The 251,761-nt window shown below is 41.7% G+C and overlaps 1 protein-coding gene across 1 annotated transcript; it reads left to right on the forward strand.

Annotated features, from left to right (window-relative positions):
- Positions 1-13,078: 13,078 nt before the first annotated feature.
- Positions 13,079-243,296, forward strand: SNTB1 (syntrophin beta 1). The gene is made up of 7 exons (XM_067711385.1): positions 13,079-14,006; positions 111,187-111,403; positions 153,577-153,784; positions 193,973-194,112; positions 229,306-229,502; positions 236,698-236,888; positions 239,800-243,296. The coding sequence occupies exons 1-7, from the start codon at positions 13,439-13,441 to the stop codon at positions 239,890-239,892; spliced, it is 1,614 nt and encodes a 537-aa protein (XP_067567486.1). The 5' UTR covers positions 13,079-13,438; the 3' UTR covers positions 239,893-243,296.
- The last annotated feature ends 8,465 nt before the right edge of the window (positions 243,297-251,761 follow it).

Consider the following 251,761-nt stretch of genomic DNA (forward strand, 5'->3'; position numbering starts at 1 on the left):
GTGAAACTCTCCAGGACTTTGACATCCGGCAGAGGTGCAGCTGAACCCCAGCTCTGGCATTTGCCACCTATGACCTTGGGCAAGGTACATAATAGTTTCCTCCGTTGTCGGGTGGATAATCACAGTTGCCCTGGAAAGTTGTTCCAATGATTAAATCAGATAATTATGTAAAGTGCTTAGCTCTGTGCTTGATTCATGCTATGAGATCTAAATATTATTCTTAGCTTGACCTCTCTTTTTTGGTAGTTTCACATAATCCTTTTCTTTCAAATCCAAATTGTCTATCCTTTGAGATCACAAACCAAGTCCTATGTTTTTTTTAAACCCCATAAAAGTGTCTAGCCCAGGCTGTTTATGGATTAGTCAATAACTGTTTCTGAAATTATTGGAATATTTAGACAATATTATGGTAAAAGGTGAGAAAGACGGGAATCACGTGTAAGAGTTGATGGCCTCAACAGAACTGGTACAGTGCTGTACAGAGCATGATTCTCCAGATACTGAAGAAAAATGCTCAAGTTTGACTCAGAAAAGCTGAGTTATAATAACCTTGGCAACCTTGGTAAAGTCACACAACCTTGGATTCTCGTCAGAAAATAATGCTTAACAAAACCTGCCTACCTTTCTGGGACATGTTGAGGTTCAACTGCCACCATCTATATGAAAACATTTTCAAACAGTAAAATATAGTATAAAAATGAAAGAGCTGAGAATGGCTGGGTAAATTAGACTCCTTAAGATTACCTAGGAAAGGAAGAAAGAGGTCGGCTGTTTCTCCTGGAAACTGCCCAGTGTCTGAACATTGTTAGGATTTGTAGCCTTGAAATGTGTACATAATCTGATCCTCCCCTGGATGACAGAGGGTCAGGCTGTACTTCCCAAGACTGCTCAGAACCAGATCTGCTAGCCCCTTCCACTCTGCTCCTGTGCCCAAGTTAACCCTGCAGTGGCTAAAAGCTAATTTCTAAAATATTAGGAGACTTTATGGGGAGCAAAATCCAGGTACTTACCCAGAAATGTTCTCTGGGTTGACTCCATTTACAAAGAATGTACAGTGCAGAGAATTCTGAGACTCCTATAGATTCAAATAAACCCCCAATTTATCTCTATACAAGTCCCATTTTTAGCACTTTTTGGGTCAGGTTGGTTTCTTTTCATTTGCTTTTGCTGCAAGCTTGTGGAAGTGTTTGCTTCTTGACAAGTAGGAGTTGGGAAAGAGGTGGAAAGTTACAATCTGATAGCCACACCATGCCTTTTGGGCGAGAACCTAATAGAAAAACATCGAGTCTGGTGTTGAACCATACAGTAGAAAACAGAAGGTCTAGCATCCTATTTCTGTCACTAGTTTGGACAGTGGTATAGGCTGAAGGCGCATACCATGAAGCAGAAGAAAGTCCAACTGGCTAGTTGCCATAAAACCTATCTTGTAGCATTACACTTACTGTATGAGCAGGGATGGGACCTCCTTGGAGCTCAGAGGTTTCATTCTATGCTGTGAGAACATGAGATTGTAACAGATTATGTACTGAAGACTGAAGACAGACCAAACATATGCCAACTTCCCAGAGACTGATATAAACATCCAGAGCTCCAATTCGGTTATGTATAGTGGGAGGTACCAAGTCATGACCCAAAGTTCAAATCCAGCCTGCAGCAGTCTTTGTTTTGCTTGTCATTTATTTTATTTCTGGGGCTAAATAATATTTTATGCAAATTTGAGCCAAAGGTTTTTCCAGCTTTACTGTGGTATAACTGGCGTATAACACTGGGCAAGTTTAAGATGTAAAACATGATAATTTGATATACATTTATATTGTGAAATGATTACCACAGTTAGGTTAGTTAGCACATCCATCACTTCACAGAGTTATCTCTTTTTTTTAATGGTAAGAACTTTAAAGACCTACTCTCTTAGCAGCTTTCAAGTATGCAATACAGTATTGTTAACTACAGTCACATACTATACATTAGATCCCCAGAACTTATTCATCTTATGTCTGAAAGTTTCTACGTTTAACCTCCTTCACTTATTCTTCCCCACCCATCTGGCATCCACCAATCTACCCTCTGTTTCTATGAGTTTGGTTTTTTTAGATTCTACATGTAAATGAAATCATAGAATATCTTTCTTTCTCTGTCTGGCTTATTTTACTTAGCATCATGCTTTCAATGTCCATTCATGTTGTTGCAAATGGCAGGATTTCTTCTTTTTTATGGCTGAATAATATTCCATTACACATATAACTCACATTTTCTTTTTCCAGTCATCCATTGATGGACATTTAGGTTGCTTGTGTATCTTGGCTATCGTGAATAATGCTGCAATGAACATGGGGGTGCAGATATCTCTTCAAGATAGTGATTTCATTTCCTTTGGATATATATTCAGAAGTGGGATTTCTGGATTATGTGATAGTTCTATATTTAATTTTTTTTTTTTTTTTTTTTTTTGTGGTACTCGGGCCTCTCACTGTTGTGGCCTCTCCCGTTGCAGGGCAACAGGCTCCGGACGCCCAGGCTCAGCGGCCATAGCTCACGGGCGCAGCTGCTCCGCGGCATGTGGGATCTTCCTGGACCGGGGCACGAACCCGTGTCCCCTGCATCGGCAGGCGGACTCTCAACCACTGCGCCACCAGGGAAGCCCTATATTTAATTTTTTGAGGAACCTCCATACTGTTTTCCATTGTGGGTGCACCAATTTATATTCCCACCAACAGTGCACAGCATTCCCTTTTCTCCACATCCTCGCCAGAACTTGTTAGGTCTTGTCTTTTTTTTTTTTTTCGGTACGCGGGCCTCTCACTGTTGTGGCCTCTCCTGTTGCGGAGCACAGGCTCCGGACGCGCAGGCTCAGCGGCCACGGCTCATGCGCCCAGCCGCTCCACGGCATGTGGGATCTTCCCGGACCGGGGCACGAACACGTGTCCCCTGCATCGCCAGGTGAACTCTCAACCACTGCGCCACCAGGGAAGCCCCAGGTCTTGTCTTTTTGATAACAGCCATTCTAACAGGTTGAGCCAAATTTAGAAAGTCATTTAAAAGTATATTTCTTGATTGTTTTGGCAAATCAGAGCATCTGGCTCCTATGCTTTTCCCAAATGACAGCAATCACTGCCTGTTCCTGAACAACACCGGCTCTTGACAGGGAGCTTGTGCTCTCCAGGTTTGCGTATCTCTCACCTCTGATTATTATCCAACACGGGGATCATTTATCATGGTGTTTGCAGAGAAATATCTCATCTATACTTATGTCTCTATCAAAATTTGGAAAATTTAATAGAAAACTAGAGGACAGAGTATTTTAAGAAAACTGAAAGAGGACATATTTCCTTTTGGGGGTAAAGAATAAACATCCTCATCAAATACATATATATATATATATATATATTTATCTATCATCATCATCCTATGGTCATAAGCTTCTCTCTTCCCCAAGGTAAAATCACTTTAGCCTTGAAAAACTTGCAGAGCTTACTGATTATAATTGACTTTTTGTGACAGAATCTAAGTTCACTCTAAGTTGATTCTTTTGGGGAAAACAAAATTCTCTCTTAAAAGGAAAAAAAAAAAAGAAGATAGAAGAAGGAAAGAAAGAAATCCCCAACCAGCCTGAAACACATTTTTCAGTCACTTGATTTTCTGGTAAGAAAATAAATGGCAATAAAGTGTTTTGCATTGGTGAAAAAAATAAGACTGCCTTGCTCTGACTGTAACCTACAGCTGCCTTTACTTGGGGGCATTGGTGCTGGTGACATTGAAAAGAATAGCCATAGTTTTTTTAGCCTTTCAGAAAGCCAGTGAGACAGAGTTTAAAACATACCAGTGTTAGGGCTGCCAAAGACTCATTCTTTGGAAGAGAGGTTGATCCTCTTGTGGGTTTCCCTTTCAGAATGATTGTAAAGGCCCTCACTCAGAGGACCGCAGATGTAAAATCTGAGTTTCTATCAACTGAAGCTTAAAATATAGTGAAGGTGGCAGGGTGACCCAGTGGAAAGGGGACAGGATGTGGAGTTTGTCAAACCTCAGTCTGAATTTCAACTCTTCCACCCAAAATTAATGTGACCTAGAATGGGCTTATTTCTCTGTGTTTCAATTCCCTATTTATGAAACATGGATAACTTCTGCTTCACAGAGAAAACATAAATTGACCCATTGTAGGCACATTCAAGTGTTGATTCTGATTCTTTTGTTTGTTTGTTTCCTTTATGTATAATAATGTTAGCTAACATGGACTGAAATGTTTACTATCTGCCAGACCGATGCCCCTTCACCTACATTCCAGTTTTCTCCTGCTTTTAAAGTTGCTCTAGTCCCTTTCCTAAATTGGAATACACTAGAGCAGGAGTCGTTCTTTTTTTCTGTAAAGGACCAGGTTAGAAATATTTTTATATTTTTGACCATCTCTACTGTCAAAGGGTTCAAAGGTCAAAGGGCTCTATAGTTTGTCAGATTATTCAAACCTGCTATTGTAGTATGAAAACAGCCACAGATAATATATAAACAAATGTCTGTGGCTGTGTTACGATAAAAGTTTATTTACAAAAAAAACAAAGAGCTGGACCAGGGACCATAGTTTGCTGCATCAGAACCCCCTTGATAAAATGTAAATTTCCAGACCCTACCAAAGACCAGAATCATCAGAATCCTTTGGAGTGAGGCTTACGTTTCTGCATTACTATTCCCAACTCTATTTTGAAGAAAAAAAAAAAAAAGTATTAAGCCTATCAATAATTTGAAAGAATCGTACAATGAATCCCCATTTATCTTTCACTAAATTAACTTATTATTAATTTTGCATCATAGATCTCCTTCTCTTTTTCTTGTTCTCTGTCTCTATGTTTGAAAGTCAGTTGATACTTTGCCACATTTTCTTGGTAATCCCTCCCTTTCTCCATCTGAAAGTCAGTTACAGGCATCAGCACGTATCTTCTAAGAAGAAAAACTTTCTACGATTATCACCTGCAAGAAACTTAATTAACATGGATACAATTATATGATCAAATATACAGTCTGTATTTAAATGTCTTTAATTGCCACACACAAAAAATTCCTTGTAGTTTTTCTTTTATTATTGAATCCAAGGTCTTGCAATTTATTTGGATTTCATGTCCCTTTAGCTTCCTTTCTTTTAGAAAATTCCACCCTGTTTTTTGTCTTCCATGACTTGACACTTTTGAGAAGCCCTGGTCACTTATTTTATAGAATCCCTGCAATCTGGATCTGCCTGTTTCCCCATATTTAGATATTTAGATGGTAGATTGGATCAAGCATCTGTATGGTGATCTGTGCACCTTTACTGAAATATATTCTAAGGACAAAATGAACTGCAGAGAAATTTTGAACTTACTAAGTAGGTTTGTTTTTGGTACTGCTATCAGGATGGTAATAGTAATTCTGAAACAATTTCTTTTTGTAATGTAGGACACACCAAAATGAATAACTCTATTGACATGTATGAAAACCAGATTTCTCACATATTGGGAGACACAAATATGGAATAAGGAAAAGTAAGAAAGTATCCATGGTGTAGAATTTGAAATGATAATAGGAGTATGAACTCTATCTACCTACCATCATAGTTTAAATCAGCACACCTAGTCTCCAGATCTTGATTTTTAAATCACATTTCACACTGAAAGGAACCAGGGGTCCTTAAGGAATGGCTGATCCCAGGGCTAGGCAGATAAAATACAAGTTGATCCTGAAATAGCTTGTTATGCCAGAAAGCAAAAAGCAAAAAGCAAAAAAAAAAAAAAGTGCTTGATAATGAGGACCTGTCAAAAGAACACAAGAGGCAGCTTGAAGAGGTTCATACTGGCCATATTTGATATATTTAAGCAGAAAATAGAAAAATGATAGTCATGAGTTAGAGCGCATTAGATAATAATCTATATCACAGTGAAATTCAAAACCAACAACAAAAATCACTGTATATAGAAAAAAGTTCCTTGCTTCAGAAGCAATAATAAATGTGGAAGAAATTATTGAATATGATACCTGCTTTTTTAACATGTTCCTCAGGTGGTTCTAATTCCCTCCAACCACTGGGAACAAATACTAGGTGTCTCCTTGACACTGTTCAATTTTATAATAGCCTTGAATCTTAAACATAGCCCCAGGTCTGGAGAACCTAATACTTAATAGAAATATATGAAAAATAGAAATTCTAGTGAACCTGTGACAATTTGTTTTCTCCTTCAAAACACTTCTGAAAGTATTTTCCCTCGCTGTTTAATATATCAGTCATTCCGGCTACTCCTGAAACCTGCCTTTCTATTGTAGCGTGGTCCTAGGAGAAGTCCTGCTTACTTTCTCCATAATCCCCTACCCCTGCAGTGCAAAGTCTTATCACCCGTGGAGACCGGAAAAGGAGGCAGCTGCCTGGGATTGCCTCCAGGCTCAGCCTCTTGCTTGCTCTATTTTTTTTTTTTTTTTTTTGTCCCTTCACCAGGCAGACCAGAGCTTTCAGGCAGTGATTGCCAACTTCGAGTTTAGTCCAGTGGACACTGCGTGTAAATACAATGTCTTGCAATGCCTCAGAGGGCTTGAATTTTCATTCCAGAAGTAGGGTAGTAGCCCTTTGCCTTTAAATATGTCTTCCGCCTCTGGGTTTCCAAGTTTTGCAATTAATTGGGGCTACTTTTGCATAGTTCTAGTTTAATTATGCAGAGAAGCAATTCAAAAGTTAGCATATAGTTATGAATTTCTCTCCCCTTAAACACTTTTCCTTTGCTCCCATATTCAAATCGATTGCTAGACCCTATCAATTCTGCTTTCAACATTTTTTAAGCATCATCCTTTAACTTTTCACTTCCTTGCTACCACATTTTAAAGACGTGTATGGAAGAAATTTTGATTTCTTATTCCTCTTTACCTTTGCACCGGGACGTCTTCTATGCCTACTTAGGCCAACTTGCTAAAGTTTTAGTATGTGGTGGGATATACCTTGCCTACTAGGATTTCAGAGTCATTTTATTCAACATGTCTTCAGTATGGGATCTCACCTATCCTTCTACAGTTATAAAAAAGAATCAAATTTATATCCCTTAGGAAAAGTGACTTAAATTTACAGCATGGATATTAAAAGACTGGAAATGGTTGGTTTCAGCAGAAGTAGTTATGGAAGAGAACGAGAGAGAGTGGAACTCAATAAGAAAAGAGAGAGGATAAGCATCTATAACTACAATTCTGCCTCGAGCTAGTCTTGTTGCCCAAAGTCACCACTACAACATTCTAAACACAGTGAGCAATCAGATAACTCACCTGACCTACTGGCTGAGAGCCTGGGTGGTCGTCTATCTAGTTTACCAAGGATCCACCCAGCTATCCACCAGGTCTATGCAATAGAGTGTGTTGGCCAACGCACTTGAAATGGATGATGTGCCTGTAGGCCTCCTGGGGCACGCCAGAGAAGAAGGAACCTGCTCAGCCTTCTGTTCAAGCGCTGTGCCCCAGTCTCAGTGCTTCATCTTTAAAATAAGAGTCACTCCTCCTGTGCCTTGAAGAAACTTTGAGAGCCAACGTGGAGTCTTCCGTGGGTCTCCCCTTCTTGCAGCAAGTAGCCTCAAGGGTCCCCTTGGGCTAAGAATTGCATCTGGGCAATTCCTCGTTTCTCAAGGTGGTCTCTGTTGCCAGTTAAGACTCCTCAGTAGGTCTCTGTGAGGTTTCAGTGGCCTCAAAGCAGAGGGTCCAGATGGGGGCCTGACTGAGCCCTCTGCTGTCAATCTCAGCTTGCTCTAGCTGCAGCCACTAATGACAACCTTGTTTCCTTACAAATTCCAGCCTGTGACTTTCCAGCCATGTCGTTACTTGTAAAAAACCTATTCTTCTGTTGTCTTTGATGGGGTCAAAAACATTCATGTAGTTACATAAAAATATCTGATTCACAGGGAAGCCAACTATATGTCTTGTGTTGGGACAGTTCAAAATGTAGTTCCTAGACGACTTTTGCAAATCGTTCTTGTTGCCAGACGCGCTCAGACATTGCTGTGCAGTTGTGGGGGAGGATGGAGGGAAGGGGAGGGGAGATACTTTTTTGGTCTTTTTGCTTTTTACCTTCCCCAAGAGGGGACAGTCTGGCCAGCTTGCTCCAGTAATGCAATAAAGACATTGCAATAAATAAAGCAAAAAATAGTGAAACAGTAGGGAAAGGGGCAGGGCACAACCTTTAAAGGAATGACATATCCTGAGGACACGACATAAACTGATTACAACCAAATAGGTCCAAGATGGTGGACGAGTCAACTTCCTCCAGACCTTGAGCCCCAGTATACACTCGCTGTAACACATCAGCACTCTAAATGACACATCCACAGGCACCATGACAGTTCCAAGGCTGACCATAAAGGTCAAAAAGTAGGTGGTGGCCCAATTCCTGGGAATCTCCACCCATTATGCAAAATAGCTAGAATACTCCTCCCACTCATTAGCCTACAAATTTACCCACCCCTATAAAAACTGACAACCCCATACCCTGGGGCTGCTCTCGCCTTCTGAGATGGCCCACACACTGTCCATGGAGTGTGTTTCTCTCTAAATAAATCCACTTCTTACCTGTCACTTTGTCTCTCACTGAATTCTTTCTGTGATGAGACATCAAGAACCTGAGCTTCATTAAGTCCTGCGACCAGGTGTGTGATCTCAGTTGAAAGACTGTGGGTTTTGGCCGGGTTCAAGTCCCAGCTACGTGGATGCAAGTCCCAATCAGGGTTTTGGCCAACTTTGAGTCTTGGATGCGTGGGTTCAAGCCCCAGTCTGGGTTTTGAGTCCCAGCCTGAGGGTTCAAGTCCCAATCTGAGTTGCACAGTTTTAGTTTCAATAGTGAGAAGAAGAAATAAAATAAGAGTCACTAACGAGAATTATGATTCAGAGTCTGGAATCTGGCTGCTTCCATTCATTTCACACTCAGTACTGCAGCCCTCTCATTCTCCCCATGAGCTCTTTATGTACATGTCTGTCTTGCTGTCTTAATTATCTTTGTATCCTTGGGTGTGCCTGTCTCCAGCACCTTCCACAGTGTTTTATAAGAGCAGGTACTCAGTAAGCATTTGGTCAACACGTATGTACACAGGTAGGCCTCAGCTTAGGAGCTCTGCATTTCAAGCACCCTCCTGCCCCTCTGTCATTCTGTTCTCTAATTTCCCCTCAGATGTCAAGGAGCTTTCTGCCTCCTCTTCTTCACAAGGTAAATACCTTATATCCAAACTCCATTCTGTAATTGGATAAATCCCCCTAAAGATGCTCAACCTATCTTCAGGAAACAGCATCAAAAGTACAATGATCCTATTTTCCAAACGTTAACACTGGAGCATGTGTTCTAACCAGTAAAAATTGACTCAGTAGGTATTAGGAAGTAATACAGTCTCTCGCTATCCGAGGGGGATTAGTTTCAGAACCCCAAAGGATACCCACATCTGAGGATGCTTAAGTCCCTTATATCAAATGGCATAGAGCAGTCGGCTTTCCATACTGCAAGTTCCACATCCACGGATTTAACCAACTGCTGATACAGAGGGCCAACTGTAGTTGTAATTAAGACAGTTCCTGACAATCCAAAATGTATGATGGTTGAGGCTCAAAGAGGACAAGGAGAATGGATTGTGCTGTAATCCTCCAAGGCCCTCCTTTGTGGTCTGGCCCAGTCTATCTCTCTGATCTCCCCTCTGGTCTCTCTCTTCCTCCCAGGGGCTGCTCCAGCCATGCTGGCCTCCTTTGGTCCCTTGAACCAGGCAAGCTTAGTTCTATCTCAGGTGCTTTGCTCTGGCTCTTCCCTCTCACTGGGACCCTCTTCCTTAGATCTCTGCAAGATTCCCCTCTTCTTACCATCCATGTCTCAGGCAAAAGTCACCTCCTCACAAAGGCTTTCCTTAACAGTGGCCTTGCCCCTCGTCACTCTAGACCCTGTTGCTCTGTTTTATTTTCTTCCTGGTATTTACTTCTCCGTGAAAGTGTCTTAAGTTTGCAGTCTTTCTCCACCTCCACCCTACCGCCCACTATGATGTAAGCCTCATAGGGCACATCCTACCATTTGTCTGCTCGCATATCACAGCACCTAGAACAGTGCCTGGGACAGGACAGATGCACCACCAAACTTTGTGGAATGAGGGAGGAACACTGCCCCTTCTTGCTACTGCTCCATCACTATCCTCTGCTCCGTGCTGCTGAGGATTTCGTGGCCTGTTTTTGCAAGCCTAAGTCCACCCAAACATCTGCAGGAAAATGCACCTCCCACAGCAAAGGGGCACCCATGGGAAGATCCCACTCTGGGCTGGGTGGAAATGGAAGTCAAAAGTTTAGGACAGAAGGAGGAAACAGAACTGGAGACAGAGCTAAGTAAAAGAAATCTGGTTAAAAAAAGGAGGAGGGGACTTCAGCTGTAATATCTGGAATGCTCAAGTTGGACTGGGATTCATAACCCAGTTGTGTCTTTGTCACAAACCCACCACGTGGCCTTGGATTTGTCACTGCTCTTCTCTGAGCTTCAAAGTCCACACGCATAAAGTGAGGAAGCTAGTAGTCTTTTCAGACCTGTCCAGTGACCATTCTTCAAAAGGGGAGACCTAAGAGAACATAATCTGTCCTAATTGTAAGTATTACAGGGCTGCGGTGCAGTAGTCCCATCTAGAACCAAGAAATGAGGTAAGTAAAGTTTACCTTTGAGAGTCAGCCTTACTGCTCAGGGGCCAGATATGCAGAGCTGTGTGAGGGATAAGAAAGGGCTTTTAGGCCAGCAAGACCACAGTAGTCATCAGCTTCAACTTACTAACATGTCTAAAGAAAAGAACGTGTCAATTCTGGAAGGGCCGGGTGTGCTCTAACTTTGGAAAGCAGGAGAGGCCAGAGAGACAAGGCTGGCTGCCCCTTTCTACACACATCTAGGGGAAGGGTCTAAACCCTCAGGGCTTTCCTCCCAGTGGAAAGGCTGGCCTCAGTCCAAGGTGAACACTGGGGCTGACAGGTTCTGAGCATTTTTAGGACAGTGTAGGACAATGATTAAGGTCCAAATTCTTCACACCTGGGTTTGTATCCTGACTCTGCCATTCATTAGCTACAGGACCAGAACAAGTTTTACAATCTGTACCTCCGCCTTTCCACCTGTGAAACAGGAGAGATGATAATAGTAAGTATCCCCAAGAATTACTGGGAGGATTAAGTGAACATGTATAAAGCACTTAGAATAGGGGCTATTATTCTAATTCCATTGGTGAAGGCATCTCTGGCTGACATGTATGCCTCAGGCCTAATGATACTGAATATCTGCTCTTCTCCTTCTGATGCCACTTTCAACAAGCAACCTCCTGCTTCCCATGTAGGGCTGCTTACCCGGAAAAAAAAATGTGCTTATCACAGAGATTCTGAGAAATTCCCATCCCGGAGCTTGCAATTTCTTATGGCAAATTGATACATTACTTCTAGTTATGCCTGGGCCTCTGACATCGCTTGACCACAGAGGCAAGATACAGGTGTGATATGAATGGACGATTTCAGTCCAAGGGCGATCTGTTTTGATTTCTAAATCATCACACTGGCATCCTGGTGCCTATCTCCACCTCAGTGCGTTTGGCAGCACTCAGGCTCCTGAAGAGCGACGTGTGTGAGTCCTCAGCCTCTAAAGCAGAGGGCAGCCCCCAGACGGTTTTCCCACCCAACACTGGAGCCGCCTGTGCTGTCCCGGCCGTGAGTACCTTTACATGAAAGAATAAACAGCTTTTGGAACACTGGTGGGTTAGAAATATAGGAAATAAGGTTGCTACCAGCAGAAGTATAAATCTAAGCATTCCCCTTGACCTACCTGCAGTGACTTCTTTTCCTCAAAAACAAAAAAACCCAAAACTCAAATGTTTCCATTTCATTCTGGGACCCTGCCTGGAATACCAACCACCCGATCTCTGGGGATTGGTCTGGGTTTTTAAACATTCTCCATTAAAAGTGTGAGTCATTCTGGAAGGGTCAGAGAGCTTCCAATGATAATACACATCAGTGGGAATGTGTTCAATAGATTTCTTTCCTCCTGACACCTTGCTGGGTTGGGTTTACCTTTAGGAATTCTCAGATCTGTGAATTTTGTTTTGGTTTTTGGAGAGAGGGCAGAGAGAGGAGGGAAAAGGAGGGAAAGGAGAAGTGTGAAACACTTCCAGAGTTCCATGAGACCTGCTTAGGATCGGGGAGAACTTGAGAGGTTCAAGGACCAGGAGGGTTCTGGGAGGTTCATCTAAGACATGGGTTATGTTGGCATTTCCGCATTGGCCTGGGAAAGTAACCAATGATTATAATATCATTTCCCAGGAAAAATGCAGCTAGAGTTCCACATATGTCACTCATAAAGGAACTTTTGAGAGACAGTCCATTGCAACTGAGTTCTTAAATGGTGGACTTTCTATATTGGATCTCGGGAAGAAAGAGAACGTCACAGGAAGCGTTTGGGTGGCACTGGGGGGAAAAAAAAGATAGGTCAGAAGCAGAGAGCATATAATGTGCCAGAAATGGAAGAACATCTGTCTCTGGGGTCTGGGGCAGGCAGCGACCTGCTAAAAACCCCAGCCAGCAAAGACACCTCTCCAGAGACCCGGCAGAAAGATGTCCTGCATTTAAAAAGAAGTTTCCCGCACTCGGGTTATGCTGACGTTTCATTTTGGGGTCTTGGGACAGCCTTCCCTCGTGACTCTCAGGGAACCCAGGGCCTCTGCCTGAGTCTACCTGACAGTCCCTGCGAAAAGGAGAGACAGGTAAGAACTCAGCAGGAGAAGCCGAGATTTGGTTTGAGGAAGCCAGAGGGAGGAGATTTGAATCTAGACACCCCTGGGGGGTAGGACTGAGAGGCGATTCTACAAAGGGTGTGAAAGGGGAGGGGGCTTGGGAGCATCAGGCAGGGGACCAACGCAGGACACACAGACCACGCCAACGTGCGGTGTGGGCGCCCGCGGAGAAGGACGGGTGGAGAAGAGACGCCTGGGGCGGGGTGGAGGGGAAGCTGTCCCTGCGGCGACGTGCGCTCGGAGGAGGGAGGCGGGGAGGGTCGAGCGGGCGCGCGGCGTGTGACCGCCGAGGCTGCGGCGGCTGGAACAGGTGAGCGGCCGCCGGGCGCTGGGTCCCCGCCCTTCCCCGGGAGCGACTCCCCCTACCGACCCTCGCCGGCGCTTAGCCGTTACGCGGCTTCCCCTCGGTTTGGGGTTTTGCCACTGGCAGCTGGTTTTTTTCCCCTTTCCTGTTTCTGTCTCTCCTTCTTCTTTTAGGTTGCTCCACCCCGCCCAGGATCAGGCCAGGGGGAACCGGCCGCACCGCGGTTGCCAACTCGCGCAGGGCGCTTTGGCGAAGTCCCGGAGTGGAGTCCCGCGTCCCGCCTCCTCCCTGCGGGGCGCGCTCTCCTTGCTCCCCCCGCAACCCTTCCCCACTTTTCCCCCCTTTTGCAATCACATGGCATTTTAAGAATGCCGGAAAGATGGCGGTAGCGGCGGCAGCGGCGGCCGGGCCGGCCGGCGGGGGAAGCGGCCGAGCGCAGCGGAGCGGGCTGCTGGAAGTTTTGGTGCGGGATCGCTGGCACAAAGTTCTGGTGAACTTGAGCGAGGACGCCCTGGTTCTGAGCTGCGAGGAGGGCGCTGCGGCGTACAACGGCATCGGGACCGCCACCAATGGCTCGTTCTGCAGGGGCGCCGGCGCGGGGCACCCGGGCGCGGGCGGCGCGCAGCCCCCGGACTCGCCCGCCGGGGTCCGCACCGCCTTCACCGACCTGCCCGAGCAGGTGCCCGAATCCATCTCGAACCAGAAGCGCGGCGTGAAGGTGCTGAAGCAGGAGCTGGGCGGGCTGGGCATCAGCATCAAGGGGGGCAAGGAGAACAAGATGCCCATCCTCATCAGCAAGATCTTCAAGGGGCTGGCGGCGGACCAAACACAAGCCCTGTACGTAGGGGACGCCATCCTGTCCGTAAACGGGGCCGACCTGCGGGACGCCACCCACGACGAGGCGGTGCAGGCGCTGAAGCGCGCTGGCAAGGAAGTGCTGCTGGAAGGTGAGGGGTTAACGCCGGGCGGGCCGCTCGGGATGCGCAGCGCACGCCCCCCCCCCCCCCCCCCCCCGCCCCACCGCAGCCGCATCCTCACACCCACCCGCTTGCTGTCACCCACCAGGGGGCCGCAGCGCGCTGCTGGCGGAGTTTTGACAACTTTGGCCCACCTGGGGGCAACTTGTTCCCTCCCTAGGGTTGTCCCAGGCGTTGACCCGTCAGGGGTGTAGGAAAGGGCTAGGCGAAGAGGGTTTCTGTGCCGAGCACCGGGTCGGAGGCGTAATGATGTTGACTCATTTTTTATCCGCGCAAAATCCTTGTGTAGTGTAGGGGCTGGAAGTGAAACTGGCAATGAAGTGTACGCGCCCGCGTTCCGAAGCGAGCTCACTGAGTAATAGCAACTCTGACAGTTTTCTGCTTTGGCACAATTTTCTTCTCAGGAGCCTGGGCTGCCCAGCTAAAAAAAAGGGTTGAATCTCAAAGCGGCCAGAGAGGGGTGGCAACGTGTGAATGCTAGAACTCCCACCACCCTTCCCGATTTCCTCCTTTCAAATTGGAAACTGGGCTTCTGGCTCGGGAGCTGTGCCCAGGGCTGGGAAGTGAGGTGCAGCTGTATGCAAAAGTTCACTTCTGCTGCCAGGTGTTTGGCCGGTGCCTCTGGATTCCAGGTTGCTCCGGTGGAGGGCTGGTGAAGTGGTGTTTCTGCCTGCATCTTCCCCCGGTGTTTCCCCTCCATTCCCCCGGAGTGATGTGGAAACAACTTTGCATTTGTAAACAGTTTCCCCTGCGTGTGAGGTGTCTTAGAAACTACTCTCTTGCGATCTTATGTCCCCATTCTCCTAGTTACCGAAGGTGAGCAGAATAGGTAGCACCGTTTTCTGCGCTTTTGTGACTGTGGGGCATTACGTGGGGCAGAAGGGCAGTGGTAAGGGGATGACACATTCTCCTTTCCCACTACAGCTGCATTTTTCACTGGATGCCTGCCACTCTGCCCCTTAGCTTGCTTTGTACATAGCTCTTTCAGCACTAATGTCATGGAAATATCTATTTATTCAGCTTTTCCCCTGCTGTAGATTGAGTTATCTGGGGTCTTTGATTTAGTTTGGGTCATCTCCCTTGAGCTCCATGACATGCTTGCTGAGTCAACGAATAAATGAACCCATGGCCATTGAAACAATGTTTCAACTGAGACCTTGTAAACCAGGTGGTTGATTTAAGCCTAAATTAAGAACTTAAGTCAATTTCCTGCTCATCAGTTGTGGTGCTGGTGTGTGAAACCCAGAAAGTTCGAAGTTGGGAAACCAACTGTTCCCTGTAACAGCTGATGCAACTCTCTGGTACATGGCCCACATCCTGGCCTAGAATACACGTCCCCCCCCCCTTATTTGTCTAGAGGATTTGTGATGTCTTCATATTTAATTGCTACCCAGGATCCAGAAAGTGGAAGGCTATTTGCTTTGGCTTTATGGTTAACATAAGTAAACAAAAAAAGTTTTCTTGATTCAAGTGTGTGTCGGCTTCTGTGACAAGGTGCAGGTGGAATCTGGAGCAAGTGTAGTTTAGACTATAAACGGCTGAATACCTGCTTGGCTTGTAATATTTACTGCAAAATATCAGGGGGCACACAGGCAGGTCGCTTCTATTTCAGGCACTGCCCTTCATTATGTCTCTTCTTCTCCTCAGTTTCACTTTAATGAATAGTGATTTAGCAAAGAAGTAAAAAAAAAAAAACAAACTCTCTCACCCCAAAAGAGGAAGAAAATGTGACTCTCTACAGTTTAAAATAAACTTAGACAAAGAAAAAAAGTCAAGCAGTTGTCTGACTTTATTGGTGCAGCAACTGAAAAGTGAGCTTTGTAAAAATCTCTGAAGGTAACATTCTTACAACGGATTGTTGTGTGTTCCAGGCAGGACCTCTAGGGGCAGACCTATGGGCTTCTTAGACACGACCCACCTGGGCTTTGGGCAGCAGTCTTATTCCAAGCCTGAGTTTTCAGAAATTGACTGCTATTAAGATAAGCAAGAAACCCTCCCCCCCCCCAAAAAAAAACAGTGTCTTTTCTTCTGAGAGTATTGGTAGGAAATGAGGTGGGAATGATCATGTATCATCAAATCAAACAGCACACAAACCTCTCTTTTGTAGCTTGGCCTAGTACAGGGATTCCCAGCTGAAGGTACTTTTCAGAATCACGGGAAGGGCTTTTTAAAATCACCTATCGGGACTTCCCTGGCGGTCCAGTGGTTAAGACTTCGCCTTCCAATGCAGGGGGTATAGGTTCAATCCCTGGTCCAGGAGCTAAGATCCCACATGCCTCACAGCCAAAACACCAAAACATAAAACAGAAGCAACATTGTAACAACTTCAATAAAGACTAAAAATGGTCCACATCAAAAAAAAAATCTTGAAAAATATTTAATAAAATAAAATCACCTATCTACTTGCTACTGCACTGAAATGCCATCTTGATTTCAGAATTTCTACATAGGAAAGTCTTTGCTGATGTAATCTAGTTGGACCAGAGGGCTAAGGGAGATGTATTAAAGATATATTTATATGGCAAAGACACTGTTTTCTATTTAGATTGCTTTTTTTGGTTTGTATGATTTTTGAGGGAGCGGTTGGAGACTAGTTTCATCCCTCAACCGCAGCCAATATGACCCCCATTACATGACATGCGCCCCCTAGTGGAGACTGACTGCCTCTACTAATGGTACATCCTGTGAAATGAAACCCCGCCCAGCAAATTTCAATGCCAGCGTTCTAGTCTTAGATTCTGCCACAGAAGGATGTCAACCTCCCTGAGCCTCAGTGTTTTCTGAAAAATGAGAATAAAGAAATGCTTACTTACTGGGCTGCTGTATGGAAGAGCACTCTGAGAATTTAAAAAGGCCTGGGGAGGGGGGCGGGACAGAATGTATCAAATGCCTGCTGTGATTATTTTTACAATTCACATGAAGATGAAATTGCCCCTTCTAAGGGACACACCTTTCCTATTCCTTTACTAGAGTTTATATTTTTTAATTTTTATTGTTTTTTTGTTGTTGTTGTTTTTGTACTATAGAACTGTAATGTTAGGAGACCTTTGCTCTGGGAAAAGAGAATCACAGCAACAGCTAATATCTCTTGAGCACTTAATATGTGCCAGGTTTTACTTATATCTGTTCGTGTACACTTCTGGTAACCCCATGAGGTTAGTGCTACTGTTGCTTACTTTACTGATGGGAAACTAAAGTTTACAGACTTTACACGTTTAAAGTTTACAGGTTATTTGCATAAACTACCAGAGCTAGAAGGCATCCAGGTCTATCAGACTTAAAAGCTCATACTTAAAACCTCCAGGTGAAATTGATACTCTGAGCTTCTGCTTCAACTGCGTGCTTGAATCAGTTGAAGTTCATCAGTTATTGGGCTCAAGATGTCCTTCCCCACTACTCGAATGTGCTGACATGCTTGGGACGGCTTTGAGCAGGAAACAGCAATTGTGTGGACCGCTCAAAAGGGAGAGACAGGAAAGAGGACTGAGTCTCAAAGCCCTCATCACCAAGTGTTTGGCTATCAAGAGGGAGCGGCTGCGATATGGCCCAAATTTACAATGTGACTGAGCCTCCATCATTAAACACATGGCGGGCAAAGAGACGAAATTGCAATTCAGACTTAAAGAGTGAATAAACTATGCCAGTGAAGTCAGTGTTAACCCAAACGTGCATCAAAGTTAAGATCAGAAATCTTCACACTGTGAACTCCTTTCCCATTTTAGGGAGGTGGGAACAGGGACCCTGCATTCAGCCATGCAGATATTCAACCTCACAACTCCAGGGGTGCACCCTCTGGAGTTGGGCAGGGAATACCTGCATAGATGTCTTTGGCAGCTTTGGGTACAGAAGGGGGGGTGGGGGAAGAAGTTTTTGCCCTTATATTAATAGTAAAATCATAATTTGGCCTATATCAACCTTTTTGTAACTGAAGCGACAATAAAATTGGTTTCTTCAGAACTTTGTTGAGATCAAGGAGTGCAGAATGTTCTGGAAGTGGAGGTGAGGGGTGGACAGAATTATCCTTGGGTACAGAGGTCACTTATGGAACTAAAAAATAGAAACACAAAGGAGAAAGTCAGAGACAGTTGTTGGCATTAACCTTCTCCATCAGAGTTCCTCCCTCAGTACTACTCCCAGGAATGCTTGTCTGCTGAGATCATCTAAAATGTCACTTTCATAATCACTTTCTCCAGTGGTGGAAGTAGGGATGATGGGGCAGGGAGATGGCAGGGTGCAAGGGAAGGGCAGTGATATTGCTGGCATTCAGTCTCAGGATTGGATGAGAATTTGAAGTTTAAAGAATATTAATTTATTTAGGATGTACAGATTCTTAAAGAATACCCAAGAACCCTGGAATTAGAATCTTGAAACTTGAGTTATCTTTTAACTAATAATTACACTTTTTGCAATATACTTTATTTCTTTGGACCTTAATTTTCTTCATTGGAAAGCTAGAAAGCTGCAGTAAGCCATCTCTAAACCTTATTTCACTTCATAACTTATAAATTCAGACCCAACACACTTTTATTAACAAATCTTTCTAACACCCCTTTTATTATCATGAAATGAATTTCATAAATATAACCTAACTCTAATTTAAGTTTAAAATCAAAATAATGCCCTATTATTAACATGAAAAAATGGAGAAATGAAGTGAATTATAAAAAATATGTTTCAACAGATAACTACATGGTACAACTACACCAGAGGTCATAATGAAGGCGGTAGATGCTAGGACTTGTATGTAAAATTACTGTCGATGCATAGCTACAAATGAAGATGGGTAGGGGTATGTAGTATCACTTGGGATCTGGAAAAATCTTGCACTGTGAAGGACTGGCTCAGACGTTGCAAGGTATCTTGGATCCCTGGCGGCTATCACTAAATGCTAGTCGTATGCCAGCATGACCCACCTTGACCTCTAAAATGCCTCCATAAGTTTATGAACTGCTATTGGGGAAGGGCAAGAACCAACCTCTTAAGAACCAGTGTTCTGTAAGAATGCTAATTCTACTTTATAATGCCTAACCTCTTGTAACTACACGTGTGATCGTACCTAACACTTATATAATATTTACCTGGTACCAGATGCTGTTCTTAGCACTTTACCTGGACCAAATCAGTGGTATCTCACAATACCCTGATGCTATCAGTATGTCTATTTTACAGATAAGAAAACTGAGGCCCAGATCAATTAAGCCACTTGCCGAAGAAACACAGTGAATAAATGCTGAGGCTGAGATTGAAGCACAAGCCTTAAAGCCTTTGATCCTCATGAACAGCTGTACAAAATAAGCAGACTAGGGATGCTTATCCTCAACTTGTTGATTAGGAAAGTGAAGCTCCAAGAGGTGGAATGATTTGTCTTTATGAGGCCTTTCTTCTACTTTCTTGTTTGAAATATTCGTTTTCTACTATGGCTGTAACAAATAACTAGAAACCCTGGTAAATTAAAACACACATTTACTATCTTACAGTCTGTTAAAGTCAGAAGCCCGATGCTGATCTCACTGAGCTAAAATCAACGTATCTGCAGGGCTGCATTCCTTTCTGGAGGCTCTTTTCCAGAAGCTTCTAGAGACCACTCTCCTGCCTTGACTCATGGCTCCCTTCCATTAAGCCTGGGGTAGCAGTTTGAGTCCATCTCACCTCTAATCACTCCAACCTCTATTATACCTCCGTCTTGCATTTTAAAGGCCCCTTGTGATTACATTGGTCACACCCAGATAATCCAGGATCATCTCCCCATTTAAAGTTAATGTTTAGCAACCCTAATTCAATTTGCAACCCTAATTCCCCTTTGCCGTGTAAGGTAACATATTGACAGGATCTGGAGGCTAGGCATCTTCTTTTCAGGGGGTGGTGGAGAGGGATAATTTTTCTGCTACCACATCTGGTTTGCTAAAGTCATAATGGTGCAGAGTTCCCAGGTAGGACTTCATGAATACACGGAACCACAGTAAAGAATCACTTCCTGTCTCACTGCAAAAGAGTTCTTCATTCATTCATTTATTTATGCCTCTAACGAGTTATTTATTCCGTGTCTTCTATGTGCCACACGCCACTAGGGGATTGCCCTCAAGAAGCAACATTTGAGTGACAGACACAGATCAGCACCGGATCAGCATCGTACAGGCAACTACAGGATGGAGTGAAAAGGGCAACATGCGGGGTTTTATGGGATGCTGTGGGTTCCCGCGGGAAGGGCAGCTGAGCCCCTCTAGGGCTAGGGAAGGCAAATGCCTCAGGGCAGCCTAAAAAAGAGCTTGGCCATCAGCTGTAGCCCAGTGTGGCTGAGCGGGTAGAATGTGACCTTCAGACCTTGATGAAGGGCAAGACTGAAAAAAGACCAGAGAATTGAGCAGGGGGCAAGGCTGGTAAGCCTTGTTACAGAGTTGGATTTCATTCTGAGGGTGAAGTGTCTTAGGCAGGGAAATGTCACGCTCGGTTTCACATTTCAAGAAGCTCGCTCTCTAGGGCGGTGCTTCTAGCATGAGGTTGGCAGGGCTTTAGTGAAATGACTGGCTCCCTGTTTCCACCCAGCTGCCCTGGGACACGGCCACTTGACCCTGAATTATACTTGGGGGCAACTCCATGAGTAAGGCTTACGTTTGCAAAGGGGCTTTACTCACATTACGATTTTGTCACCAGGTCACCCCTTTGTGGATGCTTGGACAGGTGTTACAATCTGCCTTTTGCACAGGAGGGTTAGGTGACTGGTCCCAGGTTACCTGTCAGTGACAGAGCTGGAAATCAGATTATCTAACACCCCATCAGCTCTCCTGCTGCGCGCTACACAAACTCAAGACATCGTGTGGGGACCAAAAGAAGTCTCAGAGGAATAAGCCTTGGCCTCTGATTTGGGGAGCCTTACAGTAAATAGGGAGGCAGGGCATTTGAGGCTGACTGTGAAATACTTGAGATTAGTAAGACAAATAGGGTGATTTTGACCCCAGCATATATAGCATAGCACCTGGCAGACATCAGGCTGTTAAAATGTGTTAGAAAAGGAAAAAATGGAAGGACAGATGGAAGGAAGGGAGGGAGGGAGGGAGGGAGAGAAAAAATTGGGGGATTTAGCAGTGACCCTTTTTTTATGACTCCCATCCTCCAGCACTCCTGCTGTTGGACTATGGTGATAAACATCTGGCATCCGATAATGAAAACTATACCTTTTCCTGTAGAGAAGAGGAATAAAGAAGGGACTTTATAAACCTAGGAAGCACTTACTTAACATAGACCAGTCTTGAAAGTTCCCAAAAGAGGAGCCAGGCATGATTTTAACAGTGATCCGAAAATGTAATTAATTATCCTTTTCGTGTTATATTTATAACCACTTTGCCTTTGCCCTGCTGTGGCACAGGGACCTCCACCTCTGAATAAGTAAGAACGCTTTCTACCCAAGGAGATGAAAACTCTCTGCTTAGATATTTTAATTGTTTCTTTTTTAAGCTTATGTATCAGCCTGAGAATTCAGACCATGTTCCTTAAGTGAAGCTGATCGGAATGGTCCTTCAGTTCCTTCTTTCTGCCGGGGTAGGGGATGTTCTTCTTGTTCAGTGGTGCATTTTAGCCGTCGCCCCGTGAAGTATGTATAAAAATAACTCGCTGCACATGGCTCCACACTTGTGAAAGACATCTAACCAAAGCTACCAGTGTTCTGTTTGGCGAAGGGAAATCATTCTCTGGCAGCTAGTAGCCTGCTAAGAATTCTACTTCAGATGATGCATTTCAAAGCAGTTCATGTTAAAGAAAAGCCAGAATTTCCCCCTGTATTTGTAACAGGTGTTTTACGTACCAAACCTCATTACCCACTTCACTGGCTTTGATCTATAATAATGCTTGCCTTTAGCCCTGGTCTGCAGAGTGAAACTTAAGAGAAAATATATAATGTGCACCACAAAGTAAATATCCTAACAGACCCGCACAAATGAGCCGCATTCCCAGCGCAGAATAGACAAGATGGACAGGTTCATGATTAATAATGATTATCATGGATCTTAAAAGGATGACCCGTACTTTAGCTCAGTACTTTTAAAAACTGCTCCTCCCTGTGGACTGAAGTGTCGTTCTTAGCATGTTCATAAGTGTGGGAGGCTCTGTTTAAAATGTAACGGGTTGCTGAGGATGACTGCAGCTGACATGTCCAGTTTGTTTGCATTGCTGTTCAAACTGCTCTTGTTTCTTCCTTTCGCAATTTTGTTTTTTTTTTTTCAAAGTGGTAAAAGACAATGGTTCAGAGGGTGGGCCTTGGATTTATTTTGTCTGGGCTTGAATTTGCAAGTCACCTCTTTCTCCCTGTGTGATCTTGTGCAAGTTACTTAATTACAAGCTTCAGTTTCTTAATCAGTGGGTTCATTGTAAGGAGTAGAGTGATTATGTATGTAAAGTGGTTAGCTCATTGCCTGGAACCAGTAGTCTGCACTAAATAATTAGTAACTGTGTAATATGTCAGGTCTCATGCTTATCTAAGTATTATTTTTGGATAGAGGGTTCAATCCTATAAGTAAAATGAAGGGTTCAATCATATGTTCTATAAAGCCTTTTGGGGGGCACAAGGGACAGCTTGGGATTTGCCATGTTGGGGAACCAAATGATGTAAGTGATGGCTTAGGAGAGTTCGTTTGCCTCGCAGGTGTGAATTATGATCCCACAAGGGTGTATTTCACTGATGAGTTTTAGTCGCATCAGATGCTTTCCATCAACCAAACCACAGTGTAGGGTGCTGTGGCTTTTAGTGGGCAAATGTGAACTGTGTCTTAAAATGCTGATATGCAGAGGAGTGTTTTGTGAAGGAACAATAGGCAAGTAGGGATTTAACCTACACAGCAAAATTCAAAACTCTTTAAAATTTTTTCTAGTAATTATAGGAATGTGGAGATCTTATTAACCCAAAGAAACCCAAATGTTTCTTTTACAAAAAATGTAAAATATTTATATAATCATTACTAAGTCAGAAATATACTTTAGTTTTTTATTCTATTATTTAGTACTGTGTTTCATGGTCTCCAAGAGACCATCCAGTGGAAGATATGTCATTGTTTATGTACCCTGAAGAAAGAAAAAACTGTCTAAGATGGGAAGTCTGATAGGTTACCTGCATAAAGTTGGGACACCAAAGGGCTATGCCTTCAATGCAGGAATAAATGAAAAATAAACCCATCACACAAAAAGGGACAACGAAGGCACTCATTTCAAATTTGGTACTGGTGGAAGGAAGGAAGAATATATCTCCAATAATTTTGAATTGCAGGTTGGTTCTAATAAATATTTAGGTCTGAATATACAATGTCAGTGTGAGTTTTAAAAAGTACTTAGGCAGATAATCTAAAGTGTTTTCAGATAGAGAGAGCCCCCGATGAATGATAGGAGAAATTATAAATACTCTCTGCAAGAACTTGGTTTCCATCCCCACCTTCAGAGATTTTAAGGCCCATCCCCCAATTCAAAGATGATAAAATATGAAAAGAAATGGGCAGTTTGAATTGATGAGGTATGGTGTAAAATTGTTACACAACTATTTATTAAAATAATTTTTCTTTTAATGTTTGTAAGGTGGCACCTTGTTGGTAGATTGAAGCAAAAATCTGTAGAGGGATGAGATGAAATTCCTGTTCTAAAATAGAACACCCCAGAGGGGAGACAGGTGTAGAGTAATAAACTACATTTATGTAAATTACAATAAGTTCTATAATAATAAAAAGTTATAAAGGAGTAAATGTTGTGACAGAACTTATGGAATATCTGAAGGTACTAAGGATATATGAAGTGGAAAGGAATGCTTCACAGAAAAGGTGACTTGAGAGTAGGATTACATAAGCAAAGTGAAATTTAAAATATAGGTAATTACATGGCTATCTGGGGCCCTGCATTTCAAATACTTTCATCTGAAATGTCCTTCATCTGCAATGAAAATCAAGGTTAACGATTTTTCTTTTTTGCTTGCGATATCCATATACCGTCCTCTGTTCTGTACTTCATTTTTAGAATTTGTCTAAATCAAAATACTACATGTTTATAGCATTCCTTCGCTACCCTCCCCCATATCTTCTCTCCTGTTCCCCAGAATATTAGGATATATAGCAGCATAGGCATATTATTTAGAATATTCTAATAGCAGTATGGGCATATGATTTAGAATATTGGAATACTTTTTTTTACATACTAGAATATATATTCTAATATTCTGAATAATATGCCTATTACTGCTATTTCTTGATCTATCAGATTTAGCCATTATTGACTAAATCAGTCTCTGTTTATAAAATTATGATAATGTCAGTATTGCTCCATTTTCCAGCCAAGTAATATTCTATGATCAGGTCTTTTGCAGTTACTAACAGCTTTTCTTTTTTTTCCATTTGCTTAGTTTTCTTATGCCCAGCTCAATTTTTTTTCCCCAAATGCAGCACTAATGTATCAAATTTCTAGCAATAATTATTTTTCAGATTTTCACACATATCAAATAATCCACCCATTCTGTTTATTTTTCTCTTGGAGCCCTGCCACTCTGGACTGGTTCTGTCTTGGCCTGGTGTGTGGCCATCTTCCTCGGGTTGTCCTTAGCTTTATCCTGTGTCTGTTTTCCCGAATCTACTATCACCTTCATTTCTTGTTTACTCCCTAGTTTTGCTGGAGCACTTTTTTTTTTTTTTTTTTTTGCGGTACGCGGGCCTCTCACAGCTGCGGCCTCTCCCGTTGCGGAGCACAGGCTCCCAACGCGCAGGCTCAGCGGCCATGGCTCACGGGCCCAGCCACTCGGCGCCGTGTGGGATCTCCCCGGCCGGGGCACAAACTTACGTTCCCTGCATCGGCAGCGGGACTCTCAACCACTGCGCCACCAGAGAAGCCCCGGAGCACGTTCTTCAGTGGCTTTCTGAGAAAGAATGTTTCGGAGGTAAATATGTGATAATATCTTTAATTTGTTTTCTCACTGGGTTGGTCCTTTGATTGTGGTGGTCTGAGGTAGCAGTCATTTTCCCTCAGCAGTTTTCAGGGTTGCTGGTGAGAAGTCTTAGGCCATTCTCGTTCGCTTTCTTTTATGTGTGAACTATTTCTTTTTGCTGGAAACTTTTCTTTTTTTGCGGTACGCGGGCCTCTCACTGTTGTGGCCTCTCCTGTTGCGGAGCACAGGCTCCGGACGCGCAGGCTCAGCGGCCACGGCTCACGGGCCCAGCCGCTCCGCCGCATGTGGGATCTTCCCGGACCGGGGCATGAACCCGTGTCCCCTGCAAAGGCAGGCGGACTCAACCACTGCGTCACCAGGGAAGCCCTAATACTTCTTTTTATCTCTGATATTCTCAGTTGTATAGACTGCCTTGCCTTGGTGTGAGGCTTTTGGTAATCAATTTTCCAAGCACTTAATGGACAGCAGTAGGCTGAAGCCATAGTTCCCAAACTGTGTGCCAAGATATCCTAGGGTGCCCCAGTGAACTCACAAGGGTACCATGGAATATTTTAAAGTTTCAAGGAAAACAGCACCATCTCTTGGATACCAGGCAAACTGTTAAAGGGAGTTTCAACATTAGATTGCTGCATTCCTTCAATAATGTGAATATCTTTGCAAAGCCGGGTTTTCTGCGATTACTGTGATAAGAAATTAAATTAAATTAAAAATAAGTACCACATGAAATGAAGGTGGCAGTATCCACATGATTCCAAAGCTTTAGAAGTTGTGTAGTGCCCAACAAGTGCTAAGTTTTTAGGACTTAAAGATATACTACGTTGTTTGGACTTAACTGCTTAATAAATTGAATTGGTAGGTGTTTCTTTGGGCCTATGAGTGTCATGAAAAAAATAACTAAGACATTTAGGGTGCCATTTACCGAGTAGATTGGGGTTTGTGGTCCAAAGGCTCTTACACGTCAGTTCTGGAACAGTTTTCTTGTATTATTTATTTGACAGTTCTCGTTTGCCGTTTTTGCTCTCTGTGTGTGGAAATCTTATAGCTGGATGTTGGACCCTCTGTATGGACACGCTAAGAAACTAATTTTTGTTGTTATCTTTTTTTTTCTTTTTTTCTCCAGTTGTCCTTCTCTTTCATGTTTGTTCATTTTCATGAACAATTACTAGATTTGTATCTACAACTCTTGTATTGAATCTTTAAAAAATTTTATCTGTTCTATCTCTAAGCTCCAGAACATTCTCTTGGTCTCATTGTTCATTTTCTTATAGCATTCTCTTGTTTTGTGGATACAATATCTTTGCTGCTAAGAACCCATGAATAATAGTTTCCTGAAGACTCTTTTTTGCACTAATATTGGCTCAGATGTCTCAATGTACCTTTCTGTCCACTTAATTTTTCAGTGTGTTTAGGCATATCTGATAGTGTCACGTATTCTGAGATTTGTTCCATTTTTGTGTTCCCCGAGAGGCAGAGCCTGATAAGAGTATCTCAGTGTAAGAAGTTTATTTGGGGTAGAATCACAGAAAACACTGGTAGTAGAGTGGCAATGTAAGACGGTGATTGGAACAAATCCATAAAGACCCCACCGTGAGCCACTAAGCCACTCTGGAATGCATCAGATCCTAACTGAGGGGTGAGGAAGGGGGTGAAACTTATTCACCAGCTCGCCATCATCATTTCGTTAAGGTTGACTGCTGAGGGTATTACCTCTCTGATACTCTTGCTGGCATCTCTGTGAGGGTCACAAGTACCCTCCTGCCAAAAAGATGCCCTCCAGGCAGAGAACTGCAGGTATTCACTCTAAGCAGCCTTCTCTACATGTAACATTGACTGCAGAGGAGACATGATATACTAACTTGGGCTTCATCAGAACCTCATTTCCTGATTTAAAAGTGTTCGGAGGAAATCGTGATGGAAGATGTACTGTGCTCAGACCCATTTCTGTCCCAAAATCTTTTGTAAAGGCTGGTTCAGACACAATCAAGATGGAGTATATTATCCTCGGGAAGCCTTGTAAGGCAAAATTTTGCCCACCTTTACCTGATTTTTAATTTCTTTGAGTGTGTGGTTAGCAGAGGGGCTGGCAGTTCCACTTAGTTGATTGCACAGTCCCTGCAAGTAGGCTATGCACAGGTTAGATTAATTGAACCAAAGGGGAGCTCTGTGTTTCTCAACCTCAGTGCTATTGACATTTTGGACTAGATAATTCTTTGTTGGGGAGTAGGGTCCGTCTGCTGTGACGTAGGATGTTTAGCAGCATCCCTGGCCTCTACCCACTAGATGCAAGTAGCGTCCTCTGCCCCTACTTATAATAACAAAATATGTCTGCAGACATTGCCAGATATCCCAAGGAGGGCAAATAGCCCCTGATTGAGAGGCACTGGTGTACAGCCTATAGTACCGGTTCTCAGACTTGGCCATGCGTTAGAGACACCTAGGAAGCTTTAAAAAACCTCATGACTGGATCCCTCCCTAAGGGATCCTAATTTTAACTAGTCAGGGATTTATTCTGGGTATTAGTCGGTTTACAGGCTCCCCAGGTGATTCTAATGTACCTTCAGGGCTGAGAACCACGGGCCAAATCGATCTGCTCATTAACTGTAAAGTAGTGAAACAGAGTCTAAGGCAATCAGGAGTGGTGGGGCCCGTGGTGGACTGGGTTAATCCAATGTCATCTTAAGGTGGGCAACTTCGGCTCTTATTGCCATGTGGAGGAAGATCTCTTTTCTGTTTTGTCTCTGGAACTTGGCGATTTTCCTTTATTGACGCTTTGGAGTGCACAAAATACATGAACAGCAAGCCCCTCTTTTGATAATACGATTCCTGTTCCAGGGACAAAGGAACTATTGAGTCTCAGAGGGACGGTCAAAAGTGTAGATGAGGCATGAGCAGAGTGGACAAACTAGCTTTTGAACAATAGCCTCACCTGTCGAGAACTTAGTTTTCTCATGGCTAACGTGGGGATAACAGTAGTACTTTGTGGGGCTGATATGAGAATGGAAAGAGTGAATACAGAACTTAGTACAATATCTAGTACTGTGCATTGTATCAAAGTATCAAAGTGTGTTGGTTACTATTATGATATATTTGTCTTCCTGCATAGATTATATGATCATAAGAGAAGGGATCAGGCCTTGTCTACTTTAAGAACTTCAATGAACTGAACAGAATTGACTCATCGGTAGTTGTCTGTTGGTCATTAGCCATGGCCCTAAAACAGCAGGATTTGGGCAAAACTAAGAAACAAGCAGCTTCATTTGGTAAGATTTACAGATGGTTAAATAATGTACGTGGTGTTGGATCAACAATTATTTAACAGCGTCTCCATGTCGTAGGTCTTTATCAATACCTGGTTGAAAGAGGGGCCTAAATTAACAAAACCAGATGCTCTGTCCCAATCCTTCTAACACCTGGAAAATAAAATTTTGAAATGGATTTGCTGGTTTAAATATATTTTGAACACTTTACAATTTTTACGTGGGTACATTTTATTTTAAATTATACCTCATGTCCCAGAATCATTATTTCTCATTCTGCCAGAAAACGTACTCTCCACAAATTTATCTTTGCCTCAATAATTATGAAATGACAGGAGACTGTATTTCCAATATGGTATGTTTATCAATCTGTATTTGTCAGGGAAAAAAATGAATATAACTTTACAACTGTTCCAAGTACTGAATTAAGTTGTCTATCCTTTGAAAACGTCCATAAGGCGTGGAAGGATGATCTGAAAGAAGAAACTTTTTTTTTTTTTTTTTGCGGTACACGGGCCTCTCACTGTTGTGGCCTCTCCCGTTGTGGAGCACAGGCTCCGGACGCGCAGGCTCAGCCGCCATGGCTCACGGGCCCAGCCGCTCCGCGGCATGTGAGATCTTCCCGGACCTGGGCACGAACCCGCGTCCCCTGCATCGGCAGGCGGACTCTCAACCACTGCGCCACCAGGGAAGCCCCAAGAAGAAACGTTTTAAAGAATGAATCTCAGCCACTGATTTGTAAAATTCCATTCTCAGCTGCTTAATTTTTTTATATATGTTCATATTTGTATACGTGTGGGCATGTAATGTAAAATATGCACATAAAATATATTTTGGGAAAATGGAAAGTTTCCCTGATATAGTTGTAGAGAAAGAACATACCTAGAAAACACACATGACACTATATGACAGCTTTGCTAAATGAGTGTTGTGGACAGTAAGTGCTGCTACACACATAATGAGGGAGGAATCCTGAAAGCTGTGGACAATACGGAATGCTTTTACAGCGCCAAGGCCTGAAGTGGACACAGATGGGTCATTCTTGTCTGCCACTGCGTCCTTCCACGCTGGGTAGAAGTAGGGTGCTTGCTTGCAGGGCAGGCTTCATCTCTTTCCTCATCAGCCCCGTCCCCCCAGGCTGGAATAGTTAGACTTTTGGGGGCCGGTCCCAGGTCTTGGGAGCCTCCCACTTCCCAGGTTCTCTCTGTCAGGTTTCATATCCAGACTGGTCTCCTTCATCTTTGGCTTTCCTCTCCAGTCTTTCTAACACATTTACAGATTCCACCCCTTGTTTTAAGTTAAATATGTCCCCTCTAAATTCTTGTGTTGAGGTTCTATCCCTCAATACCTCAGAATGTGACATGGAAATAGGCTCCTTGCAGATACAGTTAGTTAAGATGAGGTCATACTGGAACAAGGTGGGCCCTGACTTGTATCCTCATGCAAAGGGGAAATTTGGACATGGACACACACACACACACACACACACACACACACACACACACACACACACACACACACACACACCCCCTTGTGAACATGAAGGCATAGATTGGGGTGATGTTTCTACAAGCCAAGAAACTCCAAAGATTGTTAGCATGGAACTGATTCTCCCTCATGGCCCTCAGAAGGAACCAACCTGGCCAATACCTTGATTTCAGACTTCTGGGCTCCAGAACTGTGAGAGAATAAGTTTCTGTCGTTTAAGCCACCCGTTTTTGGTGCTTTGTGATGGCAGCCCTAGCAAACAAATGCACCCCCTATAGGAGGTTTTAGAATAGATTCCATTAAAATTTGGCAAGGAGTTTAAGGAGTGGGTGCATAGTCATTGCGTTCTAGCACATTTTTTTCTCTTTGTCAAATGTCTGATGACACCATCTGTCTTTTCTAAGTGTTCAAATAAATTCCTCATCACCTCTAGGTGTGTAAGTCAGCACCAGTAGGGCTGAGCAATGGTAAAGGCTGTTGCAGGTTGATCTGTGCTCATGAAATAGGTGGGAACTAGCTCTCTGTTATGATGCATACAGCACTGCAAAATTTTGCTCTCATGCATCTTAGCCTTGCTGTGAGTACTGTTACTTGGAAGCAATTTCTCTGCTTTCTGGCTGTGTCAAAACCTGCTATCCACGCTACTGGAATAAATCATTAATGTCATTCCCCAAATGTTCACATATACGGTTGCTGGATGCAATACAGTTATTTGATTTAAAAAATTTAAGTATAATATGTCCCAAATACTGCGTGGGACATAGTTAGGCTAAAAAATTGGGCTGCTTACCTGAAAGCCAAGTTTAACTGGGCATCCTGCATTTTGACTTGGTAAAGCTGGGAGCCCAATTTACATTGCTTTCAACATTGTAGCCTTAAAGCCAGCCAGTGACAAAACCATGAGTCACTGGAGTAAGCCAATCAGAGGGTGGATCATTTAGAAAGGGTTTTGTAAAGATACAAGTAAACCAAGAAGCTGCTCAGAAGGTGTGGCTAAAACCTAATATTACCACTGTGACCTGAAGTAGTTCTCATCTGAAAATTGAAGAATTGGCATCTTGATGCTGTAGGTGTAAAACTAATTAACAAGATTGTTATTACTAACAACCCCCCCCTTTACATCTTTACCCTGATTTCTTTCTAGCATGTCATACCCATAGTACTTCTATTCCTTAGTACAGCTGACCTTCAGTATCCCTGGGGGATTGATTCCAGGACCCCTGTGAATACTAAAATCTACTGATGCTCAAGTCCTTTATATGAAACGGGGTAGTCTAGGCAGCCTTTGGTATCTGCAGGTTCCACATCCGTGGATACAAGGGCCAAATGTATGTATGTATGTGTGCGTGTATATATTTATATATAGTGCATATATTGTATATTGTTTATTGGTTTCTTGTCAGATTCCTTCTGTTGGAGGCTCTATTCCCAGTGCCTAGAGGATTACTTGGAATTCAGTAGACACTCAGTAAATAGTAAACTGAATGAATGAATGAGTAAATGGCATTCTTTAAGTAACCCAAGGCTTTACAGAAGACCCTTTAGTTAGTCAATTTAAAAGAAAGGCTGACCCTCTGAGATTTCTATGTGAAGCTCTGAAAATTTTCTGCTGTTGTGAATTAATTTGGGCTAGTGGGGGCTGAGAGCATGGTGGGAGAAATTTAGAGATGGAAAGGTCCTTTTTTCAAAACTTTCTAGCATTCCGTTCCAAGTTTTTGAGTTGTGTCAGGCTGCAAGACATTGTATGGTCTAAAGGACTTCTCAAAGTCTCTGCAGCTTCTTGCTAACTAGTAGTGAAGTTAACCTTCTTAATACTGAATTCACCAGCCATTTCCTGGTTCCTCCAGTTGGTTTCGTGAAGGGGAACAGAGGCATATGGGAAGAAAAGTTTCATCGCCTGGATCTTACCCTATTATTGCCATAACTAAACCAGTTGCAGGATTTTTTCTTTTCCGCGGCATTAAAAAAACATGATCGTGCTTGACCGATATTAAAAATAAGTTGAAGCATATATTTATCATTGAGAAAGACACTGTGAGCTAGTCACACTTATGAAAGTCCTTTCATGTGCTTCAAATAGCAAATATATAAAGATGAAAAAACACCTAATAATTTTTTCGTTCCTTGGCAGCAGCATTAACATTGAGATTAAATCTTTGGTTGTTAATGTGTTCTAGAATCTTGTAAATAGGATTTTTTAAAAATCACCTTAAAAAAATCTGTATTTGACTAGTTAAAACAAAGTGGGGTTTGAAGTTAAACAGGCTGAGTTGCAGTTGCGCAACTCCCCGGACCCTCGCTGCCTAAATCTTCATAATTCCAGTTATCAGAAGCCAAGGACTCTGGAAGAAAAAAAAATGTTTTTGAACTAGAGTTGGTCCCTTGAGTGGAACACTTAATAGATTGTATGCTGAGAGGTTACCTTTGGGGACAGCATTTGTTCATGGGCACCCGGTGTCCTCTCTCTTAGATCTTGCCTTATCTTTTCAGCAGCACGATTAGAAGTGGCGACTGCAGTCGCAGTGGAAAAATCCAGCAGGAGGTTATCATATTTAATGTTTCGGAAAACTTCCTTTTGAAGGCGATAACAGTATTTCTTAATCACCGTACTGCTGGGCAAGCACAGGTGTGTTGCATACCGTTAAACCACTCTCTCCTTAGGACATAATGTTGTTCTTTGAAAGTATTTGGCTCTCCTTCTACCTCTTTTTCCTCCCACCCCCTCTTTATGCCAAAGAAGGCACATTTCCCAGACTTACTCTCCACACCGAGCAAGGTGTTCTTTCAGAAATCCCGGATGATTTTTTTTTTTTAACTCATTCCATTCCAGTTGCATTTCCAAGCTCATGATGCATGTTTCTTATTTGGTTTCAGTCCACACATTTTGACTGAGCATCTCCTGTGTAATGAGCATTATAGCAGCTTCCAGAGGTAGAAGCAAGTCCTCAAGGGGCTTACAATCAATCCACTGGGGGGAAAGACCTACAGAGTAGCCATGTTTTTCTCTTTTCTTCTGTTAGAGTTTGTCTTGCACTGCGTCAGGGAGAACCATGGTGTAAACAGATAGCTCAAGCCTAGTAATAAAAAGGGTGGGTTGGAATAGCATTTCAGTCAATTTTGGTCACATTCAAAGTATGAGTCTTGAAAGGCAAGTGAGGGAGAAGCACAGGACTTCTTGATGTGAGTCAGTTAAGAAACATTTTGTAAAACCAGCTACCTTTTAATTTTAACTGCAGGATACAACCCTCAATCTTTGGTCAGCCGTGGGAACCTGCTACAATTTTAGCCTCAGCCTACTTTCTTCTTCCTTCATGAACACTAGGCTTTAGCTAAACTCTTCTTCTTACCTCCTAAAAACACTGTACAAGTATAGGATCTGCCACAATACTTGGCTAGAAGCAGGTAATTAGTCAATATTTGGAGAATGAGGAAAAAAATCAATATGAATGTAGGTATTTCCTCTTCCATTTCAATTCCAAATTTCTGAGAGAGAGAGGAAATCTGACTGGTATGGCTTGGGTGAGGTCTCCCCTTTGTCCAGATAGCTGTGTCCGGGAAATCGTGTCCAGGGCCAGGTGGTCAGTCAGCAGGGGTTTGGAGCATCTGCTCTGGGAAGGGTGTCATGAGTATGACCTGCTGTACTTCTGGGCTTAAGGAGCAGAATTTATTGAGAGATTGTAGAGGATCAAGTATCTGGAAGGGGCAGCAGGGAACAAGGAGTCTGTTGATTTTCCTTCTTCGCCCTTGTAGTTGGACAGAGGTTGAAGGAATGGCCAGCATTGGAAAGAGTTACAAAGGAAGTGGTATTTTCAGGGGAAAGCCAGGCTTCTGTCAGGGCAAGTAGGAGGAGGGAGTGTTTAAGAAAAGATTGAAGATAAGGAGAAAGAATCTTTTTTCACAAGTAAACATAATTCATTTTAGTTTATGCTTAATTATGGGTATTGACATTTTTTTTCTCGTTATCTCATTGTGATCAGATATGCATTTACTGAATACATAAGACCAAGTCTGCATGGGTAACATTGCTTTTATTTTAAATGATGCATTCCAGTTACAAACAGTAGTGTTACAAATTGAAGGGAAGTAACCCACTTTTAGGTTCGGATTTACCCATGATTGTTGAATGACTCAGTGAAAAGTGAGTGAGTGAACGAGTGAGTTAGTATAAAACATATAAACTGAGAGTGAGAAGTGGGTGTGTTTGGAAAACTATCAGCTTTATATAATTGACTCTTCTGAGAAATATTTGCTACTCTCTGTTGGTTTGCTGCCAGAGCTTGCTTTCAAATTAACCCAGATTAGTTGTCTCAAGTTAGATAGACAGATTTGCAAAAGCTTTTTAGGCAAATGTACAATTGCATATTATAGGAGAACTATTGATTAGATAAACCAAATAAGAGGAAAATTCTCCCCTTGTAAACTTCCTGTGAAGTGCCCTTGCTGTAAAGACCTGTCCAGGAAGAGTTGAGTAGAAATCAAAGCGAAACTTGTCATCCTTGCTTTTCTTTCTGGGTGGAGAGCAAAAGGTAAACATCATGGTCGAATGGAAAAGTAAATGGATTTTAAATTTTTATGTGTGTTTCCCCAGTTTGAGGTGCTCAGGCTTCATTCAGCTGTACAGTTAAAATTGACAAGACCCCTTAAAATGTGACATAGTCACTCGAGGGTTGAACCTTCCAGTATAGCTATCGGGTGGATGCTTTTGGATGATGACTTTGTTGTATAACATTTGTTATGTTTATATATAAATGCAAGCATATTTATTTATAATTTAAATTATTATTACTTCCTTTGATCCTAAATTATCCTAGAGTATGTATTCATTTAGAGGAGGTAATGTTATGGTTAGCATTTTCCATTTTATTTAGTAGAGGAGTTAACAGTGGGTAAATGTAAAGTGAACTTCTTCTTTCAAATCTTTTTTTCCAATTGATTTTAATTTTTAAAGGGACATTCCTAGAAAAAGAAAATATTCAGTAAATTCTGTAAATGTTGTTCGGAGGAAGGCTTCAAGGATCTGGTCATTGCCTGGTTTTGTGGATTGAATTGTGTTCCCCCAATATTCATATGTTGAAATCCCAACCCCCAGTACCTTAAAAGGTGACCTTATTGGAAATCGAGTTGTTGCAGGTGTAATTAGTTAAGATGAGGTCATACTGGAGTAGGGTGAGCCCATCCAATGTCACTGGTGTCCTTATAAGAAGAGGAAATCTGCACACTCAGCCATGCATAGAAGGAAGACCATGGAAGAGACACAGGGAGAGGACAGTTATCTACAAGCCAGGGAGAGAGGCCCAGAACAGATCCTTCCCTCACAGCCCTTAGAGGGAACCAACTCTGCTGACACCATAATTTTGGACTTCTGGTCTCTAGAACTGAGAGGCAATGAATTTTTGTTGCTTAAGCCACCCAGTTTTTGATACCTTGTTATGGCAGCTCTAGCAAATGAATCCACTTGGCTATGTAATCTGATGAGCAGGGGTGGCTATACAGGGTGCCGTGGGTCCCCCCTCGCTAGAAACTGACTTTCATTTTGGAAATTCCAGTTCCATACCCCACCTCCTGGTATTTCGCTTCTTCTCTTTAACATCAGACATTTATAATGTCTGATGAGGCTGAGTTGTGATATCATAATTTTCCAGGGAAGTCTGTCGTATAGTCTGAAACTTCCTAAATAAGAATGGATCCCTTCCCTGCGTTGCAGAATTCATAAAAAGAGGCAGGTTGAGAAGGCGTTGATAAGGTACAGAACTAGTAGAGAGGCTGGATTCTTGCTTTGGCTCTAGCTGTTAGCTGTGTGGCCTTGGACAGCTCACTTCTCTGAGTCTCAGTCTTTTGATTTGCAAAACAGAAGATCTTCTCTATCTTTTTGTGACTCCGTGAATGTAAATTCAAAAATCTAGACTACATAAGACAAAGTAAGCATACACGTAATCATAACATTTAATAGCCTTTTTCCACTTTCGTATTCTCCAAATAAAAATGCCGTTGGTTACAAAAAAAAATTGCAAAGTACAGAACACCTTATAATGAATATCACAGCCTCCTGCTTCAGCCTAGTTTTAACTAGTTTTAAAGTGAAGAATCCCCACCCTCCTTAACTTCCAGCTCACTTCCCAGAGGAAACCACTTTGAACACTTGCCATATTTAGCTCTTTTAGTGGTTACCACCCTATCTTTAATGATATGTTTATGCTACATTTCCTTGATGATCAGGTCCAGACATTAGCTCTTCACTCCCCAACGCTCACTAGTTTTAAAGTGAAGAATCACTGATGCAGCAGACATTCCTAATGCCTGTAGGTCAACAGGTCCCTTTAGGAGTCTCACTCTCTGTGGATCTAATTTGAGAACAGAACTCTAGCTTCAGTCAAAGGGAAACCAGGGATTAGATGATTTCCACAGGGCATAACACAAGATGTCGGGAAGGAGTTTGGTTTAATTACTCAGCCTCAAATTGGGCCTGAACTGTTAGTTTTTACTCCTTTCTCTTTTTCTTTTTTAATGCTTTTTAAATTTATTTTTTATTTTTGGCTGTGTTGGGTCTTCATTGCTGCGTGTGGGCTTTCTCTAGTTGCGGCGAGCGGGGGCTGCTCTTCGTTGCGGTGCGGGCTTCTTATAGCAGTGGCTTCTCTTTTTGCGGCACACGGGCTCGAGGAGCGCGGGCTCAGTGGTTGTGGCGCATGGGCTTATGTGCTCTGCGGCATGTGGGATCCTCCCGGACCAGGGCTCGAACCCGTGTCCCCTGCATTGGGAGGAGGATTCTTAACCACTGTGCCACCAGGGAAGTCCCTCCTTTCTGTTTTTCTGCACATATTTATTTTAAAAGAAGTAAAATAAAACAAAATATTGTGTGTTATTTTTATAAAAAGGAAAAGTATCTACCCTGATAGCTCATCATTGATTAAAAAAGAAATTAAGAGATACTTGACAGGTTAGATGCTTGGTTCTTAAATACTAACCCAGCTGCTCTGAAAGGGTCAATTGGTGTTCATTTGTGGCACTAGTTTGATTTGGTTTTGCAACTTCCCTTTTCTGGAAAATTGCAATTGGCTATCCAAAGAGTAAGATACGGAGTTGAAGAAACCATTACTGTTTCTTGGAAACACAGCATTTCTGCAATACAGATTTTTCTGGAAATGCTATTAAGTAAATGACATTGGCTTATAATTTAGAAAACCTCTTTTTCATCCATGATGGCAATAAAATACATTTTACAAAGGTTGTCATGTTGACAACTTGGGGTTTCTTTGAACCTGTTCAAATAATCTGACGCGTCTGCTGTTCATTTCTAACTCTTGATCACGTTAGATGTCTCATCAAAGTGGAGACGGGAAACACTGATGTTAATAGAGTTTCGAATTTAACTATCATATATACCATAGCCACATATTAAGATATACATTAAGCCACGTAGACCATAGCCACATAGATACATATTAACTCATAGCTTAAAGGGAGATGTTAAAGGATGTGTCTACAAATGAGACAAACAAATTTGGTGGTGAGGTGAAAAGAAATGTAGAAGGAAGGGTTGGATTTTCAGCACTTTTTTCTATTTACCAACCCCCTTTGTGGAAACTCTCTTAGTTCACCCACCAGGGATCAAACCTGGGCCCTCAGCAGTGAAAGCATGGAGTCCCAACCACTGGACCACCAGGGAATTTCCTGTCTTGCCTTGTTGACTTCATAATAGCACTCCTTCTGACTTCTCCTGTTCTACCACCTACCTTTTTTTTTTGGTAGACCATCCCCTATATGTCCCTAATAGGCTTTGGCAAGTGTCCATCTGTAATCTACTTCTTTTCTTCTTCCATAGTTTTAACTGTTATTTATTTGCACACAGTTCTTAGATCCCTTTCTCTAGCTGCTGCTCCTATCCTGAACTTCTGGCATGCCAGCTGGACATTCCTGCATGAGTGACCCGGAAATTTCTCAAATGAGACATGCCCCAAACAAAATTGTCATTTTTCACTCTTCTGTTCAAACTTAACCTCCTCCCGGTGCCCTTCGGTTGGGTTACAGACTCATGCTTTGCCCACTTATCCAACCCAGGAAACGGAGGCTTGGGCTCTGCCCCTGCCCATCTCTCAGAGTTCAGTTCATTCTACCCACACAGTCTGCAAATCCTGATGCTTCTTTCTGTGCCCACTGTTCTTGTCCTACTCAGGTCTTATCATCCTGTTTCTAGGCTGTAGCAACATCTTCATAGTTGGGCTGTCAGTCATCAGCTTCCGTAATCCTCCATTGTTTAATTTTATTTTTTGCCAGAACTGTTTCACTTAGTAGATGTTGTGATCATGTCATCTCCCTGCTCAGAAATCCTTGGCTAGATCCCTAGTGACTATCAGGCTACAACCAAAACTTCACAGCCTGACATCCGCCATTTCTTCATCTGTCCCCACTGGACCTGGCACCCAGTAGACGCCTGATGAATAAATGAATAATGAATGAAAGAATGACCAAATGAATGACTCAACAGGTATTGAGCGCCAAAGATACACTCGTCTCATGCTGCCAGGAAAGCTATTTCCCTCCTTCTAGAATGGATGAAATGGTATCCAGTGTGTCATCACTGTGCACTTTTTCATGACTATCCAGACGTGATCAGTTTCCTCTCAGTTTGTGACTGGGGGATGTGTTATTCACACCACAGTCACAGCAGTTAATATCCGTCATGGTTATTTACGTGTGTGCTGGGTATTCACCGAGAATTGGACCTTTTAGGGCAATGAAGACTCAACCCCGAACACAAAGCTTGGTGCACATGGGAAATCATCCCTCATTTGAATTCCCACCACCACTGATTTCTTTCAGACTCTCAGTATATCTCTCCTGAAGTTCTATAATAACTTCATAGGCGTTTTCCCTGTCTTCACTCTCTCATCCTAAAATCTACTCTTCACAGCCCTGCTAGGTTAATTCTTTTGACCTAAAAATGAAAGGTTTGCAAAAATGTGAGAACACTGATGAAATCAGAGGTCAGGATTCTTGATTTAGAGGTTGTTGCCCTTTTGAAAGCATCTGAAGTTTTCCCTTTTTTGGTAACTCTGATGGTTTTAGAGATGTAGGCACCCTAGGTTGCAAAATGAATAGAATGTCATTTTGTGGGGCATGGGAGATCTTTCAATAAATTTTAGCTGCCTAACCATTTTGCAGTATTTGTACTTTGAGAGTAAATATAGAGTTAAGAGGAAATGTTCCTGGGAGCAGGAAGGAGACATGTCTAAGCCTAAAGTGAGCCTAATAAGTGTATTTCCCCTGCTAAGGGGTCTTGGAAATTACCTGAGTTGTAGCATATAAATACGGTTATTGCAGCTTGACGAGGTTATGTTCACATGCACATAGAGTGTGGACTGACGCAAATGACTGGACTTTGTCAACAGAGCTGAAGTTTGCAGGACAGCTAAATAAGTTGGAGACTTGAGAAAGGGAGAGTTCTGAGAAACATCCATCTCACCAAAGCGTTTCTGCTGCTACTGCAGATGCCACTGTGAATTGGAATTGCTTATTACTTCAGTCACTTTCCATAGTGCTTTGGGGGATACCATTGCCTTTGTATTATCTAAGTCTGTTCCTGCCACCAGTGACTGGAAAACCTAGGGCATTTTTATTTATTTATTTTTTTTGCGGTACGCAGGCCTCTCACTGCTGTGGCCTCTCCCGTTGCGGATGGACGCACAGGCTCAGCGGCCATGGCTCACAGTCCCAGCCGCTCCGCGGCATGTGGGATCCTCCCGGACCGGGGCATGAACCTGTGTCCCCTGCATCGGCAGGCGGACTCTCAACCACTGCGCCACCAGGGAAGCCCCAAACCTAGGGCATTTTAACAGGCAGCCTGTTACTTGAGAGTTGGCTTCATGTTCCCTGTACTAAAGTAGACATTCCTCCTGGGATTTAACCTCCTGTGCAAAGCCTGAACCACTTCGGTAGGAAAAATGTGGCCCTAACCATGTTTGCCAGTCACCCGTGGCTTGCAAAGTACTTAATGCTTATTAACTCATTAATCTTCTCCATGAACCCTGTGAGGAAGGTAGATGTCAAGTCGCGTTTTCTTCCTTCCAGGGGTTGTGAATTCGAAACACAGATTTGCACAGGCTGTATAAGCACATGTATGGCCAATCTTGGGAAGTGACCGTACCATTTTGAGCTTTGTGAAATCAACATATTTTAGCAGCTGATGCTTTTTTTTCTGGTAACTCCAAGACGGCTCTTTAAGGCCACCAAGCAAAAGTCCTCATTGAGTAAATGTAGCAAGGAGACATGGGCTGAAAAATAAAACTTGAAGCAACAGCAACTGTTGGATGGGGTGGGGAAGAGATACTTACAACATCAGGACCGTGACGCATGACCTTGAGGTTGTTCCAAATTCAACATGTTTTATCAGTTTTTTGAGGCTCCTGTTTATCCAAGGGGTAAGGGTTAGTTTAACCAACTGTTTTCTAATCTCCTCAAAAATATTTATGAATAAACCATGGCAGGTGCTCTTTTAAGAGGCCCAGTCTCTGGCTTCGGAGAGTTCTTTTCTTCATTCTAAATCTGAGCAGTAGAAATGCATCCTAGTTGAAGATTGGGATTAAACGCTTATAGCTGAAACTGGGGTATTATGCCTACTTCTAGGTGAGAGTGTTATTTCTGTCCCTTAGATCTATAAATTGAAGGTGATTTCTGAGGATCTGCCCTGTCACAGGGCCTGATTTTAATCAACATGCTTCTCAGATAACCATATTGCCATCTTATTATTTTCCTAATGAAGTATGCAGAGCCCAAGGACATGCAGACTGTTGATTCATCCATGTGTGCATTTATTCATTTCGCAAGTACTTCCTTATTACCCACCATGTGACAACATGTGCTAAGCTCCTGGGGGTGCTGAGATGGCCAGGCTTAGGAGGAAGGGCAGGTGGGCTCTTTAGCTCTAGGTCTCATGTTCATAAAAGGCCTCAAATTAAGACTCCTGACCTTGTTCCCAAATGAAGTTTTATTTTGGCTGTCAATAAGGGTAATTTGTGAAATACAAGCATTTTAGACTATATGAGAGTTCTGATAATCCTGCTTTGGCAGGTCTTAATTCCATAGCATATTGGGAGTTTCGAAAGAGGAAGTGACCTGGGCCAGGTACCACCTCTGAGAGTTTTTAGGAATGGCTCTGACACCCTTCCTGTGTCTCATTGCCCCCCAGAAGATCAGGCATCCTTTCCCCCAAGAAAGAAAGAAGGTGGTTTGCCGGGATGAAGGAGCATCTCCTGGCAGCAGCCGTGGAAAATAAATGTTAGATGCAAGGGGCAAGAGACAGCCTCTGGGGAATAGAACTGAAAAGGTATGGGACATCGTAAAGCCCCCTGGGCAGTTAATGGCACGGTGAGACTAGAATGAAGGTTTCCGAATCTGATGTGCTCTTCTCTTTCCTCCATAGAAGGGGACCTTCAACGAAAGATACTGTGCTTTACCTTGCTGCATGGTCCCCTACATCACTCCTTAGGATACAGGTTGACTTCAATTTGCCCTCCTCTCTCTCCCACACCCTCACTCCTTCTCTCCCTCCCTCCCTTCCTTCCTCCCTCTCTTCCTTTCTTCCTTCCCTCTCATTCTTTCTTTTTGTCTCTCTCACTTTCTCTCCTTCTTGTTTAATTGAGTACATCCTGCTTTATACTTATTGCCAGTGTCTTCTCACTACACTAGTCCATTGTTTCTACTAACAATAGAGGTTGGCCCACATCAAAAGCCAAAAGCTTGGTTTTTATCAGAACAATATTTGTGTTATGTGCTTTGATCTTGCTTGACTCTCCTGCCTGGGGCCAGAGCAGGACTTTATCACAACAGTGAACTTGAGGCTGTGTGTTCTCCTCCCTGGAGCTGGGATGGCCAGGATGCAGTTAGCCTGTTGCAGAATGAGTATCACTTGGACTAAAAACCTGCAACCAGTTTTTCTCAGTAGGTCCCAACTACGTAAGGCAGAGAGGGAGGAAAAGAAAAAAACCCCACACAAATATTACTCAGCCATTAAAAAGAATGAAATAATGTCATTAGCACCAACATGGATAAACCTACAGATTGTCATACTGAGTGAAGTAAGTCAGAGAAAGAGAAATATTGTATGGTATCGCTTATATGTGGAATCTAAAAAAGAAATGATACAAATGAACTTATTTACAAAAGAGAAACAGGCTCACAGACTTAAGAGAAGGAACTTATGGTTACCAGGGGGGAAGGGTGGGAGGAAGGGATAGTTAGGGAGTTTGGGATCGACATGTACACACTGCTATATTTAAAATGGATAACCAACAAAGACTGACTCTATAGCACAGGCAGCTCTGCTCAATGTTGTATGGCAGCCCGGATGGGAGGGGAGTCTGGGGGAGAATGGATATATGTGTATGCATGGCTGAGTCCCTTTGCTGTGCACCTGAAACTGTCACACCATTGCTAATCGGCTATACTCCAATATAAAATAAAAAGTTAAAAAAAATAAAACCCACACAAACAAGCAACCCCCTTCTCCACCTAAAACACAGAGAAGACAAACTAGGCCAGAGTGACTTATTTACCTGCCTGTCCTGTTCTTATTATTTCTCTTTCTTTGGGTTTTAGACAAGTGCAATATGACAAAAGTTTAACTCTGTGTTTTCCCTGGAGTTCCAGAATTATCTTTGAGTTGCCTGGTGGATAGCACACTCAGTGTGCCAAAGGCTTTTCAAACTCAGCGTGCCAAGACTGCACATACCATTTTCCTCTAGAAACCTGCTCATCCTCTTCAGTTTTCCAAATCTGCCACCAAGATCCCAAGCTAGAAACACTGGATTCAGCCTACACTCCTTTCACGCACCGTGTTCTGTCAATTCTCCCGCCTAAACGTCTGTGAATCCAATTACTGCCGCCTCTCCACCCTGTACTCCACATGGCTTCCAGGAAGATCTGTCCAAAATGCAAAGCCGAATGTGCCATTCTCCTTCCTAAAAAGCTCTGAGCATCCTCCAGACTCAGAGCATCACGTCTATACCCTGAAGCATGGTAGAGCCACGCTGCAGCCCTGTCAGGGTTACCTGTAGCCACACTGAGTGTCCGACCAGGCCTTCACGGGGTGTGATCATAAATGCCCCTGTATCTTTGCTCTAGTTAGTTGCATCCCCTGGAATATACTTTTACAGCTAGTCACATTCTGCTCTTTCTTTCAGATTCAGCTCAACTCTCTCTACTCTTTATTTTATTATTATTTTTTTGCGTTACACAAGCCTCTCACTGTTGTGGCCTCTCCCGCTGTGGAGCACAGGCTCCAGACGTGCAGGCTTAGCGGCCATGGCTCACGGGCCCAGCTGCTCCGCGGCATGTGGGCTCTTCCAGGACTGGGGCATGAACCTGCGTCCCCTGCATTGGCAGACGGACTCTCAACCTCTGCGCCACCAGGGAAGCCCATCTCTCTACTCTTTATCAAGTCTTCTAAGGCCTCTCAATTCGTTGGTGGCTTCATCCTTTTACCTGGAGTGTGGCTTACTAGAAAGAACATGAACTTCAGAGTTAGACCAAACAGATCTTGAGAACGCGTTTCACTCTGAATCTCAGTTGTGAGCCCTTTACGGAAACTGCCTTAGATGAATACTTATGTGTGACTCAGCATCATAAATACAGAATTATTATCATTCAGCGGATAATTACAAAGGTGGGAGCTCAAGATGGCAGAGTAGAAGGACGTGGGCTCACCCCTTCTTATGGAAACATCAAAATCACAGCTAACTGCTGAACAACCATTGACAGAAAAACGCTGGAACCTGAATCTCAGTTGTTTCATTCAGAGCATCGACACAGTGCCAACTTTGTAGACTCATTGGTAGGATTAAACAAAATGGCACCGTTTCCAATAAATACCAGTTTCCTTCTCACAAAACTGTAGAGATACATAGCACAGCGGTTAAAAGAATATGGCCCTGAATCCAGCGCATGTGGCTGTATAAAGCCCAGCACCACCACTTACTCATATCAGTGACCTTGAGCAATGACATTCACTTGAGCAAATTACTCTTCTTTCAGTGTCCTCATCTGTGTGATTATAGAACCTACTTTGTAGGCTGCTTGGGAATATTAAATGAGATAAATGTAAAGTTATTGTGTTTGACACACAGTAGTCATGCAATGGATGTTGGCTGTAATCCTTTTTTCCCCGCACTTGCCATGCTATATCACAATTATTTGTTTACATTCTTCTTTTCCTGTTAACTTGAAGATTCCTAAAGGGAACAGGCTATGCCATACTCGTGCGTGTATCCTCAGCGACGACCAGGAAACATGGAATAAACATTCAGAAGGTATTTCTTCAAATGGATAAAGCCAGGAGCATTTCATCCGAAGTTTTCATTCTGCACCACAATTAGCAATACAGTCTGGGCTCCTTCCCAGACATTGCCCCGTTCTCCTTTCCATGCCAGTCACCCTTTATGATCCATTCAAAATTGGCTCCTTTAGGAAGCCTCCCCCCATGTTACCCCAGGTCCATTCAGATCTCTCCTTTAGATCTCAGTTCCTGTTGTTTTATTACTTTTAAAGTCCATTATTATTATGATGATTTTGCAAGTGTATCCCCTGTAGGATTGGAGACTTGTCAACAGAGGGGACTGCCTTCTTCCCTGGTCTGTGAGTGCTGTTGGTACCAACAACAGTGACACACTTGTCAGTGCTTTTAATGAAACGTGTTACCTCTCAGGCTGCCTCTTATGGCAGCGTCTTTTCTTCCCCTTCCTTCCCTCTCTTCCCATTCCCTCCAAGGGCTCTTCCAGCTTTTGAAGAATGTGGTTGATCACTGCTTTTGACTAGAGAGCTTCCATTCCTGCTATGGACCCAGAGTCTGTCAGTTTAAGGAGTTTCTCTCCTCTGTCCTGTCTGTGGTGGGCACACAATTTTTAGTGTTCCCTATCCTCATTTCAGTTTAGTTGACCCCAGTTGTATTGCAGACATTTGTCTGCGTCCTTTGTTATACTTTATATTTTTTTAAAAAGTGTGTCCCTGGGCTTCCCTGGTGGCGCAAGTGGTTGAGAGTCCGCCTGCCGATGCAGGGGACACGGGTTCGTGCCCCCGTCCGGGAAGATCCCACATGCCGCGGAGCGGCTGGGCCCGTGAGCCATGGCCGCTGAGCCTGCGCATCCGGAGCCTGTGCTCCGCAGCGGGAGAGGCCACAACAGTGAGAGGCCCTCGTACCGCAAAAAAAAAAAAAAAAAAAGTGTGTCCCTAACCTTATATGTGAAAGGCAATCCAGAGGGTTCTGGACAAGACAGATATAGGACAGAGATAAAATATGTATTGTAACATTGTTACCCACCAGAAGTCCTGAGAGAAGCTTATTTTGGAAGATTTCTATTAGAAGGGCTAAATTCTGTTCTAAAGATGCTCAAAGAGCTTGATGTAAATTAAAGCTGTATGATTTGGGTTAAGTTTCAAAGAAGGCATGATTATATTTGTTGTACACATGTTTTTCCATTGTTTTCAAATCAGATCCTCGAGTTGAAAATGATTCTTGTTTGGGAAGAAGACACAAACCAGTCAAGGGCTTCTCCAGTTCAAACTGGTTGACTATTAAAAAGAAGCATAAGCAGACAGCACTTGCATTTACATCATCTTCATTGTATTCACTTTCTTAGCAAAGAAACCTAAATGCTTGTGACCTAAGGGAACAGAAATTACTTATACATTTTCCCCTGAATCTGTCCTTTTCTTTATTTATGTACAGAAACAAAATTTTCAGGTGCATTTTCCTAAAGAATAATTGTTTCTCCATTCTTCACATAACAGAAATAATAGAGACTAAAAGAGAATGCCACCCAGGGTTTCCTTTAATTCCATAAATTCTGATTTCCTTTTATCTTATTCTCTGGAGTCTGAGATTCTAATTTTTGACTGAATCCCTGGACCTTTCTCTTTTCCCAAAACATTGTTCACCTCCCTCTGGGACAAGAAGTTTCCTTTCTCAGAGATCCTGGGCGCCTGGCTCCATTCTAGTCCAGCCACAAATCCGGTATCACAGCAGCTGTCAAATATTCCTGATCTCCCCAGCTAACACCTTCCCTCACCCTTCCATTGAGTGAACAGTCTGGAAATAGATGGTCCAAAGTGACTCTTCCTGTTAGAATTCTGAGATCATTACTCCATACCTCTGTCTGTCTTTCCCATAACCCAGCTTAATGTAAACATAGGTAAAGATTGGTACCAGAAATAAATTGCTTAAAAAAATAAGCATGATCCATTTACATTAGATGAGTCTGCATTTTAAGAGGTACATCTTGGACACAGGATTTATAGTCTCCCTTTTAATATTGAAGATTAAATTGGTTTGAGGTCCAAATTTTCAGGAAGCACTTGAAATCAGGCAAAGAAATGCCCAATTATTATGCATGGTTCCTATCATGAAGGCCGGGGTGGATATAGGGAATGAGGTGAGGGAAAGTAAGGAAAAGATCCACACTGACTTGACGTTCTGCAGAGTGAATGGTGATTGTTTTTCTTGCCTTTTTGTGTCAGTCCCTTCACTGGGATCAATGTATGCTGGAAGGAAAAGCCACTTGGCAATGTAGGATTAGTAGAAGACAGCATCACAAGACTGATTACTATAGAGTCAGATGTTGCAGCAGTTATAGACATAAACTGGTAGGAAGAGATGCATTTCATGATGGAAAAGACAGCTGGGATGCATAGAAATGTTTCTCACAAAATACCATGGCTGATGATAACCAGCTGCCCAGTGATTAGCAAGAACAACTATGTGTAGCAGAGAGAGCCCTGGGCTAGGAGTGCAGACCTGCCTGTGTTCTAGGCCCTGCCCAACAGCAAATTTGCTATGTGAGTTTGGGTTGATCACATAATAATAATAACATCATAGGTATTGAATATATGGAGCATTTTGTTAGGCATTTTATATGTGCTGGTTATCTGTTGTGCAACAAACCATCCAATGCTTAGTAACTTCAACCACGTATCATTCTCTCTTACAATTCCATGGTCATCGTTTGCAGTGGAGGAAAACTGAGGCTCAGAATAGATGTACCAACTTGCCAGGGTCACAAGCCGACAAAGAGTAGAGCATGCTGTCAGGGCGTCATACCCTCTCTTTCAGCACCTTTTAAATGGAACATCTGGCAAACCTTACCAGCACCCCCCTCTGATGTACACTACTTCCTGCAACCCTCCCTTGCTTGTTTCTCTCCAGAACCCTTATTACCATCCGGTATAGTCCATGCATACTTGTTTCATGTGAGTGTTGTCTGCCCCTCTCACTAGAATGTGGTCAAATGTAAATGATGTGGTTGGAGTATAAAAGAGGTACAAGTACAAGCTAGTGTTATTTGCACACAGGAAGTACCACTGTGTCCCCTATAGTATTCGGTATGACTTTAGGATGTCCCCATGATGAAGTTCTGAGGATGTGGGCTGCTGGGTATCCATCACTCCTGGCCTTAGGGTGCCAGTACACAGGCGAGGGGCTAATGCTTGGTGCCGTTTTGCTAGAACTTGAGTGGCATGAGGACGATGTGTTCCATGGGACTCAGTGGTGTGACGATGTACAGGTGGGTTAGTCTCCGTTTCAGGTTAATTGTTCCGGGCTTTGCTGCTGTTTTCTACGGTGAGTTTCACAGACAGAAACAACTGCCTCACTTTCTAGCAGAGCTCTCAGAACATCAAAACCATTGTCCGGCTCTTGGGTGGATCAACAAAGCAATTGAATGCAGTTGCAGTGAAATAATGCAGACCCCAGAAAGGTCCAGCTGCTTGGCTGGGCCGTGACCATCTTCCCCAGTGATGCCTGCAGGTCTTTTGTGGGGAGTAGAGAAGTAGCATCTCTCTTTTCATTCATCAGAGTCATTAGTTGCAATTTATCGAGAATGAGAGAGGTTAGAGTTGGAAAGTGCAGAAGGATATATTAATATATATATATAGTATATTAATAATAATGCCACCATGCTCAAGAAACAACAAAGCCCGATAAAAACCTAGTAATAGAAGAAACGTTTTATTGAGGCATCTTGCAAGGGATTTCTGTGTTTTATCACATCAAAGGCTCTGAACAACCCTCTGAGGAAGTAGTACCCCTGTGTAACAGATGAGAAGCCTAAGGCACAGAGATGCTAAGTGATCGGCCCAAAAGTCGCACAGTAATGTGTCAGAGCCCAGGTTTGAACCAAGATACTTTAGCTGTAGAGCCTGAGTTCTAAGCAACTATACCACTAGATCTTTCTACTGCCTTTTTTGCTTTTTTGTTGATAGCATTTTCAAGGTCTAAAGAGTGTATAAGCAAGTCAATGAATGCATCTAAGATGTAAGCTCTTTGTATTCTTCAACTATATAAGCATGGTGCGTGTGCAAACAATTTATAGACATTGCTCACAGTTATCAAGTACGCTGGAGTGGGAAGTGATTTTAGAAGCAGTCTATTCCAGCTTCCCACCCAATGCAGGGATCCCCAGGGAATCATCCTTCAGGTTGGCTTCAACTTTAAGGTCAGGTGAATAAAAATACTAACAACCAGCATAAGAACTGATGTTAATAATTGCTGTAACCATGGAAACAAACTAGAACACAAATGACAAAAAAGGTTCTTAAAAGGGAATAAAACACACACACAGAGTAATGACTAGATTTGGGAACCCAAGTCAATGAATAAAGGCTGGATAATGGAGGAGAGTGGGGTTGGGAGAAGTACAGACACTAAATGCCTGGGCATCTATAAACCACGGTCAAACCCGTTTTTGTTTGTTCATTTGTTTTGGTTAGGTAAATAAGATTTTTTGTGTGTTTGTGAAAAAACTCTGTGATAACCATTCATATAATTAAAAATAAGATGCCTGTCTTTTAAGTGGATATGGGACATAAAAGAGCCTCTAAAGGAAAAAAAAAATAATGGAAAAGAAAAAGCAAGGACACAAGAGAACAACAGTAAACCCCCAAATGTATGCAGCATGGCAAGTTCATAGGTTTAAATTCTTCTATTAAAACATAAAATGTTTCAAAGTGGATTAAAAAGCAATATTCAGTCATTTGCATTCATTACCCGGTGAATTAAAATGGTCTAGTCAATTGTCACATTGTACAGTATTTTATTAGTTAATATCTTCTCTAATTACCTTGAAGACAGACTTTAAGTCTTATTCACTTTGGTATTGCCAGTGTATAGCTGGTATATTGTTGTCAAATATGTGTTAGATGATTTAATAATAAAAAGATAATACGTGGATAACAATATGAGGAAGATAGTATTTAATCAAAAAGTGTTATACACAAGAGAGTGGTGGTTTCACATTGATAAGTGATATAATCAATGATGAAGACATAATAGATTTGAAAGTTTATGTGCCAAAGAGCTTTGCTGTAAAACATATGGAGCAAAAACTGTTAGAAATGCAAAGATAAATTGGTGGTAAGAGTATGGGCTTTGTAATCAGTCGTACCTGGATTTGAATCATGGCTTCGCTGTTTATTAGCTTGGACCAATTATTTATCCTTTCGGAACCTCATTTTCATCATCTGCAAACATGGAAATAACCTCATTGTTGTGAGGATTAAGCGAGGGAATGTAGGTCAAATACTAACCCACAGTAGTCAGCCGTCCCTCACCACCAGGTCCCTTAATTTTTTGGAAAAAATGGAAGGGAAGGAGAAGAGGGAGGGAGGGAGGGGAAGAGGAGCCCTGTTCTGTTTAATATATCACTGCTTGGATGTACCATTATTTGTTCTCTTGATGACATCTTTTTGGATGGCCATTAGAGAGTTTCTAATATTTTGCTATCAGAAACAAGACTGTAATGAATATTCTTAGAAATATGTCACTTTGCATACGTGTGAAAGTACTCCAAGAATTAGAATTTATCCTGAGTCAAAATATGTGTGCTTATGACTTGGAGACTATTGCCAGATTACTCTCCAGAGCTATGGTGCCAGTCTACTCTCCACCAGCAAAGTGCTGAGAATGTATTTTTCCTCATACTCTTGCCCATTACATTGTGTTATCAACTTTTTGATCTTTGCTTATCTAATTGGTGGAAAAAAAAACATTGAAACTTTGATTTGCATTTCACTTATTTTGAGTAAGGTCAAGCATCATATTGTAGATTTAATTTTTTTTTCCTATTTCTATTCTTCGCCCATTTTCTTGTTGGTGTTCTTTATAGTTTAAGGAAATTAGCCTCTTGTTAGTTGTAAAATATGTTTCCCATTTATCTTTTGACTTTGCTTAATAGTATTTTTTTCATTAAGACATTTAAAAAATGTTTATATGGTCAAATTTATTAATCTTTTAAAAATGACATTCAGGGTTTATGTCATATGTAGCAGGGCCTGCCTTACCTTAGATTATTTTAAAAGGTCATTTTTCTTCTAATATTTATTGGTTCCATTGTTTAAATTTACGTCTTGATCCTTCTGTAATTTATTTTGTTGAAGGTGTATTGTTTTAAAATGACCTCTACATTTTATGTACTAAAACCCAGTTGTACTAATAATCCCATGCCTTTTGGTGTCTAACACAAAGATAAGACCAGGCAACCAGTGCCAGATACCAGCAAGGTGGTTGTTGAAGAGAAATATGTTAGTGCTGTTAGGACAAAGACCCGTGAACTACTAGTTACAAGGAAACTGATTTCCGCTCCTCCAGGAAGAAAGAACATTTTAACAAATAGAGAGACCAACAATGGCATCACCTCCTTTTTGCAGGTTTCTTTGTGGCTTAGTAAGCTATTTTTCTGAGTATTCCAGGAAGCCTGCATTCCTCTGTCTGCTTTTCAAGAACTTTGCACTTTACAATGAGCATCATTAACCAAGCAGTTCTTGGGAAATAAGCACATGTAGTAATGGGATATGTAGAACTCATACTGTCTAAATAACAAAATGAATTTCCTGGGAATCACATACCTTGTGCTGGAAGTAGACGTTTCTGAGATAGTCCATTGCAGTGATAAGAGACTGGGCTTCAGAGTCAGAGGGCCTGTGGGCCTGGCTACACATACCTCTGAGCCTTAGTTTCTTCATCTATAGAATAGGGATAGTAATACTACCAAGGGATTGTAGTCCGGCACTCCTGAAAGTTTAAATGATTGATAAATACTAGCTATTTTTATTACTATCCTGTTTTGGTACAATTCCATTGCCTAGCATTTTTTTTTTCTTTTCTTTCAGCAAGCATTTATTGAGTGCCCACCGGGTACTGAACACTGTACTGGATTCTGGGGCATAAAGAAGATTAAACAAGGTACCTGTCATGAAAGACCACAGTCTTAGGTTGTACAGAAGTATGGGGACAAAATACTAATTAGATCAATAAAGCCAAAAGCACTGTACAAATTCTAGATTATAATCCAAACTAGAGAAGGAGTGGCACATAGAGCAAAGTACCTTATGTTGGCACCAAGCCTGTGAGTGCACAACAGCTGGTAGGAAAATCAAGTAGCAGCTTCCTCTGCACCCTCCAAGCCCAAACAGTCCCCTTCTTTCATGCACGTAACGAGAGATGACAGCACGGGATCAGGTCCTAATGCACAGGCTTTCATGAACCCAGTCCTTCTTTTCATCCTGATTAGAGGATAAAGAAAATGGGTTTCCTGGCTGGTCTCATCCTGGTAAACATTTTGCCTGCTTTACAGAACTGCCACCCTAGTTAAGTGCAATTTGCTGGACCTGCAGTTGGTGGAAAACAGCAGGGCCTTTGTCAGTGAATAGAGCTGTAGTGACAGGGGGGACATTTATAAAAATGCTGGTGTGTCTCATGCCGCATGCCAGCTGGTGCTGTTAGTGCTCTTTTATGTGACTCTTGAAATTCACTATAATCAATTCTGAAAGTAAAGCCAAGGCATAATGAGTAATCAAATTCAGTTCTCTGGAACCCATAGTAGCGGTGGTTTTAAACGCGGGTATTGTCTCACTGGAAGTTGAAAACTTCTGAGAAGTTGAGAAAAAAAAGGTTGATATTTGTGTAAAGAATCATATGGGTTCTTTTCCAGTGGTTTTATTTTTATTAAGAACCAGCAATCCATGAGTTGCAGGAATACCATAGACTAGGCACCTTGTAAACAACAGAAATTTATTTCTCACAGGTGTGGAGGCTAGAAGTTCAAGAACAGGGTGTCAGCATGGTGGGGTTAAGGGCCGTCTTCCAGGTTGCAGACTTCTCATCGTATCCTCACATAGTGGAAGGGAGGGGCGAGGGATTTCTCTGCGGTCTCTTTTTATAAGAGTGCTAATACCATTCATTAGCTAAGCACCTCCCAAAGGCTCTACCTTTTAATATCATCACACTGGGCATTAGGATTTCAACATATGAAATGAGGGGCAGGGGGAGACACACTCAGACCATAACAACATGGGTAACTGGAACCCATGGATTTACGTGAATCCTGCAAATCCTGGTCTGAGTTACCATTTTGAGAAAAAGAAACACTTCTATTAAAAGTCTCTGGTTGCCTCACAGGGTGTTCTATACCAAGCATAGGGGTGGGTTAACTATGACCTGTGGGCCAATTCCAGTTCACCACGTTTTTGGGGGGGTTATCTGCCTAGGAATTAGGCTGTGTTTATTGTTTCCTGGAACTGAAGGTGTCAGAGGCTGTATTCTTCTGATGTCCTTGTTTTTGTCTGCTCTGTTGTCTTGGGTTTCCCTAGAGACTCCTTTAGAAATATGATCAGAGCCTTGCAGTTAGCAGCAATCCCGTTATTATACAGTAGCCACACTGATGTGGTGGCAGCATTGTGTGCGAGGGGAAACACTCTTTTATCCTTTGATTATGATTAGGTCTCAGTCCTTAGTCTCCATCATTGCAGATTTAAGAGCCTTTTAATTTCTTTTCCTGTTTATATTCTTTGCTCATTTTTCTGTTGGGTTGATTAACTCTTGTAGGCATTCTTTATCGTTTAAGGAAATTAGCCTCACATTAGTTTCCCATTTGTCTTTTTTTTTTTTTTTTTTGTGGCACACGGGCCTCTCACTGTTGTGGCCTCTCCCGCTGCGGAGCACAGGCTCCGGACGCGCAGGCTCAGCGGCCATGGCTCACGGGCCCAGCCGCTCCGCGGCACGTGGGATCCTCCCGGACCGGGGCACGAACCTGCGTCCCCTGCATTGGCAGGCGGACTCCCAACCACTGCGCCACCAGGGAAGCCCTCCCATTTTTCTTTTGATTTTATGCTCTTTTTTTATCCACAGAGAAAACCCCCCAAAAAAGGTGAATACATTTGATTATATACAGTTCTTCACAAGTGGTTCTCAGAAGTTTTTTTCACCCCTTAGATGAAGCAGGAAGACGAGGAAGGGCTGCAGTTGGGTATTTCCCTTCTCTTAGCTCGTTTGGGTTCTAATCAAACCCCAGTAGTTTAGCCTCCGGTAAAATAGTTTCCCTCGAAGACAGGCCTTGTTAAGGAGAACAGAAGAGTCTGGGTATACAGTTGACCCTTAAACAAAACAGGTTTGAACTGGATGGGTTCACTTATACGTGGATTGTTTTCAATAAATACGTTCTACAGTACAGCACGATCTGAAGTTGGTCAAACCTTCAGGTGGTTGGTTGGTGGATGTGGCACCATGGATACAGAGGGCGGACTGTAAAGTTATATGCAGATTTTTGACTGTGGGGAGTGGGGCGGTGGGATGGGGTGGGGGGTTGGCACCCTTAGCTCTCACATTGTTCAAGGGTCAACTGTATTTCAGAATGGTTACTTTTCCTCTCCTCCTGCTGGAGGCATGAAGGGCTCATTTTCCAGTCTTCACGTTGAGAACCTGATGGAGCTCTCGGAGATAAAACTCAGGAAAGTGTGGGAGTCCCTCAAGTCTAGGCCTCCAGGAGTTTTAATCTCTCAAGCTAGGCCAAACCCAGTCTCCAATAATTAGTAATCAAAGGCTAATCAGCCAATTGCAGTTTAGGTATTCCTACCCAATGCTGGCTCCAGCAGAGTTTGTGCTCCTGGTAAGATGTGAATCTCTATAGCTACCTGTCTGGCCACTTGTGGGAGCATGGTGATTTGCTCTCACACATTTGTGACCTCAACTCTCTAATGACCTAAGAAAAGTTGTTGATTTGTAGTTTCTCATCTTTTTTTCCTGTTGTGAGGATGGGAGCGACAACTTCCTAGCTCTTCGCGTGTCAAACCAGAAAGCGAGAGTTACCACCACCCTTTTTTGAACAGCCCATGAGCTAAGAATTAAGTCGTTGAAAAAAATTTAAAAGAGAATATTTTGTGACTTGTAGAAATTATATCAAATTCAAACTTCAGTACCCAGAAATCAAATTCTGCTGGAGCATAGCTACTCTTATCCATTGATATATTATCTACGGCAGAATCGAGTAGTTGCGAGAGGGACTCTATGGTCAGCAAAGCATAGCGTATTTACCCTCTGATCCTTTATGGAAAAAGCTTGCTGACCTCTGGTTTAGCGCATTCTGGGTGCAGGTCCTGATTAAGTTCAAATCCTTTTTGACACTGTGCTTGAGTTGGAAATCAACACTGAGCACCTATCAAGTACGGGACAGGATCATCATATTCAGAGATGAGTGAAGACATAGGCCTGCCCCCAGGGAGCTTACAGGCTTGTGGGGCAGACTAAGGGTCAACCAAATAAGCATTTACTGGATTGTTTCAGAATGAAAGACATTGGAGTTAGCTTGCCAGAGAGCGTCATTAGAGCCCAGCCTATCGGGGAGAATAGGAAGTACTTGGTGATGGGCCAAGGGCTGGGTCTTCTTAGAGTGCCAAGGTCAGGAGATCGTTGGTGTGCTGTACTTCCTTACTCAGTGTCGATCGCTAACAGTGGTGGATGCCCCGTGACTGCTGTGGCCACCTCACTATTGTAATGCCACTTTCAAATAGGCATAACTGTGTCCAGTGTGGTTTTCAGTTCTTATGTTACCAAGAAGTATATTGCTTTGGGGAGGGAGTGTGCTCATTTATCAAAAAAGTATTTGAAGCAGACTACCAACCTAATGACCAGTGAATCAGGAGAATTCCCTAAATGTTTATAAACAAGTAGAAATATGTGAACATTTCCAGGTTGGTCTTAACTCTGTTGGTCATATTTGCTGCTCTCTTTCTGTCCTCTGAAGCTTGCTTTGGGTTTCCTGCAGAAAAAAAGCTAAACCACTAACAGTTGAGCTCATATATATCCTATAATGCAGAGTGAGTCTACTATGATCTCCATAGAGAATAGCAACTTTAGAACTCATGGCCATAACCTGTTTTAAACTCTTTCAGTCCTTATTGTTATGTGTATAACAGCTGAAAGATATCAGAAACACTTCCTGATCTTAAGTGGGTTGATGCTGAGGAAGGTCTGTGATGGGCTTATATAATAGGGTGGGTGTAGGCAACACGTAGATAATACAGTCTGGATTTCCTTATTCATTGAAGATAACTTCAGTGAGGTCTGGAGTCTTTAGGAAAGAGAGATGACCACACTAGCCTCTTGGGTCTTCTTTGTGTTAAGTGTTAAGGTCAGCCGAGTTCCTGATTTAATAGTAGCTTTGAGTCTTTCTGGCTGTGTCCCCAAACTGCAGTCTGATTGCACACTATGCTGTGGTTTGGCGGGGGAACAAAGGTATATTCCCTTACCTTCTTCTTAGATTCTTTATCGGAGTGATTGTGAAATCCCCTCAGGAAGTCTTGTAAGTGAGCCATCAACAGATGACATTGCGTGTAAATGGAGCTGGAGAACTAATGAAGCAGATGACCCATGCAGAAGTGACCTAGAGACTGTCATACAGAGTGAAGTAAGTCAGAAAGAGAAAAACAAATATCTTATATTAACGCATATATGTGGAATCTAGAAAAATGGTACAGATGAACCAGTTTGCAAGGCAGAAATAGAGACACAGACGTATAGAACAAATGTATGGACACCGAGGAGGGAAAGGGGGCAGGTGGGACGAACTGGGAGATTGGGATTGACATATATACACTAACATGTGAAAAACAGATAACTAGTGAGAACCTCCTGTATAGCACAGGGAACTCTACCTCACTTTGCTGTACAGTAGAAACTAACACAACATTGTAAAACAACTATACCCCAATTTTAAAAAAAAAGAAAGTGACTGAGGCACAAATAAAGAGCATATTCTTGACCGTCTTGCAGCTCTCATAGAATTTAGACTTGACGAGGACTTCCAACTCAATGCAGAGATCACTTTCATGAAACCTGTGTTCTGTTATCATCATCCAGGTCCCTTCTGAATGTGTCCAGAGGTGGGGAACTCATGCCCTCACCTCAACCCATATGCATTAGGGCTCACTAATGATTACGTTATAGGGATCTTGTGGTTGCGAGTGACTCCAAACTCGAACTCGTTTTAGGGAAAAGCAACATTTTTTAGCCCTCTTGACAAAACTTTGGAAGGGCAGGTTTCAGGGTTGAGTAGAGGCTAGGTTTGAATACTGGAAATCAATCAATTTCTCCATCTCTTTCCCTGCCTCCCTCACTTTCCTCATTTCCTCATTTCCTCTTTCCCTCTCTGATTTTTCTCTATTCTCTTCCATCTTTCTAAGTAGAGATGGGCTTTCTCCACTTAGTGGAAGACAACACGGCCACCAGCAACTTCCCAAGCTCATATATCCCTGCTTCACAGTTAGAAAGGGTTTGCTGTTTGTTCTTTCTGGTTCCCATGTTCCCAGTCAGGGGGAAAGATCTGATTAGCCTACCTTCATCTGGTGTCTATACTCGCGCAGTCAAAGTAGCCAGGAAGGAAGGACACCCCCATTGCAATGTTATGGTTGGAATAAAGGAAAGCCTTTCACAGAGGAAGGGAAGAGTGTTAGGCTGATGAACCTAGGGATGCACATTAGAGACATCTTGGGTGCTTGGGAATGCTTTCCTGAATTAAAACTGCGTGCTTGTACTTCCTAGTTTTGCCTTCTCTTGAAACACAAAATGCATCAATCCTTTCTTCTTTGTGACCTTTCAAATATGTAAATACAGCTTCCACGTCTGACCATTTGGCCTCTTACAACAAGCTCCTGGCCTATGTCTCCTGTCTCTGAGTGACCTTCTCCTTTCACTTTCGGCTCCAATAGGACCTTCTTGGATGTCTCCCTACTTACTCTTTTCCTTTAGCCTCCTTACTCACCCTGTCATTCCACCTTAGTCCCCAGAGTTCCCCTTAATCGTGGCTCAGCTGGCCTTGGCAGCTGTGGGCCTGTTACCCAGTATCATGTAGGAATGCAGTTCTTTCATTAGAAAACAGGTTTGGGAACCTGATAGATCTGTTTTGATTCCATCTCTCCCACTGAGTAAAAGTGTGACCTTGAGAAATTGACTTAGCCTTTTGCAGTGTTGTCATGAGGATTACGGACTAATACCTCCACATAGTCCCTAGCCCAAGGTCTGGCATGGAGTAGGCACCCAATAAAGGATAGCTGTGGTTATTGTCATCACGATGATTACCTTAATTCCTGACATCCCATAGGTGAGGGGCATGTGGCTAGAGACCAGATCCTCTAGCCTTTGTCCATGGAGAAAAAGATGAGACTTTTCCTAACCTGGAAAAGGAAAAAATTGGCAGGCACAAGTTGGACCTTGGGACTTCAATTTCTTTCTCCCCTGCAGGCATTAGATTTCAATCTCTGTGCCTCTGGGAATGTAGCAGTTGATTTTCTCTTGTTTTCTACCTCAGGTCTTAGGCCAATTGTCTTGAGGGAAATAAAACCTCTGTTATCCCAAGCTAGGGAATTGGACAGAATTCAAATTCCATCCAGGTCAGCTATTAGAGACCCTAAAGGTAGAGATGATTCTTCTCTGGGGCTTTCTTGTCAGCCAAGTGTCAGCCCAACTCATTCAGCTCAGTTGAAGAAAGACGGTTCTCATATTATTACTCTGGGTAAATGTCTTGGCATTTGAAGCTCTCCAACTTTTGGCTCTAGTTTAATTTTCCAGCTTTAATTCCCTTTACTTTCTAATACTTACCTTCTGCCATTCAGAAAACGTCAATTTACTGTCCCCAAAGCTCGCCCTGTGAATAGGTACCTCTGAAATTTCCCTATATCATTACCCAAGTGGGTGTCCTGCACCAAACTAAATCCATCTTTACCACCTTATCCGTTCATCCATCCATGCCCATCTGTCCATCTATTGAATAAGATAATATTTGTTCTATTCTGTTATTAGTGTTCTGTTCCAGGTGCTAGATGTGACCAACATCAAGTTCCTGGTCTCGTGGAGTTTATATTCTAGTGAAAGAAACAGAAAACAAATACATAAAGAGATGCTTTAATGTCAGGTGTGTTAAGTGTTGTGCCGAAAACTAAAGCAAAGTGAGGACATAGCAAATGATGTTGAGGATGGGAAGGGTAAGGGAGTGACGCTATTAGATACACTCATTATGAATCTTAGACTCTTAATGATTTGGAGGATGGGAAGTGGAAGTTTAGGTAGTCCGGAATACCACCTCGTTCTCTGAAAGATGTCTAGCCACGGAGACAATACACCATTGCTCTTAAGAGCATGGGCCTTGGAGTTGGATTAAACTGTGTTTGAATTCTAGCTCAACCACATGTCACCACTTGCTGCCATCTCAGAGAGGAGATTTTTTAAATGATATGTATTTAATATTAATTAATTATATATTTTATTTATTTTAAATTATATAGTACGTGTGTGTGTGTGTGTGTGTGTGTGTGTGTGTGTGTGTGTTTGCTAACCCCTGTGTTTCTGGGAACTTTAACTTAGCCAAGTTGCCTGACCTGAGATCAGATTGGATTTTTCATTACCCTTTTGTCTAATGAACCAAGTAAAACTGCCCTTCTACTAGGCTTGGCTTTTGATTTTTTTTGTTTTTAAATGTATTTAGTATTTATTTATTTAGTTTTTGGCTGCGTTGGGTCTTTGTTGCTGCGAGCATGGGCTCTAGGCACGTGGGCTTCAGTAGTTGTGGCTTGCAGGCTCAGTAGTTGTGGCGCACGGGCTTAGTTTCTCCACGGCATGTGGTATCTTCCCGGGCTTGAACTTGTGTCCACTGCATTGGCAGGCGGATTCTTAACCACTGCGCCACCAGGGAGGTCCCAAGGCTTGGCTTTTGTTAATTATCTCTTTAAATTGGATATTCTTCTTTTCTCACGCTGTGTGTCATGACATAGTGTTTGGGGGAGGTTTATAGGCAAAAAAAAAAAACAAGACCGTCACCAACAACGGGTCGCAGGTTACAATGCCAAGATTCTCTGAAACATCTCAAATGACACAGTGAGCTGCGTGCTGGGCGGCACCGTTTGTGTCTGACTGCTTTAAGCTAGAACAAGGTGAAGGAAAGAGAATGGGTTGGAAAAGTTACCCGGTCGTAACAGCTGACATTTATTGGGTACCCACTGTGTGCAGACACTGTACTCAACTCTTACATGATGCTTCTCTTTTAATCCTCATACAGTTATTATCCCCAGCTTCCAGAAAAAGAAATGGAAGCTTACAGAATTTAAGTCGGTAGCTCAAGAGGTTGTAACTAATACGTGATGGAGCTGCTGGCTTAAGAAGTTTTTTAAAAAATATAAAATAATTCTTTGGCCCACGAGGGAAGAAAGCTTTAATCACGAGCCAAACGCATAAGGGAAAAGAAAAACCGGGACCAGCTGTAAAGGCAGGAGTTTTCTTCCAGTGCCAACAACAATATTGCCACCACTGCAGGTAGAGGTACGATCAGCGGGGACAGACTTCTTGCACATAAAATCTAGCCTTTACGATTTAATTTGTGTGGATATCTGAAGGAGCTGTATGAAAAAGAAATGGAAATAAACACATATAAGGAGTGGCATGAGGGGCTTTGTAAACCCTTCCGTCCCAAATTCTCTCTTCTACCCTGTTGTCACGTCTGAAATTCCTTCATTAGTGACTAATGTCCTTGCATGTTTTTTCTAGATGTCATCGTCATGTGGGCAACACATTCATAGCCTATCAGATTTCATCAAAATTCAGAGTTTGTCTTTTCACATCCACTGCCTCCTATTTCCTACCCTGAGATAACTTAGTGTCCTCACTTGGCCTTTCGTTTCTACACTGAATCTCACTTCCTCATCCCCTCCATTAGCACTTCTCCACTCTGTGAATCTGTCCCTCACTCCTTTGTTCTCTAAAGCTGACAGTGGGTGATAAAGGGTCAGTTATTAGGTGGAATCTCTTAGCCATAGATAATATGATTCCCTTCCTTAGCACACAGTGTGGTAATATTCAAGCAGCAGGCTAATTCTGTTGAGTTTTCAATATCTGAATCATAATATTCTAGGTCGGGGGGGATGGCTGGAGGAAAGAGACAGAGTTCTTTTAAATTCTTCAGGAGCCTTTCCACATTCTTTTTTTTTTTTTGTGGTACCTGGGCCTCTCACTGCCGCGGCCTCTCCCGTTGCGGACCACAGGCTCCGGACGCGCAGGCTCAACGGCCATGGCTCACGGGCCCAGCCGCTCCGCAGCATGTGGGATCTTCCCGGACTGGGGCACGAACCTGCGTCCCCTGCATCAGCAAGGCGGACTCTCAACCACTGCGCCACCAGGGAAGCCCCCTTCCCACATTCTTAAATCACAGTCCCCTTTGCTTGTGCATAGAGCTGGTTCTGCTTGTAAAATGGAAGCCAGCTCTTCATTTTCCACCTGACTTCATGACAGATGGAAATGTCTCTTCCGCTTCTCCTTCTTATCGCTCAGCATCCTTCTTCTCTAAGCAAATGAGCATTCGTGACCCTTAGTAAGTCAATTCCATTTAAACAGAAGGCCAGACACACCCCAGTGTATTCAGTTATTTTATAATCAATTCCCTTTTCTGCAGCATCTTTCTTCCAAGGGTCAGAGAGCACTTTACGAACTATACTGGCAACATTATCACAAGTCGGAGCACAGTGAACGGCATCTGAGGACGGTGATTTAGGAGAGAGTGAATATGAAAAGACAAATTTGATTTTGATCAATGGATGGTAAGCTCTTCGTGTGCTATCTCCATAGGCAACACCTAGAGAAATCAGCTCAACAAATGCATCCCAAATGAAGGAATTTCAGGCAAGCCAGTTGGTACTGGAAGTTAGCAACACAGCAAGTTATTTCACATTGTGGATACTTAGTAAATCTCTGCTGAATGATTAACCATGTAAATGCATTAATTCAAAATGTTTGTTGAGCTCCTGCTATGTGCCAGACACTGGGCTCAGCCTGGGGATTATAGAGGCGGGGGGATGCTGCCATAGCATGCAGTAGTGAATGAATATACCATAGTGCTGGCCTTTAGGAAGCTCAGATGAAGACACATGAGACAAATCAACATAATAAAGATGATTAGAAGACACACGAGAACAAATAACGAAGATGAAATTTATATAGCAGAGGTTACAAAACTGGCATATTTACAGTGACCTGTTCAGAGTTTAAAAAGTAAATGTTCTTTTGAAAAATTGGGAGATCATACACACCCACACACCCACCCCCATACACACATGCACCCCTCAGATTTTGAGCTTCTTTTGAATCTCTCAAACCTGACAACATGAGCCCCTAATTCCCATTATGATATCTGGTGATGAGCCCCTAATTCCCATTATGATATCTGGTGTATGCTGAGTAGCCTTTTAGAGACGGTGGTCCATCTCCGATTAGCCCCAGGTTCCCCGCTCCCACCCGTGCACAGTACAGACAAGTTCAGTTATATACAAGTGACCTTCTTTTGCATATATGCGTCCTTGCCACCCTAAGCGTTTAAGTTTGAAAAGGCTGCTGTAGGGTACAGTGGGGAACGAAGAAGGAAGGAGTCAGTCCTATTTTGAGAGGTGTCAGAGAGGAAGTGAGTCTTGAGTGCTGTTAAAAGCTGAAGTTTTAATTAGGTGGTAAATGGTGGATGGCCATTAGGGGAACTGTGAGGTTTTGCCGGAAGCAAGAAGATATCTTTTCCTGGAGTGAGAAGGCAAGGCCAGATCATGGGAGACATTGCTTGGCGAGCTAAGAAATGTGGGCACATTTACAGCCTCTTTCTCTCGGCAACACCTTCTACTCAAAAAGACGACGATACAATGGCTTCTAAAAATTGAGTTCAAGATAAAGCCACCTAGTTACTAAGGCCAGAATCCTGAGTTCATCCTTGATTCTTCTGTCTCTACCCCTTCATGAATTTATTATCAAGCCCTGCTAATTGCACCTTCTAAGTATTCCTTGATTTCCATTCCTTTCCAGCCTTCATCTCTTGTTCACTACATTCCTTCCAAGCCCTTGCACAGTTCCTAGATGTGTTTCTTCTCACCTCAGGTCTTCCTACATGCTGTCTCTCTGCCTAGATCTTAGTTTCCCTATGACAAGCTCTGGCCCCCCCTTCAGGTCCTAGCTTAATTATCACTAACTCAGGGTACCTCGTTTTGACCTGGCCATGCTCCCTTTGTCTTCTTGCACAAGATATGGTCTTCCTATGTATGTTCTCAAAACATCCTTATGCTTCTCCACCACAGAAAATATAACAATTTTATTGCTTGTGTAATTATGTGTGCAGTGGCCCTCACCATCATTCAGCTGTAAGGTCCAAGAGAGCAGGGGTAGGTTGTGTCTGTCTTGCCCACTCCATCACCTGTCCCAACCCCAAGCAGGTAGCAGCATAGTAACCACCGTATTGTATGAGTCACATTATCGCCGTGGAGTAAAACTTATAAAAATAATTATAAAAAATAATGCTTCATATAGTAATAATACTGTGGTGTATAATCACTGCTATATTATTGCTGAGGAGTAATGACAGAGTGACAGGCTGTATGGGCAAAGGAATCTGGTTTATCCATTCATTCCAACCGTATATATTGGAGGTGCATTATGTGCCTAGTATTGTTTTAGGAGTTAGGGATAGAGCAGTCTCTGACTTTGTATGCCCATCAATGAGCGCATAAATGAAGGAGACAGGAAAGGATGAGCAGAAAGGAAGGAGGGAAGGAAGGAAGAATTATTAGCCTAAGTGATGGAATGATCTGTCTGCAGTAGAGAGGCCTGGCCTTGAAAGATCAATGAGCTTTCTTAATACTTCTTAATAATGAAAATAATCATGGTTATGATTGATTCAATTGAAAAAGTTTCTATCCACATCCCATGATTACTAGAGTTCTATAAAGTGAAAGCTTTAAAGCTCGGAAAGAATCAGGTAACAGCTTTGATGCAAAGACTTGAACGGTCTGTTTGCCCAAAGAAGAAACAGAATCTGGACTCCTAAGGAGTTAGGTAAGTTCAAAATGGGCACTTTAGCAGACAGGGATTCCAAGACCAGCACAGACTTTTCCATACTAATAGTTCAATACTGCAGCTGCTGAGCACCAGCTAGCTAGGCTTTCGGTGGAAATGTAAAGATGAGAAAAATAGCTGGCTCCTAACTTCCTATAAGTCTGTTTCAGTTTTCTTCATTGCAAACCTTTATCAGCATTTTTCACAAGACTTTCATAACAACCGTAACACTCAACAGGCAACCACAAGACAGGGGCCTCTTCACAACGTACAGACAGCCAACCACAAGACACTACCAGGGAAGTAGAATAAAATGCACCAGGCACATACAGAGAGGGACTGTAGTGGTTTATAAAGAGTATCTTGATCCATTCCCTACACATGGAGAAACCAATACATTTAAGTAGTCTTTAAGAAAAGAGAGTTTTGGCTTCTCAGCAAGCAGTCTGGTCAACTGCTAGCATATAATGAAAGGAATTATTTGAGACTTAGCCTCCATCACAACAAGATTCTGCAAACATGTAAAGAGGAAAGAGAATGCTTTTCCTTTCTCTTTTATTTTCTCCTGCAACCAGTGAACTGTTGAAGGTCTGCCCTAGCAGTTAATTTTAAAAGTTGAGGAAAACAGGTTGTTGGAAAAACTAGCTGGAAATAGGCTCTGACCCAGACCTTCTAACTAATCCCTGGAAGGCTGTCCTCTAAATTTTTTCCAGACCTTCCTCTGATACCGAGTTTGAAAAATCAGGCAAACTAGAAGATTATTATTAATATGACCAGTGTTTGAAATAATATTTTTATTACTTATATTTAAACTATTAGTGAAATAGCTAGCCTTTATTATTTCCTTTCTGGGTGCCAGGGACCATACTACCCACTGTACATATAATTACTAACAATAACAAAATCAGTACAGGGTTGGTAGTATTATTTCTATTATTTTTAGAAGAGGAAATTGAGTCCCAGAGGGATGCAAATGACTTAAAGTCCCACAGCTGTGAAGTCACATGGCTGAGGACTCAAACGCTTGAGTCTGTCTTCCTCCAGAGCCTGGGCTATTTCCACTGCACTGGGCTTAATGAAACCAGAACACCACGCTTTGCAGTGAACAAGGATATGTCATTAGCACCATGCTAGTCTTTTGCTAAGCACTGAAGTATTAACACCATTACCCTGGAAGAAATTTTCATATTTCATTTTCCTTTGGATTCACTGCCTTGAAGTTATATAGTCAGTTCAAGCACTAACATGTCTCCCCTTCTCTGGGCAGCTCCAAAGAGTTCCTGTGGCCCCCGATGCAGGAATTTGACTTTCCCAGACAGCAAATCACTTCACCCTCCTTTTCCCTCTCGAGTCTTTACAAGTCCTGCATGTGCCAGATGCTTCAGAAAACAGATCCTTTGTATTGAATTTCCAGACCACAATTCCCAGATTGAGGAAGGATGAGGACCAAAATATTTTTATATTCCATCAGCTCAATTTTTTGTGGATAGATATATTTTTAGAGTCAGTTAAAAAGGAGGAGGGAAAAAAACGCACTCCCGAGCAAACAACTCCCTGATCTAACGCAGAGAATGCAGGAGTCCTTACGTTCAGTGGAATGGACAGGATGTCAACAGTTGCTACAACAGAGCTTGTTTTTCTTTGTTGTTTTTTTTTAAACATTTATTTATTTATTAAACATTTGGCTGCGCCGGGTCAGGTCTTAGTTGTGGCACACGGCATCTTTAGTTGCGGCATGTGGGCTCTTAGTTGCAGCATGCATGTGGGATCTAGTTCCCTGACCAGGGATTGAACCTGGGCCCCCTGCGTTGGGAGGGTGGAATCTTAGCCACTGCGCCACCAGGGGAGTCCCCAGAACTTGTTTGAATAGAGTGAGAATGTAATTTCTCTCACCTGCTTCAGAGCGGAAAGGGGGGATGAAAGGTTTGGGTTAATTAGAGAAGTCAACAGTTACTCTTTGGCAGGTATCAAACAGTTAAGCACTGGCAAAGAAGTCCATTCAAGATCTCATCGAACAGACAATGCCTAGCAATGTGTAAAATGTATCTTTTGGGGGAAAAATAGAGGGAAGGAAAAGGAAAAAATAATCACTTTTTTTCTCTCCACTCGGAGACAAACATGTTTAAAAATCGGTGTATTATTCTGGATTAATTTGTTTGTATACGTACATAGGTGTGTATGGGTATGCTTATATACATATATATTTTTTAAACAAAAATAGGACCGTACTACATATTCTGTATCTTCACCTGCCTTTTTTTTACTTGAAAATACAACATGAACCTCTTTCACTGGTTGAAAAAAATATTATTTTTCTTTCTTTTTTTTTTTTTTTTTGGCCGTGCTGTGAGGCTTATGGGATCTCAGTTCCCCCACCAGGGATTGAACCTGGGCCACAGCAGTGAAAGCCCAAAATCCGAACCACTAGGCCACCAGTGAACTCCAGGAAAAAAGAATTTTTTTTTACATGATTGTTTTTCATTGCTTCAGAGAATTCCTTGAGTGGATATATGAGTTGTTGGCTATATATGTTGCTTTCTACCTACCTATTATAAACTATCCATGTTGTCATTCTTGTAGGCGAATCCTTATTCAATACAAATTTCCTTACGATGAATTAATAAAAGTGGCATTTATTGGGCTAAAAGCTCTGCATATATTTAAGATTAAACTGTCCTCAGAAAGATCTACAGTCTGAATATAGGAAATACCATTTCTCTAATCTTCACTAATACTGAATATCCATGGTCCTGAGTAATAAAAAGAAAATCATCATTTTAAAAGCCAGCGACTTATTCATTTTGGTTGGCAAAAATTGCCTTAAGACTGCAACTTTTATATAGGAGAATGCCTCCTTGACCTTTTTTAGGTGAGAAAGGCTAGACCAGGGGGTGGAAAACTCTCTTCTGTAAAGGGGCAGATAGTAAATATTTTAGGCTTCGTAGGCCAGCAGGTCTCTGTTGCAGCTACTCAACTCTGCAGGTAATGGGTATGGCTGTGTTCCAGCACAACGATGTACAAACACAGGTGGATTTGACTTCTGGCGCTATGGTTTGCCAACCTTTAGGCTAGACCCTCAGCATGGTCTTTAAGGATAAGATTGAGACAAAGACTGAACAGTAGTGCCTTGCAGGATAGAGTAACTGGTACTTGGGAAACTCTTGGTAGGAGGGGCAGCAATTAGAGGGGGCGAAAGTTTGGGGGAGGTGGGAGAGAACTCAGATGAGTCCAGTATCAGGGCAGTTAGCAAGGCTTAAGGAGAAGCCTGCCAGAGAGCAATTCCCTCTGGTGGGGGTGGCTGAATAAATTTGGCCGAGGAATTTCATCACATCTAAGATTAATTTTAACTTATTTCCTGTTATGCTCCAAACAGGAGGCCTCCTCCATCTTTCTCAAGCCTCTGGTAAGATTTTGCTACGCTTGCTACATTGTGGTTGTGTACTTTGGAAGAATGAGGGCAATAGGACCAGTTCCAGGGGTGGGAAGAGGTGACATTGGCTGTGGGGAGTCAAGTGTTTGAGAATTAAACCAGAGAAGGGATCCAGGCAGATTGTGACAGGAGAATGTGATCTTGCTTCTCCCTCAGAATCTTCAGAAGTTCTGGCGGAATGCTGGACTCTACTCTCCATCTGTGGGATGGGGCTGTATCAGGCAGCGTCCTGGCAGGAAACAGATGCAGAGCTGGAGCAGAGTCGTGGGCAGGGCTAAGGGAACCGGCCAAGATGGGGACGGGCCCAGGGACCAGCAAGAGTGGAGAGCCATCAGCACCCCTAGGTGTGGGGAGGTACGGGAGAGAATCATGTCACCAGGGGCTGATGAGGGCTGGAGCCATCTAAGAGGGACCTGCTTGCCTTTGCTTGTAGCTGTGTGCAGCCTAGATCAGAGTAGACATCTAGGTGGCTGGGCCTGTTAAAATAATCACTCAGACCTCTTTTTTCCCATCTTTGTTCTCCTGCCTGTGCTCCCAGTGGCCAGACCAAATAAGTAAAAGTCAGAGGGCAAGGAGACTGGGCAGTGGAATTCCCAGAGGTCAGTCTCCCAGTACACCAAGAGGAGCAGAATGACCTGGGGGCAAAGAGTTGTAAAGGAGAATACTATTCACTTTATTTGGATAATAATAATAATAGAAGATATATCAGAAAACTGAAGGCCTTGGGATATCTGGGTTTTAACAAATCTGCCAAATTATTTAATGAACAACCATATTTTATTATTTATATTTTTTGTTTTAAACATGGCAACAGTGCTAGGTGCTTTAGACGGAGAGAGGAAGAGGGGACAGCAGATACATCTGTGATTCGTACTGGCTGCTTGCTCTTGTTCTGGTTTTAGGAGGCTAAAATATGCCCCTAATTAATCGATGTGTGGCATCTATTCAAAGTTTCTTTTGTCCTGGGAAAACTCTACCAACACTAAAAAATAATAATAAAATATTAAAATAAAAGGAAAATGTTATGGCTGATTACAGCAGTTATAATTATAGCAATACGTCACATTTACTGGTGAAACATCGAATTTATGCTACATCAAACATATTAAGAGCAGCTGAAAAGGATGGTTTTGTATGATCTGTATTTGGTGTGAATGATCCATCTTCTCCAGAAGAGTCAGCCTCCGAGGCTGGTAGAGGGGCCAAGACAAACGTTAGGTCATAATCATCTTGTGTAGCTCTAGGAATCTGTACATTTGTCTGTTGTACGGAATTGCATTAACACTGATCTTCACTTATGTGTATCTGTTGGCTTTTGGAGGCAAGGGGGAGGTACTAGTTAATTTTTAGTGTAAGAGATGTAGATGCACCTTCTTCTCAAGGTTGATTGAATCAGATTCTCTTCCTAATGAAACTGGAAATAAATGGAGGTGAAGACATGTCTCCCCAGCACATTAGTTTCTTGTCGGAGGGATTCCGGGACCAAAAAAGAAGCACAACATTTTCTTTTCTTGGCCCAGTGCGATAACAGTAGTGTGCTCTGTGCTTTAGCCTGAGACACACAGTTTAGGAACAGATTGAGGCTATTTCGGCACCATCTGCCAACATAGTAATGATGACACCCACAAAAGCCCACCCCTCCCAAAGCCCCTCAGTCGCTAGACTACCTGCTGTTAGTTGAATGTTTTATTCATAGGTTGCAAGAGGATCTTACTCCATCAGGAGATAGAGAATTACCACTTGTACCATTGCTGCAAAACAAGCTCCATGAAATTTTCAACTTCCTTCACGGATGCACAGCCCCTTAAACACAGACCTTTGCGTGAGCCTTCACTCAGCTTTCTGTTAATATGGGCTGATTACTCCTGCTCACATTACAGGTCTCAGTTAACTACAGTGATGCTGGCCAGGTATCGGGAACATCGATTGAGAAGCCAAGGAAAGGGTGCTGAGCGTGTTTTTGTAATTACCTCTGTGTTGCATGCAATTTCCGGACTCCAAGTGATAATGAAACACAGACAGTGTCATTTTAAGAACTGTATCCTTTGAAGATTAAGCTTCATTGCGCTTGTCCTCACATACTTTGTCCCTACTAATCAGAGGTCTCCTTGCAGGACTATTGAGCAGAAAGACTTAGAAAGAAGCATTTTTGCTTCCATAGTACGGTCACTGCCTTAGGACCCAAAGGTGCCAGAGCAAGTTGCCAACTCCAAACCCTCTTTAATACTCACAAGAGAAAAACAAGTCTATTCATTTGTATTAGGCTTATATTAATGGAATGGCCAGAAACCTAGCAAGTAAGAACATGTTCGATGTTACCTATCTTCCAAGAACAGCTGAAGTTTTGATAGTTATCCCAAAGGATGACTGGTTCATCTGGTCGACATCTGCTTGTAGAACTTTTGACCTTTCCTTTAGGAGTTCTGTGACTCTCAGGTTTTGACTGTGCACAAGAAGTACTTTAAAAGTTTGTATACACAATACCATGTTGGGCACTTTGAGAAATTTCTCAGCAGTAATTTTGGCCCTTCAGGATTTTTGCCTTACATTTAAGAACCCAAAGCCAGTCCCCACTCTCTGCAGAAGATGAGCTGTCACCCCTGTTCAGCAGAGTAAGTCTGTAACCTGGTTGTGCGTGTAGTCAAGGGTCTTCAGCCTCCTGATAAGTAACTACTGATTGTTCTCTTAGTCTATTCAAAAACATATACTACTATAACAACAAAAAAAACCCCATATAAACCGGGTGGTTTATAAACAACAAACAGTTATTTCTCATAGTTCTAGAGGCTGCAAAGTCCAAGATAGAAGTGTTGGTACTTTCTGTATCTGGTGAGAGCCCACTTCCTGGTTCATAGTCGGCTGTGTCTGAACTGTGTCCTCACATGGCAAAAGGGACAAGGGAGCTTTCTTGGAACTCTTTTATAAGAACACTAATCTTATTCTTGAGGGTAGAGCACCTCCCAAAGGCCCTACCTCCTAATATCATCAACCTGGGGGTTAGGATTTCAACATATGAATTTGGGAGGATGGGGGGGACACAGATATTCAGTCCATAGCAGTAGTAAAAACAAACAAATAAAAAAGGCTTTTTAGTCATTTTATTTTATACCATTTTAGCTACAGCATTTTCTGATTGTAACAGATAATAGGTATAATGTCCGTGACCGGGGACAAAAAGGACAGAACGGATTATTTGTTGTGCGGAGCCTTGTGTGGTGGCTTTAGGATGCAGCCTCCTTGCTTCCTCCATGCTTTTCTGTGACTGCAGAGGCTGGTTCAGCGTCCTTTCTGTGCAGTTGTCATCTTTTCCCTAAATGCATTGTTTTGCATTTGCCTTTAGGGAAGAGGCAGTCCCTCTGGGGACCCTCTGCAGGACCTGAAGAGTCCTGTATTGTAACCCCACCTCACTTTACATTTCTTTGGAATGTCTTAATTTTGCCCTCTTGGAAATCTCTATACATTCTCTCTTCCCAATTATTATTAAAAATCTGCTGGGAATCACTATCGGTTTTACTTGTCTCCCACCCGCAAGATGTGAGTTGGTCTGTCCTCCTCTCTCCCTTTGGCAAGAACCACAAGAGAGCCCTGGCTTAGTTTTGAGAAATTCATGCTGCGTTTGGGACCTCTTCTGATGTTTGTGTGGGGTTCCCCGTCTAAAAAATACACATCAGTCTGATAATTTCCATAAAGAGAAAGGAAAGTTTTTACTCTGAAAGAGAAATCCATTATTTCAGCCTGTATGGGGATCACTTAAAGCTCCTGAAAGAGACAGCCTAATGAAATGCCACCAGTGTGGCTTGAAATAGTTAACAAATGCCGGAAAGATGGAGAACTTCTACCCGCAGATGGAGGTGGAAGCTGGGCTGGGAGTCACACAGCTGGGGCAGGCTGCTCAGGGGCCATCTGCCAATCAAAACCTCTGCCTTCTGTAGGAAAATAAATGGCCTCAGACGAACGTGATGCTTTCAGCTGGAAACCTCCTTCAGAACAGGAGCGGGTCACCTCTCTCAATAGTGTATCCCTTACTCAATAATCCTAGGTTGGTACACTTTTCCTTATATCTCGTGAAAATCTTTTTTATTGCTTTTCAAGCCAATACAATATAATGTCCAGGAGAGGCAGGAAGAGGGTTTTTAAAGGCACAGTTTTCTACCTCAAAATGCTTTCCCTTAAGCCAAGGGCCGTAAATTGGCAGGCAGTGTTTTGCTTGTCTGGTAGATGGCTTGGCTTTTTTTTTAGTTAAATGTCTTTGATTTTGTTCCCTTGTTTCCACAGACCCTGCCATTTCCTACTGTTTTTCCTTCAGCCCATTCACATGTGTTCTACCTGCCCAGCCCCTGTGGGTATTTGGGCTCAGGACTCTTGATTTAAACTCTTATTTTCTCAACTTGATAAAAGACAATAGTAACACGGTCACCTCTGCATCTCCTACACATACCAAACTTCAGTCCTAACCCTAGGATGTTTTTGGAGAATGAAGAGTTAATATGATGTGTTTTTCTCCCATATAGAAGGTTTCTCTCCCGTTAGTAAATTGGTAGCCTTTGCCAATTTCCACGGTATAAATCCTCCCACCATGGCTGATTCCAGGCTGCCAGTACAAAACCATCAAATGCTGATGTGGGAAAAGATGCACAAAATCAGTTGTGCAGGCCAGCCCCAGCACACTGCTCATTGTTGCTGCAGTCGTACCCATGGTCTCTTTTGGTTTATTTCCTCAACTCTGAGCTAATCAGATGAAGAGGACATTACTCCGATTGTGGCAATGGACAGAGCAAAATGCCCAAAGAAAATATAGAATGTATTGCTCTGGTGAACTTTAGAAATTATATCAAACATGAGGTCAGCAATTTTTTCCCCCTATAAACAGCCAAATAGTAAATACTGTAGGCTTTGTAGGTCACATACAGTCTTTATCACATACTCCTTCTTAGCATGCCAGCCATACAAGTAAGGTCAGGAGCCCGTCAGATCGGTCTGTGGGCTACAGCTTGTAGGGTATAAAAGAGTAAACATGGGAAGATGGTCAGATTCATGTATATTTTAATTAGAAGGGGTCAAGTACCCTAATTCTAACTATCTTTCTCTGAGTACCAGTGCACAGAAAGAACATGAAGCAAAGTTACCTAGAGATTTTTAATGCAGGGAAATAAAATTAATGAGTAGTTGCCACTGAGACTTGGTAGACTTGGTCATATGTCTGGAATGTAATCATCCTAGGATAATGCTTCATCCAAAAGGAAAAGCGCTATAAGAAGTGGAGGTGGATGCACTGAACACCAAAAACATGCATCCTTGGACCTAGGCGTTATCATACTAGGTGAAGTAGGTCAGGCAGAGAAAGACAAATATCATATGCTATCACTTATATGTGGAATCTAAAAAATTATACAGGCACTTCCCTGGTGGCACAGTGGTTAAGAATCCGCCTGCCAATGCAGGGGACATGGGTTCAAGCCCTGGTCTGGGAAGATCCCACATGCCGCGGGGCAACTAAGCCCGTGCGCCACAACTACTGAGCCCGCGCGCCTAGAGCCTGTGCTCCGCAACAAGAGAAGCCACCGCAACGAAGAGTAACCCCCACTGGCCACAACTAGAAAAAGCCTGCGCACAGCAACAAAGACCCAAAGCTGACAAAAATAAATAAATAAATGAATAAATTAAAAAAAAATTATACAAATGAATTTATTTACAAAACAGAAACAGACTCACTGACATAGAAAGCAAACTTGTGGTTACCAAAGGGGGAAGGGGGGAAGGATAAATTAGGAGTTTGGGGTTAGCATGTACACACTGTACATAAAATAGATAAACAACAAGGTCCTACTGTATAGCACAGGGAACTATATTCAATACCTCATAATAACATAATGGAAAAGAATCTGAAAAAGTATGTATATATATATATACACACACACACACACACACATATATATGTGTGTGTATATATATATATATATATATATATATATATATATATATATATATATATATATATCGAGAGAGAGAGAGAGAGCTGAGTCACTTTGCCGTACACCAGAAACTAACACAGCATTGTAAATCAGCCACACTTCAATTTTTTAAAAAAGAAGACAATGCATCCTTGTGTGCAAACTCACTGCCCAGTGTTTTGTGAGGACAGAAGACTGATGTGATATTACTGTGCCTAGAGATTAAGAGCATGAGCTGTGGGTTCAAATCCTTGCTCTGCCACTGACTAGCTGTGATGTCATCAGTCTTAAACTCCCTGGGCCTCAGTTTCCACATCTGTAAAATGACAGTCATAACTGTAACCACCTCATAGTCCTGCTGGGAAGATTGAGTCGATAGATTTAAACTGCTTATAATGTGTGTAGCACGTGGTAGATGCTTTATTACTTGTAAATCCAGTAAAGGGAATGGACGATGCCTTCTTAAGAGATCACTCTCTGGAAAGAAAGATGTGGAAGTGATGGGAGAACCTGAACCTGAGTGCTCTTTCCTGTATAAAATATGAAATAGAGCATGTGCCAAGTTCTTGACCATGACAGCTTCGTGACTCAGAAGACAGAGAAAGTGATGAGGGCAGCAGCCTCTCTCCTAATCTTGTCTTCAGCCCTATTTATAAGGGGTCCATCACTTCCCTTTCCTTCCAGCTCTCTTCATGTCACTAGAATTAAAGAATCCAGTATCTTGTCTGTTGCAAACACAGATCACAGAAACCTTTTTATGGGAAAGATGCAGAAACTGCTTTCCTGTTAAATTTCTTTTAGGACCATTGGCTGATTTCCCCTTGGTCTGCATGGGTTAGTCTAGGAATATGGGTTCATGCATGACTGTGTCATTTTCATTCATCCCAACCCCCAACTTTTCCGTTAACTTTGCAATTTTTGAATAAGTTGCTCTGTGTTTATGATCCTCTGCTTCTTCACCAATAAAATAGGAGTAATAGCAACACTTCCACATCTGGGCAGAAGGCAAAAATGTGAGGAAGAATTAGAAAGCACTCTATAAGCCCAAATACTTTGTAAATATTTAATACTTAGTAGTTGAGGTAAATGTCAGGGGAGTATGGAACCCAACATTCATCTTTTTGTTATGACAGCTCTTTAGATGTGTTTAATTTCCCAGTCCAAACACTGTGGACCCTGAACTTTTCTGACCCCTTTCTCCTTTTCTTATTTCTCTTCTTTCACAATACCCAAATATTTCCCACCCAACATCAAATCACAGTTCATTTTAATTCCTCAGCAAAGGGTAATTTTAGCTTATGAGGTGCCCCGATGTCCTGCTGTCCATCTTGAGTTCCTAAATGCTGTCACAGAAGAACTTAGGCTTCACTAGGAAATTCCCTTTTTTGACAGAAATATCCCTTTGTGTTCAAACTGGACTGAATGCCTTTATCCCAGAACAGCCCCCATTGTTGGAAGTCCTCCCTTCTCGTTAGGCTAGCTTATTCCACGGACAGACTAAAGGCATTTCCTTCCAGCTTCACAACCCTACTGGGTCCTTGTCACTAATGAGACCCAGCGCCTGCTACTGTCAGCAAGGTTTCCTGATTGAGGCTAGGAGGGGTATAGGTAAATGAAGGCGGCAGGGGGATTATTTAAAAATGACACTTAATAATGCATGGAGATTTTTCCAGATTAACTCTGTTCTTTTGAAATGACAAGAGCTTTTCAGTAAACACTTGTCTGGATGCGGTTTCGCAAGGGAGATTTGCCACACTCTGAGGAGAGCTTTTGCTTCTAGTGTTTGTCGCTGTGCCCAGGTCACACCCACCTCAGCTGCCCAACAGAAGAGCAATTCTTATGAACAATGATTTGTTTTGCAGTTTTAGTTTATTCCTAAATTGCAGAAATGGTTGATGAGTGAAGTCTTCTGATAACTTTTTATTGGAACAGAATAGAGCATAGATTCAGGAATACTTGAGGCTGACATGTGTTTGGTGAAAAAAAGAAAAAAACAATAAAACCTCGTGCTTTTTTTTTAACTTCATGGTGATGCATGCATTTATCTGAGGCTAGATATCTTATATTTGTATTGCGCCTTGCAATTTGCATAGGACTCGTACTTCCACGTGCTTCTCGGCTTTAAAGTACTATTATTGAGGGTTTGGGGTGATGATGTTCAGTGACAGCTTTAGAAGACAGCTGTGATGAGTGATTGGGAGTTGCGGGTGGTATTTCTTTTACATTTAAGAAGGAAGGAAGAAAGGATGCATGGAGGGAGGGAATGAGAGAAGTCAGCTACTTAACCTCGTCAAGACCTGCTTTTCTTACCTGAAAAATGAAGGTAATTGTAATCCTTACCCTGTTTGTCTCACAAGGTCTTCGATCCCCTGCAGTAACCTCTATGTGAAAGTCCTACTTCATCCAAAAAGTGCTTTAGAAGTTCTAGTGGGTGTTACTGCTTATATTATGATGATGCATGGAAAGTCCGCCCTGCCAAAATTGTTTCATTCACTGACCTCCTGCACTGTGAAATTCCCAGTTTCGGGGGTAACACAGTAACTCCATAGCACTCATCAACACAGTAACTGGATTGGTTTAGCCACCTACATGTTAGCTTCTAGGGAGACCTAGTAGGGATGAAAAATGGGATTATATATTCTGATAAATAAGAAGGGGTTGAGAAGAGTTCTGAACTGGAGAACAACAAGGAGAAAATGAGGACTGCATTGCAGGAGTAGGTTGAAGCCAGACTAAACAAAGATAGACCTTGACGTCCAGGCTGGCCCTAGAACTGCCTTCAGCCTTAAAACTCAACAACTGCTCTGACCCCTTAAGCAACTTCAGAACTCTTACGTCTCCCCAGTCTCTGGGTAGTCCTATGGTTAGGTCGTTCTGAGCTTGTTTTGGTTTTCATTTCTTCTATCAAAACTTGTCGCTTTATAGGAGATAATGTCAGGTTTGGACCCAAATTGCCCTTCTTTCCCCTCTTAGAAAACATCAATAGAAGGAGTATATGCTATACAAGTCATGAGATTTGTTTAAACAAATTTATAGCTAACTTTTCTTTAATGCTTCATAGTTGACAAAGTATTTTTCAAGTATTATGTAATTTATTTAGAGCATTGACTCTGTGGGTAGGTATCCTAAGTATTGGGGGGAAAAGGAAGGTAGTAATATACACCTGTCACCCAAGATTGATAGGATTAAATGAGACAATGTTTATCAACCACTCTGCTTAGCCCCCGGCATACAAAAAACACATATTTCTAATGCCCCTCGTTTATGGATGAAGAAACAAACTCAGAGAGGTTATGTGATATGTTTAAGGTTACAGGACAAGTCAAAAGTGGATCCGTAGGTCCGACTGCCTCTCCACCACGCTAACATGGCAATGAACAGTCAAACCACGTGACATTTAAGTTTGGATTCCATGTCACAAGCTGTTGAGAAACAAACAGAGACAAAAAGAGGAAAAGGGAGAGACATAAAGAGAAAGAAGAGAGGGGGAACACAAGCATGTGCTGTGGTCTGAATGTGTGCCCCCCAAATTCATATATTGAAATCCTAATGCCCAATGTGATGGTACTAAGAGGTGGGCCTTTGGGAGGTGCTTAGCTAATGAGGGTGGGACCCCTTTGAATGGGGTTAGCACTTTTATGAAACAGACCCCTCAGAGCTCCCTGGCCCCTTCCATCACATCACAGATACAATGAGAAGTCTGCAGCCTGGAAGAGGGCCTTCACCCAACCCTGCTGACACCCTGGTCTTGGATTTCCAGACTCCAGACTGTGAGAAATAAATTTCTGTTGTTATCACCTACCCGGTCTGTGGTATTTTGTTAGAACAGCCCAACCAGACTAAGAGAGCTTTTTATTTTTGCCTGTGTTGGGTCTTCGTTGCTGCACACTGGCTTCCTCTAGTTGTGGCGAGCGGGGGCTACTCTTTGTTGTGGTGCACGGGCTTCTCAGTGCAGTGGCTTCTCTTGTTGCGGAGCACAGGCTCTAGGTGTGTGGGCTTCAGTAGTTGTGGCTCGCAGGCTCTAGAGCACAGGCTCAGTAGTTGTGGCACACGGGCTTAGTTGCTCTGTGGCATGTGGGATCTTCCCGGACCAGGGCTCGAACCCGTGTCCCCTGCATTGGCAGGCGGATTCTCAACCACCGCACCACCAGAGAAGTCCTAAGAGAGATTTTAAAATGTTGACTTGCTAAGACATAGGTGAGAGATAATAAGTACTTCATCTAGGCACAGTTAGGATATCGTAAAAAATAAGTGTGTGTGTGTGTGTGTGGTTGTGTGGCTTTAGTATGGTATGTAACCAAAGGGCTTATGGGAATGAAGCGCATTTAATTTTCCTCCAGCTTCTAGTTTCTTAGGCTTCCATGTTTTAGCCCTGCTGCATCAGACCTTGCATATTAATAGATGGTTGGCATGGCAATCCTTGGAGGGCCCCAGGGGAGGGAGAGGTCTTCTAATAAAATCCAAACTGGTTCAGCTGAAAATTTTGTGAAGTCTTTTTATATCTACTTTGTTTCTTGACCTCCCAACAAACATCATGGAAATGTCATTTCCAGCCACAGAAGTTTCGGTACCTTGATGGAATTCTGAGGGGAAGTAGACTCACGTTCATTGGTTCCCAGCTCTTCTTTGGGGCCCCCCCTACCATCATTCAGCATCTCTGACTTCCGCCTGCTGCAAAGTCTTAACTCACCTAAGGTCTCTTCAGAATCCCAACATTTGTGCTGGGCCTTAAGCTGTTATTCCCTGTAATCCACCAGCCTAAGGGCTACCTTCCAAAGAGCACAGTTAACAATAAGGAGACTTGGGGGGATATTGTGACGCAGCTCTGGAACTGTTTGAACCAGTCTCTTCCTGCCTCCCCCACGTTCCCCCTGCATCCTTGGAGAATCCCAGGTGACTCATTTGTTGCCTCGTGTAGTAGTTTGCTTAGGGCTTCCATAACAAAATATGCAGACTGGATGGCTTCCACAGCAGAAACTTGTTTTCTCACGGCGCTGGAGGCTAGAAGGCTAAGATCAAGGTGGTGGCAGGTTTGGTTTCTCCTGAGGCCTCTTTCCTTTTTCTCACAGATGCTGCCCATGGCCACCTCCTCACTGGGTCCTCCCATATCTTTCCTCCGTAAGCACCCCCAGTCTGCTTTTGTGTGTCCTCATCTCTTCTTAGAAGGACACTAGTCACATTGAGTTAGAGCCTACCCTAACAGCCTTATTTTAACTAAATCCACTCTTTACCGGCCCTCTGTCCAAATACAGTCACATTCTGAGGTCCTGGGGTTAGGGCTTCAACACATATATTTTGAGGGGGACCCAGTTTAGCCCATAGCACCTTGACAGCTGTCAAATCTTCATGCTTTGCTGCCTCCATTGTTTGTTTGTTCCTTTTCTGGCCTCACCTCCCGCCAGGGGTTGTCTCATGGAGATCTCTTGTCTTCCTCTGCCAGCCCCTCTCCTGTGTTCTGACTCCTGTGAAGATTTGCTGACTTCCAGGCGGACTCGGGTTTGCGCAGACTTTGTTGCATTGACCTCATGTTGTCAACATGGCCGCGGCCACTGCTGAGTTGGACTATGGCCCCCTTCCACCAGAGTGATGACTCTTTTTCTTAAGACATAAAATGGGCAGATGTGTGTGTTCTCTCTCAGATGCGCCTAAGTATCTTGGCTGCTTTTCCTGTCACACTCTTTCTATTTTATATATCCTCCTTCTTGGAATTTCACACATCCACTCCATGGGCTGGGTTGAAAAACAATTGGCATTGTGTTTAATGCCAAAGCTTCCTTGTCAGCTTATAGCCGTTCATCCTAGAATCATCTGCAAACTCTCAGAATCTCTATGCTGGGGGTGGGGGGCTCTCTTTCCTCCTCCAGGACTTCCTGGACAATTCAAAGGTAGCAATTGTTCTGTCTAGGGCTGGCCAGAATGTCCAAATGCTTCAGTCATATCTCATTGGAAGTTACACCAACCTGTATTAGGGAATACAGCATGGGTTTGATCCCTCTGGCCCTGGGGTAAATCCTAGAATTGCCTAGAATTAAACCTTATGATGGCCCCTCATTAAAGGAGTATTATTTCCCAAAGGTCTCAAGCTTCTTCATCTCTAAAGTGGTGATAATGAGAGTACCTATTTCTTAGTGCTGCTGTCAGGCATTAAATACGGTAGCTTAAAGTCTGGCACGTAGTAAGCACTCAGTCAATATTAGCTTTCATGACCATTATGCCAATAAGACGTCGTGACAGTCTTGATCTTTTTATGTTAGAAGCTTCCTTCTTCCTCTTTGTGCTCCTCTTTTTATTCAACAAAGTATTTATTAAATAAGTGGTATGTTTTAAGCACTGTGCTAAGGTCTTTGCATTCACTGATCTTACTGGATTCCTCACAGTAAGCCTTGCGGTGGGTATTATTAGGAACAGAACTTTACAATCCTGGGAGTATAGCCTTGAATAAGACAGATGTTGTAGCCTCTTCCCAGAGATTGCAGCATAGTGGGAAAGTCAGATGTTCGACTACAATAGTCATCACATCAGCCTCCTCTACTGGAGGTGGTTGGCTACTTCTTCTAGTGATCACGGGATCCTGGAGTTTAAATAGAGTTGGCCTTACTATTGCTAAGTGCTTCATGTTGTGAAATTATATCCCCAACCTCTGGCATCCCTTAGGGCTCTTATCAGTGAAAATCCGGAAAGCTTAGAGAAGGAAGAGAGTGGAAAGCATATGGTCATTTGTATTTTGTTAGATTAGAGCTGATTATTTATTATCACCTGGTAAAGAAGACACACAGACCCAAACTCCAGTCTTTCTTTCAGGAGGCACCGAAGAGCTTGGAATTCCCAGCCAGCATCCTTACAGAAGGCAGTTACTTGGTTGGTGGAATAGGAGTTTAGAACAGACCTGTTGCTTGGAGATCCAGACTCACTGAGCCTGCCTGGGCCGTGCGACTCCGCAGAGCAGTATACCGAACACAGAAATAATGTTTTAGAGAGAAAAATGATACAGATGCCTATGCGTACACCACCAGTTGCCAGCCACGGCTACCCTTCCTAGCCCTCCATTAAAAACCACAGCCAGATTTTCAATATGGGTAGACATTCTTGTCTGTACAAAGTGATCCCTCAGGTACAATGACTCACTCCAGGAAGAAGAAGGAACAGGCCACCCAATGATTCTGAAATAAACTATTGTACTTTTTTTAAAACCACTCTGTGAGTACTTCTCAGAGGTGATATTTACCTGCCTAATACTTTGCACACATATAATTTTATTCCCAATCAGGGCCTCTTGGGTGAAATTAGTTTCCTTTGTCACCCCGGTGATGTTTGTCACATGAACTAGCATTGCTGACGTTGCCTAATAGCTGTAGTTCTAACTGTCCCTTGCAAAGGTGTGTTTTACTCTAAAGTACGATATAAACTCCTGAAGGCATAGGCAAACAAGGGTTGACTTTTGCCCATCACATAAACTTCTGCACCCTTTCTATCTGTCAGCCTGCAAGAGTCTCAGAGGAATACTGTATGTGCTCTCTATTCATAAAATATTCCTGGGCTCGAAATAGAAACGATCAACTCTGCACTGAGGGAAATGACAAAATGATGTGAAAGCAAAAGGAGGACTTGTCATGCTCAAGAACCCAGAACCCACATCCCCTGAGCTAGGTTTCCGCTTTTCTGGTTAATGGTGAGGAATAACCAGCAAAGTCTACCTTAAATATAAGTTCTGCTAGAGACAACAAATATCATTTTGAATGTCCTTCCTTTTTTTTTTTTTTTCCCCATCATAAGCTATAATGCTGTCTTCCTCTCAGTGGTTCAAAGTTGCAGAAATGAGGAGAGTTAAGGTATTTGATAACCAAAAGTTATAGGAAGCTATTTAATAACCAAGGGAGACTTGAAAAAAAGTAGCTGATTTACCAACGAGTCATATCAGTGCTTTGAAGAAAAGAACACAGCTGTTACATCCTATGAAAAGTGTGGGTAATAAAATCTTTACAAAGGTGTTGAGCTTTCCAACTTTTAATTTTCATACCCTCGTGGAAAGATAAGCATCTTCAAAAGAGCCAAATTGCTTCCTATGGCTTTTTGAGTTTTGAGACACTGCTCACTGTTTATACAGCCCTCCCATTTCCATGAAATAAAATTGTCATTCTAGTCGCCTTTGCAGAAATTACACAGCATTGGGGAATGTTGAGTGTTTTCCGTTGAAGTTCTTATTAGGGGAAGTTAAAAATTCAACAAGTCATAATAATTACCCAGAATTAAACCCATGGTATCTAGTAACAGCTGGGGTGCTGAATGATAGGGAAGTTCTGCCACGGACATCTGCGGGTTTGGCTTCTGGTTCTGGGTTTTGGTCCTTCCTGAGCGATTCAGGACAAGTCGCCTCTCAGTGAACCCCAGCTTCCTCCTTCGTGACGTGACTTGATGTCTGCGTACTCATCGATGTCCTTTCCTGCACCAATGTTCTGTGACTCCTGGCAAGACCAGGGAGCTAAACTTTTCTAATGCAATATTAAGCAATCAAGATGTTAGGTCTCAGAAGTCATCTCTTCTAAGCCCCGTCCATCCAGAATGTCATAAACTGGCCCAGAGAGATGATATTGGTTCTCCTGGTCCATTTCTAATGCTCTGCCATTGACCCCCTTTCACTCTCTCTGGGTCTGAAACCAAGGAGCTGCTACTGCTTCATTTTATGGAACGTGTGTGGTTCCTTAATATTGTGATTGTATAGTTTGTTTTTAAAGAGAAAAAAAGACAGAGCTAAGCATTCTTTTTTTTTCTTCTTGTTTTTCTTTTCTTGAACAAACTAAAATAACAGGGTATAATTTGACCTGGATTTATAAAACTGCGATTTATTCATTGAATGGAAAACAACTGTACTTTTTCTTCTTAGCTATTATTTTCTTTAACCTTTTCTTTTCTTAGCTATTATTTATTAAGCCACCCCATGCCAGGCACTGGGCTAAGTTCTTTTTCTAGACATACTATTTAAAATCTTTAAATCATCATGAAAGATAGGTGTCATTATGCTCATGTTACAGAAGATGAAATTGAAGTACAAAGATATTAAGTTGCCTAGAGTCACTCAGTTTGTGATGGAACTGAGATTCCAGTTCATCCCAGTCATCCTAACCACAATGTACTGTATATATACACAGATATATATCCTATACATGTATATATCAATATGTATAAAACATATTGAGGAGATGTAGGTAGTGGTAATGTTTCCACTTCCATTTCTAAAACAGTTTGTTGCAAAATGAAACTCATTTTAAACTCACCCCCCAAGGATTTAGAATTCATTGCAGTAGCCCCTAGCATAGGGTAGGTTCTCAGTTTGGTTGAACAGATGCTTGGATTTATAAACATGGGATTTATGTATGGGACATCAGTATGGGGTCGGTGATAGAATCGGCAGTGCATTTGTTGATGTTGAGTTGAGATGATGGCAGTCTCCGTGTTTGCACTTTGACCTGATACCGTGGTCATTGGCACGGTGCCTGTGGGGACACTGGGACATTAACCCACACTCTGTGTTTAAAATATGTTGGTGGAAAGATTAGGTCTGATAAACAGATTTCTCTCCAGACATGTTTTGCAATAGTCTCGCTCTTGTGGGAGGTTAATGATAAGTTAGACATGGTCCTTGCCCTGGTCCTTCAGCCTGTTCTGAAAGGGACATGACTTTCACTTTGGGGATCTTTGAAAGGCGTAGAGCATGTAGGCAAAGTGTGGCGTTTTTAACTATAATTGATAATGATTATAGTTGTACCTACATAGGGAAATCTTATTTTTCAAAACAATTTTCAAGAGTTAATGCATACATGGGGTACATAATTCAACAACTACCGAAAGTCCTACCTCCAGCCCTCCCTCTCATTCACCCAATTCCCCTCCCAGAAGCAACTGGCATCTTCCAGAATATTCCAGAGATACTCTAGACATATATAAGCACTTAGGCATTTATGTATTTTTTTTCCACCAAGAGTAATACATTTTATACAATCCTATACCTTGCTTGGAAAACAGGATTTTAAAAAAGTGTCTAGCATTGAAGGGTCATTTAGTAAATATTCTGTTTAACAAATTAATCCACAAAGGCAACAGCAAGAGGGAGGGGGTGGGGGAAAGAATATTTGCGTGGCTGGTAATACCATTCCCCAGTAAAGCTCAGAAAGATGTCCGTAGGAAGCTGGCTTCTAATCTCCGTTTGTTCCTCTGTGCTACAGTAGGAAGCTATGAGGTGTAGGTAAAAGATCACAGGGCTTGGAATCAAACTCATACTGAATTTGTTAGCCATTGATTTTCCCAGTGATCAGCAAACTGAGAATTCTCATAGGAAACTACCCAGCCCAGTGCTCGGTACGTGGTGGATGTGACGCAGGAACGATAGAAACTCCTGGTCTTTCATGAATCTCCTCTGCAGTATTTTCATTCTACTTCAACCTGGGTCTTGTTGCAATATTCTACATACTGTGGAAAAAATCTGGCCGTAGTTTTTCTGGCCTCTGAAAGCAGTGGCCAGCATATACTGAGTGTTACTCTGTGCCAGGCACCGTGCAAAGCACTTTGCGTACATGATCACGTTTAAGGCTCACCGAAACCCTATAAGATTATTACCATTATTTTTCAGACCATAAACTGAGCAGAAAAGTAAAATAATTTTCTCACAGTCGCCCCTTGGGTGAATGACAGCTACAGGACTTGAACTCTGAGCTGCCTGAAACCAACATGCATACTTCTCACACACTCACCTGCTCCTTGTCTGGATCTGATAGTTTCACACCTGTAGACACAGCCTTTGGACATCACAGGCAAGAATGAACTTGTTACCACCTCAGTCTAGTTCTCCACACACATCCCTGAAGTTTTATGCAGCTTTACACACCTCGTTAAGTTGTTGCAAACACAAGTAACAAGATGAGTCACACCTTGAGCCCACATGTCAGCGTTCTTCTTTACTTTGTTGGTCAGCAGGTAAGGGCTTGTACTGAGGTGCATTTTCTGATTTCTCCTACTCTCATCTTCCAGCCCTCCATTCAGGAGCCCTTCCAGCTCTTGATCACAGCAGGAGCCATACAACTCTTGCTGCGTAACGCAAAAAGAAAGGGAGAAAAGTGTTGACTGAGAATTCTAGCAAACGTTATTTAAGCTGAAAAGGAGCGCTGCAGATTGACTGTTAGACTCTTAGTGCTAGGAATGCCCGGACACTTTCTTGTCAGCCTTACGGTTTCAGATTTTTATGACTGTTTAATTACCACTGCTATCCCACATTGCCCGCAAGTGCCTCTTCCAAACACTATGGAAGTTCATTGTCAATTACAACCAGCTACGTTCACACTCTACATTGTGGATCTTTAATAGCTTTCTTAACACCACAGCACTGTCACAAACAGTCCAGATAACGGCTCCAGTTTTCCCTCTTAGAACTCATTTTTTTTCCTTATGTACCATGAAAACAAAAATCGGATGAAACTTATCTTTCTGCAGAAGAGTGATTTTCCTTGTAATGATTATTTAAACAGGAGTCTATTTCAAAATGTCCACCCTCATCTTACATGGTATCAGAAATCTGTTCATAAATGTATTTCACCATTTGGATAATTCTGGGAATTACATATTTGTAATATCGATGTTGAAAGAGGAGTTTAATCCACAGAGGGTGATTTAATCAAGAAAATAGCTTTGCTATTGGAATATATGGTTCTTTACAGAGCAACAAATCGAATCCTTCCTTATCCAATAAAATTTATACTCAGTGGCCAACAGTGTCTCTGAGGACATCTGAGAAACTAGGGAAGAGAGCATCTAAGGGCTAAAATAATATTCAGGGTTTTTAAGTGATAGCTGATGATTTTTAAAGAAATGTAAATTTTGAGCACAATAACCTAAATGGAAAAAGAATTTGAAAAAAGATAGGTACATGTATATGTATAAGTGAATCACTTTGCTGTACACTTGAAACTAACACAGCATTGTTGATAAACTATGCTCCAATATAAAATAAACATTTTTTAAAAAGAAATGTAACTGTTAAAAAATAGATTTTCTAAACTAAATGAACACAGAGCCCTTAAGTAAGGATGAGCAAAATAGTTTTGGTTATACTGCACCAGTGAGCAGGGAAAACTTTGGTTCCAGTTAAGTATATGGTGGAAACAGAAGCCTTCTTGTGGTGGGAAGGGAGAGGAGAGTAGTTTCAGTGTAATGAGATGCTGACCTCCCAAAGGATCATTGATCAGGTTGATTAGATTGGTTTATAGCAAGTCAACGGTCATATCATTTTTTAGGCTTTTGGTACTAGGGGTCTAATTCATTATTAGTGTTAACGATAATGATTAACTTCATAGATTTTGTTAATGATATTAAAGGATTTCCACATCGCAACTTTTAAGAAAGTCTCTCCTGCCTAGGATTGATGAAGCACCTGTCTTAAGGTAAGAAGACAGACTAGATAATGTCTTTAGAGTCCTTTCAGCGTATGTTACTATAATTAATATTGTGTATGGTCGGACCTTTTTGTAGGCATAACAACTGTTCTTTCTCTGCTGCAGCTGCTGCCACTAACTTCCTTCCTCCAATCCTCTTTTAGTTTGGGGTCCTCTGAAAGCAGAGTCTGAGGCAAGGACTTAGGCACAGGTACTTTATTTGGGAGGTGATCTCAAGAAGCTGGAATGAGGGCAGAGAGATTGATACAGGGAAAAATGGAAAGTCCAGGAAGAGCATAACATTGAAATATTGAGCTGGTGACCACTTTGGGCAACTGGGGCTTAATCTCATTGGGGACCCTTTAAGAAATTGTTCAGAATGGACCCAGAATAATCCCCCCTCGCCATAGGTTTGAAAGCTGCAACATCATCCACCAACTCCTCCCCCTGCCCCTGTTCCCTCTCTTCACCTCCCCCTTCCCTGCCTTCTCATTAACTCCTCCACACTGAATGAATGGCTTCCGCAGCTCTGGAGAAAGTTCCGAGGCAGAGAGGTTGAGAAGCCTTAAGATGGGAGGCTCTCAGTATTTAAAGACCTGTCCACCACAGCCGGAGCTAAATGAAGTCAGACGTGGTTCAAGTCACAGGAGGCCATAGGGAGGGGGCACGAAGCCCCCATTAGCAGCTCCCAAAATATTCTAACTCCTTTTACCCACCAGCCCTTCTTCTCTACCCCACAGCCCACTTCACTACTGTTCATTTGCTCTCTGCCTTGTACTTTTCAACCCACTGCCTTCACTGGTCCCTAAGTCTCCTTGCTTTTCCCCTCATCCCCATGTCTATCTTCATTCAACTGTGCAATTCTGCCACTCCTGCTTTTCTCCCTCTATTGGTGATATCGTCCTTGTTTGGGGGCTTATCGTTTTTTAAATCTGCTTTCCATTTCATCAAAACAGAAAAAGACCAAAAAAAAAAAAAAAAAAAAAAAGGGTGGGGATGGGTTTCCAAAGCTCAAATCTTACATTGGGTTAGTGATCGTAAAAATACCGTGAGCTAATTTGCAGCTGTCGCTTTAAAATCTAGTGCTTTCTTTCCATCAAATTACTCTTTTCCCTACTCCATGTTCCCTAGAAGGGAATCGCTACTGAAAATAACTTTTCAGCATTTGGAAGCCGGAATGTGGTGTGGCTTGAGGATTTGGGCTTGGTGGGGAGAGAGCTTTATTCTGAGAGCTGCAGGAAGACGCACACCCTGCTTAACAGGTGGCCCGAGCTGATGGGACTTCATGTTCTATAGCAGCAGTGAAGGAATGTACGATGGACGCCAACTAGAGCCCATTAGAGCGGACAGGCCCAGGCCCATGGCTGTCACTCTAAACCCGAACCTTGTCAGGGTGTCCAAGAGCTCTGACTCTCAAATTACCCACACACATGCTGTTTGGTGCCCCTGAAACGGGGGTCTGTTTCAAGGTCTGTAGAAACATGAATTAACCTTTGCAGCAGAAAGGCTCATCAATGTCCAAAGCCTTTTTTCTCTCTGCTGTTGTCTGTCAGTTTCCTTTCCAACTACAGGGACCCAAACGATCTTTGCAGAGACTGAACTAATCTCTTTCCTTCATGGGGAATGAGCAAGAATTTCGGACTCCCTGGCTCGAGCTCCATCAAGCATATGCCTCCTTTGAGTTCCCAAAACATATTGTTTATGCTTCTGCAGCAGCGATGATGGCGTTGTAGTGTCATTTATCTGTTTGCATGTCTGCTGTCTTCCCGTGAGACTGGAAGCACTCTGTGGCAGGAAACATCCTAGGATGAATAACAGCTGCCGTTTGTTGGACATTCAGTATGAGCTAGGCATGGTTCTACGGCTGTAAGCATATTTCATTTTCTTTGCGGTAGTCCTGCTGGGAAGGTATTATTATCTTCATTTTGTAGATGGGAAAATTTGAAGTTGAGGGAGGTCAAGTTTGCCCAAGGATATACAGCTTTTGAGGGGGCAGAGTTGGAACTTGGACCCAGTAGCCTCTATGTCTAAGCCAGAGTATATGACCAGTGAGCTGTATGGTGTCGCTTTGTCAAGCAACCAACTAGGAGTGAATGAAGGAATTCACAGAGCAGGCTTAGCAAACCCCAGGCTCGTCTCACACACTTATTTACACTCTGCATTTGGAAGTAATGCCAATCACACCCATCCTTCTACACTGAGGAAGAGCCTTTGCCTTGCTTTCTGAAAATAATTCCAATTGGCTTTCTGTATGGTTTGTAACGTTGGCATATACACTTTAAGTCTTTTCTAAGCGTTTACAATATGTAGTATATATGTGTGTGTATTTATATATATATAAAATATTGTGCTGTATATAGCTCATCTGAACCTTCTTTGTTCGTGTAACAACATAACGCTATGAATATTCTTCCATATCAAAATATCATTTCTCTGATATAGCTGGAAACAAGTGTTGTGATAAAATAATCAGATTGGAAGGGACTTTCTGAAGTCACCACCCACCTTCATCTAAAGCGGTGGTTTCAAACTCATTTTTAACCATGACTTATTTTTTTTCCAAATAAATCTATAAAGAATATCAACAAACGGCAGTAGGGTTATATTTGTATGAATTTACTTCATAACTGCAGCTTTACACATTTACTTATTAAGAAGGCAACCAACTAGAGTAATAAGGCTGTTTTGTCTAGACAGCCCTTTTTAGTTGGAAGTTAGGGATGGCAGTTGAAGTTTTATGCGTGCCTTGGCATCTTGTTTCGATTGTGCTGTGATGGGAAGATCATGGACCACACAGCTGAGTATCTGTGAGTGGTCATCAATATGTAACCACCGCAGTTAGCTGAGTATGTGCGGCAGGAGAAGCTTGAGTTCAAGGTCTGTACAAACATGAATTAACCTCGTAGCAGAAGTCCACACCTTGGTGTGTGCCAATGTGTCAGAGTTTCATATAAGACACATTGAAATCTGGGAGTACCGCTTTTTATTATCATTTTAAAAAATAGTCGAAGGTAAATTTTCACTAAAATATAAAACCTTAAACAATATTTGTGTAACCCCTTAAAGCACGCATTGTAGAAATCTAGGATTCCATGACACTCTAGAGTTTTCTGGAACTCAGCTAGGAAACCACTGATAGAGCATCCCCCCACAAAGTCTAATAAATTTATAAAAGCTGGAAGACAGGGAGGCTACCCAAGACTGCTTCAGGAATACACCCAAGTATTTAAATCCCCTCATTATGGTCAGAAAAATTTTCCTCGTGCCTGACTCAAGTCTCTTAAGCTGCTGCCTGCATTCAGCACAGTAGATAGAGGTTCTCAGAAAATGCTTCGTGACTGGTAGCTTGAGGCTTCTGTGGAGGGGCAAGGTCGTTGGTCGCCTTCCTTCTCACCAAGTAAATATGTCTTCTCTCACCACTCCTGACGTAGCATCGTGGGTACCCGGGACTCGGCAGCATCATTTCTGATTAGCCCCAAAATCCTGCCAAAGCAGTAGTGACTTCTTTAAGTCACCTCAACAGAGAAGACATTTAACTTGATATGTTTTCAGAGTTTGGGTTTGGAAAAGATCCTGGTTGATGCCCTTCATAGCACTTATGTGTGTCTCTCATCCATCTTGTCATAGCTCAGTCCAGGATACAGGTGGTTGCAGTGAGTCAGGCAGAACGGAAAAGCCCGTAACTTGACCTGTCCACTTGAGCCAACTAGTTGTTTGGGAAGTTGGATGGAAGGAAATGGTAGGTCTGATCTGAGGAATAAGGAAAAGACCCAGTTGTCAGAATGGGGTCACAAGGTCAGAGAGTCAAGAGCACTTGATACTGATGGGCTGTGTCTTATGCTGAGGGTGCTTAAATCTATCCTTGCTGGCTTATGGCGGGCTTGTATGAGAACCAGGGTGCTGGCCCCTAGGACAGAAGCCAAGTAGGGAGCTGGGAAGAAAGCAAAGCTTCAGAGTTTGGATGCCAGGCAAGTTCTAATACACTTAGCATTGGGCAACCCCAGAGGGCATATATAGGGGGTTTGTCCGCACACTCTTATGGGGTAGCTGGGTTCTTCTGGACATGGCACACCAGGAGGTGATTGAAATTATTTAGAGAGCACTGCCTTATCTTGCTGTCTGCTCCTTTGTCCTCGCCCATATATTCACTACATCACCTATCACCAGAAGGTGTGGTGGTAGCCCAGACTTCTAAGAGAATTTGCAGCTGTTCTAATCCTGATAGTGAGTATAAAATTTTTATTGAAATATATGGATAGTTTGAAATTGTTTTACAAACAGGAGAACAAGAGCTTTGGGTTTTCTGAGCCTTGGGCCCTATTCATGTAATTGGGTTCCTACATGAGAGAGAAAAAAAGTCAGGCACATCCCGTGATAGGAGGAATGGTGTGAGCAAAGGTGAAGGTTGGGTGAATAAGTACGTTTCGACCCCAGCACACCATATTGGCTCTTCTACCTTCTTGGTCCCTCTCTCTCCCCACATCCTTGCTTGTGCTTCTTGGAATTACCCTCCAAATAATTCACCTGCACCCAGGTCCTTATCTGGGGCTCTGCTCTTGGGAGGAAGCCAAAGTAAGAAAGTGAGTTTGACGATGAGACCATCTTCTTCCACTGAGTGTGCCGCAGCTTTGGGAGAACATTCTGTGGGGTGATGACCGAAGGCAGGCCCATCAGCCGAAACAGGCATCTTGACCTGAGCAAACCAGGGAGACTTGGCCAGGCCAATTATCCATGCATCCAAGAAAGCAGGGGTGTTCCTGGAGCAGGGAACTTGCACAGGGGGTAGTGAGGGAGGGTTGGGAACAGTGGCTTGGATCCGGTTGTAGACAACTTGGACAACCAGGTTAATGAGTTGCTTCTCTGTTCAATTCCTCGGCAGTTGGACAAGTCTTTCTTATACCCCGCTGTTTGCTTCTGACGCAGTGAGAGAGTTGGGGTTGGAAGCAGGTCCAGATCGATGCCCTCCATTGCACTTTCCTACTCGTGGTATCCGTGGATTTCTGGAGTCACAAAAGCCCAGGCAGAAGAAAGTATTCTATTCTTCCTTTCTTGTAGACAATTGACATTCTTTTGCCTCAATGCTTGTAATATTTGGGGTTTCTAAGGACCCACAAGGGGAAAATGTGCTCTATTTTGCTTTCTTTTTGGTGGTTTTAATTTCCCTTAACCTCTTCATCTGTTCTGGTAGCTCTGTTGTGCCTCGTACTCAGCCCTCCAAAACCCTCACTTCCCACCTCCCAAATAATGCTTAGTCTTTCTTTCCCTTTCCCTCCCAAGAGCAGTTAGTGAGCAAGGGATGTGTCAGAAGCAGGCCCGTTCCTAATATTTTCAGAGCCCTGGGCATGAATGCAAGTGGAGATCCACATGCTATTGGCCTAAATACTTTAACATTTTCAAACAGATTTTAAAAATTAAATAAAATCTATTTGGCCATCTCCTTTGCTGGATCATATTTAAAATTCTCAGATCCCTTGGAGTTCCAGTCCAGAAACTGGTAGGGGAGAGCTGGTGGGAGAGCAGGCAGAGAAGTGGCCCTGGGGACACCTTCATCCTCTCTGTCTCCACCCTTGGCTTCACAGACGCCACTACATGCTTTGTGCTCATGTGAGTGGATAACTAAGCCCACACAAACTCTGTCTAAGCTCTGCCTCTACAAACATGCATTACTTTTGCTCCTCTTTGAGCCTGAGGTTGGCATACTCTGGCTCAATCAACCTCAGAAAGAAAGACAGGGGCCAGTGAGACAGCAAATTCCAGGGAACTGAAAGGAAGGGAGTCACAAGCTCCAACTGGGCAATCCCCTTGGCCTGCAGGATTCATCACCCCATGGGGAAGGGTGTGGCCAGAGAAGGACCAGAGCAGACCTCTTTAAGAGTAGAGCACAGGGCGATGTCCTCTCTTGCCTGGTTCAAAGGGCAGGACTTCTCAGAGCTGATGGGTGGATACATCTAACACCTCTTTTCTCCCAACTTCAGCCTGTCCTCAGGTACCCTTAGAAGTGCTCTCTTGTTTGAACCACTTGAGGAAAGAGGGCTCTGTTTTTCATTTCATTTTTATTTTCTCTAAAAATACCCTGAAGATCCTGTCTCTAAAAGGGTGGGCATTGAATAAGCAGCTTCTAACCCTGACCCCATTTCTGTGTCTGGAGCACACAACAGAAAGTTCATCTTGACTCTCCCTGGCTTCCCTCCACCCTGGACATTATTCTTGGCTATTTACCATCAGTGCTGCGGGCAGGTCTCATCTGATAATGCAAGCCAACTAGGTAGACTCCTGTCCAGCCTCTGCAGCAAGAGGTGGAGAAGGCAAACTTCGTGCTCTGGAGGCTTAGCATTATTTGCTAGCTGAGAATCTCCATCAGTAAAACTGAAATCAGAGAGAGAGTGTGTCGTGGCAAAGTTGGAACAAAAAGGCAGCTGGTGACCTGGTGAGTTTTAATCATATTCCCTGGGCCACTGGAGTCACCCAAGCATTCCTTTGTCTCGGGCCGCCTTTCTGCAAAGGCTCAGTGACTTAGCTCTAAACTTGTACAGTGGGAGAACAGTCTTAATATAGAGTGGGCCGTTTGAATGGGGTTCAGTGGACTGCATCCCGGGCTCTGTGGTAGCCGGTGATATTACATATCATCTAGGCAGGACTGAAAGGAACATTAAACTGCATTTCCATTATCAGCGAGGTCCTTAGTGGCCTGTGGATCAGAATCAGAGCATTCTTATCAGTCTGCCTAATGTCTTCCTGGGCAGCCTCCTACAGGTCTAGGATTAGTTGGCACAGGAAGGCTGAACCACCTTTCACAGGGGAAAAAGTCATCCACAAGAAAGCCTGAAGCGTGTTGAGCCAGGGAAAGGCTAGTGACAAGTTAAAGGGCCTCGTATTACGAACGAAAGGGCCACTTCTGGGGAACCTAAGGATTTCTGCAGAGAGGATCGGCTCTCTTGGCTAAAATCTGCGAGAACTCCTGTGAGGGGATCAGTAAGAAAATTGCTTTTCAGAGAAGCCCAGGCTCTGGACCTCTTGAGCTTTTGCCCTTGCGTGAATTATTTAGCAGTCCTCAGAACTACTTCGTAGGGCTAGCAACACCTTCTATTTCCAGTGCAAAATCATGAAATTTTAGAATTTCAGGTGGAAGAGAAGGTAAGGGCATCTAAACAGAAGTGTGATGCAGAATTTCAGGTTGAAGAGAAGGTCAAGGACATCTAAACTGTGATGCTCAGTTCCTCTCCAAGGGGCTGCCCAGGGGACTTCCAGCCTCTGTGAGAAACCTCCCCTGACAGGGAACCCACTGCTTGTAGCTGAGGGCATTTCTGATTGTTAAAAGTTCTTATTCCCTGAAGTCCGGAACATCAACTGTCCCAAAACAGAGACCTATATTTTAATCTCTAGCATCCTCTCTGAGTGAGGAAGCACACATATTTGCAAAGTCAGCTGCTGGAAAAGATGATTAACTATCAGTATTGACCTTCACAAAATAGAGTCGTTTGCCTAGAATGCTGGCTAAGGAATCAGTTTTGTTCTGTGTGACGGTGTGAAGAGAATAACAGAATATAATGTGAATAGCTTAAATAGGGATAAAAAAATTAAGGTTACTGATGTGGGACAATACTTTGAAGTATATTTCAAGTGAAAATTGTCAGTAATAATAATAATAGAATTCCACACAGACTATATACTTTATCCTTGGGCAGTTAGTCTGTGGCAGATATGCTTAAGGTGAGAAAATGTATTCCTTTATTCATTCATTCATTTATTTTATATTTACTTTTTTATTGAAGTATAGTTGATTTACAGTGTTGTGTTAGTTTCAGGTATACAGCAAAGTGATTTAGTTACACGTATATATTTACATATATGTATGTCTATATACATATATATGTGTATCTATTTATACATTCATAAAACATTTATTCGGCACCAACTCAGCCCTAAAATAGCCAGAAGAAAGACTTAAATTTTTTCATCTCTGAAGGAGCCCAGAATCTGGTCAGAGAGAAGATGATTTAAATCACTCACTGTGGCTCACTGAGAAGAGGATTCCTGGGGTTCTACCAGGACTGAGGAAATGTACCTGGATTAAATCAGAAGGAATTTCCCAAGGTAAATGGGACCATCATATATTGATGTCAGCTAGTTCTCTTCGTTGCTTTCTGAGAAACCCTAGTCCCTTGATGAGTTAGAGATTTGGCTTTTTGATTAGTCCAGACTCTGGTTAGTTTCTCAAAATGTTTCCCCCACTGCCTTGCAAGCAGGATGATATCATGAATACAGGGAGTGCTTAATAAATGTGAAACGAGGAGGAGAGAAACAAGAAAGGAGAAGAATGCCACCTCTTACTTGTTATTTCAACCTCTGGTAATGGGACCCTCTGGTCTCTGCCAAGCAGTTGGTCTCAGTACTTGACATCACTTGAAATCTTGCATAGAAATGTACTCAAGTCCTATCCATCTTCTTTGCTTATCATACTTCTAGGCATCTTCTTTTGTTTATCACTTCTTTAAAGGGGACATCTTTAAATCGTACAACCCAACTCTATTCTTTTCTCTTTTAAACTACTCCCCCCCCCCATGCACAGCTCATGTGATGCAGGCTTGTTTGCTGTTGTTTTCTGGACTCTGTTGAATACTGCCAGCCTCACATTTTGATGAGAATCAGGAAACCTGAGCATTGGGTAGGTATACACTGTAAACCTCACTTAAATATCAGCAACTTATCCTTCATTAACACGATAATGAACCAAATTCCCTGTTCCTCTCCTAAGGATATTGTGAGCTTAAGGAGACCAAACACAGGCTTTGACTTTCATGCGTTCAATCTAAACTTGTTTTGGAGAAGTGAGTGGCTTAAGTTGAGAATGAATGACCTTGAATGTACTTTACTTATTAAAGGAAATGGAGCTATGCATGTCGAGGAAAAATGAAAAGAAGAGAAAATTACAAGATAAAGGTTGGATCTATTTTTTTACGACTCCTAGAGTTGTGTATTGAAAGAGAATTCCACTGTGATGGGGATTTACGTCTTTTGGGTACGTGAAATTCCTCCAGTTTGTGCTATTATGTAGCTCATCTTTTCACAGAAATCCCAGAGTGCTGACAGATCAAGAGGTTTAACATTTCAGATCCTTTCAGCATTCAGCAAATGCAATAAATATCAGAGGTGGCTTGGGTTGAATGTAAGAGCAGATTTTGTTTCTGCAGGAGAGAAACTTAAACCCACAGGCTTGCAGTAACTTTGAGGAGATTTTCTTCTACACCTCGCTCCAAATGTGACTTGGTATTTTAATAAATTTTGTGTATCTTGTTGCTTCCCTGTAGGGCATCATTCTTGCCCAAGTTGCCGCCTGAACAAGGGGTCATTTCTAAAACTGTTCTGTTAGTTCACTTAACAGAGGCTTCTGAACTTTTTGCTTGAGGGTTTGGAATTTATACCGACACCTCATCCTGTAAGACTGATTCTTGGAAAAACTCTTTGGGAATAGTATCTGCTTCCTATTTAGATTGAAGACCATGCTTTTAGTGAAGAATGTCTCTGCCAGAAAGGACTTAAAATATCCATCTCAATGATTCTGTTTCTTTCTAGTGTGTATCTATTTATTGTGGCCAAATCGCCTTCTGTGAAATGCAGTATTGGTGTCATACTTATGCGGGCCAGGCTCCAGTTCCCTTGGAAAAATTGAATTACACAGCTGGCCAGAACTGACAGCATAAGCTTTGGCTTTTGCTGAAGGCGAGCGTTATGGATGGCTTTTCACATGCTGGTCTCTCAAATGTAATCTTCTGATTTAGGTCGGCCGCTATCTCTGTGGTAGGCAAAAGGGAATGTTTCAGAAATACACTGGGAAGATACTCTTGGCATATCTGCATAGCAAAAAATTAATTTCTCCTCTGGAAGGCTAAATTCAATCCAGTTCCAACCCAAACTCCAAATATATGTGTTTCTGACGTGGGACGTCCTTAAACATACAAAGAATGCGATATGAGAGATGCTAATAATGGACTCCTTTCTCTAAATATACTCCAACCTGTGATAGGTTTAGATATTCTCCTCTTGGCTCTAGCACGCTCATGTTCCTGGGTTTCCTCTTTTGAATAATAATAACTGTTTTTTGGTAGAGCCTTTAATAGGTAATAATGTACATTATTTTAATGCTTCTGTCAAATTGTTATTATTGGGCATGAACTATTATCACACACTACAACATGGGTGAATCTCAAGAATATTACGCTGAGTCAAAGAAGCCAGAGACACACATATACATACTGTATGATTCTATTTATAGACAATTCTAGAATAAGCAAATCAGGTTGCTTTAGGAGTGGGCAGTAGGGAGGGTTGACTGAAAAAGAGCATGGGGGAAATTTCTAGGAGGATGGAAATGTTCTGTGTCGTCTTATGCACTCTTCTAATCTGACTGAATGATGTGTTTAAGATCTGAGCCCTTTACTTTATGTGAATTACACCTAAATTTTAAAAATTATGATTTCTGTTAGTATATATACATGAGGAGCCTGAGTTTTAGAAAGACCAAATGAGTTGTCCATTGTCATGTAGCTGTGGAGAGAACTGTGCCTCAACCCAGATGACGTAACTCATAAGTCCAGGTTTTTCCACTCTAAAACAATTTCCAAGAATGGTCATATTTACATGACTCCACTATGAGGTCAGTGAGTTTTCAGAACTTTTCTTCCTGGGAATAGAGATGGCTTTCCAAAAGCACATGAGTGGGTACTGGAATGAGCAAAGAGAAGGGGGCCAGCATCACAGATTCACAGCATGTGTAATGGTTAATAGCTAGTGCTGGAATCAAAATTCTCACTCTGCAACTGACTATGCATGTGACGTTGGGCAGGTAAACCTGTCTGAGCTTCATCTTCTTCATATGTAAAATGGGTTGCTATGAGGCATAAATATAGCCATTCATAGACAGTCCATAGGTGTCTATGAATTATCAATGAATGTTTGCTATTATTAGTCACAATTTTGGTTAAAGGAGGAATAAATGCCCTTGTGTTATTCACAGGTTTACTGCATTATACTGTATTATTTACCTATATGTATTATAATGTGAAATCTTTGTCTCTCCTATACCTGTCCAAGTGGCTACATGGTTAACTTATCATCATATTAAAGAAATGCATGTAAAGCTAAGAGTCAGTAGCTCCAGTACTTCTCTCCTTGACTTCCTTGTTTTGGCAGCAGGCATTGTCGAACAATTTATTACTATATGTACTTCATATGCGGTGTGTATAATGTCATGTATTTTTCCAAGTTCTGGAAGAAAATTCATTCTGAGTACAATTCACTTATAAATCTATGATTCCATGAACTCGGGGAATGATTCACTGGAATGGCTTAATGTTTGTAAATGACTGTAGAACTGGAAGGGACCATCTTTTGGAAGTAATTAGTATATTACATAGTTTAATGTAGGTAGACTTTCTTAAAGCAGGATATTCCATTTAAAAAGTGTTTGAGTATTCCTCAAGGATTTTAAAAAAAAGAAGACTTTTTGAGACATGATAAACAGAATATATGGCTTTTTTTTTTTTTTTTTTTTCCCGATACGCGGGCCTCTCACTGTTGTGGCCTCTCCCGTTGCAGAGCACAGGCTCCGGACGCGCAGGCTCAGCGGCCATGGCTCACGGGCCCAGCCGCTCCGCGGCATGTGGGATCTTCCCGGACCGGGGCACGAACCCGTGTCCCCTGCCTCGGCAGGTGGATTCTCAACCACTGCGCCACCAGGGAAGCCCAGAATATACGGCTTTGATGGTGAAGTTTGTTTTTCCAGCTTCACTTCTATTATTATAGATAGCATATTAGACTATAAATGTTTGATTATTATATATCAGAGCCCTCTTTAGCTGGCTCAGGTCACAAATCCTGCATGACTTCTAGGCTTGTCCAACAAGGTAATATATTTTAGATAAGCACTATCTGTTGAACAAAAAAGGAGTGAAAAGTTTGGAGCTTGATAGGAAATAAAGCACTTATATATTTTTTTTCATGAAGAAATATTTTAAACTTTCTGGTTCAAGATGCCTGACAACATCTGCAGCTTTTGTTTCCATGGCATGTTTGCATGGAGCGAACCCTGGATACCCAGGACGATAGACAATAAGAATGTCTAGTCTATAATTCACAACCAGGATTTTCCATTTTGCAACCCTTCAGCTGGTGAGGTGGAGCTTGTAGGACCTTGCCTCAGAGGGATTTGGGGGAGATTTTGCCTTGGGGTAACAAAATTTAGAGTATATAAAGATTTTTTTAAATGATTTGTTTAAAACTATGCAATATTTATAGATGTTATTTACATTAAGATAGTCCAAGTACTCTTTCAGCCTGTAGAAAACTGTTGAGTTTCATACGTAGAGTCAGTTAACCATATCATCATATTAGTACTGCCTATAAGTAATGTTATGAACCACAAAATTGATTTGAGATATTTTTCAGGCTGCTTGTCCCAGGCTTGTTAAAACTCTGGTTTTAGCCTCTGCCAATGAACACCTGGTTCCAATGTTTCACCACAAGTAATGGTTTGTCCCTAGCACAAGCCAAAAGGATTTTCGGTTTGCATTCCTCTCTAAGTGCAGGAAATAGCCCTTCAAGGTCGACCAGCTGTCTCTTCAGGGTGTTCTGAATATGTGCTAAACATGATCTAATTGAAGATTTATAGTAAATATATGACTTACATGTATTAGCCTCATTTAAGAGGTGCAGATACTAAGGCTTAGGGAGGTCAGGAAATGTTCCATATAGCCATTTGTGGAGGAATCAGTAGCATAAGCCAGATTGGACTGACTCTCAAATCTGTAATCTTTTACCTAAACTATATTGGTTCTTGAATAACCCAATCATTTTCCTGTTGTTTAGTTTGAGCTTTCCCTTCATAACACCCACAACCTCCTCCTTCTTATTTCCTGCTCCCAGATTAGATCATGGAACATAGATAGTGTTTTAGAACAGGAGGAAGAGTTTAAGTCATCTGTTCATTTCAACAGCTACTTCCTTCTTAAGCTTTGATCTTTACATTTGCCCTTTGCTTGGCCCTTAGCTGTCTGCAAAGAAGATGGGGCAGGGGGCGGTGGTGGAGATGTGGATTACTTGGAACATAAAATATCACTAAGGTTGGAATCCCTAAAATGACTCTAGGATGATACACACCTGCCAGCTCCCTCTGTCCTAGTGTTCTAGTTCTCTATGTCTGTCTCTGGGAGTTTGCCTTGGTTGGAAAGGATAAAGGGAGCTACGTGCGCCTTTTAAAATAACAGACACTATACGTATAGTATCTGGTTTAATACACACAACAGCCCCATGTGATTAGTATTATTTTCTTCATTTTGAAGAGGAGAAATCTCAGGCTTAGAGAGGTTTAGCAACTTGCTCGAGATCTCAGAGCTCATTCAGGAGAGTAGATTCTACATTAGTTTGGATTTCAAAAGGCAGCTTAGCACAGCACAGTGGGGAAGAGGAAGGACTTTGCAGTTAGATCCAGGCTTGAGTGAAACACCATGACTTTGAGGCTGTGAGGCCTTAGAGTAATTTATTGACTTCTGTGTCTTCATCAGTAAACTGTGAGTAATAAGAGTACCTATCTTTCAAGGTTGTTGTGAGAATTAAAAGACGTAAGCTATGTAAAATTCTGGACCTTTAGTCAGCACTCAATAAGTGTTAACCATTATGACTGTTATATTCCCTCCTCCCCCTGGGATTGAGATGAAGCTCTCACCACTTCCCAAAGCTTCAGACTCACAGTTCTACTGCCTTTTGATCTCTGTCTTCATGGATGGTCTGTCTACATCTCAAACCTTACATCTTCGAAACCGAAATAGTTTACTCTCATGTCCCAAATCTGTACTTCTTCACATATTTTCTGTTCTTTTTAATGGCATCACTGTCTACTTAATTAACCAAGGTATTTGAAAGCTTGGATTTTATAGATAAGGAAGCTTAAGAACATTGGAGGTTAAATGATTGCTAATGACCACACAGAAAATTAGGACCCCGGCCAGGATGGAAATCCAGGTATAATGAGCTCTAAGTACTTTACCTTACATCTTTTTCCTTTTTTCCTTTCTTTCTTTCTTCACTCTCTCACTTATTCATTCATTTTTTTTAAACCTTTCAATCCTATACTTTTAATTGCTTCTCGTCCTTTAACATTGCCTAGGGCCTCAAGTATTATACTGAATAGAGTGGTAATAATGGGTATCATTATTTTGGTTCTGATTTTCAAGGAGATGCTTTCAGCATTTCCTCATTTAGAATGTTTGATGTCAAGTGTTTTTTTTTTTTTTCTTTTGTTTTTACGTGTGTGTGTGTGTGTGTGTGTGTGTGTGTGTGTTTTGTTTTATCAAGTTAAGGAAGCTACTACCTTCTATTTCTGGTTTACAAAGGGCTTTTTTGTTTCATTAAAACTGCTTGCTGGTTTATATTATAAAATGATTTTTCTGATTGAAGTAATCGTATGTTCTTCTCCTTTTCTTCTGTTAACATACTGAATGACATTTATACATTTTCTTATATTTAACCGATCTCGCCTCCAAATAATCCAGATTTGTACTGTCTTCTAATATACTATTTGGCTTGGATTGCTGATACTTTGTTTACTATTTTTGCTTTAATTTATGAATGAAATGGGTTGGCAGTTTTCCTTTCTGAAATTTTTCTTGTCTGGTTTTGTTATATTAGCTTCATAGAATAAATTGGGGAGGCTCTTTCTTTGTTTTCTGAAATAATTTGATTAAGATTTGAATCATCTATTCTTTGAAAATTTGACAGAATTCACTAATAAACTCTGGTTCTCTTTTCTTTGTGGGAAGAATATTGACCAGTGTTTCTATTCCTTTAAGTTATAGGACTAGCCATGCTTCCTATTTCTACTTAGTTTTAGTAAGGATCCCCCCGCCCCCTGCCCCAGGAATTTGTGCATTTCATTTAAGTCTTCAAATTCATTATCCTAAATATGTCCGAAGTTTTATTTTATTATCTTTTTAGTCTCTCTTGTGTCTGTAGTTATTTCCCCTTCTATTTATTTATAATACTGGTTTTCTGTTACCTCTTTTTATTTCATCAAACATGCCAGGAGGCTCTCTATTTTTTTCAGTCTTTCCTTTGCTGCTTTTAGATCTTTCCCTTGTGATGTGGAATAGTTTGACAATTTGAATTCTGATATCATCTTTACAGAATATGTTTATTAATTTAATCCTCCCAATATCCACAGGTTTTTCCAGCACCAATAGCAACTCATTAGTTATTAGTCACAATAACCTAGCCTATGTCTCCATGTCACTTGGACCATTTGCATTGCTACAGCTGGGGTTATTAGGTTTATTCGATTAGATATTAGATTTAGAACATAAAAGACCAGATTCCAGGTCTGCTTCTTCCTTGAGGTAAGATAATTAAGCCCTCTGAACCCCAATTTGTCCACCTTTTTTATTGTTAAATTTTCCTATGGGTCTATTTATTACAAAGAGTTGTATCTCTTTTCTGATGCTTACCATCACTCCTTCCTTGCCTCCTTAAAAAACAAACCAAACAACAAAACAAGCCCTTCTATCTTGGCTGCTCAGGGTCAAGAGAAGCTTCTGGAGGCTTAGAGGAAAAACTTGCGAGGTTTTAGTCTCCTGGATCTGGCATTTAGATCCAAGAAGCTTGCTTAGGCCTCTCCTCTGCCATCCTGATCGGTTCTTGTAGTTCTTGGCAACTCCTCTCCCAAAAGACTCGTAAGCAAGGTCAAGCTAAGTTTGGCCTATGGGACAAAATCCAGTGCATCAGGTGTGACCAATAGGCATTAGTTCTGTTGAGCAAGATGTGTCTGTGTGCACTTATGTGTGCTTGGGAGGGGGTAGAATTTGGTGGGGAAAGTTGTTAGGCTCTTGCCTCCTGGGCCATGGAAATCTCAAGCAAATAAATGCACAGCCAGATTCTTACAGGACTTGGAGATCGTGCACGGTTCAGCGGGGATGACAATAAGTATGAAATGAGATTGTGCCCTTAGAAGTGTTTTAAACGGTAAAGCCTGTTGAAAATGGCAGGTATTCATAACATCGTCCAGTTTAATGGACCCTAATGTTTCAAAGCCCGCACCCCCATCTCCTTTACTCTCGGATGCTTCTACAGTCGCTTTAGGTCTGCAGCATATCCAGGTTAGGGTGAATAAAAAATCTCAGACACGGCCTGAGTCTGCCGTTGGTCGTGATACTTTGTTTACTTAATGTGGTTTCTTTCGGAAAAGCTTGATGACTCTGGGCTTCTGCCACTGAAAAGTAACTGCAAGTTTACTGAGCCCCAAGTCTGATTTGCAGGATGTTATTACCAAGCTACATCTGGAATAATAGAAGTTTATTTTCCAGAGATACCTGTCAGGAGGAAGTGAGAGCAGGACTTCCTGCCTTTTGACGTAAAGTCCTATTCACACATGATCTTCTGTCTAGGAAAGAGTAAGAACAATATTAGGGCTTGAGCATTCAGACATCCTTTCTGCCCATTACTCATTTCCTGTCTTCAGATGTTAGGGTATAGCTGTTAAAACAGTTACTGTATTTTCTGAAGGAAGAGAAACTATGATTATTTGCGATGGTGAAGAGCTTACTGGCAAATTGTTGGAGGATCAAGTCTGTAGACATTGTTAATCCATATTCTCTCAAGTACTTATTAATACCTAATGAATACGCTTCAGTCCAATTGTGTGTGTGTATTGAATTATATGCTGTAGCAAACCCCAGATTTAATTTATGTGCAGTAAATGCATGAATGAAATGATACTTTATGCACTGCTGATTTTGACAGTTCCTAGAGTTAGAAAAGAGATTGGTATTCTTACAATACATGTTCTCATTTAAATTTCCTAACAACAGTAACAGCAACATAATAGCAATAGTTATATGTGAGTGCCAAGGATGTGCCAGGCACTGTTCTAATGGCTTTGCATACACTTTAAAAATTATTTAACCCTCATGACAGTTCTACAAGATAGGTCGTATTATTATCAGGTGAGGTAACTGAGGTTCAGAGAGGTTACATACCTTGCTCAAAGAAGCCCAGCTTGTAAAGTAGAAGATTTGGGGTTCGAACCCAGATTCTGTGACTCTAGAGCCCATTTATTAAACTAGTTCATTTTATTGTCTCTCTAAAGAAGACACTGTTTTCCTCATTTTCTAAATGAGAATTCTAAGATTTAGATATTGTAACTAACTGTCCCATTGTCACATAACTAATATGTAGCTAATAAGCATATAATAACAAAGACATGTACAGCATGACTTTGCATGGTATACAACCATGACCTGCCCTCACTGTACTGGAGTCATTGGATTCTGCATCTTAATGAACCACATTCCAGGAAGAACATAGAACATGACAGCTTGAAGGGATTTTAGAAGCAATCTGTTCTTCTGCAGAGTAAAAGAATCTTTTCTGCAACGTGGGAGATAGCTCATCCAGTTTCTGCTTGAATGTTACTAGCAATAGCGAACTCACTACTTCACAGTGTTTTCTTACATTGAACCCAAATATAACGTTTATAATTTGTCTTCACTGACTGTGGCTCTACCCTGCAGAGATACACAGAGTGAGTTCGGCACAGCTTTCTGTTCTTCAGGCCCCATCAATCTTCGCTTTTCTAGGTTACCTTCTAATAATGGTAACTGACCCTTATGGTGTTTGCTATGCCAAGTTCCTTAGAAGTTTTTTTACTTATATTAACTCATTAAATCCTCACAATACCTATGAGATGAGTGAAAGAAATAACACATGAAGAACCTAAGTTATTTACTCAAGAACTTGGTGATAGAAAAGCTAGGAGTTGGACCCCAGCAGTCAGACTCCAGAGTTTATGCTCTTCACTACTATGAGCTAATGCCTCTCATTTAACCTATGTTTTCTTTATTTCTTGAATCTTTGACAAGCCGATTACCCTCTTTACCCTCATTCGAACATTGTCTAACCCATTAGGGCTTCAGGTATGGGCTGATCAAGGTGACAAAGAGGGGAACTATCCTCTTCTGAACACCATACATGAATCATTGGAGCCTAATGTCCTATTACTTTATTATGCAGTCATAACCATGGCCATCCCTAGAACCTTTCTACACACAAAACTGCTTATAATACAGTTCTCCTATCCTACATGTTACAATGATTTTTATTTTGAATACACAATGACAGAACTTTCCATCTTATCCCTATTATATTTCATTTATTTAGTTTGGGCTTGGGTGAAACTCTTAAATCCTTATTTTGTTATCTAAGGCACTAGGCCCCTCTTCCAGCAACTCTTTAGGGACCTAAAATAGTAAAAGCAACGTCTATGATGCCTGTCATACATTAGGTCATCCATTAACTCCTTTAGGCCCTGAGAGAATGTGGACCAGGAACCTGATAACAACTGGATATCAGATGAGGAAGGTACTAGTGGTTCCAGCCTCCTTTTTGCCAGGCTTGTCTTTTTCTTTCTGTAAAACCAAATATGTATATTTTATCTGTTTATAAGGTGCTCTAAATGCTTTGTGTGCTCTGCAGAATAAAGCCACCATCAGAGAATACAAATTATAGGAGTAAGATTTGGATTCATATAAGAAAAGGAGTATAAGAAAAACATTCCAGACAAAAAAGTCTTTTTAAAAGCATGACTTATAAATTTTCATGGTTGGACAAACAGGATTCATTCAGGCACATGCATCTAGCCATGTGTAGAGGCAGCATCCAGAGTACAGGAAAGAACACGGGTTCGGACTGGGGGCTTTGGAGCCAGACTCCCTCAGCTCAGATCTGGCTCTGCCAATTGCTGCTGTGTGACCTTGCGCAAGTCACTTCAGCTCTCCATGCCACACTCCCCTAGCTTGTGAGGTAGGCATTATAATAGTCCTACTTCATAGAATTGCTCTTAAATAAGCTAGTATACTTCAGACATTTAGAGTAGGGCCGGATGCATAGTGAGTAGTCAATAGCTGCTAGTTAGTATTCTAAAGCCCTTTGTTGAGACAAGGCCCACTGCCTGTTTGGGTAAACAAAATGCTGTTGCAATGCAGCCACGCTGATTTATTGACATATCATCTGTGTGTCTTTCATGCTACAATGGAAGGAAGTAGTTGTGACCAAGACCCTAAGGTCCAACAAATTTTATATCTGGCCCTTTACAGAAAAAGTTTTTGCCAACCTTCATTCTTCAGGATAGAGGACAAGGATTTCTGAGCCTCGTCAGTTACTCCTTTGTCTTGAAACCTTGGATCAGTGACAGATACTCTCTGGCCTCTGCTACTTCTGTTATAAGCCTCCTTCTCCTGAAGAACAAATCTCTGAAAAATCGTATCTTGGAGATCCTACTAACTTTGTCTTTCATTTGCTCAAAACTTCCGTGTTTTACAGCCAGACTTTTGTGTTAATTGCTGTGGATATAGATGAGAATATCAATTTTTTATTTTTTCTAACACTAATGAATACTTAGCACGTGCGGACCTCAGTTCTAAGCCCTTTATATGTGTTAGTTCATTTAATCCTCGCAGCAACTCTTTGAGGCCGGCACTACTCTTTATCCCCACTTTACAGATGGAGAAATGGAGCCACCGAAAGGTTGAGAAAATTGTCCCAAGCTCACACAGTTGGCAGGTGGCAGTGGCAAGATTTGAAACTATGCAGTGTGGTTCCAGAGTGTAGAGTTTTCACTTCTACTGTAGTCACTCAACTTTGAGGACCTTATGATTCCACCAGAGAGACCTATATGTGAACAGATAACTGCACGTGATGTGTGTTTAAATATTTGTAAGATGAACCAGCACAGTGCCTTGCGTGGCATAAGCCGTCGTCATAATGTTTAGGTCCTGATGCTGTTAATATCAGTGGGGATCGCCACAAACCGTGGTTGGAGCTTAAGGGAGGCATGCCTGGAGGACTTCAAGAAGGAAATCTTACCTGAATTGAGACTTACTTGATATTAAGAGGAGTTTGCCAGAAAGCTTTCCATGCAGAGGAAAAAACACATGTGCAAAGAACGGAGGCATGTTCAGAGAATTAAACAGTATTTCTCTATGGCTGGTCTGCAGACAATGGGGCCCAAGAGGTAGTCACTGATAGGAAGTGGGCAGGGCCAGAATGGCTCTGTAGGAATTGGGACAGACCCAAGTCCTTTAGTGGGTGTCTCTTTCAGAGCAGAGTTCTATATCTGTTTGTTTATTGTCAAACACACACCCCAATCCTGCTCATATGCACTGGAATGTAAGCACCTCAAGGGCAGGCACCCAGTCTGTTTTGTTCACTGAAATAACTCCAGCACTGAAGGCCATGCCCATAGCAGGAGCTCATTAAATGTTTGTTCAGTTAATGGATAACTAAACCAATCAGCATCCTTCTGGAATAGGATACTTTCCCTGGGTCCACCTGTCATCCCTGGTGACAATGAGCTTGCTTTGTTGAAGAGTCAAGGCAGGAGGTCACCTCAGATGACTCTGCTGTAGAAAATAGGGTAATTTTTGAGTTAGTTTTTAAAGTAGAGGCTTAGCAAATTCATAACCAGTTTATTTTAGTTCTGACTCCACATATGAAAATTCAGCATCCTCACCCACAATGTCCTTGTGACCTCATGCGAACCTTTGGTCATCCTTCAAATGTCTGAAAATCCTACCCTCAAGGACCCACCTGGCAAAATATAAGTGAAAAAAATATTGGAAAGTGAATGAAAACAATGATTCTTCTAGGCCACTGTGCCAAAGTAAAGAAAAAGTAACCTAAGTATATAAGCTCAACATAGGTTTGTTTTCATTTGTCAGGTGCCCATAGGGCTTGGTAAAAAGTCAGAAGGCACATCTGCCTAAGGCCTCAGGATTTGGCACACATTTTAACGGTGATGTTAAATGTTTAACAGCGATTTCCCAACGGATCATCGAATGTTTGAAGGGTAGGAGCCTATTTCCCACCCCTGACATGTGAGGAGAATGAGGTCTAGAAGGTGAAATAACTTGCCCAGGGCTGGAGAGGTAGTTAGCGACAGGGCTGGAACTGGAACCAGGTCCCTGACTCCCAGGGTCAATTCTCTTTCCAGTTCACCGCTCAGCCTCCTGAGAGATTAGCTATAGTTTCTGAGAAGCTTATATTACCTCTTTCATCATTTCTTGGTCTTTTTGGAAATATTGATGATCTCCCTCTGCATCTTTCCTAAGATGACCCAGGAAATGGCATTAAGAGAAGTCTCTTGCGTATTTCATTGCGTCAGCAAACCCCATTGTCACCAGCTTGTACCCAATTTGCAAGTTTCACTGAAGGTCCTAATACTCAGGTTTCTTGGCTCCAGCTGATGCCTTTTCCCCTTAATCACATTAGAAAATGTACATTTCATGTTCACATCCCCTAGAGTAGTGAAATATTTCTTTTCCTCCTGTAATCTGGAAATCCCTTTTTTGGTTGTTTTGTTGTTATTTTTAAGAAGAAAACTTGCACATAACAGAGGGACTTGCTGGTTCTTCAGAAACCAGCCTGGTAGGAGAGTTGATTGGATTTGCCTAAAGCATTTCCTCATTAGTAGCCTGTGTGTGCTTTTCCTTTCAGATGTCACCTGGCCTCCTCAACAAAGATTTAATTGTGGCAACTTGGGGCCTTTGCAAACGTAGGTTTCCTGAATGTTCTTTTGAAATCTTCACAACTGTGCATCTTTCAGATGAAAAACTGGAAACATATTGAAAGTGACTTGGTGCATTATTGGTTTGGAGACCACTTCTCATTTCTCTTCTACCCCTATTTTGTAAGGGAAGATTGGAATTTTAATTGCTCAGCCATGGTTTTTAATTCATGATGCCCAGAAAGGGCATGGTTTATTAATTAGTCCTGATTATGAAGTGCCCTGAGCCTGGGCCTGGCTGCTGCTTGATCAGTTTCAACAGTTCTTTGCCTGAAATTACTGTCTGTAAGCACATGGCGGTCTAATTATGCAGACACTAGCTGTTCAGATCTGCCAGGTTAAACCCTGTATTATACATATGACAGTGCCTTAAAAGGCATTTGTTGAAATGCCAGTTTATTAGTTCAGCCTTACAAAATCCAGCTCTCTTATGTTATAGGCAAATAGCCTCTTAATTGGATGTTTTCTCCCAGTACATGAAAACGTTGGCTTAAATACACAGACACACACAGACACAGACACAGACACACACACACACACACTCATCCAGTTAATTTTTTTAAAAGTGCGAGAAACAGTATTGCTTCATGGTTAAAGGTAAGGACTCTGGAGCCAGGCTGCCTCGATTTGACTCATGTGTCTGCCACTTTCCTGCACTCTAACTTGAGTTTATGAGTTTCTCTCTCTCTCTCTCTATTGCACAGTCTTTAGTAAAATGGGAATGATTGCAATGTCTGTATCCTAGGGTTGTTGTGAGGTTCAAGTGAGTTAGTACACAACAAACACTTATCAGAGTTCATGAAACCTAGTTCTTATGTTTTTTACTGATTGCTCCAATACATTTATTTGTGGTTATATCTTATAAAATCTAGTTGTGTTAAGCTGGCACGGTTAGGGATATCTCGCTGTGGCAAAAGCTAAGAATTGTCCCCTAATGTCTATTCTCTTTTCCTTCCACAGTAATAGCCTCCCCTCACACCAACTTTTAGCCAGGTTGGCATAGAATTGTCCAGAGTTAAGAGTAAATTTCTTTTCCATGTAGAAGTGGCCATGTGACTAAATTCTGGCTGATGGGTTGTAAGTAGATAGTGTGTCAGCTTCTGAAAAATGACCCTGAAGGAAGGGTAGTGTGTCTTTGACTTTTTCCTTCTACCTCACGATGGGAATTTGGTCACGATGGGAATTTGGTCACAATGGCTGGAACCCAAGCAGCCCTCTTGGGTCATTAGATGGCAGGTTAGCAATGTAGAGCAGGAAAGGAGCAGAAGCCTGAGGACCTAAAAACTTCAGGGAGCAGAGTTGCCCTAACAGCCCTTTTCTTTCACACTAGACTTTTGGTAAAAGCAAACCTCTATGTTATTTAATACACTGTAATTTGGGGCACCTATTGCTGTCAGATCTAGTCTGAGGTAACATCTTACCCTCCCTGAATTAGACCACATTCATTATTTTGATTGCAATGTGTAGAAGTTTCGGGACACTAAGGCACAAAGAACCACGGAAAGTTTTCACACACTCTTAATTTCCTATTAGAGGCACTGCTTTACAACACCCAGACGTGGCTGCAGTGCTTTTACTGTCTGAATGAGGGGACTTAGCCTCAGGCCTCAGTTGGTGATTGGAGAGGGCACCGCTTGACAGTAGAATTATGCTCATAACTGATGGCCAAATCTTGTAGAAACTACTTGTAATATCCCTCAGAAGGGATAGTCTGACAATTTTATTGCTTCCCTTGGGCCAGAAATTGTGAGCCCCTGGACAAATCCAAGACAATTTTCTTTTGCTCTCGTTGCTATACCCAAGAACAAGTTTCTCCACTTCCTATAAATATCAAAAAGAAGCAGGCCTCCTAAACAAAGGAACTTTAAGCAGGATTGTGGTGGTGTTGCTAGTTCTTCCTCAGGATAGATATGGAAATTGTTCAGTGATCTTAGTGTATCTTGCTTAGGAGCAATGATGATAATCTCTTAGTCTCCTTTATTTCCTTGAAATTGAATCTTATTTTCTGGCGGTGCCAGAGATCTCAAGACTCATTTAGGGATTTTGCTGAGCCATCTTCCCAACACTGGTGAAAAGGAGAGATGACATCTAAAGCTCTCAGAGGAAACATAGGTTCTAAGGAAGAGTGTCTGATTTCATACTTGGTACATCATGAAGAGTAATGATAAATGTTCTTCTTTATCCCCCTTCCAAACTGAGGTCCAATTTTCCTTTCCTATGGAATTGTGATAGAAATTATAAATCAGAGTACATTATATAAAAGAAGGACTGTTATTCTTACCTCTACTTTTAAAAGTCCTAGCTGCCCTTTAAGGCCAAGTTCAAATGCCACCTACTCCATGAAGCATCCCTAGATTCTCACCTCCACAATGCTCACCCCCTACTCCAGCCAGAAGGATAATAATACAATCAAAGTAGAATCTTCAATCTCAGCTGATACTTGAATTTCCCATATATCAATAAGTATAAGTCTACAATATACAAAGCTAAGCAGAGTTCTAGCTTCTGCAAAAGCATTTTAGAGATGGAAATTCAGTACCTTCAAAAGAGAATTTATTTATTCCAGTTTTTAGACAGCTTAATTCTGTCCCACTAAATTTTCTACATTTGTTTATAGGTATGTCTGTGCTCCTCTTTAAATACACTGCCCAGAAATAAACAATATTCCTTGAAATACACTGTCCATGAATCACCTTTCTTCTTCTGTTACTGCAACCTGTGCTAACAGGTGTGCAGCAACCATGGAGCTGTTTTCTCCCAGTTGCACTTATATTCAGTGAAAATTCTGAAATCTTCTTTTTAAATATGTGTTGGTGCTAAATGACATCTCCTCTGTCCTAAATTCATGTGGCTGGTTTTGATATTTAGTTTGGGTCCTCCAATATATAGATCCATATTGCATGCATGTGGGTATGTTTGGTCTGCTTATTAAAGTGTTGCAAACCTAACCTGTCACTCAAGCCCCTAGATCCATTTGTCTGATGAATTCTTCCAAGGTCCTTTATTCTTATTATAGCTCATTCTGCTTTATGCCACAGTTTATGTACTTGTTTTATGCGACTGTCTTAGGTGGGGTTCCCTAGAAGCAGAGCCTCTGTCTGGGGAATCGGGCAGCAGCTCTATAGTCTCCCAGGTTTGACGGCTTCTGATGGTCCAAGAGCAGTTTTCCAGAGCAGGAGAGTAGCTAAGAATTGTTCTCAGCCAACACACAGCAGCTAGGATATAGGTGCCCTAGCGGCCGAAAAGGATCTGCCGGGACACCAACAGCACCCACTACAGTCAGCCATGATTTTGTAACTCTTAAGTATGGAAGCCACGTATTGTTTATTCCTGCAGTCTCCATGAACCTGAGTCCAAGTCTTACACAGGGAAGGCACTAGTTTGTGGAATTGAATCACCAGAGATCTGGAGGAAGTGCCCCCTGGTTTGCACCCATTCCAATCCACTGCCATTTGTAATAACAAATACCTCTAAGGGACTTACCATGTAAGTGACAGAGAGAAGGATATGGAAGCTTATATTGCATATTCCAAGAATCCAGTTTCCCTGTCCACTTGAAAGGACCAAATGCTTAAATTTAGAATTGGCAAATACCACCTTAGTAAGCATATCAAAGAGCAGAATTTTAGTCTGCTCCATTCAGCTTTTAAACGATTTTGTTTCTTTAAATTTTATAAAGTAATATATGCATATGGCTAAACATGAGAATGGTATAAAAGAGTAAGAAATGAATAGTAAAGGTCTATTTTTCCATCGTCTTGACTTGCAGTTCCACTCCTAGAGCTAACTACCGTTAACATTTTCTTGGATTTCTATCCAGAAATAGTTGTAGCTATACGAGGATAAATATCTATGATTTTATACACAAAATGAGTACAGTATATGCACTGTTCTCTAAAGTTTTTTTAGACTGTTAATAGATCTTAGAGGTTTTTCTACATCAACGCCTCTATAGCTATCTCATTTTTTTTTAATGAATGTATAAACGTCTTACAATTTATTTAACCTGTCCTCTTTCTTTTTAGTGGACATTTAGGTTGTTTCTAGTTTTTGGCTTATACAAGTAATATTTTTGCCATCACAGATTTTTACCATTACAAAATAAGTGTTCTTCTATGTATTTCTTTGCATATATGTTCTTTTTTAAAAATTTTTTTAAATTCTATTTATTTATTTTTGGCTGTGTTGGGTCTTCGTTGCTGTGCACAGGCTTTTCTCTATTTGCAGCAAGCAGGGGCTACTCTTCATCACGGTGCGCAGGCTTCTCATTGCGGTGGCGGAGCATGGCCTCTAGATGCATGGGCTTCAGTAGTTGTGTCATGCGGGCTCAGTAGTTGTGGCTTGAGGGCTCTAGAGCGCAGACTTGGTAGTTGTGGCGCACGGGCGTAGCTGCTGTGTGGCACGTGGGATCTTCCCAGACCGGGGATCGAACCTGTGTCCCCTGCATTGGCAGGCGATTCTTAACCACTAAGCCACCAGGGAAGTCCCTGCATATATGTTCTTAATACTATTAAATTGAAAAGCCTATCCCTGAGTCTCAACAGAATAATGGAGACGTGGATAGTTAATGTGGCCACCAGATTCCCTACATCTATACTGAATAACTGTGTGTCTTTTAGCCTAAGATATGCTTTCTCACTCTCTGCCCATTTGTTTTTCAGCCTCTTTCCCAGAATGCACCTCATAATCAGAAAAGATAGAAATTGTCATAATTGAAAAAAGCTGAGAGTAATTCTCAAGTTCAGGTTATCCTTATGGCAAGTTCTAAAAACCACATCGGTACATAATTTAAGGAATAGAAATTCTGAATCTTGTTCAGATTTTAAGAGTCTCTGTTTAAGAGCTTATCTAATACAAGTTTCAAAAATGCCATCAGACTTTCCAGAAATTCAGCCCTGATGTACTGAAAAGTGCTTACTGTTGTCTTTTTGCTTGCAGTGAAGTATATGCGGGAAGCCACACCCTACGTGAAGAAAGGCTCCCCAGTATCCGAGATCGGGTGGGAAACGCCTCCGCCAGAATCCCCTCGGTTAGGCGGCGGGTCCTCAGATCCTCTGTCATCGCAGTCCTTCTCCTTCCATAGAGACCGGAAAAGCATCCCTCTCAAGATGTGCTTCGTCACTCGGAGCATGGCCTTGGCTGACCCTGAGAACAGGTAAGGATGGCTAACGCCCTCCTCCGTATCTCACTGCTCTTTGGCCTCTGCGGTTGAAAGAGAGCTTTTATCAGGTTGTACTTGTGTCTGGAAACACTGGACGGTTTCCAAAGAATAGCCTGAAAGGACCACGATGCAGGAATGTATATGTCAAGCTAGGCCTCCCTCTCTTTCTTCCTCCATCCTTCTTTTTCTTCCTTTTATCCTCATGAAGAGTCTGTATACTAAGCTCTGGTTCTGGAGAGAGTTGAATCAGTGGAGTCAGGATCTTATGTGTCTTCCCTGGGTCTGCCTCTGCCAGTATATGGAACTTTGGGCAAGTCTCTCGGAGCACTGAACCTCAGTTTTGTCGTATGTAAAATGGAAATCGTTGAAATCAATGCCTCGTTGAGTTGTGAAGATTCAATGAGGAAATCCATGTGAACTGCTAAGCCCAGGAAAACCTTCCATGAATATAAGCTATATAATACTATGTATTATTCCTATTGGTTTTTTTTTTTTTGGCTACACCATGCAGCATATGGGATCTTAGTTCCCTTACCAGAGCTCGAACCCCTGCCCCCTGCATTGGAAGCACAGAGTCTTAACCACTGGACCACCAGGGAAGTCCCCAGTACTATGTATTGTTGATGTTAGGTAACAATAAGCAACTAGGCCTCTCTGGGCCTCGGTGTTCTCAACTGTGTACTTGGAGGGTTTGATGAGAGCATCCTTAACACTTTTCGGCTCTGAAGCTCTCTTTATCCTCAAGAGAGAAAAAGGAGTGGCCTCCATCCAAGCCTGGAGTGCTATTTCCCAAAGCCTATACATGACATCTTTGCCACAGGATAGATATATAACCCAATCCATGGCAATTAAAAGGAATCCAGGCAAGATGAGCCAGTATTTGGGGTCCCTATTCCCCCAAAAGTTTTCCTTTATCTCTGCTGACAGAAAACATACATCTGGAAGGAAAATAAAAGACATGTAGAGAAGAGAGAGAGAAATTGAGCCAGAGAAGGGGGAATCGTGGTGACCTTTGCATCCTCATTCAAATGCTAGAAAAAGAAACAGCTCTACTGGCCCTTATTTACAAATGAGTGGGACAGCTGCAACCCCACCCCAACCCAACGAGGAAGTATTTGGCTGGGTTCCGAGCTGCTGATGGGGAAAACCCAAAGGAAATAAGAGCAGGGAGAAAGTTGCCTCCTTGGCTCACAGCTGAGTGCTTTTTTTGTTCTCTTCCCAGTAAACTTATGCTAAGGAAGCTGCTAGCCCTTCTGACCCCAGTCAGCTGCAGGGTCTACCCTGCTCCCCGCCCGTCAGTTCTATCTGCATAGGGATCAGAGATCAGCCATTGTATGAGCGAGCCAGGGGGTATTAGCAAAAGATGAATCTGAGAAGGCAGATTGGGAAGGAGGCAGAATTCTTAGATGGTCCATTCCCACCCGTTCTCTGTTTTGCTTCCCCTCCCCCCAATTTCTACCACTTTCCTGGGCCTCCAGTTGACATCCTGGTTCCTGAGTTTCCTCTTCCCTGGGCTTTTACCCACTCAGTCAAACAAGTCCTTTCTCCCAAGGGTCTGAGGTCTAAGGTTTCAGATCTGATGAATTCATAATTTATCCAGTGGCTGTCTTGTGCTGGGCAGCATGCTAATTACTTCAACCCAGAGACTGCAAAGTGGCAGCCTTTAGGTGTCCCCAGCCCACAGATATGTTTTTTTAGTGGTCTATCTAGGGTTGCAAAGAAATTTGAATTAGTTGCCACATTGAATAGTCAGAAAATTTCACATTAAAAAGCCAGATTTCTGGACTTCCCTGGTTGTCCAGCGGTTAAGACTGTGTGGTTCCACTGCAGCGGGCACAGTTTCAATTCCTGGTCAGGGAACTAAGATCCCGCATGCTGCATGGTGCACCCCCCAAAAAAAAGAAAAGAAAAAAAAAAGGTTTCTGCAACTTTCACATGGGCTATAAGAAATTACTTTATTTAAAAAAAAAAAAGCCAGATTTCTACGTTTCTAGAAAAATAAGAAGATCTAATGATATCATTAGATCTATATTGCTGCAGGCAGGCCTCCCATCTATAGGAGCCCAGTAGAGTCTTATCCTTTGAAAAGGGAATGAACTCCCCTAGTCACTCCTTTTGCCTTACACTTAGGGGATTCAGTTAATTACCTGCCTGGGTCTTCACATTTCCTGCCTTGTCCTTGAATTTGTAATCGTGTTTAGTCCTCTGAGTTTCTAACATCATCCCCACTCTACAGATAAAAATAACTGAGGCTCAGGGCTTATGTAAGTTCCTGTGGTCATATAGTTAACGTATGATACAACTGGTCTTTAATGTCATGCCTATAGAATGGGTGACAGTGTCAGTTTACCATTCCCAGAAAAATACAGAGACTAGAAAACTCGGAATATTGTAGAAGTGGTTAATACATTAGGGAGAGAGTTTGAGTAGATGATTTCTAGGGTTCCTTTCAACGGTGGACTTACATGCTATCATATTTCTCCCAATCATTTAATTACATTGTAAAGAATATTTGGGGAGATATCAGGCCTTAGTTCAAATATTGGAAGCTTCATTTTGTCAAGCCAGTAGAGAGGATGCATTTTAAAAAATTTTATAGTATTGAAGTATCGTTGATTTACAATGTTGTGTTAATTTCTGCTACACAGCAAAGTGATTCAGTTATACATATATATACATTCTTTTCCATATTCTTTTCCGTTATGGTTTATCACAAGATATTGAATATAGTTCCCATTTTTAAACTTTTATATCGGTGCTCTTCAAGTTGACCATTGATAAGTGTATGTAGGGCCTCCTAGGTGGTAAGGGAAAGCCTGTCCTGCTGGGGTGTGAGAACCAGTAGGGCAAGACTGAAAAAGAGAATCCAGCTAAGCCAGAGGGTCCAGGAGGGGATTTTGGTCCAAACAGATACAAAACTGCTGACAGTAAATTAACCTTTCACAATGTGCCCGTGTATCAAATCACCATGATGTGAACTTTAAATATCTTACAATTTTGTCCGTTATACCTCATTAAAACTGAAAAAAACCCCAAAAGACTAGGGGTTTAATTGAGTCTTGACCCTGGTTGAATAAAAGAAGAAAAGAAAAAAGAAACGTATTTTAGGGAACTCCAGTCACATGCCGGGCAGAGTATAATGTACCAGTCAGAAATATGGACTCTGCAAAATTCAACTCTGTGCTGAGTATGAGACACACCTAAGACAAAGTGATTTTAAAAGGCCAAAAATATAGGCTGGGCAGATTATATAAGGCAAATGCAAACTAACAGCAAAAACAGAAAGCATCAGTTTTGATCTTGATATGTGACAGGGTAAAGTGCAGACTGAAAAGCACAGAACAAGACAAAGAAGAACTGGTTTATGTTAAAGGCCAGAGTTCACAAGGAACAGAATTCAGCAGTTACGCATGCACATCAGGTGACAGAGCAGCAACCTTTACAGCAAAATATGCAGAAAATGCAAGAAGAAATAGAAGCATACTAAAATTAGGTAGTTCAATACTACTCTCAATCCAAGACAAGGCAATTGGACAAAAGATAAAGATACAGAAGACCCAAATGACATAATTAAGGGATGTCTGGACACATCACAGTCTTTGTACCCTGATAATAAAGAGTACACTTTTTTTTTTTCTAATCCACATAGAACATTCACAAATTAACCATAGATTGTCACAAAAAAATGCAGTAAGTTCCATAAGGTAGAAGTAATACAAACAACATCCTCTGATGATTGTGGAATAAAACTAGAAAATCAATAACGCCCTCCTCCGTATCTCACTGCTCTTTGGCCTCTGCGGTTGAAAGAGAGCTTTTATCAGGTTGTACTTGTGTCTGGAAACACTGGACGGTTTCCAAAGAATAGCCTGAAAGGACCACGATGCAGGAATGTATATGTCAAGCTAGGCCTCCCTCTCTTTCTTCCTCCATCCTTCTTTTTCTTCCTTTTATCCTCATGAAGAATCTGTATACACAAAGCACAGAAAAGCCTTTCTTCATGGAGTTTCAAAAGCTCTCTCTGAAGTAAATAACTCTTGGGTCAAAAGGGAAATAGAAACTGAAAGTGTACCATTTTTAAAAATAATGAAAATTATGCAAATATTAAATATAAAAGGGAAAGAAGTTGAAAAGGAGAGTGTTGCCTCTGCTGTCAGCTAGATCTACGGTGGAATCTTAGCCCCACCACTTATGTGTGACTTTAAGCAAGTATCTCATTTAATCCCGATAACAACCCTAGCTCATAAGTACTCTAATCTCTATTTTATGGACAACGAAACTTCGTTCAGAAACAAGAGTTGAAGCCAACGGGAAATCTGAGATTCAGACCCAGGCTTGGCTGGCACCAAGCTCAGTTTCTTAAACATGACACCCCATTGCTTCTGATTTTAGCGCCTGGCAGAACAGCTCACCTGAACTGTAAGCACCATGGCCAGGAATTAACAGTCTCCTGGATGCTAAAACCTCAGCATCTTGGGGCTAATCCCCTCGGTTGGTGACACACAGCTACTCATAGTTTGCATTAAAAGCTCTAATGTTCGGGCTTCCCTGTTGGTGCAGTGGTTGAGAGTCCCCCTGCTGATGCAGGGGACACGGGTTCACGCCCAGGTCCAGGAGGATCCCACATGCCGTGGAGCGGCTGGGCCCGTGAGCCATGACCGCTGAGCCTGTGCTTCCGGAGCCTGTGCTCCACAACGGGAGAGGCCACTGCAGTGAGAGGCCCGCGTACAGCAAAAAAAAAAAAAAAAAAAAGCTCTAATGTTCAATTTCTCAAATTGAAACAGCCATAGAACAGCAGGTAGCATTGCTGCTCTTTGTGTAAAAAAGGTCACCCAGCAGGCACTGAATACACAAGAATATGTCACTGCTAGTGTTGGTTGTCAATGATTACAATAGTTCTTTTGCCACCTCGTAAATATCTCCTGTGTTTCACAGTCAGCTCTTTGCCATCATGGCCACTGCCCTAGTCCAGGCCCAGACTATCCCAAGTCCTCTGGACTATTGGGACATATTTTCTACTGGATGCTTCCAAGGTTCTAGTTTGCCCCTCCCCCATCCCCTAGCGTCTACCCTACTCTCAGCTAGTTAAGGGAGTGTGAAACACTCAAAATTTATCCATTTGGTCAACGTGGCTTCCGTCACCTTCACTAATCATGAAACTCCTCAGTATTGCATAAAATCCCCGTGAGATTTTGGATCTTTCCTAACTGTCCAGCGCCTCTGCATCTCATCCGTTATGCTCCAGGAACCCTTCAACAATTTCTGCACACCCTACACTTGCCACCCTGACAGCTTCCTAGTCACCCTTTAAGCCTCAACACAGGGGTAGCACAGGTCCTGCTAAACATTGTATATAGATCCATTCATGATAGCATCCTTTATAATGACTTGTGATTTTTTTTTCCTAACATGATTACCCAGTTCTTAAAGCCAGAGGACCCTTGAGGTCTGGGATTCCCCATGCTTTTACTTTGATATCCCAGCTTTCTAAAATTTATTATGAAGAGAGGTAAGCAGCAAGTGATAGAGTAAATGGAGGGAAATATTAACAGTAGGTACACCTGGGTATTCATATATTCTTGGCACAATTGCTAATTTTCCAAGTTTTCTGTAAATTTGAAATTATTTCCAAATAAAAAGTTAAAGAAAAATCCACACACTGCCAAAAATAAGAATCCCAGCTTTCTAGAACATTGCTTGATATAAAGCAGGCATTCAAAAATATACAATGTTAATAAATGATAAATGGCATATTTATCTGCCCAGTTTTGCTATTCTTACCTTTTCAAAAACTTCTTTTTAAAAAAATCTTCTACTAAATATTCTTGCAAATAAAAGAAAAAGCACGGTTCTATCCTGCCACGCTCAGCAAATTTAAACCAAGACAATTCATTAACCAAGCCCGTTGAAAGCAGATGGACCAATGCAGTGGGTGGTTTACAAAGCTTTGTTCATGACTCTGTGTACTAGTAACAGATCCCACTGTAGATCTTCATGGTTAAATTACAGAGCACACAATCTTTCTTGAAAAACAGTGCACATCTCTAGTTACAGCACGTAAGTGAAAAGTGCACAGAAAGCGTCATTGTGGTTTCAAGTGGAAAAGCTCCGCTCATCACACCATGATTCAGAGGGATGGGATCTCGTAAATCCTATAGGACCCATGGATTTGTTCCCACAAAGTGCCCTTGGTGATATCCCCATAATCCAGTGCCCAAGCTTCTGCCACAGAGGATCAGAAACCTAATTGGAGGCACAGTGACGTTGGATCCATCTCTAAGGGGTGGACTCATATTAACCAAGCAAACTAGGGTTCACTTGTAACGGGCAGAGCAGTTGTCAAACAGATGTAAACACCTGCATGGGAGGATCTGTGTGTCCCCGTTAGGGGCAGGCCGTATTAGAAGACAAATGTAAATAATAAGCAGAATACCAGAACTCCAAGTAACAAAAACACCGTGGATTTTCAAGGCAGCCTAAGCAATGCATTCTCTCCATGTAGGCCAGCTATGTGAGAAATTAGATTGTCACCAAGGTTATCAGTACAAGATATGCCAATCGACCATAAGAAGTATATTTTCCATGAGGAAGCTGGAAGCTGTCCTTTCCTACATCAGAAGAGCTTTGCCACGTGGCCGTTATGTTAATTTCTGCTCTACTCAGACCCCCATCTCCTTTGGTCTGTATGTAAATGGCCCGGGGTTCCCCCAAGTGGCTCTCCACTGTCCCCTTAATTTCACATGATCTTATACCTGATGGGGATCAGAACAGTGGACTGAATTTTTGCTGATCAAGTTATATCATTTTCCAGCCCTGGCTCCCTGAATTTGCTCCAGTATCCCCTGGTTCAGAGTTTTAGGGGATCCCAAATACTTCAGTTACACATTTATAAACAGATGGTCTTTTAGTGACCCCCAGCGGAACAGTAATCATTTTACTGGTTTCACCTTATTTTCTCCTTTTCCCATTGTCTGGGGACACATTATTGTCGTCCCCCGCCCCCCATATCTTATGTAGAATTCTAAACTATACTCTTTAAACTTAGAATACTAGTGAAAAATCCTCTCCTGTAGTACATCCAGAAAGAAGATTCATGAGGTACTTATAACCACCTTGTTTCCACAGTAAGTTCTTGCGTATGAAAAGTGTTTCTCCTGTTAAGAGGCTCACAAAACATGTATTTTCTTGGTTCGGTTTTCTTCACTCTTGGTTGGACACATCATGGTGGCCTCATAACTGAGAATACCACCAGCAGATCATGATTGATGTTACATTTTGGAAACAAAGGAAAAATGAAAAATCAATTATATTGGTGCTGTAGTAAGTGGACACAGTTTAAATATCTAAAACAGAGGCCCAGATTAACTAATACCAATGAATAAAACTCTAGATTGAAGTTAGAAAATGTGAGTTTGAATCCCAATTCTGTTACTTATTCCCTTTAACTTGAGACAGATTATCTAATCTCTCTGATTCCCAGGTTCATCTATAAAATGTGCTTTAAAATACTGACCACATACGATTGTTGTGATGATTAGATGACTTAATGTAGATATCCTCTAATTCCTGGCAGCATAACCGTGGCATAAATGCGGCTTTCGATCAAAATATCCTTATTCCTGCGTGCAAGAGGGGTGGGGGGAGTTTTTTCCAGCAGAGAAGTTTCCAGGTGATCTCCCCAAGCTGCTGAGCAGAGGCTGTTTTGTAAGACATTCTTTCACAGAGGGGTTTAGCCTTTTGAGACGTCTGGCTCTCTGCAGAAACTTCAGTTCCAGTTTCCCAACTCCTGGGCTCACGAAGCCTTAGCTGTCATTTATGTATCAAGACGGTCCTCAGCCCCCCACCACTACCTGATGCACTCTCTGACACCACCCCACTCCACCCCGTTTCATCAGGGATGCCTCATGGTCAGACTGAATATTCACCCTCCTGGTTTTCAATGCCCTTGTACCCTTTTTTTTATACCTCGGAGTTTCCTTTTCTTTCTTGCAAGCTCAGTATTACATTAAAACATAAAGAAGCAAACTTTTCTTATTATATCTTATCCAGCATATCCAGGTGTTCATAGCAGAAGGGTTTCTGAATCTGTGTAGACCACCATTGTGCTGGAACGGGAAGCCTCCTCTCATGACTGCAGACTTGCTTGTAATTGGCCATGTGTATCATGAACAAAAGTCAATGTTCTCTTTTTTCAACTTATTTAGAAAAACAAGTTAAACTTTACCATCATGTTGAAAACTAAAAACAAACAATTTGAGTATTAACCTTTGGATGATCTACCACTTTCATTTGAAAATGTGGGCTTCCCTCTACCACCAAGAGCACAATTTTGGTCATGCTTATTCATCTGTCTATACCTGTCCGTTTATCTATCTATCTATCTATCTATCCATCTCTGTATCCATCTACTTATTTATCATCTTCATCAATCACATATCTATCTATATCTATCTATCTATCTATCTAGCCATCTCTCTATCCATCTACTTATTTATCATCTTTATCAATCACATTATCTATCTATCTATCTATCTTTCTTTCTACCTATCTTGCTCTCTGTTCTTGTCTCTTACTCAGACAAGCCCAGTGAACTATTTTGTTACTGTAGGAAGAATATACATAAAACAAGAGATGGCCTTGGTGTTTGTTTCAACTGTGCTCACATTCTGCATTTGGGAAATATAGGAAATGGAATATATACTATTATTTCAACAATTTGTTTAAAGATAATGGGAAGGGGAAATTCAGGGAGATTGGGCTGAATTAGTCAGAAATCTGACATAGGAAATAAAGTCCTAATCAGTTGTATTGTTTTTAAGTGTACATAGTGAGACAAAGGAGGCATGCCTCACAGCATTCATAAAACAGACCTAAGAAAATAGGTAAGATGCTCCCTTTTTAAAGTTATTTTAAATGAAAGTTTAAATTTTATCAAAAAACAATAAAGGCAGATAGTTTAAAAATCAAATAAATCTAAAAGATTTGTTTTACAAAAAAAGCAATGGATTCTTACCATTAATCTGCAGCCCATTTGTAAACCAATCCAGAGACTCATGTCTGAGATCTGGGAAATTTCCTTATATTATTTATTTGATAAAATCCTCCTCTGTTTTCTTTGTTCTTTCTCTCTGCCTCCCGTGTTGGAAGAATATTGGACCTCCTAGATTGATTTTCTAAGTCTGTTTCTTTCTCTATTTCCACCATATTTTTTTACTTTATTTTTTGACCATTCTCATGAATATATCTTGTTTAAATTTCAACTATTATATTTTAGCTCTTTTTGTTCTCTGAATGTTCTTTTTTAAGAGAATTTTGTTCTTGTTTTATGGATCCCATATTTTCTCTTACTTCTTGTAGACTATTAATTAGTTTTGTTTATTTTTCATTGTGCTCTTTGTTTCTCCAGTTACCTTATTTCTGCTTGTTTCGATTTCATATTCCTTGCTGGAGGTTTTCCTCAAATGGCTGGTGACCCATTGCTATCTGTTCATTTTTCACATGGAGAGACTAAGAAGCCTGTTGGAACCTATGTGTGTGAGGAGTGGGGCTTAATCATTGTTGAGAATTCATGCACAGTTGCTGCCTGCTGAGTCAGCCATCCTAAGAGGCCCCTTCTGATTCTGCAAATGTTGGTGTTTGGAAGTTTGAGTTACTTAGGGGAGAACCATCTAGTCTTTCTGTGGGTGTGGGTGGTGGGAAGAGTGGAGAACCTCCCTCTGCCAGCTTTCTCACTGTCCCACCACTCAGCTTGCAGACCTCACACAGGACCCTTGTTTTGAGCCCTGCATCATCCCCAGTCCTCTCTCTGGAGGTTCCAAGCCGCTGCAGGTTTGCAGATCCAAGGGGCTCACACTTCACTGAAATCCTGTTTTCAGCCCTTCAAATTGTAAATTCCTTGCCTCTTAGTAAGGAATTAAGAGGAATTCCTTGCCTCTGACTCTGTAGTCAGTTACCTGGTTCCACTGCCGTCGGTCCTTCACACATGCATTGAACTCTTGCCTCTCTTATTTTCTTGTGGGTTTTATACCTATTTTACTGTCTTTTTCCTGGGATCTTTTAAGGGAGGGGAGATGAACATGGGTGGCCAAGCCACTATGTTTTTCCCAGTGAGAACCCTTACACTATTTGCATCTCTGTATACAACAGGGTGCACCAAAGGTTCATTTTAATGAGCTTAAAAAACATTTTCATAGCCTTGTTATTTTTAAGAAAATCAGTTTCCTCCATAGATACACTTTAGGACTGTATTCATCCTAATTATCATCCATTTTTAACCAGTGGGAGATGAATTAGTAAGGCTTCCCTGGCAATGGTAAGCAAGTTACAAAAGGGAATTCCAACTATCCTTAGTTAGCCTTGAGAAAAAGAGTTGAGGAGAAGACTTGCCAAGCATGGTTCTGTGATTTCATCAATACACCAGTAAAATGAGTTCATTTTAGTCCATTCCTGTGCCTCTAAACACCATTCCAGGAAAATCTCAGTTTCCCCTCTTCTAAGCGCACTTTGGGACATTGAACTTGACCATCTGGGTGCTGAGAGATTTTTGCTAATGTTGACTCTCAATATTTAGGTCTTGATCCTTTGCTCTTGATTCATTAATTGAACTCCATTTGGTTTGCAAAAAGCTGCCCCAGGATTTCCAGCTGAGATAATGAAGCTTCTGAAAATAACTCCAATGCTCTCATGCAGGCATTCTCTATTCAAGCAGGCATCACCTACCGGGCAATGGGGACAAGGGGGAGAGAGGGAGGTTCACAGAGCAGTCCCTGCCCTTCGGTCCTTTGACGCATGCGTGGAATTTTATTCTCCTTAGTAGGGGATGGGTTTGGGGCACAAAGAGCTGCAGACACATTTAGAACAACACCCACTTGGATATACAGAGCCTGTGACTGTTGAGAGATACTCTGTTTCTAAATAATAGGAATTTTGACATTGCCAGTCCTTCAAACCAGGTTGAGATTTCCTTCCTTCTCTTAATTTCAACTTTTAAATAGATAGTTTTGATCATTCTTTGCTAGATGTTGAAGCGGCAGCAGTGACAGAGTTCTTGCCCTGACACAGCTTACTGTCAGGTGGGAAATAGGTACAAGCATGCCGGCAATTACAAAACAATACTACGGAAGGGTGACGAGAGAAGTGAAGGATGCTGTAGAAGCTGTCTCATGGGACAACTACCTAATCCAAAGTTCTGGTTTTGGAGGGGGTGGGTGCAGGCAATAAGGGGTGATTGTCGGAGGCAGTGATGTCTATGCTGAGACTTGAATCATAAAATAGAAGTTAGTCAGGCCAAAGGTCACTGCAGGGAGGCAGAGAAGGGATTCTTGGCAAAGGAAATAGTATGAGTCTAGGCACCAAGGCAAGAAAAGACATAGTTCTGATAAAGAACTGGAAGAAATCGGTCTTTTTGGAGCAGTCGATGAGAAGACTGTGTCAAGAGTCTGGAAGGGGGCTTCCCTGGTGGCCCAGTGGTTAAGACTCTGCGCTCCCAATGCAGGGGGCCTGGGTTCGATCCCTGGTCGGGGAACTAGATCCCGCGTGCATGCCACAACTAAGAGTTCACGTGCTGCAACTAAAGATCCCGCGTGCCACAACTGAGACCCAGAGCAGCCAAAAAAAAAGAGTCTGGAAAGGTTGTCACAATCTGAGCTAAGCCATTTTATGGTTAGACTTCATCCTGGGAGGGTCTGGAGCAGTGGAACAACAGGACAGAGATCCCTCGGGCCTCACGGTGAAGCAGGGGCTGGAAGTGGAAGGCAAGACTGGAGGCTGGGGGAGCGGTGAGATGGCTCTCGCAGAAATGGAGGTGAGAAATAATCCCAGCTTCTACCAGAGTAGGACAGAGGCACTAAGGAGAAGTTGGACGAATTTGAGAGATTTTAAGAAAGAGAATCTGCAGGAGTTCATGATAAAATGGACTTGGAGGGATGAGGGGAAAGAAGCTGCCCAGAACTAATCCATGGAAGCAGAGCCACACACCTGGCCACTGTTTCCTAGACGATTACACTGGCCCTGAGTGAACGGGACTGAGGACACGTATGTTTTGGTACAGGGTTGGGGGTAGGTAGAGGCTTAGAACAAGTTTAGGCCTTTGGAGATACTGCCTCCATTGAGAGTGTGAGTATGACACCTTTGGATGGTTTTATGTCCCTACCTGGATTCACAAGCATCCTGAGGACCAGTAGCATGGCTTGGCTTTCTTTCGCATTTGCCACATTTCTTAGAAGACCACATAGAAATCACTCGCTAAATATAGAAAGGCAACTGCAGTGATTCCCCTCAGGGTCCTGGCAGGTGTCTGTCTTGAAGGGTTAACTGAAGAGCTTTTAATGAAGGGACTGTTTATGGAAGAGTGGGCTGGGTTAAAGGAACCAACACGGATGGAGAGGCGCCCAGAATTTAGCAACAGCAGGAAGCTATTCCTACCTCCTGGGACCGAGGGGCAGAGGGCACAAGTTTCTGCAGCCCAGTGAGGACCCTGGGAGATGCACAGTGGCCCAGGAAGCGTTGGGGGTAGGTCAATACCCTCAACCCTTCGTTTTTTTTTTTTTTATAAATTATTTTATTTCATTTATTTTTGGCTGCTTTGGGTCTTCATTGCTGCACACGGCTTTCTCTAGTTATGGCGAGCAGGGTCTACCTTTCGCTGCGGTGTGCGGGCTTCTCATTGTGGTGGTGTCTCCTGTTGCGGAGCACAGGCTCTAGGCATGCAGGCTTCAGTAGTTGTGGCACGTGGGCTCAGTAGTTGTGGCTCACGGGCTCTAGATCGCGGGCTCAGTAGTTGTGGCGCATGGGCTTAGTTGCTCCGTGGTGTGTGGGATCTTCCTGGACCAGGGCTCGAACCCGTGTCCCCTGCATTGGCAGGCAGACTCTTAACCGCTGTGCCACCAGGGAAGCCCAACCCTTCTCTTCTTCTGCCCTAGAATCTCCTGTCGATGCTTCCAATTGGCTGCATGCAACTGGGAGCCAGAAGCTAGGGAGCCTGAATGATTAGTTAGAGTTTGACATCTTGGAGCACAGAGCAAGGCAGAGAAGGGCAGAGAATGAATCTGGAGGCAAACATAGAAAAAAATCACAAAAGTGTATATACATTCTGCCTTTTTGAACATAGGTCTGATATGTTTATGACAAGTTATATACAAGTTATATACTAGTTATAAGAAAAATGTGGTTGACCCCAACACTTCGTTTCCTGATCTTGTTGGATAAAAACGTCTTGGACAGTCCCAAGCCAATATTTGTAGGTTCCTGCTTAATAAATGGTGTTATGCCCCGTCTAGAGTTTTTTGGGCCTCACACTGTTGTGGCCTCTCCCGCTGCGGAGCACAGGCTCCGGACGCGCAGGCTCAGCGGCCATGGCTCACGGGCCCAGCCGCTCCGCGGCATGTGGGATCTTCCCGGACCGGGGAACGAACCCATGTCCCCTGCATCGGCAGGCGGACTCTCAACCACTGCGCCACCAGGGAAGCCCCCGTCTAGAGTTTTGATCAAGATTTCTTTTCACCACGGTGATGCGAGCTGGATATAGAGATGACAATTGAGAAGCTTAGAGAAAAAGACAGTTTATTTTACGCAGGCTGGAAGCTGCCAGAAGGACAGGGAAATGGAGTGGACAGGGCAGCATAGCTAAGAAATGGCCTTGATGATCATTGTTGTCATCTCTTCGGAAAGTGGCAGAGGTCTGGAGGGGGTGTCCTCTTCCATTATGACAGAGCTGAGGGCTGGAGAAAGGGCAGGTGAGAGCAATGCTGTGACTATACCAAGCTGCTTTTGACAGTGAAGTCTCCATAAAAAGGCAACAGGTAGACAGATGGAGATGTGAGGAGCCGGGGGTACATTTGAGCAGTACCCGTTGGTCAGTGGGAATCAAAACTGAAAACTCTTTTTAACATGCATTTGCTCTGCTCTAAAATGCCACATCACTGACCCTTTAGAGACACGCTTTGACTTGGAATATGGTGCTTTTTTTTTTCCCCCTAGAATAAAACCCTCTCCTCTACCTCTGTTATGAAACACACAGTAAAGGCCAAGGAGTACAATGTGCTTCATTTCCTGTATTATTAAATATTCAGGCAATTGGAAGATGTTTCCTCATGTTACTTGGAAATGAAACACTAGATCCAGAAGTTAGAATTCTCGGAGCTATTTTCTCAAGCTCTCTGGCAATATTTTTTTACTGGATGTGTTGTGTCATCTTGAAAAGATGATTGACTTTCAGGCCAGGATAACCTGAGTTCCATTGCTAGCTTTTCTACTTATTATCTGGGTGATTTTGGTCAATTTACTTAGCTTCTTTGAATTTTTTAATATATATATAAAATGAGGGTGATAGCATTTCTATGTATGTGCTGTTTTAGGAATTAAATAACTTGGTATGTGCCTAGTTACCTGCCACATAGTAGGCACTTAATCCCTTCCCATTTAGCTTTTTTTCTGGTGCAGAAATAACCAACCCTAATAAGATTATCAAGAGAGTCTTTTAGTGTCATGAAGATATGTTAAGAGTGTTTTAGGTAGTTTTATTAAGTGCTGGGAAAGCCCTGGGAAGAATATTGAGTTCGAAAGTATAAAATACCTGTTTAGGTAGATGAAAACCCCATCGTGATTTTATACAGTTCTGTCTGATACCGCATCTGTAGTAGTTGACAGTCTGAAGAACTGGGTCAGTCTGTAAATAGTATCTTTAGATTGATTTCTCCAGGAAAGAAAGAGACAGGACTTGAATCACTAAGAAGGGGTAGACTCCTACCAAGGCCACATACAGTTTTATAGAAATATTCCAATAAGTCTTGATGGAAGAATTCTCTAGCCAGCTGTCAGATATGTAGAGAAGGAGAGTGATAGAAAAAAAAAAAAAGCGCATGCATGCGCCAGAGTAGGAATTAAAACCAAAATATTTCTGCGGATACCACAGTAATCCCAGGATCCTACTGACTTCAATTTGCATCAGTTTTCCAGGCTTCACAAATCTATTATCATTATGTCTATGTACAGAGTTATAGCAGTGCTGTTGATGGGCGACCAGCAGTATAGAACGTGTATTTTAGTCATTTCTTTCTGGATGTGCAGATTCTTCTGTTATGTTCCATCCATCTTTTCTTTTTGAATTCTTATTTTCTTTTTAAACATCTTTATTGGAGTATAATTGCTTTACAATGATGTGTTAGTTTCTGCTTTATAACAAAGTGAATCAGTTATACATATACATATATCCCCATATCTCTTCCCTCTTGCGTCTCCCTCCCTCCCACCCTCCCTATCCCAGCCCTCTAGGTGGTCACAGAGCACTGGGCTGATCTCCCTGTGCTATGTGGCTGCTTCCCACTAGCTATCTATTTTACGTTTGGTAGTGTATATATGTCCATGCCACTCTCTCACTTTGTCCCAGCTTACCCTTCCCCCTCCCCATATCCTCAAGTCCATCCTCTAGTAGGTCTGTGTCTTTATTCCCGTCTTGCCCCTAGGTTCTTCAAGACCATTTTTTTTTTTTTTTTAGATTCCATATATATGTGTTAGCATACGGTATTTGTTTTTCTCTTTCTGACTTACTTCACTCTGTATGACAGACTCTAGGTCCATCCACCTCATCACAAATAGCTCAATTTTGTTCCTTTTTATGGCTGTAGAATATACAATATTCCACTGTATATATGTGCCACATCTTCTTTATCCATTCATCTGTTGATGGACACTTAGGTTGCTTCCATGTCCTGGCTGTTGTAAATAGAGCTGTAGTGAACATTGTGGTACATGACTCTTTTTGAATTATGGTTTTCTCAGGGTATATGCCCAGTAGTGGGATTGCTGGGTCGTATGGTAGTTCTATTTGTAGTTTTTTAAGGAACCTCCATACTGTTCTCCATAGTGGCTGTATCAATTTACATTCCCACCAACAGTGCAAGAGGGTTCCCTTTTCTCCACACCCTCTCCAGAATTTATTGTTTGTAGATTTTTTGATGATGGCCATTCTGAGGGGTGTGAGATGATACCTCATTGTAGTTTTGATTTGCATTTCTCTAATGATTAATGATGTTGAGCATCCTTTCATGTGTTTGTTGGCAATCTGTATATCTTCTTTGGAGAAATGTCTATTTAGGTCTTCTGCCCATTTTTAGATTGGGTTGTTTGTTTTTTTGATATTGAGCTGCGTGAGCTGCTTGTAAATTTTGGAGATTAATCCTTTGTCAGTTGCTTCATTTGCAAATATTTCCCCCCATTCTAAGGGTTGTCTTTTCATCTTGTTTATGGTTTCCTTTGCTGTGCAAAAGCTTTTAAGTTTCATTAGGTCCCCTTTGTTTATTTCTGTTTTTATTTCCATTTCTGTAGGAGGTGGGTCAAAAAGGATCTTGCTGTGATTTATGTCATCGAGTGTTCTGCCTGTGTTTTCCTCTAAGAGTTTGATAGTGTTTATAAGGTGAGAAATGCACCATTTTCAGGCAGATGCTTATAGTTTTTGATGTCTGTGGAGGAGAGGAGAACTAACTAAACATACGGGCGTTGAGCTGAATGAACTAACCAAAGCTCCATTACAAACCAACGTTCAGAGCAGCTGAGAGTTTTTGCTCCAGGTCTGTGTGTTGTAATGGAAAGAGCTTGTGCCTTTGAAAACAGAGGGACCTAGGTTTACATCCTGGCTCTTTGGATCTTGGACATCTTATGTTATCCCTCTAAGCCTCAGTTAATCCATCTATAAAATGGGCATTATAAGACCTACTTTTCAGAGTTGTTACACAGATTAAATACCTCTCAAAATGAGGTATGCATAGCCTCTTAGATAAAGTAGGTTTTATCAGGGAATATATAAGACCAGTAAATGAAGAAGTGTACTTTCCAGGAGCACGAATTCTTCTCTGAATTTTGGGAGAATAGAATTTATTATGGAGTTCATTCACATGAATTTTAAAGCCAAAACATGGGACTTCAAACAAATTTATGCTTGGAGTTATTTTAGCTCAAACCTAGATTCCCTGAAAGTACAAGTTTACTCATTTCAACAATTAAGAGTTCTTAGAAAGTTGTTAGAAGAACCTATATATATATAACAGTATTTAGCAAATGTTGTCCGTCACATCACAGTGAAGCAATAGTAACCAGCCTAGGTAACTTAAACAGAGAGGGATTTAATATAAGGAATTCACTGCTTACAAAAAATGGGAAGCCTTTGGAATGGGTCTCCCTTAATGACCCTCAGAACTATATAATACTGATATAATCAGGAAAGTGGGGAACCAGGAGGTTGCCACTGAAACTGTTGAAATTATATAGCACCAGAGCAGTGATCCAGGAGTCAGGAAATTGGAATAAAGATGCTGGAACCTTGCATCTGCCTTGTGACACATAGAAAGTTGGTGATTGGACACCACAGCTCCAAGCCAGCTGCCATCGCCTCTTCCTTTTGATGCTGCCAGCCTTGTTTGCCAGCAGTGGCAGTTAAAACATTAGAAGTTTGTCCTCCTCTTCACTTCCACCTCCCAAATCTCATGGGAATATGTAAAACCTATATCTGGCATAATCTTATATGTCTCCAGAACCCTAGCTGCAACAGAATCGGGAAAGGTGGATAAGTTTTTCTAAGCAGTCTACGTTATAGAGAGGGTATAATGAGGCTGAGTTAGCCAATTCAGAGTATCCATTACATAGAGTGTTGGCTACATAGTGGGAGCTCATTCTCCTCTCTTTTTCTGTAAAGACTCAAAAACAAGAGCTTAAAGGAAATTCTGTGCCTTGATATGGTTTGGGGAATTGTGGCAAAGATAGGACCTCCTCTCCTGGATCAGTTTTGTAGAGTTTTGGAAATAGATGATAGTGGCGGGAACAGTAGTGCTCACCGCATCCATTTGTTCCTCTGAATTTCCAGGCCTTCTTATAGTTATGTTGGGCCTTGTGACTAATTCTGTCTAATGAAATATGAGCAGAAATGATGGGCACACTTCTGGGCTGAGGCTGTGATGGGCACATGTGTTCTTGGAGATACAAGTACAAAATGGGGGAGCTTCCTGAGTGACTCCATGAGCAGATCCCCACCTTACCCACCTGGGACCCTTTATGGACATATAGCATGTTATTTTCATAAAGTTTGGTTATGTGGAATGACTGAGATACCAGGATCATTTGATACCACATTAAACCTATCCCATCATGACTAATGCGATCAGCCTGTAAACGCGCTAACCGGTCAGTCAAGCTGATTGATATTTACTGGAAGACACCCGTGTTTCTCCTGAAGCTAGGAGTCTTCAGTAAATGAAATTTTCTCTTTCCCACTTTATATAGTTTTTAATTTAGAATGCAAAAACAACCATATTGCTTTTTTTTTTTTAGTGAATGAGCATGTGAATGAGCATGACTTAGAGTTACCAGATGAAGGACCATCGGGCCTTTTCACACTCAGGACATGTGAAAAGCATCCTTTGTTGTTGCAATTATAGCTGTTGCTTTTGGGGACTGTTATTACTTGTGGCCAAGGCTCTTTCCCTCAGGGGCCAGAGGACACCTGTTTGGTCAATGAAGAACAGACTTGAAAACACTTTCCTCTCTAATTTACCTTTGCCCCTTTACCCATTCTCTCAAGTTTTCATCTATATTAGCTTCTCTACAATAATTCTCAAGCTTCTTTTTTTTAATCTTGTCACTGCATAATTGATGTGAAAATAAAGTGAGATAATGTATGTTAAAGTAGTTCACAATCTATAAAGATATAAGAATGTAAGAGAAAAACATACCTCACTGAAGATGTCTATATCTCATCACCCCTTCATCAAGGCCCAAAGAAACCCACAACTTCCCCAACTTGAGTCTCCATGAATCACCCTTTTACAGCTGTTACAATGTGAAGGTTTTACATTTATTTGTGTCTTTATTTGATTAACATCTGACTCTCCCCCTAGCTCCCTGAGTTCACTGGCCATGTTTGCTTTTGCTCATCAGTGACTGGCTCAGGGCAGGTACTGAATAAATAGTCATTGGATGTATATATGTAGGGATATATGGATGAATGGATTGATGAACGGAAGAGAGAAAAAGAACACAAGAAAGACCCAGGAGATAGGAAAGCGCTTCTCAACTTTCCTGTCCAGCATTTCTGTAGTCTGCAGGTTACCATCGATGGGCCAAACAGATGTCTAGAATTTCTTCAACTATGATCTTTATGGTACCTTGTAAGTTCCCCAAGGTACTTCTGGTTCCCAGATGGAAAAATTCTTCCTTACAATCATTGCCTCAGTCAGTATGTTAGATTGCAAAAACCATGAGGCACCATTTATGAGAGGAAAACTACCCTCCAATTATGACCAAAGGGCAGAGAATTCATTTTTTTCAAGGGAACCTCGGTTGACCTCTGTTGGCCTCTTTGTAAGAGTTGGATAGCTTTAATATTGTACCTTCCCTATTTCCATGTAGCCAGTGCTCTAATTGCATGTTGTAACCCTTCAGCTTAGAATTACTTGTCCCAAAGAGCCATGAACTTGGGCCCAGAGGACTGGTGGGGGGAAGGACTGGACTAAAGACTGGCCTTGGGAAGTCAGTGTCCCTCCTCTTCCAGGAGGTCCTGGAGCTAATCAGTCCCAATGGAGCCAGAGGACCCCAGCTCCAGGCATTCTGGGAATCAGACGGAGTTTGTGCCACTCCAGGTGGTGCAGCTGTCCCTCCATTGCCCTACGTAACCCAGGCAGAGAGGATGGCTTCCAACCACAGGAAATCAAAATCCAGCCTGCAGACAGATGTCATTCAAGGTCCACCCAGGAAAACAGACTACTCTGGGCATTTTAAACAGAGGCAATGAAAGGCAGGAAATTGGTTATACTGGTGAAGGAAGAGCTGAGAAGCCAACAGGGGTGATATGACCACCCAGAGCTGAGCAAGCTCTCTTAGACTGAAGGGACAAAGTAGGGAGAGGGTGTACCAGCATCCAGGGCACAGGGCCACTCGTATGGGGAGGGAGAGAGTCACTGATTAAGCATAGAGATTCCTGGGCCTACCCCAGACCCACAGAACTGGAACCTCCAGAAAAAGAGCATACAAATCTGCAGTTTTAACACATTTTCTTGGCACGTCTAATCATTGGTTAAGTATAGAAAATCCTCTTTTGAAATAATCAAACAAAAGCAAAAATCCCCAAATATAAAACTTGATTCCAGTAGACTTGAGATCAAATACTGGTTGTGCCGGGATTCACTAGTTTATAGCCTCGGGCATATTTGGGCCTCAGGCTCCCTATCTGTAGAATGGTAGTAATGATGTCAGCTACATTGTAGGGTTTCTAAAAATGGAAAGAACATGTGTACATGAACCCTGAATGTGGCAGAGCTGCTAGGAGGCAGATCTGGGACTTGAATCCAGAACTTTCTAGTCCGTGTTCACCATGAACTTTCCATTGAAATCTGTCGTCTTCTTTTTTTTTTTTTTTTTTTTGCGGTATGCGGGCCTCTCACTGCTGTGGCCTCTCCCGTTGCGGAGCACAGGCTCCGGACGCGCAGGCCCAGCGGCCATGGCCCACGGGCCCAGCCGCTCCGCGGCACGCGGGATCCTCCCGGACCGGGGCACAAACCCGTGTCCCCTGCATCGGCAGGCGGACTCCCAACCACTGCGCCACCAGGGAAGCCCGAAATCTGTCTTCTTTTTGACTTCACAGAGGTGTCTACGTCGGAATTCTTTAAAGAATTTCTTAGGTGTCTCCAAAGAATTATAAATTTGATTCTATTCACAAAGCTGTAATACATGCCTACTTAGCAGAAAGTACTCAATGAATAGAGCAGTGTGTTATTTGACACCTTGCTGACGTCTTCCACCTAGAACCACCTATTCACCTCCCTACCCACTGACTCCTAACAGATGGACTTCATAAACTCCGGTCATTCTTTAGTCATCACACCAGGGGAGATATCACCTACTCTGGGAAGTCTTTGCGGTCTCCCTCTCTCAAGACAGAATCATTGCTATTATTATCCCGAGGAACCCTGGCTATCATTTTTACAGCACTTACTGTATTAAGACCAAGGCAGTAAGTGACAGAACTGGGTTTGAGCCCAGCCCTTTTATTCCAAAGCTCATATGGCATAGAACCATAACTTCACATACTCTCTCTCTCTGTCTGTCTTCAACCCCCTTCTAAAGTTGCCCTACGCAGACGTAGAGAATGGACTTGAGGACACGGGGAGGGGGAAGGGTAAGCTGGGACAAAGTGAGAGTGGCATGGACATATATACACTACCAAATGTAAAATAGATAACTAGTGGGAAGAAGCCGCATAGCACAGGGAGATCAGCTCGGTGCTTTGTGACCACCTAGAGGGATGGGATAGGGAGGGTGGGAGGGAGATGCAGGAGGGAGGAGATATGGGGATATATGTATATGTATAGCTGATTCACTTTATTATAAAGCAGAAACTAACACACCATTGTAAAGCAATTATACTCCAATAAAGATGTTTAAAAAATAAATTAAAACTGAAAAAATAAATAAATAAAAATTTAAAAATAAAATGTAAAAAAAAAAAAAGTTGCCCTAACCATTCTGGATGGGGGAAAGGGGGGAAAGCCTATTTCCTCCACTGAGCTCTGACCTTCTAGGCATCCATTCCAGAGCAAAACCCCATGTTCCATTCATTTTTGTGTCCTAGCACAATGCATGATTTATGATAGAGCAGAGGTCAAAGTATGGTCCCAGACAGCAACATCAGCGTCACCTAGGAATGTATTAGAAATGCAGATTCTTGGAAGTCTGAGGGTGGGATCAAGCCAACTCTATTCTAACAAGCCCAACAGATGACTCAGATGCACAGTCATCTGAAAGATGCACACTCCCTCCTACCTGCTCTCCAAAACACAGGTTCTCAGCCCTCTGTGTACTCTTAACAACCATTGCTTAAGCAGCTTTATAGCATGTGTGGCATCTTGTTATCATTGCCTGATTCTCTCTGTGAACTGATTTCTTAGTGCAGGTGTTTGATCTAGTGCATACTTAACTAGCCAGTACCTTATTCGGTGCCTGAGCCCTGGTAGGTGCTCAGTACATGTCTGCCAATAGAAGGGGTGAATTCATGAAGACAGGGAAGCTAGACCCATGCTTTCAAGAACACGATACATTTTTAAGAGCTGGAAGGAACTTCAGAGAACAATTCATACTAAACTGAAGCCCAGCTGAGGAGGGTTCCCAGGTTACAGCAGTGACTTAGTGGTAAAATAAGACGTGAATGATGTCTTGATGTCTTCGAGCTCCTTGCTGTTCAAAGTACGATACAGAGACACCAGCAGCAGTGCATCACCTGTGGGTTTGTGAGAAACGCCACATCTCAGGCACCCCCTCCAGACCTGTTATACCAGAACCTGCATTTTACTATGATTCGTCTCACTACAGTTTGAGAGGCATTTTCATTTTGACTCAATCACTGAGCTTTCACCAAATTAATCTCTCATCCTTTGGTTGACTGTCCTTGTTTTTGTTTTCTAAAGATGACATTCAATTTCCTAGTGAAACCACGTATGTGAGGAATTTATTAAGGAGGGGATGGTGGTGGTGAAATTAATTAAATTCACTCAGTGCCTTGGAAATAAAGCTTTAACAAATGATCAGAAAAAGTTCCTTCAGTGCAGATGGGACGACTGATTTCTCGTTTAGAACAGCACCCAACCTGGCTCAGATCCAGGCAAAATGTCAGCTGCTCCAGCTCATGAAAGGTCAACATATTGTTTCAAACAACTTTTATGAAATGCTCATCTTGGACTTCCCTGGTGGTGCAGTGGTTAAGAATCCACTTGCCACTCAGTGGTTAAGAATCTGCCTGCCGGGCTTCCCTGGTGGCGCATTGGTTGAGAGTCCGCCTGCCGATGCAGGGGACGCGGGTTCGTGCCCCGGTCCGGGAAGATCCCACATGCCGCGGAGCGGCTAGGCCCGTGAGCCGTGGCCGCTGAGCCTGTGCGTCCAGAGCCTGTGCTCCGCAATGGGAGAGGCCACAACAGTGAGAGGCCCGCGTACCGCAAAAAAAAAAAAAAAGAATCTGCCTGCCAATGCAGGGGACACGGGTTCGAGCCCTGGTCCAGGAAGATCCCACATGCCACGGAGCAGCTAAACTAAGCCTGTGTGCCACAACTACTGAGGCAGAGTGCCACAACTACCGAAACCCGCATACCTAGAGCCCATGCTCCACAACAAGAGAAGCCACTGCAATGAGAAGCCCGTGCGTCGCAAGGCAGAGTAGCCCCTGCTTGCCGCAACTAGAGAAAGCCTGCGTGCAGCAATGAAGGCCAAACGCAGCCAAAAATAAATTAATTAATTAAAAAAAAAAGCCAGTTGCTGTTTTAAAAAAAGGAAAGAAATGCTCATTTCAAAATTGGAAGCACTATGAAGATGGTTATATGTAAGCCAACGCCTCAATGTCGTCAACCTTGTACCCTTACTCCAGCCTGCTTTGTTCCCACAGGATCTAAGGTGGAACCATTTGAGGCTTTGTTTTCTCCCATCTGAAGTAGAGCCAACTTTCTGTTATGGTTATGGCAATAGAATAACAGTGTGAAACAGGGAAGCTCATTAGCATAAAATATTTCCCTCTAGAGTTTCAACTTCTGCCCCTAAGTCTAAGCCTAAGGGCTGCTTACAATTAGTAAAATCATGTGACTTGAGTTCCTTATTTCCTCTAGCTGTCCAGGATGCAAAATGAGTGATGGTGTTGGCAGGCACGAGAACAAAGGAGGGAGTATTAAAAGCATGGGTCATACCCAAGTCCTATAATTGGTTCCTTTCAAAGTTATTTGCTGTATACCATACAATACCATACTAATCAAAATCTCAGCAGGGTTTTCTGTAGAAATTGACAAACTGATTAAAAAATTCGTATGGAAATGCAAAGGACCCAGAATAGCCAAGCAGTTTCAAAGAAAACAAAGTGAGACGACTAACACCACCTCTTTCAAGCATTTTTATAAAGTTACATGATCAAAACAGTGGGGTACTAACTTCAAGATAGATGACTTGATCAATGGAAAATAATAGGGGTCCAGAAAAAGACTCATACGTAGATGAACAACTGATTTCCAAGAGAAATGCAAAAGTAATGGAGAAAGGATAGTCTTTTTAGTGAGTGGTGCTGTAAAAATGGCATGTCCAACTGCGAAGAAAACCACTCCGTACCTTACACAGTATATAAAATTAGTTCAAATGTATCATCAACTTAAATGTAAAACTTAAAACTATAGAACTTCTAACAAAATAAGGGAAGACTTTTGTGAATTTGAGTTGGGCAAAGGTCCTATATATGGCACCAAGAGTGCAATCCATAAAGACTGGTAAATCGGATTTCATTCAAATTAAAAACCTATTCGTAAGAGAATGAAAACACAAGAAAATATTTGCAGAGTAATACTTGATAAAGAACTTGTATCCAGAACAATGTATTAAAAACTCTCTAAATTTAATAATAAAAAAAGGAATAATGCAGTTTTTTAAGAGCAAAAATGTATACAGACACTTCACCATAGAAGATAGATGGATAGGAAGTAAGCACATAAAAAGATGTTCTACATCATTAGTCATTACAGACGTGCAAATTAAAACCACAAACGAAATAACACTACACACATTTATCTGGCTAAAACTGAAAAGACTGATCATACCAAGTGTTGACAAGGGTTTGAAGGAATTGGAACCTCCATACACTGCTGATTGGAAATGAAAAATTGTTACAAGCACTTTGCAATGCAGTTTGTCAATTCCTTAAAATGTTAAACACACGTCTATCATATGAACCAGCAATTTCACTCCTAGCTGTTTACCCAAGAGAAATGAAAGCATGTGTCCATAAAAAAACACAGTTGTTCATAGCAGCATTATTTGTAATAACCAAAAACTACAAACAACCCACATGTCGATCAAAAGGTGGTGGATAAACGAACAGTGGTATATTCATACAATGGATTACTGCTTGGCAATAAAAGGGAATGAACTATTGGCATGTGCTACAACATTGTATGAATCTCAAAATAATTGTGCTGTGTAGAAGTCAGATAAAAAGGAATATATACTGTATGATTCCATTTATTAAAATCCTACATAATGCAAACTAAGCTATAGTAAGAGAAATGGAGGGAAGAAGAGTCATGGAGGGTATACATGTGTCTAAATCTTGTACACTGAAAATTATGTGCAGTTTATGGGGCTTCCCTGGTGGCGCAGTGGTTGAGAGTCCGCCTGCTGATGCAGGGGACACGGGTTCGTGCCCCGGTCTGGGAAGATCCCACATGCCGCGGAGCGGCTGGGCCCGTGAGCCATGGCCGCTGAGCCTGCGCGTCCGGAGCCTGTGCTCCGCAATGGGAGAGGCCACAACAGTGAGAGGCCCACGTACCGCAAAAAAAAATAAAAAAAAAATTATGTGCAGTTTATTGTATGTCAATTATAACTCTAACGCTGTTTAAAAAGAAATGCAGTTATAGAAAGAGTTTCCAATGAACTGGACTATTTGCTGTTTGAGAATATCCTCCGCTTCTGCGCCTCTCTGTCCCTGGTCGTGGTCCCCCTGTCCCGCAGACTGGAATGCCCTCCATCCATTCTCCACCTGTCAAAATCCACTTACTCCATAAGCCCCATCTCAAATGCCTTTGTCTTCCAGAAGTATTTCCTGATCCTTGCCATCTAGCAGCTTTCCTTGGATAACCTATGCTTCTTTAATGGCATACCTGTTCTGCCATATGCTCTGCCACCACCCTCACTAGGCTGTAAATGGACTACATCCAGCTTATCTTTGTATCCCACCGTGCCCCACCATGCCTAGCAGACTTCTGTATCCATGTATGGTTTGGTGGACCCATTTCTCCAAAGATACAAGTATTAATTCATAAATCAAATGGTCAGGATAGAATGCTCTTCCACTCTGCTGTAGTTTAACCTTTAGTATGTAAATTGTTCTCTCCTCTGCATTTCTACTGCTGGTACCCCCATAACTGCAGAGATGTCCTAGCAGGTGTCTCTCCCCTCCAGTCCCATCTCCCCAGCATGATCTCCCTAAAATACAGCTTGGTCATGTCACTTGCTGAAATGAAATTCTGTCAGTGGGTCCCCTTCAGCCTCTCTCCCCTGTTTGTCCCTTCACTTTCTTGCCCACATTTCCCCTACACTTCGTCTAAGCCAAGACCCACACAGAGTTTCCATAACGTGCAGTGTGGATTTCCTCTACTGTCCTTTGCTCAGGCTGCCCCTCTCCTTGGGATACTCTTCCCTGGGCTAGCCAACTGACTCCATCAACGATATTCTAACCAGTGTGCTATGTGGCCTTTCCTGGAGGGCAGTCATTGAGTTCTTTTTTTTTTTTTTTAATTTATTTATTTATTTATTTATTTATTTATTTTGGCTGTGTTGGGTCTTCTTTGCTGCGTGCGGGCTTTCTCTAGCTGCGGCCAGCGGGGGTTACTCTTTGTTGCGGTGCGCGGGCTTCTCATTGTGGTGGCTTCTCTTGCTGCAGAGCACAGGCTGTAGGTGCGCAGGCTTCAGTAGTTGCAGCACGCGTCCTTAGTAGTTGTGGCGCACGGGCTTAGTTGTTCCCCAGCATGTGGGATCTTCCCGGACCAGGGATTGAACCCGTGTCTCCCGCATTGGCAGGCAGATTCTCCAACCACTGTGCCACCAGGGAAGCCCAGTCATTGAGTTCTTTGTCTGCCACTACCCACTCCCCCCTCACCTTTCAGTCCCTGCAGACAATAAGCTCCTCGAAAGCCATGGCCATATTGTCAGACTCAGTGTCCCTAGCACCTAGCAGACTACCTGGCAGAGAGCAGACCTTCAATAAATCTTTTTGAATGAATGATTCAAACATGATTAAGGTTATATGTACTTGCGCCAGCCTCAAATTTGTCTTCTTTCGGTTTCTTTTTTTGGAGGAAGTATATTGAAGTCTCGGTAAAAGCAGTCTGGGCTAATTGATAAGCAGTCCTCATGCAGATTGCCCGAGGGTACAAAGCTGGATATAAAGTTTAATCAGTTGCCTTGAACATCTGGAGGGAACAAATGTTTGGAATGCCTTGAGGCAGAGGCAAGTCTCCCTGGCAGCAGCCATAGAAGTCACTGCATTCTTTTCTCCCCTCCAAGGCCTGCCCCCTCCCACTGTCACCCACCCCAGTCCCCGGCACCTCCCCTACCCCATGCACTCCCATGCCAAGAAGTAGAGAGCTTTGAGTTAATTCCTTCATTTGTAACAATTTTCCAGTTCCACTATTTTAACATATATTTTCTTTAAAAAAAAAAAAAAGCAAATGAAGTCAAAACAAAATCAAACAAATCTAACCCACAGCCTTGCTGCTTCACAGAGAAACTGACTCTCTTTCCAACTTGTTTCACACCTTGGCATTTACTATAAGAATGAGGAAGATTGAATTTCGTGTAGCGTGACCTTTTGAAACTCAGGATGATCATTTGCATTATTCTGATTTTCACCCTCTCTTGCAACCAGTACAGAATTGCATGACAATTTAAAACTTGTCTAGATAGTTCAGATATAGATTTTTTTAAATAGCAATTTTGTGGGTAGCTGATTCATTTGTTCGTGCTTGTTTAAATCCTTCATGTAATGAAAATGATGATTGCTATCTACAAAAGAGGTGAAAGTGTCTTTGAGCAAAGCCTTCACAGAGAAAATAATTATGAAGCTGTCATTTCCATAAATACCTTGACAGTGAAATATCTACAAAATACTATAGTGAGTGTTTCAAACACAGAAAGAGCTACTAGCCTCAAATTCAGGATCAACCCTCTGGAAAATGGTAGAGAAAGTTGTTTGGCTCCAGCACACCATGAGTTCTCCATTCTTTCCCTATTCTCTGAACTTGGAACTTAACATGGTTGTTAAGAAGTTGGATTCTAGGGACTTCCCTGGTGGCGCAGTGGTTAAGAACCTGCCTGCCAATGCAGGAGACACAGGTTCGAGCCCTGGTCGGGGAAGAGCCCGCATGCTACAGAGCAACTAAGCCCGTGCGCCACAACTACTGAAGCCCGTGTGCCTAGAGCCCGTGCTCCACAACAAGAGAAGCCACCGCAATGAGAAACCCGCGCACCGCAACAAAGGGTAGCACCCGCTCGCCGTAACTAGAGAAAGCCCACATGCAGCAACGAAGACCCAATGCGGCCAAAAATAAATAAATTTTTATAATAAAAAGAAGTTGGATTCGAGGCTCAGTAATATTGATACTACTGCCTGTAAGTGTGACCTTGGCTAAATCACTTCTCCTCTTCCAGAAGTTAGGGTTTTGTTGTTTTTTTTTTAATCTTTAAAACTAGTGGTTGGCTTAAATGACCTCTAACTTCCTTCTGGATTGCTAATTCTGTCTTTGATCACTCATTCATTCATACATTAAACTATGATAATTTTGGTTTCTGCCTTTCTTTATCTTTATCTAGTTCTCTCATGCTAACGAAAATTGCCAATGGTCTTTTCCACTTCCTGAATCCAAATTCCCTGGCAACTCTAGTCCTTTCAGGTGGTAGAACTTCTTCAAATTTTTCTTGTCCCATCCAGTTTATGTCTCCTCTTCGCCATTCTCTCGGGGCCCTCTTCTCTGCTGGCTGGTGGCTATTAATAATCTTTGTTGAAGGGTTCATGTCTATTAATGGTTTAAGGTGCTGCCTTCCGTAGCTAACACATCTTTATTTATATAGGGGTCATAGACATACAGTAGTGCTTTTGCCCTTATATTCTCCCCTTTTCTTCTCCTCCCTCCTTGAAAGACTTAGTCAAAATTAAAACTAAATGGATGAGTGATATTTTGGTGCTAGTGAAGTACTGTTCTCTATGTAAGCAGCTGCCAGTTTCACATGGTTAATTATTGCTTAAGTAATTTATAGAGAATTTAACAAAAGATTCTCTGCTCCTTGAACAGATACAAACTCTTCTCTTGTGTTAGGAATTTCTTATGATATTTGAAAACTTAAGAAAGTGTGTATGTTTGTCCAAGATTGCTAGACAGTAATCTTAGTGATTACAGGAACCATATCCGTGTTGAGTTGCCCTTCTCCTCATGTGCCTAATGCCATGTCTAGTAGGTACCAGACACTCAGAAAATGATAAGGAAATAAATGAAAAAGGCATCTCACAATTTTGTAAATGAGGCAGACCAATAAGTCTTACTTTTTCACATGAAACTCTGACATAGAAGAGTTGGATGACATCCACTTCTATTCTTCTCTCTCAGAGATAAGCACTTTGAATTAGCATTCCTCGTTGCTTCAATTCTGTGTCATCATTTTACCCTGTTTTACACATTTGCAAGGCTGCCTGCTTTTACATCTAATCCGGGTAAGTCTCACAAGATCACAAATTGATTATTTTAGCCCAAGAAAATCATCTATGGCAAATTGTGTGATAAACATTATAATATGAAATAAAATACAATAAATATTTCTGAGCTGAATGCTATTGCACTTCACCCATGTAAACTAGCCTTCTCGTGGGACATTAAAACATGTTTGATTTTATTTAATGTACCAAGCTTATGACTTAGAACTGAAGATACTTTGTACCATAGAATTAAATTCCATTCTTCAAGACTAAAAAGGTTAATTTCTAGTAAGGGAAAAAATAAAAATGTCAGTGCAGGCAGTGATAGAACTTTATCTGGAAAGGGAGTTACTATAGAGATGAGACAATCTTTTACTAGTAGACAGAGCCATCCATTCACTTAGCCCAACCAATACTTATGGAATACCCTCCTCCATGTGCCAGACAGTGGGGGTGAAATGAAGATAATTCTGCTATATGTCATACCCTCAAGGAATTTATAGTCTGATGGGGGAGATAAACTATAAAAGGATAAATCTTGAAAGAAATTATCAGATGACTAAAAATGAGAACCCTCTCCAAGGGTAGGGCAATAAGGAGCTACATGTCAAAATGCTTTCTAGATATTTCTAGAAATATCAAACAGATAGCATGAGTGCTGTCAATCCTCACTGCCATGCCCATGGCAGACAGCAATGTATGATTATGTTACTTCACCTCATTGAGCCTAGAATGAGACGTCTGGCTCCTTCACAAGACATCATTTCAGGAAACCACTACTTTTTAATCAAAGTTGACCTAGAAAGTAGAACTTATATCCCACCTGAGATATTGCTCCAGCTCCACTATGAAAATTTGGTAACTTACAGTCTGGCTAGCTTTTCTGAAAGGGAGATAATATTGATAACACTTGGAGACTGAATGAGCACCAGGAAAAAAAAGACAGGAGGCATCAAGGATTGGGTCACCCAACCTGGATTATTGGGAGGATGCTGATGCTGTGAAGACAGAGTAACCACAGAATACTCTTGGAGAGTAGCTGGTATATGTATATTCTACAAGTATGAAGTTATTACAAGACACCTAAATGAAGATGGAGCATTTATAATGTTTCTTGTCAAATCTGGACTTCGTTTTTTTTTTGTCTTGGTGATTGGCACTGTCATTCATTCAGTTGTACAAGCCAGAAAACTAGGCATCCTAGACTCTTCCCTTTTCCTCACTCCTCATAGCTAATCCATCATGAAGTCCTATCAGTTTTGCTTTCTATACATTTCTAATCCATGTACTTCATACGATTTCCACCACTAGATATTGTGCGGGACATACTTAGAGTAAAAAATTATTCATTGTTTATCTGAAAATCAAATTTGACTGGGCAGCTTATATTGTTATATGTGAAATCTGGCAACCTTAGCCCAAATAATCTGATTACACAGAAGCAGAAATAGGTCTTTAGGCTTCAAATGCTATGCTCTGGAGTGAACCATGGGGTGGATTGTTTATTTTGTCAGTATATTGTACTAAGATTCTAGAGACAAATGTATATTTATCTGACCTGCATTGCACCTTGTATGTTTACATGGCTTTAAAAAAAGAAAACTCCAGTTGAGTAAGGTCAAACCACAGAATATTTTGTGAGGTACAGATGAAGTGTGGGGTAGAAGAACAAAATGTTTTCTCTAGTTTGACATTAGCTGTCTCCTCTTCCAAAACTTTGATAACGATATCGCTCCCGTAGGAGAGACCAAAGTGCTGAAATTCTTCACATATTGTGTAAATTTATGTATTAGTGAAACACTGAAACGAGCCAACGTGAGAGATATTGTCAGGTTCCCTCAGAGCTGAGCAGAACACTGTATCATGCATGACCTGTTTTTGAAATGGGGTTTTGTGAAAAAACAGCAGAACACCTTTTTCTGGCTTCTGCTCACACTTGACACATTCCTTAGATGATCTCGTCAGCTCCCATCATGACAACCATATTCCCAAATCTCCATTCTTAGCTGGGGAGTGTAGTTTTAAGCAACAGAATCAACTCTGGCTGAGGATATTAGGGTGCTCGCATATCTCCCGGAGTTCAGATAGCCAGGCTAGGAAGTTCAACATCCAACCACATGGTGAAGGCTGTTCTAGAAGAAATGCCGCCGTTGCCATCGCTTAACAACCATCCACAGCCCACACAGCTGCCTCAGCTTGCTCCTGTGACAGCTGGCACTGGCCGAGCTCTACCACTACTGCCATCAAGAGCAGGGTGCCTCCACCACTATACGTGCCAAAGGATGGACCCTGTACTCACCTACTTTCTCACATTGCCTCCTTCAGAATTGCCATTTTGAGTGAGTGGCTCGGTGCCCTAGCGGTGAGGAGGGCTGAGAACTGGAATTCTGGCTTCTACTTTGGGGAAGCTCAACTCAGAGTTTGGAAAACTTTCCAAATACACAGGAAGGGTGTTCAAAAGATATTGAGCAAAGCGTGAAAATTCTTCTCTACTCTTTTAAGCAACAGACCATGCTTTACAAACGTCCTGCTAAATGGAACGTAATGACTGAGACACAAGCCTTGCAGTTAGGTGAACCTGGGTTCCAGTTCTAGCTTTGCCTCTTACTAACTGGGAGATTGGACAAGCCTAGCCCCTCTGAGGCACAATCTTCTCATCTGTGCTGTAGACACATTAATACCATTCCCCTCATAGGACGGTGATAAGGATAGAAGGAGGACAGTGAACTCGTTTGGTGGTGGAGTTTACATCCCACAGGACAAATCCTCATCCTCCTTTTGAATATTATTACTGCCATATTTTACCTCTTTCTTTAGTGTTGTCTTTTTCACAGAAGACTATCTTTTTTCTAGTGAATTGTTTCACTAACGACATATCGCAGAAGGTATGCAAGCATTCACTGTCTTCAACTTTTTTTCTAGTATTTTTTTTCTGATTACATTGCAAAAAGATGAGAAATTGTAGAAAAGCAGAAAAGTAGAAATAAAAATGCCTCGGAATTCCACTATCTAGGGGTAGCCACTGTTAAAGGTCTGCCATGTATTTGTCGGGAAATTTTTTATCAACCACCAGAGTCACAGATTTGTGGAACAGTAAACAACCATGTGGTTTGCGTTCCCCTTGATTCCCTGTAGTTCTGCAAGTCCATGGGCCACCTTCCTACTCACCACCTTCGTCTGTGTTTTCTCCAGCCTCACATTGGAGGGGAAAGGTCACTTGAAACCTTCGTTGCCAGGTTGCAAGTTATGTTTTATTTATTAATACTGTGTTAGGAGGCTTCAGTTTTGTGTGTCAGCCTTGTGTTTCTAAACAGGGGAAGTAGAGGATGCTGGGAAATATTATCTGGCTCTGTGAGAGCCTTTGAGAGAGTGAGAGGGGAAGAAAATGACTCTTTTGGTGTGAGGTTTGCCAAATGATCTCTGAGAAGCTGTGATATCATTCATAGGCCTTGCCAGGCTGCATGGAAACGGCTCATCTTGGCAGACATCTAGAGCGAGCATATAATTCCTCGGGGTTGGTATGCGCCTTTATCAGAAATAGTTCCATAGGCAGTATTTACATAACTGTGGTGGAGTGTGAGAATAAACACAGCTGTGGCATTGCCCGAAATATTTCTATTCAGTAGGGAATTAAAAGAGAACTTTATCGCTGAATAAAGATAAACACAATTCATCAAGCAGTGGTCAGTTCAACTGGGGAACAAAACAGGAGTTAGAAAAGACTGGCCTGCTGAAAATAGCTCCAATCAGCCAGCCTGACTTTATTGCTCCTTCCCTCCCTCCCTCCCTCCTCCTCCCCCAGTTCCAGAAATGTAGAAATCATCAGCTCTCAAAGAAGTTGTCTAGGTTTTTTTTTTTTTTTACACCAAGGAGGAAGTGGAAGCCCCTCAGTCTGTTTACTGCGTGTAGACCTACTGTGAGCCAGTATCTTCCGGGTGCTTTATCTATGCGTCTCATTTTAGAAGGCTTCCCTTTTTTTTCGGGTTGTAGAATTGAATGTGAGTAGGGAGTAAGATTATTTTGCCAAGGAGAAGATTTTTTAATACCAACATGTGTTGGAATGGAAGCAGGATTGCCACAGCTTTAAGTGGTCTGCATCTTACAGGTTCCTTTCAGCATTCACATATATGTAGGGTGCTGGCGATATTCTGTTTCTTGTTCTGGTAGTGGTTAAATGGGTGTTTGCTTTGTAATAAAACACTGAGCTATACAAGATAAAACCACGGTAAAATACTGTGTTTTAACTGAACAGAGGATAGCAGCTGATTTTTCCAAGTTTCTCTATAATAATTTCAATTTCTTAAATTTCAAAACATTATTCATTTACAAGAAGATGTGCATGTATATAAATGTAACAAGTAGCAAGTAAATAACATAAACATAAATAGTAATAGAAACCCAGGAAAAATTAACTTTAAATATTTTATGAAGACCATCTTGAAGACAGGAAGAAAAAGTAGTTAAGGACTCTTTTCTTTGAAAGTGACAGACACTCAACTCAAACTACGTAAATGAAAAAGGGAAACCAGGAAGTTCAAGGGGGTGACTCCAACTACAGGCCTGGGTGGATGGAGTGATTCACATGATGTCATGAAAAATCTGTCTTGGCTCTAAGCATCATATATTTTAAACATTAGTGCAGTCCCAGGTCAGCTATGCACAGGAAGATAGTTCCACGGTTTATTAGTTTTCTAGGACTGCAGTGACAAAATGAGCACAGACTGAAAGCTTAAAAGAAAAGAATTTTATATATTCTCTCTCAGTTTTGGAGGCCAGAAGTGTGAAATCAAGGAATTGGCGGGGTTGGTCCCTTCCCGAGGCTGTGAGGGAGAAACCGTTCCAGGCCATCCTTGGCGTTCCTTGGCCTTGCGATGCTTGACTCCAGTCTCTGCTTGCATCGTCACCAGGCCTTCGTCTCTGTGTCTCTGTGTATCTTTTCTGTCTCTTCTACTGAGACTCTCATTGGATTTAGGACCCATCCTAATCCAGTGGGTAGATGAATAAAATAAGCATCTCATTATCATCCTTACTTTCATTACTTCTGCAAAGATTCTATTTTCAAATCAGTCACATTTGAGTTTCTGGATAGGCCTGAATTGGGGGAGATACTATGCAACCATCTACACATGGTGAGCTTCTTGGGTGCAGGGACCATGCATTCTACTTTTCTCTGCAGCACCCAACACACATTGAGTGTCTGGAAGACTCACCAGTACTCACAGCATATTTTCTGTGTGCATGGGTAAAGACATCGCTGCATGTTCCCAACTCCGTTTTGTAACCCAAGAGATTTACTGGCATTTTCTGTTTTAATAGGCATGACTGTCTCTTTACTAATAGTGTAGCTAAGAGAGAGCTGACTTGCTTATATGTGCCCATGGGTCCAGATAATATAAAAGCATTGCGTCCACTAATATAGTTTCTTTTTCCAGTAACTGAGACAACAACACAGTCTTAAAATGCCCAAAGCTTAAATGACAACTGCTAACATCAGGATTTACCAGTCACGAAGCACATTCACAGTTATTATCTCATTTGGTTCCTTAGTAATAACCCCATGAAGGCTATTATTATCACTTTCATTATAATGATCATTATCACTTTCATCATCATCATCATCATCCCTGTTTGATAGGAATAAAGAAACTCAAGGCTCATAGAAACTGTGACCTATTTGCGATCTGTGTATGATTCAGGACTTGTAGTTGTGTTTGAAAATTACACAGCTCAAACTGGCTTCTGCAGAAGGGGAACATGGAAGAAAATACAAGGATATGCTGAGTGTCAGGTACGGCTGGATCCAGGTCTCTCATCTTTCAGCTCTGCTTTCCTCTGTATTGGCTTCATCTGCAGGCAGACCACCCCTCTTGATGGCCAGATGGCCATCAGCAGATCCATGATTATAACTGTTCCCTCTGTATATATGATGAGAGAAAAACATCATCTTAACGACGACTCCTGAAGAAATCCTGGGCCTGGCTCTCCTTGGCCAAATTGCATCACACCTACAACCTTTAACCCATCAAGCCCCCAAATCACATAGACTGAGAATGGAGGTAAAGCCTGTTACCAGAAAGGGGGGGAGTAGAAACTGGGCAGACAGAACCACAGATGTCCATAGGAAGCATAGTTTATAAATGACAGAGCTTGGGCTTTGGGACAATGTTGTTTTAACCAACAGGCCAGTCTGGCTCCTCCCCCTCCCCACCCCTCCCCCCTCCTCCTCTTCTGTTCAAATACAGTGAATACACAGTGGGTACACATGGAACAAAATTCAGAAAATACAGAGTTATACTGTGAAAGTTTCCCTTCTTAAGTGAGTGGGTTTGCTGATTCATTTTGGTTCTAACATTCTGCAAGGATTGATTGTGTTCTCAGTTGCTTGTTGGCATTTGTATTCAGGCGGGCCAATAAGACAGTTTTTATAATGTGGCTGTGTTTTTATGTGGCTTGCAAACATAGTTTGGTGCTATCTCTATTGTGAAGATATGGCTTCGATTACAGAACCTGGCTTTGGGGGACTATTGTACCTCTTCTGTTATTAAATGTGTATATGTTTATGTCTCCATATGTAAAGTCTAGCATAGAACTATTTTTTTGGAAATAAAATTTTTTTAAAATTTTTTTAAAAAGAGAAAGTTTCCCTTCTTATCTTGTCCTGTCACTCCATTTCCCTCCTAACTGAACCTACCTGTACACCTCTCCAGGCATAGTCTCCACATTTACAAACATTTATATGGATCATTTTTACATTAATGGTATGATACTGCTCTCACTGTCTGCCCTGTGCATTTTTCACTTCCATTGTATCAGACATTTTTTGGTTCTCTGACTCTCATGACTTCAGCCACCCAACCACAGTGCCATTTTTACACACCACCTAGTTATTTTTCCACCCCTGAGTTTTTCTTTTCTTTCTCCCCCCACCCCGGCCGCCTCCCCTCTTCCTACTTTATTTCCTCATCTTTATCTCTCCTTTAAAAATGGATGAGGTAATTATCAGAGTTGAAAGTGCCTTTTTAAAGAATGAGTTACCTGAAATATTTGACCCTACAAAATGGTTCTTTTGGGGTAGGTTGTCAGCAAAATACTTCAGTAAGATGAAACCATTCCACATCTCTTTTCACCCCCAGAGTCACTCGTTAGCTCAGGCAGTTCAGAAAGCAAAAGGACTTCAACAGATAGTTGTAGCTCTAGTTATGGCTAAAACTCAACATAAACCTCATAAAGTCCTTTTAGGTGGAACAAATTAGGAAGTTGGGATAAGGGATAATGTAGAATCAGGTTTGCCCCAAATCTTCCAGTATCTCTCAAGAAACTCATGCATCTCTCCCCAAAGTTATTTTTTTTCCATCCCAAGATGATAGAAATAGCCCTTGTATAACTTTTTAGTTTCTCCTGGGGCTTGCATTTTTCAAGTCCAAGTACTCTGAAAAAGAGTCTCAGGGCCCCTGGAGGACTCTTCCTCGCCTCATGGGACCACTACCATCCTCTTGTACGCAAATTGGGAAGACTCTTCATTGTAAACCAGAATACAAACCAGAATTGATCAAGATTAGCTTGGCACTGTGATATCCCATGCATATGTTATCTCATTTTCGTCTTTTCAATGATCTTGAGAGGCAAGATCGAGCCATCTTACGGATAAGAAAATTGAAGCTTAGGGAGGTTAAGGAATTTGGCTCACAGCCAACAAGTTTAAAGTCAGCCTGAACCCCAAAATCTATATGCTTAACAACTACCTCCTGACACATGTGGGTTTGAATTGTTTTCTTTAAAAACGGGCTACTGAAAAAACTACTGCACAGCCAGCCCAGGAATAGGATTTCTTTCTCTCCTTATACTCCAAGGCATGCATTGCACCTGGTACATTTACATTTTGGCAAAATAATATTAAATGACAAATTAAGCCAAAGTGTGTGTGTTTGAGATTTGTGCTAGGTAGTGTGACAAGTAACCATATATATGCATAGTCACTCCATGACCTTGACCAGAACCTTGAGTCGTCTCTCGGAAGTTCTGGGGACTTTCGTGCTACCAGCTACTTGTTTGCTTTAGCGTGTAGAGTACATTGGTATTAAAAGGAAAGGTTGTACTCTTCTTCCTCCTTCCCCTTTGGGTTTAGGGAGGAGTGAATGTGGATCACTGAATTCTTTCATTTATTCATTGCACAAATAATTGACATCATTTCTGTGCCAGACGAGCCAACAATTCTTCACCCACTATCATTTTTTGGTGATTTCATGCTGCTCCCGTATGCTGTCAGTGAAAGGCTCTTTCTCATCGCCCTGTTGACACTGACCCCTCTCTTGAGTCACGTTCTGTCTCTTTACAGAATCTATAAAGCTGACAGAGCTGCAGCTTTGTCAGAAAGAATGGTCTCCCTCTTCACTCAGATCTGTAAGCCCTTCCTAGGCTGTTGATTCACAACCCCAAACACTCGCCCTTTACATTCAGGACAGACTCTCCAGAGCCTTACTTCATCCAAGGCCTGTCTGTGGTGGTTTTAAGATATGTCCCCAAATCCTTTGATTCTCTTCCCTTTAAGAAGTGAAGCCTAACTCTTCCTCGTGAGTGTGCGTTGGACTTAGTGCCTTACTTCCAACACAAAGAATGAATCAGACATATATACACTAATATGTATAAAATAGATAACTAATAAGAACCTGCTGTATAAAAATAAATAAATAAAATAAAATTCAAATCAAAAAGAAAAAAAAGAAAGAATGAAACAGAACTGATGGTATATGACTTTGGAAACCAGGTGATAAAAGGAATAGTAGTTTCTTCTTGCTCTCTGGGGGAAACCAGCTACCACGTCATGAAGACACTCAAGCAACTTTTGTGAGATAACAAAAGTGTGGAGTTTTTTTTTTTTTTGATGTGGACTATTTTTTAAAGTCTTTTATTGTATTTGTTATAGTATTGCTTCTGTTTTATGTTTTGGTTTTTTGGCCCCGAGGCATGTGGGATCTTAGCTCCCAGACCAGGGATGAAACCCACACCCCCTGCATTGGAAGGCAAAGTCTTAACCACTGGACTGCCAGGGAAGTCCCAAAAGTTTAGAGTCTTAAGCCACTTAATTCTGGGGGAATTTGTTACTCAGCAGTGGATTACTAATACACTTTCCAAGAGCCCTCTGTTGTGTTGCCCTTCTGGTGACAATCCCCTACGGGCACAGCTCTTTGGGGGGTGGTTTGAGCTTGAGCTCAGAAAGGCCTGCCATGATCCTTAATCTATATAATTTGTGGAACATGTAAAGCATTTACCCAGGCCTCAACCTCTAGAAATTCTTAATAGGTCTGGGATGGGGTCCAAACATCTGTATTTTTTTGTTTTGTTTTGTTTTGTTTTTGTTTTTGCGGTACGTGGGCCTCTCACCGCCGTGGCCTCTCCCGTCGCGGAGCACAGGCTCCGGACGCGCAGGCCCAGCAACCATGGCCCACGGGCCCAGCCACCCCGCGGCACGCGGGATCCTCCCGGACCGGGGCACGAACCCTGGTCCCCTGCATCGGCAGGCGGACCCCCAACCACTGCACCACCAGGGAAGCCCCAAACATCTGTATTTAATTAAATGATTAAAAAAGAAAAAGAAAACTACTCAGGGATTCCTGAAGAATACTTTTGATGGAGAACTTCTGCTGCCTTCTTTTTTTGACTATAAAAAGCCACAAGCCTCTCTATTCTGTATCCCCTCTGTTCCTTCTTTGAGACTGATGGGGCGGGGTGAGGTCAGTTCACTTTTCAGCATGTTCACTTCAGCCACTGGGGACCCTGGCAAACAACCAAGCTCAATGCTTTTTTCTTAGGACCCCATAGAGCACCCTTCTCAAACTGAAATTGTGTCAGAGTTACCTGGAGGGGGATCGCTGGGCCTCACTCCCAGAATTCCTAATTCAGTGGGTCCAGGTACGAGTTGAGAATTTATATTTCTAATAAGTTCCCAGCTGATTCTGCTGCTGCTGGCCTGTGGTCACACTTTGAGAACCACCACTAAACAGGCATAGGACCTGGTATTTAAACTTTGCCTCAAAAACAGTCCAAGATCCCCCCTGCAGTGCAGGCAACAACAACAACAAATGAAAACAGGCAAACAAAACCTCACCCATTTTGCCTGAAACAAGTCATCCACGGTGACAGAAATTCTGCTGGTGGTTATTTGAGGGGAAAATAACTGGAAAGGGAGTGTGAGGTGACGTCTGGGATACTTGTAATATTCTGTTTCTTCATCTGAGTGGTGGTTACAGGAATGTGTTCCCTTTGTGAAAATACATTTACCATCTGTGCACTTTTCTATATGTTACGCTTTAAAAGCTTACTTAAAAATTAATAGTAATGATAAATGCTGTCAAAATCTGGGGAAAATGGGCCTCCTCTTCACTAGCCTGGACCTCTGTGTATAGGCCAGCTTTCCTCTGGTTACGCTGGCAACCCAACAAAGAAATTATTCTTTCTTTCTTTCTTGCTGGCATCATTTTTGTACGCGTGTGTGTGTGTGTGCGTGGTACCTGGCTAGTGGCTGCTTCCCAAACTGTCATTAAGAAAAAAAAATCCAGGTCTTCAAAGGAAAATATTCTAAGAGAAATATTTGCATGTTTTAAATTCCTAGAATAATGGATATTGATAGAATAATTTGAAAAGCAAGTTGAGCTCTCAGTAATGTTTTTGGAGAATCCTAGTTTGTGTTTGGCTACTCAACTTTACTGAGAACTTTGGGAGGGAAGGAAAACTCACCCTAGATTGACCACCCATTTCTTTGAAAAGTGCCTAAGAGGCATGAGAGTATTTTCTTCTGGGTAAGAACACATGTCACCTAAAAAATTCCCTGTTTCATCACATAAAACCTTTGAAGTCTTAGCGAGAAGACTTGTTTTGCAAATTTCTTACCGAAAAGAATCCGCTAATTGTTGCTAAAACTCCCCTAGAGATATTCTACTTTTTAAATAATTCTTTTTCTATCATTTAAGTTTACGGGTAGAAAAGGTTTACTCACTCTAAAATGTTGGTTTCAAATGTAAATGAGGCCAGGTTACACTGGGACTTCTAATTTTCTGGTGATCTGCAAAACTGTTATTTTAAATTTAGGAGCTAAGTAGGACACTGTTGGGCATATTTGTTGGTGCTGATGCCTTGAGACAGCTGTAGAAGACAATGGATGCTCCCTTATTGGATGCCATCCAGTCTAAAAGGAGAGGCATTGTAAGTCAGTATTTAAATTCATGGTCTTTTGAGCCTCAGCATCATGGGTTGAATCCCAGTATCACCAACGTTGTGGCCTTGAGTCAGTTCTTTCTTTGTCCCTCCAAACTTTAGTTTTTGTGTTTTTTTTTATCCTGTTAACTGAGGTAAATAATATCAGTCATAGGGATATTATAAAAATTATAAAAAATAATATAAAAGGGTTTAAATTTTTGCCTGACACATAGTAAATACTCAGTTAATGTTAGCATAATTATTGAGGGATGAAGGGAAATTGATACATGGATCGTTTCATTTAGTTTTGAATTTCCCAATCCCTGTAGCTTTCTAATGCAAACATGAGTGAAGAAATGTTATTTATTTGCATGTATACATACATGAATGAATAAATAAAATGTATGCTTTTCTCTCTGCAATAAAAATTATCTGTCTAAAAATTATAGATGTGGAGAACAGGTTAATGGTTGCCAGGGACTTGGGATGGTGGAGGGGAGGGCAGCATTTGTGACTGTGAGGGGTGAGTGGGGGGAGAGTTATGTAAAATAGAAACCTCGGAGTAAACTGGGTAAAGGGTATACTGAAGCTCTCTGTCTTAATTTTGCAATGCCATGTAAATCTGTAAGTATTTCAAAACAAAATTTAAAAACTAAAAGGATTTGTCTAGAATTTCTGCCTTTTACCATAATTACAGTATGTAGATCTCACTCTGAATCTCAGGTGATCCCTTTGGAGTTCTGGCATAAACTTTGGTATTTGACTTAAATATAACACTTTTGGGAATTCCCCTGGTGGTCCAGTGGTTAGGACTCCGTGCGTCTACTGCCGGGAACCCAGGTTCGATCCCTGGTCGGAGAACTAAGATCCTGCAAGCTGCATAATGCAGCCAAAAAAAATAAATAAACAACACTTTTCGTGCATCTCTCTCCCCACTGTTACCCTCTCCTCGGCCAACTCACTCCTGCACTACACTTGTCCAAGTATTAAGTGGTAGGGAAATGAGCCACAGACAGGATTCTTAAAGAGTGCAGTTTGGTTGTCTTTGATGCTAATTCACAATTAACCCTAGCAGTAGGATTAAGCAAGTGGGTAGATATTTCAATCTACTTCCCACCAGCAGCAGCTAGGTTGTGAGTATATTGTTAAAATCCTCTGTGGATTGAGAGGTAAGGTAAATTAATATCAGCTCACAGTTTGGAAGTCTTAATACGATACTACTAAAAACCCACTCAGCTGAGTAACAGGAAAACCAGACATCGTTAATTCAGGTGATTGGATGATTGGATAGCTAGGCCCCCAGTACCTCGACCAATGCCTGCGTACAGTCAGTGTTTGTAGATGAATGGATGAGTGAGTGAATGAATGAATGAATGAATGATGGGGGCATTAAGGTAAACCATGGGAAACAAGTTAAAAGTAAGAGTAAAGAATTAGTTCAACTTAGCGGGGAGAGGCAATATAGAGGTAGGAGGTGGGGAAAAAGGTTATTACGGAATTATATGAACTCTCATCTGTGTGAAACTTTTGAAAATTGTAAAGCACTATAAAGAATCTTTTATTCAATTGAAAAATAAAATCAAAAATCTTAATTGAAAAGCTAAAAATTAAAATAAAATGTATAATAGGAAAAGAAAACAAAGAATTAGTTCACCTTTGAGGCCCAGGACTTAGGAAGCATGATCTGCCAGGGAACCTTCCAACGCTTCTCTCTTTGCTTCTCTAGGCAGCTTGAAATCCACTCTCCAGATGCTAAGCACACGGTGATCCTGAGAAGCAAGGACTCAGCCACTGCCCAGGCCTGGTTCACTGCCATCCATGGCAACGTCAGTGACCTGCTCACCCGAGTGATCACCGAGGTCCGAGAGCAGCTGGGGAAGACGGGCATTGCTGGGAGCCGGGAGATCAGGCATCTTGGCTGGCTTGCAGAAAAGGTAGGGAAAACGTTCCCCCCCGTCGTAGGCATTTTCCCCAGGCTTTCCCAGCACTTGCTGCAACCACTGAAGTCAGGTACCTCATTGCACAGGCTGATTCTCTCATTGGGATTTCTCGTCTGTCTCCAGCAGATTTTCCGTTGCATTATGCAGGGGCTGTGTCTTCAGCAACCTTGATTCCCCACAGACGGTCCAATATGTGGCAAAATGCAGGTGGTCACTAATTGTCTGTTGCATGGATGAATGAGTGAGAAAGTGACCGGACAGTCTGATTCTCACATGTACACAGGAAGGGCAGGGGAAATAACTCAGACTCACAACACAGCTGTCTCCTTGGGAGGGAAGGAAGTTGAAATTGTTGCTTAAAAGAGGGTTCGTGTGGGGTCTGATGGACCTGCTGGTTAACATCGACGCATTTACAAATAATAACAATGATAATAACAGCAAGGATTTCTTAAGCAGCTACTCCATGCTGACTCTTATATATTATCTTTAAGTTGTATTCTTAAGCCAGCAGGCTCTGAATGTGTCATCATTTATGAGCACCTATTTTGTGCTAGGCACGGTGCTAGGCAGGACTGGGGAGAGGTGTATAAATATGAAAAAATGCTTAATGTCTTTCCCCAGGGAGGACAGCTGCTGTGGAAGGGACCTAGGGTCATGGTAACACTGTCACTTTGACTTCTTTTCCCAAGTGGTGTGATACGTTGAAGATAGTAAAACTCACTGCAGCAATCTCCTGGGAGTTAACGCTCCTCTTGATTTCAAAGGATTCAACCTTTGCCATTGCCCTTACATCTGATTGCTGTCCCTTGAACTTGACCTTCAGTGCTCAAGAACACTGGGCTTTGGTGACAGTCTGACCTCCCAGTGACTCACATTCTAATAGGTGGTAAATGGGAATAATGATTGTTGCAATAACAGCTTTCCTGCCAGTGAATCATGTCATCTGAGAAGACCCAGTCCAATGGCAACTGAAAATAATACTTGAACACAGCATTCGGCAGTTTTCCACCATTGTTCTTTGTTCGCATCAGTTCATGTGTGGGTCTCAGCCACAAAGTTCAACACAAAGTGGGCTGTTTGGTTTGGTATTGTCCCATCTCTCACAGGTTTCAAAGGACTAAAGGGACAGTGCAGGTTGTGGTGGCACCAAGATCGTAATAAACAAAAACCACAGGTAGTCTCTCATGACACCGTGTGTGGGGATTCCTGACGAAAACAACACTGCAGATCTGGATGATAGCATTTCAGAAGTCGTTCTCTAACCCTCTCCGCTTTTTACTCTCTCCAAATGTATGTGTTTTTATTAGGAGTAGTCTCGTTAGTCAGGGATCTTTCAGTTGCAAGTGACAGAAAGCTCAGCTCAGCTTGAGCATGAAAGGGGACCTACCACTTCTGAAAACTGCAGTGTCCAAGGGTAAGCTTCAGGCATGGTGGGATCCAGGGACTCAAATAATAATAATAGACCTGCCTCTCCATCTCTTTGTACCCTGTCCACTTTGTTGGTTTATACCCTAGCAAGCCCCCTTTACTTGGCCTAAGAGTTTCAGGCTCGTGGGGGCGGTTTTGTTTTGATTTGTTTTTGTAGCTGTGGCTATTTCAATGAATAGAAACCTCTTTGCTCTCGTCAGTTCCCACAGAAGTCCTAAGATCAGCCTGACCCAAACCATGTGCCCCGTTTGTTGAAGGGAGGTGGTTCTCCCATGGAAAGTTAGGCCGCTGTGCAAGGAAAAGACTGAATGGGTTCTGGGAAAGCGAAAACAATAGACATTCACTATAGAAGGAAAAGGGGAGGAGTTGATTGGGATGAAAAGTGTCCTCACTTTTTTAGGGTCCGGAATGGACGTGGAAGTGTACTGCATACTTTAGGATCCAGCAGGAGGTGGATGGCAAACTCAAAAGGGATGACTGGAAGGGATTTAACATAGCAATAATTTATAAGGTGTGGCCGAGGCAAGGAAAACCAGTAAGGGATGGAGAAGCACTCCAGAGCTCAACAGTTAGAGGTCACTGCCATCCTTTAACCTGAAATGGCCAGGAACGGGAGCAGTTACCTGAAACCAGCAAGACTTGTAGCTATAGAAAAAGGCATCCATTAAGAGCTATGGTCTTCGGGAGAGAAACACAACCCCTGCCGATCCCTGCCTGCCAATCCCTGCCTGCCGATCTCCTGCGGTGTCTCCCATTGGCTGAGGCTGATCGGAAGCCAGAGGCAAGAGAGCCCCACTGAGGCTCTGTTAGGGTCAGACTCCCAGGGCTCCGACCAGGGCAGAAAAGGATGGAGCGTGGATCTAGGGGCAAGAGGAGGCTGTCCAACACACATCCCTCTACCTTGCAAGTAACTGAGATGGTCTCAACTCTAGAAGCTACTTTTCTCTCATCTCTTTTAATACCAACTACATTTAAAACCATTACTCTCTGGATAGTTGAAAAATGATATTGTGTCATTAGTAGTGATCTTGACATTTTTTCCAAAGGTTCCATTTTCTCACTTATAAATTGTCTGCTTATGCCTTTTGCTTATCCCAGATTATCAGTAGACACGTTAAGCATTCCTGTGGAGCAGTCATAAAGGTGCATAAAAAGCTTTCTGCTTTTAGAATATTCTTATTCTTTTGATGTAATTTCAGATCATCATTACAGATGTTTCTTTAAATTGTAGTATGCGCTTTATCCATAAGAGCAATCAGTAATGAGTTATCATGGATAATTATCAGAGGCAAGGATGTCTTTTATTGCTTTCATCTTCAGAACTTCTTAAAAGATTACCATAGATCAAGTCCAAGGGAGCAAATGCAAACTGGAATTTTTTTGAATAAATATTTAATACTGAATCCTAGTGTGTAGACATATGAATGGTTTTTAGCAAAATGTTAGAATGAATGGCAAATCCTTAATACTGTGGCTTTCTTATATTATCACAAATATCAGAGAATTCACTTGGTATTTGTAAAGATATAAAGTATGATCCTATATATATTCAGCTGTAATTTACCTTAAATTGATATCCTTTGTCTTTTCCTATACTGTCGATCTTTGATTTTTTTGGATTAATAACAGTAGCTCTAGGACAAGGTCTGTACATATTATATTCAATTTCAAGTTTTTAAAACGCATTTACATGAACTAAAACAATATGAAGCAACATTTTCCCTTCTAAAATCCTATTCAGTGCAAACCCTAAAACTTCCTCTACACTACACAGAAGGAAAACTTTATATTTAACGTTATTCTTCATTGTGAGATGGTCCAGGGACTAGAAGAATGTCTCCTAAGAAATGCTTAGGTCTTGAGTCAATGGGGAGAGTTCAGTACACTCCAAGAGAGGAGAATGAGAATGAGAAAAAAGTGGAGTTTGTAGGGAGAGCAGACCAGAGACTGGTCTAAAGGGAAGTGGGGTCATCCTGAAGGAAGGCGGTAAGCAAATCTGTTACCTTGGATGGCACCCAATTATGGAAGATCTTGAAAGCTGGACAGATGGTTTGAATTTGATTTGGCAGCAATAGGAAATCTTCATGTAGAAAATCAGAGAGAAGGGAACTTAGAAGTGACCTCTATGGACTGAACGTGTCTCCCCAGAATCCGTAAGTTGAAACCCTAATCCCTAATGTAATGGAATTTGGGGGTGGAGGCTTTGAGAGGTAATGAGGTTTAGATGAAGTCATGAGGATGGAGAGCTCCATGATGGGATTGGCGCCCTTATAAGGGATGAAGACACCAGAGCGCTCTCTCTCTACCACGTGAAGATACAGCAAGCAGGTAGACTTCTCTAAGCCAGGAAGAGAGCCCTCCCTAGAACCCCAGGCTGACACCCTGATCTTGGGCTTCCAGGCTCCAGAGCCGTGAGAAATAAATGTTTGTTCTTTAAGCCACCCGGTCTGTGGTAACGTGTTACAGTAGCCTGAACTCTGGGACCTAGAAAATGGAAGGTGGTTTATTTATGGTCACACTTTAAGTCAAGATACAGGAATAATTAGTGAATGGGACAGTGCTGTGACATAATTTTTAATTTTTAAAAGAATCCAGTGCAGCTCATTCATGGCGATCAATTTAACTCTTTCCTTGAATTCTGGCAGCCATGCCCTGAACTCTCTACAGAATCAAGGTCAGCTCTGCAGTCGCCTTTGAGTGCGGCTGTATTCCTTGTCTCCTTGGTGTCCTCGGTCCTGTGAACCGACACCACAGTGACAGGTCCTGGACTGCTTTCCCCTGTGAGTGCCCTCACCTGTAGATGGGCCAGGTGCACCAATATAAAGTCTTTCCTGTGATCATATTAGTCTCAAGCCTTTTAACTCTTTGCAAAGCCCCAGTTGCCCCAAAAGGCCCATAAATGCTCATCCCTACCCTTAACAATAAAATGCATTATGCTCCAAACAAGTTTTTTCAATCATCTTTCTTCAGTTAATCTTCTTACAGTAATTATTGAGGTGTTTTCAATGGTCCAATTTCAGACAAGAGAAAAAGAAAGAGAGAATATAGGGCTTCCCTGGTGGCGCAGGGGTTGAGAGTCCCCCTGCCGATGCAGGGGACACGGGTTCGTGCCCCGGTTCGGGAGGGTCCCACGTGCCGCGGAGCGGCTAGGCCCATGAGCCATGGCCGCTGAGCCTGTGCGTCCGGAGTCTGTGCTCTGCAACGGGAGAGGCCACAACAGTGAGAGGCCCGTGTACCGCCAAAAAAAAAAAAAAAGAGAGAATAAAATAAGGAATAATAAAGAAAAAATAAATAGAAAAAAAATAAAGTTGTGACTCTCTCACTACTTAAGAAAACAATAATAAACAGGGATATGGCAGAATTGTTAAATTCTGTTTTGTGCTCAGTTTGTAGGTTACTGTCTTTGCTTTACCTTGTTATCTCAGTTTGCAAACATTTCTTGTCAGATTAAAAACACAACACAATTAAAAAAAAAAATACCCCATTCGTAGCTCTGAGATGCAAGTTCAATTCTCAGCTTTCCTCATTTCCACTAGTTTCCTTCAGATGGGCAGTTTTATAGAGCTGTGCCTCCCCAGGGTGTTGTTGGAAGACATGAAGCTGGTAATTAGTATTTATTATGTGCCTAGTCTGTCTCAGGCAATGTGCTTGAAATAATCCCTATCCTAGGAGGCAAACTTGGAGAAGTTAAGAAACTTTTCTAAGATCACTCCTCTAGAAAGTGGCAGAGCCAGAGTCTGAACCCCTCTTTCTAACTCCACAGCTCAGAACTCTCCACTAAGCTGAGCTAATAAGGGACCCAGGGAACAAGTGTCCATATGAGTGAGACCCCCCCAGAACCCCGTGTCAGAGCACCACTACATACCAAAAGCACAGTTTCAGAACTAAGAGACGTATCAAAATAACTCAAATCCTTCGTTTGCCTTTATGAAAATAAAGGGTGTCTTTGTCAGTTCGGGCTATCACAAAGTACCAGAGACTGGGTGGTTTATAAACAACAGATATTTATTTCTCACAGTTCTGGAGGCTGGAAGTCCAAGATCAGGGTACCAGCATGGTTGAGTTCTAGGGAAGACCCTCTTCATGATTTATAGACAGTCCTCTTCTGTATCCTCAAGTGGCAGAGAGAGAGAAAGGGCTAGCTGTCTTCTTATAAGGACACTAATCCTATCTTGGGGGCTCCACCCTCGTGACTTAATCACTTCACAAAGGCCCCACCTCCTGATACCGTCACATTAGGGCTTCAACATATAAATTTGAGGAGGACAGAAACATTCATTCCACAGCAGAGGGAATTTACATACCACGACAGAGCAACACTTACTAAAATCTTTTCTCTCCTGTCCTACAAAGACTGAAATTACCTTTGGTAGGATAGGTTAGAGGAACACTAGAATACACACACACACACACACACAAATATAATTTGTGTACACACACACACACACACACACACACATTGTCTATTAAATGCAGTAAAAAGGATTTGCACTGGTCCTTTCAGCAAAATATTGACTTACTGTATGGCTCAGAGGCTAATACACCATGGTAACTGAAATCTGAACCATGTTGTTGAGAGACTGGGATTATTTCATTAAACCATGATAATTGGAATTCATAGATGTTGGAAACATGCAAAGCAAGGCCGATGCTGTGTGTGTTGTTCATCTCTGTTTGTTTGGTCTTTAGTTCTTCTAGATCTTTGTCAACATTTCTTGGATTTTCTCAATCGTGCCTCCATTCTGTTTCCGAGATTCTGGATCATCTCTACTATCGTTACTCTAATTCTTTTTCAGGTAGATTGCCTATTTCCTCTTCAGTTATTTGGTCTCATATGTTTTTACCTTTCTCCTTCATCTGTGACATATTTTTTTGCCATCTCATTTTTGTTTTTATGAGTGGCATTGTGTTCCTGTCTTACTGGCTGTTTGGCCTGAGGCTTCCAACACTGGGGTTTGTGGGCTATTGGGTAGAGCTGGGTCTTGGTGCTGAGATGAGGGACTCCATGAGACCTCACTCTGATGAATATTCCCTGGAGCCTGAGGTTCTCTGTTAGTCCAGTGGTTCAGACTCGGAGCTCCCACCACAGGAGCTTTGGCCAGACCCCAGGCTCGTGACCCAAGATCCCGCAAGCTGCCTGAGGCCGCATAAACAAACAAACAAAAATAACAAAGTAAAAAACAGAATTAGACTAGGAAACTAACAGGTATGTTAGGAAGAATATAAAAATAAAAATATAGATGAATCAACAACTGGAACGTACATCAGTACCACAACATTAAAAAAGAGGAGGGAAAAGAAAAAAAGGGGTGGGATGGGGAGGCCTTGGCTGTGGAGGGCGGGGCCTAAGCAGTGGCGAGGTTTGGGCAGTGGGAGGGGCCAATGCTCAGGACCCACAGGGCTAGAAAGGCCCTGGGGCCTGTGGGGGGTAGGGCTTAGGCTGAAGGAACAGAAGGGGCCCAGCCATGCCCCCCACCCTGGTCTCAGAGGACAGGGGACCTCACCTGGGAGCCCAGCAGGCTTCCTGGGCTTGAGTGGGCGGGGCAAACGCCCTCCTCTCCTCTCCTGCTCCTCTGGTCTGGGGTCTGGGAGGGCCCCTCCCACCTGCCTCTCCAGATCTCCCTGGCCTCCCTCCTATGCCCCCAGGACCAGTACGGCCGGTGGGGAAGGGGGAACCTTGGAGGGCAGGGGAGCGGCCTGGGAGCTCAGCAGGCTCCCCAGCCCAAGTGGGCCAGGTGATCGCCCTCCGCTCCTCTCCCTCTCCTCCCGGAGAGTCCCTCCCGCCTGCCTCTCCTGATCTCCCCATCTCAGGGGCGCCGAGCCTGTCTGGCCTCCACTTCTTCCCCCTCAGTCCCCCTACATCCTACCAGTTCACCTTGGGGTTCCTTCCATCTCCTTGGGTGTCAGAGTTCTCCACCAGCGGCAGGCAGGCGCCCTAGTTGTAGGGAGACACTAACTCTGCATCTTCCCACGCTGCCATCTCCTCTGTTTTGTTTCAGGACTATCTTTTTTTTAAAAAACCTTTGAGTGCTGTAGCATATTGCTTTTTATGAAATATAGCCTAGGGCTTTGTGTATTGTACCAAAATAGATTTAGAAGTGAACACTCCACTGTCTCTCTCGTAGAAGTGTTCTTCCTTGGTGTCCCAACTCCAGGAAGCACACCAGTTATAATAAACAATTGTCTTGGACTTCCCTGGTGGTGCAGTGGTTAAGAATCCACCTGCCAATGCAGGGGACACGGGTTCGAGCCCTAGCCTGGGAAGATCCCACATGCCGCGGAGCAACTAAGCCTGTGCGCCACAACTACTGAGCCTGAACTCTAGAGCCCGTGAGCCACAACTACTGAGCCCATGCGCCTAGAGCCCGTGCTCCACAAGAAGAGAAGCCACCGCAGTGAGGAGCCTGAGCACAGCAACGAAGAGCAGCCCCTACTCACCCGTGCACAGCAACAAAGACCCAAACAGACCAAAATAAATAAATAAACAATTGTTTTGTTTGGGCTGCTTTAACAAAACACTATAGACTGGGTAGCTTATAAACAACAGAAATTTATTTCTCACAGCTCTGGAGGCTGGAAGTCCAAGATCAAGGTGCCAGCATAGTCAGGTGAGGGCTGTCTTCTGGACTGCAGACTTCTTGTTGTGTCTTCAGATGGGGGAAAGGGCAAGGGGTCAGGGACCTCTCTGGAATATCTTTTGTAAGGCATGGATTCCATTCATGTAGATTCCATGTCCTTACAACCTAATCACTTCCCCCAAAGCCCAACCCCATAATACCATCACCTTGTCCGTTAGTTTTCAGCATATGAATTTCAGGGAAACGTTCAGACCATATGTAGAATTAAATATTTGCTTCATGCTTCATAGTGATTTCATCTTCGTTTCCTTTGACATTCCTGAGAACTCACTGATTCTACTCCATCTAACTACCAGAGCAGAGTCGAGTTCTGTTCTCTCAGTGAGTGAGCATGAGGCTGTGTGCCCAGTTTAGAGGTGGGGACATCCTTGCTCTGCAGGAACACATTCCCTTTCAGAAAGAACACAGGCACAATCGGAGATGTTGTGCACGCCTCGTGGTTGTCATGGTGAAAAGTGCTTATTGGGATTCTGCCCAAAAAAGGTGTGATCGTTGAAAATAAAAGCTACTCTTTGAACCGTGCTGACAAGAAAGCCGATTCTCGGTGTTGGAATGATTAGTTTGACCTTTCGTTTTTAAGTGGTTTTATGAAAATATGAGCACTGCATGCACCGTAATTTTAAACAGGGAGTGTTGGGGTTTTTTTCTTCTTCAAACCAGACCTACAAAAATCAAGCTAATTTTAAATATCCATGCAGGGTCAGGTAATCATCTCTAACATACCGACTGCTGGGAGTCTTTACCTCCTTGTTCTACTCGTAAAGAAAGGGAAACTGTTTAGTAATAGCAAGACAGTCCTACCCAAAAATGTCCTATTAAATAATTACTTTGAAACATGACGGATTTGGAGACCTGACGAAGCCTTTCTTTTCTGATACAGTTTTTCTGGTCCTGCTGGGGTTTGCTGTCCTCCAGGAAAAGGTGATAGGGGGTGTGTGAGCAGTATTTGTGCGCCAAATGATGCATCACGGGGATGACCTGAGAGGCCCCAGTCTGGAAGAACAGGTTTTAAAGAGCTACTTATTACTATATCCATTTAAGGAGGAAGTTGGTAGGAAGGAAAGAAGGAAACAGGAAGGAAGGAAGGAGGGAGGGAGGGAGGGAGTGAAGGAAGGAAAGAAGGAAGGAAGGAAGGAGGGAATGGGAGAGAAACACATGCTTTAATAATTTGACCTCCGTTAGATTGAAACCAGCTTATGTTATTCAGAGGATAAAAGTAACATTTGGATTTAAAGAGACATGCTTAAAACTTTCACTTGGATCCCTGATGCATGGCATTTGATTCCTGGAACTATGATAATAGCACTTGACAGTTCAGCACTGTCTTATTTAGGTGATAATCCTAGTAAATTCTTCATGTTAGTGGAAGGGCAAATGAATAACCATGAAGTCTCGTGGGTCCTGCAAAGGGATTTTTTTCCTCCCCTCAATTTTTAATGAGGCCCCATATTTGTCGTCCTCCCCAGTGGCTCCTGGGAGCACGATGTGTTCGGTGTGGGCTGTGGAGCCCACGCCGGGCTGCTGGCCTCTGCATTTGAGGAGTCCTCAGCTGAGACTCTGACCCAAGTTCCAACACATTGTTGGCTCCATCATATTGATTCCTGGCTCTGATACTAATGTGCAACTAATGAGTTGCATGGCGTACATATTAACCCAGGCTCTGGCAGTGCTAATGCCAGACGAGCCATGAGATGGAGTTGGGAGGAGGGCAGCGAGACACCCAGTGCACTGACATCTTAACAGACGTGAGCAATTAGCAAAGCTGTGTTGCAGAATCACCATTTCGTAGCTTACAGGAAGTAATAAGCCATCAAGAGGTGGAAAAACATGTCTTATATCTCCTCTTAAATAAAAAATCCTTCTGCATCAGAGGGGTGCTCTGTGAACTGTGAAGTAGGGAGGAAAGTTGAAATGTTTAAAGTCAGGTAATAGCTTTTATTACCAAAGGGAAGCTGAGTGACTTCCAGCCTTGCTGTTGAGTAACAGTAGATTTAAGACCTTCAGGCATGGCCACGTGGCACTGACCGCAAGGACATTGGTGACATTTCAAGGCAGTGCTGTGTTGTCTGGTTTTTTTTGTTTTTTCAGGAGATGGCAGGTTGGAGGTACAAAAGGGCATGCCACTCTGGCCTTAGAAGACAGCTGTGCACAAAAATTTCTACCAGCACATCCTGGGAGACATAATATGTCAAAGAAGGAATCGTGCCTAGTTTTGTATGGTACCCAGAGCGCCTAGCACTGTTGCTGGCTTATAGTTCAGGGCAAATGGATTGAACTGGTTAAGGAGTTGAGAAAATTGATTACAAACTCAGCCATGCTACAGAAGACAGTTACTTGACTTTGAACAAGGCACCTCTCTTAAATTTGTTCCAACTGCCTTATTTTACAGATGAGGAAACTGAGGCAAAGAAAGGTAAATGGTTTTTCACTTTACTGCACTGCTTCCATTAAGCATTAAGTTTATATAAGAAAGTACCTGCTATGATGGCATGGATAAACAGTGGACACCAAGCCCAAAAGACCCGGTTTTGACCCTCACTCTGCTCACACAAGCTCCTTCGTCTTGGGCAAACCACTGATAGTTTCTCTGAACTCTTACATGCAACCCTGAAAAAGGCAATAATGATGCATGTGTAAGCTCTTTGTAAACTGTAGAGCTCCATACAAATTGCTATTATTATTAGGACCACTATACAGGGTGGAGATACAAACATGATCGCTTTCCTCAAGTGTGCTCTGTCCAGGGCTGGAGTTAAATTTTAGCAGTTGACTATGGACACCACGATACGTGCTGCGGGGATATGAATGAAGTCAAATGAAAACAGGGATTCACTGTTTGGAGGGACACCTGGAAGGCTCTACAAAGACAATATTTGAGCTAGCTTTGAAGTAGATGTCTTCTAGGTGACAGCCAAACAAGCCCACTAATAAACAGAAAAAAACAAACAAAAAACCAATCCTAATAGGACTTCCAGCAAACTCACAGGACATTCACCACGTGTCTGACACTGCCTTCTTGGTAGTTATGTGAGTTGGCTTCCTGTCACCTCATGTCTAAAGGTAACTGTTCTTTCTCTGATTTAATTTTCTGCAGAGACTGCCATAGGAAGCACTAAAAAAAAAACCCTGTAGATATTCTAAAATAATTTAAAATAATGATTCCAGTTTCTTTATTGACTCCCCCCTGCCCCTGCTGCTTCTAGTTGCTATTTAATAACTTTTGATTTTGCTGCTTCTCTCCCATCCCCACTCTTTGGTCACTGGCCAGCAAGTGTCTAAGAGTGACCATGAAGCAAGGTCTAATTACTTCCAAGCTTAGTGGTGGATAAAACTAATAACAGCCAGTATTAATTTCTTAAGTGCTCTGTTTAGCATTATCAAGAAAATTTAGCAAAGTTAGGTTAATTGCCTGCGGGAGGGTCAGCCCTGCTCAAGGGCATACGTGGGCTACAAATGCAAAACACAGTCCCTGTCCTCAGGTAGTTTATAAGCTGATCAAAAAAGGAAACAACAAAGTGAGAAGTTTCAAAATCAAACCATGATCCACAGAGAAAATGTGCAAGGCAAAAACCAATCCTGTTGGATTAAATAACAGTATAAGTCTTCCTGTGATTAATTAGGTACATCTGAGATCAGGTGGGCTAGGAACATTGGTCCAGCCTCATGGAGAGCCCCTAAGGAAAGATTTGGGTGGAAAATATGAATTTAGTAAGTCTCATCTCCAGTACCCTTAGGGATTACATATTTTCACAAGAGGCATCAAGTCTGTGCTATGATTCCAGAGTATATCAAGCCAATTTGTCAAGTATTTCCTACAAAGCCTGGAAAACATCAGGCAGAACTGTGGCCCAGTGCTGCTGGAATATCTGTGCGCAGAGACATGTTGAATATTAGATAAAGTGACACACGTTTCTCTTCTCTCCCTTCCAAGCAGAAAAAGAGGAAGAATGAGAGAGAGGGTGACATGATTCGTTTTCACTCGCTTCTGAGATTTTTTTAAACTTATTTTTCTCTTTGAAAATTAACGGGTGCTTGTTGTAAAAACTATTGTCCATTCATCTTTTAATTTGATTATGGATTTTGCAAGGGTGACTCTGCAGTGCGGGCAGCTCTCCCCAGAGACACTCCCTTGATGATGGGGAGGCAGGTTGAGTTGGAACTTCACATCTTAGCAAGAGTCTCCTCTGATGACTCAGGGCATCCTGCTCCCATCTGATGCCTGCTGGCTGGACTGTTGCTGGTAGGTGGTCATTGGATCACCCATAGAAGTCACTGGTGGGAGAAATGCTCCCGCATGGAGCTGTACACATGGTCTACCCCATTATTTCCCGAGGGTTAAGGAACACTGGGTCATGAACTACACGAGAGGGAAGCAGGCAATTCTACACTGAGTTCTTCCTATGTTAGGATCTTCGCTTTTTCTGTTTCTTTTTTTTTTTTCTTGCCTGCTAGTGGATTTATTGTTTTTATTTTGTTCTTTTATTTTCCCTCTCTACTTATTTTGTAAATTATATAGCCTTTATCTGTTGTTTTAGTAGTTTCCCTTTAATTTTCAATATGTGTATATGACTTCACAAAATCTAAACAAAATTAATATCTCTAACTCATTCCCCCAAACGTAAGGATCTTAGGAAGCTTTTGCTCCACTCCTGTCCTACATGTTATTTTGTTCAGTGTCTTATTTGCCATCCTGTTTTACATCCCCCAAATTAGTGGTCACTTTTTAAATCCAACGACAGACACTTGCTCAGATTTGCATACAAGTTGACTGCTCTCTTTGCTCATCATTGCTTTCTACACCCCACTTCTTCCTTTGGAATTCAGTTTCCTTCTTGATGAAGTACTTCTTTAGTGCTTTTCACTTTTGTTTTTGTTTTTTTCAGCAGGAGTTCTTTTCTTATTTTCAGCATCTTATTCCATGTTTATGGTTTCTAATATTTTTAACAGACTTCTATGTTAGTGTCTGTCCTTTTACTGTATATAGTTAGTTGTGTTAGTTGGCTAGGGCTGCCGTAACAAAGTACCACGGACTAAGTGGCTTAAACAACAGAAAATTTATTTTCTCACACTTCTAGAGGCTCCAAGTTTGAGATCAAGGTGTTGACAGTGTTAGTTTCTTTCTCTTGAAGCCTCTCTCCTTGGCTTGTAGACAGCCGTCTTCTCCCTGTGTCTTCATGGGCCGTCTTCTCTGTGTCTTCACTTGGTCTTCCCTCTGTTTGTGTCTGTCTCCTAATCTCCTCTTTTTAAAAGAATAAGTCATGTTGGATTAAGCGCCCCCCTTATGATCTCATTTAACTTAATTACTTCTCCAAAGACTGCATCTCCAAATACAGTCACATTCTTAGGTACTAGGGGTTAGGACTTCGACTGTGAATTTGGGGACTAGAGGAGACACAATTAAGCTTATAGCATAAGTTCTTAGTGTTCTACTAACCCTATATCATGTGTCTGTTAACCCATTCTCATGGAAGATTTTTATCATGTGTTGTGAAATTTTGGACTGTAAACTTATCTCCATCGGGGGCTTAATTATTGGAATACTTAGTGCCTGGGTCAAAGTTGTGTCCCTACAGAACAGCTTTATCTTGAAGGATCTGCCAGGTGCAGCCAGAGTTTCAGTGGCTCAGGTCAACATTTTTGATAATTGCTCAGCTTGGGGTTTCATGGACCATGTGGGCAGTGTAAGTGCTGACCCCAGACCTTCATGGGCCATAGCCTGTGGTTATAAATGATCAGAGGAGGCCTTTTATCCTATTCAGATCACAGGGTGTTGTCAAGAAAATTTTTTTCTGTCTATTCTTTCACTAACTGTGAAGCCCTTCAAGGGTTCAGATTTATTCATGGACAGCAATTACAACTTCCCACCTTGCAGGCATGGCCTGCCATGGCGTTGGGCAGCAACCCGCTATTCCCAAGGAGTGCTGAAACCTGGTTTTGGTTATGGAAACCAATAACCTCTCCTTCAGTCTACCCCAGCCTCTCTACGCCAGCTTGGCCATAGCATCAACCCATTGCTTTGCAGTTCCCTCTTTTTTTCTTGCACCTGAGATTTTGAGGTATTCATTTAAAAGGATATGTGTTAGATTTTATCCAGCATTTTTAAGTGTTTCAAGATAGCTAGTCTCCCACTGCCAGAATGAAAATGTAAATGATGGGTTCTAGGGAAGAGTAACATCTTTATAATGATGAATAGTCCCTTTCAAGAACTGAGTATTGGTTTAGATTTTCTTTGAATCCCTCCATTCTATTCTTTTTAATTTTCTTTACATGGATTTGTACTTATTTTTATTTACTTTTAGCTACTATACATAGGATCTGTTCAGTTTTCACTTTTACAGACTGTATATATGAAGTCTGTGATTTCTATGTATTAACGTTGTACCTAGCCAACTTGTTGTATTCTTCTGTTACTTATAAGTTTTCCCATTGCTTCTCCTGGGTTTTCCAGTTATAGAGTCATCTCAACCCCCAAATATGATCATTTTACCTCTGTCTTCCAATTTTTTTATGACCCTATTTTATTTATTTTGCTGGATTGATAGTACTTTCTTAGCAGTGTTATATAATAGTGAGGATAGAAAGCATTCTGATATTTTCTTTTCCCTAACTTGAACAGGAATGCCACTTGTGGTTTCTTGTTAAGCTTGACACTGGCTACTTCGCAGATTAAAGTAACTGACATTTCTGTAGGTCTTCAGAATTTAAAAGCACTTTTCTGTACATTGTCATCTTGAATTCTCACCACCACCTGGTTTTGTGAGACACAGAAAAATGCCCAATTTGCTTAATTTTCTTTTAAAGACGACTTATTGAAAATTGGACCTGAGTGGGCAGTGACCTTCAACTGGTACATACCGGTGGAAGTTTTATCCACTTTTGGTTACCAGATTTAATAATAAGACCTTCCTATTCAGACTTCCTATTGTTTATTTATTATTGAAAACCCAAAGTGGGTCTTCTCTTTAACTAAAAAGCAAGTGAGAAAAATCCAAAAGTAGTGCAATGTTTTGAACTGGAATAGGTATGTCTCAGTGTAAACTTTTAGGGGAATAATAGCTGTTGCTTTGAGATGCTTGTATAAAGTGCTGAAAAACCCTCATCTGTTCTGTTTGTATTTACACAGTTGTTGATATTCACTAAGGCTGCTCTGTAAGTTTGTACAGTTCGTGCACCCCACAAAGGTGCCCAGCAGTGGGGAGTAATAGGGCAAAATTCAACTGACATTCCACTTGCCAAGCCTCCTGCGTTGGGTGTTAGCAGGAACCTGACCCCACCAGAAGAAAGGGCCCTTTATTTTCAACATAATGACAGTCTGTAGCTAAATGGTGTACCTGCAGGGCTGCTTCTTCCCAGAAGAGGGCGCCTTTTCCTAATTCTCTTAAAGAGGACATAGGCTGATACCACAAGCCATGGATTAAACCCTCTCCCCTAAAGCATAAGTCCATACACAGCTCATGGGGGTTACGGTGCAAATTCATGCTAGTGTTTTATAGGGGTTTTGCCTAATCTGGACTTTTAAAAACTTATTTATTTATTTTAACATCTTTATTGGAGTATAATTGCTTTACGATGGTGTGTTAGTTTCCGCTGTATAACAAAGTGAGTCAGCTATATGTGTATATATATCCCCATATCTCTTCCCTCTTGCGTCTCCCTCCCTCCCACCCTCCCTATCCCAGCCCTCCAGGTGGTCACAAAGCACCGAGCTGATCTCCCTGTGCTGTGCGGCTGCTTCCCACAAGCTATCTGTTTTACGTTTGGTAGTGTATATATGTCCATGCGTCTCTCTCGCTTTGTGCCAGCTTACCCTTCCCCCTCCCCGTGTCCTCAAGTCCATTCTGTACGTCTGCTTCTTTAGTCCTGTCCTAATCTGGACTTTGTTTTTACAAATGTGAGATAATTTTTGCAGAGGGTTCCCTTTTATAACTCTCAGTTTTGAAACATTATACCGTCTTCATCACTGTCAACAACACGCATCTACTGGGTATTTACTAAGCAGGGATCACTAATACGCACTAGGTGGAAAAGAGTTGAACTCAGCATGTCTGCTTAACAAGCAGTAGCCAGAGGTGTGTGTCATGGATCGTCTTGTAGATGTATTACTTTTGTTTGAAGCGACATTTCTAAAGAAGCACAAGCAGACGTGGTAAGGTCACTGGAAGCCACATATTTCCATCTGTTAGCCTTGCGGCTATTTCCTGGGAGGTTGGCAGTCTTTGTGGGAGCTGGAGGAAGTAACATCTTTTTCCAGAGTGAGTTACAAAAGGCGGGAGAAGCACATAAGGCTCCTGAAAGCAGATGGAAGTCTTCGTGCTCTTCTGCAGCAGAGGACTCAGCCCATCTCTTGCTGCTCCTCCAAGCTTCGGAGAAAGGGAACTGCTGAGTCAGCACTGACGATTCAAATGAATACGGGGGGGCAGGGAATTGTGTACATCGCCCGCTCTACATTCCTCACACATGAAGGAACGTTAAGTGTGGGAAGGTTCTTTACCAATCCAAGATCACATGCTTGTCATGGGAAAGTAGAGACTAAAATGCAGCACGGACCTCTACTCTGGGATTCAAGAGGCCCCTCCTTGTGAGATTTCAAGCACTTTCATTCCTTCAGTAACAACTTACGATGCACCCACTACATGCATTCATAGTCTCTGGAATAGCAATGGCTTGAATAAGGAAGCACCTCTTACTGGAGACAGTTGCCTGGCTTTGAATCCTGATTTCTATGTGTCTTACCTGGGAATGATTTCTATAGTTCAGTCTTTAGATCTGATGTTTCTGTTGGTGGAGTAGTTGGATGTATGAATATGGGACACAGGCTACCTATCCTTAGGCTAATACTGCAGTGGCTGATGACATGACCACACGAGAAAAGAAGAACTGATACTTTGGGAGCTTGCTAGAGTGAGCTGCTAGATGTGGAAGCCTAACTGACAGGTGATTGGGACTCAGAACCTGAGAGCACCTGAGCCATGAGAAAGCAGAGGATGCCCATCTGCAAAGACAGCTGAACACACACATGAAGAAGCAGAGGTGACACCTGAAGAGGAAGAAGCTGCTTCCACTCCATCTGCCTTTCCATTTCTCAGGGGGCCTGGCTCACCTTCCCTCCTGGTCTTTGGGTTCTGTGAGACCTCTCCAGCCTCACTTTCTACGCCCCCTCTTGATTTGGTCCCATATTTGTCATTTTTCCTTTTTTGTAATCAGTGTCTGAACCAAAGCCAGCTGTCACTCTCAGACACTTGGACATGGAACCTTTGGGGGAGCAGGGGTCCTTTCACCCAAAGTCTTCACCTCATGACTCTCTTCATCCTGCTGAGAAGGGCTGCAGCCACCTCTTCACCGTCCAGGTTAGAATCCACACTGGGGAGATGAGGCCTTGACTCAAACTTTCTATTCTGTTAGAAAGAGCTCCAACAATTCACTAAGAGCTCAATCAATCCACTAATCCCCCAAGTGATGAGTGAATTGATTATTGAACTGAATTTTAGGTCTGAACATTCGACGTGATCCCTGAATGAAACTTGAATCCCACAGAACTTCTGGGAGACTCAGCCGTTGCCCTGTCTCATCCTGGGAGCACAGAGAACACTCGAGAGCACATGGTCTTCCTGTCCTGTCCTCCAGGACTGTGGTTCTCAAATGTTTATTTGCATGAGAATCATCTGGAATGTTTGCTGAGACACAGGTGGGTGGGCCCCACCCCAAGAGTTTCTGATTCACTAGGTCTGGATTGGGGTCCAAGAATTTGCACTGTTGACAAGTTCACAGATAATGCTGATGATGCTGGTTCCAGATCACGCTTTGAGAAACAGCTTTAGAACAAAACACAAGTGATAACTAGAGAGTGAATACTAAAGAGTCCAGGGCTGCTTTTGGAGATGATGAACATATTCTAAAATTAGGTTATGGTGATGGCTGGCCACAGAACTCTAAAAATATGTGAAGAATCATCCAATTGTATACTCTCAATGGGAGAATGTTGTGGTATGTAAATCACATGATAATAAAGCTCTTTTCAAAGAGTCATGACTTTAATTAGAGTGGGTTGCAAGCAATATTTTTCTTTTAATTAATTGGAATGAAATAGAAAATATCAGCATGTGTTTTATATGTTGCATTAGTCAGGGTTCTCCAAAGAAACAGAAGAATAGGATATATACAGAGACAGACAGAGAGACAGAGACAAAATCTGCAGGGCAGGCTGGCAGTTGCGGCAGGATTTGCAGTTGCAATCGTGAGTCCAAAGGAAGTCTGGAGACAGAACTCTTTCCCCTCTGGGGGACCTCAGTGTTTTCTCCTAAGGTCTTCACCTCATTGGATGAGCCCTACCCACATCATGAAGGATAATCTGCTTTATTCAGACATACTCTGATTCAAATATTGACCACATCTAAAAAATACTTTCATGGCAACACCTAGATTGTTTAATCAAACAACTTCACTCCATAGCCTAGCCAGACATATAAAACTGACATAAACAATTTACCATCCACACAGTAAAAATATCACTCCGTGAAACTGTGGTTTCCATTTGCACACAGATGAACTGGCTTGTGATTTAAAATGTCTTCATGACTGTGATTCGCAGATTTAAAAGTACGAAAGCCTCGGCTTTAGAAAACTTCATAAAGTCAACAAAACAAACAGAAAACCTGCTTTCTTACTTTTGGTGAAGGCACACTAAATGGAATGCAAGGAAATCTTTATTTGCCTCCAATTTAAAGACCCAGCGGGGAGAACACAGTCTCCAGACTCCAGGAGCCTCATCTGGCTGTCAACGTTATTACTCTAGACAGCCATATGTTTGTGACTGTCTGCGGGATTGTAATGCCAAGCCTGGGATGATTGAACCGAGTGGAAAACACGTGTAGGCTGGCAGGCACATCTCACAGACACATCAAGATGATTAAACAGAGGCTCCCTGTATCATTAACATGCAGCCAAAGCAGTTCTCGTTGAGGAGGCTCTTTTGACCTGGCAGCTTCTAAGCGTAAAAACACTGTGATTTCATATAGGTTATCACAGAATATTGAGTAGAGTTCCCTGTGCTATACAGTAGGTCCTTGTTGGTTATAAAACCTATATGAGAAAAGAATCTAAAAAAGAATGAATATTTGTGCATATATAACTGAGTCACTGTGCTGTACATCTGAAACTAACATAATATTGTAAATCAACTATACTCCAGTAAAATTTAAAAATAAAGAGCAAATATATAAAAACACTGTGGTTTCTTAAGCAGTTCCGTGCTTAGCTGATGCTCCTGAGCTCCCACTGCGTCCCCAGGCAAGGCTCACAGTATGAGTCGTGGATGGGGTGAGACGCAGCAGTGGACGAAGTTGTCTGTGATACGCATTACTATGTATTTTTTATTTTGTAAAGGGCTGTGAAATTAAGGATCTTTTTTTTTTTTTAGCACGAAGGATGTGGTGAGGCTCTCAGTGGGACTAGAGATGGGGTCAGGCTCGGTATGAGGTACGGAATGTCTGAGCGGTATTTTTGGTAACACATTTACAATTTAAAGGTTTTTTTAAGGTAATTTCATATTGTTTCGTCCAAGTAAGCTGTCTCAGGATCTCAGATACTTTCATCCTCATGAGACTAGTGAAATCTAAATTCTAACATCGACATTCACCATCCCTAGGTAGGTAATGAACCCCCGCCCCCGATGTGGCCACCCCCTACCCCTTGAGACCAGTCTGATGGTGAGAGCCAGAGCTGGCCCCGTTCTTTGCTGAGATTTGGAATCATTCCCCAGAGTGAGAGTGCCCAGCTGGCCTGGCCCAGCTGTATTCCCAGCAGTGCTAGGAGACAGCCGGTCCTGATGTAACCCCACAGGGAAGCAGCTTGACTGCCGTGCCTCTTCCCCTTTGTCTGGGTCCCTTGGGCATCAGGCTCTTTTACCCACTTGAGTGTGCGGATGTGCTGGCACGATTTTCCTTCTCTCTGTACTACTGGCTTCTCCTTCCAGCTTTAGTGTAACCAGTCCCCTTTTCTCAGGCTGTGCATAGCTGTGTCGGGCTCTTGTTCTGTCCACCAGTCAGATTAACCTTGACAGCCCTGCTCTGTGACTTATGCCTCTGCTTCCTTCACTCCCCATCTTGCAGTGACGGCCCATCCATTTCCCCGTGACCAAGCCCAGTTTTCCCAGTTTTCCCCCCATTTCATGGCCAGCCTGAAACTGGACTACAAAACCATGCAATCTGGCTGTAGAGACACTACACCATGCTGACCAAGACAGTCTGTAGGTCAATTAAATAATAAATTGATAGATACAATAATAGACAAGTAGAGAATTTCAGCTATCTATTGCTAAGTAATATCTACAACAATTAAATGCCTTTTTAATTGGGGTAGTGGCTTCAAAACAACCACCATTTTATTATCTCTTGCAATTCTGTGGGCTGACTGGATTTATCTGGAAAGTACTTCTGCTCCATGTGCTATCGGCTGGAGCTGCAGTCTGGGGGCTTGACTGAGCTGCCCCATCCAGAATGGCACACGCATACGGCTGTCCAGTGATACTGGTTGTCAGCTGGGAGCTTGGCTGGGATTGTCACCTGGAGCACCTTGGTCCTCTGTGTGCCTTCTCTGTAGGGCTTGGACTTCTTGAAGGATGGCAGTTGGATCCCAGGAGTTCCAAGTGTACAGAAGCAGAAATTGCAGATCTTTCAAAACCCAGTCTCAGAAGCTACAACAGCATCACTTGTGCTGCATCCTGTTAGTCAAAATTAGTCACAGGGCCAGCCTAGGAAAGGGAAATAGACTCCATTTCTTGATGCACTTGTATCCATCTTTAATCTGCCACATCAAGACAGATCAACAGATGAATAAAGAATAGGTGAATTGAAACATTCCAGTTAAAGTTTTGAGGAGGTAATGGTGGGTTTTATGTACTTCAATATAGTTGCTTCACTATATTTTCTGAAATACATAAATTGCTATTTTTTAACTTTAATAAGTATAATACATGCATGTATGTGCATATGTTATTAGTACAACTTGATGAATTTTAACAAACTGAACATACCCATGCAACTTGCATCCAGGTCAAGAAAGAGAACATTATCAGCACCCGAGAGAGCTTCTTCAATAGCTATTGCTTCTTACTGTGACCAAAAAAGTGTTGAAAAAGAAGGATCTATTATAAAAAACAGCAATTCTTACCAATCTTCTATCCTTTACAGGTAAAACCACATCTTTGACATTTGCAAAATAACCACCAACCCTTCATGATTATTTAAATTATAGATTTCAGGGCCCAATTGACTAATATCCATCAATTTGTAACAAATGAATGGAAGTGCATTTTCCTGACAGTTGAGTGGCCAGTCTGAATGTTTAGTGAATTGACCAATGGCCTATATTTCTTAGCAAAGCTTTTACCATTGTCAAAACGGTATTTAATTCTTCAAATGTGTTTTGAAATGAGGCATAAATAAATATAAAATTAGGGGTTTTAGCAAAAGCATTATCCAGCAATTAGCTTCAGAAACACACACAAAAAAATCTGCATGTGCACATAGTGTCATTTTGTCCACTTTACTATTTTCAGAGGTAGTAGCTAGATTCTCATGAGCTAGAAATCACACAATTACACAACTGACTATTACACAGAATTCTGATTAATGTGCATTTATATTTTGAAATGGGCACTGATAAAAGATCAAGAACCAAGGCTTGTTCTTATTCTTTAAGTCTTGACTTAAAGTCTCCTCATGGCATGCACCTTCCCTGGCCACCTTATTTAGAGGAAGGACCCTTTCTTCCCACCTTGTTTGTTATCTACCTAACCCCTGTGATACCTTCAATAATAGGCTCAAAATATAACCAGGTCCTAAGCCCTGGAACCAGTGAATGTTATCTTCTATGGAAAAAGGGTCTTTGATTATGTAATCAAGTTCAGAATCATGTGATGAGGAGGTAATCCTGGATTATCCTGGTGGACCCTACCAGTAACCACAAATGTCTTTATAAGAGGGAGGTAGGGGGAGGCTTCATACAGAAGAGGGAAAGTGATGCGATGGAAGTGGAGAGGAGAAGTCAAAGAGAGAAGATGCTATGCCTTTGGCTTTGAAGATGGAGGAAGGGGCCCCTGAGCCAAGAAATGCAAAGAATGCAGCTCTAGATGCTAGAAAAGCAAAGAAAGAATTCTCTAGAGCCTCTGAAGCGATTGCTGATCTGTGGACACTTTGACTTTAGCCTCGTATCACTAATTTTGGACTTCTAGCCTCCAGAACTGTAAGAGAATGAATTTCTGTTGTATTAAGTCACCCAGTTTGTGGTAATTTGTTACAGCAGGCATAGGATACTAATACGTACCTATCACAATTTGATTTACTTGTTGGCTTATCTTCTTTTTATTCTTTCCTCCCTCACTGAACACTAAGCTCCTGGGAGTAGGGACTTTGTTCGTCTTTACTGCTGTATCCACGGTACGCAGTTGGGTGCTTGGCATAGAGTAAATGTATACAAAGTGATACTGAAGCTAATGACAAGTTGGAGAAGGTTTTTGGAGGAATGCATGAACATTAGACAGTGGGTAAAGTAGGGGAGAGCGTTACAGACAGGGGGCGCTGTTATGAGCAAACGTGCAAAGGTGAGAATAAATTAACATGGGGTTTGGGGATATGAATGAAAAAAGAAATGGCCAAATAAACTCTGAGTTCTCATTGAGAAACAAGAACACTCTCCCCTGGAGGGATGACATGAGAGCAGATTAAGCAGGACTTTGAAAACCCAGTAAAGATGATAGGAGTAGAAAGGGATGCAGTGAAAGCTGGATAGCTTTGGACTGGTGGGCAAATGGTTTACCCAGTGGGCAGTTATAAGCATCAACAAAGTAGCCTCCCTTAACAAAAGAGAAAGCTTTATCTTTGAGGAATTAATGAAGAATTTTGCAACTGGAAAATCTACCGAGATACTCTTTTAATTTTAGCATACAATGTGTGTTCTGTTTTAAAATTAAATCTTGGTTTTATTTTGAATTACATGTAAATAAGTAAATCCACAACCTTTTTAGGACATTAAGCCTCTGCAGATCTTAAGCCTTTGAAGCTGCAAGATGGGCTAGAAAGCACTGGTTCATCCCTGGCCAGGGCTGTGTCCTGCCGCTGCCCCATGTGGCTCAGAACAGTGGATCGTTTCCAGTCTGCAGAGATCAGCAAATGGTGATCACCGATGGTGGCGCTCCCAAACTCTTGTTTTGTATAATGATGACTTACGTCCTCAGTAAGAGCTTACCAGTCAAAATGGTGATTAATTAGCAAACTCACTAATTGGGATCCTTCCTTGTGGTTCTGTTGTGAAGGATACTCATTTTTCCACTGGTACTTCCGAAAACCGCCATCCTGTAAAAATGCCAATTTAGCAAGAACCCTGGCTATGAAACAGGCATGTGCAAATCACACATGCTTATAAAAATCCATCACACCCCTTGTGGGGGGCAGATTAATGCCCCTCACGCCCACCAGATGTTGTATTACTTTTCTACAGCTGCTATTACCACAAACTTCAAAGTTTGAAATGATTCAGAAATATCAAAATCATTTGAGGTTTATACATGAAGGCATGAGCTTTTTAGAAGAGACTCCCACTTTGTAATTGACAAAAGTAATAAAGGCTCATCAAAAACTCAAACAATAGAGAATTGGGTAAAGTAAACAGTGAAAGTCCTTCCTCTCTTCCTGCCTGATCTTATCCTTGAGCAGTTCAGTATTTCCCTTCTTCAAGACAAGGACTTTTTGTATTTGTGAATTTGAGCCAGCTTTAAAAACAGACTCCCCGGATGCCTTCCTAGATGAGGTGATTTATGGGATTAGGAAAAAGCCCTGTCCAACTTGCCATCTCCCCAAATAATGTTCTCATTATGCCATTTTATGGCTGAAACTCCATCATGAGCAATTCATTTCTTTGGCTTAATGATTTGGTTTCTTAAGATGCGGATACCTCATACAAGACTAACCCTTTAAGCCCTAACGATCTTTATAAGAATGAGTTTATTTAAATTAAGACTTTCTTTCTCCCTCCTCCCTTATCTCATCACCTGCTTTGTTTATTATCACAGTTTGGAATCATTTGTGTGTTTCGGTGCTTTTTTGTCTGTCACCACCACAGACTCTTAAATTTCATGAGGTCAGGGACTACTTATGCCTTTGTCACTATCCAGTTACTGGGATACAACGATACCAGATGTGCTCAATAAAGATGTGATTGGATGGAAGACCTTGAAATAATGGAATCAGACATGAGACCAAAGGGTGCTGGAACATTATGGAAGGCAGGGCAATACAGTGTGAGAAGGTGGGGCTGCCTCCCAGGCCTGCTCTTCTGCTGATGTGTACCCGTCAGCATCTAGGGCTTCCTTCCTCTTGGCTCCCACTTCCGTTGGTGGGGCTGTGCTGTGGTTAAATAGCTTGAATATCACACCTGATGCCATAATAAAAATTTACTGACCTCACAGTTTTCTTAATTACCCACCCTGTAAATCAAAACTCTCTGGAACTGATTTTTTAAAGTCTGAGACGATAGAAAATCAAAGCAAGAGTATCTGTTTTATTGGGTTTTTTTCTCTCTGAGTCCCAAAAGCTGTTTTTCCCCCCTTTTTCTTTTTAACAGCTGTATAAACATTTGCAAAAACAAAAAACCATGAGAACAGGGTGTGGGTGAAGGATCATTTGCAAAGGAATCCGCTGTTTGCAGAAATATTTACAGAAAGGTAGCAACCTCCACGCACCTGTTATTCCAGGTGTGCACATCGAATTCACTGACCATGTTAGCACTTGCCTTGAATGGCGTTCAATGCACAGGGAATTGGGGAACTAAGAATAACAACGCTTCCGGAATAGGAGAAAGTAGACTTGACTCAATGGGACTCTGATATAAGCCTCATGATGAGTGGTAGCAGCCACCACAGTTTAAAATTGGATATTTATTGTTTGTTTGATGATTTCTGTAACATCTGTCTCCTCTTCCAGCCTATAAGCTCCATCTGGGGAGTCTGGTTCTGCTTCTTACAACATGCCCAGCTCCTGGCCCAGTGCTTGCATATAGCATGGGCTCAAAAATATTTGTCCCGTGAATGAATACTTATTACCTCATTCAGTTAGGATGGCCAGTACTGGTGGTGTGAATGGATTTTTAAAAATTGTTCAGCTTCTTAGTTTGACATAGGACTGTTCATTTATCATTTTTGTCTGAGTAGCTTTCTAGCAAAGCTTTCAGACTTTATTCACACTTTAAAAAAAAATTTATGCTGACAGATGACTCAGCTTTTCTCACGAATGGTGTTAACTGTGGATCATTAGTGACTGTTATAATAGAAGCAGTTGGAAGAGATTGTCCCCGAAGATTCTCGTAATGAGAAAGTAGTAAAATTAAACTCAAGTAGTCTATGTTCTTCTTTTTACATGTTTCATCATCATCATCTTCAACTGAACGATCTCATGTTCAATTTAATTTAATGAGAATGGCTCTTTGCATCCAGAGACCAAACGCTTGCATATTACGGAAATCACTTCCTTTAACCTAACTCACACCCCTTTGCACACAATGAAGATGAAAGAGTTTTTACAAGGGTGGGAGAGAAAAGGGTGCAGACTGGACTGTGTAGGACACTCAGGGGGATGAGGCTGGAAAGGACCCCAAAATTTGTTGGAGGCGAGGTATGAGGCAAGGGAAGAGACCAGAATGAGTGCCTTTACAGACTCATAAAACAGGGCCATGGTTGCTACCAGCTGCAGTCCTTCTATAACCCATTGCGTTGTCATGGTTAATATGTTTTCAATCCCAAACCTTACACTCCCCACACTGTGAGTTTAAAGCCAGAGTTATTCTTAGACATTCCTTCCTGACAGTGAGCGAGGAGGTCCTGGAGTTATGCGTCTCTGGCAAATCTTATCTAGAATAGCATGTAAGCCTTTGATCCTCAGTTCTTAAGATGGATGGGAGAAAAAAGTGACTCTAATGAAAAAGGTCACCAATTCTCTAGGGGTCAAAGATGAAGTGGACTAAATCTAACGGCGTTTGGTAAATGAAAAGCACATAAGAAGATGCTATAGGAAGATGTAAATTTGGGAAACGAAAGAGGAAAAGACAAGACGTGTGTTCTTGTGGGGTTGGGGATGGCTAATTTTCAGAACTTACTGATGATCCAAGGGCCAGGGAAAATCCAGGAGACAAGTGTCTGAGAATCCATGATGCTGAGTGTCGGATGCGTTACAGTGTATGTTTTGTGTGTTAACCACTTCTGCAGATGCTTTCTTTAGAGAAGTACAGTCAGTGTGTGCTGCATCCCAGTCTGTGTGTTCTGCATCAGTGGATATGGAGGGCTGACTGTATTGCCACTTTATATAAGAGACTTGATACAAGGATCCTTTTATATAAGGATCTTGGTATCCACGGGGTTAAGGAACCAATCCCCAGCAGACACCTAGGGATGACTGTATAACACCTCAAAGACAATTCATTCCAGAGAATCAAAAGTGTTGTCATGTTCAGTTGAGACCTATGATTAGCACAGGGGTAGCCAGGATCAGACTTGTTAAGGATGTGCTGATATGACAGTGGGCATCACTTCATGTGATGAGCCCTGTAAGGCCAACGAGAACTGTGGGGATTCCAGGAAGCATCATTATTAACTGTGCACTTTTACAACACACACTCCTATTGACACTCTGTATAATACTTCTAATACTTCCTACTTTTCATATGTTACCTCATTTGATTCTCAGTTATCCTGTGAAGTAGATACAGTTTTTTCCTTGAATTAGGCCAGCATGAGGCACTGGTTAGAAACCAGAGGAAAAGAGCAGGGAGAAGCCAAGTTGCACTAAGGGATGACTAATAACGTGAAGGCAAAAATTTCGATTTCAAAACTCTCTGCAGAGTTAGCACATTGAACTGTCACTGGATAGCAGTTAAAACTATTCCTAAATGAAAATTTCAGCTATAGTTTGTAGCGTATTGAAACCATATTAGCCTATTTTGTCTCTTTACAACACTGGCCAAGTTAACTTTTTTATATTTGTTGCTGATTTACTCTCTTTGCTGCCTCGTCTAACTTCCATTAAGTGGCCTGAGACAGGGAGCAGAGTACCTAGCACACAATTTGTGGTAAATAAATACTTCTTGAGTGAATGAATGAGTTCTGAAAGCAGAAAAAAATGACAAGAATGACATTTCTTTTCAGAAAACAACATTCTTTTTAGATTCTTAATAGTGTACTACATTAGCAGTTTTATAAATTTGAAGTTAGATCTCAGATTTAATTAGTATGAGGGTAATTTTATATAAAACCTGTCATTAAAAGTCCTCCCGGGAGATTCAAGGTCATCCAGAAAATGTCCACCTTTGGAGAGATTGCAGCTCTGACCTGGTACTGCATTTGAAACTGTGCCTTCTTAACAGTGTCTCATTTAATTCTGCTGAGCTATTGTAGAATGTTCAAATGACCTTGGAATTTTCCTCATGATTCTTTTACTCCTGAAAGTAGCATGTTGACCACAAAGAGATTGTTCGTTGCATAAGGGAAAGCTGAAAGAGAAAACGTTATTAGAGAGAGAAAGAAAAGCACATGTCACCCTATGTTTTCACAGTTACTTTTCTATCTGGAAATGACATTTATATTGTTTCCTGTTTGATACCTACAAAGAGTGCACCCACAGACATGAAAGAGACCTCTTTTCAGAGTAGGAGGTGCCTGGATGTGTGATCCGCCAAATGCCTATGAACTTGGATATTTAGACAATCCTAATAGGGTAGAGATGGAGGACATGCCTGTGTTGGAATTGTCAGAAGGGGATGAATATGAAGGAATGTGAAAGCTGAAGCTAGGAGGTAGAGTGTCCTAACTGGACATATTGTCACTCCTAATAATTTTGGTAATTCTAATTCTCTTAATAAAAAGAAGGAGAAAACAGACTTTGGGTGGGCAGCCAGCATTTATTCCCATATTAAGTAAATACAAAAAAAATCATGAAAATGGTACATTAATGACTAGAGTTTGGAAAAACTACTGTGCAGGAATCAAATGTCCATGGATATCCCATTAGGAAGAAACGAAGAGGGAAAATCCCTGAGCAGAGCCTTTTCTAGATTAGAGGTTTCCTTGGGCCAACACACCTTTACTCAGGTCAACTCATTTCAGCAACATTTATCATACTATTGTAGACACTGATGAAATGGTTAAAAAATAAAAGGCTAAGGGACTTCCCTGGTGGTCCAGTGGCTAAGACTCCACGCTCCCAGTGCAAGGGGCCCAGGTTCGATCCCTGGTCAGGGAACTAGATCTCGCATGCCACAACTAAAAGATCCCGAGTGCCACAACTAAGACCCAGCACAGCCAAATAAATAAATATTAAAAAAATAAAATTTAAAAAAAGAAGGCTATGATCCAGTGTCAGAATGAGTAATGGGCCAGGGAATCCCAAAGCAAGCTGTGCATCAGAATCTCCAGACGAAGTTGCAAAAAATAGAGCTGTGTAGTGTCAATACCTAGATATTACGATTCAGTGGATTTGGGATTCTAGAATCTGTACTTTGAAGGAGTCCCCTGGTGATACTGAGGCAGAGACTCCAAGGGCACTGGTCTTTGGAAATCACGGGTAGAAAATGAGTGCTCTGTACAGTATGATTGTGCACATGGTAACTGACACGTTGATGTTTTCAAACAATAGTGGACACAAAAATTCCCGAGCCTTTGCTGTAAATGCAGGGTCCTGGTGCCACCCCCAGTGCTTCTGAAGAACTGGATCTTAGAAGGGGCAGACATCTGAATTTGTAACTAGCAGCCCAGCTGATTCAAAAGCAGGTGATCTGCACGACAAATGTTGAGAAACACTGATTTTTGAGAACTTGATATTTTCCAGGCACTGTGCTATAAACCATATATACACAGTATCTGACTCCATCCTTCAAATAATCATATGGGAGAGGGACTTTTATTACCCCCATTTTACAGATGTGGAAACTGAAGCATGGAGAAAACTGGGTCAAGATCATACTGTAAATAGCTGAGTTGACTTACAGACTAGAACTGTCTGACAGCAAGATTTATGATCTTAATACTAGATTGCCTCCTTGCTTTCAGGAGGTCAGAGGAAAAAAAAAAAAAAAGAATCTTCCCAGTTGAGGCAGGCTTTATGAAGGTATTTAAACAAAAGTAGGATAAGGGGACTTTGGAATTTGTTGCTTGGTCCTTGGACACATAAAGTTTGAGCTGTCTCTAAAATGAAGCCTTTTTTGCTTTTGTTTGTTTAGTTATAAAACTCTGAGAGCTCCAACTGAAAGCAAGCAAGCGTGTTGATATTTTTTTCATACAGTAAATAGTGGAATGGTGTCTGACATTGAATAGCTGTTGGACTAGGCCATGACTTTAGAAAATGCTGATGTGTTTTTGAGGCTGACACTCCCTACATTTTTTTGCCTTTGATAGTGTTTTTTAAAATTGAAATACAGTTGATGTACAATATAATCTTAATTTCAGGTTTATTACGTAATGATTTCACATTTGCATATAGTATGAAATTATCACCACGATAAATCTAGTAACCATCAGTCACTATGCACAGTTATTACAATATTATTGACTATCTTCCTTATGCTGTATGTTACATCCTCGAGACTTATTCCTTTGACGAGCTGTTGGTTTTCTCCTTTAAAGGATAAATAAAGTAAGAAAACAGATAAGGAAGCCCGCAGATACAGTGAAAACAGAACAAAGGATGCTGAGGCATAGATTATTTTTTTAATAACTTGCTCTTTTAGATTTAGTGATAATGTCAGCTGTCTTTCAAAAGATAACTTTTTAAAAACTTATAAATTTCTGCTGCCTATTAGCAGCCCTTTAGAGGGCAAATTTCCTGGGCATTAGAGAAGTGAAGGCTGTAAGTCAAAGATAACTTGTTTACCGGACAGGGACTGTAATTGAAATAGCCCTTTGGAATTAATGAAAGTATGAAATAGCTTTTCCCCAGCAGACCGAGAGGAGTCTAATTTAATTATCTGTGAGTGTCCCAGATTAGAAGCAGCCTTTCATTCACTTCTAGAAGCTGAGTATGGACAGCCCATACCTAGTGAAGGGAACAAGGAATTGGAGCCATGGGTATGTGAAGAATGCCCATGGGAGAGTACGGTGATCACAGGCCTCTGGGCTCCAATGGCAGTAACGGTTAGGTCCTATTTACGGTGTTTATCGGGGGCCTGAGACACCGAGGTATGACTTCAGTCCTTCGGCATTCAGCCAGAATCTACTGAACGCCCCCCTGTATCCTAGGCGTTATGTAGGCACCATGCATACCTAGATACAGCATGGAACCGTGAGTATTTTGTCCAACTGGTTTCCTTTTGGGGGACAGGGGGCAGGAGATTTCAAAACAAATGCCAAACTTCATATCACTTCATTCCATACGTTATTTTTCTAACTTGAACTAGTTGTCACCTGAGGTAGGCAGAGTAGTGGTCTCCCAGAGGTGTCCACAGCCTAACCCTCAGAGTCTGTGGATGTGCTGCCTTAGGTGGGAAAAGGAACTTCGCAGATGTAATTGAGTTAAAGCTCTTGAGGTGGTCAGATTTTCCTGGATTATCCAGGCGGCCCCAATTTCATCACATGGGTTCTTACAAAGGGGGGCAGGAGGGTCAGAATCAAGACAAAGGATGTGGTGACAGAAACAGAAGGAGCAATGCCATGTGGGGTCATGAGCCTAGGGATGTAGGCAGCAGCATTTGGAAGGCAAGGAAATGGATTTTCCCTTCCAGCCTCTGGAAGGAAGCAGCCCCGCCAACACCTTGATTTTAGAACTTCTGACCTCCAGAACTGTAGGATAATAAATACCACTATGTTTGCAGTAATTTCTTAGAGCAGCAATAGGAAACTAATACACAAACTTTTAAAAATAGGGAGAACTCACATAATAATACAGATTTAGGGCTTCTTTTGAAAAATCAGAGACTGGGCAATGCTGAGCCCACAGTCTTTCCTGGCAATGATAGGCTAAAGCTGAAAAGAAGCTACCTTATAACTGGGATGTGGTTAGCTTGTTTTTTTCTTGTATCTGGTCCTCTGTAGTCTCTGAATTTGTGACTGCTTGTCTAGAAGATTCTGTAGTTCATATAGCCTCCATAACATTGCTGAAAGCATGTGTTTTGAATCGACCGTTATTTTAAGCCATGAGCTGGAAGGGTCAGAAGCCACTTAACTTCCTAGTGGTTCCAATATCTAGAAAGGTTTGGTAGTTACAAATATTCAAACACTATTTCATAGTCTACTGTACTCATCTGTTATATGTCCCTAAACATATGATATGTGGATGATTTAAAACTACACAGCACGTTAAACTGGACCTCACCCTCTTAGAACTTGCAAACATTTGTACTGGGGTGAACACCACCCATGAGGAAATGTGTTAACCAAAATAACAAAAACATGCACATTAAATTTATAGTGTAATGGAATGTTCCATCACCTTTAGAAAACAAACTGTGTTTCATTTACTAGCCCCTCAATTGTTCAATGAAGAGTAAACATAAGAGACTAATTTTCGTTCTAAATAGAAATATCCCTTTAGTGGAACAACCTGTTATGGGTTATGAGACATTGACACCTTAGTCTTGAAATACTTTAATGAGATGTGAGACTGGGGGACTCAAGAGCTCTGATGAAGGGAAGGGAAGTTAGGAGCTTGGATTAGACTGATGTCTGGCCTGAGTGAAGCCCTACGTGCCAGGAGGTGGGAAAGAGGGGCAAAGGGAAGGACCCGTGGGAAACAGCCTGCTGCGCGGGTGCACAGAACAGGGTCCCGGCTCTCCAGCCTGCAGGAAGCATCATGGCTGAGTTCCCAGCCGTCTTCCCTCCTACCTTTTACCTCATTTTCCCACATCATCCCCCTTTTCTTGTAGGAGACAGCTTTGTGATACGAAAGTATCACAGCTTTGAAGACAGGAACTAATGTAACCTTGGCTGTACGTGGCTTCTCTGAACCACAGTTTCTTCTATAAAATGGGGATAATAATAAATGCCTCATCGTGTTGGAAGGATTGAAAGAAGTGAAACATATCACAGTGCTTGTCTTATTTCCTAGAGCTGCCATAACAAACTGCCGCAAACTGGGTGGGTTAAACAACAGAAATGTATTGCCTCACAGTTCCGGAAGCTAGAAACCCAAGATTCAGGCGCTGGCAGGGTTGGTTCCCTCTGAGGGCCGTGAGGGAGAATCTGTTCCTTGTTCCTCTCCTAGCTTCTGCTGGGTTGCTGGCAACCTTAGGCATTTTGTGACCTCTAGAAGCATCACCCTGATCTCTGCCTGCGTGTTCATGTGATGTGCTCCTTGTGTGTGTGTCTGTGTCCAGATGTCCCCTGGTATAAGCAGACCAATCAGATTAGGGGCCCCTGTGTTCTGGTATAAGCTCATCTTAATTAATTACATCTGCAATGACCATATTTCGAAAAATGGTCACATATTGTAGTATTGGAGTTAAGACTTCAACATATGAACTTGGGGGAGGGGGCAACACAGTACAACCCATAACGGTGCTCATCATAGAGTAGGCTCTTAATACGTGTTTACTCTCTCAGCCGTATCCTCCCTTGATAAAGAGAATTCTTCCTTGTCATATAGATTTTTAAATTGTCAGATTTAAATGACTCAAAATCTAATAAGCCTCACACATGTCAGAATGGCTGTCATCAGAAAGCAACAGATAACAAGTGTTCACGAGGGTGTGGAGAAAAGGAAACCCTCTTGCACTGTTGGTGCGAATGTAAATTGGTGCAGCCACTGTGGAAAACAGTATGGAGGTTCCTCAAAAAACTGAAAATAGGGCTTCCCTGGTGGCGCAGTGGTTGAGAGTCCGCCTGCCGATGCAGGGGACACGGGTTCGTGCCCCGGTCCGGGAAGATCCCACATGCCGCGGGGCGGCTGGGCCCGTGAGCCATGGCCTCTGAGCCTGTGCGTCCGGAGCCTGTGCTCCGCAACGGGAGAGGCCACAACAGTGAGAGGCCTGCGTACTGCAAAAACAAACAAACAAGCAAAAAACCTGGCTGTGCACTTACCTCCGTGGATATGTGTGATCTGCCCTAAGGTTGGCTTCATTATGAAATACCGGGGACCAAGGCATTACTTTTAATAGAGCCACCAAGGCCTCTGGGAGAGTCCGTTAGCATCTGACCTTCTGCATACTCAGTAAATAAGATAACTTTCAAAAAAATCTACTCTGGGTCTGCAAGTGTTCAAAGGGAAAAAAAGACAAAACTGGAAAACTGAAAATATAGTGGGTTCAGACCATTTTCTTATGATTAATTTCTTGTCTTAACCTTGCGCCCCCAATTCAGAACGTGACCTGGTTTGGAAATAGGGTCTTTGCAGATGTAATTAGTTGAGTTCATATTGGAATACAGTAGGCTCTAAATTCAATGACGGGTGTGCTTATAAGAAAGCCACAAGAAGACACACAGAAAGCAGTCCATGGGACAACGGAAGCAGAGATTGGACACATGCAGTAAGAAGCCACAAAACACCAAGGAGTACTGGTAGCTACCACATGATAGGAAGAGGCAAGGAAGGATTCTTCCCTGGAGTCTCCAGAGGGAACATCGTCCTGTCGACACCTGAGGTGACTGATTTATCTATCACCCAGGCGCCAGAGTCTCACCTCACTAACTTGTATGTTGACTGTGGTGAGCATTCCAACCATAAGCCCAGAATCTGGGGCATTACTATATATGGCTTATAGGATTCCAGACCCAGTGTCACAGTTTGGCAGAAGAGAGCAAGCTTGAACCTGAGGACTGCTGCTGTTGGTTGTTGGGAGTGTTGGCGTATAAAAATGATGTCCTCTTTAATTGCCCCACAGTCGGACTATATTTTTCATGCCATAGTTTTCACTCTGCTTTCTCCAGCATTTTTCATCACTGTCTTGACATCCAGCAGACAAAAGGGATCACTCAGTCTGCTGCTCACTCTAAGCCACCCTTGAATTCACCGTGTAATCCAGGTGCCAAACAATCTGGGAATTGTGTGAGAGGCGAGAAATTAGTCCTGTGAAGCTGAGGCTCCCCCAGAACCCCGTCCTGAGCCTTCTTTTTCTAGCCTTCTTCCCCTTTCTCCTTTGCTTTCTCTTTCTTTCCATTCTCTGCGTCAGGCTGTGGATGACCCACCTGGCTCCTGAATGCTGGGTCTCGGCGTGGTTCAGGACCACTTGGAAGAGAGTTGCAGGTTGCGTGGGACTTGCTTAGCGCTTCCCTGTGCTCCCTTTGGTAAATTGGAGATGATCTTTATCTGCCTCTCGGAGAGTTGGTGCAGGGATTATCTAATGTTTGTAACGCATTTGGAAGTCGATAACTGCTAATTATTTTACCCGGCTGTCTTGTCCTTTGTTCTAAATACTTTGCAACCTGAGGTGAAAAGACATAAATTAAAAAGTGGTCGAGATAACCATGGTCTCCAAAACAAAGGCTGTGATTGACCTTCTTTTATGAACTGCTTTCACTCTACTGTTAGTCACTCCGCTTATGCTACACCTTCCTTCCTGAGCAGGATGGATGGAAGAAGAGTGCACTCGAGGTACGCAATGGAGAGAGTTAAGCTGCCAGTACCTGCCGTATAGGAAGAGCTTTATATGCATTGTCTCATTCAACCCTCATATAATATGCATAGGAGGTCATTATTAGCATCTTACACATCAGTGAACAAGTGCTTATGGCAGTTCTGCTAAGAACTGGTAAAGCCAGATTTTGAAGATGTTGTTTGGCTCCAAACACTTCTTCCTCACCTTGTGCTCAAGTAGAAGGAGAAAATAAGTATGTTATTTGTAACGAGGTGGATGGACCTAGAGTCTGTCATACAGAGTGAAGTAAGTCAGAAAGAGAAAAACAAATACCGTATGCTAACACATATATATGGAATCTAAAAAAAAGGGTACTGATGAACCTAGGGGCAGGACAGGCATAAAGACACAGATGTAGAGAATGGACTTGAGGACACGGGGAGGGGGAAGGGTAAGCTGGGACGAAGTGAGAGAGTGGCATGGACGTATATACACTACCAAATGTAAAATAGATAGCTAGTGGGAAGCAGTCGCATAGCACAGGGAGATCAGCTTGGTGCTTTGTGATGACCTAGAGGGGTGGGATAGGGAGGGTGGGAGGGAGACCTCCGCAAGAGGGAGGGGATATAGGGATATATGTATACGTATAGCTGATCACTTGGTTATACAGCAGAAACTAACACACCATTGTAAAGCAATTATACTCCAATAAAGATGTTAAAAAAAAGAAAATAAGTATGTTGGGAAGAGTGAGTTGGTATGAGGAGAGAAAAAGAGACCCACACATTGTTTTTTGCCCTGTGAGCAAAGTCCACTGAACACAGAAGAGGTATAAAGCAAGAGTCTAGAAACTAAAGCAGTCCCAGCCTATATAGCAGGGAATTTTAAACTAAAAAAAAAAAAAAATCTGATTTTTGAATTGGAGAGGCTGTTAGCAATAATTTAGTCTTACCCTATCCTTTGACAGATGAGGACGTTAGAGCTCCAAAGGCAAATAATTCTTGCCCAAGGTCACTCAGATCTTTAATTTGATATTCTTAGTAGAAAGAGCTAATGTTTTTTAATTCCATAGACCTCTTTACTTATTGTTTGTTAATTTTTATCTATTTAATTTATTTATTTATTGAGTTATAGCTGACATATAGCACTGTATAAGTTTAAGGTATGCGGCATAATGATTTGACTTACCATATATCATGGACTGATTATCACAATAAGTTTAGTGAACATCCACCATCTCGTAAAGATACAAAATAAAAGAAAAAAAATATATATTTTCCTTGTGATGAGAAAATTTGCTCTCAACAACTTTCATATATAGCACACAGCAGTGTTAATTGTATTAATCATATTGTACATCATTAGTACTTATTTATTTTGTAACTGCAAGTTTGTACCTTTTGACCATCTTCCTCCAATTCCCCCTCCCCCATCCCCACCTCTGAACCGCAGATCTGATCTCTTTTTCTATGAGTTTGTTTGTTTGAAGTATAATTGACCTACAACACTATATTAGTTCCAGGTGCACAACATAGCGATTCGATATTTCTACACATTGCAAAATGATCACCATGAGAAAACCTAACGTGTTTAAGACTTGCCTGTTTACTGTACTCAAGACATTTCTAAGTTCTTTATGTGTATTTATTCATTTAACCTTTACAGCTCTAAGAGGCAACAGCATCATTCTTTTCTTTGCAAGTACCTACAGAAAGGGCACGGAAAAGTTTTGGGGTTTTTTTTTGTATTTTTCATTATCTTATAACTTTAATTTTTTTTAACATCTTTATTGGCGTATAATTGCTTTACAATGGTATGTTAGTTTCTGCTTTGGTAAAACCATCTCTTTGAAAGTAATCTGCAGATTCCAGGTATTTTAGAGGAAACGAGTTCAGCAGTTTTCAAACTGTGTTTCAGTGTGTGTTAGGAACCCCGCTCAGAGATGTGAGTTGTTGGAGGATAAAGCCATAAAGTCTGGGACCCCAACCCGGCTGCAACCCTATACAAACTCTCTTTCAGTTGTTTCACATTTTGTTTTATGACTAGATGACTGTTGAGACCTGCCTCAAATTGAGGATTCAATGACTACTTCCCTCAATTCTTTTTTAAATTGAGATAAAATTGACATAGAACATTGTGTAAGTTTAAGGTATACAACGTGTTGATTTCATACATTTATATCTACTTCCCTCAGTTTTCAACCTTGACTTCTTACCACTCTCTCTTAGATTCTGCTTGTCTTTTCATAAACCTTTTCTCTCATGCTCTGCAGAGGTGACTGTGCAATATCCCCCTATGGGATTTAGCTCACTTCAGTTGCGCATCAGAATAATTTCAAAATTGAATGTCTGTTTCCCTGCTTTTTCGCTTCACCTTCTTCATTAGAAACATGATCAGTTCTTGAGTCTCTGACCGATGCAGCATCTGATGGCGGGAAGCTGGAGTGGAGATGAAAGTTGTCACATCCGTTTCAGGAGTCACGTTTCAGTAAAATGCAGACACATCCCCAGAACTGTTGCATAGACACTGGAGAATCTTTGGGTGCCAGGAAATTTGGACTTGTAACAGAAGTTGTCACCAAACTACAACCTAAATATTCAAGCCTGAAGAAGAGTGTCCTTGAAAGGCTTTACAATGTGGAGCTCACGTGGCCCAAAGCATAGTTTTAAAAACCTGTTCTTCAACATGAATATTTTCTCCTTGGAAAGTCGGTGGTCCTCATGAGCAGACTTCTACCTTTGAGCATCCACGTAGTATCAAAACGAACATTCTGTACACAAGGATGGTGGGGATTGCCCACTCTGAGTCTTCTTGCAGCAGAATTAACTTATCAACACAGAAGTCTTAGTAAACCACAAAATGTTTTAGGGCTTTGGGATTATTCATACCTATATATGCCACTTAACATGTGGGTGAGTTTATGATTCCACCATTAGAAAGGTCTGCACTTTACTGATGGTATTTACTGTTGACATTTATTTTACAAACTTAATATTGTTTTTGAAGAATGATGCTTAGTTGTGTTCACATTTAAGTGACTGGTTCCAGTCAAAGTTAATGGATCAGATGTGACGAGGTAAGTAAGACAGGCGCTTTGGGAGGATTGTTTGTAGCTTCTCCAGTCCTATTTAATGAGCTGGAAAAGTAATTTACTAGGTTTAATGTAGAGGCTGGAAAAAATTTATTCTAAACCCCCCAAACACTTTATGCCTTGAGACCATAGCTTATTCACCTTGTAGGGTCTGGTACATTGCCTTCTCTAACAATTCATTTTGATCTCTTGAAGATACTGTTGGAAAAAGCAATAAGCTAAGGCTCAATTTTTTTGTATGCATAAAATGCATAAAGGGGGAAATAAGCCAGGCAGTCATTCACATTCTAGTATAAATAGCTCTACAGGGGATTTCTTCATTCTAAAAAGTAAATGTTTATTTGGAATTGTTGGAAGGTGGGCATTCAAAAGTAAAGGTGATCATTGTGTAATGAATTCTTCCTGGGAGGAGAATGAGTTGAAATTGTCAGCACCAAAGATAATCGTGTCTTGCCTTATAGTTTTTCCCAGGGAAAGCAGGTAGTTATATTGTTGCTGTTTCCAAAGAATACCTTTTTTTGATAAGTTTAAAAATTGGTGCCTGCCACAATTTTCCCACCCTGAGTTTCACCATCTGCCAGGTACCAGGCTCAGCACATAACATGCACTGTCTCATTTAATCTCCTCTCCAGCATTATGAGGTCCATGCTACTAAACAGGCTCTAAATGATGTTTAATCTGCATTTTAGACATTTTAACTCAATCTTCACAACAACCCTCTGATATAGGTACTATTATTTCCCCATTTTACAGATATAAAAACTGAGATACAAAGAGAGTAATTGACTTGCCCAAGATCCCACGGTCTTGTGGGGATGTTGTAGCAAATTGTGGAGCTATGATTTATGTTCAGGCATTCTAGCTCCAGAATATACTGTTGTATATGTTATCAGTGAGGAAACAGAAGGACAGAGAATAACAACTTGCTCCAAGTTACACAGGTCAGGCAGCCTATAAGCTACATAAACCTACAAAAGCTCAACCCTCATATCATCCTGCACACCTTCTCTCTGATCAGTCAGTTGTAAAGCCACACACACTTGCTTCCACCTCAATACAGATCTCACTGTGGTGCTTAGAAAAGATAATGATAAGCATAGAAAGGGAAGAAATTGCTTTATCATTTATTTAGCTTACTGTTTATTTATTTAGTTTACTGTTTCTTTTATTTCTGAATAAATTGGAGATGGTGGTTCATTATGAGAGAGTTGAATCATCACTGGATTAACTGCCAGTATCAAAGACAATCTTAATCTCGTCTACAGCAGTGTTTGTTATCTTTCATGATGATAAGAATCACCTGAAGATCTGGTAAAATGCAGATTCTGATTCAACAGGTCTGGGATGGACCTGAGATTCTGCATTTCTAGCAAGCTTCCAGGTGATGCTGATGCTACTGGAACATGATCTGTGCTTGGAGTACCAAGGCTAGAGCACTGAGCTTTTCCAAACTGATCAGAAAGATTTATGCCAGGGCCCAGAGTTCAAGTGGGAAGGAGGGCATTTTCATGGGTGGAAGAACACTTAGGGAGTCTGGTCAAATCAACACTGGGCAGAGGAGGGATGGCTCATGAGATAAGGTCTGAGCTACACAGACTCTCAGGGTTGAAAGGAACTTTAAAGGTCATCTGGTCCAAACATCCAGCTGATGTTTGAATCCTCTTGTATCCCTGCCAGGTCATCTCAGCCCTTGAGTTACAGAAGTATTCTCCATGAAAGGAAATAAACATTCAGTTGAACAAAAGCATTTTAAGATGGTGCCTGAATCACAGAAACAATCTAAGAGTGAAAGACTGGGGGAAGAGCTGTGACGTCTCATGCCTGTGGAGACAGACATTTGCCTCCATGGTATATTTTTGGAGCCTTTGGATATTTATTCAGAAGCCTTCAGACCTTACCATTTCATAATAAAAACAATGCACTCTACCAGAGGACCAGCTGGGAGTGCTTATTCCCCTACACATTTGCGTCCCACTATGAAATAGAGATTTCAGTGCTGACTGGCAGGTGAGAAAGTGACAGATGTTTGGCTGCTGGGCTACTTCTTGGCTGCACTGACTGTATATACCAGGGCCCTTGAGAAAACATATTTTCAAGGATCAAGAATCATGCAACCGGGGCTCCCCTGGTGGCACAGTGGTTGGGAGTCCGCCTGCCGATGCAGGAGACATGGGTTCGTGTCTCGGTCCGGGAAGATCCCACATGCCGCGGAGCGGCTGGGCCTGTGAGCCATGGCCGCTCAGCCTGCGCGTCCGGAGCCTGTGCTCCGCAGCGGGAGAGGCCGCAACAGAGGCCCGCGAACCACCAAAAAAAAAAAAAAAAAAAAATCATGCAACCATGAATAGTTTCTTCTCATTTTGATTTTTACAGCCTGAACCAAAAGGCACTTGTATTGTTGAGTCTTCTGACTGGGGGGATGCCAACTTCTTTTCAGGTACTCTTTTCTCAGGCTGTTGCTTGATGGGTCTCTGCTTTCTGTTTCAGGTGCCCGGGGACAGCGAGAAACAGTGGAAGCCAGCCCTGGTTGTGCTGACTGAGAAGGACCTTCTCATTTATGACAACATGCCACGGAGGAAGGAAGCCTGGTTCAGCCCAGTTCACACGTACCCTCTTCTTGCCACCAGGTAGGTTTTGTGTCCGGGTATGATGTGTGGCCTGTTTGAAACTATTTTAATCAATTACAGTTATTTCAGCATATTATGATATTACTGCTTCCTCTTGCAGTAAGAGCTGAGAGTTCCTCCAGAATATAGCCACACGTTTTTAGCCGTTTATTGATAGATTATTATTTATGACCAAACACAGGGCAACACAAAGCCAGAGAACAAACTGCTTCTCCATCAGGAAGGAACAGTGCCATCTGTGATACGGTCCCAGCCTAGTCACCTTCCTGGGTCTCCATCCCATTCCCTCTGAGATGAACTATACCAGTGTGTTTACAGTCTTGACGTTCAGGTAGAATTAAGAAAGGGACTTCACTTGGTGGCACAAAAAATGTCACGTGGGAATATCCCATTGTGCTTTTTAAAGCTCACTCAGCGGGAGACCCCATAACAAGTTCTTCTGCAGTTGTGTGATGCTGCCCGTGGAAGTGGGGCTGCCAGGGTCTGTTTCTTAGCACCTTCAATGCATACTTACTGTTCATGTGACATTATCCTAATACATCATATGCTTACCCCCTTCTTTAAGGCCCTATATCCTGAGCATGAAAGCACATCAGACCAGAGTCTTGCCTTCACGCCTGGCTTCTGCTGCGAGCTCTTTCTGTATGTGCCTTATGACAATGGGTGCAGTTTTCATTACTCCTGTTACCTCTGTTTCTCTACCTAGAAGCTATGTGTGTTAACATAATGTTTGTGGCCCCCGCTGGCATAGTGCCTGGTAATTTGGGGCCCTTAAATGTCTGTTGAATGAATTATTGAACAATGTGGGGCAAACTCTGGAAGGAGTTTGGTCCAGTGGATGCAGCAGAGTGGACTGAGGTTTGGGGGCATCTGTTCTGAGCAAGAGGTACAATCAAGATGGGTTCTCCGTTCTGAAGGGATTGAGATGCCTGACAGGTTATAGTCAAGGCTCAGGTGCAGGGAAGACGATGAGACTCAGTAGCAGAGCAAAAGTACCACAAACTCAAAATGGCAATAGTGAATAGAGCTGAAACTCCCTAAAATCCCTCTTACTTCCACTCATGGTTGGTTATGGAGAACAGCAGAAGTAACCTGAAAATGCCAATTATTGGCCCCAGAGGTGAACAGAGGAAGCCTTCCGGGGCTAGGAACCAGGCCTAGATCACTTAGATATTAATCAAATAAATAAAATGAAATAAAACAGTAATTTAATTTGAGTCTCCTAAGCCTCAGAAATTTCGGCAGGCTAGCTATTCAAGTACTACTGATGTTTACAATAAAACCTCAATGATCAGAATCCAAGCATCCTGAAATGTTCCTGCGAAGATTCAGGCTATGTCTTGGGGTTCATTAAAATTCAGCACAATCCCCATCACTTTCTTTTTCTTTTTTTTTTTTGCGGTACGCGGGCCTCTCACTGCCGTGGCCTCTCCCGTTGCGGAGCACAGGCTCCGGATGCGCAGGCTCAGCGGCCATGGCTCATGGTCCTCCGCAGCATGTGGGATCTTCCCAGACTGGGGCACCTGTGGCTCAGGGCACTCATTGAAGAAAATCATAGATATGAACCCATAAAAAAGCAAAGCCCCCAGAAGGAGAGATGGGTGCACAGACACAGTGAAGGGTATCTGAGTAGGTTTGGGTGGGGCGCCTGTCATAGGCTCATGAGCCATAGGGATGTCAGGTCTGGATTATGAGCAAAACACATGAATAGCCTAAAACCATAAGCCTGCGTCCAGTATGGAAATAGGAAATGGAAACCCCATTCAGTGCAAACTGCTCACTTAGAACAGAAGATGCAACGTTTTAAAAAATCAATGTCTGCCACCTAAATATAAAGGAGATGTAGTGGGGATACTTGACCTCTCATCTCGCTACCCCTCTCCCAAATTACTGACCTCTGCACTGCAAAAAACTTCACTATGATGTGCGTATATTAGCCATAGGAGCCATGATAAAATTAGGCCCATAATCATGACCCTGATCTTAAGCTGGAAGCCTGTGAGGCAGAGGTAAGATGTTAAGGCAGCACTGGCAGTCCATTCTTACTTCAGCCCCTTGAGCTAGTAGGTAAGGAGCTGTCTGTCCTTGAGCAGCAGGCTGGAGATGCAGGAGCTGAACTTCCCATCCTAGTTTTGCTCCCGCGAAAACAGTCTTACCCCGCCTGATCACTTCACCTCCCTCTTCTGAGTCCTCATCTGTTAATGCACTAGGCAGAATGCTGCCCTCTGCCAAACCCAGGGAGAGATGCGCTTTGGGGAAATGGGTTTTTCACTGACCTTTTGGCTTGTTCATCAGCTACCGTGGTTTGCACACATTGGTCATGGTCAGCTCCCCTCCTCGACCCTGTGGATGTGTCTAGAAAAAGACTTTTGGCAAAGAGCGAGGAAAACGACCCCTCTCTTCCCCTGTGTAATCGCGCGAGGGAGATGTAGCCCCTTTGTAGCTCCAGGCTGTGAAGCAGCGTTCATCTCAGCTGAGGACTGAAACTCTTGTGTCCTTGCAGGTAAAGCTGGTTCTCTGAGGTGGGAGGCTGGGCTGAGGATGGTTTAGAGAAACCACCGTTAGAAGCGGTAGAAGTCCAAGGAAACTCTGGATCATTGCATTATAGAAGCTACCCCAGTACTTCCAGTGGCTTCTTCCCCGACCGCATGTTGAAGTTCATCAGGTGACTCTTTCATTTACTTTCCATGTGTTCCAGGCAGTCACATGTGGCACTGTGCCCTTGATATATGAGCATTTGGGCACATAGCCTGTCTAGTAGCGTTATTTGTCTTCGAAGGCATTTCTCTAAGGAAGGGGAGTCATGTCTTTTTAATATTTCTTTTGAAAACCTTTTATTGAGGTAAAGTTTATAAACAGTACTGTACATGAATCTTAAATGTATGGTTCAATTAATTTTTATTTGTGGATACAGAGCCACATCTTCTAAAGTTTTATTATAGGTTAGGGTGTCTACTAATTAATCATCCTGGGTAACGTTATCACAAAGGCCATGGTAGTACCATTTGCAAATAGCTAGACCCAGCTGGTAATAAGCCAGCGGCTGACCTTTGTGGAGGGAGCATAGATCAACGCCAAGGGCTTTACATGGATTCTATCTGAGTTTGCAAACTTATCCAATTTAAGAATCACCTGGCTGTTTATTAAGGATTCTGGTCCCAAGGCCCTGCCCTGGAGATTCTGGCTGAGCAGGCCAGGGTTACGAGTCAGGAGTCTGTTTTGTTGTTGTTGTTTAAGAAAGCAGCTCCTTTTTTAAAAAAGTTATTTATTTTATTTTTGGCAGCGTTGGGTCTTCATTGTTGCTTGCAGGCTTTCTCTAGTTGCGGCGAGCAGGGGCTACTCTTCATTGCAGTGCACGGGCTTCTCATTGCAGTGGCTTCTCTTGTTGTGGAGCACGGGCTTCAGCAGTTGTGGCTCTCGGGCCCTAGAGCATAGGCTCAGTAGTTGTGGCACACGGGCTTAGTTGCTCCACGGCATGTGGGACCTTCCTGGACCAGGGCTCGAACCCATGTCTCCTGCGTTGGCAGGCGGATTCTTAACCACTGCGCCACCAGGGAAGCCCAGGAGTCTGTGTTTTTAACAAGCATCAAGCACATGTAGTCCTCAGGGATACCACATTTAACCCTCACAACCCTACAAGGTTTAAGGTTTATTCCGATTTCACAAAGAAGTAAGCTGAGGAACTAAGAGGTTAAGTAACTACCCACAGTCATACAGCTGGTGAGAATCAGACCTGAGATTCTGCTTCTGAACCCACCTTCTTAACCACCATTCTCTGCAGCGTCCCAGGAGCATGTTTCTTATTCCCTGAAGTTTTGGTGGCTCTTTGAATCTGCTCAAAGCTTTCCTTAGCTCTCCTAACAACTTAATCATGAATAGATGGCCACTCAGATCCCCCAACAGAGTGAGGACGGAGCTGGGGATGCTCTCAGAGACCTGGAGTTTCTACCCAGGACTTAGACCAAGGGTTCTCAAAGTAGGGTCCCAGACCGCAAATTCTCCATCCCACTTCAGACCAATTAAATCAGAAACTTCTGAAGTGGAGCCCAGCCCATCTGTGAGTAAACAAGCCCTCCAGGTGTTTCTGATGCAGGCTAATAAGAACCACTGGTTTAGAAGATTCCTGGAAGGCTCTGCTGCCTTCCAGGGTTCATGGTAGGAAGGAAATGCCGTAGCAAGGACTGGGTTCTTTCTCCTCTGTGGTTCTTCGGAAGCACTGTTTTGCCTCAAGCTGTGATGACCAATGATGAATTAGTTCAAAGGGTGTCCTGGATCCAGGTGCTCACAGCTCCTAGAATGTACAGTATGGCTGCCCTGCTTTTTCATCTTATAGGCATTTTCCATGGGTCCTTTGCCCTCTACCTCAGCTTCCTTTGAATGACTCTGCAGTGCCCCACTGCATGGATCCTCCAGTGCACAGGATGTCACTGCACAGTGATGACTTAAGTACAGCCTTATTTAGCATGATGCCTGGCACATAGCAGGACGGGGCAGCTGTCAGTCCTCTTCTCTTTGCTTAGCGGTGCTGGGAAGCATTGTTCAGAATGTTAGAGACAGTCTTTTCTCTTGCATGAGAGAAACTGGCTGGGAGTGTCACCAGTAGGAAACAGGTTTCTTCTATGGTTGAATTATCCCTCAGACAGTAAAACATGGCTCCAAATCCCAGCTACTTACCAGCTTTGGAAACTTGGGCAAATCATACCATCTCTTTTTGCCTCATGTCCCATATTTGTAATATGTGGATGATATTTGTACCTGCCTGACAAGGTTGTTATAAGGATTACATTAGGGGCTTCCCTGGGGGCGCCGTGGTTAAGAATCTGCCTGCCCATGCAGGGAACACAGGTTCGAGCCCTAGTCTGGGAAGAGCCCACATGCCGTGGAGCAACTAAGCCCATGCGCCACAACCACTGAGCCTGCGCTCTAGAGCCCGTGAGCCAGCGTGCCACAACTGAAGCCCACGTGCCTAGAGCCTGTGCTCCGCAACAAGAGAAGCCACCGCAATGAGAAGCCCGCACACCACAACGAAGAGTAGCCCCACTCGCTGCAACTAGGGAAAGCCTGCATGCAGCAATGAAAACCCAATGCAGCCAAAAATAAATTAATAAAAAAAAGAGGATCACATTAGACAGTGTAACGTGCATATGATATGATGGTAAATGCTAAATAAATTTAGTTATTTTTACTCTTATCTCCTTAAAAAATAAAAGAACAACAACTTAATTTAATGGCAGAGAGGAAAGATCACAGTATTGGATTTGACAGACTTGGGTTCACACTCCAGTTTTGCCCAGTTAAGCCCAAGTTTACAGGCTGCGTGATCTTGAGCAAATCACTTCTCCTCTCTGATCCTCATTTTCCTTGTCTGAAAACATTTTCCTTGTCTGAAAAATGTCTACTGCAGAGTGATTATGAAAGTTAAAATATGATGACTGTATTAGCTTGTGCTGCCACAACAAAATACCATAGACTGGGTGGCTTAAGCAACAGATAATTATTTTCTTACAATTCTGGTGGCTGGAAGTCTAAGATCAGGGTCCAAGCATGGTTGGTTTCTGGTGAGAGCTCTCTTCTTGACTTTGTAGATGGCTGCCACCTTGCTACAGGCTCACATGACTTCTTTGCATGCATGAGGAGAGAGAGAGAAAACTTGAGCTCTCCAGGGCCTCTTCTTACAAGGACACTAATCCCATCAGAGCATGGCCCCATCATTAAGATCTCATTTAACCTTAATGACCTTGGTTCTATCTCTAAATATAGTCACATTGAGGATTAGGGCTTCATCGTATGAATTGATAGGGTAGGGGTGGAGCAGAATTCAATCCATTGCACTGACTTAACTACAGCCTTATTTAGCATGATGCCTGGCACATAGCAGGACTGGGCAGCTGTCAGTCCTCTTCCCTTCATCTTAGCAGTTCTGGAAAGCATTGTTCAGGAGGTCAGAGATAGTCTTTTCTTTTGCACAGAAAGAACTGGCTGGGACTGTAGCCAGTAGGAAACAGTTTTCTTCTAAAATCAAGTTATCCCTCAGCTCAGACAGTTCATAGTTGATTTGCTGATTTGTTTTGAGGTTTTTTGGGGGGGCCCAGGCACATCTAATTTATATTTTTCTGGGAGATGAAAATTTGATTGTATTTCAAGGCAGAGGCCCTAGAAACGCTCACAATGTTCTTGGTGTCAGCCTCCATGCAGAGAAGTCACAGGCGTCACTTTTTCCACTGACAAAATCCCATGGTGCCTCTGTACATTGATGGCGCAGTTCATAGCAGTGTGCTCAGGAAGTTTGCAAACATGTTGTAATTTTAGTTGTTCTCATCCTTCAGCTTTTTATGCATCCCTGGGAAAACATTTTTTGCTTAGCTAAAAGCTTATTTGATGTTGCTGAACATTAAAAAAAAGAAAGGTATTCTTGCCCATAAGGAGTAAGTGTGTTGGTTTTTTGTCACTGTCGTCACAAATGGCAAGTGAGATAGGTCTACAGAGAGCGAGGAGTAAGGTTGCAATATTTCTGGAATTCTAGAAGAAGTTTAACCCAGAAGTTCTGCCCACCCAGTCCCAGTGGTTGGTGAAAAATTCAGAAGCACAGAGCTTGTAAAAAGAATGACGCTGCTCTGAGCCCAGTTCCCTGACCTGTGGGTTTGAAGTAGCTCAAAAAAAGGAACAGACGGATATGCACTCCTCTCCTTTGATATCACTTGGGAACCAGAGACATGGAACATGTGGGGGAATCTTTGGTGCCTCAGGAACTAACCTGTTTCTAAGTGCTAAAAGTAGCTGCTGCCTCAGGCCAGCCTCAGACACTTTAAGAACGCTTTCCACTGGAAAAGGCTGGCCAATTGCATTTGTCAAACATTAAATTATAATCAGCCCCTGGTTTTCACGCTAAGCTTAGGAGCAACCCTCACTCTTACAGAATGTGGGCATATTCCATGGGCATTCCCTAGGGTAGCATGAAAGGATCTACACGCCCAAGAATCTGCACTCTGTCAAACTGAAAAGTGTGGGGTTTGCCTACATACCCATCCATTCCATTTGTTCCCATATACCTAGTACACATATTAACTGTCAGCCTCCTGACCTCCTTCTTACCAATCCAGGAGTTCTTCAGAGGTGGTGAGTGGGAGATTAGCAGAGTGAGGAGATTCATGGACTTTGGAATCAGACAAACCAGGAGTCAAATTCTGAGACCTCTACTTGCAAAGTGATTTAGGGCAAAATATCAGTCTCTCTGAAAACAAGTCTCCTCATCTATATGAAGGAGGTAATGGTATCTTCTGCTTCATATAGTTATTAATAGGACTGATTGAGACAGTGTATGTAAACGTTTAGCAGATTACTGAGATATAATAAGTGATTGATAAATGCTAGCAACTGTTATTATTGGGGAAAATATTAATAATTGGCATTAATGTATGAATGAGAAGTAATTGGACCTATTTGATCCTACCTGTGATACTGTATTTATCAGGGACTTGTAGTGTCCCAAAGTCATTGTGATGTAAGGATTGGGTTAATTAACAGTTGTGGGTTTGTTTATAGGGAGAGGGAAGTGTGAGATGGAAATAGGGAACCTGGAACCCCTTACCTCACATCACAGAGTTAGTTCTGAATGCTGCCTGTAACAGCATTGCAGGTAGGTGGCTTAACTGATGGCTTCATCCTTGGAGAAGGAATTTCAGTTCAATTTAAGAAACTTTTAACAGGCTCCTGTTAGGAGCCAACATGGTACTAGAGGCTGATAGTAGGGGAATTAAAAAAAAAAAAGCGAGAGATAAAAGCCAAATGTCGTAAGAGCTAATTGTTCAGTTTATGCACTCATGGCTTTATTTTCTCAGTAAACCAGGGCTGATTTTAATTGTCATTACCTTACATGGAGAAGTTCTTGAAGGTCTTTTAATAATATGTATTCTATACCCATTGTGATATACGTTGAAGTAATTAAAGCATAGATGGGATAGAAGAATATGTAAAGATAATCAGACAATTCAAAGAATATATCTAAAAATGAGAGTTCTAAAATTGCTAAATAATTAAAAGGCTATTAACTTGAAAGGAAAAACTTACCAAGACATTGGATGATCATGATGTGACAGCAGCCATCAGACTGTGAGTCTTGTTTATCCCTGGAGAAGGAAAGTACATGGATGAGTTAAGCCCGTGGATGACCTGAAGTCTTCATTATACTCTCTCACTTTAATTTCCTTCCCACCTAAAGTTGACCAGGTAGAGTTTGGCCCCTTTTCCTGGTATGATGGAAAGAGTCTTGTGGACCTGGGCTCAAATGCTGGACACTCGATATGTGGTCCTGGGCAGCTACTTTACCACAGAGAACCATGGATTCCTTGTTTGGAAAATGGAGCTCATAATACACTGTCAAGAGTCATTGTGGAGGATAGACGAGATAGTTTATCAGTGCAACTTTTCACATCTACTTTCCTCCCTCTTTATAACTGCCAGAAGCTGGCTCTGAATGATTGTGAGGCCATGGGGAATGTGTGGAGGATGATCACGTGTCTCTGGAAATGCACCTGGGTAATACCATTAACTAGTCAAAACTGGGCTCCAATCTGTTTTGCTGCTCATTCTCCTGTGTTCAGAGGGTCTTTGCTTACACTCAGTATCCCTCAATGATATCAACTTTCTGAGAGATGGGAACTTGCCTAAGTCTTTTACCACCATATTCAGATGAAAGAAGTTTAGAAGGTAGAAATGAGGTAAGTGTTCAGTTATTCTTGGCCGAGGGACAGCACGCTTGTTCTTGGGCAGCCCTTCCTGTCTGATAGTTTGGGGGTTATTAGGGATTATTTCCCCTCACTTCTTTCCTGAAGAGTCTGTTGACTGCTGAGCCCCATTAGGGGTGACCAGTTGATGAAAGTATTCAAAAGGAGCACCAGAACCACTGAAGGGATCTAACCAGCTGCTTTTCCTCCCTCCCTTCCTTCCATCCTCCCTTTCTTTCTCTCTCTCTCTCTCTTTCTTCTTCCTTCCTTCCTTCCTTTTCTTTTCTTATTTTTGTGTGTCTTGCATTGTGGTATGCAGGGAGATGCTAATTACAGCAATTAAGTAAAATGAGGATGTAATATTGCTTAGCAACCCAGTTACCTAATCTGTAATTTTACTAATTTGGCTGAATCTGTGTGCTGCAACTGTTTTTGTTTTAATTAAGGATATTAATAATAATGTTTTTTATGGAACATTTTATGTGAACACCTATCCAGAATTAAATTAGTGCATAAGCATCCCTTGTGAGATAGATTTTTTTGTTTCTGTTTATCTCAAAACCAGTCAGACAAAAGGGGCATATCTGAGGATCAAGAAACAATATGCAGCCTTATGTCATACCTCAGTTATTGATAGAGAAACAGGTGGCCTGGCCTTCCGCAGGAATGAGTATTTCTACTGTCTTGTTCCCCCAAATCTTGGACAAAGAATTTGACTTGAAAGTGGGCTTATCACACAGCCCTTCTGAGCCTCATGGAATCCACCACTTTGGGAATTGGAAGTAATGTTAAAATGTTTCACCCTTTCTATCTTATAGAAAGATAAATGGGTTAGGGACCCAATTATATATAATTCTTTAAATGTACACTGGATCCATGCTAGCCATGAATGTAAAATCTTAATGACTTTCATTTTTTTGATAAGATGATTACCTTCTACTCCCAGACCAAAAAAAACCCCAAAACACTCAGACTCCCTAAGCAACCAAGCTACTACTGAAAACACCAGTTGCTAAAGATGGATTTGAAAGAAGAAACAGGAAATGGATGTTAGACTAATCTCGTAGAACATCCAATCCCAGATACCTTTCAAGATCACTTTTTTTTTAGGACTGAATTAATCTGGAAATTAGCATTTTAGTGGATGCAAACCAAATTCTTTGGATTTAGCCGTAACTACTGTTTGGTGTGGTTGAGGGTGGGAGAGAAGTCAATATCTCATAGCAGTAATTAATCACAAACTTCTTGGAAAAGAGTCCTCTTTGTAGTCTAGCTGTTCATTTAGTCATTCATTTAAAAAATATTTACTGAGCGCCTGCCATGTGCTTGGAGTTGTTCTAGGTGCTAAGCGTACAGCAGGGGATAATCAAATAATAAGTCCTGTGCAGATCAAATTAATTATAATAATGACTATTACTATATATTCTGTGCCAGGTGCTGTTCCATACAGTATTCCTGTAACTCATTTCATCCTGACATGTTGCTAACCCCAGTTTCCACTTGATGAACCCAAGGCATGAAGAGTTTAAGAAACTTGTCAAGGTCATACCATTGGCAAAGAGCCATTGGGGTATCTGCCTCTCGGCTATGTCCCCTCCTACCTACGGCTTTATTCTCTTGCTCCACTCTTCTCATGTTATATGGTCCTATTCACTTGTTCAATTATCTACACTCCTTGCTAACAGGGAGTGTAAAATCTTGCTAGAGTTTGTGGCTTTGCTTCCAAACATGGAAATGTGTATCTGAATTTTGTACCGGAACAAAACATGTCCTTCAGCTTCTCAAGCAGTTTCAGATAAAACTTAGAAACTGGGTGTGAGACCAGAGGGCAGACAGCAAAAGCAAGAAGAACTACAATCCTGCAGCCTGTGGAACAAAAACCACATTCACAGAAAGACAGACAAGATGAAAAGGCAGAGGGCTATGTACCAGATGAAGAAACAAGGTAAAACCCCAGAAAAACAACTAAATGAAATGGAGATAGGCAATCTTCCAGAAAAAGAATTCAGAATAATGATAGTGAAGATGATCCAGGACCTCAGAAAAACAATGGAGGCAAAGATCAAGAAGATGCAAGGAATGTTTAACAAAGACCTAGAAGAATTAAAGAGCAAACAAACAGAGATGAATAATACAATAACTGAAATGAAAAATATACTAGAAGGAATCAATAGCAGAATAACTGAGGCAGAAGAACGGATAAGTGACCTGGAAGACACAATGGTGGAATTCACTGCTGCAGAACAGAATAAAGAAAAAAGAATGAAAAGAAATGAAGACAGCCTAAGAGACCTCTGGGACAACATTGAACGCACCAACATTCGTATTATAGGGGTCGCAGAAGGAGAAGAGAGAGAGAGAAAGGACCAGAGAAAATATTTGAAGAGATTATAGTTGAAAACTTCCCTAACATGGGAAAGGAGATAGCCACCCAAGTCCAGGAAGCTCATAGAGTCCCATACAGAATAAACCCAAGGAGAAACACGCCAAGACACGTAATCAAATTGGCAAAAATTAAAGACAAAGAAAAATTATTGAAAGCAGAAAGGGAAAAATGACAAATAACATACAAGGGAACTCCCATAAGGTTAACAGCTCATTTCTCAGCAGAAACTCTACAAGTCAGAAGGGAGTGGCATGATATACTTAAAGTGATGAAATGGAAGAACCTACAACCAAGATTGCTCTACCCGGCAAGGATCTCATTCAGATTCGATAGAGAAATCAAAAGCAAAAGCTAAGAGAATTCAGCACCACCAAACCAGCTCTACAACAAGTGCTAAAGGAACTTCTCTAAGTGTGAAACACAAGAGAAGAAAAGGATCTACAAAAACAAACACCCCAAAATCAAGAAAATGGTAATAGGAACATACATATCAATAATTACCTTAATTGTGAATGGATTAAATGCTCCAAACAAAAGACACAGGCTAGCTGAATGGATACAAAAACAAGACCCATCTGTATGCTGTCTACAAGAGACCCACTTCAGACCTAGGGACATATACAGACTGAAAGTGAGGGGATGGAAAAAGATAGTCCATGCAAATGGAAATCAAAGAAAGCTGGAGTAGCAATACTTATATCAGATAAAATAGACTTTAAAATAAAGAATGTTATAAGAGACAAGGAAGGACACTACATAATGGTCAAGGGATCAATCCAAGAAGAAGATACAACAATTACAAATATATATGCTCCCAACATAGGAGCACCTCAATACATAAGGCAACTGCTAACAGCTATAAAAGAGGAAATCAACAATAACAAAATAATAGTGCGGACTTTAACACCTCACTTACACCAATGGACAGATCATCCAAACAGAAAATTAATAAGGAAACACAAGCTTTAAATGACACAATAGATCAGATAGATTTAATTGACAGTTATAGGACATTCCATCCAAAAACAGCAGATTGCACTTTCTTCTCAAGTGCACACGGAACATTCTCCAGGATAGATCACATCTTGGGTCACAAATCAAGCCTCAGTAAATTTAAGAAAATTGAAATCATATCAAGCATCTTTTCTCACCACAGCGCTATGAGATTAGAAATGAATTATAGGGAAAAAAACGGAAAAACCACAAACACATGGAGGCTAAACAATACGTTACTAAATAACCAAGATATCACTAAAGAAATCAAAGAAGAAATCAAAAAATACCTGGAGACAAATGACAATGAAAACGCGACAATCCAAAACCTATGGGATGCAGCAAAAGGAGTTCTAAGAGGGAAGTTTATAGCTATAAAAGCCTACCTCAAGAAACAAGAAAAATCTCATGTAAACAATCTAACGTTACACCTAACAGAACTAGAGAAAGAAGAACAAACAAAACCCAAAGTTAGCAGAAGGAAAGAAATCAAAAAGATCAGAGCAGAAATAAATGAAATAGAAACAAAGAAAACAATAGCAAAGATCAATAAAACTAAAAGCTGGTTCTTCGAGAAGATAAACAAAATTGATAAAACCATTAGACAGACTCATCAAGAAAAAGAGAGAGAGGACTCATCAATAAAATTAGAAATGAAAAAGGAGAAGTTACAACAGACACCACAGAAATACAAAGCATCCTAAGAGACTAGTACAAGCAAGTCTATGCCAATAAAATGGAAAACCTGAACGAAATGGACAAATTCTTAGAAAGGTATAACCTTCCAAGACTGAACCAGAAAGAAATAGAAAATGTGAACAGACCAATCACAAGTAATGAAATTGAAACTGTGATTAAAAATCTTCCAACATACAAAAGCCCAGGACCAGATGGCTTCACAGGTGAATTCTATGAAACATTTAGAGAAGAGCAAACAGCCATCCTTCTCAAACTCTTCCAAAAAATTGCAGAGGAAGGAAAACTCCCAAACTCATTCTATGAGGCCACCATCACCCTGATACCAAAACCAGACAAAGATACTACAAAAAAAGAAAATTACATACCAATATCACTGATGAATATAGATGTAAAACTCCTCAACAAAATATTAGCAAACAGAATCCAACAACACATTAAAAGGATCATACACCATGATGAAGTGGGATTTATCCCAGAGATGCAAGGATTTTTCAATATACGCAAATCAATCAATGTGATACACATATTAACAAATTGAAAAATAAAAACCATATGGTCATCTCAATAGATGCAGAAAAAGCTTCTGACAAAATTCAACACTGGTTTATGATAAAAACTCTCCAGAAAGTGAGCATAGAGGGAACCTACTTCAACATAATAAAGGCCGTATACGACAAACCCACAGCAAACATCATTCTCAATGGTGAAAAACTGAAAGCATTTCTTCTAAAATCAGGAACAAGACAAGGATGTCCACTCTCACCACTATTATTCAACCTAGTTTTGGAAGTCCTAGCCATGGCAATCAGAGAAGAAAAAGAAATAAAAGGAATAGAAATTGGAAAAGAAGAATTAAAACTGTCACTATTTGCAGATGACATGATACTATACATAGAGAATTCTAAAGATGCCACCAGAAAACTACTAGAACTAATCAATGAATTTGGTAGCCTTCCACCTGTGAGGCTGCAAGGAGAGATCTGCAACCTGGTAGAGAGCTCTCACCCAATTATGCTGGCACCCTGATCTTGGACTTACAACCTCCAGAACTATACACCAGAAATACATCTACGCGTGGAACAACTCCTACGTAGCACCTACTGAACGCTGGCAGAAGACCTCAGACCTCCCAAAAGGCAAGGAACCCCCCCCACGTACCTGGTTAGGGCAAAAGAAAAAAATAAACAGAGACAAAAGGATAGGGACGGGTCCTGCACCAGCGGGAGGGAGCTGTGAAGGAGGAAAAGTGTCCACACACTAGGAAGCCCCTTTGCGGGCGGAGACTGCAGGTGGCGGAGTGGGGGAGCTTCGGAGCCGCGGAGGACAGCACAGCAACAGGGGTGTGGAGGACAAAGCGGAGAGATTCCAGTGCAGAGGATCGGGGCCGACCGGCACTCACCAGCCGAGAGGCTTGTCTGCTCGCCCGACGGGGCGGGCGGGGCTGGGAGCTGAGGCTCCGGCTTCTGTCGGAGCGCTGGGAGAGGACTGAGGTTGGCGGCGTGAACACAGCCTGCAGGGCGTTAGTGCACCGCGGCTAGCCGGGAGGGAGTCCGGGAAAAAGTCTGGACCTGCCGAAGAGGCAAGAGACATTTTCTTCCCTCTTTGTTTCCTGGTGCACGAGGAGGGGGATTAAGAACTCTGCTTAAGAGAACTCCAGAGACGGGCGCGAGCCATGGCTAAAAGTGCGGAGCCCAGAGACAGGCATGAGACGCTAAGGCCGCGGCTGCCGCCACCAAGAAGCCTGTGTGTGAACACAGGTCACTATCCACACCCCCTTCCGGGGAGCCTGTGCAGCCCGCCACTGCCAGGGTCCCGGGATCCAGGGACAACTCCCCCGGGAGAATGCACAGCGCGCCTAGGGCTAGCAACGTCACGCCGACCTCTGCCGCAGGCCCGTCCCGCACTCCGTGACCCTCCCTACCCGCCCCCCCCCCCCCCCCCCCCGCCTGAGTGAGCCAGAGCCTCTGAATCAGCGGCTCCTTTAACCCCGTCCTGTCTGAGCAAAGAACAGACGCCCTCCAGCAACCTACACGCACAGGCAGGGCCAAATCCAAAGCTGAGCCCCTGGGAGCTGTGAGAACAAAGAAGAGAAAGGGAAATCTCTCCCAGCAGCCTCAGAAGCAGCGGATTAAAGCTCCACAATCAACTCGATGTACCCTGCATCTGTGGAATACCTGAATAGACAACCAATCATCCCAAATTAAGGAGCGGTGTGGATGAAAGGCTCTTGGTGCTGCAGCCAGGAGTTAGTGCTGTGCCTCTGAGGTGGGAGAGCCAACTTCAGGACACTGGTCCACAAGAGGCCTCCCAGCTGCACATAATATCAAACGGCGAAAATCTCCCAGAGATCTCCATCTCAACACCAGCACCCAGCTTCACTCAATGACCAGCAAGCTACAGTGCTGGACATCCTATGCCAAACAACTAGCAAGACAGGAACACAACCCCACCCATTAGCAGAGAGGCTGCCCAAAATCATAATAAGTCTACAGACACCCCAAAACACACCACCAGACGTGGACCTGCCCACCAGAAAGACAAGATCCAGCCTCATCCACCAGAACACAGGCACTAGTCCCCTCCACCAGGAAGCCTACACAACCCACTGAACCAACCTTAGCCACTGGGGACAGACACCAAAAACAACAGGAACTACGAACCTTCAGCCTGCAAAAAGGAGACCCCAAACACAGTAAGATAAGCAAAATGAGAAGACAGAAAAACACACAGCAGATGAAGGAGCAAGATAAAAACCCACCAGACCTAACAAATGAAGAGGAAATAGGCAGTCTACCTGAAAAAGAATTCAGAATAATGATAGTAAAGATGATCCAAAATCTTGGAAATAGAATAGACAAAATGCAAGAAACATTTAACAAGGACCTAGAAGAACTAAAGATGAAACAAACAATGATGAACAACACAATAAATGAAATGAAAAATACTCTAGAAGGGATCAATAGCAGAATAACTGAGGCAGAAGAATGGATAAGTGACCTGGAAGATAAAATAGTGGAAATAACTACTTCAGAGCAGAATAAAGAAAAAAGAATGAAAAGAACTGAGGACAGTCTCAGAGACCTCTGGGACAACATTAAACGCACCAACATTCGAATTATAGGGGTTCCAGAAGAAGAAGAGAAAAAGAAAGGGACTGAGAAAATATTTGACAGATTATAGTTGAAAACTTCCCTAATATGGGAAAGGAAATAGTTAATCAAGTCCAGGAAGCACAGAGAGTCCCATACAGGATAAATCCAAGGAGAAATACGCCAAGACACATATTAATCAAACTGTCAAAAATTAAATACAAAGAAAACATATTAAAAGCAGCAAGGGAAAAACAACAAATAACACACAAGGGAATCCCCATAAGGTCAACAGCTGATCTTTCAGCAGAAACTCTGCAAGCCAGAAGGGAGTGGCAGGACATATTGAAAATGTTGAAGGAGAAAAACCTGCAACCAAGATTACTCTACCCAGCAAGGATCTCATTCAGATTTGATGGAGAAATTAAAACCTTTACAGACAAGCAAAAGCTGAGAGAGTTCAGCACCACCAAACCAGCTCTACAACAACTGCTAAAGGAACTTCTCTAGGCAAGAAACACAAAAGAAGGAAAAGACCTACAATAACGAACCCAAAACAATTAAGAAAATGGGAATGGGAACACACATATCGATAATTACCTTAAATGTAAATGGACTAAATGCTCCCACCAAAAGACACAGTTTGGCTGAATGGATACAAAAACAAGACGCATATATTTGCTGTCTACAAGAGACCCACTTCAGACCTAGAGACACATACAGACTGAAAGTAAGGGGATGGAAAAAGGTATTTCATGCAAATGGAAACCAAAAGAAAGCTGGAGTAGCAATACTTATATCAGATAAAATAGACTTTAAAATAAAGAATGTTATAAGAGACAAGGAAGGACACTACATAATGGTCAAGGGATCGATCCAAGAAGAAGATATAGCAATTGTAAATATTTATGCACCCAACATAGGAGCACCTCAATACATAAGGCAAATACTAACAGCCATAAAAGGGGAAATCGACAGTAACACATTCATAGTAGGGGACTTAAACACCCCACTTTCACCAATGGACAGATCATCCAAAATGAAAATAAATAAGGAAACACAAGCTTTAAATGATACATTAAACAAGATGGACTTAATTGATATTTATAGGACATTCCATCCAAAAACAACAGAATACACATTTTTCTCAAGTGCTCATGGAACATTCTCCAGGATAGATCATATCTTGGGTCACAAATCAAGCCTTGGTAAATTTAAGAAAATTGAAATTGTATCAAGTATCTTTTCCAAACACAATGCTATGAGACTAGATATCAATTACAGGAAAAGATCTGTAAAAAATACAAACACATGGAGGCTAAACAATACACTACTTAATAACGAAGTGATCACTGAAGAAATCAAAGAGGAAATCAAAAAACACCTAGAAACAAATGACAGTGGAGACACGACAACTCAAAATCTATGGGATGCAGCAAAAGCAGTTCTCAGAGGGCAGTTTATAGCAATACAATCCTACCTTAAGAAACAGGAAACATCTCGAATAAACAACCTAACCTTGCACCTAAAGCAATTAGAGAAAGAAGAACAAAAAAACCCCAAAGTTAGCAGAAGGAAAGAAATCATAAAAATCAGATCAGAAATAAATGAAAAAGAAATGAAGGAAACGATAGCAAAGATCAGTAAAACTAAAAGCTGGTTCTTTGAAAGGATAAACGAAATTGATAAACCATTAGCCAGACTCATCAAGAAAAAAAGGGAGAAGACTCAAATCAATAGAATTAGAAATGAAAAAGGAGAAGTAACAACTGACACTGCAGAAATACAAAAGATCATGAGAGATTACTACATCTATGCCAATAAAATGGACAACCTGGAAGAAATGGACAAATTCTTAGAAAGGCACAAGCTGCCAAGACTGAATCAGGAAGAAATAGAAAATATGAACAGACCAACCACAAGCACTGAAATTGAAACTGTGATTAAAAATCTTCCAACAAACAAAAGCCCAGGACCAGATGGCTTCACAGGCGAATTCTATCAAACATTTAGAGAAGAGCTAACACCTATCCTTCTCAAACTCTTCCAAAATATAGCAAAGGGAGGAACACTCCCAAACTCATTCTACGAGGCCACCGTCACCCTGATACCAAAACCAGACAAGGATGTCACAAAAAAAGAAAACTACAGGCCAATATCACTGATGAACATACCTGCAAAAATCCTCAACAAAATACTAGCAAACAGAATCCAACAGCACATTAAACGGATCATACACCATGATCAAGTGGGGTTTATTCCAGGAATGCAAGGATTCTTCAATATACGCAAATCAATCAACGTGATACACCATATTAACAAATTGAAGCAGAAAAACCATATGATCATCTCAATAGATGCAGAGAAAGCTTTTGACAAAATTCAACACCCATTTATGATAAAAACCCTGCAGAAAGTAGGCACAGAGGGAACTTTCCTCAACATAATAAAGGCCATATATGACAAACCCACAGCCAACATCGTCCTCAATGGTGAAAAACTGAAAGCATTTCCACTAAGATCAGGAACAAGACAAGGTTGCCCGCTCTCACCACTCTTATTCAACATAGTTTTGGAAGTTTTAGCCACAGCAATCAGAGAAGAAAAGGAAATAAAAGGAATCCAAATCGGAAAAGAAGAAGTAAAGCTGTCACTCTTTGCAGATGACATGATACTATACATAGAGAATCCTAAAGATGCTACCAGAAAACTACTAGAGCTAATCAATGAATTTGGTAAAGTAGCAGGATACAAAATTAATGCACAGAAATCTCTGGCATTCCTATACACTAAGGATGAAAAATCTGAGTTGAAATCAAGAAAACACTCCCATTTACCATTGCAACAAAAAAAATAAAATATCTAGGAATAAACCTACCTAAGGAGACAAAAGACCTGTATGCAGAAAATTATAAGACACTGATGAAAGAAATTAAAGATGATACAAATAGATGGAGAGATATACCATGTTCTTGGATTGGAAGAATCAACATTGTGAAAGTGACTGTACTACGCAAAGCAATCTACAGATTCAATGCAATCCCTATCAAACTACCACTGGCATTTTTCACAGAACTAGAACAAAAAATTTCACAATTTGTATGGAAACACAAAAGACCCCGAATAGCCAAAGCAATCTTGAGAACGAAAAACGGAGCTGTAGGAATCAGACTTCCTGACTTCAGACTATACTACAAAGCTACAGTAATCAAGACAGTATGGTACTGGCACAACAACAGAAATATAGATCAATGGAACAGGATAGAAAGCCCAGAGATAAACCCATGCACATATGGTCACCTTATCTTTGACAAAGGAGGCAGGAATGTACAGTGGAGAAAGGACAGCCTCTTCAATAAGTGGTGCTGGGAAAACTGTACAGCTACATGTAAAAGTATGAGATTAGATCACTCCCTAACACCATACACAAAAATAAGCTCAAAATGGATTAAAGACCTAAATGTAAGGCCAGAAACTATCAAACTCTTAGAGGAAAACATAGGCAGGACACTCTATGGCATAAATCACAGCAAGGTCCTTTTTGACCCACCTCCTAGAGAAATGGAAATAAAAACAAAAGTAAACAAATGGGACCTAATGAAACTTCAAAGCTTTTGCGCAGCAAAGGAAACCATATAGAAGAACAAAAGACAACCCTCAGAATGGGAGAAAATATTTGCAAATGAAGCAACTGACAAAGGATTAATCTCCAAAATTTATAAGCAACTCATGCAGCTTAATAACAAAAAAACAAACAACCCAATCCAAAAATGGGCAGAAGACCTAAATAGACATTTCTCCAAAGAAGATATACAGAGTGCCAACAAACACATGAAAGAATGCTCAACATCACTAATCATTAGAGAAATGCAAATCAAAACTACAATGAGATATCATCTCACACCAGTCAGAATGGCCATCATCAAAAAAATCTAGAAACAATAAATGCTGGAGAGGGTGTGGAGAAAAGGGAACCCTCTTACACTGTTGGTGGGAATGTAAATTGATACAGCCACTATGGAGAACAGTACGGAGGTTCCTTAAAAAACTACAAATAGAACTACCATATGACCCAGCAATCCCACTACTGGGCATATACCCTGAGAAAACAGCAATTCAAAAAGAGTCATGCACCAAAATGTTCATTGCAGCTCTATTTACAATAGCCCAGAGATGGAAACAACCTAACTGTCCATCATAAGATGAATGGATAAAGAAGATATGGCACATATATACAATGGAATATTACTCAGCCATAAAAAGAAACGAAATTGAGCTATTTGTAATGTGGTGGATAGACCTGGAGTCTGTCATACAGAGTGAAGTAAGGCAGAAAGAGAGAGACAAATACCATATGCTAACACATATATATGGAATTTAAGAAAAAAAAATGTCATGAAAAACCTAGGGGTGAAACAGGAATAAAGACACAGACTTACTACTAGAGAATGGACTTGAGGCTATGGGGAGGGGGAAGGGTAAACGGTGACAAAGCGAGAGAGAGGCATGGACATATATACACTACCAAATGTAAGGTTGATAGCTAGTGGGAAGCAGCCGCATAGCACAGGGAGATCAGCTCGGTGCTTTGTGACCGCCTGAAGGGGTGGGATAGGGAGGGTGGGAGGGAGGGAGACGCAAGCGGGAAGAGATATGGGAACATATGTATATATATAACTGATTCATTTTGTTGTGAAGCTGAAACTAACATACCATTGTAAAGCAATTATACTCCAATAAAGATGTTAAAATGAAAAAAAAATTAAAATTAAAAAATTAAAATTAAAAAAAAAATGAATTTGGTAAAGTTGCAGGATACAAAATTAATGCACAGAAATCTCTTGCATTCCTATATACTAATGAAGAAAAATCTGAATGAGAAATTAAGGAAACACTCCCATTTGCTATTGCAACAAAAAAGAATAAAATACCTAGGAATAAACCTACCTAGGGAGACAAAAGACCGGTATGCAGAAAACTATAAGACACTGATGAAAGAAATTAAAGATGATACCAACAGATGGAGAGATACACCATGTTCTTGGATTAGAAGAATCAATATTGTGAAAATGACTATACTACTCAAAGCAATCTACAGATTCAATGCAATCCCTATCAAATTACCAGTGGCATTTTTTACAGAACTAGAACAAAAAATCTTAAAATTTGTATGTTGACACTTGACACAAAAGACCCCGAATAGCCAAAGCAGTCTTGGGGAAAAAAACGGAGCTGGAGGCATCAGACTCCCTGACTTCAGACTATACTACAAAGCTACAGTAATCAAGACAAAATGGTACTGGCACAAAAACAGAAATATAGATCAGTGGAACATGATAGAAAGCCCAGAGATAAACCCACGCACCTATGGTCAACTAATCTTTGACAAAGGAGGCAAGGATATACAATGGAGAAAAGACAGCCTCTTCAGTAAGTGGTGCTTGGAAAACTGGACAGCTACATATAAAAGAATGAAATTAGAACACTCCCTAACACCATACACAAAAATAAACTCAAAATGGATTATAGACCTAAATGTACGACCAGGCACTATAAAACTCTTAGAGGAAAACACAGGAAGAACACTCTTCGACATAAATCACAGCAAGATCTTTTTTCATCCACTTCCTAGAGTAATGAAATTAAAAACAAAAATAAACAAATGGGACCTAATGAAATTTAAGAGCTTTTGCACAACAAAGGAAACCATAAACAAGACAAAAAGACAACCCTCAGAATGGGAGAAAATATTTGCAAATGAATCATCAAAGGATTAATCTCCAAAATATATAAACAGGTCATGCAGCTCAATATTAAAAAAAACAACCCAATCCAAAAATGGGCAGAAGACCTAAATAGACATTTCTCTAAAGAAGACATACAGATGGCCAAGAAGCACATGAAAAGCTGCTCAACATCACTAATCATTAGAGAAATGCAAATCAAAACTACAATGAGGTATCACCTCACACCAGTTAGAATGGGCATCATCAGAACATCTACAAACAAGAAATGCTGGAGAGGGTGTGGAGAAAAGGGAACCCTCTTGCACTCTTGGTGGGAATGTAAATTGATACAGCCACTAAGGAGAACAGTATGGAGGTTCCTTAAAAAACTAAAAATAGAACTACCATATGACCCAGCAATCCCACTACTGGGCATATACCCAGAGAAAACCATAATTCAAAAAGACACATGCATCCCAGTGTTCATTGCAGCACTATTTACAATAGCCAGGTCATGGAAGCAACCTAAATGCCCATTGACAGACAAATGGATAAAGAAGGTGTGGTACATATATACAATGGAATATTACTCAGCCATAAAAGGAACAAAATTGGGTCATTTGTAGAGACGTGGATGGATCTAGAGACTGTCATACCGAGTGAAGTAAGTCAGAAAGAGAAAAATAAATATCGTATATTAACACATATATGTGGAACCTAGAAAAATGGTACGGATTATTCGGTTTGCAGAGCAGAAATTGAGACACAGATGTAGAGAACAAATGTATGAACACCAAGGGGGGAAAGTGGCAGGGGGTGGGGGTGGGGGTGGTGGTGTGATGAATTGGGTGATTGGGATTGACATGTGTACACTGATGTGTATAAAATGGATGACTAATAAGAGAATAAATAAATAAACATTTAAAAAAAAGGAAATTGGGTGTGAATTGCACCTTGAAACCCTGTCCCTGGGCGCCAGTATTGTTTCCAGCTGGGTAAGAAAGTTATCTTCTCTAGGGAGATAGCATTTCCTTGGTTTCTGTAGTGTAGTCCCCACTGCAGATAAGAGACAGATGGTCGTATTTTTAAGGATACACTTGCTTAAAAATGTAAACTAATTGAAAGATAAATAATAGCTGTTTCAGAGTCCCCTGCCCCCCACCCCACCGAGACTGCAGATCAGGAAAGATCTTTGGCAAGAATCTTGAGAGGAATGTAAAAAGGCTGCTCCTGGCAGGATGGGAAAAACTCAGGCAGACAGATTCTGTCCTTAGCCCTACCCTTTCAGAAGTCCAAATGATGACTTTTAAAATCTTACTGTCCAGCTGACAGTTACTTGGTACACTGTATCCAGAATCTGACTACTGTAATGTGTTCTCGAATGCAGTCTGCAAATGAAGAGCCCAGTAGGAGCTTTTCACTGGCCCCAAATTTCAAAGGATTTCAAAATAGGTCAATTGTGTATGAGTGTGTGTGTTTGTGTGTGTGTGCACTTCTCTTTGTAAAACTGAACTCACATTTCAAAAACTTTTGAAAAACTTGCATTGATGCCGTTACTCAGCCAACATGTATTGAACACCGACTATGAATCAGGTAAGATACTACACACTGAGGAATCAATGAGAGATGGGACAAGGCTCCTACCTTGAAGGACATTAGGGGAGATGACGTGGTGATCTTACGCAGTGGGGTAAATGAATTGATAATGATGTGTGGCGTCCAGAGGAGGGACGCCTACCTTGAGGAGATCCATGCTATGCTTGGTCTTGAGCACCAGCCGATCACTGTGCTGTCAACAGCAAGCCTGCTTCCCCCAACATCTTCCTACCCAGGAGCTGTCAACTTTGACACACGAGCAACAAACCTTACATACAGAGAGGGCACCCAAGAACTCCTGCTGGCTGCCAGCCTAGGCAGTCTGAGCCTTGCTGGAAATGTCGCTACCTCACCTTAGATCCCAAGAAGCAAATCATCTACTCCAAGTGTGGTTCTCCCAAGAGGGCCCAAAGTCCACGGATGGCTTTGATCTAACCATACACTCTCAAGGTGAGAACTCTACCATCCCTGGGGAGTCGCTGACCAGCCCATGCTTGAACACTTCCACAGATACTGCAGACATGTATGCTTGCCCCCTTCCTCCTTCCCATTCCTCACACGGTCTCTCATCGCCAAATTATGTTCTGAGTGATTTCTGGTGCTCAGTTGAAAGGATGGAAGAAGAGGCTTGAACAGAGCAAGAAGCTCGTCGAAGGCCCCCCAGTGCACCCCTGAATCCAAAAGGATCGTGTAACTTCAACTGGCAGGTCTCAGCAGCCCTCGTGACTCACTTGCTGGAGGCCAGTAGGTTCATGTAAGGGATTAATGAGGCCATGAGTGTAGGTTTCATCCCACATGGATCGGTTAACTTCATTCTGAGAAAGGCTATTCCACAGCCACAGGCTGCAGGTGTCAGGTAATAGGAGCTAGACATGGACAATTTAGACTAACGCAGACACAAACCAATGCAAGAGGACACAGATGAGTTCATCAGTATTCCAGCCCTGAACTCCCACTAACATTAAACAAACAAAACATGTATTCCACACTGAGTCAGAATGCATATATTTTTCAGTGCAATGGAAGGCCTGATTCTAGAAATTAAAGGTGAAATATTTGGTTTCATTTTAGTCCCATACCTTGTAAAGCTAATCTTTACCTTGTGCAGTATATGTTGCTTAGAGAAAAATTTAAGAATTAAAAAAATAAAGTAGAAATAAAATCAAGTATGAAATTGCTTGACAGTTTAATGGATTTGTTTCTGAGCTTTTATGTTACAGAGTTCAACTGCATATTTGGAGCCTTTCAATGAGTACAGGTGCACTTCTCCATATTCACATATGTGTTTCTAAAATAATTTGTTGGGACTGTGTAGTACCCCATCCAGAAGATGTGTACCCAAGTGCATTGTGTGGATATCTGATGTATTTCATTTGATTTTCATCTGGAAAAAGTATCCTTTTGTTACCAGTATGCATACTAGGTAGCAGAAAAGACAATTTGCTCTGTCTCACAGTTTACATACAGTACTGTACGTTTCATTAACCAATATTGGTATATTCAAAAGAAGACATAATTCAGCATGTTCTTCAGATTGCAAATCAACTTGTTCTTTGATACAAATGTTAGATAATTCACACTCGGGTGGTTAAAAAATCCATTTTGCCTCTTCCCTTTTCTTCTTCAGTGAGAATTTGGTGATGAAACAAAGTACACCAATAGTCCTCCCCACAAAGGGCTTTTTTTTTTTAATCATTATTTCCTGTAACACGGTGAATTTCCCCATCAAGGACTCCCTGTGCCTGGTATTGGTCAGCTAGATACAGGGCTTCCTCATACCTTGTTACACTCTGTTAGTAATTTCATTCCTTTATATCCAGACTTACCAAATGCAAAATTCCTAACAAATTGCATTTTCCAGTTATTATTGGCTTTAATTTTATAGTCTCTCTAGAGAAAAATAAATATTGGTAAGAAATTCACAAACATGTGACATTCTTCAGAGGGTGGTGTAACTTCTTTTTTGCTTCACTTGTGCCTCTGTGTTACATTTACACTATCCCTGGACTGTGACAAAGTTGATGTCCTCTGGGTGGAAATTTAGTGGATAGAAAGTGAGAACGTGAACAGGGAAGGCACTAAATACTGGATCAAGTCCTTTATATATTTTCTTTTTGTGTGTGTGTATAAACATGACACTTAATGCATTTAACATTTATGTACCCTTAGGAACATAAAGAATCAGGTTTGTTTGTTTTTTCTTTCCTTAAAAAAAAGTAATTTTAACTAAAAAAAAAAAGTACCCAGTTAAAAGCAAATAAGAGTAGAAAAAGATATATAAGGAGAAGTCAAATTTTCTACTTCAGATCTGTTTCCCAGGGCAACCACTATTAGTATTTTCTTATATGTTCTTACATAAATATTTTATAAACACACAAAAGCATATATAAATATGTAAGTGTGTGTATTACTCCTTCCCCACCTTCTTTTCTTAAACAAATGGGAGCCTGGTCTATTCACTTTTGTTTATTACAGATGTTTCATTTCTGTAAACATCAATACAGCCCATTCTTTCCACAAGCATATATTATAACTGAGTATATATACTATGAGTATATATATATGATGACATTTAACCAGGTATTCCTAGTCTTTTGCTTTTATAAACAACGTGGCATTGAAAATCCTTGAATATACATACATTCCTTCACATACTTTTTTTTTTTTTTTTTTTTTGCGGTACGTGGGCCTCTCACTGTTGGGGCCTCTCCCGCTGCGGAGCACAGGCCCCGGACGCGCAGGCCCAGCGGCCATGGCTCACGGGCCCAGCCGCTCCGCGGCATGTGGGATCCTCCCGGACCAGGGCACGAACCCGCGTCCCCTGCACCGGCAGGCAGACTCTCAACCACTGCGCCACCAGGGAATGTATACCCCAAATCTGTTACCAAACTTTTTGACCTCTTCATTTCTCTTTGGTTAACATTAGCATCTCATTGTTATTTTGATTAGCCAGCCATCTTCTGTTTAGTTCCACTGATCTTCCCATTTCTACCTGAATGAGTACTAACCTGTTTTGAATAATACAGCCTTAAAATATATTTTTATGTCTGGTAGGTTCAGTCTCCTTATATTTCTCTATAAAAGGAGCATTTAAAAAATATTTTAAGGACAACATTTCAGATTGCCTTAATGACAGACTCATACAAATCCGCCACAGGCTGACCTTGGAGATATTGCGGGTTTGGTTCCAGATCATCACAACGTATATTTTTTTATATATTTTCTTATATTTAATCCTAATCATATGAGGCAAGAATTATATTTTTAAAGTAAGGAAACAGAGGGTAGGGGCAAGGGATGGAATTATTGATTACAAACCATATCTAGGTTCTGTACAAGTACGGTACACAGATCATTTCACTGGATCTTTATAACACTACTTTATGAGGTGGTGACTCTTAGAACATTTCACTAATGGTAGAAGAGGGTTCTAATGCAGTTTGTTATGCCTCCCAAACCTATGTCCCTTTTTGGTTTACCATGCAGCCTGCCACCTGTGCCCAACTGACACAGATTTTAAGATTTTAAAAAGGAAGAGCTAGATATATTTCTTGAAGCAACTAAAACGTAAACACCTTTGAGGAGAAGAACACTTTTGAGCAACTAAGAAAACACAATAGGAATTTGTGCTTTCTGTACATACTTCTTCTTAATGAAGTTTTATCTGACCCTCAATCCCTTTAAATTCTTAGGCTTTTGAGAAGTGCTTTCCATTTTCTCTACTCTCACCCAGATTTTGAAACCTCCCAGCAGCTTCTCAGTTACTCTTGTTCCCTTCTTATTACAAAACACCCTCCTCCCTCCCGACGAACTCGACTCAGTCTCTACATGTTAAATCCCTGGGTGGCGGCACCCATGTCAGCAGACATTTTCCTTCACGCTGTCCTGGACTCTCCTCTCAGTGAGATTCATGGAACTTCTGTCTTGCATTATCTTTTTACTGGGGTATAATTGACAAATAAAAAGTATACACGCGATGCTTTCATGTCCATGTATATTGTGAACTGGTTACCAATCAAGTTAATATATTGATCATCTCACATAGTTACGTCTTTTTTCACAAATTTTAATTATTAGCAGATTTCAAGTCTACAATACAATATTATTAACTATATCACCAGGCTGCTCATTAGATCCTCAGAACGTATTCATCTTACAACTAAAAATTTATACCCTTTGACCAACATCACCCCATTTCCCCCAGCCTCAGCAATCATCATTCTACACTCCGCTTCTGTAAGTTTGCCTTTTTTTTTTAAAAAGATTTCACGTATAAGTGACGTCATACAGAATCTTTCTCTGTCTGGCTTATTTCACTTAGCATAATGCTTCCAGGTTCATCCATGTTGTTGCAAATGGCAGAATTTCCCTTTTCTTAAGGCTGAATAATATTCCATTATGTATATATGCACCACATCATCTTTATCCATTTGTCCATCGATGGACTCTTAGGTTGTTTCCATATCTTGGCTATTGTGAATGATGCTGCAGTGAACTTGGGAGTGTAGGTATCTCTTTCAGATGCTGATTTTGCTTCCTTCAGATATTTTCTCAGAAGTGGCACTGCTGAATCATATGGTAGTGCTAATATTAATATTTTGAGGAACCTCTATACTGTGTTCCATGGTGGCTGTACCAAGATACATAACCACCAACATGTACAAGGGTTCCCTTTTCTCCACATTCTTGCCAATATTTGTTATCATTTGTAATGTCTCTATCTTCAAAGAATTGTACAGCCGAAAACCTTTTTCCATTAACCTTTTGCTTCAAGTCAGCATTGCAGACCACATCTCCCACTGAGTTTCAACTTTGTAAGTAAAAGAAAGCTCCTCAGAGTTAAACGAGCCTGTCGCTAGAAATTCAGTGGGTTACAGTATGTTTTATTTCAGTGATAATTTTGGTGTACAATATTTAAGCTTGCAAGAGAAAAGAAGCTTTTGGATTTCCTCTGTACAGTTTTTAATCTAGAGGTAACAAGCCCTTTGCCTAAGAAAATAACTCTCTCATCCACCAAGTGAACAGACACCTGGAATTTCTCTAGCCAATGCTGAAGTGTTTCTTTCCGTATTAAAAGATAAGGCTGAATATGCAAATACCCTGGAGAGAAGTAATATTTACTAAATTATACTCATTCTCTCCTGCAAATTATTGATATGAGAGTCTCTCCCAGAAGGAGGTTGGTATGGAGGAGAAGGAGAGAGCATAAGAGATTTGAGTGTTTACAGGGGGCAAGTGAGAAGCAGGAGCCAGTGCCTGCTCAGAAGGCAGCACTCACAGCCTTTGATTCCTCATGTTTCCTCTGCCCTTTTAGAAAATATTTACCGTGAGAGTCACATTTTATGCTGTGAATGTCTGTTCTAAAGTCAGTGTGAAATCATGTACAGTAAAAATCACCCTTGGAGGTGCATCAGACCCAGGTGACAGGCAGAGCCACGACGACGTTGCAACAGCCCTGAGGCTGAGTGGAGGTGAGAAAACAGGCTCACGGATTTTAGGGCTGTGCCTGGGTTCCACAACCGGCAAGTGACTGAGGCACCCCTTCATCCAGTTCTTCCAACTTTAAACCCTTCTGTCTCTCAAGTGTTGGGTGCCTGCCACAGTTCCCCGACCAGGGGTCAAACTCAAGCCCCCTGCAGTGGAAGCGCAGAGTCTTAACCACTGGACTGCCAGGGAATTCCCCAGAATCTGCTTTTTACCAAGACCCCTCCTGCCAACCAGCTGTGTGGCTCACAGGGTCTTGGTGCTCCAGCCGGATGTCAGGCCTGAGCTTCTAAGGTGGGAGAGCCGAGTTCAGGACATTGGTCCACCAGAGACCTCCCAGCCCCTTGTAATAACAATCGATGAGAGCTCTGCCAGAGATCTCCGTCTCAACACTAAGACACAGCTCCACTCAACGACCAGCAAGCTACAGTGCTGGACAGCCCATGCCAAACAACTAGCAAGACAGGAACACAACCCCACCCATTAGCAGAGAGGCTGCCTAAAATCATAACACGTTCACAGACACACCTAAAACACGCCACCGGACGCAGTCCTGCCCACCAGAAAGACAAGATCCAGCCTCATTCACCAAAACACAGGCACTGGTCCCTTCCACCAGGAAGCCTACAAAACCCACTGAACCAACCTTGCCCATTGGGGCAGACACCAAAAACAACGTGAACTACGAACCTGCAGCCTGTGAAAAGGAGACCCCAAACACAGTAAGTTAAGCAAAATGAGAAGACAGAGAAACACACAGCAGATGAAGGAGCAAGGTAAAACCCCACCAGACCAAACAAATGAAGAGGAAATAGGGAGTCTACCTGAAAAACAATTCAGAGTAAGGATAGTAAAGATGATCCAAAATCTTGGAAATAGAATAGAGAAAATACAAGTAATGTTTAACAAGGACCTAAAAGAACTAAAGAGAAAACAAACAATGATGAACAACACAATAAATGAAATTAAAAATTCTCTAGAAGTAATCAGTAGCAAAATAACTGAGGCAGAAGAACGGATAAGTGACCGGGAAGATAAAATAGTGGAAATAACTACCACAGAGGAGAATAAAGAAAAAAGAATGAAAAGAATTGAGGACAGTCTCAGAGACCTCTGGGACAACATTAAACACACCAACATTCGAATTATAGGGGTCCCAGAAGAAGAAGAGAAAAAGAAAGGGACTGAGAAAATATTTGAAGAGACTATGGTTGAAAACTTCCCTAATATGGGAAAGAAAATAGACAATCAAATCCAGGAAGTGCAGAGTCACATACAGGATAAATCCAAGGAGAAACATGCCAAGACACATATTAATCAAACTATCAAAAATTAAATGCAAAGAAAAAATATTAAAAGCAGCAAGGGAAAAGCAACAAATAACATACAAGGGAATCCCCATAAGATTAACAGCTGATCTTTCAGCAGAAACTGCAAGCCAGAGGGAGTGGAAGGACATATTGAAAGTGTTGAAGGAGAAAAACCTGCAACCAAGATTACTCTACCCAGCAAGGATCTCATTCAGATTCAACGGAGAAATTAAAACCTTTACAGACAAGCAAAAGCTAAGAGAATGCAGCACCACCAAACCAGCTTTACAACAAATGCTAAAGGAACTTCTCTAGGCAGGACACACAAGAGAAGGAAAAGACCTACAATAACAAACCCAAAACAAGAAAATGGTAATCGGAATATACATATTGATAATTACCTTAAATGTAAATGGATTAAATGCTCCAGCCAAAAGACACAGACTGGCTGAATGGATACTAAAACAAGACCTATATATATGCTGTCTACAAGAGACCCACTTCTGACCTAGGGACACATACCGACTGAAAGTGAGGGGATGGAAAAAGATATTCCATACAAATGGAAATCAAAAGAAAGCTGGATTTAGCAATTCTTATATCAGACAAAATAGACTTTAAAGTAAAGACTATTACAAGAGAAAAAGAAGGACACTACATAATGATCAAGGGATCAATCCAAGAAGAAGATACAACAATTGTAAATATCTGTGCACTCAACATAGGAGCACCTTAGTACATAAGGCAAATGCTACAGCCATAAAAGGGGAAATCAACAGTAACACAATCATAGTAGGAGACTTTAACACCCCACTTTAACCAGTGGACATATCATCCAAAATGAAAAGAAATAAGGAAACACAAGCTTTACATGACACATGAAACAAGATGGACTTAATTAATATTTATAGGACATTCCATCCAAAAACAGCAGAACACACTTTCTTCTCAAGTGCTCATGGAACATTCTCCAGGATAGATCACATCTTGGGTCACAAATCAAGCCTCAGTAAATTTAAGAAAATTGAAATCATATCAAGCATCTTTTCTCACCACAATGCTATGAGATTAGAAATCAATTACAGGGAAAAAAAAACATAAAAAACGCAAACACATGGAGGCTAAACAATACATTACTAAATAACCAAGATATCACTAAAGAAATCAAAGAGGAAATCAAAAAACACCTAGAGACAAATGCCAATGAAAACATGACGATCCAAAACCTATGGGATGCAGCAAAAGCAGTTCTAAGAGGGAAGTTTATAGCAGTACAATCCTACCTCAAGAAACAAGAAAAATTTCAAATAAACAACCTAACCTTACACCTAAAGCAATTAGAGAAAGAACAAAAAAGTCCCAAAGTTAGCAGAAGGAAAGAAATCATAAAGATCAGATCAGAAATAAATGAAAAAGAAATGAAGGAAACAGTAGCAAAGATCAATAAAACTAAAAGCTGGTTCTTTGAGAAGATAAGCAAAATTGATAAACCATTAGCCAGACTCATCAAGAAAAAAAAGGAGAAGACTCAAATCAATAGAATTAGAAATGAAAAAGGAGAAGTAACAACTGACACTGCAGAAATACAAAGCATCATGAGAGATTACTACAAGGAACTAAAAGCCAACAAAATGGAAAACCTGAAAGAAATGGAAAAATTCTTAGAAAAGCACAACCTTCTAAGACTGAAACAGGAGAAATAGCAAATATAAACGACCAATCACAAACACTGAAATTGAAACTGTGATTAAAAATCTTCCAACACACAAAAGTACAGGACCAGATGGCTTCACAGGCAAATTCTATCAAACATTTAGAGAAAAACCAACACCAATCCTTCGCAACTCTTCCAAAATATAGCAGAGGGAGGAACACTCCCAAACTCATCCTACGAGGCCACCATCACCTTGATACCAAAAACAGACAAAGATGTCACAAAAAAAGAAAACTACAGGCCAGTATCACTGATGAACATAGATGCAAAAATCCTCAACAAAATACTAGCAAACAGAATACAACAGCACATTAAAAGGGTCATACACCAATGATCAAGTGGGTTTTATCCCAGGAATTCAAGGATTCTTCAATATATGCAAATCAATCAATGTGATACACCATATTAACAAATTGAAGGATAAAACCCATATGATAATCTCAATGGATGCAGAAAAAGCTTTTGACAAAATTCAACACCAATTTATGATAAAAACCCTCTAGGAAATAGGCATAGAGGGAACTTACCTCAACATAATAAAGGCCATATATGAAAAACCCACAGCCAACATCGTTCTCAGTGGTGAAAAACTGAAACCATTTCCACTAAGATCAGGAGCAAGACAAGGTTGCCCACTCTCACCACTATTATTCAACATAGTTTTGGAAGTTTTAGCCACAGCAGTCAGAGAAGAAAAAGAAATAAAAGGAATACAAATTGGAAAAGAAGAAGTAAAGCTGTTACTGTTTGCAGATGACATGATACTATACATAGAGAATCCTAAAGATGCTACCAGAAAACTACTAGAGCTAATCAATGAATTTGGTAAAGTAGCAGGATACAAAATTAATGCACAGAAATCTCTGGCATTCCTATACACTAATGATGAAAAATCTGAGAGAAATTAAGGAAACATTCCCATTCACCACTGCAACAAAAAGAATAAAATACCAAGGAATAAATCTACCTAAGGAGACAAAAGATCTGTTTGCAGAAAACTATAAGACACTGATGAAACAAATTAAAGATGATACAAATAGATGGAGAGATATACCATGTTCTTGGACTGGAGAATCAACATTGTGAAAATGACTATACTACCCAAAGCAATCTACAGATTCAATGCAATCCCTATCAAACTACCACTGGCATTTTTCACAGAACTAGAACAAAAAATTTCACAATCTGTAGGGAAACACAAAAGACCCCGAATAGCCAAAGCAATCTAGAGAAAGAAAAACGAAGCTGTAGGAATCAGGCTTCCTGAGTTCAGACTCCACTACAAAGCTACAGTAATCAAGACAGTATGGTACTGGCACAACAACAGAAATACCAAATCAATGGAACAGGATAGAAAGCCCAGAGATAAACCCACAGGCATATGGTCACCTTTCCTTTGATAAGGCAAGAATATACAAACTGGACAGCTACATGTAAAATAATGAAATTAGAACACTCCCTAACACCATACACAAAAATAAACTTGAAATGGATTAAAGACAAATTTAACTCCAGACACTATAAAACTCTTAGAGGAAAACATAGGCAGAACACTCTATGACATAAATCACAGCAAGATCCTTTTTGACCCACCTCTTAAAGAAATGGAAATAAAAACAAAAGTAAACAAAAATAAACAAATGGGACCTGATGAAACTTAAAAGCTTTTGCACAGCGAAGGAAACCATAAACAAGACGAAAAGACAGCCCTCAGAATGGGAGAAAATATTTGCAAACAAAGCCACTGACAAAGGATTAATGTCCAAAATATACAAGCAGCTCATGCAGCTCAATATCAGAAAACCCAAACAACCCAATCCAAAAATGGGCAGAGGACCTAAATAGACATTTCTCCAAAGAAGATATACAGATTTCCAACAAACACATGAAAGGATGCTCAACATCAATAATTATTAGAGAAATGCAAATCAAAACTACAATGAGGCATCACCTCACACCAGCCAGAATGGCCATGATCAAAAAGTCTACAAAAAATAAATGCTGGAGAGAGTGTGAAGAAAAGGGAACCCTCTTGAACTTTTGGTGGGAATGTAAATTGATACAGCCACTATGGAGAACAGTATGGAGGTTCCTTAAAAAACTAAAAATAGAACTACCAATATGACCTAGCAATCCCACTACTGGGCATATACTCTGAGAAAACCATAATTCAAAAAGTTATAAACCACAATGTTCATCGCAGCACTATTTACAATAGCCAAACCATGGAAGCAACCTAAGTGTCCATCAACAGATGAATGGATAAAGAAGATGTGGCACATATATAGAATGGAATATTAATCAGCCATAAAAAGAAACGAAATTTAGTTATTTATAGTGAGGTGGATGGACCTAGAGTGTGTCATTCAGAGTGAAGTGAGTCAGAAGGAGAAAGACAAATACCATATGCTAACACATACATATGAAATTAAAAAAAAAAAAAAGGTTCTGAAGGACCTAGGCACAGGACAGGAATAAAGGTGCAGATGTAGGGAATGGAGTTGAGGACACGGGGAGGGGGAAGCGTAAGCTGGGACGAAGTGAGAGAGTGGCATGGACGTATATACACTACCAAATGTAAAATAGCTAGCTAGTGGGAAGCAGCCGCATGGCACAGGGAGATCAGCTTGGTGCTTTGTGACCACCTAGAGGGGTGGGATAGGGAGGGTGGGAGGGAGACCCAAGAGGCAGGGGATATGGGGATATATGTATACGTATAGCTGATTCACTTTTTTATACAGCAGAAACTAACACACCATTGTAAAGCAACTGTAGTCCAATAAAGATGTTAAAAAAAAAATCACTCTTTAAAATCCCTTTAATCTCCCATAAAATGCAGTTCTCCTCCATGTCTCAAGAAGTCCAGCATTACTGTTCTTTTTCAAGCTTTAACACTGATACACAGATTGCTACTTCTTCAGCTGAGTCCCCTGGTTGTCTGCTTGCATTTGGAGGCTGTGAGCATGAGAAATGCATGCAGAAGTGCAGCCAGATGATCCAAAGTACAAGAAACACAGGGGGTAACTAAGTCTAACCCAGGAAACAACAGATTTCCTTTCTTGTCTCATGCTCTCACTGGGTCATACATATGCCCAGGAATGGAATGGGGGAGATGGGATTTTCCACATTATTTAAATTGTTCTCTCAATCATTTACTTAATTATCTTCCTTTCTGCTTGAGTGAGTATAGCTGAATTTGTCTAAAGAAAGTTAAAGTCACAATATTCAATTCCTCTGCATAGTCAACCAGATGCACAGTTCTTGGCCACTATGCTAATCTCACTCTACCATTGGCCAGGCACTGGGTGAGGAGATGGCAGAAAACCATGGTGAACATTAGGGTATAGTGGACCTTTTGGTTGTGGATCAGAAAATTGAGAGCAAATCACCAATTTGGGGCTTTTCACAGGTGTATCAGGTGAATACAGTAGTTTCCATTTTGATAATTTCTCTCTCTCTGTTTTTCTCAACAGGCTGGTCCATTCAGGTCCAGGGAAAGGATCACCCCAGGCTGGTGTAGATCTGTCCTTTGCAACACGAACTGGTACCAGGCAGGGTATTGAAACGCATCTCTTCAGGGCTGAGATCAGCAGGGACCTCTCACATTGGACAAGGAGCATAGTACAGGGGTGCCATAACTCAGCTGAACTCACTATTGAAGTCACCACAGGTGAGCATTGTTGGCTTTGGTTTTGTGATGTCACATCCTTATGGAAAGAATGCACCTTCTACTCCACCACAGCCTCAAAATTGTTTCCATTACTGGCCATTTGGGGTACTTAAAATTCCAGAGATAAACTTAAATTCCAGAGGTAAATTTAAAATTCTTCTAAATTAAGGCACTGAATGCCCTACTAAAATGGAACCTAGGGGTCTGATTGTGAAAAGCCTTATCGTCATTCAGGAAAAGTGGGTAACTTGGATAGTCAGATGTCATTTCTACCATGGTAAACGGTGCAAATCTAGAACATTTCCATCATGGTAGAAAGCCCTGATGGTATCTGCTCTGGATGAACAGGATTTTCCCACAAGACCTCTAAGGTTATGAAATAAATGAAATAGAAACCAAGAAAACAATACCAAAGATCAATGACATTAAAAGCTGGTTCTTTGAAAAGATAAACAAAATTGATCAACCTTTAGCCAGACTCATCAAGAAAAAAAGGGAGAGGACTCATATCGATAAAATTAGAAATGAAAAAGGAGAAATTACAACTGAAACCGCAGAAATACAAAGGATCATAAGACACTACTACAAACAACTATATGCTAATAAAATGGAGACCCTGGAAGAAATGGAAAAATTCTTAGAAAGGTACAACTTCCAGGACTGAACCAAGAAGAAATAGAAAATATGAACAGACCAGTCACAAGTAATGAAATTGAAACTGTGATTAAAAATCTTCCAAGAAACAAAAGTCCAGGACCAGATAACTTCACAGGCAAATTCTTTCAAACATTTAGAGAAGAGCTAACACCTATCCTTCTCAAATTCAACACTCCCAAGCTCATTCTACAAGGCCACCACCACCCTGATACCAAAACCAGACAAAGATACTACAATAAAAGAAAACTACACACCAATATCACTGTTGAACATAGACACAAATATCCTCAACAAAATACTAGCAAACAGAATCCAGCAACACATTAAAAGGATCATACACCATGATCAAATGGGATTTATCCCAGAGACGCAAGGATTCTTCAATATACGCAAATCAATCAATGCGATACACCATTATTAACAAAATGAAGAATAAAAACCATATGATCATCTCAATAGATGGAGAAAAACTGACAAAATTCAACACCCATTGATGATAAAAACTCTCCAGAAAGTGGGCATAGGGAGAACTTACCTCAACATATGGCCTCAAAGGCCATATACGACAAACCCATAGCAAACATCATTCTCAATGGTGAAAAACTGAAACCATTTCCACTAAGATCAGGAAAAGACAAGGATGTCCACTCTCACCACTCTTATTCAACATAGTTTTGGAAGTTTTAGCCACGGCAATCAGAGAAAAAAAAGAAATAAAAGGAATACAAATTGGAAAAGAAGAAGTAAAACTGTCACTGTTTGCAGATGACATGATACTATACATAGAGAATCCTAAAGATGCCACCAGAAAACTACTAGAGCTGCTCAATGAATTTGGTAAAGTTGCAGGATACAAGATTAATGCACAGAAATCTCTTGCATTCCTATACACTAGCAAAGAAAGATCAGAAAGAGAAATTAAGGAAACATTCCCATTTACCATTGCAACAAAAAGAATAAAATACCAAGGAATAAATCTACCTAAGGAGACAAAAGATCTGTTTGCAGAAAACTATAAGACACTGATGAAACAAATTAAAGATGATACAAAGAGATGGAGAGATATACCATGTTCTTGGACTGGAGAATCAACATTGTGAAAATGACTCTACTACCCAAAGCAATCTACAGATTCAATGCAATCCCTATCAAACTACCAATGGCATTTTTCACAGAACTAGAACAAAAAATTTCACAGTCTGTATGGAAACACAAAAGACCCCGAATAGCCAAAGCAATCTTGAGAAAGAAAAACGAAGCTGTAGGAATCAGGCTCCCTGAGTTCAGACTCCACTACAAAGCTACCGTAATCAAGACAATATGGTACTAGCACAAAACCAGAAATACAGATCAATGGTACAGGATAGAATGCCCAGAGATAAACCCACACGCATATGGTCACCTTTCCTTTGATAAAGAAGGCAAGAATATACAATGGAGAAAAGAGAGCTTCTTCAATAAGTGGTGCTGGGACAACTGGACAGCTACATGTAAAAGAATGAAATTAGAACACTCCCTAACACCATACACAAAAATGAACTTAAAATGGATTAAAGACCTAAATGTAAGGCCAGACACTATAAAACTCTTAGAGGAAAACATAGGCAGAACACTCTTTGACATAAATCACAGCAAGATCTATTTTGATCCACCTCCTAGAGTAGTGACAATAAAAACAAAAACAAACAAATGAGACCTAATTAAACTTAAAAGCTTTTGCACAGCAAAGGAAACCATAAGCAAGACGAGATGACAACCCTCAGAATGGGAGAAAATATTTGCAAATGAAGCAACTGACAAGGGATTAATCTCCAATATATACAAACATCTCATGCAGCTCAATACCAAAAAAACAAAGAACCCAATCAAACAATGGGTGGCAGACCTAAATAGACTTTTCTCCAAATAAGACATACAGATGGCCAAGAGGCACATGAAAAGATGCTCAACATCACTAATTATTAGAGAAATGCAAATCAAAACTACAATGAGTTATCACCTCACACCAGTCAGAATGGCCATCATCGAAAAATCTACAAGCAGTAAATGCTGGAGAGGGTGTGGAGAAAAGGGAACCCACTTGCACTGTTGGTAGGAATGCAAATTGATACAGCCACTATGGAGAACAGTATGGAGGTTCCTTAAAAAACTAAAAATAGAACTACCACATGACTCAGCAATCCCATTCCTGGGCATATACCCTGAGAAAATTGTAATTGCAAAAGATATATGCACCCCAATGTTCATAGCCGCACTAGTTACAATAGCCAGGACATAGACGCAACTAAATGTCCATCAACAGAGGTATGGATGAAGAAGTTTTGACACATGTATACAATGGACTATTACTCAGCCATAAAAGGGAACGAAATTGTGCCATTTACAGAGACATGGATGGACCTAGAAACTGTCATACAGAGTGAAGTAAGTCAGAAAGAGAAAAACAAATATCGTATATTAATGCATGTATGTGGAATTTAGAATAATGGTTCAGATGAACCAGTTTGCAAAGCAGAAATAGAGACACAGACATAGAGAACAAACGTATGGACACCAAGTTCGGGGGTGGGATGGGTTGGGAGATTGCGACTGACGTATGTACACTAGTGTGTATGAAGTAGATGGCTGGTGAGGGCCTACTGTGTAGCACGGGGCGGGGAGAAAGACGGTAAAATCTGTTTGAAGGACATATATTAAGTTAACCTTAAAAATGCACTCCAATATACATTAGATGCAGACAAATACTGTTTGACTCCACTTACACGAGGTATGTAGAATAGCCAAATTCATAGAGTCAGAAAGTACACTGGTAGATGCCAGGGGCTGGGAGGTGGGCAGTGGAGAGGGAATGGGGAGTTAGTGTTTAATGGGGACAGAGTTTCCATTTAGGAAGGTGAAAAATTTGGGAGATGGATGATGGTGAGAATTGCACAACAATGTGAATGTGCTTAGTGCCACTGAACTGGTTAAATAGTTAAATATGGTTAAAATAGTATATGGTTAAATATGGTTAAAATAGTATGTTTTATATTATGTAACTTTTACCACAATAAAAAAAATTCTTTTAAAAAGAATTAAGTGGAATATAAATCCGTTCTCCATCTCTGCTCTGAAGCAGAGATTCCTCTATCCTAAACGAATATCTGTCTCTTGAGGTTCCTGAATTAGGTGTTTCATCCAGGGAGGGATGCCATATAAAAACAAGACATTTTGTGTTTACTTTAGGTTAAAATAAATTAAGTTGGCCTTAAAAAAAAAAAAAAAAAAGACCTCTTAGGTACAGTGTTTCCAAACTTTAGTCACACTGAAAACAAGAACAACAAAAACAAAGTTTTTTAGTTGTACCCTCAGAAGCCTCCGATTGCTGATGCCTATCCCTAGAGATTGTGACGCAGCAGTTCTGGGGCAGGGCCTGAGAATTTGCATCTAGTACGATACCAGGCAGTGCTGGTGCTGCTGGTCCGTGGACCACTCTGTGTGCAGTACTGCACTAGGGTGCAACTTCCTCCAGCACCCAGGAGGATTCTAAAAGATGGGACCCACGTCAACGTGTAGTAGGGTTTCTCCACATTTCCTTTACTGGTGCAAACATGAAAAACCAGATGTTTTGTAGAATTTCTGCTGCAGCATCTCTGAGATAATCACTGTCTTTTAAAAATTATCCTGAAACTAGTTAGTACCCCCCAATATTTTCCAACATTGTTGAAAATGTCTCTCGGAGTGTCACTGAAGTTTTTATTTTTTAAGCCACTCTGTATGGCACGAAAAACTAGAGTTTCAAACCTGAGAGTTGGAAAAGGCTCAAGTCACCTGAAAACTAAATTTAATGAAGTTATACGTGTAATTGCAGAGAAGTCCAGACTCCTTGCAACAACTTCTGGTGTGTTCTAGAAAAGAATGAAGATGGCCAAAGGGGTTTGGTTTAGTTTACATTCCACAAATTTCATAAAATCCTTCTCTCAGTAAGCTGAACTCTACTTTGACAGGAAAACAATGAGGCTGTTAATAGACTAGCCAAAGGAGAATAACAAAGAATTGTGTGGACTGAGCTAGCTGGGTGGTGGGAGAGAAGAAATTATGGAAATGGCCAAAGGTGCAGCCCAGTTTCAAATGGAAAGATGCCTGCAGAGAGTTGGGGGGAGGGGCTTATGTTTTAATCAGAGCTTCAATTAACTTGATAATGGGTTCAATTTATCCTGTGTAGATTAAGAACGTCTTCAGATACCTGATTACATTATATATAAAGGCCACGAATACCACTTTAGGTCAATTAAAATTAAAAGTAACCAGAGTCAATTAATTCAAACCATCCAGTGGCACAGCTTTCAAATTCAAACATAGAGGAAGGGGGAAAAAACATGTTTAGAGCTCAGGCACCCACATATTCTGCAGATGTTAGAAGTGAAAACTTTCAAAAACGAGGATTCGAGATGGGAAGTCATAACTACATCTGTGCCGTGTCTATGTTATGTTTTGGTCATCCTTGAACTGGACGGGTGGCAGGGGTCTAGGGCCCTTCTGAGAGGATAACTTAAGACTTGCCAAGGGGCTCTTCCCTGGACTCATTAGAGAATGCACCTTTGGAAAATACCAACCCTTTGTTACAAGTTGAAAGATGGCTGCGGTCAGTCGAAGGAAGGGGTATATGTTTTAACCAATTAAAAGCCACCTCATTCTGTGGGCAGATAGACACTCTGTTCCTTCCCCCAAACTCTGAGGGGCTCCCCCCACCCCAGTTATTAGTCTGAGAGCCTCTTTGCCAAGATCCCTCCCCACACGCCTCCGTGTCCTAAGCGCCAGCGTGTGAGGAGGCTGTACAAGACAGACTGGAAGGAAAGAAGTCTAAACCACTGGGTTGCGACATGTTCACCTCTCTGAGCTTTGCTTTTATCACCTATAATATTAAGCTAAGGTCCTGCTTCTAAAGTGTGCTGAGGTGAAATTCAGTTTGGTATATAAAGCCGAGCTGAGCTGAAGTTGGTAGAGAGTAATCAATACTGCCTATGTCCTCCTATCCCCAAAGAGCTTTCAGATGTATATGAAGGCCAGAGCCAATTGACTTGCCAGGGCCGGTTAAATGTGTTTTGTGAGGCAAAAAAATCCAATCTGATACTTTTGCGTTTTTTTTTTTTTGGCCGAGTGGCTTGCGAGATCTTACTTCCCCGACCAGGGATCGAACCGGGGGCCGGCAGTGAAAGTGCCAAGTCCTAACCACTGGACCGCCAGAGAATTTCCTCCAGAACTTTTTTTTTTTTTTAAAGTCTTTATTGAATTTATTACAATATTGCTTCTGTTTTATGTTTTGGTTTTTTGGCTGCGAGGCCTGTAGGATCTTAATTCCCCAACCAGGGATCAAACCTACACCCCCTGCATTGGAAGGTGAAGTCCTAACCACTGGACTGCCAGGGAAGTCCCTGTTGGGTTATTTATTTATTTTGCGGTACGCGGGCCTCTCACTGTTGTGGCCTCTCCCATTGCGGAGCACAGGCTCTGGACGCACAGGCTCAGCAGCCACGGCTCACGGGCCTAGCCACTCTGTGGCATGTGGGATCTTCCCGGACCGGGGCACAAACCCGCGTCCCCTGCATCAGCAGGCAGACTCTCAACCACTGTGCCACCAGGGAAGCCCCCTAGAACTTTTTGATTAAGGGTTTTAAACACTCACAAGTCTTCCTAATGGGAACTTGGAATCAGGTAGCAGTCCCCCTGTCCAGCTCATAATCTGAGAGCGCTGGTCTCTTTTCCTAAACGCAAGGTGGACCACAGAAAAATGCTGGCACCTAACCTGATCAGAAGGTTTTACTTTTGTTCCGTTGGATCAGAGGGCACCTTGTGGACACCAGCTGAGGTTCCTGAATACCACACTGGACAGAGGGAGGAAACAGCATCCTTCACCGAAGGTGCCACACCTGACATCGATCTACAGCAGCAGCTTTTCCAGGACCCAAGATGATCAGATCATCAGGGAAACTCAAAAAGCACTTCTTTCTGTTTATAAAATGAGCTTTATTCAACTTTTTTAAAATTAAAAATCAGGTTATTTTTTCACTACTCACTCCTGACTTCTTACGTGTGTTTTTGTTACCTTGGGTAATGTCACTGGGGGATTGCTTGCTTCTTTCACCAGGTGGTAGACATGGCATTGATTGATCGATCGATTGACTGTGTGTGTGTTGACGATGATCAGAGGTAGCTTACTCTAAATCAAATGTCAGTTTTTTCCAGCTTGATACAAGGCCATTGGAACACCCGTCTCCCTACATACATGTTGTCAGATGGTCATATAAGGGCTAGAGCCCAGACAAAATCCAGCAAAAGGAATTTCTTTCAGTTTATTTCCCTTAGTTTCACAGGGCAAGTTAAATTACAATGTCACAATCAATCTAAGGAGAATATTTTCATGCATGATTATTAATTTTTAACTTTAGAAAGAAGTTGGTGGCTGGGCCCTGGGTTTGGGAAGACTAGAAGCTTAAGTGCCTGGGAAAATGGATGGACTTCCATTGTTCATACTTCTGTCTCCATCTGTCTCTCTCAGCTTGCACCTATAAAAACCAGGAGTGCCGGTTGACCGTACATTATGAGAATGGATTTTCTATTACCACTGAACCACAGGAGGGTGTCTTTCCCAAGACAATCATACAGGCTCCTTATGAAAAGCTGAAAATGTCTTCAGATGATGGAATCAGGATGCTGTATTTAGATTTTGGAGGCAAAGATGGAGAGCTTGTAAGTGCACTTTTCTTTAGACCGTGTGGTTTCGTATATTTTGTCTTGCAGTACACCCATTATGGCCTGCAAACATAACGCTGCCTGTATTTATTTAGCATTTGACTATTTACAAAGTACTTACAGGTTCATGTCTTAATTGAACCTTTAAAAACAGTGAGGGAATCCAATTTTTTCACAGTTCTTTACTTTGGTCTCATTTCCCATGGGAATATTACAGAAATATTTGAATCAAGGAAAGGATCCTTTACAAAGTCAGCATTAAATTCTTTTCAAAGAGGGTCCCACCAGCTTTAAGATATACCATTCATTGTTTAAAAGTATCAAGCATCTGATCTAACCTGGGCATTGCGCCAGGTGTCAGGGATGTAGGGATGTAAAACACCAGTCCTGGCAACCTGGGTGTTCTCAAAGGAGCAGAGAGCATGAAGAGTACAGACGGGGAGGGGGTGGGAAGGGGCAGAGTGGAGGGGGCAGTGAGGAAACCCAGCAAAAGTGGTCAACTCTACCTGAATGGAGAGAGGGCCAGACAAGGACCCAGAAGTTTTGAGCTCATATCAAAAAGTGTCCAACAAGCTCAGCAAGTTTGTCAGTTAACATAACATTTGTACTTCTCATATCATTGCAAATTGCCCATGTATTTAAAATCATGATTTCCTGTGATCGTTACCGCCTACCATAGTGAAAAAATATGTTACTCTAGTTCCACTGAAGGGTGAAAGTGGCACATTCCTCTACTTTCTAGCAAGTATAGTTCTCAAGAAGACATAGCATCTCATTTAAGCTGTGGAATGTAGAACTTCAAACAGGACCTTGATTTGGAACTAGTCTCTGTCTAGGTCCTTCCTAGTCAACAAATATCTGTTGACTCACACTTGATAACGGGGACAGGGGATATATAAAATGCAGAGATAAACCTCAATTTTAAAGATCTAGTCATTTTAACTCGGCTACTAGCCTTGCACAATTCTCCCTCTCCCTACTCCCGTGTCTCTGAAGGAAAGGGCCAGGGCCACACTTGAAAGAGCATAGGAGCCGGAAATCTCAAAGTTTCAGCACCACTGTCCTAGGTCATGCAATACTACTAGCCCCAGTGCAGTACCAGGTTTCTTCCTATGGGTGTCACAGGAGTCATGACGAAGTCAGTGCCCCGTGGCTGACAGGTGATCTGAACTCACTTTCTGAGAACAATTTCCAGCCAGTCATTTTTCTAACCTTAAAATGGATCCGCAGAATTTTTTAGAGTTTTGTTGTTTATTTGTGTGTTCAATCAGTAAATTCAGCCTGAAGGCACCAGTTTGGAAAGAAGAAAGTGGTTGGAAAGTCCATTTTGCTGAGAATGCTTCTGGTTCAGTTGCTGCTCTATCCATCACCCAGCTGTGCACTTTTTCCTAAGGGTGACTGCTCCCTAGCAGCAGGGAAAGGAACAAGAAGCAGTCTCCTGTTTTATCCATGGCTTGAAAATTCAAGGCTATTTTTGCCCATGAGGAAAAAAATCACTTGTGTCTAAATTTCAGCCTTTCTGCCTGTAATTACAACCTGACTTGAAAGACTTAGGAAGGACTGATTTTTTGCTGCCAATATATTAGGCTGATAAGCTCAAGTTCAGACACAGCTCCCCCAGGGTCTAGCTATGCAACCCCCAGAGGCAGGTGCCAGGGAGGAGGAAAGGAACAGAGGTGAGCTGTACAAAATGCGATAAATGGAGGGTCGGGAGACCCTTGCTTTCTTTCTGAGTGTGGAACTAACTCACCAATTGTCTTGCGCAAGTCCTTTTATTTCTTTGGATCTGAGTCTTTATCCATAAAATACAGTGACTGAAGTAGATAATCTTTAAGGTTACTTCTAAAAGTTGCATTCTGTGTTAGTGAAATAGAATATGGTGATTAAGCCCAGACTCTGGCATCAGACAGACCTGCGTTTGAGTCCATGCTTTCTCTTTACTGCAAGATCTATGATCTCAGAAAGTTTTATAACTTCTCCAAATCTTAGTTTCCCTTATAAAACATAGAGATAGTAACGATAGCTACCTCATAGTGATTTTATGAAAATTAAATAAGATAGTATATAAAAAATATTTAACACAGCACCTGGTTCATGCTAAATACAACTTAACTTTGCTGGATGTTATTTTATGATCAGGTTGTTATTCCCCAACAGTGTCATCATCAGAACAGAATTGGGGACAGTGGATGAGAATTGGGAGCAACACACTCAATGCTCCTGAATTAGGTCAGGTGATAAAAATTCAGCCTATTAGGCTCTGACCACGTGCCAGCCCAGTAGGAACACACGGAGAAAGATAAAACTTTAGAGGGGGCCTTAACAGACAAGTGATGTATGTGATTACAACAATCTACGAGTATAGGACAGTGAGGACACAGCTGCTTCAAAACCTGGGTTCTGCATTTTATGGTTTATAAGGAATTTCCACATACAGTATCTCATTTTAATACTCTACCCGCTGTGAGTTAGACAGGCCTGGGAAAAATTTTCAGTGACTTGTCCAAGATTATGTACACATCTAAAAAGTATTAGAACCACGACTGAAACCTATGATGTGAAATTTAGTACTGCTTCATACTGTACCTAATCCGACATAAATAATATCACTATCGTGATACCAAAAATAAATGGTTTAGACAGTCAAGAAGGGCAACACTGATATTTATGCTATGGGTATGTATAAATTTCACAGAACTTATTTTGGAAAAAAAGATACACGAGATGTAAGGAATAAGCTCAAAGAGTTATTTTTTTATCTCACTGGGGGGGCAAGGATTTAAAAACACAATTGCTCCAGTTAACACTTAAAAGCAGGAAGTGCATAGATCTGTTTGATGTGTAAATCACTATTTTGTATCAAGCATTAGTTTAAAATCTTTCATATTCTCTTCTTTTTGAATTTCAGCAACTGGACCTTCATTCCTGCCCCAAGCCGATTGTTTTCATCATTCATTCCTTCCTGTCAGCTAAGATTACAAGGCTGGGGTTGGTGGCCTGAACAGAGGAGCGAATTGCCTTTGAGAAAAGGAGGGCTGCGATGCCACCGAAAAGTGTCATATCAGACACCATTTGCAGTGATGCACCAGATGTAGCATGCCACTGTCAGCTTTAGATCCCAAGAGTCCTGTGTAACAGTCCCAGACTCCTCTGTCAATTTCAGCAACTATAAAGGGTACCTTCAGAAAAATTCCACAAGGACTATCAGAATGAAACTGTTTTTTTAGAACAGTAAAAGGGTAAAGAGGTGAGGCTGATTGGAAATACACAGCATAGCTTTTAAATAATGACAATCAAGGACATGAACATTAGAACAGCATGTGCAGATCTTAATCATACCAGTTTCTAGGCAACTGGTTCACCCAGGTAAGCAAGGGCTGTATAGATGAGAAATGGACATTTTTCACCTCTCCCCTCCCCACCCCAGTAATAAGGACCCCTTGTTTTATTGTGCTTTATTTCCTATTTCTAATTGAGTTGACTTTCGCTGGTAAGGAAAGAAAAGTACTTCAAATGGAAACCCACCTTTTATTTAAGTGTGAAACAGCTGTTACTTTTTCTTAATGAATTATCTTTCAATGATATAGAATGATTCTGAAGTGTTCTTATTAGCATATGATGAGTGGGAATTAAATAAAGCATCAGATACTGATCTGAGCTCTAAGCTGGTGGATTCTGAGCCAAAGTAGACTGCTTAAATTGCAAAGCTTTGCTGAAGAGTGGTGTGCGTGAAAGATGATTAATTCTGGGACTACACTCATACCCAAAGTCTGCTATCTTAGAGCCATGACTTATAGCTTTATTTATAAAAGCAAATTATGGATTTTTTTAAAAGATTGTCAATGGATATATATATATATATATAATAATTCATGCGGGGTTAACTAATTTTCCCCATTTTGTGGTTTTCAGTGGAAGTACTCAGCAATTTATTGGCCCTTGTTTCTGCCTGTGCTTGTATGCATGCATTTTCAAGCAAGTAATAGAGCAGCCTTATATGATTCTGGTTAATGCTGGGTTTTACATAGAGAGCCAATGTTATAATCAGACCCATCAAACCCATCAACAGCTCTTTTGGAATTCCAGGGAAATAATATAATGACCTGATATTTTTCTACAAGAATATTTTCAGACATCGTATAGCATATTACTGATTTAACACTTTTGCTTTTATCTTTCAAAACAAATTCACTGAAAACACACCTATTATTTGATTTTAAAGTCACTTTTCTCAAATCTTGAAAATTAGCTCTAGAATTTCTGTATTTGTAACTGTTCTCTCCCCTATAGTTTTACATAGACAAATGTTGCAGGTTAGGTTTGTGTGTTATTTTTCAGAACCGTATTTTAGCAAATACCTATGCAAAGAGCTTTAAAAAGTAAAACTGTTTTAAAAGAATGTGATTTTGTTCACTCAGATACATGTGTTTCTTGAGTTTTACTTTAGATCAGCATTTTATTTTAGATCAGTGTTTCCCCAAAGTAATACAGGTAACATGTAATACAAGTTCCAAGGGGCATTGATTGACTGGTGTTTTGTCAGGGGGCAATTAAAGGGATTGGTCATCAAAAATGTTTGTTCAGGGCTTCCCTGGTGGCACAGCGGTTGAGAGTCCGCCTGCCGATGCAGGGGATACGGGTTCATGCCCCGGTCTGGGAAGATCCCACATGTCGCGGAGCGGCTGGGCCCGTGAGCCATGGCCGCTGAGCCTGCGCGTCCGGAGCCTGTTGCTCCGCAATGGGAGAGGCCACAACAGTGAGAGGCCCGCGTACCGCAAAAAAAAAAAAAAAGTTTGTTCAATACTGAGTTAAAAAATGTTAAACAGATTTCATGATTGCAGGCCTCCTCAAAGACTTTATTGCACATTGCGATTCTGCAAGGGGGGGGCATCCTGTGTGCCATTCCTAACGCTTACCTACAGAACTCCTCTCTAAAGGAGCATCTTGTGAAGCTAGTGTTAAAACACACACATACAAAACAAAACAAAACAAAAAATACATTTTGGAAAACACAGCTTTAGGACACTGATTTTGTTTTGTTTCCTATTTTAAAATGCTAAAGAGTGAAGTCCCAGCCTGAATATTGTAGGAAATCTTTGATGAATTGTAAATTGTAACGTACTCTTTCATTATATATTTTCAGAATCACTGGATTGTTGTTATACGAGAGAATTATACTTGTGTATTGTAAATAACATATTAAAATACATATATTAATGCCAATAGCTTAATTCAACAATGTGTAATCTAAGGTGCTCAGTACTACATGAAGTGTGAGTTAATTACTCATAATTTAGTTGCAGAGATCCTATTATATATTTATAGACAAAATGATCATAATTACAAATATTATTTCTTCATCACTTGAGTTTTGGACTGATTAATATCTGGATGCGGGTCAACAGAAACTACATTCTCTGTGTTTATAAAAGTTTAATTTAAATATTTATATTTTAGAAAAATATATTTGAATAAAGTTAATGCATTTTCTGAATTAAAATGTGTTATTAGCAAGAAATAGAAAATTTTACTAAGAGAATTGTGTATATAAATCATTTTTCTTCCTCAAAGTTAAATTGTATCATATCAGAGTGGCTATGATGAATCAATTTAAATACTCATTTTTTCTCATTCTGAATTCAACAGGTTATAAGTTTACACTGTAGATTTAATCTTGTTGATGTGTGTTATGAATGTTGTGAATAACACAAACTCATACATCTGGATCGTGCGTGGGTATGGTTAGCAAATCAACTGAGTGATTTTGGGGGTTTTTGTCCAGTTCCCTCTGTGCTCAATCTGTTTCTTATTTGAATTGATGAATTATTAAACTCACAATGTCTGTCCTTTTAGGGGCAGACCAACACCAATGAATGATGTCTTAATCTATATTTTGTGGGAAGCTGCCCATTTGTTAGATGTGATTAGGTGAGCCCTTTGGTGTGGTGACATATCTTTAAACCATCCCGTTGGAATTTAAAGAAAGCCAACAGGAAGATTGCTATCAGTTTTTTTTTTCTGACTTGAATTAAGCAGGAGGAACAAAACTATAAACCTATTCAAAAAAACACTCAGGCAGAGACATTTCATTAATTCTATCAATTGATGCATTAAAATGCTGAAAAATGCATGTTTCTTTATCCAAATGCTTGTTGACCCTGCTTGGTTGAAGTCAGAAGGAGGTCTTAACGGGCAGAAGGATTCTTCTGAAATTAATGAGCAGGGCCTTTCTGGCCCCTGTTACAAATACTGGATACTCTATCTTGACGGGATTGGAGTAGACTGGGGTAAGGGAGTAATTTTTGAATGTACCATGAGTTTAAAAAAAAAAATGTGCCTATGTTTATAGCACTATGGCTATCATGTAAAATTGATATATGAATTAAATAAATATTTATCTCTGAATATGGTGGGCTGGCTGGTTGTTGGTTTCCTAATAGCCACAGAGGGATATGGGTGTGTAAAGACACATCCTGTTAGTCTGTGCCTCCAAGACTGGCCTTGAAAGGTGCTAGTGGGTGGAGGTGAGGGGATGATGCCACTAGCAATTTTTTTGTGTGTTTTTGTGTGTATAGTTCCAGGATGGGTCTTCACCTGGGGCTTAGGGCTTTCAACTCTCATTTTAACTAAATTTTCATGGGATTTTACCTGTACACCAAGCTCCAAAAACTCAAATTCTCGTAGAACTTGGTTCGTGTCTAAGTTACTTGTAATAAATGTAACAGGCTGGGGTTGAGAAGTCTTTTACTATTTGAAAATTTAGTAGTATTGAGATTTAGAACTGTAGAATCTGTTTTGAAGAGACTTCAGAGGTCATCAAGCGCATTATTGCTCAAAGTTTACCTATAATTTTAGCAATACTACCTTAGTATTGATATTTTAGGATATGGAATTTGCTAGTAATATAGCAACATGGTGAATACATATAAAAATGAATGTAGGGCTTCCCTGGTGGCGCAGTGGTTGAGAATCTGCCTGCCGATGCAGGGGACAAGGGTTCGAGCCCTGGTCTGGGAAGATCCCACATGCCGCGGAGCAACTGGGCCCGTGAACCACAATTACTGAGCCTGCGCGTCTGGAGCCTGTGCTCCGCAACAAGAGAGGCCGCGACAGTGAGAGGCCCGCGCACTGCGATGAAGAGTGGCCCCCGCTTGCCACAACTAGAGAAAGCCCTCGCACAGAAACGAACACCCAACACAGCCATAAATAAATAAATAAAATTAATTTTAAAAAAATGAATGTACACCAATTATAATTTTTGGAAAAATCTGTACCACCACCACATACACTATAATCCAAGTACTACATTTTGAGAAACATTGACCTTGCAGCATATGCCACTAAATTCAGGAATCTCTTTCTGAACATCCCTTGTACTTGTTCATTCCACCTGAAATTGAAAATTTTCAGCTATACGGAGGAGGCTCCTTATCTCCTGAGGCCAGCCATCCCATTGCCGGATGGCTAGAGTTGTTAGAAAATTCTTACACTCGTAGAGCCAAAACTTAACGTCTGTGTCAATTTTAGTCATCACCCTGTTCTACTCTAGAAAACACTGAAAGTCCAATCTCTTTTCCACGTGAGTGTCCTGTATAAAAGACAAATCAAGGCTGGGGGCTCCCAGGTAATATAAAATGATCTGAAAATGGCTTTAAATAGGATATTTAAACTTTCTCGTTTTTATCTTTAAAGAACCAACTGGCCAAGATTAAAGCTTCCACAATGCTTAGTGGTGGGAAGTGATGGGAAAACAGGCATTTATACACCCATTAGTAGATATATATTTGGAGGGCAATTTTGCAATATCTATAAAATTTACAAATGTACCTTTTGACTTATGGGAATTTGTCCTACAGATATATTACAGAAGTGCACAAAGGCTAATGTATAAAGATCATCTTTGCAGCAACATTCATAACAAGAAGCTGAAAAGGTCCACGTGACCGTCGATAGAGCTAAATAAATCATGGCTCACCAATGCATCAGAATATTCTGCAGCTGTTACAAAGAATGGTCCATCTAATATGGACAAAATTTCTAAATGCAAGTTCTGAAAAATGCAGATATAGATATGTAGATATATAGTCCATTTGTTCTTTAAAAAGAAGTGGTTCTCAAGAAGAATGGTACTGCGGGGCATTTGGAAGTCTGTGCTAGTGTTGTCACAATGATGGGGCTGGGGCGGGGTAAGGGGTGCAGGAGTATGACGCTATCAGTTTGATGAACAAGAGCCAGGGTTGGTTAGATTCCCTGCAATGTGACAACAGTCCTCACATCCAATAGAACCATTTGCCACACAATTTTTGTGCCTGCTGAGTTAGGTGAAAAACACATATAATGATCTGAGCCTAGACCTGACTACATTTTACAAATGAAAACATTTTTTGACTGATTCAATATATTCTGAATTTTCTAGGTATACGACTACCATGCATATGGAAGAAAGGTTGTTTTTGTTTTGCTCAGGGCATTTTATAAAACATTTTATAAAAACAAGTCACTGGTAGCGAGTGTGTTTGTGGTACTTGAGTCAAACACATGACGGCTATTATATGTGCCTCATTCATGCTGAATCCAACTAAAAGTCAAATATTCGACTACTTCATTTTGTCTTTCAGTGTAGTAGTACCCCAGCTTCTCCATATTGAAATGCATATTATTTTATTATCATTAATCTTTTCCAAAACTTCTTTACAATTAGAGGATATCAATTAAAAAAATTTTCTGAGTGCATGTAAGTTAGATTACTCTACTAGGCACATCCTGCGTATCTCCTCAGATTCCCTCAATGCGATTGGCTGGTCTCCCAGACTTTTCACCCGCTTATTCAACTTCAGGCATCACCACAGACAGCTCTGCTTGACCTAAGTGTTTCTGCCACTTAGAGCCAATCCATTGCTTGCCTATAAACGCTGCTTCCCCTGACCTCTCCCCTGGGCTGCTGCCAGGCAGCCAGGCTAAGGAGAGACATACTTGCATTTCTGGGTTCTCTCATCAATGCCAGACTTGGATGAAAAGCCGCTCTGTAGGGCATAGGTGTCCTGAGCAGCTGCTAAAGGTGATGACCTGAGCAACCCTGATCTGTAGGCGATTTATTGAAACCTTTGTGGAGCCAAACGGGAGATGATCACAGGAAGGAGCTGGGCAGATAACCTTCCTCTGCCTCCTTCCTGTGGACCCGCCATGCACCGTATATCCTGAGAGGCATCCCATGTGACTGCACACCTGCTAGGTGACTGGCCGTGTCTCTCTGCGCTTCATGAAGCAGCAGCCGGTGTCATCATGCATCGCCTGCCTTGCTTCTCTGCCTCCTGCCCGCTTCCTGTCTTCACTCTCAGTGAAGGCCTTGGAATTGGGCCTCCTAAATAAAGCATCAGCACCTAATCCTTGCCACATGTTTCATTTTCTAGGGAACTTGGCCTAAGACCAGTATTTATGAATTTCACCTGATGACAGCAAAGGGCACATTAGAAGGGGTGTTGGGTCTGCTCGGTTGAGGAGAGATGCACGTGTGTATAATACGCTTGTACTTGTATAACAATGTCCACAAGGATACATTTTTTTAAAAAGGCCTCTTACTATCAGTTACTGCTGAGAAATGGGGCCAGGGATCATATGACTGTAATACCCACTATATTACATGAACTTCTTAAATGTGCATTTAAAAATCCTCTTTTAAAAAAGGTTTTCTGGGGCTTCCAGGAAGATGGCGGAAGAGTAAGACGCGGAGATCACCTTCCTCCCCACAGATACACCAGAAATACATCTACACGTGGAACAACTCCTACAGAACACCTACTGAACGCTGGCAGAAGACCTCAGACCTCCCCAAAGGCAAGAAATCCCCCACGTACCTGGTTCGCGAGGAGAGGGGATTAAGAACGCTGCTTAAAGGAGCTCCAGAGACGGGCGGGAGACGCCAAGGCTGCTGCTGCCGCCACCAAGAAGCCAGTGTGCCGCCACCAAGAAACCAGCCACTCTCCTTCCGGAGGGCCTGTGTAGCCCGCCACTGCCAGGGTCCCGGGCTCCACGGACAACTTCGCCGGGAGAACGCACGGCGCGTCTCAGACTAGTGCAACGTCACGCCGGCGTCTGCCGCCGCAGGCCCGCCCCGCACTCCATGCCCCTCCCTCCCCCGGCCTGAGTGAGCCGGAGCCCCCGCATCAGCTGCTCCTTTAACCCCGCCCTGTCTGAGCAAAGAACAGACGCCCTCCGGCGACCTACACGCAGAGGCGGGGCCAAATCCAAAGCTGAGCCCCTGGGAGCTGTGAGAACAAAGAAGAGAAAGGGAAATCCCTCCCAGCAGCCTCAGGAGCAGCGGATTAAAGCTCCACAATCAACTTGATGTACCTGCACCTGTGGAATACCTGAATAGACAACGAATCATCCCGAATTAAGGAGGTGGACTATGAGAGCAAGATTTACGATTTTTTCCCCTTTCCTCTTTTTGTGAGTGTGTATGTGTATGCTTCTGTGTGAGATTTTGTCTGTATAGCTTTGCTTCCACCATTTGTCCTAAGGCTCTATCCGTCCGGTTTTTTTTGCTTTTGTTTTTATTTTCTCTTAATAATTATTTTTTTATTTTAATAACTTTTATATTTTATCTTACTTTATTTTATTTTACTTTATCTTTTTTTTTTTTTTTTTGCATTACGCGGGCCTCTCACTGTTGTGGCCTCTCCCGTTGCAGAGCACAGGCTCCGGACGCGCAGGCTCAGCGGCCATGGCTCACGGGCCCAGCCGCTCCGCGGCATGTGGGATCTTCCCAGACCGGGGCACGAACCCGTGTTCCCTGAATCGGCAGGCTGACTCTCAACCACTGCGCCACCAGGAAAGCCCTACTTTATCTTCTTTTTTTCCTTCCTTCCCTCCTCCTGTCCTCCCTCCCTCCTTTCTTTCTTTCTTTCTTCTACTAATTCTTTCTTTCTACTTTTTCTCCCTTTTATTCTGAGCCGAGTGGATGAAAGGCTCTTGGTGCTGCAGCCAGGAGTCAGTGCTGTGCCTCTGAGGTGAGAGAGCCAACTTCAGGACACTGGTTCACAAGAGACCTCCCAGCTGCACATAATATCAAACGGCGAAAATCTCCCAGAGATCTCCATCTCAACACCAGCACCCAGCTTCACTCAACGACCAGCAAGCTACAGTGCTGAACATCCTATGCCAAACAACTAGCAAGACAGGAACACAACCCCACCCATTAGCAGAGAGGCTGCCTAAAATCATAATAAGTCCACAGACACCCCAAAACACACCACCAGACGTGGACCTGCCCACCAGAAAGACAAGATCCAGCCTCATCCACCAGAACACAGGCACTAGTCCCCTCCACCAGGAAGCCTACACAACCCACTGAACCAACCTTAGCCACTGGGGACAGACACCAAAAACAACAGGAACTACGAACCTTCAGCCTGCGAAAAGGAGACCCCAAACACAGTAAGATAAGCAAAATGAGAAGACAGAAAAACACACAGCAGATGAAGGAGCAAGATAAAAACCCACCAGACCTAACAAATGAAGAGGAAATAGGCAGTCTACCTGAAAAAGAATTCAGAATAATGATAGTAAAGATGATCCAAAATCTTGGAAATAGAATAGACAAAATGCAAGAAACATTTAACAAGGACCTAGAAGAACTAAAGATGAAACAAACAACAAGGAACAACACAATATATGAAATTAAAAATTATCTAGAAGGGATCAACAGCAGAATAACTGAGGCAGAAGAACAGATAAGTGACCAGGAAGATAAAATAGTGGAAATAACTACTGCAGAGCAGAATAAAGAAAAAAGAATGAAAAGAACTGGGGACAATCTCAGAGACCTCTGGGACAACATTAAATGCACCAACAGTCAAATTATAGGGGTTCCAGAAGAAGAGAAAATGAAAGGACCTGAGAAAATATTTGAAGAGATTATAGTTGAAAACTTCCCTAATATGGGAAAGGAAATAGTTATTCAAGTCCAGGAAGCAAAGACAGTCCCATACAGGATAAATCCAAGGAGAAATACGCCAAGACACATATTAATCAAACTGTCAAAAATTAAATACAAAGAAAACATATTAAAAGCAGCAAGGGAAAAACAACAAATGACACACAAGGGAATCCCCATAAGGTTAAAAGCTGATCTTTCAGCAGAAACTCTGCAAGCCAGAAGGGAGTGGCAGGACATATTTAAAGTGATGAAGGAGAAAAACCTGCAACCAAGATTACTCTACCCAGCAAGGATCTCATTCAGATTTGATGGAGAAATTAAAACCTTTACAGACAAGCAAAAGCTGAGAGAGTTCAGCACCACCAAACCAGCTCTACAACAACTGCTAAAGGCAAGAAACACAAGAGAAGGAAAAGACCTACAATAACGAACCCAAAACAATTAAGAAAATGGGAATAGGAACATACATATCGATAATTACCTTAAATGTAAATGGACTAAATGCTCCCACCAAAAGACACAGATTGGCTGAATGGATACAAACACAAGACCCATATATTTGCTGTCTACAAGAGACCCACGTCAGACCTAGAGACACATACAGACTGAAAGTAAGGGGATGGAAAAAGATATTTCATGCAAACGGAAACCAAAAGAAAGCTGGAGTAGCAATTCTCATATCAGACAAAATAGACTTTAACATAAAGACTATTAGAGGAGACAAAGAAGGACACTACATAATGATCAAGGGTTCAATCCAAGAAGAAGATATAACAATTGTAAATATTTATGCACCCAATATAGGAGCACCTCAATACATAAGGCAAATGCTAACAGCCATAAAAGGGGAAATCGACAGTAACACAATAATAGTAGGGGACTTTAACACCCCACTTTCACCAATGGACAGATCATCCAAAATGCAAATAAATAAGGAAACACAAGCTTTAAATGATACATTAAACAAGATGGACTTAATTGATATTTATAGGACATTCCATCCAAAACAACAGAATACACATTTTTCTCTAGTGCTCATGGAACATTCTCCAGGATAGATATCTTGGGTCACAAATCAAGCTTTGGTAAATTTAAGAAAATTGAAATTCTATCAAGTATCTTTTCCGACCACAACTATGAGACTAGATATCAATTACAGGAAAAGATCTGTAAAAAATACAAACACATGGAGGCTAAACAATACACTACTTAATAACGAAGTGATCACTGAAGAAATCAAAGAGGAAATCAAAAAATACCTAGAAACAAATGACAATGGAGACATGATGACCCAAAATCTACGGGATGCAGCAAAAGCAATTCTAAGAGGGAAGTTTATAGCAATACAATCTTACCTTAAGAAACAGGAAACATCTCGAATAAACAACCTAACCTTGCACCTAAAGCAATTAGAGAAAGAAGAAAAAAAAAAAAAACCGAACTTAGCAGATGGAAAGAAATCATAAAAATCAGATCAGAAATAAATGAAAAAGAAATGAAGGAAATGATAGCAAAGATCAGTAAAACTAAAAGCTGGTTCTTTGAGAATATAAACAAAATTGATAAACCATTAGCCAGACTCATCAAGAAAAAAAGGGAGAAGACTCAAATCAATAGAATTAGAAATGAAAAAGGAGAAGTAACAACTGACACTGCAGAAATACAAAAGATCATGAGAGGTTACTACAAGCAACTCTATGCCAATAAAATGGAAAACCTGGAAGAAATGGACAAATTCTTAGAAATGCACAGCCTTCTGAGACTGAACCAGGAAGAAATAGAAAATATGAACAGACCAATCACAAGCACTGAAATTGAAACTGTGATTAAAAATCTTCCAACAAACAAAAGCCCAGGACCAGATGGCTTCACAGGCGAATTCTATCAAACATTTAGAGAAGAGCTAACACCTATCCTTCTCAAACTCTTCCAAAATATAGCAGAGGGAGGAACACTCCCAAACTCATCCTACGAGGCCACCGTCACCCTGATACCAAAACCAGACAAGGATGTCACAAAAAAAGAAAACTACAGGCCAATATCACTGATGAACATACCTGCAAAAATCCTCAACAAAATACTAGCAAACAGAATCCAACAGCACATTAAACGGATCATACACCATGATCAAGTGGGGTTTATTCCAGGAATGCAAGGATTCTTCAATATACGCAAATCAATCAACGTGATACACCATATTAACAAATTGAAGCAGAAAAACCATATGATCATCTCAATAGATGCAGACAAAGCGTTCGACAAAATTCAACACCCATTTATGATAAAAACCCTGCAAAAGTAGGCATAGAGGGAACTTTCCTCAACATAATAAAGGCCATATATGACAAACCCACAGCCAACATTGTCCTCAATGGTGAAAAACTGGAAGCATTTCCACTAAGATCAGGAACAAGACAAGGGTGCCCACTCTCACCACTCTTATTCAACATAGTTTTGGAAGCTTTAGCCACAGCAATCAGAGAAGAAAAGGAAATAAAAGGAATCCAAATTGGAAAAGAAGAAGTAAAGCTGTCACTCTTTGCAGATGACATGATACTACACATAGAGAATCCTAAAGATGCTACCAGAAAACTACTAGAGCTAATCAATGAATTTGGTAAAGTAGCAGGATACAAAATTAATGCACAGAAATCTCTGGCATTCCTATACACTAAGGATGAAAAATCTGAGTTGAAATCAAGAAAACACTCCCATTTACCATTACAACAAAAAGAATAAAATATCTAGGAATAAACCTACCTAAGGAGACAAAAGACCCGTATGCAGAAAATTATAAGACACTGATGAAAGAAATTAAAGATGATACAAATAGATGGAGAGATATACCATGTTCTTGGATTGGAAGAATCAACATTGTGAAAATGACTATACTACGCAAAGCAGTCTACAGATTCAATGCAATCCCTGTCAA

This window comes from Pseudorca crassidens, chromosome 17 (assembly GCF_039906515.1).
Source record: "Pseudorca crassidens isolate mPseCra1 chromosome 17, mPseCra1.hap1, whole genome shotgun sequence".
Classification (NCBI taxonomy): domain Eukaryota; kingdom Metazoa; phylum Chordata; class Mammalia; order Artiodactyla; family Delphinidae; genus Pseudorca; species Pseudorca crassidens.

What these genes read in the sequence shown, in the direction of transcription:
- SNTB1 (XM_067711385.1), top strand. Translation starts at nt 13,439, where the DNA reads ATGGCGGTAGCGGCGGCAGCGGCGGCCGGGCCGGCCGGCGGGGGAAGC. An exon ending in TTGGCTGGCTTGCAGAAAAG is followed by an intron (nt 153,785 to 193,972) that starts GTAGGGAAAACG and finishes TTTCTGTTTCAG; the next exon opens with GTGCCCGGGGACAGCGAGAA. An exon ending in GAGGCAAAGATGGAGAGCTT is followed by an intron (nt 236,889 to 239,799) that starts GTAAGTGCACTT and finishes TTTGAATTTCAG; the next exon opens with CAACTGGACCTTCATTCCTG.